The sequence below is a fragment of the Achroia grisella genome, unplaced genomic scaffold, assembly GCF_030625045.1.
Source record: "Achroia grisella isolate CSIRO2021 unplaced genomic scaffold, CSIRO_AGI_Agris_v1 utg1360, whole genome shotgun sequence".
Taxonomy (NCBI): Eukaryota; Metazoa; Arthropoda; class Insecta; order Lepidoptera; family Pyralidae; genus Achroia; species Achroia grisella.
In genome coordinates, this window is record NW_026712626.1 from 900,990 (window position 1) to 1,118,156 (window position 217,167).

Genomic DNA, 217,167 nt, shown 5'->3' on the forward strand with positions numbered 1-217,167 from the left:
GTTGGTTAATCAAATGGACAGGTACTCTAAACCAATTAGAGTGGTATCAGCGTACCTACTTAATTCTATGATTTTCTATTATTTGTTATAATTAGACAGTACATGTTGAATTTGAATGGAATACGATGGGTTCTTTGCCCGTTGGTCTGTTGATATTACAAACAATGTAATATTGTCTTATTTCAGTGGTCTTGCGGTTTAACACACTGTCTTTCTACAGATGGTTACGGGTTCGTTTCCTCGCACGACACAAAATGTTGTATCATTACATAGTACAAAATAAAGTCGCTGTCGCTGTCTGTTCGTCCCTATGTATGCTTAAATCTTTAAAATTACACAACGGATTTTGAAGCGGCTTTTTTAATAGCTAGAGTGATTCAAGAGGAAGGATATATAATACATGTACACCCGTGTGAAGCCGGGGCGAGGAAACTAGCTGTTTCACTATAAATATAAAATTTTTGGTATCGTGCGAGGAATATTGTTATTTGAGTCTGGGTGTTATATTTGTATATTATGTTTACAAAAAATTTATTTAAGATGATCTAAGCTAATCTTATGTTGTCTAGTAAAAACAACACAAGCTTAGCTTGGGACTAGATGGCATTGTGAGAATAGTGCAGGGTTTTTTTATAAATTATAATGGAACATTGCACCTGCTGCACTAACGGTATATGCTGGCGGGGCAGCAGTGGAGGATGATAACATGAGCATGAGCAAATAGCAATTTACCACAGTGGTTTCCAGGAGGACCTGTTATTATTCCACATTACCAACAACCCCCTTCCCACCAATAATAGTCCAGGGTTATAGATATATCATCCTTCACTATTGACCCGCCAGCATACACGGTTAGCGTAGGCAGTGTAATATTATTCAATATTCTTAAAAGAAAACAAGTACTCTCTCTTTGACAAGTCGGTTGAAAATATAAGCATTCTGCCCACAGCCAGGTAGCATCGTCCATAAATATAGAGGTTTGTCTTTGATACGTTTTATAAAGTCGATTTTTTTTTCTATTTCCGCTACGATTGCTTTCGTGGTTAGTAATTATGAGGCCAACGATATTTGGTGATAAACGCGAACACTATGAAGTTAGGTAAATACATATACTTAAACTTTAAATATATTTTTTTTTAATCTTTTAATATCCCTAATATATGGTCGAGAGCAGTGATGGCTGGCTCATACTTCATACTTTTGAATGAGTGCTGTTTGTACGGACTGGTCTGGTCTCTCTGGTCTTATCACTACGACTGATTTAATCTTATTGTGTATTTATATTTGACCCTAATAAATGAGTGCTCGTTGGTTGATGGTTTCGACTGGAAAAATGTAAACTTACAAAGATTATTTAAAAGAGTTCTTCTTGTGATGAGATAGCTTTCCGAATTAGCGGTTGATTAATACAATTATTATGACTATTCAAAAGTGCTTACATTAAGTTTATTTGAATAGAGGATTTTCTATTCTATTCTATTTTAATGCACAAATACAATACACATGGCGAAGTTAATACCTAAGAGCGTTCTCTATCAGTTAACCATAATACTTATTGAGAAGTTAGCGACGCATTATAGTTTAGAAACATTCTTACGTGGTAACTTTACGACATTTACCGCAGGTGGAAACGATACTCAATATAACATTAAAAATTATAATATATAAGGTCTTGAACGCAATGGTAGACTTTTTTTATCGTACAATGGTGGTAAAGACACATACGGGCCATCTGATGGTACACGGTTACTGTACTCTATAATCACCTGAAGCACCAGGGATGATACGTGCGCGTTGCCGTCTCAAGAAGAAACCTTTATACCTTTCTTAAAAACCCCATCTTGTAGTCTCTCGAGAGAACCTCGGCAGGTAGTTCACTCCACAATCTACGTGTACGCGAAGAGAGCGAGAATTTACTCTAAACTTATGTCGCAATGTCGGAGACTAGTTAGGTTGTGGGCATGAATTCCCTCTTGATGGCGAGCGGTGCGATCGTAAAAGGAAGATATTCCGCTTCTAACAAAAACGGTTTTAAAACTATAAAATAGTAATAAAAAACTATAAGGCACAAGAGAAATTAATAATAATAAACGAAGCAAAATCATCCAGGTATCTTGCCCTTCATACGTTAGTATTTTATGTTTAGTTTAATTTACAGAAAATTTTAAGAGAGTATCTTCAAAAAGTTCCTACTTTAGAAAAAAATGTTCGCTGTGTGCTAATAATAATAATAATCTCAGGACAGTCCACACAGCGCCATCTAGACCCAAGTTAAGCTAACTAAAGCTTGTGTTATGGGCACTAGATGACTGATATAAATGCATACATATATTTTTTTCGTAAATACTTACATATTATAAATAGAAAACATCCAGACCGATACAAACAATCATACTCATGAATACAAATGTTTGTGCCACAGATAACATAATGGTTTGTGCCGTGCGAGAAATCGAACTCGCGACCATCGGAAGGAAGGCGGTGCACAGTGGGAACTTTGACTCATTTTCATCTCATAAATCTATAACTTCTGTATTAATAAAGATATATACATGATTTTTTTTCCTGGTAATCTTAAATATATATACTTTTAAATAATGTATGCTTTGGAAGGAAAAAAATATTTTTAATAGTTATAGAAAATGTGAATACAAGAAATATAGAATTTGTAGACTTACATTTATGTCCTAAGAAGTTTATACAGAAGTAAGTAAAAGTATCAGCGTAAAAAACAAAAATTCTAATAAAGATGGCTTACAAGTCACTCTCAAGAGCTCCTTTGATTCATCAAAAAGTACTAAATATTTTTAATTGGAAGGTTTTCTTAAACTTGTTATGTATGGGTCAGAGGTATATAAAAATGCGTGTAGAACATCTTTGTTAGAGGCTACCCTCGAACATTGTCTTGCATGATCAAGCCTGAACTGTTTATAGTCTTTGTTCCATGACTCTTGAGCATCTTCTGAAAGTTGCCCGAGAGGCAAGACAGAAAAGTGACGTGTCACACGTTCACATTTCATTTCATTTTTTTTTTTATTTCAATATAATTGTTGTATATATTCGCAATGACACCTAAAAATATTAGTATATATTTTCAAAACGTCCGCGGCTTACGCACAAAAACTCATACATGCTATAATAATATACTGTCTAATGAGTATGATATAATAGTATTAGTGGAAACATGGCTTCATGACGGAATATTTGACAGTGAATTTTGCGATACTCGCTATAACGTTTTTCGCTGCGATCGGGACCTTAACACCACTGGGAAAAGTACTGGAGGTGGCGTTTTGATATGTGTGCGCCGCGAATTTCGTGCACATTCTGTTACACTGCCGGCCTCGTGTACACCAACAGAATTACTTTGGGTGACCATACCCGCCGAATCATTATTGTGTGGCAATGAGTTTCACATTATCACAGCATATATAAGAGGAGAAGTTAACTGTCAAGAGGTTGATTTGACTAATTTGCTTAAGATATTACAAACGATATGTCCCAGTAATAATACTGATAAAGTTTATAATGATAATTACATAATACTAGGTGACTTTAATCTCCCATTCATTCGTTGGGAGCTGCAGTCCCCTCTTACAATCTGCTAGTACATTCATGACAGTTCGCAATCTCAGCAGACAAATTATTGATATTTTGTCTATAAAGGGTTTTTCACAATATAATCATATAAAAAATATATGTGGTAATATCTTAGATTTAATATTCAGCACTTTCTATATTGAATTAAATTTATGTGAATTACCGCTGTCTAAAGTAGATGTTTTCCACCCTCCCCTATGTCTTGAAGCTACAGATATCTCAATTTCATCATTGCAATGTAATAATACTTACAAATACAATTTTTATAGAGGAGACTATGACAAAATAAATAATTATTTAAAATATATTGATTGGGATTCTGAATTAAATTGCAGAAACATAGATGACGCCGTGGAATTCTTCTATGAATGTCTACACACATGTATAAATTTGTATGTACCTATTACAAAAGTTAAAAGTATGAATAGTTCTTATCCAGCTTGGTACAGTCTTAGTTTAATTAAAATCATTCGTGAGAAAAAAAAAGGCCCACAAAGCCTGGAAAAAATATTCTAATCAACGTGATTACCAAGAATCTTTTAAGAGCACGATATATACAGCTTGTTATAGTAGATTCTTGTTTAACTGTCAAATGTCTATTTCTAGTAATCCTAAAAACTTCAGGTCCTTCGTGAAATCAAAGCGTGGAGGTAGTAATTATCCGGGTATATTCACTTTCAATAACACCTCTTTCTCTGATGGCTCTGATATTGCTAATGGATTTATCACCTTCTTCAAAAGTATGTTTTCCTCTCCTGCACGTGAATATCCTAATACTGTATTTTCCGACCCACAGAATACCGTAATCAGTGATATCTCCAATATCTCCGTTTCTGCTGATGATGTCCAGTCACTCTTACAAAATCTTGACTCTAATACTGGCCCAGGATGTGATGGTATTCCTGCTAAATTTATAATAAATTGCTCACATTCAATAACTTATCCTTTAACTAAATTATTCAACAAATCACTTCAAGCCAGTATTTTTCCAGAAATATGGAAGAGAGCGAAAATAGTACCGATACATAAAAAAGGACTTAAGTCAAAAATAGAAAACTATAGACCAATTTCTATACTAAATATATTTAGTAAGACCTTCGAAAAAGCGGTTTATCCAAAAATTTACCCAGTGTTAGCTAGTGGCATGAACAGCACGGATTTCTTAAGGGCTTGTTCTACTACTACCAACTTAACCCTGTTTGCTAAATATATTCGGGAAAGTATGGAAGATGGTTACCAGGTCGACGTAGTATATCACGGACTTTGAAAAAGCCTTTGATCGCGTGGATCATTATATATTGTTATCTAAATTGTCTTGGAATACACGGAGATTTATTGCGTTGGATCAAATCCTATCTTGAAAATAGGTCGCAGGCAGTCGTTGTAGGCGGACATAGATCAGATTTTATAAATGTTACTTCTGGTGTGCCTCAGGGATCTCATTTAGGGCCCTTATTCTATAACGTTTACTTGTATGACATATATTCATACCTTAAACACTCGAAATTTTTAATGTATGCTGACGACACAAAAATTTTTCTTAGAGTTAAAAGCAACGCAGATTCCTTAAAACTACAATATGATCTCGATTATTTAACTACATTTTATGAAAGAAATCGCGTTACTATTAACATTAACAAATGTCAAGTTATCTCTTTTACAAAAAAACGCAACCCAATATAAATACCTACACAATAGCTGGTACCAGACTTACAAGGGTTGATATTGTTATGTATTTATACGAAATTTACGTTTGATCATCATATTGATATTATTACTACTAAATACAGATGTCTTGGCTTTATTATGAGAATTTGCTCATCTTTTCGTAATCCTTCATGCATCAAGAGTGTATACTTTGCATATGTTAGAAGCGTCCTCGAATTTGGTTCCGTCGTCTGGTCTCCCCATTACCAAAAATATAAGGATCAAATCGAATCCGTGCAGAATAAGTTTATGAAATTTCTTAACTACAGATCTTTTAATACGTAGATAGTTGTAAAAAACATGAAATGCTTTCATTGGAAAATAGACGTGTAATGCTTATGACGCTCTTATATGATATAGTGAATTCACACATAATTGTGAATTGCTTGATAGTCTAGGCATATTCACGCCAAAACAACGTACGCGACATACAAAATTTCTGTACACCTTACCGCAGGAATTACACTCGTAACGAAAAACTAGATTAAGTTACATGTACAATAACTTTTAGACCTTTTTCGTTTTAAAAAACCACTTTTTAAAAAACATGTCCAAAACCTATTGTTCAGTAGACAAAACCCGTCAATTGAACGTCCGTAATGTTTTCCACCTATTAGTAACAAATATTTATAGCAAGCACTCAGAATGTCAAGATGATACTTTTTAGCTGACAGAGAAACACATTTTTATACACATACAGTACGTACATATGGATGACTTTATGCATTATATTGTAACGTGATTTACTAATTGTACTTATCCTTACCTGTTCTTTATCTTTGGTTCTGACCTGTTTAAATGTTTAAGTGTGTAACTGTATTGTTTTATATAACCAAATGTAACTTTAATATTAAAGATTCATGAGGTATCTGTTATTGGCTTTACTAACTAAGTAATACTATACATTGTCTATAAATTGTATAAGCTGTTGATTACCTAAAATAAATAAATAAATAAATAAATAACATAAAACAGTTTTATTAATATCTATACCAGTGATTTTTAATGTACAATGATAATTTTGGAAAAATCTTCTGGCTGTATTGCCGTCATTAGTGTTGCTATCTAACAACTCCTCATATTTTTATACTGTGCCTTGTTCAGATCCAATTTTATGAAAATGCTAAGAGCTTAATGTTTTGAATATGCTGTTATATGTGCCGGTTCATTAATAAGACTACTCATTAAGATTGCTCATTTCATTCTAGTTTTCTGCCGGCAATGTTCGTAAAATATCAACGATGAAACCCTTAAATGTACATATGAGTTCAGTATGAAGTCCACAGGTTAATCCCTTGTTTTTCCGTTTCTTTGTCCGAACTGTCTTCGTACGTTTTAGAAGGTCTGCCTCTTTTCTCTGTAGTAGGAGGTTCAGATGTAGTTTTTTCTAGGTTTACAGTGAAAATACCATCCTATCAATTGCTATTTTATTTAAAAACTGAGAATTTCGTATAGCGTTGACGAAACTGAGTTATGAAGGTCTAAATACTTGCGATAATTTTTGCTATATTGGCATCTGAAAATTCGGTAAAATTATTTCGTATATAGTTTGAGATAGAATCAACATAATTTGTATCACTTTAAATCAATAAGACACTTTAAGTCGCGTCTGGTACATGAGAATTCACTCATTGGGGCGAGATGAGTAATTAACAATTGTTTAGTAATGACAAATGCTTATGAAGAACTGTAATATTTCATATGCAAATACATACACTATTTTATACTTGATAATGATCATATACGTGTGCAAAATTACTTGATAAAAAATATTTATCATTATGCGGTATAGAATAGGTCTGTATGGGAATGGGAAATAGTTATAGAGTGATAGTGAGTGAAATAGTTGATAAAAGTAAAGCAAAAGATAAAATATAAAGTAATAATTGAGCAAAAAGTATTTTTTTGAATATTCAGATTCTCAAATAAAGAAGAAAATCTTAATATACGTACTTAGAAAAAACAAATCTCACCATGATATTATACTCGATTTAAATATTTTACGCAGTGAAACTGCAAAAAAAAATGTTATGCCATCCCTAATAAATAAAACCAAATTTAGAACTTCGGCAAGCTTCGGCAACTGTCAAATCTCCAAGTGAAAGTCTGAGAAAAGAAAATAGTACATATAACGATATATGGATTTTTAGTTAAATAATATTCGACTAAACTAAATATATTTTTATTTTATAGTAAAGTACACATTCTAAGCATTCTAAAATGGTATCACACTATATGACTTGATATTGTTTTGATACTATAAACTTGTACCAAACAAATTTAAGTTACAAAATTATTTTTGTATTTTTTTCATTACTTGACTTTAGAGGCCTATTCTATGAAGTATGAATAGTCAGAGATTTGAATCATATTTATAATGATAGAGTAACTCTTTGGCTACAAGTTGAGGTATTATATATGCATATCCACTGAGTTTTAGAAAAAGTATTTATGAGATGGCTTTCTTAGGCGAGTTCCCACTGTGCGGTGTGCTAAATCGCTTGACCACCGAGGGCGTCAAATTGGCTAAGAATAAGCATTGTGAGACAAAAACGCGGTAGCGGGGTGCAGCAGGGAGATATCTGTTAGTCTGCATTTAGCGATATATGTTTTTTAATTTAATAGCAATAATTGCCTATGTCTATAGCTTACGTGTTGTAACTTGTAAATTCATTCTTTTAGCTGAGGATTATCGCCATTTTGGTATAAAGTTTGTAGACCCCAATTTCTGAAGGTGTAATTTTTTATTGAAAAGAGATTGCAATCAGATGATCATAGTTTTTGCATCGCTGAATATATTTAAACGTATCACAGTATAGTTTTAGGGTTCAAAGAAAAAATATAGATAGTCGAATACGTGTACCTACTTGTGAGCCGTGGTTTGGTTTCGCTATATCCGCTCAATTAAGTGCCGGATGATTCCTCGTTCAGAGGCGAAACACATATCGCAGTATTCAATCGGTATAAAACGATCGGTAAGTATTTTATCATCATTAGAGAAGGTCGTAACGGTAGTCAAACTGAGTAATCAAATCAAATCAAATATTAATGTAGAACATTTTATGTATATCAAGTTTTTTGTAAAAAATATTCTTTGTCTAAGCGACTTTGTACTAACGATAGTTTTGAAATCATGTTATTATTAAATAATAATTGTGACTTTTGTTTGTAAATGGAATGGAAAAAACGTATACAAAATTTTAAGTGACGCTTAGAATGTACACGCACACAAAATCGACAAACAGATTAAATATCTAACAATAATTGTTGTGAGTTCTGTTACATTGATAAAGTCTTTTAATAATATATGTCATATACCTTTCAAAGATAGAGAAGAGAGTACATTACATTGTTTTTAATGGATGATAATGGAATGTTGTTGACGCCTGCTCTAACAGTTTACGCTGGCGGGGCACCAGTAGCAAGAAGAACATGAGAGTTAGTTCATCATGACAAATTAACCCGGAATTTATCATGATATTTTCCAGGGGAAATCGCGTCAAGATCAAGCTGACATGGTACATTCCAGGCGATGGGGTCCACATAACTAGAGAGAAGGGGATTATTAGTAATGGATCTAGAACCCACTGCTAGCAATGTACGTTGTCAGGTTGACCTCTACGCGGGTCCCCCTGGATAAATTCCTGGTGAATTTGCCACGACGCATCATGGTAATTTGCCACGATGCATAGCGATGGGCAGACTGACCTGACCTCATACTTATCCCAGCATTCTTTACTGGTCCCAGCGTATACCATCACCGCAGGCGGGTGCACCACTCCATTATCATCTATTGAAAAAAGTCCACATTACTAACAATCCCCTTTTCCCTATTATATTTTTACTATAAGTACAAATTGGCTGTACGTGCAATTTATATGCTGCTAGTGTATAAACATAAATATTTATGACTCTTATTGTAGATGGGTTACTCAGAGGTATAGTCAACTGCTACGTCATTATGTAAGCAAATTGACTTGTTCATATTTCGAACTACGCCATTTGAATCCAACATGGCAGGGGGCGAAACATAGATTAACGTAAATTGGAGAATTTTTGTCCACAAAAGTTCACTCTCTCCTTCCCGTCGATCATCTTGATAATTTTTCTTTTATTTTGATGTTTTTATGAGATGATAACGGTTTACGACTTACGGGTAACAAAAACGAATAAAGGCTAACTCCTGCCTAACGGATACGACGTTATGTCTGTAGTAATATATATCATCGTACATATATATATTTGTAAATATATACGATGATTACCAAAAGACCACCAAGTCGTCATGTCGCATGTTTGCCATTACAAAAAATAAATTAAACATGTCCCGTGACAACCATACCATCGTTTCTCAATTTAACAATAACTTTTATAAATTAATTCGCGAAGAGACATATGCTAATATGTGATGTTGCGAACGTTCGTTCTTGTAGCAATATTTCGTGCAATTATTTAAAAGTGAAATTTCACAAAAAGTTCTATTGTGTGAACTGTATGTATGTCATATGCAATAGAAAGAGAAAATGCTTGAGTTGAATTCAGTCCCTAACTAAACAAACTTTAATCAAACAGAGGGCACTCCAAACACAGATGGAATTATGGACCAGCTTTTTTTTAAAAACGGGTTATTTCATACAGATCCGCCCACCTTTATAAAGGTTTACGAGCGGATATTGTGGGATTATTACCCACTAAAATGTCCACGGCATATTGGCATTTACATATATAAAAGTAGATAGTAGCCGATTTTCAGACCTACTGAATATGCATATAACAAGCCGTTTCGGAGGAGTATGGTATGTAACTAACATTGTGACACGTGAATTTTATATATAATATTGTCATACATGTCTATTTACAAAATGGTCTTATTCGTACTTACTTTGTAACAGACCTATCATTTTTACATTCTACGTAGAAAATTAGCTAATTATTAGATTCTAACTACTAATGTCAAAAGTAGCTTTCGCAAGTCGATCTAGACCAGATTGCAAATGTGAAAACACCGAATAGGTGCAAAGAAACTCTCACGATGTTTTGGAAAGCCTGAGTTATTGCAGAAACATTGAAATTTAACAGGTTAACGAACCAAATGGGGCGATTTGTTACGTTAGAAATAGTGGATGAGGCTGTTTTATTATAACTACCTACATGCCCCGTCGTCGCTCGCGTTAATGTACATTTTGTGAACCAATTCTTGTTTACTGTATTCACAGACAAAGCAGCAAGGGAAATTGACACTACTATCTTGAAATAACACGATTTATTTTACTGTATACTTACATTATAGATTCATTTTTTTATTATGGATGATAATGGAATGGTGCACCAGTCTGCGCTAACGGTATACGCTGACGGGGCACCAGTGGAGAATGATAGGACGAGCATGAGGTCAGGTCAGTTAGCCCATTGTAAATTCATGGTGAATTTACCACGATGGAGGAGGAACTGTGTGGAGGTTATCCTGAATGTACTATACGTTGTTAGCAATGGGGTTTTAGTCCACTTTACTAATAATTCCCTTCCCTCATTATAGTCATTAAATTAAGTAGTAAAATAGCCAATGTCCATACTCAGAATACAGTCTATCATAACAGACAAACAGACAAGCTTTAACACAATGTACCGTCCCAATCATAACTTGTGCATTTTTTATTCACTTACCGCGCATAATGTTTGTAGCGGTCACAATCGTAAGTTGGTTTGCGCGGTGAACTCACGCATGTACTTGGCTTGACGTACTCGTGGTCTGTCATCTCGCAAATTGTGAAATTACCGAATAACCAGGATAAATCCAGGAGAATACTCTTCGAAGCATCTCGTTGGAATTAAGGTGGAACCAGAACGTCGCACAAGACTCTATCCAAGTAAGTGCAGTATTCTTTTTATTTGTTGTGATCGCTCCTGCAATGATACCAGAGGGTGGAAGGCGATCGAATTCCTCACGGCCTCATGGTGGCTCCTACATATAATGTCAGTTGAATGGAGGTCATGAAATTTAGAACCCTTCCAACATACTTTCTCTACCCCGTTTCTCCCCTGGGTGACAGTTCTCAGCAATGTTCAATTATTCATCCAAATACCAACACATGAGTATAACGCATCATTCACGTGCGTCACATGATCATGCGATGTCTGTCGTGCTGTTTATATATATGGAGGACGATTACCACTTACCATCAGTTGGACCGCCAACATGTTTACCATTAGAGTTACCAGTTTATCAGAGATTGACTGTACCTAAGTCACACATATTTCGGCCGCAAGGAGCTGGCTAGGTCAGTTGTAGGTCTTTCGAAGGGTGCTGATTAGGAAGTATATTAAAGGATAAGAGACACGACATCTTTGTCTTCTGGAATGGCATCGCGTGAGTGTCATATGATATCGTGATATCCGTAATGCTAAACAAGTATAAGCGATGGTTGCCGCTTACCTTCAGAGGCTTGCTTGTTTGGTATTCGGGGTATCACAAGTCTTATGTTCTTTTTATTAATAACATCATAACATGTAACATGTAAGGAGCAAATAAATAAATTTAAATTTCGAATTAGGTAAAAAAGGCGCAGAAAATTTTACGGTCATTTTCGGCGAATTTTTCAACCTATATGTCTATTCATGTCAAATTCTAATATAATGTAAATTTAACTTAAATAGTAGGTATGTCCATATAAATATTACTAAAATTAAGACAAAGAGTATTACAATGAATGAGATAATTAGCGGTCCTGTGTACGGTTGTTTATCTGTGATCTACAGACGGACGGCACTTCGCGAAATTTATTATAAATTTAATAATGTTTGCAGACTTGCTATAGTGATGTACCTACATATGGTGTAACATCGATATTTATAAAAAAACTACACACACACAGTCAATATACCAAAAACGAAGCATTATATACATGGACGTACCCAGTTTACAGTATTAGTTTGAAAAATTTATGTTTTTTTGATTGATAAACATGAAATGCACCATCTCTGTCGGTATATGTCGTTTTTAGTTTACGGTGTTGTCACCCGAGGATAAACTCCTTACATTGTCAGTTTCACCATCACTTTATACATCATCATCATTAAAATCATCATTTCACGGAAGACGTCCACTGTTGAACAAAGGCCTCCCCCAAAAATCTCCACGACGATTGGTCCTGCGCTGCTCGCAGCCAACGCTTTCCAGCGATCTTGATCTCGTCCGTCGGTCCATCTTGTTAGCTTTCCCACACTGTGGGCTTTGGCTTTCGGTTCGCGGTCGCGCCTTAAGGACTTTACTACCCATTGCCACTTCACTTTCTTAATTCTTCGAACTATGTCTTGTCACTCTGGTTCATCTGCGAATCTCCTCACTTTATCCACCTAAATTAATTTATTAAGCATCTTAGAAATCGTCCTAATATTTAACTAAACTGTCAGCGTATGCCACTGGAAATATAATTCTATCGTCATCAATTAAAAAATATCAAATTTAACAAAATCAGACTCTGGAATTAAAGGATTAGGATTAGGATCCTTCCATTAAAATTTTATTATTTAAATATATTGATTTATACATAAAGAAGCTTGTCTGCGATTGCAAATATTTTATCGATATCGAGTGGCAGGTCGTACGGCCATCACTACGTGGCAGCACCCACAGTGACCCGTGAATGTTGACCGTACCAGAGATGGTGGTTCGATAGCTCGCCGCTGGTTGGGTGGATGACCGGAAAACGCGAAACACGTTTATTGTTTTACACTTGGATATTAATAATTATATTTCTTTGTTGTTACATGAACATGATTAATTGAAGAGGAGTTTATAGTTGCCCGTGACTTCGTCCGCGTGGAATAGTGACCTTGGTTATATAATATTTAATAATCTAACCCAAAGGAGCTAAAGAAGAAAGTTTCATCGTTCTAACATCGAAAATGATGAATTCCCATACAAACTAAAATCCCCTATTTTATTTTACTCCCTTAAGGATAAATTTTCTACAAACTTTAACGTTAGGTATATTTATTTATATTTAATGAATAGCCTAAAAATAAGTTACAAGTTTCTAGCTTCAAAAATGACTATACTTTGATACATCCCTTTTTCGCATTAAATAGTATCCTATGTCCTTTCTCAGGCTCTAGACTCTCTGTGTACCTACCAAATTTCATTTAAATCGGTTCTGTAGTTTTTGCATATAAGTGCGACACACAGACAGAATTATTTTCGCATTTATAATATTAGTAAGGTAAGATTAATTGTTAACTTGTAGAACTAAATAAACAAGGTAAATCAAGACTATTGTTTTATTGTCTGACGTGGTCGAGTTGAGTAGTCATGCTCACTAAAATGCCCAGACATGTGGCGGCGTGGTGGGCCGTGTCATTTGAGCTTCCTAAAATATGATCGAGCGCAGTGATGGCTGGCTCATCCGTCACACTCGTGAACAAGTGCTGCTTGTGGGGATTGGTTTGTTCTAATCACTACGACTGATTTACTCTTACTTGGTTAAAGCAGCTTGCTTTGTAAGCTGTTTCGGTTGTAAGGTGCAGATTAGGCAGTGATAACACAGGATAAGAGGCATGAGTGGTATCACGGTCTCATGATAACGTGATGTTCATGTATATAGGACCGTCTATATACCTACCTGATTACCAATAGGTGAGCCGTAAGCTTGTTTGTCATTTCAATTATATCAAATGTCTAGTTACTCGCCCTGGCTTCGGACGAGTGTACATGTATTATATATATAAACCTTCCTCTAGAATCACTCTATCTACCAAAAAAGCGATTCAAAATTCGTTGCGTAGTTTAAAGAATTAAGCATACAGGGACGGACATACAGCCACAGCGACTTTGTTTTATGCTATGTAATGTAAAACTTTACCTAAATATACCTTTTAGTTATATCACTTGATATATAAGACAGATGCCCAGCCAATCTAATCTCGAAACCAATCTGCTAATAAGAATCAGGTTCACTTCCGATGATCGCGGGTTCGATTCCTCGCACGATGCAAACATTGGTATTTATAAGTAATATTGTTTGTATTGGTCTTTTTTACATATTTTATGTATGTAAACAATGTATGTATTTATATCAGTTGTCTAGTTGTAATATTATGTTGTCTGTGCTAGTACCCATAACACAAGCTCTGCTTAGCTTGGCACTAGATGAATTGGCGTGTATTGACCTGTTATTATTATTATATTACTAGTTGTGCCCGCAGTTGTGTTTAGGCGCGATATATTTCTATAAAAAATATAGCCTATTCTGATGTATAAGCGATATTACTGTAAAGTTTCATCAAAATTCATTCAGTAGTTTATGCGTGGAAAAGTAACAAACATATTACAAAATTTCGAATTTATAATATTGAAATACTTGTTCATTTGAGCACATCGACTTTTTAGGACGCCAACATACCACCTTATACAGTCTTCCACCTGACCTGTGACATAAACAGTACTAAAATTACAAGTGACACAAATAAAACCAATACTAAAAACAACAGTATATTTATTTTTTACTCTTTTTATCGGTTTTCTCTCTCTTCCTCTTGTTGAGAGGATTCCTCGGGTCGTATATGTCGAACCAGTCGTCACTCTTTGTGGACGCGTCCTTAGCTAACACTGCGCCTTTATCCTCGAAGCGGAGCGTGTGGCCGAGCCTTAACAAACAAGGTTGCATATTTAAAATATCAAGAAAACAGAACATATATCATCATGATCTGCTTCTTCTTTATCCCATCTATTTGGTCCGACACCAAATAAATGGGATAAGGAAGAACATGTTTTTCTCTTCTATTCATATTCATCATTCATCTCTTACTATATCATCTGTCACAGTCCATCCATCTCTTATTCGGCTTTACTCTGCCCTTATAAGCATCCACATTCATATGTAGTACTTTCTTTAAAATATTCTCTTAATTCCTACGCATTACATACCTTTTTTATTGGGGGTTTAGGCTATTGTCAGGTGCTTGGACTTGTAGCACTGCGACCTACATAGATCTATTGTGCTCGCTCTTTTTCAGACCCGTCTGGGACATGAATTTAAGGAATATCCTTCAATTCTTAGGAGCGATGTTTTTATCTCCTAACACTACCTATATCATGACGGACGATAACTCTTCTACTCACGCACAACGGCCCGAATGAGAGGCTAATTGCAGAGACTGGAGTCCAACATACAACTCTTCTACTTCTTCGACACTTTCATACTTCCTCTAATGTACTTTTTCATTTATCTTGTCCATTCTTATCACATCACATTTAATAAATTTAAATATTTTAAAACATATATGTAAATTAAATGGAAGAAATATATAATCTAGTACTCACCATTCATCAGTATTAACGTCATCATCTTTCACCTCTTCGCTCTCCCCCTCTGTCTGTACCTTTTCTTTAATGGCGTGAAGTTTGTTTTTGAACTTAGCCAGCAAATCGAGGGTGAAACTTTCTCTGTAACAAAATAAATTATTCAAAATAAACTTAATATTGGCTAGGGCATATAGGTCCCCAAACTTTATTTAGTAGTATTAGTATTACACTAGTCTTGTTTTGCGAATTTGATTTCACCCTTTGCCAATCTACTGTCATAGAAAAATCTTACTGGCGTACACTTTGTACAAAGTCATCTGTGTGGGTACCCCTGTCGCACCTATTTTCCCCGATAGCAGCAGCTTGCTTTTTTTTGCTGTTTTTTTTATATATATATTTACAGACAAATTAATATAAAACCAAAATATAATCATCCAATCGCTGCTCAGTACCTTGTCTATAGCAAAACAGTTTAATACATATATTCACATAAACATACTCACAATATGCCCTAATATTTGTTTAAGAAGTTTAATCATTTTTAAATGTTTGAAGGGTAGTAATGATATTACAGAGTACTGAAGTATCAGAAGCATTACATCTTAGTCCTTAAGTATTGCAATGCATACTACGAGCCTCACGTGATTGCGTGATATCCGTAGTGCTGTATATGTAAATAGGCTATGGTTAAAAAAAATAAGTGTATATATACACTTATTTTTTTTTAAATATATTATTCTTAATTTTGACGACCTCGGTAGTCTAGTAAACCGCTTTAATTTTGATATTTACAGGTTTTTATATGTATAGATTTGGCAGCGAATGTTTTCGATTCAGCGTATGCTGAGAGGATGCACTATGGTTGCCAATTGCCCTCAGGTGGGTCATCCGCTTGCTTGCCCTTCCTACATACATTCCAATACATAGTTCATGTCATATTGCTAGAGCTAAAGAAAAGGCAAAACATTGGTACATTTATTTATTAAAATTAAAAATGTATAAAACACTTTTTAAAGTTCTTATTTTGTGCCCTAAATAATACTAATACAAACTGATACACTACCACATAATAATTGAATCACTTTGTGACGTCACTTAAAATGTAACTATTCCGTCTTCCGAACACTTCCATAGTATAAGCAGGTATTATTACCGACTTACTAGAGCGAAATGCATTCGATAATACTGGCCACCAATAAAAATATGCGGCCATTTAAATTATGAAGAACAATCTTTGTGACGTCACATAAAAATCTAGTAATTCTTCCGTATTTCGAAGACCTTAGCATAAGCAGGTTGTATCGCCGACCTACTAGAGCGAAGGGAGTTCGTTAATACTGGCCATCAATAACAACAAGTGAGTGATCATTTAAATTTCGAAGCACAATTTTTAATTCAAAATAAGAACTGAAAGAGAAAGGACGCTTCGTATGTTTACTGTTTTAAAATAAGAATGTCAGTGACTTAATTGATTTAATATAATTGTTTTTAATCAAATCTAAAGTGTAGAGTGTGTATATTACACGTCGTTACGCGACGTTTCTGAGCAAAGGTAAGTTTGTTGATACTATTGCTTATTATGGAGTGTTCGGAGTGTGGAAGACGTTCTTCCTAGGCGAAATCGTATTTCTCCTTCCATTCCATAAACTATTTTATTTCTACAAACTACAGTCTACTCTCTATTTATATTTCTCCTTTATAAGGATTCGTAATCTAACAGTAATTATATGTTAAACATTGGCAAAAATTTGATGGTTTCATACATTAAAAATATAAAATTTCTATACATATGATAATATATAACTGGTTTTGCTGTCTGTACGTAGAAGATATATATAAAAAAATATTTTACTTTCTTTAATAAAGTAATAACACAAAACAAACATTGATACACTTTTTATGTTACCAATTCTCTTAAAATTTATTCCATCTGAATTAAATCCAATCTCAATGAAAAGATAGGGATATGAATCTGGCATCTGAGCTAGTATTTAATAAAAGAACACTCATCTATGCATAACTAAACCAAAGACAATTACAATTATAAAAGATGTATCATTGATACTAAACCTCTTTTACATTTACACAATACAGACAACAAATTACGTCTATAAAAGTCTGAAACTTTTTTACAAAGCCGTTTGTTATTCCTCTCTCTCTCTCTATCTCCTTTTCACTCACCAGTTCAATATTTAATTATTTCTTCCTATAACCTAAAATACCTGTATAAATTTAGAATACCCATTTTGTATTATATAAATTAAAATAATCCACAGAATAAAAGCGTAATGTATATACAAAAAATGCAGTCAAAATCAAAACTTCACTATTTAGAAGTTGGTTAAAAATAATATGACAATTGAATATTGTTATGATGGAATTTTCTATTTTATTTTCATTATTAAAATTAGTGTGTAACATTTTTGAGCAATAAAATTATAAATATATTCTATTCTGTACCACTTTTATATCAAATAAAACAAAAATAGTAAATGACTTCTTATTTAACATAATTTTATGTCATCATATATTTTCAGTTATATATCCATTGAATAACATTTAAATATCACCAACGACCTCTTCCAAATCATCAGAGTCATTAATGATTGCCTCATCCCAAGGCCCGTACTTATTATCTTTGTAGACTTGCCATCTTACAAACAAGAACGGTAAGTAAATACTTAATATAATAACAACTAGTACAAAATAACAGAACAACGTAACAGATACGCTGTACAAACACACGAAAGTAACAAGTAAAGTGATAAAAAATAACGGTAAAAATAACCTAGTATGTAATAATACTTTGAACAATTGCGGACTTAATACAAATAATATCACAGAAACTGTTAACAGTATGAACGCGTCAAAAGACGTTGATAATCTTGATACTAGACACATAGAGGCGAATATAGCTGCGTTTATTGATAATGATTTTGATACTAGCGCCACGGCGACGTCGTAATCAAAAAATATCAGATGTATCAACATCATAATAACAGCCCATGCGTATATTGTATCGGTACTAACCGTATCGGTTAACGTATGAAATATCGGCGATAACAGGTATCCTATTACGATATATATTAAAACAGTTTTAACGTGTAACAGAGTAGCTGTTCCCTCTAAATAAATATATAACATGTGACATATCAAAGTCACTGCAGCCGATATATATATCACTGTGTACGTTTGCACGAACTTATTATACATATACACATACACAATCGCATATAGTACACACAAACACAGTCGTAGAACAACCCGGAATGAGCCTTGTATAGCTTGCAGTAAAGTCACTTTTTCAATGTTAATATTCTTTCGCAAATCTTCTAGAAACTTCTTATCCGTATAGTTATCTGGGTAATCTCTGTTTTCGTACAAATTCTTCACCCACGGTTTTCTCTTTGCTTTCCTAATGATCTTCGACCGGCGGGCTCTGAAAATCGTTGGTTCTTCAATTAGACATTTCTTGAAATTTATTCTTCTAAATTTCTTGACACAATTATCACCAGGAACATACGAATTAACTTAAAATAAAAAAAAGGTTACGACATTGAAGAAATACAGAAAATACCGCATGTATATTTTAAAATAACTACTGTGTAACCGTTACCCGAAACTTCGTCTGTTTCTTTTTAAGATATAAGTAGCCTACGATTGTTTGACAGCCTCGGTGGTGTAGTGGTATATTGATGGTCGCGGGTTCGATTCCTCGCACGGTACAAACATTTTTATTCATGGGTATGATTGTTTTGTGTGTTTACTATGTATAATATGTATTTATTTTAAAAAAATGTAACCATGTATCAGTTGTCTAGTACTCATAACACAAGGTAAGGAGAGCTTGGGACTAGATGGCGCTGTGTGAATTGTCTTGACATACTGTATATTATATTATTGTCCTCATGATACATTATAATATTACTATCTTTTTATTATGATACTACGTCCTAAATGGACTTGTATATTTCATATACAATTAAAAATCTTATAGTGATTATTTTAAGGTTCAATTTCTTTAATCATTGGCAATAACATCCATTTACTTAAGGAGTAAATATACCCTAGAACTTCAGCTCCAGGACGCAAGCAGAAACCGGGACCTTGTTTACGTAAAATACCATGAATATAAGTAATTGTGCTCAGAGCGTCGTAGAGTATTAGTTACTATCTCATTAAAACAAAACTCAAAGGTTGATCAAATTAGGCTGACACCAAAAAAAATTCTCCTTGGTGACAAAAACACCAATAACAAACCTAAGATTAAATCGAGGGACAATGGTAAGATCGCTTCCTGCCATGTTGGATTCAAATATTCTCAAAGAAATATGTGCATGTTAAGTGTTGCTATTGCCGACGTCGACAATTGCATCAGTCTACCCCATCTGGGATAAGAGTCGTTACGATATGTATAACCAATAATAACTTACCTGGCTGCACCCTTTTTCGGTATCTTCTCCTTCATCTTCCTATATTTGTCCTGCTCTTCCACATACTGTTTGTACATCTCGTTATCCTCTTCTAAATTCTTATCCTGCTTCTCTTCTTTACTCTCTTCGTTCTTTTCTTCTTTGGGACCTTTCATCTCTTTTTTTAGCTGTTTTATCTCGTTTCTTATGCGATCTCTGAAAATAACAATATACATAAGAATATATTAGTGTTATCAAATAAAAAAAATATTCATGTAGGACATTTTGGCCACTTATGAATGTCAAATTTAATTGTATTAATATTTTTATTATACTCCTACTATGTACTAATATTATTACCCACTGTCTTTGATTTTGATCACCAACAGAGAAGGTCGAAACGCTTCCAGTAGCGGTAGTGAGGTTTCTACACTATACAATATTTATCAAGTAGTTTCAATATATAATATATTTTGTTTTACAAGTGGAAGTGAAATAAATACAAAGTAATATAAATCCATTAACATTCTAACATATTTTTAATTATACCAACCTCTCTTTTTGTCTCTCCATATCTCTGTCTTTCCCTAAATAATACTCTTCCTCTGAACTCTCTTCTCCGTCTGTATCATTCTTTTTCTTTTTCCTACTCCCAACTTCTGGACTCTTTTCTCTTTTTGTGTTTAATTTCCCTCTTATGCTACTAACAGCCTCTGCAGTCTTTTGTTTCTTCTCTTCTATTTCTGCACTCGTTTCTTCTTTGTCTATTTGTTCTTCCAATTCTAATTCTGTAAAGAAAGAACATTCCATCACTGATTTATTCATAAGCTCTCCTAGTTGAATATCTTACTAATATTATAAATGTGAAAGTTTGTGAGTATGGATGGATGTTTGTTACTCTTTCAAGCTAAAACTACTAAACGAATTTTGATGAAACTTTACATTAATATAGCTTATACATCAGAATAACATATAGGCTATAATTTAATAAGATATGTAAATTGGGCGAAATATAATGATAAATGTCAAGTAAGTGTGATGCAGACGAAGTTGCACGGGACAGCTAGTACATCATATATTTGAGGGAGCAGGACATCGCTTAATGTAAATTTTTATTAATAACACTAAATGAGCTCTCACATTATTACCTCATTTTTTAATCATATACTGATTATAATGACAAATATGCTGACGGCCCAATTGATGTTATGTTGTAACCGTCGCCTATATACGTGAACAGCACCATAGACATCATGTTATCATGTGACACCCGTGATGTCACTCATGGGTTGCCAATCCACAGGACTTAGATGTCATGCCTCTTATATAAGATAATTTCATTGCTTAATCCTTCGAACGTTTTGACACAGATCTGTGCGCCCCTGTTAAACCGTATTACCGTTTTGTCACAGATATATGCCCGCAAAGCCGAGACTTCTTTTTAACCAATTTAGTCCTTATTTAAAATAAAATAAGATTGAAACACATTTGAAAAAATACAGCTGGCACGCGCATACCGCCTCTTCACTTTCAGTCGCTGCGACAGACTACAGACATTTGAAAGGTTAATCTGTACCCTGTAACCGAAACACAGCTCACAAAACAAGCTGTTTGGCGTCCTTAATAGGTGAGACTGAGGTACCCATGCAGACTATTTTGTAGTCTACTTTTTGTAAAACATGACAAGAATGGGAGATATAAGGTCAGCATTACGATATTTATTAACCATGATAATTGATATTTAGCACTTACCGGCCGCCGTTTTCTTGCTAAGTTTAGGGTCTTCTAGAAGATCGTGCGTGGACTTCGGCTTCCCTCTGTACTCTTGTGCTTCGCCTTCCTCTTCTTCCGCCTCTTCTCCGAACGACAGTAGGCCGAAATTTCTAGTTATAATAAAAATATAATGATCTATATTTGACGTCGGTAGTCTAGTGGTTAAGTATACGCATATAATAGATTTCAATGAAACTTTATAATAATATAGTTTATACATCAGAATAACACAAGAGCTGTAATTTATAGAGATATTAGTGCGAACTGTGCAAAATAAAATCATATGACATTACTTGTCATATAATTTTATTTTATTAGGAAAAAATTCTGCCATCTGTGAGCTATTCTATCGTTACGCCTTCACGACTAAATCACTGAACTAATTTTATGAATTTTTGTATAAAGATATATATAACCTTGAAATGAGGTGGGACAGCACTATTTGAAATTAGAATTTTTATTTATTTGTTAAGTTCTCTGTTACATATAGATAGTAAATTTTCAGTTTAGAACTAAAGATATAAATTCCAAACACCAAGCTACCAAAACAGGGCAAGTTAAATATATTAAAATAAAAGAGACTACTAACTTAATCCCTTGTCGCTCCTTTTTCTTCTTCTTAGGCGCCTCCTCAACACTGGTCTCTATAACCCGTGGCACTATGTCTGTGAATGGGTTAATCAACACTGCAGTGCTGGTGATCTTCTGGGGGTGCTCGGGCCGATCGTCGGGGCCTATTAGACCCTCACTTAACTTCAACACGTTGTATATTGTTTCCCCTGTAAAACAATATGGAATATTGTAAAGTATTTTATGATTAGCATGTGTGAGAACACAAATATTCAGTGATGAAACATGACTACCGTTTCTGGAAGAGATACGACCTTCTATATTGGTGATCAAATTTCGACGGGTATTTAGTTCAGCGACCAAACCACTATCGAACAACCAACACTAGACTTCCAAGCTATATCCATACTCTATTGCCTGATGATACCTCGTTCAGAGGCGAAACACATGTCGCAATATATATGTGTGTAGAGTAGTGTAGACTCAAATAACGTTCGGATTTTGATCACCAATATAGAAGGTCGTAATGCTTCCAATAGCGGTAGTCAAGTTTCCACACTAAATGACTACAATCTGGAAGTTAATTATTTTGCATGAATTTTAATGAAATTTTATATATGTGTTAATCTGTTTCAGAATAACATATAGGCTATAAATTTCAGGCGGGTGTAACCGCAGGCAGAGGTAGTATTAAACAGATCTAGAACCTACCATTGTAATATCCTTCTATACATTAGTTGCATTAAAAACAACTTTGCAACTGACCTGTAACCTTTCCGAAGATAGTGTGTTTGTTTTGAAGCTCAGGAGTTGCAGCGAGTGTGAAGAAGAACTGCGATCCATTGTCGTCCTTACCAGCGTTGGCCATCGCAACCAGCCCTCGTCGGTTGAAACGAAGACGAGAATGAAATTCATCCTGTAAATAAAATTGATTTCATAGTCCGCAAGCCAGCCTCTGGCTTTTTCCTTTCACTCAAAAATGTCATATGCTATTTTAAATAAATAATATAAATTTAAATTTAACTAAATTGGTCACCTTGATCTGTTCCTAGCAGCCATTATTACCACCCCAGTCATACCTAACGTGATCCTGCTTCCAATGGAATGGCCGGACTATTCTTCTAAATATTTTTTCTCGCTTTTACAATCAGAAAAAAAATTATTATTCATTACTCTACCTTAAATGGGGCTCCATAGACTGACTCGCCTCCCGTTCCATCCCCATTTGGGTCACCACCCTGCACAATGAATCCAGGTACCACACGATGGAAAATTGTGCCTGTAAAAAAGTAATATAATAATATATTCCTACCAATTTTAATAATAAATAACCCTGGGCAATTAACACAGTGCTATCTAATACCATGGTAAGCAGAGTTTTTGTTATCTTTATTTTGATGAAACTTGACAGTAATGTAGCTTATACATGAAAGCTCAGCCTATGGCTGAGCATATACATAGGCTATAAATTTAATGGGTGAAACTGTTAGCTAGTATTAGATTGTTCTAGAACCTACCATTGTAGTATCCTTCCATACACAGTTGTATGAAGTTGCGACATGCTTTAGGTGCTTCTTTTGTCCATAACTCAATGTCTATGTCTCCAGCGCTTGTCTTCAATAAAACCTACAACACATTATATTTTTATATATACAAAATTCTCATGTCACAAAGTTACCATACTCCTCTGAAATTACTTGACCAATTTTTATGAAATTTCATATACAGTAGGTCTGAGAATCTGCCACTATCTATTTTTCATACCCCTAATGATGAAGGTTGTTCACCCCTAACATATTTTCTTATATTTTGGTCAAAACATTGTTTTTTATTTTTTTATAATGTGGCATTAAAAAATACATATAACCTTAAATTTTCACCCTTCTATCACCAACCCTTATCTTTTTATAGTAATTGGCAAAACAATGTTTGTGAGGTCAGCTAGTATTACATATGTTTTACCTTTGTTATATGTTTGTTTTTACAAATTGCTGATTGTTTTTCTGGCTACTTTGTCTACAGATTTTGCTACAGTCCTGACTACCATTTTGAGAATTTCTCTTTAATGATTTATGTTTAAAAACATGCATGTCTCACCAGTCAACAGTCCCACAACAAATCTGTTAAAGGCTTGGTGAGCCGATTGCGAGATACAAAAGGAAAAAAAAAACATGCATATATTTAGTTATAGAAGAACTCCATCACTTTTAGAGTACACCATGAAAAGCATAGGCTATCATTATTTTTTAATATGCATTTTAGATAATAAACTATTTCTATATTGCCAAGTAAACAAACTTGATTAATTACTTATTTAAAACTATTATAGGATGACTATTAACATTCATAATGTGTCCCTTAGTGTATTGAACACATTCTCATTTCAAAAAGGGCCTCATAATGAATTTATTATTATATATTATTATTATTTATCCAATAATACTTTTAAGTTAAATATAATTATAAGGAAATGGAGACATATATATGTATACAATTAGTGTACATTACATTTATGTATTATATTATTTATTTAAGAATTACAAATCGTAAGATAACAGACTCACTTTGCCTAAAGCGGGCGGTTCCTGAATGTATATATTACTCATTCTACTTCATTTATTTTATATTTGGATGATAAACCTTATAGTGATTAAAATTTAAAATGGAATAATGTAACTTAATTTAGTTTTTATTTATAAGTCGAATATTATTCTTAAAAGATGAAGGACGTAAAATAAAATACAAACACAAACGAAAATTGTCACAGACTTAAGTCAAAAGTCAATAAAATTGCTCTGTGCTCACAGTGACAGATAATGTCATTCGATTATATGTTATCTGTGGGATAGGTAATATTGTCATAAATGTAATGTGAATTGTAATCGATTATTCGATTATAGTAAGTCATTGATTCAATAATGCTTCATTGAAAGTATTATCTGTGATTTTAAAACACAGCTAAAATCAATGACGACTATTGTTCCAGGGAAAAGTTTTCAATGTCTATAAAATTAATGCTCACGAAAGAATTCTAAAAGCAGGAACCGAGGTTCTTAGGGTGAATTAAGGCAGTGAATTCACAAGATATGACGACATCCCACCACCTATGCGTGAAGTGAAAACAAAATATACTTTCCGAAAGCATTTTAAAGAACATTTGCTACAAGTTCAAAAAAATAATTGATAATAACGATAAAGGATTCACTAAAGGCGCGTGGGTGGCGACATTTTCCTTGGCTGAAACTATTTGCTGGTACCAGAGAGCGAGTGTTATGGATATTTTTATTTTAATACTGCGATACCGTTATTAGAATACGTAAAATGCACCGTACGCATCACTGTGGGTATATATATATTTTTTTTTATTTTATTTCTTTATAATTGTTTATTTTTTCTTTTATCCATTACGTATATAACGTTTTAGGATTATTTAAGATTATTAATATGTAATTTTACTTTTTATTATTTATATACTTTTCTCTTGATATTATTATTTTTATTTTAATTGTATAATATCTGATTTATTAAGTTAATGTATATGTATTTTTTAATTGTAATATTTGCGCGTCCGTACTGTGGGCCCAACTGAAAGTCAGCGCTGGAAAATATTTCCAGCATTATGCTGAGTTGTGGCCCACATTGACTCCGTTTTTTAATGTGTAAATTATTCTTGTATTTCTTATGTTATTACTGTAAAAACGAGTTAATAAAAAAAAATTCTACATAGCATCTCAGTCCCCCGGAAAAACAATTACATGAGTGGTTTTATTTTTTGAACAACTAATGCTGTTGGCCGCGGCTGGCCTTTACAGCTTTACCGCATGAGTGGTAACATGGGCGTCATGATAACATAATATTGGTAGTATTGTTGATTTATATAGACGAGGTTCAGCAATTACCGTCAGGTGGGCCATCAGCTTGTTTACAATTATATAAAATACTAACTGTTCACGCGACTTCGTCCGCGTGGAATTTAACTTTATATTTCTAGAATAAAATATATATACATATATATACCTAGCCTAAGTCACTCATTACTACATCTGCTACCTGCCAAAAAAAGTCACCCGTCAAAATCAGTCCCGCCATTTCAGAGATTAGCCGGAAGTAATTGCTGACTTTGAGCTATGTAATAAATTTGATATTTAATTTTTGTAGCACTTTAGAAAATAAAATAATATTGATGTTAGCCTGTATTATCCTATATTTGAATTACCTTTTCAAGAAATGAATTAAAACCGCAATAAAAAAAGTAAAACACATTTTTATAATAACAAATTTATTTTATACGACTGTTATAACAAATCTGATAAATAATAATTTTATGTGTCAGTCACATTGTTAGATTGAACAATTACATTTTTTCAATAGACCATAGGGGTTCCATATCCGTAGCCTGGACCATATCCAAACCCTGAGCCAAAGCCTGGACCAATACCTGGTCCAAAGCCGGGTCCAAACCCGGGGCCAAATCCGGGATTAAATTCAGGTCCTAATCCGGGGCCAAAACCTGGTCCAAATCCTGGGTTAATTCCGAGTCCTAATTCCGGCCCTAATCCGGGACCAAATCCAGGACCGAATCCAGGGCCAAATCCAGGGTTAAAGCCGAGTCCTAATTCCGGACCTAATCCAGGCCCAAATCCAGGTCCAAATCCGGGTCCAAATCCAGGCCCAAATCCAGGCATATACCCTGGGCCATACATGGGACCAGGTCCAAATCCAGGGCCATAACCAGGACCAAATTTAGGACCACCCAAACCCCCAAGTAAAGCAGCAGTTAATTCCGTTTTCGATAAACCGTTTCCAAATCCATAACCATTGGATCCCTTTGATAAAAGCAAAGCAATGAGTTCTGCTTTACTTAGTCCAGCGCCAAATCCGTTAATATTGCCTAAACCAGCTGCTAATTCGGCACCAGCTAAGCCTGCATTGTAACCTCCTCCAAGAGTAGCTGCAGCAATTTCTGCACTGGCAATTTCAGCACCGGTGAGACCCGCACCTAAACCGGCTGCAATTTCAGCGCCAGCCAAACCACCATATCCAACATTACCATATCCACTTGCGAGACTAGCGGCAGCAATTTCAGCACCAGTAAGACCAGGTCCGAACCCGTTCCCTAAACCAGCTGCTATTTCAGCACTAGCCAAGCCACCAAATCCACCTGCGAGGCCAGCAGCGGCAATTTCAGCCCCAGCAAATCCAGGACCATATCCAGGGCCGAAACCACTGTTCAAACCAGCTGCAATTTCCGCACCAACTATGCCAGCTCCGATGCCCCGTCCACCATATCCTCCAAGGTTAGCTGCAGCGATTTCCGCACCAACTATACCAGCTCCTAAATTGGGACCATAAGGACCGTAACTGGAGGTTGGGAAGGGACCAGTTCCAATTGCAGCTAATTCGGTATTGACTAAGCTAGCACCCAGATTAGGCTTTCCAAGGAATCTCTCTGCAAGATCCACTCCCATCAGCCCTTCCATACATGGACAAAGACTGAGCGCATTCTGAAAGAAATAATACACAAATATTAGACAATCATTTTACACTACACTAATGTCTCGCCCCAACCCCGCTCGTGTAAGTACAATTATTGCAGACATCTGTTCATGTCTAATATAACATACATCATTTTACTTTTATGTCAGAAGAGGATTGTTAGTAATATGCCATGCCAGGTTGACCTCCACGCGTCGCCTCGGAAACCATCGCGGTCAGTTCCTGATGAAATCGCAACGATCGGTCAACTAAACTACATTAATTCTCATCCTACTATCCTCCACTGGTGCCTCATCAGAGTATACCGTTAAAGCAGACTGCTACATCATTCCATTATCGATCATTAAATATATAAATAAAGCCTTCTATGGGTAAAAAAATGATTATTTTAGTGTTATTTGGAAAATTATTATTATTAAGAAAGCGTCGTGCAGATACTATCTCAACTTACACCGAAAGGGCATTATCTTAAATCTAGCCGAGACTAACTAAACTAAATATATTGACTAACTTTCCGATGCTTCAAATACCAATAACAAACCAATTCAAACTTATTTACTCGATTATTTATCATTAGCTTTTGTAACGCACTGCTAAAGAGTGGAACACACTTCCAGCTTTTGTGTTCCCGGAGAAATACAACCCCGGATTCTTCAAGTCTATTGTGAATAGATATCTTCTGGGTAAGCGCGCTACATCCTAGGTCTTGCCATCATTTACCATCAGATGAGGTAAGACCAAGCGCAATCCCATTATTATTAAAAAAAAACTGTAATATAATTATACTAAATTATAATAAAAATTACCTGAATACAGTATGCCTGGAGACATAATACTAAAATGGGTAACCGTGTCATGTTTCAAATAATAAAAATAATAACAACGTAACGTATTTATAGGGCTCTACAATTTTGTAATTGGTGTCTGCTTTGGAAACAATATTTTAATTTAGGGTTCCGTACCAAAAGGTAGGCAAGAAACCTTTATGAGTCATATTATTTATACCACGTAGGTGGCAAACAAGCATACGGCCCATCTGATGGTAAACGTCTTTTGTATTTCCATGTATTTTTTTTTTTTGCAGATTTCAATTTTTTGCGCACAAATTTTTTTTTTAAATAATTCTATACAAGTTTCACTATCAAGCCCCAACCTAAGTAAAGCTTGTGTTTTGGGTACTAGACAACTGACATAAATAGTTACTCAAAGTTTTTTTTGGTAAATATACATATAATATATGAATATACATATATAATACTTAGGAACAATTATACTCATTAATACACCTGTTTGCGTCGTGAGAGTAATCGAACCTGCCACCATCGGAAGCAAGGCGATGTTAAACTGCTAGATCACCAAGGATGTAATCTACCTACCTACGGCCTACTTAAATTAAATTTGTCGTTATCATTAATTAAAATGATAATTAATAAAAAAAAAATAGTAGTAGGACTTCAACAAAAAAAACTATTAAAAGTACATCAAAATATATTACTACGGAACTGTTAATCAGCGTATCAAACTGTCAATTGACCAGTTTTGTTGCAAAAACAATACACCCATCTTTCCGTGTCCTGTAATATTGCTACAATAAAAAAAATTATGTCACCATGTTGTATTACAAAATTTAACATAATATTATCTTTACTTATATCTCTTGCTATATATAATATTTAGTAATATATTATAGATTATAATATAAAATACGTGATCAGACAAATTTTTAGTCAATTTCCTACATATAATATAGATACAAAACTATTTGCAAAGGTTAAAATAATGGCGGCAAAACATTTTATTTTTTTCTCGTCGATTATATTAGCTCAGGTATAAAATTTTTACTATCTATATACAGTCGTACAGAGTAGGTATTCGAAACTATAAGTAAGGTATATAATACATCAAATTGAACCAACTTATCGCGAAACAATGTGGATATATCAATATATTGCAGTTTTCATACTAAAATTAATGAACTGCTGCTGACAGTGTTTGTGTTTTGTAACCTTACCTACCTACCTCGTATAAAAGATTTTCAAAATATTTCTAATAATTACAAAATTTAGTCTCTTTTCATATTTCTTTATTCCAATACTTTACATAAGGTTAATACGTAGAGAAAAATTCATAAAACATAAACAAACTTTATGAGTATCCCGGGCAAAGTTTCTAAGACCTAAAGGGCGTCTAATAATAACAATAATTAACTGTTATATTCTTTATTTCAGATAGTCAACTCCCAACATTTAAACCACGGAAACATACTAACAAACAACTTAGCGAACAATGGGATAACAACAAACAATATGGCATCAAACGCATTCGTAAACAATCTTGCAAATAGTAACATTGGATCTATTAATACTAATTTAGGATCTACCGTATTTGGAAATACAAATTTAGCAAACAATCTCGATTCAAATGTCTTTGGAGTAACAAGCCGAGTTGGGGGAAATTACCCTGTATCACTTGCTAACAATGCACCAAATCTATTAGGAAGTACTGTAATCTCTGAAGAGTTATTACCAAATATTGGCGCCCAATTTGATGGCATTGCAACATCTAATAGTGGAACTTTTTCAGTTGCCAGTTCTTCTCCAAACAAACCTATTGGATTGTCTGTTTACTCAGACAATTTGGTAATCGAAGGCCCTGTTATGGTGACCGGAATACTACCATTTTTAGCGACTGTAGCAGTTGAAGGCAGTATACCAACATATGGCAATGGTGCAGCGAGTTGCGGCTGTGGTGACAATAATGTGGGTATTGTTAATGAACTGCCCGGTCTGACCACAGACGAAGGTCTGGCGTCGAATTACGTAGGTGGTAACCTAGATGTTAGACCTGGACAACCTAGTGTCGTATACTAAGATGTTATTTATATATTATATTGTAATAAATTATTCCTTCAAATTTTATTCTATTTATTTTTATTTAATGTTCTATCTGTAAACCATATTTTAAGTCTCATTAGCGATTGATTTCTACATTCTTCTAATTTCAATTTGCGATCATTGGTATTATAGCATAGAGTCGCCCACCGTCCTGTTTTCCCAGTATATGTCCTAATTTTTTTAAGTCCTTGGACGTTCTACATAAAATAAACCTTGAAAATAAACACAGATTTCTATATTTTTTATTAAGGCCCTTTAGTTTTCTGTACTCTACAGTTGTCAAAACAAACTTTCCTATATCTATTAAAACACTTCCATTACGGTTTCACCTAACAAACTTGAACCAGTACTTTCACAATCATTTTCAACGTGACTTATCTCTGTAACATCTTACACATGTAACTGATAAAACATTATAGGTATTTATAATCAAACTATTACATTGTAATCGATGAATTTAATATTTTTTTTTATGTAATTGAAATTGCAAATAAGTTGATGACCCACCTGGTAAGCAGTGGCCATCGCCTATAGGGGAAGGGGACTGTTAGTAATGTGGGCTAATAACCCCATTACTAGCAATGTACCATGTCAGGTTGACTTCCATGTGATTCCCCCTGGAAACCATTGTGATAAATTCATAGTGAATATACCACGATGGGCTAACTGACCAGACCTCATCTTGTTATCCTCCATTGGTGTCCTGTCAGTGTAAACCGTGTGGGCAGGTGAGAGAGAACGCCCATAAAAAAAAAAGTATCGCCTATATACAAGAACAGCAACCACGGAAAGCATGTAATTAATAAAAAAATGGAGAGTTCAAAAATCTTCAAATAAATATTTATTTCATACCTTACTTACGGTTATTATATTTAACATATACTTAATAACCTATTATATGAAAAATACGTCATAAACCTGTAGTCGTTTTTACATGAAATAGACAAACAATCTGTTGTAGCATCGTCACGATTTTATGATAGGTTAAAATGATAAATATTTTTTTGTATCTACAATTTTATTTTACTAATTTGCATTTTTAATGAATGAATATGGAGTGGGCACCAGTGGACGATAGGACGAGCATGAAATCAGGTCAGTTAGCCCTTTGAGGCACAGACCAGAAACTAACGGCGATAATTTCTAGTAAAAAGGAGGAGAGGTCTATCTGTTAGGATTAATTTGTTAATAGATTTACTTGAATGACAAACGTACATTGCAAACGTTCATGAACTCTGTTTTTATTTAATGTTAGAGTTACATAAATACACAATATAGTCTTTAAAAAAATCTATTGAGTTTCTTGCCAGTTCTTCTCAATTGGATCTGTATACTGAACTGGACGGTAGGAAAACGATTAAATACAAAAAAATTGACGTTGATAAGATGCTAAAATGAATAAATAAATTTTGATGTGTTTTGATTGGTAGATTGGTAAAGGGCCCACCTACACCAATTAAGAATAATCATTTCTCTTTCAATAAAATCTGTACAAAATACACAATTTAAGTAATATTTTAGAAATTATTATGATTTATCTATTAATTCCTTATAATATTGGCAAGAACGATCGAAATCGGGGATCGGAAACTAATTTATGATATCCGTATAATATCGCTGAAATCTACACCCGGGTCACAAGTCGCGGGAACTGCTCGGAGTTTCATGGAGTGGTAACAAGTTCATCATTCTCTCTACAGTTTCAATTGGCTAGGAAATGAAGTGTTATTAAAAACAGAGGGATTTGTGACAAATTGTGTTGTTATATGTATGTCATTCGTTGTTCATTCCAGTTACATCTTACTTAAATTAGAAACGCGAAAGTTTGTGTGTATGGATGGATAGATAGAGGATGGATGTTTTTTACTCTTTTACGCAAAAATTACTGGATGGATTTTCAGGAATATTTACAATAATATAGCTTAGTATATGCGTACAATATATATGTCTATGCCTCGCCGTTATATTAAATAAAAAATTTGAAATAGGGTTTTTTAAACACCACAGTAGAAAAGTGACTTAAGATTTGAACATTATTAAGGTTCTATCACAGATAACATAATATTACATACAGATACCCCATCCCATACAAGAAAATGGTTCCTTCCTAACTCGGGCTATTCTTCGGGCTATTTTATTTCGCCACCGTAGCCGCTAGATGTCGCTAGATCTGAAGCAGTTCGGATTACTAGTGGGTGCTTAGTAACAAAGCATGAAAATAGATGGCAGTGAATTCAGTCTACATGACATCTGTTTTGCAAAGATATGTATATAATAGATATGTAGGTAACTGTATCGTGTACCTCATTAGGGACGATTCAAGATTCAATGTAAATGTGTAGGTATAATATCGTTAGCCGACACTCTGCAGATATGGCTTATGTGCCAATGTATATACCTATTGTGTTATGGTTTATTTTACATTCCATGCCTATTTTTTTTGATATGTTGTAACGCGTCTGCGCTATACGTATAGCCTGATTTTGATACGTTTATACTCGTACGTATCAAAATCGGGCTATACGATTTTTTATTTCAATCGTTATATGTATGAGACTGATTTTAGCTACAATTAATTTACTGGTATATACCTCATGTATTCTACGATGTACCCCTCTTTTACCTAATGAGAATTCCGCTATATCTTATATATAAATTTTGTATCACAGTGTTAGTTGCCATATTTCTCCCACATTTTGATGAAATTTGATATGTATACTTCCCAGGTCTGAGGTAGGGTTGTTATCTATTTTTTATACCCCTAAGTCATAGGGGTGGCCTACCCCGAAAAAAATATTTTTTTGTATTATGGACAATTTTTTATTTATTTATAATGTTACATTGAAAATACATACACGCCTAAATTTTCACCCGTCTTTCACCAACCCCTATTTTTAATAGCGATATTCTTACAAATATTATAAATGCTAAAGTAACTCAGTCTGTCTGTTTGTCTCGCTTTCACGCCAAAACTACTGAACTGATTTAATTGAAATTTGGTAGACAGATAATGTAGACCCTGAGAAAGGCTACTTTTTAATGCGAAAAAGTATTGAAAGGGGAAATGAAAGGCTATATGAGGATATCGTAATTTTTAAAGTCAGATCTTGTAAGATTAAGTGAACAGGGTCGGTCTAGGTTTTTCATTATTAGAAATGTGTAACGGGGTAACACGTTATTTAGTGCGAAATTGTGTATATTACAATAAAATTTAACGAGAAAATATTATAATGATATCACTGGGACACTCATTGCCTTACTACTATATCGTCCGTTAGTCGCGAACTTTCTGGAAACACGAGAGGCGCTATCCTATTGGTCGGTCGGCGCGGTTACCGCGCGTAGATGAGTAGATGAAGTACTTAGACGAGTCTCACGGCGCCGCAGCGTAAGTACTTACTATACATACGTAGTATACATATGGGTATTACAAATGTTTTTATTACTAGTAATATTACTCTGTTATCTAAGCAAGTAATGTGTGCTTATTTTGAACTTGATAACATTCTGAATTACTCGTATATCTTTCAATATCTTTAGCGGTATAAACCAGGTTATGTACTACTACTAGTATTGTTAGTGAGGGATAAAGTTGATGAACAAAAATAAAACAATATTCGTATTAAAAATATATTCATCTAATATTTTTGGCATTATTTTTAAGTTTCTTCCAAATATAAGGGGTCTGACATGGGGTGTTATGTACCTACATTAAAAAATACTTTTTGAAATGTATGAAAGAAACGTATTGTATGAAATTTTTGAAATGTGTGAAATGTATGCACCTACATTAAAATAAAATTTTTGAAATGTATGAAAGAAATGTATTGTATGAAATTTTTGAAATGTGTGAAAATATATGTACCTACATTAAAATATAATTTTTGAAATGTATGAGATGTATGAAAACAATGTATGTACCTACATAAAAAGTTCATTTTTGAAATGTATGAAATGTATGAAAGAAATGTATGTACCTACATTAAAAGATAATTTTTGACATGTATGAAATGTATGAAAGAAATGTATGTACCTACATTAAAAGATAATTTTTGACATGTATGAAATGTATGAAAGAAATGTATGTACCTACAATAAAATATAATTTTTGAAATGTATGAAAGTAATGTATGTACCTACATTAAAATATAATTTTTGAAATGTATGAAATTTTTGAAATGCATGAGATGTATGAAAGAAATGTACCTACATAAAAAGTTCATTTTTGAAATGTATGAAATGTATGAAAGAAATGTATGTACATTAAAATATAATTTTTGAAATGTATGAGATGTATGAAAACAATGTATGTACCTACATAAAAAGTTCATTTTTGAAATGTATGAAATGTATGAAATAAATGTATGTACCTACATTAAAAGATATTTTTGACATGTATGAAATGTATGAAAGAAATGTATGTACCTACATTAAAAGATAATTTTTGACATGTATGAAATGTATGAAAGAAATGTTTGTACCTACATTAAAATATAATTTTTGAAATGTATGCACCGTACAATAACAATACACGTTAAACATCATACCACAGAGTCATACGCAAGTTAAAAACAAACTGCTATGATATTAATGAGAAAGGAAAATAAACTTTATGGTATTCGAGTTAGGGTCGATTTCTCTCTTTTTTTAAAACTATTTTAATCTTACCAGTTGCCAGTATTCGAAGACAGCTACGATTCGTACTCGATATTTTAAATTATTATGTAATCGATTTTTCAGTACAAATGTAAATAACCAACGACACTAATAATGTACTACTATATTCCGTTCTTTGAAACGGAATACTGCTATACTTAATACAAAATAATGAAAATTTACTGTTCACAACGACTCATTAAAAGCATCATCGAATAATGCGCTGTAATAAAATCCTGTTATCGATTATTAAAAAAAATCGATAATACATGTATTTATTTTTAATATGACAACACTTCATACATAAGTATTATTGGAAATAGTATTATTTGCTTGTTCGGCTATTTTTAATTTACTTAAACTTTTTTTATATGTTTAATAAAATATAGTTTATTAAATAAAGTATAGTTTATTGGAAAATATAAAAAAGACATTTAATTAGGCCGATACAAATGACAACAATGCCATCTATGAAAGCATTTTGAAAACATTATATATTAGCACTGATTAAAGTGTAATTAAGTACTGGAAAATAACAAAATGAGTAAATATATGAAAATTACTTTTCTAAACGCATTATTTCATTTTAACATGTATATATATTTTTTTAAAAATGGATTAAACTATTTTGAAGACACAGTTTTGTTTTTTAAAACGTTTCCAAAACTATGAAGAATTCCATCGATACCAATCACGCCATCTATATGCAACTTTTAGCAATAATAATGGCTATTTCCTCATTGAGTGCCACTGGTTCTATTGTCAAAAACTATATACTTCTATAATCGTCCGTGCGTGTCAAATACATTTTTATTGATTTAATGCGTTTTTTTATAAATAATAATAAAAATAAGTTTAATACTCCTCCGTCCGCGTGATTTTCTTAAAAAGGTACAAAGTTTTAGCTTCACGTATTAACAGCGCCATCTAGTCATGTATACGCAAACAACTTTATACAAAGTCTACTTTGTAAAAAATATACTTACATAAGCACATACAGTGTTATTAAATACATCGCTTACCAATCTATAATTGCGTACCTTTACGCATTACCCATAGATAAAGAAACCTTACTTCATATTTATAATTTCCATTGACAATTTCGTAAAGCTATTGAATAATACGATTAATGTACTAATTGTAGATAATGTATTATTTATAAAAGCAAATAATAATATAACATTAGTTCATTTTAAAGGGAATTTTCAAAAATGGTTCACCTTCGAGTTACTTTTGTTTGCGTACTGTCTTTATTGCTGAAAGTAAGTAATAATAGTAGGTTTGACTACTATTTTATATATCGTAATCTAGAAACTGACTGCGGCTTCTCTTATAGCTTTGTTATTTTTGTATATATAACGACAATACATAGAAAAATGTATCTTTCAAAATGTGTAAGAATTTTATTACCTATAGGAACCAGTGAGTAACGGGAGTAAATTTTAATTTTCATTAAATTAAATCACTACAATAATTGCACTAGTGTACTGAGTGAAAGCACTGCAAGACACTGATTTGCACGTATAGTGGGAAAAAAATAAAGTGTGTGTAGCTGTCATATTATAACTAGATATTCCTTCATCCATTCCAGCATCTTTAGAAATATTTACAGCATTCTGTCTTAGTGTTGAATATTTCATAATTTTGAGGTTTTGTATTTCTAGACTTAGAAGTAGTACTTCCTAGAAGGCTATATAGCATTTGATACTCTTGCTACAAGGCTAATTCGGTAATACATAAAACCAAGTCATTAATATTGATAATTGCAACAATTTATGGTCATCTGTTATTTTTTATTCTCACTAATTAAACATTATTCTATCTTTTATACTTTATGTACGTGTAAAATATATAACTATTTTATTTCAGCATGGTTTCAGTGCACCAATACAAGGCAATTTACAATCCTTTAATTCTGGAGTTCCATTGAACTTTCCAAATGGAATTGGCAACCTTGGAGGCGGTTTTATAGGATCAAATAACTTGGGATCATCAGCTATTTCTGAAGCAGTTGCATCGAGTTCTGCTGCAAGCAATTTAGGTTTCAACAATGAAGCACTTATTGGAAACGGTTATCTCAATAATTTGGGCCATTTAAATATTGGGTCTATAGGTTCAGGTTTTGGAAATTTAGGATTAAATAATGAAGCAATCATTGGATCAAATTTTGGAAGTTTGGCCAATAGTGCACAGAGCGCAGTATTGACTGGCACCGTAGCCCAAACTGTAGCTTCTGGTCCTTTGGCTAATATTGCAGGGAATACCCAATTGGCCCCAATGGTGACAGAAATAGTACCAAGTCTGCAATTCGGGGAACTGTCTCTGGATGGCGCTTTACCAGTCGGTGGCACTATTAAAGTCAGCGGCACTTTCCCTGTTTACGGAATGATTGGAGTTGATGGTAGCATACCTTCGCACGGTACAGCCTTCATTGACACCGGTAACGGGCTGATACCGCAAGATTTGTGTCAGTGCAACCTTGCGTAATGTAGAAAATAAATGAAGTTTATTATTTGTTTATAATTTTGCTGTATCATTATTCCATTTCCTTTGACCACTTTATATTAAGTATGATTTAATGTAGAATTTAATGTACACGTACAACAATTATGACATAAAAAATCGAACAACAATTTACACAACAACAAAGAGTCAATGTCAACAATAACTCAGCATAATGATGGAAACAGCTGGAAGTGCTGTTTTTCAGTTGACCAAAGGTACTTTAACGCAAACATCTTTTTTTAATGGATTCCAATAGAATGATGCACTTGCCTGAGCTAAAGTACGCTGGCGGGGCAAAGTGGAGGATGATAAGATGAGAATGAGGTCAGGTCACTTAGTTTCCAGGAGGAACCCCCTGGAGGTCGATATGAGGTCCTAGTCCCAGTACTCACAATCCTACTACATAAATATGTATTTAACTAATTACAAGATTGGTCATTGTAACTCGGTATTATTTATTCTCTTACCTAGTGATATATTGTTAGGGGACGAGGATTGTTAGTGATGTGGGCTGCTGAATGTATCATGTCAGGCTAACTTCCACGCGGTTCCCTTTGGAAACTATCATGATAAATTTCTGGTGAAATCGTCACGATGTGATGGGATGACCTGCAATGGTGCCCCGCCAGTGTACTTTTTGTACAGATGACAGCATGTTTCCATTATCATCCATTAATATAAAAATTGTGGTAATGCGTGTTAAACGAACACCCACATAATATTTGTGTGTAATCGATATAAATCGGTGTTTATTATTCATTTTAGATTGTGCCACAATAGTATTTAAGATCGCAAGAAGATGGCAACATTACCTATGTTGCCAGCTTCATCTAAATTACAAAATTTTTTATAAAAATAAAAAACAGACTATAGTATCAAAGTAAGATAGTGTTTAAGGTTACAAACTACAATGTAATAGTAATATTCAACTACAAAATTAATCATAATAAGACGATCTCATCGCAATCATTGGCTACTAGGTATTGTCTTGCCTGGCAGCCTGACCTACTATTTTATAGGAAACTTGACCATTACAGGTTTCTAGATGCTTTTTACAGAAGTTACTTTGTAAAAACTCGTCTACGCGGGTAACTCAGTCTCACGCAGTTTGCTTTGTAAGATGTGTTCCGGTTTAAGGATGAGATTAGGCAGTGAAATTACAAATAAAATAAAATAAAAAATCATTTACTCATACACAATAGTCACATTTCAGCCGCATAACGTAATATTTTTTCCTACAGGATTTGCATGTACGACCCATTATATCTTAGTCAAACGGAATTCACTGCTTGAGTCATGAATTACCCATTAGAAAATCATTTATTCAAATAAACTTAAATAAGCACTTTTGAATAGTCTTAACAATTTGTTTTTTATCTTAATTCGTTCGGAAATTTTACAAGAAGAACTTCAAGAAACTTGTGTAGCTCTTTTAAATAATCTGGTAAGATTTACATTTACAAGTCGAAACGTGTGAAACAAACTACCAACAAGCATATTTTTTGTCAAATATAAAACACTTTCTCTGTGAAAGCAGAGTGCGTTCACTATAATTTGACGGAGATAACATGCGCTCGACCATAAGAGTTTGTAAACGATGGACATAATATACTACTCATTCCACACGACCAGCTACAAAAACTATATGGTAGTTACAGTATTCGCTTACAATATTATCAAAAGATTACGCATCATATATCAAGAAAGAGTATGAAAATTAAAATTATGCGTTGTCCGCAAATAAACTTATTCTTGCTATATATTTCATCTATAAATTCATTATCTTATAATAGGCTTTTTTACATAACATTTGTTTAATATAAGATTTGAATTGCCTCTCTGTAAGATTTAGCCAGTAGACTTATTTAAAATCACATTTATTAAAGAGCATTTAGGTAAAATTACTTATTTTTATTGCAAGTTTTCTTGGTCATTCTTCTTGAAACTATGAGTCTGCATAATATTTTCATAAATGTACTGTGAGGCAAAGAGAATATTTGATTGTTTAAAGCATTGATAAACTCTCTAATAATAAATAAAAGCTCTGTTTGTAAAATAAATATAGTATTTATATGAATAAAGAATATTTGACTAATATGGAAATCTAAAGTATTTCTTGCCGTCGGTCTGTTCATTTTATTAAGTGATATCCAGCAGAACTAATACTGTATATGGCTAATTTTACAACATACATTTCGAGTCCACTGTTCTCTCTATAAAAAAAACTGTATCATTAACAAAATTTACTATTTCATCATTAAGCAAAAAACTTGTTTTACATTAATCTTGAAATGTAATCAATTAGTTTTGTTGCTGTTCTACTCATAGATTATTACATGTGAACCAATTTAGTATAGCAGAGATTATAATTTACATCGTCAAATTGATTACATTGGCGACCAATTTTAAATATATATAGTATATGCAAATAACACTATACAACAATGTAGTCATTTATATAAATTAAAAAGAGAAATGGGCCTAATATTGAACCTTGAGGAACGCTGACTTTACACCATCAATATCTACAGCTAGAGTTTTCTTCTTAGGTCATTATCTCTAATACCATAATAAGTGTTTCATGATCTACGCAATGCCTTCGACAAGTCACAAAAACGACTTATGAGTTTTCCCATGATTCGATATATGTGTAATAAGCGCTACACCTGCATCAGTAGTAGACTTGCCGGCTGAAACCATATTGTTGATCTTGAAGCAGTCCGTTATCCCAAGTATTTTAACATTTGGTTAAACATAATCTTTTCAAATACTTTACTTAGAACTGGCAAAATAGAAATTGGTCTATAGTTTTCAAATCTATCTCCAGATTTATGGAATTAATTGGCAAATTTCATTAATTGAGGAAACACGCCATTATCAACACATTTATTGAAAATAGTAGCTAGATAAGGAGCAACAATATCTATGAATGAACTAACTACTTTAACTGACATATCCCAGAGATCTTCCGTATTTTTTAAATTTAACTGTTTGAATATTTTTATGATATGAAAAGGGCTGACATGTGAAAATTTAAATAAAAAAGACACAATGTTTTTGCTCGAATTGGAGATGAGTCGCATAATATCAATCGGAATATTAGCAAAAAAAAATCTTGAAAAAATGAACTATATCTTTTGTTGCTGTTATTAACTTATGTCATAATTTAATGAGAATTGATTGCAGGCTTTTTCAGACCGTCCAGTTTCTTTGTTTATAATTCCCCAGATGGTCTTAATTTTGTCAGAGGACTGATTAATTTGTTTATTTATAAAATAAGATTTAGCTGCAATACAAACTTGTTTGAAAATTTTAGAGTAATTTCTCACATAAAAAATATATATTTTTTTTGATCATATAAATCAAATAAAATGTTTCTAAAAATACTGTTGCCCATTCTGTAAATTTAGATTTAACACAATATTCTCTTTTCTTGAAAATATTTTATTCTTTTGACAAAAGACTAATTAACTTGGTGTAAAGTATCAGGATTATTAAGACTGACAGATTGTAACTCTAAGTCTAATTTATATTTAACCGTGCTTTTGTATTTATTAATATTGTAAGCATTTATTTGTCTTTTTGATCTTTTATTATTGGTATTTTTTTTAGTCTGATTACTAAACTTAACAACTTGACCACAGTGATCCGATGAATTTGTTGTGATGAATTTTATGTTAAATACATTTTCTAACTTAAGTCTGTAGTCATCTGGCAGATTTAGCTGCCTGAAAAAAAGATCCAAATATTGTATAAAACACTTTCTCTGTAAAAGTGCTTACTATAATTTGGAGAGATAACATTGAAGAGTTTGTAAACGATAATAATGTACTTGAAAAGAAAACTTAAATTCGTAGCGCTGACAATATTATCTGATTGCACTAGGAATGAATGCGTAGTGGTTTCTATGTTGATTATCGTATACCTCTTACTTGTTTTTGTGTAATTACTTATTTAAAATCACATTTATTCAAAAGAGAAATACACAAGTTTCTTGGTCATTCTTCTTGTGATGAGTCTGCGTTCCGAAGGTGTGGTAGAATAATAATAATAATAAAAGTGTTTGTATCAAGTTTATATGAATAAAGAATATTCCTATTTCTATTTCTTGAGTGGTGTCATTTTATTAAGTGATATCCGTAGTACTAATACTGTATATAGGCGTTACAACATACATTTAGTGTCTCTCTATAAAAAAACTGTTATTAACAGCTAACAGTAACTCTGAAAAAACTACATCAATCTTGAAATGTAATCAATTATTCGTTACTGTTCTACTCACAGAAAAGAAATAAACACTTATAAACACTGTTATGTACAAATATATATAGATATGTATAAACATACAATCTTATTTTTTCGTTCAACTCTAAAGAATGTATAGCATGTTATCTTTAGGTGGGCAATGGTGTCTGAGAAAGCGATTTCTTTAGGTGGACTTGATATTAAATAGTTTTAAGAACTATTTGTATATATATGAATTAATATAGATATATAATCTTAGTTAAGTCCCTTTTGTATTTGTTTTTTTATTTTGCACAATAAAGTTATTATTATTATTATAAATTAATTTCGGTCAATGATGGTTACGCAGACGTAGTAATAAACGGTATATTAATTGAAATGTTAACATTATTCTTATGCGGAATGTCACTGAGTTTTAGGTGAAGACTAATAGAATATTTTGATACCTAAAATATGTGAATATTTCATGGGATAACTTAAAACTGAAAGTTAAGCAATGGACGGCATGGACAAACGAATATACTATGTACTTAATATTATTAACTTCATTAGGCAGGTATTTAATCATAGCAAATGTTAACTCTTAAGTATTGCATGCAATGTATCTTAGTACACATTAAGGTAAAGGAAAAAAAGAAATAAATCAATTTAAAAAATAAAATGTTTATTGTTTTTAATGTTTTCAAGAATTGGCCATAGTCAAAAAAATCTATTTAAAGTAAATATTTCAAAATTTGTACAGCAGTAGTTTTTATAACAATTATGAATCTCAACAATATTTATATACAGTTATAACGTGAAACATACATAATATAATTATTTAATTTATGAATATATCTATTTACAGTTATTGGCGTGAAAAGTAGCATCACAGTGTAGGTTTATAATATACAATATACAATAATAGAGTAAAAGATTACAGTTAATAATAATTGTAAACAGTTGTAACCACAGAATAGAGAAAGAACTTCCTTGTTCTGTGGTTGTAACCGTAGACAACGATAATTATATAGATTCTTGTCGATGATACCATTTATGACTTTAGAGTGGTGATGTTTTTAATATTTTTAATATTGTCTATGTTTTTACTTTGTAACTATACAAAATAATAACATACACAATAAGAATAATATAAACAAATATTATGTATACTGGAATTTAAGTGTCAGGTTTACGCTTTACAAATGAGTACAGTTTTTATATAAATGAAATAAAGACTCAAATAATGCCCAAATATTTGTATAGATTATTCATACTGAGTATAAATGAGAAAATTATGTATAATATTATGGAGAAATGTCTATTTTGCATTATTGGTTATTGAGAAAATGTTACAATTTAGTTGTTTTAGTCGGTTTTGTAAATACAGTTTTACTGTAATGTTTATACGAATTCAAACTTCAATTATCATGATTATTTTGGTAACTTAGCAATTTTAGCTTAAGTGGAATGAAGTCGAAATTTGAAACTGTTTGACTCTTTTTGGAACACGGAATTTTAAATATTATTTAGACATTCATAAATTCGACATTTATTGTAAAAAAACGAAAATATATTATAAATGTTTTAAATTGAAAAATAAATGGAAATTTTGGGAACAGTTGTTAATTTTTGTAAATACTAACTCTGTATTCGGGTTTTGGTTCGGTACACTTAGGTATACCGGACTAAAACCAGAATATTTCCAACTAATCCCGTTTAGAAGATATATTTTAATAATAGATAGGTCCCAAGCCACATCCGCAGCCACCGACCACAGGCAGGGTTGATACAACATTGGGGTATGACAGTGGCAGGGTATCAGCGAGCAGACTGCTAACAGTCAACAGGGAAAGTGTATCAGCAAGACTGTTAGCTACGCTGGGGACAGCTACTGGGGCTACGGCGGGGACTGCCAACGGGGAAACTGCGGGGACTGTATATGGGGACATGGCGGGAACAATCGCTGGTGCAGGCAGAACAGTGGGGGGCAGAAGTGGGCTCGTGATTGGGGCAATCACTCGTGGTCCACAGGATCTGATGCATTGAGAGTAGACGGCCTGGAAAAATTATATATTTATTATATACGTATACATATATAGGCACTTAGTATAATACATGAAATAAATTGCAATATAAAAGTTAATTATTTCTATTATTACAAAATTTTGCTTAAAGTTTGCATAAAACTATATTAATATTTTAAGCAAACATGGCGAGTACAAATTGAACACTTTAATTTAGAAATTTGCAACCTTTATTCATAAAAACATATATGTATGTATATATAATATAAATAAAGAAAAATAAGAGTTAATTCAGTATTGTACTATATATATACATAAAAAAATGTAGTATAGGTATGTATTCTAGCTATTCAACTATTTTGAACTATTTTCTGAATTTGAAATAGGTGACATAATTTGTAATATAAATTATTTAGTGTTTTATTATAATTTTATTTATTAGTTTATATCAATGAGAGAATAAGGTTCTAATTAATCCGTTATAAATAATATAATAAAATTACCTGGAAGATCACGGCCTGGGCGAACAGAACACAAGCGAAGAATTTCATTTTTATTTTTTTGTAAAAAAAGTTTTACTATCACAGAAAGGTAACTGTTGAATGTATGTTTAAAGAATTAAAAAACGCCTATATATACTAATATAATGTCATAATATATTAGATATAGAAATAATAGAGTAATAGCACGCATTCTTATTGTAACGACATAAGGTTCGTAATCGTGCGTATCGCTTATTGGTAAAAGAAATTGTGAAATTAATTTTATCTCATTTATAACAAGTACGTGTTAATATGTATGTATGAGAAATAATATGTTATCTTCGCCTTTCATAATTACATTTACCTAATTATTATCAAAATAATATGAGACATTTCTTTTTTTTATCTAGCTAATCGTTTTTTTATGTTATGGAATGGCAAACTATCTGATGGTCGGGGGAAGGAGATTGTTATTAATATGTTATATATTATACTAGCTGTTCCCGCGACTTCGTCCGCGTGGATATTAACTTTATTTTTATAAAATAAGACAATTTTTTTAAAATAAAACATTTTTTTAAAATAAAAGTTGCCTAAGTTACTCCTTATTACGTTAGCTACCTACCAAAAAAAGTCTTGTCAAAATCGGTCCAGCCATTTCAAAGATTAGCCGGAACAAACAGACCGACAGACAGACAGACAGACAAAAATTGTAAAAAATGTTATTTTGGTGTATGTACTGTATTTATATTCATATGCATGTAGTAGAAGAGACGATTATTTCAATATTACAAACAGACACTCCAATTTTATTTATATGTATAGGTAAGCACATTGCTAGCAATGCACTATGTCATGTTGACCTCCGCGCTATTTCTCCTGGAAACCGTCATATTTAACTGTTAAACCGTATTGTTGTTGACGACACCTATTCACACAATGAACCGATGTTGCCAAAGACATCAGGGATAATTTAATATTCCAACAACACCAATTCCCAATATCCAGCTCACTACCAAGTTTCTATACGAGATTGGTTAGTCAAACAATATCCTAACCGATGAATCGGGTTGGATGGACCAATTCCGTGGCCTGCACGAAGCCCTGATCACGCCGATGGACTTTTATGTCTGGGGTCACATTAAAGACTTAGTTTATGTGACCCCAGTTAAATCTCTGGAGGAACTGCGTGAGCGAGAGAATAAATGCAGCCGTACAAATGAGAGGAAATTTTTCATCAAGAGTGACAAAAATCGAAGTACAGAAGAAGTATCCGGGCTTGCATTCGTAATCGAGGACATCATTTTGAGCAATATGTCTAACTATTCTATCATTTACCAAAGACAGGTACAAAAATGCTTTAACTTAACAATAGAAAACTTATTTAGACAAATGCACATTTATTGTTATTTGAACCTGGATTTCAAGTAATAATAATAATAATAATAATCTCTCCTTAAAAGGGGAGATGAGAATTTTTGGGAAAAAAAAAAATAATAATAATCTCAGGGCAATTCACACAGAGCCATCTAGACCCAAGTTAAGCTAGCTAGAGCTTGTGTTATGGGTACTAGATAACTGAAACATATACATAGATATTTTTTTTTGTAAATACATACATATTATACATAGAAAACACCCAGACCGATACAAACAATCATACTCATGAATACAAATGTTTGTGCCGTGCGAGGAATCGAACCCGACCACAGCGACCATTGGTCGTAAAGCGGTGTGCTTTACCGCTAGACCACGGTCGTCAAGTAATACTTACCCTTTTCTTTGTTACCTGTTTTTTAATTATTATTAACACAATTTTGGATTGCTAATTAAATGGGCAATTTATTCTAGTGATTTACCGAAAGTGTAAATTACTAAATTGCTCATAAATTTAAATTATAATTTTGTGTAATTTTTTTAATGGTTGTATTAGCTGTGTTGTGTTGTGATGAGATTATGATAGGGGTTGAATTTACAGCATCTAAGTTCCTAAATTTTATCACCTCCCGGCAGGAAGACGTCGAGTTACCAGTAACCCTGTATACTTTTTTGCATACATTTATTTATTTTCTTTTGTTTAATTGTTGTTGCTTATGCAAGGATATTTTTATATTATTTATTTAAATTTCGACTACTGGGCGATCTATATTATGGAATTTTAACCACTAGTTTACATAATTGAGTCAATTGCACATTTATTATTGCAATTAGATCTAACGTAACTTTGATATTCGACGCTGATAAAAAATATCGATAAATAATTACAATGAGATATTTATCGATTTATTTCCATAATCAATTTACATAATAGTGATGTACAATATTACTGCATAAGTACAAGATAGATTACAGTTGTAATTTCAAATATCATCTGTATCTTGTGAAGTTTGCTGGTGTTCATTAATATGTGATATTGTGAAAAAATATGAAGCACAAAGTTTATTTTGTTTTCTTGTCTGTAATTCTGATTGTGAGTACATATTACTTATCTTAATGTATACAAATAAATAAAATTGAAGTGTCTGTCGGTAATTTAAAATTAGCAGTTTTTTCACTAAATGCATATAAAAGAATTACTTACAAAAATAATATTTCATAGAATTTATATGTCACTTCTGACATCTCTAGATTTAATACAATATATAAAAAATGTACTTAAAAAACAATTCAATGAATTTATAGAAATTATGTTTTAAATCATTTACAGAAAGGATCTGCTTTGTCACCATTCAACGCTTCAAGTAATAATATAGATCAAAATCTCCTAACAGTACAGAACGGTCTCAATTTATCCGAATGGCAAAATTTATCAAAACCCATAGATAACTCTGAATTATCTACAGATTCATCTATACCATTAAATGATATTATTAATATTCCTCTAAAAAATGAAGGCAGAGAAGAGAATGAGAAAGGAACAGAAGGAAAGAGGGAAGAGATAAATAAAATTTTATATGCACATGCTGCTGTTGAACCGAAAAATGTTACTCAAGGTGTTAAAAGTAAACATAATAAGTCTATGAAAAACAACAAGATTGGAAAAGATCTTAAAGTTAAGACTACAACATATCCAAACAAAAATACTATACCACACGAAGCAAAACCATCAATAATTGAAATTATGAACAAGAAACTGAAACTGAATGCAACTAATGTACATAATTTCGATTTACCACCATCTATGATACCAATCTTTAAACACAGACATAATATAGAACCAAATTCTATAGGAAACAGAGAATTAGACCTTAGTTTTATAACAGCAGAACCTATTATCGAACAATCAAATATAACCACTGAGGCTAATGCAGGTGCATTAAATCATAATGTGAACCTTACAGATAATATGTTAACGGTTAATAATACTCTACAAAATGCATCTAAATCGCCCTACATATTTTATCTATCAACTAATAACATTAACAAAGATTCTAACATTAAACCTATTACTCCAGAATTAACTACTGATCTATCAAATCATGAAAATGGAATAACAGATCCTAATTATTTGACAACAAAATTAAATATTTCCCAAAATACACAAGTTATAACAAATGAAGGAATAACTAATGGAAATGTTGATACAAATTTTAGATTTGTGAAGTTCATTCCAATTGGACACTTACCAAACGCAGGTCTTATGGCAAATACTACTAATAGTAACAATGGACCTAATAACAACATACTAAGTTCTAACACTGTATCACAATATCAGCAAAATCCAATTGATTTAAATATTCCTAAACATAATGAGAACACAAACGCAAACCCGAACTCTAATCCTAAAGTAGCAACTTTTAATATTCCTTGTCACACAGCATCAGACGTCTTAAACGACGTACCAGTAAATTCTGTCCCGTGTGCAAGTTTAACAGAAGCAAATGTAGACTCTGTTATAAAAGAAATAAGTGATAATATTCAAGCACAACATTTAGATGAGAAAGTTGCCAACTTGAAAAATCCTGATAATTCTGTAGCAATATTGTTTAAAACGAAAGACATATCATTACTCAAGTTGTATGGTGATTTATTGAAGAAAATTACAATCACTGTTTTGGTGCCGTACCATATATCAAAGTTAGGGCAAGATACATAAATTAATAAGGTTTTTATGCCATCACAATACATATTAAAGGAAACAGTGATTGATATAAGTGACAAAATATTAGAAGTAATTACTCATATATTAGTATTAATATTGCTTACAAATTTGCCTATTAAAATGCCGTAAATAACAACAGAGATCAAATAAGTACTTTTGAGCGGTATTTTGTTCCTATATAAATAGTGCATAAATGTACGAGATTTTAAAATGAAGCTATTTTCTGTTAGTAATAGAAAATACTTTTAAATAATATATAAAACAAGGTGAAAATATATTAATACTATCAACATAACATGAGATAAAAATGGGCAGCCTTATCGCTAAACAACTGTCCTCTTCTGAGCATATATTTTCTTCGTAGAATACGAAGGTCTGCCTACTACAATAAAAATATAAAAAAATAATGGAGTAGCATAAAGTAAATTAATGTTTCTGTAATTTATTGTAAATAGCAAGGAAATAATCCTTAATTTATTGATAAGTATTATTATATTTTATGTAATAAAAACAATTTATAAATACGGTCTTTTTTTTAAGATATGTGGACCCTGTACTAAGAGAACCATCTCAATCAAATAAAAATCAGTCCATTTGTTTGGAAGGTATGATATGACAGATACAGTTAGACACGTTAAACTTACGAGTAAACACGTTTTTACGTTGCTGGTTAAAGACTAGGTAAATTTTCTAGTCATGTACTAACTCACCAGCAAACGTTTTCTCACATAAATTTAAGTAACAATGTCAATGACCTCGGTGATCTAGCGGTCTAGCACAACGCTTTACGTCCGATGGTCGCGGGTTCGATTCCTCGCACGGCACAAACATTTGTATTAATGATTATGATTGTTTGTATTAGTCTGGGTATTTTCTATGTATAATATGTATGTGTTTACGAAAAAAAATTATTTATGTATTTGTATTAGTTATCTAGTACCCATAACACAAGTTTTAGCTAGCTTAACTTGGATCTAGATGGCGCTGTGTGAATTGTCCTGAGATTATTATTATTATTAATATCAAAATTCAAAATTCTTTATTTAGGTAACACAATTTTTACAAAATATAGATCTTTATTACAAAATAAGGGCGAAAGCTAGAAGGGTGAAAAATTAGGGTTGTGTGTACTTTTAGTGCCATATCAAAAAAATATTATATAATAACGGTTCCACGAACAGTGTCAGCAATCCACTGTTCGTGACAATGAAATAATGTGTGCCATCCTGTTGCTGATTCGGCGTTTCACATTACATCGCTGATTAAGCGAAAAACAATAGAAAACACATCGGTACCAATATCGACCGGAGATAGTTATAATTATATAATAATTGTAATTGTATATGTTTATTTACAATCTCGGTGGTCTAGCAGTTTAGCACACCGCCTTACCTCCTATGGTCGCGGGTTCGATCCCCGCACGTCACAAACATTTGTATTCATGAGTTTGTATCGGTCTGGATGTTTTCTATGTATATTATGTATGCATTTACAAAAAAATATATATCTAAGTATATATAATGTAGTTTATATCAGCTATCTATTACCCATAATATAGGCTCTGCTTACAGTGGGACTAAATGGAGCTATATTAATAATCATTTAGATTAGATTAATAAAAAATGAGTTAATATTTTAAGTGAAAAGTGGGGAATCAATTTCAATGTCTTATAGATTGAAATTGATTCCCCAAATACATTATTGATAATGCAATTTGATTGTGGTTGCTCCATTTGGAACAGAGTCGTGAGGATATTTACTGTTCATTCATTGTTTAAAATCTAATACCAATAATAGCCTAAATTCAGTATTTTGAACTAAAACCGCAAATGAAAACAACTACTGTTGTTAAGGGTAAACCGGGGTAAACAAAGTGACGTCACCACAGGGAGACTGCGCATGTGCCGTGAGAACTGTTTAACACGGGGTGTTAAACAGGAAAATTTACTTAGGACTACACCCGTATTTTTAGGCTAGTATTTTTTTAAATTTTTATATCATGAATATGCTATTTTCGTAATTATTATGTACCTTGACCACTAACTACTTGAGCTAAACAGATTTTGATGATTATCTTTGCAGACTATAGAGTTCCGTAGTACCACTCATACATGTCATTTCGGAAGACTAAAGATCCGTAAAAATGCTTCCGTATCATATAATTGTACTGATATGTCATCTTTTAACCAAAACATAACTTATCAAGTTGCTTAACGCCTGAAATTAATATGACGGAGATAGTATACGGGTATGAGATACTAGGGTATTTCTATCCCGTTTACAATAAAAGAATAAAGAAAATAAAATCAAAGGTAAACATTGAATTTAGTTTTTAAAAAAATACTTTAATTGTACGATTGAATGATTATGAAAGTAAGGCTGGCCAACTGGCAATTAGACCAATATTTTTTATAGAAATGGTGGCTATTTGTCGTGTGTCTAAAATGGCATCATTTAAGCACACTATGGTAAGCCTAAACGTAACGCCTGTAATAATATAAATATCAAATACACATAATCGAACATAAAAACAGTATTTTCGAATAACCTATTTTATAATCCTTACTAAAGGAAATTCTGTTATTTCCTAAAAAAAAATGCTAAAAAGATTATTCTGATGGACATTTTTTGTAATTGGAATGGCAAACACGCTAACGGCCAATTTTATGGTAAGCAGTAACCGTCTGCTACGTAAATAAACTGAATTACGGGGGTCAAGTATAATGTGACATCCGTGATACCACACTTGCGTTACCATTCCAGTCGACAAAAGATGACCATGACTCTTATCCTGTAATTTCACAATCTAATCGCACCGTACTACCGAAACACGATTTACAAAGCAACTGGCAACTTACTACTGGCGACAGAAAACTAAGACACGTTTTATAGTCAACCTCGAGATACAGATATGGCCTTTTTGAAGACCCTTGGTAATACACAAAAAACAAGATACCATTTATTATTTAAACACAAGAATCTACCCGTGTGGAACTACACTACATCAACCCCACATAGGGTGAGACAGAGATGTTGTATATATATAATATTAAATGCTTAGATTGTATAACAAATGCGGACCAGTAGCAGTCCAGATCGCACCTTCGAGTCTGAATGTCGTTTCCCAAGCGTACACACCATTGTACAAGTCCACAAAGCGAAGAATCGATTAATGTTCTATCAAGTGAAAAAACATTACCCTTAGAAGTGTTTCGAGTGAAGTGTAAGCCCAAAGTGAAGTAATGACGTTATATGCTTTACCAGTTTACATGCTAGAGGAACAAAAGTTTAAAAGTATCGATCCGGGTAGTATGCCGTCTTTAATTTTTCGTAATCGGTAAGTGTTGCTGTTATTCACATTGTTAAATCGATATTACCGGTAATCGATATCCATTGAACGGTTTATTTTTGTATAAAACATATTGACTTCTAGAATCGATAATCTTGTTGCTAACTTCATGACAATATGATTTCGAGAACGGAACGTATTACTTGGCAAAAACAATGCGTAAATTTAGGACATGGGTATGCAATATATTATACAATTGTGTATATCCGAATAAATGAAAAAGTATAGTTTTGTGAAATACGACACTTTGTTATGACAAAACAGACGAATACAGCTATAACTCAATTTACTATTTTTGTTAAAGTGTAGCCTAGAATATTTTTTAATGAATATATTTCGTTATAAACACATGTACCTGTATATTAAATTCAAATTTAGTATGATATCACGTTAATTGTTGATTTGGTGATAAAATGTTAACTATAATAGCACCAAACAATAGGATCGATATCACAAACTACGCAATAACAATCACTGTAATTATGAAGTACTATAGTAATAAGAAGTAAAATAAAAAGAGATATTTTAAAAGTACTTACCTGAGTTGAATACGTTAATACGTAGAAAAAAAAACTTTAAGACGTTGTAAATTATTTGTTACTTTTTATTAGTGCATTATCAATTTCTACGTGAAAAGGAACATTGCAAAAATAGAAACGTCACGTTTCCGGCAGCCATTACAAGAAAAAAATACATTAAGCAACTAAATTCAGAAGTATGCTATACACATGACCTTTGTATACAAACATTGTCCTATATAACTTTAAAAATATTACTACTCAGCCGTACTTCAGGTTGCATTATTATTCATCACAATTATGAAATTATCTTCACTTTAAGTTGACGGGTTGGTTTAGTAGTACCTTTCCTACGCAATTTCTTTGCAATCTCTTACGGTTTTGACCGTGTTTTTTGTTAAAAAGTTATAACAAGGCGCAATTACGATTTGCCAAGATGACGAAGATAATACAACAATTAAACTTTAGTAGTAGTATTAGTAATTACTATGATGGTGCTGGAATTGAACCTGACGCTGTGAAGGAGAAGAACTATTTGTAAGTATTTAGATATCTATAAATCTATATTATCTGTGTCATTGCAAACTATGGCTTTTTACCAACGAGTATTTAAGGAATGTACCTTGATCATTTGACTTTCGAACAAAGGTTTTAATGTCCTTGATATGCACGTCATCATGGTATGTTCTGGTTAAACATCTACCCTTCGTTTTAGAAGAAAAACTACTCATTCTATATTTAAATAATAACTGTACATTAACCTGCATTTTAATTAAAAGTAAAGACTAGACAATTGTATATGATATTTATTAAAATATTTCCAGCCAGCTCTATCAATCGATCTATTAAATAGTCGAACAATAAGAAATGACGACTAAAAAATATGTAACTAAATTCTTTTTTCAAATATTATGAAATCACAAGAACCTTTTTATATTTTTTCTAGTCAAGGACAGAATAAAATCTTATTCAGAATCATAAAAAAATAAAGATTACAGGTATGCTAACCCATTGAATAGTAACATCAACATAGACAACAAAAACTTATATTCCAACTGAACTGAATAAATTGATTGCACCACCATATGAAGGCCTTTTAAAATTATTTTTATGGTAATTGGAATGCTAATCTAGTTGATAGTCCAGCCTATTGATAATAAACATTCCCTACATATAAGATCAGCTAATGCATTGTCATTTTGGAGGACTAAGATGCCATACCCTGTAATTTTACTGTCAAAATTCACCCTTCAACAATTAGCTGAACTCGGTGGTAGGGTTAATAATAAAAATATCATTACACAGAAACCAAAAGGTATATGTTTATAGTTAAGTTTGGGTTAGGTCTACCTTCACGCAGTTTCCCTAGGAAACCATTCTGGTTAATTTGTGGTGAATTCACCACTAGCATACCTACTCCATTACAAGCAATGTACCAAGTTAGGTTGGCCCCCATGCAGTCCATAGTCATTATGATTTCTGGTGAATTTATAACAATGGGCCAACCAACCTGACCTCATGCTCATCCTATCATCCTTTACTAGTACCTGTGTAAACCGTTAGCACAGGTGGGTGCACCATTCCATCATCTAAAATAACATTTAGATATAAACAGAAAGTGTTGTGGGTTGTTATTAACAATGACATAGAGTGTAGTTTGTTATAAAAAGAGGAAACCATACAGCTGCAAGCATATTGCAAGTACAAGTGTGTTGCAGGCTTCAGTTGTATAAAGTTACTTGAGTCAACTTTATTTAATTATATGTATGGTTTGGAACATTGTGCTCTTTGGTAGGGTTATTTAATTTATTGTTCAGATTCTTACTTGTTCTTGTGATGAATCTGCATTCCAAATGAGTGTGAGAACAAAAAAAATGTGACTATTCAAATGTATATTTGTATATTAACTTTATTTGAATAATATAAAGATTATGCCCTTGTCTTGTCAGTTCTCAATTAAATCTGTAACCTAAACGGACAGTTGGTGAAAGAAATATTAATACTAAAATTTAGTTGGATAAATAACAAAAATGTCATACATGTACAAATGATTTTTTAATCTGAATTGTTACTTACATTTTACTGTTATATACAAGAGGGTGAAATTATAAAGTACAGAGACATGACACCATAGACCTCAGAATTGGTGTCTCATTAGGGATACCACAGATATGAAAATATGATGTCTATAGTACTGTTCATGTATATAGGCATTGTTTGCCACTTTCAGTTTGTTTCTGATGTTTCTATAAACTAGTTGTTATGCAGAAAATTTGTCAAATATCAATTCAAATGAAAATGCCTTTATTAGTTTAGGTCTTAAGGTTGAAATCAAATCAATATTCATCCTTATTTATATGAGTCTTATTACATACTTATGAGAAATGAGTATGTAGTAATTAGATAGTTGGGAATGTAGTTTCAAAACAAGGAGAATTGACAGAAAACTTAGCTCTTACTCTCTTTCTTCAAATTATCTTGTACATGATTACAAAAATATAGATTTATGTATGTTGAAATTAAATCAGAAAGACTAGACTGTTTTCATCATATTTGAAACTATTCAATTTTTGTCTCTGTCTGTTTGTTCCGTTTATATCTGAAATGGCTGGACTTTTTTTTGACAGCTGATAGTAACTTAGGCTACATTTATTTTAGAAAACAAAGTTAAATTCTATGCGGAGGAAGTCACGGGAATAGCTAGTATGTATAATATACGTACTGTGTGATGCTGGGGCTGGGTAGCTAGTATAAATATAAGTCATGTACAATAAAGATAAAATCCAAGATATGGTAATACTGAGTGGTATTGTAGATATTTGCACAAGAATATGTACCTATATTTAGTTCTATTTGTGTTTCTCTGCAATAAGACCCCCTTATCTGTTGACAATGAAACATTTAGATTGTTCGTTTAAATTAATTGGCGGCAATTGGCCTTGGTTGTTGATTTGATGACGAGATTTAGTGTACCATAGACAATGTATAATAGATACATTACTTTTATACACATTTTTGGTGTTCTAATAGAAATAAATATAAATTATATTCAACAAACAAATCGTCAGCGTGGGCAGTATCTCTGTCTTATCTAATTCAGACGACAAAGAAATTGCTTTGTAAGATTTTATCACTCGTACTACCTGACTGATGTTGTTTTGCCATTTGAATTGAAGCCCTAATATTGCTATAAAAAATAAGGGTTAATGGTAGTGTGGTGGAAATCTGAAGTTGTATCTTTGTCATTTTATTTTTAATTATCTACATAGTAAATTAAGTTTAATTATATGTACATTTTATTTGATCTTTTTTTTTCGTTTGTTTTTATATTGTATTTTTTACATTGTGAAAAAGCACTGAATAAATATTCTTTCTTCTTCTTCTTCTTATCTATTTCTCAATGTTAAATCATAATAAAATAATATAAAATTAGGGGTGTGTCAATATTATCATGGGAGAGGTATGAAAAATAGAAATTGGCCGATTGGACAAAATTTAATAAATATCGATAAAGCCATTTGGTAAAAGTTTTGTAACAAACATCGCGACACTAGAATTTCATATATTAGATAAAAATATATTTTTTGTAGATATATGTATCTATTTTTATTATTATAACATGCATTCTTATTATGCTGTTAAGTTTATTTTAATAAAGATTACTTCTATTTCTATATGTTTTGTATGTAACACCTATTTCTGAATTATAATTCTTTATTCATAACTTCTTTATGAAATACCCGTAATATTGTTTGACATTTAAATAAAACAATTTATTATGTAGATACGATAGTTATTGTTTGTTTACATAATAAAAATTCTGTTTTGTATACAAAATTGTTATATTATTATTTTTTATTTATAATCCTTGATCAGAATTCTTTGTAACTTCTTGATAAAAATGAAAAACAGTCTTAGTGTGGGTGCTATCGTGATAATCTCCGTAACATAAAATACTTATCTCTTGTAGTATTTGTTTTTAGATGGCAAATACATTTATCGTTACCTGGAATAATAATTTTTATATACCTACATATTTAATAAAAATCCTAACTTCTATATATAGTTTTTTTAATAGATGATAATGGAGTGTTTCTTTGAATGCGCTAACGGTATACTCTAGAAGGAAGGGGATTGTTAGTAATGTGGACTAATTTGCCCCATTGCCAGCAATGTACCACGCGGTTCCTCCTGGAGATTTTCGTGGTAAATTGCCATTTGCCGAGATGCAGTTACTGATTTCTGTTTCTGACTGCATGCTTATTTTATCATCCTCCACTGGTGCTCCGCCAGCATAAACCGCCTACGTAACAGAATAAAATAACATAACACATCTTATATATAAAATTCTCGTGTCACTATGTTAGTTCCGAAACGGATTGACCGATTATGAATTTTTATCTGCAAATATAGTAGGTTCGAGAATTGGCTACTATTTATTTTTCGCACTCCTAAGTGATAAGGGTTGTCCACCGCAAAATATTTTTTTATTTTTTGGATTTTTATAATTTTATATTTGTATGATGTGGCATTAAAAATACATAAACCTACATTTTCACCCTTCTACCACCAACCCCTATTTTTTAATAGCGAGGTCAGCTAGCAATCTTATATGAATAAGGAACGATTTTTAAAGTATCTACGTCATTCGATCATAACAAAATTAGCAAAATTTGTTATTAAAAAGTCACGAATAGAATTGTAAACATACATTATATATATTTAGAAATGACAAAGACAATCACATGCGACTACGTTAACAAGGTTGAATTGTTTTTATGGTAATGAAGTAAAGATAACTACACATATATGTATACAAACTGATTTCTTCGACTTTGTTTATCTATAGTTCTAAATACTGTTGATAAACGAAAATATTTTACGTACTACTCTTATGCTGTGGTCCGAAGATTGCTCTTACAGCTCTAAAAATCCGATCCCTAGTTCTTGCATAAGAGACTAACAAAAATCCATCCATATTCACACACTTTTGGCGTTTATTTAAGTTATATTATTATTATTAGGGTATAGAATATTAATGTGGTATGACTTATGGTTTGTTTGAATATTTCTACCAAAACATTTCTACCACGGTAGACCATTCTCGAACATTACGACCATACAATTTCACGGCTACATTTCTCCACACAACACGCCATGTAACCGATGTCGACAATTTTCCAAAATAGAACGAGGCATAATACAGCTACAACCACGCCCGGTCTCGTTTTTAAAAATAAAAAGTAAACAGCTTTCGCGCCAATACGACCGCGTGACTTTTGTTTGTTTTGGTTCTTTTTTAATTTCCCGTTACAAATGGAATATTGTTACGTGTTCCTGTAATTGCAATATTTGGAGAATTTTTAGGTTGATAAGGTGGCCAACATACGAATAATATTGGATTGATATGACCACCTTTAGATAAGTTTTTGTTATCTCTGGATGAAATTCGAGCGTTAGTAATTAGTAGCACCTTTGGTATCATATGTCAAGTCGACCTCCAAAAAGAAATAATAAGAGAGGAGGGTGGGCGACAATGAACTGCTTAGCAATCCATGTATTCACCGTGCTTGTGCCGGGTCCATAGTCCAAGGGAGAAAGGGAAACGAATAGTTCACTGGATTTGTGACTCTCTTTCTTGCTCACTCTTCTTGTGATAAGACAGCTTTCCAAATAAGCAGTAGATTAAAAGAAGGATACCTATGACTATTCAACAATGCCTTAAACTTAGTCGAATAAATTATTTTCTATTCTATTCTTAATCGTTATTATTAGTCGGCAAGGGAGCCCCTTGGCGACTTACGTCAACACTCACCTTCGCCGCTCCTGTTCGCAAATTTTTCACCTTTCTAGTAATTTAATTTAGTAATTATTGCGGTTAATGAATTCATGGTGAATTCGCCACGGCAGGCTGTCCTGATTTCATGCTCTTTCTATAATTCTCCATTGGTGCCCCAGAGTTAACGTAGACGAGTGCACCATTCCATTATCATCCATACTGGGTTTTCTTATGATTTTATAAATGGATGATCACGTGAAACGATCCAGATATCAACCAGACAGTATTGTTATAGTTGCAATGATTATGTATCATGATTAGATAGGTGTGTTTTTTTATGAATTCGTGCGAACAGAATTACAATGATAAAATAAACAAACAATTCACAATCTATATTCATTGATCATTATTTTCATTTGATACCTTAGATTCATTGATACTTTACGTAGTTATTGTTTTATGTTTATACAGAAATAAACTACATACAGTACAAGATTGCAGTAATTTAATCCTTCCACATAACTGGACCGCCATCTTGGCCGGTCCGCCATGTTGGATACATAATGATGTCACTTAGCTAACCATGCTTTGTCATCCAAACTGAACACGTACACAAAAATTTCAGATCTGAGAATAACTTGAAAATTCAGTTGCGATGTTTGACTTCAAACAAATTTACAAATATTAGGTACAAGTTATACCAAAGTTTGTGAAATGTATTATAAATATATAAATACTTAAAGTTTAATATTTAATTTAGAATTTTCAAGGAATTACAAATAAATTTAAACCAGGTTCAGATTTTCTAATAAATCGTTTGCGTTATTAGAGCTGTCTTAGCAATTTCGACGGCCAAGCAGCTTGCTTTAAGTTCATATTGTATATACATACAATATAAATATACACACATAAACTTAATTAATTTCCAATACGACATACGTGTATATTTTTAATTATTAATGACGTTTTTATTTAAATATTTGCTCATTTTGACTCACTCAACACTTCCTATAATCAATAATCATCCAGTTACCACACTGTTTTGGGTTAACTGGATGATTATTGACCTTTGTTAGCATTATTATTAATGAACATAGATAAATAATGAAAATAAAATAAAATATATATTTATGTATTTTTAAGGCCTATTTATAAGGGACCTTATAACCGCTTCCTGTTCTTACCAATGGTAGCTGGTAGAGAATGCCATATGGAATTAAGCTCGCCAAATTGGAAAATTTTATAACTGCAATAAAACAATAAATAAATAAAATAATATACTATTGTATAGATATGTTGATTCGGACTATAGTTTTCATTGTGATCTCTTTACAATATATAGTTATTATAGTATATTTATTCAATTGTGAAGAAATTATACGTCGGTGCGAGTCTAAACAATACAATGACAATACTGTACTAATTGCACCAATATTTTTCAAAATTCAGTGACGTACGAATATTTAACAATGTAGAATAGAATAGAAATTTATGCAAATAAACTTAAATAAAGCATTTTTGAATTTTCTTCTTTCTTCAGTCGTTCACTCTTGGCAATGTGACGTGGCTTTTATGATGGTATATCTTCGTTGTGGTCCTTGGCGACAGAGCTCCTCGCAATTTGTCTCCACTTTTGAATAGTCATTACTTTTTTAACATACCGCTCATTCGGAAAGTTGTCTCATAACAAAAAGAACGAGTAAGAAACTTGCGTGTTGCTCTTTTAAATACGTATACATTAAGATGCAGAAAAAATGGTATGTTCTACGTAGAGAGCGTAGAAATGTCAAGAGTGAACATTTTTTTAAATTAATTGGAATGATAAAATCTGACGGCCCTCTTTATGGTAAGCGGCAACCGTTGTGTGTATACTTGAATAATATTGTAGTATCATGTGGCACTCTTGGTACTTAATGCATCAAATCAAATTATCACCTTTCTTCGCTAACAGTATATACTGGCGAGGCACCAGTAGAGGATGATAAGTAACTAAGTGAAAGAGTAACAAACAACCATCCATTACTACATCCATACTCACAAACTTCCACATGTATATAATTGGTAGAAAACTATATCTAAAATTATGACGCATTTTTTCTGCGGGGCACCAGTGGATGATGATAAGTAACTAAGTGAAACAGTAACAAACATTCATCCATCCATCTGGAGGCTACCAACCTCCTTGCATTAACTAGCCATATAAAAAAGAAAGAAAGGAATATAACACAGATACATTTAGCAAAAAGTATATTAAAAAAAATGACAAATACATTCGCTTAAAAATTACTGATTTAAAAAGATGTAACAATAATTATTATTTGTTATTTTTAATTCTGATATTATATACACCGTCATATATTCAATCTTTTATTAATATCACTCCTGTAATCAACACTCAAACCAAACCACACATCCACACTCACAAACTTCCCGATTATATAATTAGTAGAGAATTATATTTAAAATTAGGACACCTTCTTACTTGTAGATCATAAGAATGTATTGTAGATAATGCCAAAAATTCTGTATATCGGCTTGTTTACAGCTAATGGACGTCAAGAGAAAGTCTATTTCAGCACTGTTAGTTGTTATATTTATGCTACTCTCATTATGGCAGCGATTCAAACTGACGTACATACACAACTTTTATATATATAAAGAATTTTTGGCATTATGTTCAGTGAATTCTTATGGTTTACTACAACTACAGGTATCGTCATAGTTTTAAGTATAGTTTTTTATTATTGTATGGAAACAATATATATATATATATATATATAGATCCTTTGTAAATCTGGATGGACCGTGATCATGATTAGGGACCCTAGACAACCTACTCCTTGGGGCCCTACATTATCTCTGATGAATATAGCTGCATATTTTCAAAATTTTTAGGGATCCGTATGAAATTTACGATATATAATGTAACCTAACGTGTGAAAAATACCATCATTGCCTTACCTTTATCCTGTTGTGTGGTCGGCGCAATATCTCTTTCTCTTCCACTGATCCCTATCGGTGGTCTATCTGAGCATACTCTCCTTTTATTCATATCATCTTTCACACAATCCATTCATCTTTTTCTTGGTCGGCCTCTCCCTTTCCATCCATCCACGTTCATATTATATACATTATTTTCAAAATTACCCAAAAAAATCTTATATCGCAATATGTCCAACCAATTTAAATTAGAGTTAAAAGATATTTTCTAAACTGTACTTTAGGCTAATTAAAATAAATAAACCGAGACAAGGTTAATAAGGTATATATTACATTAACATATTTATTTATTAACCTTTTACAAAACGTAAATATGCGATACATTTATTATGGATTGAGGCCAAAATGTACAATATTCTATTCAATGGCGTTTTGTTAAAGAAAAGCTATTTTCCCAACGCTTGGCACTGCTTGCGAAATATTTTATTTCTTTCACAGGGTATATGTGCTTGTTTACGGCACTGCATTATATTTTTTTGTCTTATGAACTTCAACTTATTAATACATGTCAGGAACGAAACTCTACAATATAGAATAAATATATTCGATGTTGGTGCCATACAAAGTGTCTTAACCGATCCTTCAGATAGTGCAGCTAAGGCAATTTGTTCACTGGTGAGGTAATACAGTAATTAGTATTAGGGGAACAATGGGACTGGCATGTGTGTGCAACTTTTAGACTGGACAAATGTCTAAAATATATATGAATAAAAAAAACTTATTAATACGCTTTAATATTGGTCTTTCTATCCATTTCAATAAAATATAATAAAAAGGTAGGCTAAATAACATAAAATCATAAATAAAATGCTAAAATGTCCAACATGAATATTTGAATATATTATTTTTGATTTAATTCGATTTGACAAACCTATTTTCATCAATATTTTGCTCACACAAAATGCAAAGTTATTTAAATCAGATTTTTTTTTAATGAATTTCTGAGTATTTTTGCACGAGAACTTTTATCTTGAATTAATATAAAGTTTTAAACGCCTGTAATAAACCAATCGTACTAATTTTCAGAAAGGCCAGATTTTTTATAAACGCAATAAATCATTTTTTATGGCGATATGTATGTATGTATATTTAAAAAATAATTGTTCAAGGTATCATCCATAATTTTTTTTTCCATATTAGATATCTTGCAATCAGTAACGTGGACTATAAGCAGATAAGCAAAAAAATTAATTAAAAAACTTTTAATCGACAACATTTTTTTCTTGCCAAGTCATAATAAACAAGTAACTACGTTAAACATCTAAAATAAAATCTGTATCCACAGATATAGTCATTCATTCAGCATATAATTTTTATTTTAGTATGGTAGTAGTATATTTAGTTGGTATGTATATGACAAACTATATGTTTGCTTATTGAACTAAAATATATAAATAAATGTACGGAAACATAAACTAACAGTCAATCATATATAAGGATATGTTAAAAATTATATTTTTAATAAATTAATTATATTAATATTGTTTTGTGTCCCAGTAATTATATTTTGCTTGTCTGACGTAACTATTAATAAATATCCTATAGGTATCTTACACTATATGTTTTGAGCACAACAGTTTAGCTTATTTAATATATTGTTGACGTAAAATATTAAATATAAGCCATTATCTAAGCGTCATAACATGATAATACTGAAGTTGTAATTAAATCTAGGTATTTAGAAATAATTATTATATGATTAAACACTAATTACTAAGTATTTAGTCAACATAACTAATCTATATAATAATATAATTAGAGTTATATAAAGACGGAATAGCCCACTCATTGACTAATCAAATGTTTAGAACCATAAAACAATAAACTTAACATAAACTTGAAATTTTCCATAATTAAGTAATAAACACGCACACAATATCAAAAATATTATATTGTGACAGTTTGAAAAAATATATATAATTAAACTAGCTGACCCCAGGTGGAGTGCCATCGCCACTCGCATCCTATCATCCGGTAAAGCTGTAAAGGCCAGCTGCGGCCAACAGCATTAGAGTAGTCTGAAAAAAAAACCAAGCAACGTCATTCTTATAAAAATAAAATTCGATTCACAAAAGTACGTTCAGTCGATTTCAAGATTATCGCGAACATTAAGACATATGTTAAGGTGCCTACCTATGCATTAGAATAGTTCGAAAAAAGAATAGTCAATAACGCATACTTTCTATGGCTACTCTACATTTTTAATGATAATTGAAACTAAATAAATAGCTACGCCAAGAATTGTTACACTTACCCATTTGGCTAGAAACCAAATGAAATTTTTAGGGTTCAGAAGCCAACCAGGAACATTTGGGTTTCCGGCTGTCCTAACGGACGTACTGTAACCTGATTCAAATGGTTGGAGGGGACCCTTTGAATCTGTTTTAGTAACGGGGACTAGTCTCATTGATAGCAATGGACCATGTTAGACACATCATCACCTTAGAAACCATCGTGCTAAATTCCAGGTGAATTTCTCACTGGGCTAATTGACCGGACATTATTTATCTTTCACTGGTTTCCCGCTAGCATGAAATTTAGATTTCTCAGCTTGATAGAAAATGGTATTTATATTCTCGAGAGACAAGCATGGATTTTTCAAGAAGAGTGTATAAGGGTTTCTTAAGGATCAAAATGTCACGTGACACCCTGCTGTTTCAGGCGTCCATAGGCCAGAGTAATCATTTACCATCATATGTAGCATATACATGTTTGCCGTAGTATAAAAAAATGTCGCTATAAAAAACTCGACTACGACTCTGTAACTCTGACTCTCTCAAAAAGGAGAATATTCTGAATTTGTATTTAATTCCACATAGATGTAGTCGCGATTATTTTTTTTATTGGGGGTTTTGGGCCATTGTCATGTGGTAAGACCTGCAATCTGCATAGATCTATTGTGCTCGCCCTTTTTCAAAGTTCGCTAAATGCTAATTCTAATGAATTAGTGCTAGTTGCTAGTTTCTATTCATACATTTCGACTTGAAAATGTATGAACTTGTTATGACTTGAATATGTACAACGATTATTCAAAAAATCTACACGCAAGTTCTTCTTGTGATGAGACAACTTTCAGAAATCGGTAGATTAAAAAAAAATATTACTATTCAAAAGTGCTTAAATAAAGTACATTTAAATAAAGAATTTCTAATCAGTTTGCAAACCAAAAAATATACAGGAAAAGTCGCGGGTTTAGCTAGTTAAAATAAAACATATAGCAAATGCTACTGAACTCATACTTTTACGTGTACACTCACTACTAATTGTTGTGTTATGTTAATTTTCGCGACACGATTGTCTCAAAACATCCTGTATAGTCTTATTTAAGCTCTAATCCGTCTATTTATATCATTGGCAAGGTTCGCTGTATTTTGGCTCCAGATAATGTTTATATCACGTTCAGTATTCACCAAGAATTACTATAAAGTGGTCGTTTGATAAAAAAAAAGAAAAAATATATTCTTTTTCAACAATAAATAATATGCTGTATATGTTATACAGCACAAAGTTCTTTTTCCGAAAAATACCGTCAAAAAATCGGGATAAAAATTCATAGCGAATTCTATATTTCGTTTTTTTTTGTTATTGTTATAAAAAAAATTGAAACATTCCATGCGTTGTGATATATTTATTGTTAGGGATATTGTTGTTCGAATTTTACTTCGTATTCTCGTATAGACTGTTTATATTCTCATGAGAAATGGTCGTAAAAGTGAGGTAAGATCTGCTTATTATTTTATTTTTACCACTACCTTTATTAATTAAGTCAATAAGGAAAGAAAAAAAACATTATTAATATGCATACATACATACATACATACACTCACTTACATATGTTCTGTGTATATGATTAAGTGTATTAAATATTTTCTCTACTTGAGTATTTAATTGAATTCGTGCTAGTTGGTAGTTTGTATTCACACACTTCAACTTAAAAATGTAACAACAAAATTATTTAAAAGAGCAACACGCAAGTTGCTCATTCTTCTTGTGATGAGAAAGCTTTCAGAATGCGCGGTAGATTGAAAAAAAATGTGATGACTAGTCAAAAGTGCTTCAATATAAGTTCATTTGAATAAATAAATGATTTTCTAATCTACTCTATTCTTGTATATATATACAAACATGTAATACAGACACTGAAAGACTAATGGATATATTTTACATATTCTCATACGATCTTCTCTCTTTATTTAAATTATATGTATCTTGATACACTTTGGCTGAAGTTTTCACTTCTTTTCCACAAAAATTTAGTTTTGTGACTCTTTGATAAGACACGTCTCACAAAACCATCACTGGCGCAGGATGATGACCACGTTGTACCTTTCCGATCACTTGAGCAGCTTCTTTAGAACTGTGAGCGTACACTTTGTCATTTCGTACATAGTAGTGTTCTTCAATCGTGAAATTTTTTTCAACTGTAAATAGGATATTTCTGTGTCTTTCACCTGCGTATCGCGACAGAAGGCGTTTTGATCGATCCCCTCTCATTAATTGTAAAGATTGGTTCAGATCATGTCTTATATATCAACGATAAGGACCGAGTTTCAGGTCTTGTTTTATAATACGCCGCAGAGTCCCAACAAGAATTTTCATTTTCGCGATAAGATTTTTGCTTTTTTTAGATTTTTTTAGAGGTGCATAATTTAATAGTTTTGGCGAATTTTGGCTTTAACAGCATTAACAACGTTTGTAGTTCTAACAGACTGATCTTTTCTGGTCTTCGATAGACGAAGTGTTGTTGTATCTGTTGATAGTACGATATATGAATATACGGATGATACCAAGCTTTTGAAGTGTCTGGAATATGACCGACGGCTCCATACCCATTTTGTGCAAGGTAATCACTGCAATCCAATTTTCTGTAACACATGGGGTGTTCATATTGCAATTTGATAATGAACTCAAAAAAATATGTGAAATGCCGCAAAATCGAAAGAGGTTTTAAAAACATGTGTTCCAGATTCAAAATAAGTAAAGTTGAAAAAAAAAACATTTTTGTTGTGTAACAGTATTTATGGCCAAACTAGTTATATTCTCATGCCAACTATATTTTCATTATTACTATCTCACACTGACTCACTATTATTATTTATTCTTTATATTTATTTGAAACAGGAAAATTATAGAAATACTAGCTAGCCTGACAAACATAAACAACGTTGCCAGTAATGCCATGTAATTTAATAATAATCATAATATTGCTTATTATGGCTTCTAAAAAATAGGTGTTGATGGTAGAAGGATGAAGCTTTCGGGTTTTATGTATTGTTTTAATGACGAATCATAAAATAAAAAAAAAAAAAAAAAATTTTGCGGTGGGCCACCCTCATCACTTATGGGGATATAAAATAGACCTAACATATTCTGAGACCTAACGAGTAATAAGTAATGTAGTGAGTGTAAGTAATGTAAAATTTCAACAAATTCAGTTAAGCCGTTTCGGAGAAGTATTATTTTAATGGTAAATATATTTCTCTCTCTATGATCTTTATTTACCATAAAATTATTCGTGTTAAGACCCGGTTAAAAATAAATCTCTAAATCATAATAAAGAATAAACCAAAAGAAGACGAAAAAAATAATTGTTTTGTTGGAGAATAAGTATCATAGTTCGGAATGTTGGCACCATATTCTTTAAATTTGGAAGGAAATAACAAACAGTTTGGCGCAGTCCTGCCAACATTAGTGACGTCAAATATTGTCTAGACTTCATACTATTAAAAAAATATATATAGACGTGACTCACTTTCTCTTATTTGGGTCATAAAATTGTTTATCACTAAGACAACAACTGAGAACATGTTGATTAGGACGTGACATGCTAAAAAAACCTCAATTATCTTTAGTCATTGATTCAATTTTTGTACTGTCGTCTACATGGAGTTTCTCAATCTCATCTATTTCGACTGCTTACCAGCTTGCTTTATAAGATGCGTTGTTGTAATGCGATAAGGCACTAGTTTTTTTTAATGGATGTTATGGTTCACCCGCCTGCGCTAACGGTTTACGCTGTTGGGGCACCAGTGGAAAGTGATAAGTTGAGCATGAGGTTAGGTCAGTTAGCGTATCGTGATAAATTTACCAGAAATTTATCACGATGGTTTTCAGGAGCAACCTTTTGGCATGGTACATTTATAGCAATGGGGTCATCAGTCCATATTACTAACAATGCCTTTCCCCGGCACCAGTGGAGTAAGCATCGCCATGATAAGATGAATATGAGGTCAGGTCAGTTAGCCCAACGTGATAAGTTTATTTATGTATTGGGAAAACCAACAACTACAAGTAACAACTTAATATATGTGGATAAGAACCCAATAGGTCTTCGGGGGGAAAGGGGATCGTTAGTCATGTGGACTGATGATCTTATTGCTAGCGGTGTACCATATCAGGTTGAGCTCCACGCAGTTAACCCTGGAAACCATCATGAATATTCTTGTTGAATGAATATTGGTGTTAGTAATTATATTAAATTCTTGGTGTATTTGTCACAGTGGACTAACTGACCTGAGCTCATGCTCATTTTGTCATCCTCCACTGGTAAACCGTTTGCGCAGGCGGGTACATTTCATTATCATCCATAAAAAAAATTGTTCTTCTAGAATAGTACTTTTATAAACTTAACAAAAATAATACAGCCTGGAAAAAAAACAAGACTTAAAGTGAACGTTGCTATTGTCACGTTATCATTAAATACGTGATAGGAATTCTTGATTCTTTCCAGGGGGAACCGTGTGGAGGTCACCTAACATAGTATATTGTTAACAATGATATCATTAGTCACATATAAACAACCCCAATTCACCAAAAAATCATCACCATGGTTTCTAAGGGAACCAACCAAAGGGGTGGAGGTCAACCTGATATGGTAGCTATGAGGTTATTAGTCCACATTACTAACAGTTCTTTCCCCCGATTTGAGATATGAGAGCCTGTAAGAGACCTACATGAATAATATGATGACTGAACCTCTGTTTCAAGTATTTCGGTATTAATAACTATTTAATTTTAAAGACAACAATACTAAACTAATTATATCATTTACATAACTTAATTATACAACTACAACCTAAAATTAAAAAGCTTAAAAAATATAATACAATAACTAAAATATATTATTAAAAGGGGTCCCTTTAGGCAACGTTCCGAAGATACTGGCAGCGTTCCCTCTTTGAATAGCTAGACTAATTCTTTGTCCAAGGTAGCTGCCAGCTCTTCGGTCTTCTGTGATGTCGACTAACCTTTTCGTTATTTCTTTGAATAGTCTTATAGCGCTGGACAAGGCTTGTTGGATCAGCTAGATATAGTCTGAAGGGAGCCTGTAATAGACCTACATGAACAATTTGATTTGATGTGATTTGAATTTACATGGCAAAACAAGGCTTATTGTTTAATCAGCTAGATATACTCTGAAGGGAGCCTGTAATAGACCTACATGAACAATTTGATTTGATGTGTTTTGAATGTATATGGGAATATAAGGTTTGCTGGATCAGCTAATTTTAGTTTAAAAGTCACTCACTTCTAACTAGGTTACATAATACAGTATAATAACAGTGATAGAACGTCGCAATAACAAATGCGTAGTTTTCAAAGCGGAGACTACTGAAATCATGTGTGTCACTCGTGCATTCTCTCGAATGTTTCTGTATGACGTAGCGCTCCGATTGCGCGGGCGCATGTAATGTAAACATTCGAGAATTTGTTACTAATCGGAACTGATAGTACTCGTATACTGTAACAATATTTAAAAGAGCAACACACAAGTTTCTTGCTCGTTCTTCTTGTGATGAGACAGCTTTCCGAACGAGTGGTAGATAAAAAACAAATTGTTATGACTATTCAAAAGTGCTTAAATTAAGTTTATTTGAATAAATGATTTTCTATTCTATTCTATTCTATATATAGAAAACGGTACAGGAGACTTTTTTAAATGAATATACATATTTTTATAATTGACGGTATTGGTTGTCTAGTGGTAGCACACCGCTAAAATAATTGTTCAATTGGAATCAGTTAATGAAATGTGCTTGTTCAAACAAACAACTCTCTAGCTTATATTACTATTAGTATGAATAATCTATACATCTAAATAAAATCGAGTCGAGTGTCTGTTTATAATATTGAAATAACCGTTTTTTACCACTTGCAAATGAATATAAATACGGTACATACTCCACATTTGTTACTTATTTTTGTCTGTCTATCTGTTTGTTCCGGCTAATCTCTGAAACCGTTAGACCGATTTTGACGGGACTTTTTTTAACAGGTAGCTGATGTAATAAGGAGTAACTTAGACTAATTTTATTTAAGAAAAATAAACTTAAATTCCACGCGGACGGAGTCGCGGGAACAGCTAATTAATAATAATAAATAACCTTGGACAATTAACACAGCGTCATCTAGTTCCAGTGTAAGCAGAGCTTGTGTTATGGGTAATACCCATAACTGACAACTGATATAAATACTTATCTATATTTTTTTGTAAATACATACTTAATATATATAGGAAGCACCCAGACTGATACAAACAGTCATACTCATGAAGAACCTGCGACCATCGTAAGTAAGGCGGTGTATTAAACCGCTAGACCATAGAGGCCGTCTAATAATAGTTTGTCTGTTTGATTGCAGCGGAGATGGAGCGTCGTTGAACGCCGCCGGCAGCAAGCGCTCCGCCCTGTCGGCGTCGGACGCCGAGTGCTTCTCGCTGTGCCTGGGCGCCGGGCCTCTGTGGTGAGTAACTTTTTTTTCGGACTACTCTAATGCTGGCCGCAGCTGGCCTTGACAGCTGCACAGGTCGATAGGGGGCAAGTGCAGATGGCACTCCAAACCCGCGGAAGGACTATGTATATAATAAGTAAGAGGTACTAATTTAACGTTTGTAAATATAATAATAACAAATCGGTACGAACACAGCGCCGAATGGTCCCAAGCTAAGCAGAGCTTGTGTTATCGGTACTAGACAATCAAAAATATTCAATAGTCTAACCCCAAAAAGCCAAAGAAAACACTTCATCGTTCTAGCTTCAAAAATGACGATTTTCCACATAAAGTTTCATCCTTAGAATATCGTCATATTTATTTATATTTAATAAAAAATAAGTTTCAAGCTTCTAGCTTTAAAAATGACGATAATTTCATACAATCTTTCATCTCCCCTTATAACTTATTTGGTTTATTTTTATTATTAACTTTCGCATTTATACTAATATTTGGTAAGGATAGAAAGCAACGCTTCTGTGTACACGTCTGCATCTTGGACCCAAAAATAAGTTTAAGAGATGCAATGCTCAAACAGTGCGACGATTACTTGCGTGGCTTGTGCATACCACCGTAGTTGCAGTCGGACCCGATGACGGGTGACGCTTCTCACGTAATTCTGTGGAATATTAAATCCTATAGGATTTAATATTCTATAGAATTACGTGTTAATTACAACTTTCAATATGTACAACGTATAACATCGTATATAGGTTGGGTACACAGGCAACGGTTGCTGCTTACCATCAGGTGGGCTGTCAGCTTCTTGTCCATCCAGTTTTATGTAATGTGGTGTACCGTCGGCAGGTGGTCCTGATGTCCCTGCTCATGGCTCAGCACCGCCCGGAGGGGTGAATAGCGGGGCTTCGAGCCCCGCAACACCATCCACCCCCACCCACGACGACAACAACCGTAAGTACAATGCCAGACAGCTTTCAAAATGAGGGGTAGATTAAAAAACATATATTTCTATAGAATAGAAAATCCCAGGTTAGGTTAGTTAGGGGTTTGACTCAAAATATGGGGAAAATTTGGACGGTTTTTTTATGGATGTGTCCCCAAGTATCGTTTAGAAAAAGTCAATAGGTCTTTTAAGGGAATAGGTATAAAAATTTACAATAAGATACCAAAGGATATATTGGAATTACCCTTAAATAAATTCAAAACATCTGATATATTGAGCAAGGCCTATTACTCACTAAATGATTACTTGAATTGCATGGTAATAGTTTTCATGTACGGGATTTTCATTTAATGTTATAAACCTGTATATATATATATAACTATCCATTGTAAATAAACTGGCTTTTAAAAAAAACTAATTCAAAATTCTTGCCAGTTCTTCTAAAATAGATCTATATACCTAACTGGACATGAAAAAAAATAATGTAAAAATGATTTTTCTAAAATGTCCTACATGAATAAATGATTTTTCAATTTGAATTTGATGATAATGGAATGATACACCCGTCTATGATAGGATGAGTATGAGGTCAAATCAATTTGCACATCTTGGCGATTTTACCAGAAAATGACCACGATGGTTTCCAGGCACTGTTTAAAGTTTAAAAATAAAATAAAAATGTACGTGCAGGTGACTTGTTGAGCGCTCTACTATGGGTGAGCGCGAGTTCCCTGGCCAGCAGTGCGGAGAGTCTGGTCACCGAGGCGAACTCGCCCACCGGTACCCATCCAGCCCTTCATCAGGAACGACGTGAAGAGGTCAAACATTTTCCTTAATATTTTTTTAAGTCATAATTGAATGGTGCTTCCTGCGCTAATGGTATACGCTGGCAGGGCACCAGTGGTGGCCTATAACATGAGCATGAGGTCAGGGCAGATAGCCCCTCGTGGTAATTTTTTTTAATATTTGATAATTGAATGGTGCACCCTGCGCTAGGTGAGGTCAAATCAGTTATCCCATTGTGGTTAATTCTGTATTTGCTTTTAAACAAAATATGTTTTTAATTTTCAGATAATACGCAAGATACTCGAGCGCAAAGACCGCCAGCCCGTGAAGATCGACTTTAAAATTTTCCTCACGGAGAACACTGTCACTCGCTGGGAAGCTGTAAGTAGTTTTATTTTAGAACCTCCACAAACGACTAAATGACATGAAACTGGTCTGCTCCTCTATAGGGGGGCCGGGGCTAGACATTTTGCCCCGGTATCGACTCCGGGGCAGCAAGCCCCGGGTAACTGGGTTGACAGCCTCTTAGGGTTTCTAAAACTGACTTACATTATAATAATATGTAACCGCACTAAATTGTATAATAATAATCTCAAGACAATTCACACAGCGCCATCTAGACCCAAGTTAAGTTAGCTAAAGCTCGTGTTATGTCTATTAAATAACTGACAAATACATACATTTTTTTACGTCAATAAATACATAATATACATAGAAAACACCCAGACCGATACAAACAATTATACTCATTAATGCAAATGTTTATACCGTGCGAGGAATCGTACTCGTGACCATCGGAATTAAGACGGTGTGCTAAACCGCTAGACCACCGAGGCCGTCAAATGTATATGACGCTGTCTGTACATAAAGTACAGGCGGTGACACGTCATACTGATTATATCACGTTATCAGCGAGCCGTGTCAACAGATGTGTCAACGCACCCATTCTCACTGACACCGATAATTGACATAGGGTTAGTTCTATTTTCAGCGTATATAACGTTACTAGCTGACCCCGCAAATGTTGTTTTTCTATATAACACCTGTCGTCCGTTTATCGCGCCTGTACAACGATCTTGCAGAGGAAAATCCTGAAGTTGATATTCTCTTTGACAATCACTCCGAGTTCATAACTAAGCTCAAATGTTGACGTTTCTTGTCCCATCAGAACGGTGTTATATGTATGTTTTATTCTATATATAAAAATAAAAATGTATTATATATATAAACCTTCCTCTAGAATAACTCTATTAAAACCGCTTCAAAATCCGTTGCGTAGTTTTAAAGATTTAAGCATAAATAGGGACGGACAGGCAGCGACAGCGACAGCGACAGCGACTTTATTTTATACTATGTAATGATTATTAGTAGGATTCAACTATAATTAATATTATTGACATATGTAATAGTAGTAATTTTAGCGATATAATATCAAAGTAAAAATAAAATAAACATAAACTCAAAGCAAGCTGTGGTTACCTATAAATATGAGAACAGTTAGTATAAGACAATTAGAATTGTATAGTATCACGACAGATTTTTATTGCTGTATCTTATGTTGGTCATCATCATCTGCTGTGGTCGTCGTAATGTTTTTCGCTTCCATTCATCCCTGTTCGCAGTCATCGCGTTATTTACTTCCTTTCTTACCATATCATCTTTCACACAGTCCATCCATATCTTTTTCGGCCTTCTGCCCTTATAACCGTCCACTATGAATGTAACACCTTTCTTAAAATATTATGCTGTATCTTATGTTGGTAATCCTTAAAAAATAAATAAATAAATAATTGTGAGGGAAGTTACTCCGAACTTCTCACTTTAACAGAGTAACTGTAGTGGTGTACAAGTAAATAATGTGGAATAATAATAAAGAAAAAATATTTCTAATCAAGATAATATAAAAACACGTTTAATAAAATAATATAGATAAGTTATACGGGTATATCAAAACGACGGCAGACAAGAAGACGAAACACAGTCTTTTCAAATATTCAAACATACTTCGTCAGCCATACAAGCAAGTCTAGTCATCGATTGCAAACCTCCTTCTAAGAATAATTATTAAAAAATAGGGGTTGATGCCACATAAAATATTTACAAAAAGTTTAAAAAAAATGTTAGGCATAGGTGTATGAAAAATAGATAGTAACCGATTCTCAGACCTAATTAATATGCCTATAAAATGACATAAAAATCGATCAAGCCATTTCGGAGGAGTATAGTAACTAACATTGTGACACAAGAATTTTATATATAAAAATAAAATAATAGGGTTATGTGGACACTTTGCGACGTATTTGGGTTGATTGATAGGGGTTAATAACCTGATCATGTTATAGTGTACGTCGTAGCTCAATGGCTTATACATTGTATAAGACATAAACTAAAAAAAAAATACATTTGAATTAACTTTAAAAAAATGCAGTAGATTTTTTGCCAATTCTCAATTGCATCTTTATACTGAACTGGACGGTAGGGAAAAAAATATTAATACAAAAACCTCTTTCATGAATAAAATAATGTTAATTTCATATTAATTTTTATTTTTTTATTATAATGTTACAGGTATTGCATGGCGGTACCATCTATCTCCGCGTGCCAGGGGTCCTGCAGTCTGGCAGCAAGGAGAGCTTTATGCTGCTCCTGGACTTCGCTGAAGAACGCCTCGGGTGTACCAAGTAAGGATTTTTTTATAGTATAGGGGACAAACGATCATGCGGCTCATCTGATGATAAGTGATTACTGCCGCCCATATTCAACACCAGGGGAATTGCATGTCTTTTAAGGTGGAATAAGCTCTTTTCTTGAAGGTTTCAATATCGTAGTGGTTCGGAAATACTATTGCTAGAAGGTAATTCTACAATTTAGCTCTCTCTCGCAATATACTTAGATTGTAGAGTGAACTATCTATCGAGGTTTTTTTGAGAGACAACAGCATGAGATGTTTCAAAAAGTGTATATTAGGGTTTGTTAATGGTTGGTAACGAGCAAGTGACACCTGGTGTTTCAGGCGTCCATAGGCTACGGTGTAGTATTTAACATAGATAGGCCGTATGCTTATTTACCACCATCATAGTATAAAAAAATGTGATTGTGAATGGCAAAAGCTTCTTTATATAACGCACCGCCACTCGTTGCGCCGCATATATACATTTTATTAATATACCTAAAACCTGTTCAACAATATTAATAATATCTATATATCTGTTATACATAAAATAATTTCACGTTAACTACCCTATGGGATAGACAGAGAGCAGTGAGACGAAGATGAGAGTGAGACGATCTATTGAACACGAAAGTTTAAAATTAAGATATATACATATAAATTGAATTTCACTTCCAGCTGTATCATCTGCGTGCTAAAGACCCGCCCGGACCGCGCCACTCTCCTGCGTACCTTCATGTTCATGGGTTTCCAAGTGCTGCCACCCAACTCTCCGCTAATGCACGCCATCACCAACCCTGATTATATATTTTTGCACTACAACATGCAGTAATGCCGTACAGCTGCACGGTTTTTGCAACTAGACATATTTTTCCCTACAAATATTGTTCTAGTTCCAATTATCATGGAACAACGCCATCTATTATCTGTATCGCAAAACTTGAAAACAGCTGTCATGTATCGAAATATAGATGGCGCTGATATTGTGACAGTGTCGTAGAAATAGTTATGGTTAAACAGTTTTTGTACGCATTGAGAGTTAATTAGTAACATTAAAAGTTTTAATATACTATACTGCTAATTCTTATTACTATACCAGAATAATATCTGTATTATTGGAATTTTCATTAAAAATCTTCATAAAAAGCCATATGCACATAGTCTAGACTATTGCATGTTTTACGGCAATACACATTTAAAAAGAAAATAATTTTATTGACCAAAGATAATAAATTGTAATAGAGTAAAAATTACAATATGAGTGAGTGATTTATTGCAACTTGAGACATTTTTATTATATATCTGATATCTACCATAACATATATATGTAATATGGTTAGCAGTATAGTATGAAAACTGTCACATTAAGTAGCTAAAAATAGAGTCCGCACGTTTTTTCTTAATCAGGGCTTGGTAGTGGTTTCAAGACGGCGCCAACAAGTCTAAATAGTATCTAGATGTTTAGTATATCCTTCTATTATGTACTCGCTGCGTCTAATTTATGGTTATAACGAAAAAAAATATCCTGACGAAATTACGAGCTTGCTAATGGATTTTATATTTTTTGTGTAAATGCATAAAATCGAAAATTCATTGCTGATAAATCGTTAGGCAAATTTGGTCATGATATTTTCTTTTCTTGTCATGAATAAACGTAGTTTATTAAGTATTTTGTTTCTACGATTTCAGCTTTGAATATAACGCATTATAATGAAGTATGTTAATTTATACTTATATATTTCTTTCTTCAAAACTGATATAGTAGAAATGTTTTATTATTACTTTTTTCATATTATTATATAACGAGTATGTATGTCGTCGTGTATTGTAATGTAATATTCACCCACTCCGGGGTAGAGCAAATAAAAAAATTATAAAAAAAAAAAACAAAAAAATATAAAAAAGTTAAAAAAAAGGTTTGTAAAAACTATTTCGAATTCCACCTTATTCACGACTCTAAACACTGTTTTTTTTATGTTTACACTAATAACACAATGGCTTGGATTTAATATGAAACAGCTCAAAACGCGATTTAGGCCTAAATTTAATACGTACCTATTTCTTTATCATTAAAAAAAATGCATAATGTAAACTATTCTATAGAAAATATTAATCACATTTATATCGGTAACCGTTTTTTCTTTGACAATTTCGAAATATTTTTTTCTATCGAATCATTGAAGTCTTTATTTTCTATAGTAAGTCAGTTAGCCTGCATACTATATACTATTCATAAGTAAATATAGCTTAAGTGGTTTTGTTTTAATTCCTTATTTAGTGTACATACCACGCGCACATGTTGGCGCGCATGCTCGCATACAAGTACGCCGACATGCGCGGGTGGCGAACTAGTTTATATTTTCTTGCGCTCCCTGTATAATTTTACAGTATTTCATTGAAAAGTATTATGCGATTATTACGTTGGGAAAACATGGGACGCGTTTATGTAAGTTTATTGTATTAATTGAGAAATATTAAAGTTAATCTTAATTATTATGTCGTTTTATTTTAATAGCTGTGCCCGCGGTTTCACCCGCGTTATTTTCAATAAACAATATAGCCTATCTGTTATTCTGATGCCTAAACTATTTTACTGTAGTTTCAATTAAAATCCGTTCAGTAGTTTTTGCGTGAAAGAGTAAAAAACATCTATACTTACAAACTTTCACATTTATATTATTAATATTCACACATTACAAATAAACTATAACAATATATATAAATTCAAATAAACTTAGTATGAGCACTTTTGATTAGTAATTTTTTTTTATTCTACTAATTCGAAACGCACTCATAAGAATGAACAAGAAACGTGCGTATTGTCCTTTTAAACAAAATGAATCTAAAAAGTTTTCTACCTTTTCTAAAACAGTCAAAACAGCGCAATTCAATTGGATCGGAAATACGTTTCGAGAGAGAGAGCAGCCCACTCTACTCTAGAAACTCTTAGAAAATCGGTAAAAAAATAATCAGTCAAAGTATAAAAATATATTTAATCATATTTTTTTTATCACTATCCCTACAGTTCCCAAGTTTCCTTGATAACTTATTTGGGTGATTCGAACATGATGTATATATTGTCTAAGAAATAAAGAGAAACAATTCGTGCTATCACTGAGACTTCTTAACATTAATTAAAATCCTTCATTAGAAAAAAATGTATCCTAGGTGCATAAAAACAAAAATTAGCCGCGGCACTGTAGCAACCACACTACAACATAATGAGTTGATTGTATGTGTTTCTAAGTTTTATAAGGTATACACCCTAACATTTTCACAGCCAAAAAACCTACTTGTTCAATGTATTATTTACATCCTATTTCTATTACATTTATATATTGTTTGCACTTTTATTTTGATACATTTTTTGATAATGCAATGTGGTCTTAATGTTTTAGGGTACAAACACAAACTTCTGCCTTAGCCTAAAAACCTTGTCTGGGTTACATTCAGAATGTATGTATAGTTATGTATACTACTGGTCGAAATTCGATCATAATTAATTTAAATTATAAGTTTGAACATTATTAAGAGCATTATTCTAATGTCAAAGACTGTGCTTCTATAATCACAGACATTGGCAGTCAAACAGACAATAAACAAAAGAGTATATATGTGTGTATCAAATACATGGTACTGTGTGTCATATTTTTTTTATTGATTGTATGTATTTTTTATGCATTATTTTAAAAAATATTAGTATTGCAGTGCTTCTAAATTGTACAAACTGAGAAAAAAGAGAAGTTTTTGCTTCACATATTAATTACTTATTATAACTTACAATATCTATCAGATACAGCATATCACTTGTAGCTCCATTTAAAGTATTATTTACATCAGATTTTTATTACAGTTATACAATATCTGCATTTTTGTTTTGATACACTCTGAAGTAGTAACTTATATCGCCTTCAACTTGTTCTTCCTGAGGTACACCATCTTCTTTGATTGACTGGAATCTTAGCTTATCTATATCAGGAAAGAAAGTGTCGCAGACAAATGCTTTTTGTATTTCTGTGAGATAAATTTTACTACATTTCGGATGTCCCATTGCGGCCTGGAAATAGAAGGATAAAGCAGTAAATCAATATGTATTATTCTTCTGTAATTATTGTTAGCAAAATACCATGTGGTGGTAGGGAACAGTTAGTAATTAGTTGCTAGCAGTGATCACGGTTGTCTAGTGGTTTAGCACACTACTTTACTTTCAATGGTTGCGGGTTCGATGCATCACATGATACATGTTCTTGAATGATTGTTTGTATTTATCTGGGTGTTTTCTATGTATATTATGCATGATTAAAAAAAAATATCAGTTGTCTAGTACCCGTATCACAAGCTCTGCTTACCGTGGTACTAGATGGCACTGTGTTAATTGTCCAAGGTTATTTATTTATTAAAGGTTATTATATATTAAACTTAATATCATTCATATGTATGTTAGTCATATCTATAATGTATTTATAATATGGGCCATTAGTAGCCTATTATAAATAAATAAATAAAATAAAAACATTTGAAGTCATAAAAAACCTTGTATATTGATGCACCGCCAATGACCCATGCTGATTCTATATTCCTGTGACTCTCAATGTACTTTACAGCATCATCTAGGCCGGCTGTCACCACAACACCTTCGGGAACCTGGAAGTTATAGGAAAATGTGACATTATGTGTGATTCATAGTCAAATTGGGACTAATATAGAGTATTTATACTTGATGCCTTGTAATTAGTCAAGTTTTATTAAACTAAAAAAGAATTTTAAATAAACCTATTCTCAGACCTGAATATACATATAAAATTTCATCAAAACTGGTTAAGTCCTCTTGGAGGAGTATAAACATGAAACCTGTGATACAATAATTTTATTTATTTGACTAGCTACTCACCCTGGCTTCGCCCAGGTGAGTAGCTAGTCAAACACATGTCTTATATATATAAACCTGCCTGTTGAATCACTCTATCTACTAATATAAATAGCTTCAAAATCAGTTGCATATTTTAAAAATTTAAGCATACAAAGGGACGGACTGACAGTGACTTTGTTTTATATATGTAATGAAGATATAAAGTGTAAGTGACCCATCTCAGCATTATCCATGACAAAAGCCACAACACTGACTTTCAGTGGAACCAGGAATAAGTAAAAGCAAATTACCTTTGACTTAACTTCATCAACATTATGTGTAATAACAATGTTGACTCTATTAGAGAGTGGGCTGAATTTTGCAGGTATGCACTCCCATGTTCTTCTGCCCATAATTACTGCATTCTTTTTCGACGGATCTACCACTTTGGTGGTCATAGTTGTGAAATAAGCCATTTCTTTTCTGGAAATAGAATGTTTTTACATATCTGGAATGGCAAAGAAACTCACCTGGCTGAAACTGGGAATCATCATTTAAATACTTGAATAGCCATCATGAATTGCTATTTAGAGACTAAAATGTTTTGCCTGTATACATAAACAGTACCACAAGCATTATACCATCATCGCTGTTATCCCAGACGGTGGGATGGAGTCAAAGATAACAATATTGTTGACTCCAACTGTCTATTTTCTTTCCACAGATGTCCCATCAGCGTCATCATCAACTATTAGAAAAGATGTGCACAATTTCATATTCTTAAAAATATCTAGTACAATCCCAATTTTATGTCCAATGCCAAAAATTCAGTAGCGTAACTATACCATCTAATGTCTGTGACTTATGTTTCTTTATAAATAAAAAGATAGACCTTAGAGTTTCTTACAATTGAGTATAATATATTTATTAATAAATTTATTATTTATACATTACAAATATTACATTTCGTGTCCGCTATGTTCATGGAATTTAAAGGCCGGGAAACTTTCACCGTTCTGCCGGGTTTGTTACGACTTGCAATGGGGTCGTATTAGCACATTTTAGGATACCTATCATCTAAAGGAATACTGGTTGGCACTTTTCATTGCATGTTTCTATTAGAAAAACGTTAAAAGTTTTAACATAGATTAAATAAAAGTCCCTTCGTAGTCAAACTTTACTTTTTTTATTGTACTTACTTTAATTTCCAAGGCAGAGTACCATTGACTCCAATGCCCATGTTTTGGCATGCTGCTGCAATTAACTTAAGTTCAGCCATCGTTTACTTCTAGACTATCTTTAAGATATAGAAAACAAACAAACATAAAACGATTCGAATTTCGAACTAATGGAAAAATTTTGTTTGTCTGATGTCAAATGACATAACCTATTCTACTGTCATTGTCAACTGTCAACAGTATTAGGGATGGCACAAATAACCAACAATGGAAAAACAGATTATTATTCAATAAAACATTTATTTCATTAATTATGATTACATTCCAAAAGTCAACTTTATAATCATCATTACAAAAATGATTTGTTGTTGTGATGTCCAAACAAACGAGTTAGAGTCAATAATACAAAACTTAAAAAAATATAAACATCTTACTAAGTGGCCTAAACCTAAAAAGAATACTTTAAAAAAATATTATCTATTAATTTGAAGTAAAAATAATCGATTAATTAATAATCGATTTATACGTCAAAAGATCGAAAAAACTCCTACGTAAACTGTACGACGGTATAGTCAAATTAGTAAGATATTGATATGCTTTGGATACTGTAATAAAAGGTGTAATTTACAGGTACTAAATTAAATCACATCAAAATAAATACTTTTATCGGTTTTGGTATTTAAAATATATAAAGTTTGTGGTCTCTTCCATTAAGTATTTAATTTGGATAAATAATTTGTCCAAATTATTTGAAAGTTATAACGATAAAAATAAACACGCCTGTTACCTGAATGAAAATAAACAAGACACGTGGACAGATTCGTAGTGTGGTGCCCATTTTGCTGATTGTCAGGTGATCATAACTAATACAACAAAGTGTGAAACATGTTTATTTAGAAAATACTGTTGTGTTTTCATGTACTATACATATATACGACCATCAAGTAGGCAACCTGTTTGTTATTCCAGTTACATAAAAAAAGTATTATCTCACGTCATAGATGTCGCCACCGTACACAATGTTTATAGCGTTTTCGAATTTCGAATGCGTCGGTAAAGATGTCCGGCCATGTGGCGCAGTTTTATGGGTTAATGGCAGATAAATGGCCAACATTGGTCCCAGGCGGTCATTAACCGAATTTATTGCAGGCATTGTGCTACCAGATTTTATTATTCGCCCGTCGACTTAATAAAAATCTTTTATTTTCTTCAAGGAGCCCCCTTTGTTTTATTGCAAACTAGCTGTTACCCCCAATTTTGTCTCTAATTTTTTTTTAATCTGGCGTTGTTTTTTCTCGTAATATAATCTATCTTCATATCAAATTTCATTACGTTCTGTTCAACCGTTTAATCGCGAAAGGTAACAAACAGATATAACTACTTTCGCAGTTCATATATTAGCAACTTCTATTGTTTTTTTGAGACAAATAGACCTGTGCCTACACTTGTAATATTTCTGTCAATAGTCGAGACCCTCATTAGTTTACCTCTCCAGATAACATATCGTCGAATGTACACGTTACTAATAAGGTATGTAGCTCAGTATCAAATAAATTTGCTAATGTGCAATAAATAATACAATTATTTCACTTGTTGAGTATACAGGTGAAATAATTGACCTACAGATATACCTACCTACCTAGATACTGCAATAAACAACCTCATCACATTATATTAATATTATAAATGCGAAAGTTTGTGAGTACGGATGGATGTTTGTTACTACACAAACCAAACAAAACCTACTGAACAGATTTTGATGAAACTTTACAGTTATATAGCTGATACATAACATATGGGCTATAAATTTCATGCGGGTCAAACCGCGCGCACAGCTAGTCATATATAATGCTGACCCTCGTGATGTAACTACTTTATAACCAAATTCAGAGGCAAACAACGCTTCTAGCTATAGCTAGCGTTCTGTAAATCTAAAAATGGATTTCTACGAATCACAATAACAAATGAAATTACTTTTTTCGATAGGTAGATAAAGGTGAATGTTTTGTTTTAGTAATTTTGATGTTCATTGTTTCCTTACTCTTTTTACACAGCTAAACATGAGTTTCACCAAATCAAAATAGCAACTGAAATTATTTATTTATAAGTATAATCGAAAAATCTTTATTCAAATAAACTTAAATTTAAGTTACTTATTTATTTGGGTATATGGTGGATATTTATTTTTCTCCTCCGATCGATTCGTCCGTCCGTCAAACGGGATCGAAATTACGATGGCCTGAGTCGAGGTTTGAACCCCTAGCGGTGCCCTCAGACAAAATCGTATCCATCAGGCGGGAGTTGGCCTTCAGCCGCTCCATAAGTTCTTCCTTTGGTTTGGAGTGCCATCTGCACTCGCCCGCTATCGTCTGGTGAAGCTGTAAAGGCCAGCTGCAGCCAACAGTATTAGAGTAGTCTGAAAATTTTTTGTTTTATATTTATAGCTGTTCTTACATTTTTTTACTCACTGATGCAGCTAGTCCAAAAAGAATGTAATATAAATCGAAAGATAAATTGTTTATTTGATGTTCTACCGGTATTGTTTACTCGCTCAGTGGTTGCGCCTTATTCAATCACTGACTGTCAAACAAACTTATGAATCTGGCAGATTATTGGCAAGAAAGAATCGAAATTAAATCGAATGGATACAATTACGATTAAATACGATGATATTCACTCTCTTATGGCAATATCGGAGCTTTATGATATTCAATACAATAAAATCTCTTACTAAGATGTGCGTCCAATCAAAATAATAATATTTTTGTATTAGAGCTTGTGTTATGGGTACTAAACAACTGATATAAATACATAGATACCTATTTTTTGTAAATACATACATAATATACATAGAACCTCGACGGTTACAAGCAATCATACACTTGAATACAAATGTTTGTACCGTGTGAGGAATCGTATCGCGCGACCGTTGGAAGTAAAGCGGTGTGCTAAACCACTAGACCATCGAAGCCGTCAAAAATAAATTTTTATTTAATTTTGTTTGTCAATTTATATTTCGAACTGACTGTCTGGTTATGGAAATAACAGTAACACACAAAATGAATAATAGCGCCGACAGTTTTTTTTCGTTAATTTGCTAAGACTTTATAAGAAGCTAAGACGTATCCAAGAGATGCCTCCCGTCCGCCTTATCCACAGATCGATCGGTCGGATCGATCCACAAACTTTAATCGAAATTACAACGGACTGAGCCGAGGTTCGAACCCCTAGCGGTGTCCTCAGTCTAAAGTCGTATCCGTCAGGCAGGCGTTGGCCTTAAATTGCTCCTTAAGTCTTTCCGCAGGTTTGGAGTGCCATCTGAACCAATCATTCGGTGAAGTTATAAAGTCCAGCTGTGGTAAATTAAAAAAATGTGACAACTATTCAAAAGTGCTTCAATGTACCTACCTAAGTTTGAATAAATGATTTTTTATTCTATTCTATTCTAAATTCGAACATTTATATTCTTGAGTATAATTGTTTTGGTCTGGGTGTTTTCTATGTACATTATATAACTAATCACAAAAAATGTGTTTTAGTATTTCTGTCAGTTGTCTAGTACCTATAACACAATCCCTGCTTAGCTTGGCACTAGATGGCGGTGTGTGAATTGTTCAGGATTATTATTATTGTATATACCTATTTATAAAAAAGCTCCAGTGTCATGTTTTATCACTATAATTGACAATACGACAGCATAGTACTAACAAATTAATCTTTACATAATATCGTCCTTGTGGATTTATTATCTACTAGCTGATTTGCGCAACTTCATCTGCATCACACACATTATTTATATTATTAACCGGATCTTAACACGAATAATTTTATGGCAAATAAAGGTATTTACCTCTCTCGACGTTTCGACTAGGTTTTTTTTGTATATGATAATGAAATGGAGCACCCGCCTGCGCTAACGGTTTACGCTGGCGGGGCACCAGTGGAAGATGATGAGATGAGAATGAGGTCAGGTCAATTAGCCAGTTTCCAGGGGGAACCGCGTGGAGGTTAACCTGACATGGTACATTGCTAGCAATGGGGTCGAGAGTCCACATTACTAATAATCCCTTTCCCCCTTTCGACTAGGTTGCACTAGCCGTGGTCACGAGCTGACTGTCAGCTCGTGACCACGGCCTTTATTTGCCATAAAATTATTCGTATTAAGACCCGGTTAATAATTTAAATAATGTATATTAAACACGAAAGTTTAAAATTAACTATTGCATCACACTATATTTACATTTATCATTATATTTCACACAATTTACATAATCTTTTTAAATTATAGATATTCTGATGTAAAAACTATATCACTGTAAAGTTTCATTAAAATCCTTTCAGTAGTTTTTGCGTGAAAGAGTAACAAAGATCTATCCCATCCATAGTCACAAACTTGCGTGTTTATAATATTAGTAAGATATATTAGTAATACCATAGATAAGATAATATTACATACATTACTATTATTTTACTCACTAACCACGAGGTTATTATTTATAAGAAAAAATACTATGATGTACGAACATCATAGTATTTTTTCTTATAAATAATAATGGAATGGTACACCCACGTGCGCTAACGGTTTACGCTGGCGAGACACCAGTGGAGGATGATAAGATAACCATAAGGTCAAGGCAGTTAGCCCATCGTGGTAAATTCACCATGAATTTATCACGATGGTTTCCAGGGGGAACAACGTGGAGGTCAACCTGACGGGGTACAATGTGGTAATTATAGTCCACATTACTAACAATCCCCTACATCATAGTATTTTGATCGACCCTTATAGGTCGTAATCTCGTACAATCATATATGGGGTTGAAAATGTTCTCATTGTAGCCAAAAATCTGGGGGAAAAGGGGTTGTTAGTAATGTGAACTAATTACTCCATCGCGTGCAATGTACCGAAACCTGTTGGTCGCTGTCAACAGCGTTAGAGTAGTCCGAAAAAAACAGATCAGACTTTTTCGCAAGGAAAGAACAACAACACAGAAAGTATTATATCCGTATCCGGCAAAGATTAGTGATACATGACACAACCCCACAAATTATAAACAAAGTTAGGGTTGCTATACATTTCTTCACTTCATTACATAGTATAAAATAAAGTCGCTGTCGTTGACTGGCCGTCCCTATATATGCTTAAATCTTTAAAACTACGAAACGGAATTTAAAGTGGTTTTTTTTATAGATAGTGATTTAAGAGGAAGGTTTATATGTATAATACATATATACCCGGGCGAAGGCGGGGCGAGTAGCTAGTTTAACAATAATAATAATCTGAAGACAATTCACACAGCGCCATCTATCATCTATCTATCTCATGTTAAGCTAGCTAAAGCTTGAATTATGGGTACTAGATAATTGATACAAATACAAAGATTTTTTTTCGTAAATACATACATATTATACATAGAAAACACGCAGACCGTTACAAACAGTTATACTCATGAATGCAAATGTTTGTGCCGTGCGAGGAATCAAACCCGCAATCATTGGAAGCAAGGCGATGTGCTAAACCGCTAGACCTTGGAGGCCGTCATACAAAGGTCGTGAATAATAAAAACTAGTTTCATTTCACATTTTTATCAAAAATAGTTAAGTACCCATTATGTAAGTAGGATATTTATTTATCTGTTGATCAATCTGCCTTTCTCTTCTCACACTTCGCCACTTTTCAAATCATTATGAGCATGAGCACATTGAGGTTTTCTAAAAGCCGGCACCCCTGCAGTTGACATCCCGAGACTAAATCTTCTCGATTTTTCCACAGAAACCTGTCGACGGCGACAATAGCTTCTATCACTTTGACAAAGCGACACGATGTTAGGCCCAACGATGACGATCTTCCATTTTCAAGAGATAATACTAAAGAATTCCGTTTAATGCACACCTATTGAGTAAATAGACGGCACTTAATTTTATTATCGCTTTTGTATAACTAGCTGTGCCCGCGGTTTCACTCGCTTGACATTTCTAGCCTAAGTGTTATTCTGATGTATAGTTACTAATATTATAAATGTGATAGTAGGAATGTTTGTTACGCTTTCACGCAAAAACTACTAAACCGATCGTCATGAAAGTTTGTACACGTGTTCTTGGAGGTATTAGAATGAATATAGGATACTTTTTATTAAAAAATAACTAATATTTCTGTAAAAAAAACAAAAGAAAAATTAATATCTACATTTTGCTACTTCAGCGCATCTAGCAGGCAGTAATGAAGAGAATCGTAAAGAATAGAATAGAAAGTCATTTATTCATATAAACTTACATTGAAGCACTTTTGAATAGTCATTACATTTTTTTTTTAATCTACCGCTCGTTTGGAAAGCTGTCTCATCACAAGAAGAACGAGCAAGAAACTTGCGTGTTGCTCTTTTAAATAATTTTATTATTACTTTACATTTTTATGTTTAAGTGTGTGAATACAAATCAATTAATGATCTCCGATACTTATTTAATAGATTCAATGCGAGTGAAGCCGCAGGTAAAAGCTATATTTGTAAAGTTCAATAAAATCCGTTCAGTAGTTTTTGCGTGAAAGAGTAACCAACTTTTATCCATTCATCTATGATATCATATATCTAATCTTTGAGAGGCCTACATCCAGTTGTAAACTCAATGGACAGATGATGATGATGAATGAGTAGATAGTAAGTATTTAATGAGATGGCCTCGGTGGTCTAGAGGTTTAATACACTGTCTTACTTCCGATAGTCGCGGGTTCGATTCTTCACACGGCACGAACATTTGTATGATTTTTTGTGTCGGTCTGGGTGTTTTCTATGTACAATATGTACACCCAGACCTAAAATACATATTTAGAAAAAAAAATGTATGTATTTGTATCAGTTATCTAGTACCCATAACACAAGCTTTAGCTGGCTTAACTTGGGTCCAGATGGCGCTGTGTGAATTGTCCTGAGATTATTATTATAATTTTAATATCACTTTCAACAAGATGCAATTTAGTTTTTCACGGCCGCCATGTTTATATTGAAATTCATATTCTTTATTGAACAGATAATACAATTTGTATTATCTGTTCAAGAAATAATTATTTGTTTGTGTGTTTGTATGTAATGCAATGTATGTTTTTTTTCGTTCTGTAATTGGTGCAATAAAGAGTATAAATAAAACCAAAAAAGAAATAATAATATAATTTAAAGAAAGCCAGCAAAGGTGGAATTATTCCTAGAAGAGATCTCGTGTAGTCAACACAAAACAGTGGCGCAAAAAACTGGCGCAAAAAAAGTGAAAACTTCTAAATAGTATACAAATAACAAATTGTATAATCTAATATAAAAGTAATGTATATAAATACGAATATATATATATATATATATATATAAGATACAATAAACATACATATATAATAATATATAATTCATAAATATTCTATCATAATAAAGTAATAAATAATGATGAAAGTAATCATGCATGCAATAATCGTGCATGGCAATAGTGTTTCATGCACGGGATTTTCATTTAATGTTCGACATAGACACCTATGTAAATATACATTGTAAATAAACTGGCTTTTAAAAAAGTAAGTAATTCTTTGGAATTTCTTGCCAGTTCTTCTCAATTGGATCTATATACTGAACTAGACGGTAGGGAAAAATTTACAATGTAAAAAATTTGACGTTCATAAGCGGCTAAAATGTCCTACATGAATAAATGATTTTTGAAGTTTGATTTTTGATTCATTGGCAGATAGGTAGTATGATTTAATCTTTTCTTGAAGGAACCAACAGACGGGATCTGCTGAATGCATAAAGGGAGTCTATTCCACCATGAGCCGCACGGAAGGAAAAGGAGTTACCCATAAATTACAGCGGTTTAAAACACCGCTTTACTTCCAACGGTCACGGGTGCGATTTCTCAAGTGCAAACATTTGTATATATATGACTAGCTGTTCCCGCGACTTCGTACGCGTGGAATTTAACTTTATTTTTCTAAAATAAAAGAATGTTTCTAAAATAAAAGTAACCTAAGTTACTCCTTATTACATCAGCTACCTGCCAAATAAAGTCCCGTCAAAATCGGTCCAACCATTTCAGAGATTAACCGCAACAAAGAGACAGACAGACAAAAATTGTAAATAATGTTATTTCGGTGTGGTACATACACCGAATTAACATTATTATATTCATATGCATGTAATAAAAACGATTATTTCAACATTACAAACATACACTCCAATTTTATTTATAGGTATAGATTATTTGTGTTGGTCTATATATATGATCTATTTATTTACAAAAAAATATCGAAGTATATCTATCAGTTGTCTAGTAGGTACCTATAATACTAGTTCTGTTTAATTTTATGGATTTTTTATAACACAGGGGACAAACGATCATGCTGCTCACCGGATGGTAAGTGATTACCGCCGCCCATAAGTACCCGCAACACTAGGGAATTGCAAGTACGTTGTCGGCCTTTTAAAAAGAAATAAGCTCTTTTCTTAAAGATCTCAATATCGTATCGGTTCGGAAATACCATTGCTGGAAGGTGATTCAGCAATGTGGTTGTGCGCGGCAAAAAGTTTCTAGAAAACCGCACTAAGGAGGACCGCCATTCATCTAGATGATCAGGATGGTATTTTAGTTTCTGGCGGGTGGTACGGTGGTGAACCTCAGCAGCTGGTATTAATCCGAACAGTGCCTCAGAACACTCCCCGTGATATATGCGGTAGAAAATGCACAGAGATGCAACATCTCGCCGCAGAGCTATTGGATCGAGTCTGTCACATAGACGTTGATTACCAATGATTCTGGCTGCTTGGTTCTGAATGCGGTCAAATGGAAGTAGCTGATATTGTGGTGGTCCCGAAATGTCCTGGGTTATTATTATTATTATTCTGTGGGTTTTATTAGGCAGTAAATTTGGAAATCGATTGTTACAAATTTGGACTGATGATTCCATTGCTAGCAATTTACCATATCAGGTGGACCTCCAGGCGGGTTCTCCTGGAAACCATCATGATAAATCCCTGGTGAATTTGTCACAATGGCATAACTGACCTGACCTCATGCTCTTCTTATCATCCTCGACTGGTGGCCCGCCAGTGTGAAACGTTAGTACAGTCGGGTGCAACATTCCATTATCATTAATTTAAAAAAATGGGTATTACTGTGAAGTTACTATGTCAATTACTTAAATATTGAATAAGAAAATATAAATATACTTTGGTAAATAAAACTACCTATTCTGGTGAGAAAAACTTTTTTACGGTAGTTTGTTTACGATTTTACACACAAAATTTATGGTGCAATCTAGATCTCTTACGTCTACAGAGATTTATTAAAAAATATTCTCCACGACTGATCAAACAAAAAATATGATAATCCAAGCTGTGAGATTTCCCGCCTTAACTTCTCGACGTGGGCGATTCCCGCCAAAAATAATATAAAAATGCACTCTTGTCAAAATAAAAATAAAACACGTTCCATTTCACGCGTAATTAGGGCGTACTCAATATCTTTTCATACCAACTTTTTTCTGTAAGTGGGCAGGATAATAAAAGAGAGGGATGTAGGGCGACGTTATCTAATCGAAAAGGACGGGTATATTGTGTACTTTCTCTTATAGATTTGTTGAAAGCTATATGGCTTGGTTACGTTCAGTTTTCAGTGCCGGGCGTTCAGTCGTTTGATATAGACGTCTTTGTATATTTCTCGCGTATTTTCCGCATTTTGTACTTGTGATTTTTAATTCCCGTTGCGATGTACCTCAATGGGGTTTTTAGGACGAACGAACCAGTCGAGTGTAATCTGAAGGCGGATAATTGAACAAATGGTTGATTTCTAATATAGGAGCATTAAATCTGTCGAACTCTTGGTTGTAAAGGATTAATACGTGTTTGTATTCTACCGTTTTTATGTTACTATGTAATAATTTATATTGCTTATATGTGAAGTGTTTAAAAAAAAAGTGCAATGTGATGCTCTCACAGTCTTATAATTTTTAAATTTGGAAGCTCTGGAATCAGGTGAGTTCACTATTTTTGTATTTTTTTATTGTTTATGATTATTATTTAAAAATCGAATTACGTTAATTATTTAGTTAATTTGTTAATTATAAATATACCTACTTAGTAATTTATATAAACATGTGTGGAAGCTATAATGATGATCGCAATGGTGTAGATGTTTAGCACTCGCGTCTTCGTTTGCGGGTTCAAACTCTCGCAGTACCAACAATTTGTATTAATTAATATATATTAGTTGTGATTTAGTTGTTTATCTATATGTAATATGTATTTTGACCAGATTGTATGTTCATCCTGTTATTGTCCACTGGGAAACCCAGTGGAGATAGTCAACTAAAGCACGTGCACAATTCCATAAATATTCAGCCATAAAAAGTGACACCAGTGGAAAGTGATAGAATGATCATGAAGTCAGGTTAGTTAACCCATACAACGATTTAACTATGATGATTTCCAGGGGGAACCACGTGGTCCCCCGACTGGGTACCAATTACTAGTAATTCTTAGTTTTTACATCTAGTCCTTATACAGTTTGAAAATAACAAATGGAGGATGATGATAAGATGAGCATGAGGTTGAGGTCAGTTAGCCCATCGTGACAAATTCACCAGGAATTTAACACGATGGTTTCCAGTGGGAACCACGTGGAGGTCGACCTGACATAGTACATTGTTAGCAATGGTGTTATCAATCCACATTAGTGACAATCCCCTTCCACCCCGGAAGGGGATAGTTAGTAATGTGGACTGATGACCCCCTTCGCGGTTTCCCCTGGAAAGCATCGTGATAAATTCCTGATGAATTTGTCTCGATGGGCTAACTGATCTGACCTCATGTTTATATTATCATCCTCCACTGGTGCCTCGCCAGTTTAAAGCGCGCAAGAGAGTGAACCATTCACACTCACACTCACAGTAAAAAATATATATGAACTGTATAATTATTGCCAGTTTAAAATAATATAATAAATAAACAAAAGCATACCATTACTGCTGTTATCCCAGATGAGGTAAACAGAAGTATTACCAACTGTCGATGTTGTGAACACAACACTTGACATGTCCACTGCCCACATTTCGCTTGGTATATCTTATTATTACTTAATGTTATAAACGCGAAAGTTTGTAAGTATGGTTGGATGTTTGTCGCTCTTTTACGTAAAAACTACTGAACAGATTTTGATGAAACCTTACAGTAATATAGCTTATACATCAGAATAACATATTGGCTATAAATTTCACGCGAGTGAAACCGCGGGTATAGCTAGTTTGAAATAATTTGTCCACCGTGGTAGGCGGCGTGCCTACCCTCGTCTAACAATTTTTTTAATTTGGTATCGATGTTTCGTCTTATGAGAAAGTCAGATAGAATTACATATAAACTGACACACAAGGTTTTAAATTACGTTAATTTAAAACATTGTGTGTGATTTATAATTTAGAGATCCTTTGAGTATCACTTGATGGGACAATTCCCGATCACTACCCTCACCCTTGAGGAAGTAATTAAGAACACGAAGAAGATTTCAAAATTAAGTAAATGACAATATCTTAATGCCTCCTTTCGTAAGTCGTACATGTTTGTATGGCTGATCTAGTTAGTTGAAGTCACTACTCCCCATTACTAATAATCCCTTCCATCCCGAGTGGAAGGAGTTAATTTGTAATATGGACATATAACCCCATTGCTAGCAATGTTCCATGTCGGGTTGACTCCACGCGGTTCCTCCTGGAAACCATCATGATAGAATACCTGGTGAATTTCTCACGATGGGTAACTGACCTGGGGCCGTATTATGAACTCTTATTCCCATTCAGTTTACGGCTTAAACTGAACTGCCTGGCGATTTCGTATTACGAACGCTATTAGCCAGCCAGTCAGCGGTCACGTGACAGCTGAACGTCTTCTGCCCGAAAACTGACCGGCTATTTCGTATTATGAGCGTTTCATTTGACAGATCTAAGCGGACGCAACTGTCAAAAAGACCGTTTAAAAACAATTCAGTTTATTTACGGTGGCTTCATATTAGCTTTTATAGAATTGTTTTCTAATTTATAGCTTCATTATTGTAATTTGGTTATTATTTCTATTTCTATGTCAGTTTTTATTATGTTTATAACATGTTTGTGCAGTTATTTCGATTGTTTTTGTTTCGTTTTAATTTTAATTATGTGTGATGAACTCGAAGTATTGGAGTTTTTGGAAATGTGTGCACCCTACGAAAAAGAAGTAAGGAAAGTGAAAAGACGGCGATTACGCGACCAATCCAATAAAAATGAACAATTTAGAAAACGTTATAATCTAAATAAAGATTTGGTGCGTAATATGCGTGCGAACTCATATGCCGGTATCATCGAAATTTACAGACCTACCAGTGGAAACTAAGGTATATTGTATTGGAATTATTTCACTAAATCACTAGCTGACTATGTCAGGTTTTAGTAGCATTATTATTTATGCTACAGGCATATTTATCAACGGCCTATTAGTGATATTGCTGTTCATTCTTTAGCACAGCCAATGGCAAATAACCGATTTATTGCATTTACCCAACATCCAAAAGTAAATACATATATAAAATTCCAAGGACATCTGAGTAAAGGATAGATAATAAATATTCAAAGGTATCTATTTCTATACAATTAGCAACTGTTATTGTTGCAAATACATCTATGAGTACCATGTACCATACCATATGATATAGTGATAATATATATGGTAAAATGTATGCATACAAGTAAAGCCTAGAAAGCAAGTATACACAAGTATGCAACAGTCTGATGATGTGCAGTCTCTCCGGCACTTTCCTCCGAGGACAATTAATTAAATTAAATTAATTATATTTTAGGTTTTATAATTGGAATTTGGAATGCTGGGTGTATTGGGCTGTATTTGACTGTACACATGCCACCCCATTGTAAATTAAGAAGAGATATTACTGTAGAAAACAATACCATTCATTAAATATATAATTGGTAAGTGAAATATAAATTAAAAGACATGTTTAATATATAAGCACTTTTAATATCTTTTTTTAATATAATTATATAAATTAACAATAAACAAGATTTTAGACATGCAAAATATGTTAATGATTATACATCTCTAAAGCTACTTATATACTAACAATAAATTGTTTACTTAAATATTAAATGACCATAACACTTAGACATATGTTTCAAATAATCTGTATCCATGTAATTAATCTCATATGTTTCAAATAATATTTATCTATTAATTATTCTCTTATGTTTCAAATAATCTTCATCTATGTAATTAATCTGGAAAAAAATTTTAGGTTAGTAATGCTGACATGGAGATTATAAGTGTGGATGCCAACTGGAACTGGAGCTACTCATGACATTTGGGCAAACCAGAGGCATTAAGCAACATCTAGAGGACTTAAGCTGGAATAAATCCTTATGATTACTTGGTAAGCACAAAATTTTATTATGAAACTACAAACATCATTACATCTAAGCTCTAAACTTCAGTAATTTAGAAACATAGTTATTTATCAGCACCAACAGTTATTGTGCTGTGTTTTAATGAAATAATACTTTTTGTAAATAAATATTAATATTATAGTATATAATATGTTGTTTTTTAGGAGATCCAGGATATGCTTTAGAGAAGTATACTCCCATCTCAAATGCTATACCAGGACCACAAGAAGCATATTACACTGTAAGAACATGGAATATCATTGAGAGCACAATTGGGCTTCTAGATTTAGATGCCTACATGTACTTTGAGTTCTTATAGAGAACTAAATGAAGGTCTAGCTGCTAGACAAACCCATGTTGTTTAGTTGTGGAACTAAGAAATTGAAACATTTATAAATAATAATATTGTTAATAGGTCAATGTTTTAATTATTTGTTTTTATAATAAATGATATAGGTACATTATTTATGTCTTTTATTGGTAGTTATAATTAAAGGGATATGATAATTTTATTATATACTAGTTATTACCTATGACTTTGTCCATATGGCATACCTAGTTTTTGTTAAAATAAATAAAATATCTCAAATAAAAGCAACTTGTTACTCCTTTACACAACTCATTACATATGACAGTGAAAGTATCCCTCAAATTTGGTCCAGCTGTTTCAAAGATTAGCAAGAACAAACAAACGGACAGACAAATATATATTTTTTTTAATTTCATTTATCTTACCTTATATATGTATGCATTTACTGAAAAGCTGTTGTAACTGGTGAACTTCAAAATTACAAACAGATACTTCAATTTATTTGCATAGATACATGTATTTCAGATTTTACTGAGATTCCTATTAAATGAAATAAATTAAAATTCAGATGGTTACCTTATAACACTTAAACTTGACAATCCTTTCCAGTCTTTAAAACCCCCTTTTCCTAAGGAGTTTAATTGTTGAGCGACGTCCTCACACAAGCGATTGGTATGGTATTCTTGGGCGGACTTATTAAAGCCATTTGCCATTTCCCTATGGGATTTTAAAAATCCCATATAATTTTAAATTACCGGTACGATACACGACGTTGGCGAGGGGTTTCAGTCCGTGATCTACAATTTAGTTAGATAAATATACAAATATAAACAGTTAAATATTTGCATCATTTTAAAAAACATTACTAAGAAAATGTTAGGAATACTTACGTTACATTAGGTATATTTTTCACAATAATTGAATTATTAAATTTAACTTGCGTATAAAGTCATGGTAAGGCTAAGTTTCAAATTGTACATTACTTTGCGCGGAATTTTAAGTAGATGCACAAAGTTCGTTTGGATATTACAATGAAAATATTTTTTACAAACAAATCGGAATTATTAAAAAAGACAATAAAACTGTCTGGAATATTTTTGTATATTACACAAATTCTACCATTGTATCTTAATTACTGTTTTCTATATTTAATTTACATTTATTTAATTAATTTTTTGTCCAAAAAGTGACACACAAAAACTCAACTTAACGTTGCAACGAATGTATGCGTATCCGAACGCAGCGCGAGAAAATCCACTAACCAGCCAGAGACAAACTATCCAGGCAGAATACGGTTTGAATTTGGACCCTCATAATACGAAAAAGAACAATTCAGTTTAAGGCCGTAAACTGAACTGCCTGGAAACTGACTGGATTTTAAAGAGTTCATAATACGCCCCCTGACCTAATGTTCTTCTTATCATCCTCCACTGGTGCCCGCCAGTGTAAACCGTTAGCGTAAGCAGGGGCATTATTTCATTATCATCCATTAAAAATAATAATCTTTCCCCCGGCCCTACTTTCAGACATATTAATAACACATCTGCGCCAAATATTACCTTCGCAGGTGATACCAATGGTAATGTAACACGCAATAAATCCCTGCGCGATATGACTCGATATGTTCGCACTATATAATCGTTATCACGCTGTACTTTTCACACTAGGTACCTAATACGTCACGGTTACTTAGGGTGTGGTTGTGTGAAAAAATAATGTGATTGTTATGATATAATCGATTGTAATTGAATAAATTATCGATTGCAATCGATTATTTTAATACATAATTGGAATGGCATATTAACTGACTGGCGCTAAAATATAACTTCGAGTTTAGTGTACTTGTTAATGTATTCCAATAACAATATATATGTAATCGAAAAGGAAAAACTAAATGACGCTATTTTATAACTTCTAGTTTAGTGTACTCGTTAAAATTGTAAAAGTACTTGTATCCAGAGCCGTAAAACATACTAAAATAAAGAAAATAAACGCTATAATATATAAATAAACAGACAGACATCACGCTATCGTGTAACCTGTGACACCACGGATCAAAATGTCATCAGATGTCATGTCTCTTATTTATTTAATATCAGTACACAAAAATAAAGTGTACATATAGTAGACTTAACACCTTGCGGCGTTATCAGTCGATCATGAGTGGCGCAGAAGAAGATTATTGATAGTGCACTGCTTTGAATACGACATATCTTATCCTGTATTTTAACAGCCCCTTAACTGAATTTCAATTCAGCTTATAAAGCAATCAGCAAGGCTGCTTTGAGGTAAGATATAATAATAATTTCGGGCGGGCATGCCCGTATGTACACGATTTTTTTTTACAAAGTTTCCTTCTTTTTACCTAAATATTTTTATTTTATTCTACCAAAAATGGCCTAGCATAAAATAAAAAACACGATTTATTAATAGATTATATTATACTATCGATTAATTAATAATCGATTATTATACACAATGTCACATCCCTACCGGTTACTTTATTTGCGTTTCGTTATTCTAATACAAACATATGTTAAATTTTCATTGTTGCCGACTATTTGTTTTCGCTTGTACGAAATTAGCTTTGGTATTTATTTAAATCATTTCATGTTTAGTTTAAAATAACTATTGTTTACACGTTTAATTTCAGTGTAAGGATACAGGGTTAGTTGTAAGGCAGGTTGGTATTTCAGCTTGGTATATATAGTCTTTATGAGAGAACCATTTTTACTTAGAAAGGATCTTACTAATATTGTAAACGAGAAAGTTTGTGAGTATATATAGATATATAGATTTGCGTCATACAGAACAATTCATCCCCACACGCTGGAATCTAAATGCCCCCGAACAGTGCGGTTTCAGAGGAGTTTCCTCCCGCGTACACTTGTGAAAGAACTTCCTGCCGAGGTTTTCCCACTAGATTACAGCATGGGGTTTTTCAAGAAGGGTATATTAAGGTTTCTTAAGGCAACGCGCACGTGACACCCCTGGTGTTTCAGGCGTTCATAAGCTATGATAACCCTTTACCATCAGATGGGCTGTATGCTTGATTGCCACCATCGTAGTATAAAAAAAAAGAAGGGAATTTGATGAATTTACAGTAGAATAACTTATACAAGAAGAAGCAGATTAACACATTGGATCTACATTTTATGCGGGTGAAAACTCGCACAGCATGTGTCAAAATATAAGAGAAACAATACTAACAACGTGGATTAATAATCCCATTGCTAGCAATGTATCAATGTCAGGTTGACCACGCAGTTCCCAATGGAAATCATCGTGATATATTCCCGCTGAATATGCTAACTGACCAGACCGGCCACATGCTCATTTTATAGTTCTCCAACTGGTCAATTATAAATACAAGAACAGTGACAATTGCAATTAGCAAAATAATGCAAAGAGTTTGCAACGGTGTAGTCTTAGCCATTTTTAGCGTTATTTTTTTGTTTTCTTCTGGTCTTTAGTAAGAGTATTTATCTAGGAGGAAAGCGGGTGGGATATGTGGGTTTTTACCCAATAAAACTAAAGGATGCACCTCGAGTCAAGCCATGTAGTTTCGGTAGACATTCTACCACGAGTATTGTTTTAGCGTAGGATATTAAAAAGAAAAAATATTGTTCCTTTTTTTGAACAGATACAAAGAAATAGGCTGTATGATCTACAAACCTTTGCTTGCCTATAGCAAATTAAAAAAAGCAACTACAGTTGATATAGATATTTGTTTTACTAAAACACCTACATACCGTCTAGCTTATACAACTACTTATTTTTTTTACACGTCATTTTTGCAAGCAATTGTGTCATACATTAATTTTGTCAAGACCGCCTCACTTGGAACAAAACAATAATTAGAACCATAAGTGGTTACATAGATTCAATTTTGGTACCCTCCTCAAAAGGGCGGTATTAACTTCTAATTCCTACAGAGCGTATAGTTAATTGCTCTGTGAGTCGTAGTGTAAAGAACATGGAATATTAAAAAAATACATTTCTGTTTGTGGTTTAATCACGTCAAGCAACTAAGTAGTTTACAAAGTAAATAGGCACATTGCGTCATACTTATTATTTGTCATAAATTATAATAATAATGTGGAACAGCGAACAGACAGTAGGTAGATAAGGTGACAATGAAACGCAATGCATATGAGTAAATATGGCGGCAACATTATTTTGGCGGGCTTTGTTCGTGATCTTTGTAGATTTTTTTTTATGTAACTAGAATCACAAACTATTTGACTTCGTATGATTTTAATTGTTTTTAATAAAACCCGTGTTATTCGATCTTAGTACTGCTATAATATAAATGATTTTTTGTTTTTTTAATTATACTTTATGACGAGTGAGCAAGATACATATATATTTTTCATTGTTTGTAATATTATATTACTTTAAAAAACTAAAACCTCTTTCAAAGGTTTAAAAAATACAAGTTACCGTAAGGTCTAACGTAGTTTCTTCCTTGCTGTGTATAAGTATTTGTAATATTTATTTTTAGACTTTAGCGTTTAGTACACAGTATTAATATTGTTAAACGAGTTTAAATACTAATAAATTTATGGTAAATAAAAATAATTGTAATTGTTATCGTATGTATTACTAAGTATACACAATGTAAATGAGTGTGCGTGTGTATGCATATATGTATGGTATATCTTAGTGTTTAGTTCTTATATTAATACTAGCAGACTCGATCACGCGTTGCTATGGCTCAGGTTCTTGAATAAAATAATAAATTGAGATGTAAGCTATCCTATCTTTCAAGTTGGATCAAATTGCACACAATGTGCACATCAAATTTGCAATCGGTTCAGTAGATTAGGAGTCCATCGCGGACAAACGTGACACGTAATTTTTAGATATAAAGTTGTGAATGCAATATTTATAAATGTTTTCTTTCTTTTTATTTACTGCAAAACCTAGTCAAAAACGTCGAGAGAGGTGACCTTTATTTTACTATAAAATTCGTGTTAAAACCCGTTTAACTAATTATTAATTTGTGTTTTTACCAAGAAATTAAGAAACTTTATTCACTTTAATTTGTTTAAATATAAAACTGAGTAGTGACATTGTCACATCTACTTGTAGACGTATTTCGGTTCCATCTACATTAATATTCAGAATGCTTTTCCAATAAGCCGCATACTTGGAAGTCATTAATTTTAGAGAAGCAATTTGCAAGTTAAAGACGGTCGCACAATAGGAGTAGGTATTACAAGTAACTCAAGTATTTCAATAAAAATAACATTTCAGGACAATTCACACAGCGCCATCTAGTCCCAAGCTAAGCAGAGCCTGTGTTATGGGTACTACCCAACTGATACAAATAAATAGATACTTTTTTTGTAAATAATAATCTCAGGACAATTCACACAGCACCATCTAGACCCAAGTTAAACTAGCTAATAAATTTTTTTATATACAGAAAAAACCCAGACCGATATAATCATACTCATTAATACAAATGTTTGTGCCGTGCCAGGATCGAACCCGCGACCTTCAGAAATAATGCTGTGTGTTAAACCGCTACACCACCCAGGCCGTCAATACTTCAGTAACTTGTTACTCAATATGATATTTTATCTAGTGAAAGGAAGATAAATCTTAAATGTTCTACAGTCAACTCTGAAATGTCATCCCTTCATAAAATCTTGGTATACTTTCAAAAAAGGTCTTGGTAGACTTTACAAAGTCATCTGCTTGGATACATTTATCTCCTTTATCAGATAGAAGAGTAGAAGAAAAGAAGAGATGTATAGAAGAGTGAGATAAGACGGTGAAATTACAGGTTAAGAAGTATGACATCTTACTCCTTTGGAATGGCAATGCTCAATGGAATGGCATTGTTCACACGATGACGTAATGGCTATGGTGTTTATATGTCCCATGAGCGTCTTGGCCTTGTGGTTAAGGTGTAGTACCTTCGACGTGGCAGGTCCTAAGAACGAATCCTACCTGCACAAAACACTGTCAATTAAAATTTCGCACTAACTCTCCGATGATAGGAGCAGCGAAGAAGAGATATATAAAAGAGTGAGATAAGGCAGTGAAATTACAGGTTAAGAAGCATGACATCTTAGTACTCTGGAATGGCAACGCATGAGTGTTGTTCACATGATAACGTGATGGTTATGATGTTCATGTATCACCCACATTTCGCTGTGTATTCGAGAACGCCTTGGCCTTGTGTTTAAGGTGTAGTACTTTCGACGCGGCAGGTCCTACGAACGAATCTTACCTGCGCTATACACTGTCAATTAAAATTTGGTACTAACTCTCCGATGTCGGGAGCAGCGTTATCAAAACAAATTATTATTGCTTATCATTATAATTTGGTGACTGGCGTCTCGACCCAACTGACGCGTTGTAAACAAACACATCAATCCTGTGGGTGGTGTCGGCGACTGAATTACTCTGTAATTACGAATACAAGCCCCATTTCTATGTATAGGGTTGCCATCTATAAAATTTTTGGAAACCAAGACAAGTCGCGTGAAACCCCGGATTTTAGGGTTAGGACATCAGGTTTTTTAAACATAGTGTAATAAAAATCAGTTAAAAGTGTCATAAATAACTTTTTATTTAATTTCAGTGCTTAAAAGTAAATGTAGTAATTTTTTTATCATCACTTTGTATCTAATAAAACAGAATCTTTTTACAGTTCGGTACAAATTGTTTTAATAATCAGTTCAATTCTTTTTGTTTCTTCAAACATATATTATTAATATACTTTAATATTAAACAAAAAAAAAATACCCGGACGCTCCCCGGATTCCCTCTAAACTAGAACAAATCTGGGGAAACCCGGACGGATGTAAACCCTATCTATGTAGGACAGGGCTGCCAACCTTACAATTCTCATAAACGTGTGAGATCTTTGGTCTTCAGTATGATGACCGTTTTGTACGATGAATCTTCCAGACGCCCATACTTCATAATATCCCTTTCTCTTCTATTCTAAATCTTTCACCAATCCACACTTTTTAAAAATCCAGCAGCTCACCAGGTTTTCGCGATATTCATTGGCGATGATAAACACTTAAATAAAATAAAAAAATCATTAGATATTGTAGGACATTTCAGCCGAGATTTTTGGTCTTCCATGACCGTTTGTACTGCGACAGACACCCATACTTCTCCCTCATGGGTTATGAATTATTCGAATTTGGAATCAACGTTTTTAGTATTAACTTCACTGAACACACACACATACGAAAATTAAATAAGAGCATATTTGAATTTGGAACGACTCTTTTATTTTTAAATTCAATGAAAAGAGTCGTCGTAAGAACAAAGTTTTCCTGCTATAATATAGGCATTATACTAACACCGTTATCATTTATTTGCACAGTAAATAAGAAATTAAAACATTATGTTTGTTGTAAATCAGACTTGTGGTTTGTTTATTATATAATTATTCGAATTTGGAATCAACGTTTTTAGTATTAACTTCACTGAACACACACACATACGAAAATTAAATAAGAGCATATTTGAATTTGGAACGTCTCTTTTATTTTTAAATACAATGAAAAGAGTCGTCGTAAGAACAAAGTTTTCCTGCTATAATATAGGCATTATACTAACACCGTTATCATTTATTTGCACAGTAAATGAGAAATTAAAACATCGTGTTTGTTGTAGATGGGACTTGTGGCTTGTTTACCACAAGCACGACTAACGTAACCTAATTACCTGTAGGGCTATTGTGTGTACAAGTTTAATTAAAAGCCAGTAAATTAATTTGCTTTGTACAAAGAGTTTTGATTACTTATAAAGTCTGCTGCCCGCATATGTGGGTTTATTTTTAGTGTTGTTGTGAACAAGTTATGCATAACATTTTTGGAACACAGTTTTTATGTATGTTTTTTTTATTTCTTTCTTTCAGGCTGCTAATGGCCAATATAAATACCTTGTAGACTAACATACACACGTAATAAAAATTTAATTCGTCTCTGTGATCACAGTACTGTAAATTTAATAAGACAATCGAAAAGTAGACTGCACTATATGTAAGTGCCTACTAAAACTATAAACCATAATTTATAACTATGACATAGTAAAATTTATACCTTCATAAATAGTACGCCAATTTAATATATAAGGTTTATTTGAATCAGTATTATTTTAATTCTATTCTATTCTTATACCTAAAACCACGTTACAATCCGACACGTTCTTGCCTGGATTCTTGCACGACCTTAACTCAATTACAGTCAACAGTAACGTGATGAAATCTTTTATTTCCACGCCTTCCAGGAAATCTAAATCTATTCAGTTACCGTTGGGTTGGAAAAAAATGTGAACAGATGAAAATACAGGACGACCAATTTGGCAATTATTAAGGTACATACTAGTGTCCAGTGACTGACTATCTGAATTAACATATCTCTGCCCCCCTAGTTAGCTTATTAACTACCACTAGATCGAATTGATTCATTCATGACTTATTATTCAAACATGATCACATTTAATATTCATTCATTATGTATTGATATAAAACTAAACAATAGAAAAGTGAAGTGGTAATGACATACCAGTCCATTGCCGGTCTATCTAAATAGTTAAGATAAGTAATTATGGGCCCTACACATTTTCGGGTCCCTACAAAAACAAGTCTGGCAACTTCCGTTAAGAATTACCAAGAAATGGGCGTTTAGTTTGTGACCGTTTACTAAGAAAAAATTGTGAATTGATGAAAATACAGGACGGCCAATTTGTTGCGGTACAAGAGAAGCAATTATTTTAAGGCACAGATATGTAGTTGTCCAGTGTTGGGCTATCTAAATAGTCAGGGTACGTAATTATGAGCCCTACACATTTTCGGGTCCCTACCCACCCCCATGGGAAAAACAAAACTGGCAACTTTGAGAATTTCCAATAATTGGTAATCTGGTTTGTTACCGTTTGCTTCGAAAAAAAATGTGAATAGATGAAAATACCAATTCTGGCAACTTCCGTTGATAATTGTCAAGAAATGGGAAAGCAGTTTATTCAACTTTTACTTAGAAAAAAATATGAATAGATGAAAATATGGAGAAAGGAATTTGTTACGCTCTGGAATAAGAAGAGAAGCAATTATTTTAAGGTACATATCATTGCCAAGTCCAGACTATCTGAATAGTCAGGGTAGGTAATTATGAGCCCTACACAATTTCGGGTCTCTACACCCCATGGAAAAAACAAAGTTGGCAACTTTGAAAATTTCCAACAAATGGGAATCTAGTTTGTTACCGTTTGCTTCGAAAAAAATGGGAATAGATAAAAATACCAATTCTGGCAACTTTCGTTAATAATTGTTAATATATTAGTTTATTAACTTTTATTTACAAAAAATATGAATAGATGAAAATATGAAGTGACCAATTTGTTACGTTACAGACTAACAAGAGAAATAATTATTTTAAGGTACCAGTGACCAGTGCCGGACCATATTAATAGTCAGTGTAGGTAATTAAGAGCCCTACACATTTTTGGGTCCCTACACCTCACGGGAAAAACAAATCTGGCAACATCCGTTGAGAATTGCCAAGAAATGGGAATCTATTCAGTGAGCGTTTGCTTCGAAAAAAATGTGAATAGATGAAAATACAGGACGGCCAATTTGTTACACTTTGGAATAACAAGGGAAGCAATTATTTTAAGGTACATGCGGTTGTCCAGTGCCGGACTATGGTGATTATTTCCCAACTAGGGGGCTAAAGGGCGTAGAGAGATGCCAAGGGCGGCTTACAATTGAGAATTATTAATAACGTTGCTACATACAGAGGTCCCTGTTTCTTAATTTGGTATTTTAAACATTTAGTGTCATTGATTAAGAAGTACTACTATCCGAAGGATGTGGAGTATCGGCGCTACCTTTGCAGATTGCCATCGTCAGTGCCGTGATCACACAGAAAATATCAATATATTAATTTAAAAATATTATTTCATATTTATGTTAGTGTATAATGTATTTATAATATGGGCCTAGTAGCATGAAATAAATAAATAAATTACTTTAATTTCACTCTCCATCCATCCACGTTCATGTTAAATAGAACGTGGATGGATGGAGAAGGAGAAGACGGGAAGGGAGAGGATGACTGAAAAAAAATGGTTTGTGCGAAACATGATATATATAAAAGGAGAGTAAGCTCAGATACGACGGCCGATAAGGATCAGTGATAAGAGGACTACATACTGCACCGACCACCCATAATAAGATATCTGCAAAGTAATAATGATGTTTAGAGTCATTTCTACTATTTATTTATAAAATGTTCTGAATTATGGAGAGAGGGACGTGAGATATTTACTGCCTGCTGCTCCCAAACTTAATCCGGCCCTGTATTCCCACTAGAAATGTAATTAAGTAGCCGGTGACGTCACAAGATTCGTACCTAATTATAGGAATTCATTTTCCCCAAGTTTTATATTCGTCCGTTTCCCAATGGAGTGGCCAGTTACTATAATTTAAATGGAGATGTGTATGGGACTAAGGTTCGACTCGCGGAATTGGTAAATATTAAATTGTACATTTCTATATGGTTCATATTTATGTTTTATTGTGAAGTATAATGACGGTAGGTAAGTAGATTGCGCTAAGAAATCCCTCATTTGGGATAAGTCCGCCATTCTTACTAATTATTTTTTAAAATCGTATCTATACATCTATATATATAAATAAAATTGGAGAGTCTGTTTGTAATATTGAAATAACTGTTTTTAACTACATGCATATGAATATAAATACGGTACATACAACAAAATAACACTTTTTACAATTTTTATCTGTCTGTCTGTTTGTTTTGGCAGTTAATGTAATAAGGAGTAACTTAGGCTACTTTTATTTTAGAAAAATAAAGTTAAATTCCTCGCGGACGAAGTCGCGTCTACAGCTAGTATAAAATAAACATTTACATAACATATACAGTAACTAATAAAACAGTTAACAGGTCATGAGGTCATGTCACATCCATCTGATAAGATTTAACCTTATAATCTGTTTGTGGACACAACAAGTTAACAAATAGTTACATTGATGCAGTTCTATGTACATTTACTAGCTACTCGCCCCGGCTTCACACGGTTGTACATGTATTATATATATAAACCTTCCTCTTGAATGACTCTATCTATTAAAAAAAGCTTTTCGCTTCGAAATCCGTTGTGTAGTTATAAAGATTTAAGCATACATAGGTATGGACAGACAGCGACAGCGATTTTGTTATATACTACTAGCTGTCCTGGAAAACGTTGTTTTGCCTAAAAAAAAATTAGGGGTAGTACACCCTATTTAGGTGTACACCCCTAACATTTATGGAGATGAAAAAAGGATGTTGGCCGATTCTCAGACCTACTCAATACGCTCACAAAATTTCATGAAAATCGGTCAAGCCGTTTCGGAGGAGTATGGGAACGAAAACTCTGACACGAGAAATTTATATATAAAATTATACAAAACACTGTACGTTTTGTGTGTGTGTGTGTGCCTTTAACGTGAATAAAAATGATATCTATCTATTTATCTATCTAATAGTCGTGTCGGATACATTGCAAAGGAAGTAGAAGTTGAGATCACTCAGACTCTTAATTGGCCCTTAGTCGCTTCGACTAATGTATGCTAGGGTTGCCACACAACTGATGGAGTCGCAGTAGAATACAAACGGGACCTCGTAACTCTGGCAATGTGTGGGGAAGAAGATTATTAATAATGTGGACTGATGATCACTGTTGCTGGCAGCCTGTCCACCATTCTTTTTATATATTTATAACATTGAGGACTGAATCTGACTGAAGCGTGACTCTACAATTATTTAATAAAAATCTATAATAATTGTATATTAATGTATGATTACCAAGAAATAAAGAAATAACCCTGGACAATTAGCACAGCGCCATCTAGTCCCACTGTAAGCTGAGCTTGTGTTGTGGTTACTAAACAACTGATATAAATACTTTTTTTTGTAAATACAGACGTATCTAATACACAAGAAGGCTTACAAATAAGTCAAAATATGATAGAGGTATCAAAATAATACAAATATTTTTAAAACTAATGGTGGACAAGCTGCCAGCAACAACCACAGTACTTGTACCAGTTGACTGACGATACTGATAGTCTTTTGAAAAATTTTCCACTCAATAAAAAAGTGGTTACGTAATTTGTAACTGTGGCAACCCTGTGTAAAATTGTGTTGTGTCAGAGATAATACGAACAACAAATATCGATAACTTTGAAATGCAATTCTTACTTTTTATTTAATTAAGTTAAAAAAGAAAACAAACGACGTAACTACGAAATAACCTTTAGAAAATTTTCATTTAATTTTTATTATCATATATTCTATTAATCTACTATAAAAATATTGCAATGATGTATTTTACTTTTAAAGTTTATCTAAAATGAGTATCACAAGCAACAAAATGTACTTCGATTTTTTACGACCAAAAAAAAAAAATTCGAAGCGCGGTCGTAAAGCTACTAAGATATTTTGTTATGGAGTTATTCCCTTCAGGATAGACGAAATCACGGTTAAAAACTAGTAGTGGTCAGTAAATAATTAATTGTTTTATGCACGTTTACAAAGTTTGTAATAAATCATTCATGAAGACTGAATTGAGAGGTTCATTTTGCAACGTTATAAAATTACAATATGGCTACCTTGTAATTACCGCAGAAAGCTTTTAAAAATATCCCAACAGACTTGTTTTATATCTCGGCAGAAAACGCTAGAATTTTTATGATCTAATTATGAATATTGTATGAACAATAGACTACTTTTTTGGCAAGACGGAATGGCCAATAACAATGTGATCGATTGATTCAATTCAAATTATTGACTTGACTATGGGAGGCACATAAAGGTCTTGAGCTCGCGAATTCATAGCCATTATATTCGGAATAACAATGCTTTTTAATTTTTTTGTAAACCTTTTATTACATACTCTATATATAACTTTTTTAAAACCTTATAAATAAACCCATATTTTAAGGAAGGTGTTACATATAAAAGTGGATAGTTATAAGGTTAGAGGAAGGCCGAAAAAGAGATGGATGGACTGTGTGAAAATTATATGGTAAGTAAATAACAAAATGACTACGAACAGGAATGAATGGAAGAGAACAACATTACGCCAACCACAAATAGATAGGATAAGGAAGAAGCAGATGATGATCTAATATTAATAAGATTGATGCATCCGCCTGCGCTAACAATTTAGGCTGGAATGCTGGGGCATCCGTTGAAGAACATAAGAAGCCGGGTCAGTTAGCCCATCTTGACAAATTCATCAGTAATTTATTCATGATGGTTTTCAGGAGGACTGGAGGTTAATCTGACAGGGCCAATCCCAATTGCTACCAATCTAGGTAGCAATTGGGTCAATAGTTCTCTTTACTAACAATTCCATTCCCCCCAGGGAGCAGGAATGGACTTTACGTTTTAAGGATCAGCGCCAGTAAAGTAGGCGCCAATAATTTAAGCAGAGCTTGAATTATGGGTACGGGACAACGGATATAAATAATTTATATCATCCGTACAATAGCCAAAGATTATTAGGTTAGCAATCTACCGTGACTCTGGCGGAAGGACAATCCCAGTTTCTTGTTTTCTTTACGTTTGGTAAATCTGTCATGATGATCCGTCCGTCAATGGTTGGACATAAGTGCTGTGATAATCCTGATCGTTAGTAACCATACAACATAGAAGTTACAGCCCTACCAAATCATAACAACCTGTTGCAGACAAGTTCGCTTCAATTGCATTAGTGAGTGAAATATGCTGACGCTACGCTGACTTTAGAACTCATGTAACTTACGTAATAAGAACTTATCAGAACTTACTCATTATATAATTTAAGATATCTTTTAAACATACTTTTATATATGTGTTATTAGCTGTCCCGCGCAGCTTCGTCTGCATCACATTTACTTGATATTTATAATTAATATATTTCGTTCATTATACATACATTTTAAAATTATAGCTATGTCAGTTTTCCCAACCCTTTTAAAGCCATGGCGCACTTTAATGTTTCTAAAATTCTTAAATGTATCGTGCGATCGAATCAGCAATTATCGAAAGTTAGCCGGTAATAATAATAAAAAAACAACACCGAAGAAATTAGAGAATACAAAATGTAAGAAATAAAAAATAATACTTGGTTTTGGTCCGAAGTGTGGTATACGCCGCAAAGCGTGAAAACCTAGCAAAAAATCTGAGAAAATAAAACATAACAATAATAATAACTTGGCGTGTTCCGTCCTCGGTACTAATCACCAGATTAAGCTGTGAAAAACAGAATAATAATAATAATAAATTTATTTGTAATATTGGGTACATATATATATGATTAACATTTAGAAAGATTATAAATGAATGTAATTTGACATGCACGTTGCCGAACCTCAAGACACCTTGATAAACCCCATGCTGTAGTCTCTCGAGAAAATCTCGGTAGGTAGTTCCTTCCACAATCTAAGAGAACGCGGGATCTCCTCTGAAATCGCAATGTCAGAGACCACTTAGGTTCCAGCGAATGGGGATGGATACCCTGTCGATGTCAATTCGAAAGAACACCTGCTGAAGTAGACTATGAAATATTCCATTTCATGGTTTATTTTAAGAATATTCTAGTTCTAGAATACTTTCAAAAATAAATCACGAATTGAAATATTGAGTACTGACAGGTGATCAGATAACAACACATCCAATAATTGTGCCAGAGACTATATATTTTACTTTATGCATACTCTGTGGTCGTGCCAATCCTCCAGAGCTATATATAGCGTCGTATTGATTTTTTTGTAGCATCTGTTGTTTACTACATTTCGTGATATACTTACTGTATTGCTAGCTATAAATATGAAAATAGAAACAAAACATTTGGTTGGTTGGTTCAAATAAGGATCTATAATATCCAGACCATAAATATATATATATCGACCATAAATATTTAAAATTCAAACTTAGGAACACTATTGAAGTTCTATTGTCAAAAACTTGCTTCACGTATCATCATTACATCTGTGGGAAGGACAGAGAGCGACAACATGTATGTATGTTTAAATCTTTCTACGCAACGGATTTTAAAGCGTTTTTTTTAAATAGATAAAGTGATTCAAGAGGAAGGTTTATATGTATAATACATGTAGACCCGGGCGAAGCCGGGGCGAATAGTCACTATATATTATTTTGATAACAGCACAGAAACAAACTTCGATTCGCTGATTTGACAATTAACAATATTAACATTATTTGTCATTGATGTTTTGTTATCAGTCGTGTAATATAATGGTAGTGTATGTAATGTTTTATTTGTTACTTTAATGTACGAGAAATAAAAACATTCTGCACTCTTTTATATAAACTATATAAGTGTGCGAAATTTCATACCAGAGCAACAGAATATCAGCCTTGTAGGTTTATCTGTAGCTTTATGCTGAGTTGCTTATTCATCTATGCAGCAAATAAAGTTACCTACATTTATTTTTCTTTATTTCTATTAGACTATGTGTTTGTAATTGGTCAATAAAATATTATCTATCTATCTATAGATACTAAATAAATGATAGAAATAATTGCTTGTTTGCTAGCACCTTAGTATACTCGTATCTACAAAAACATTTAAATACGTACATTTATCTGTGATTATATCTAAATATATAATAAAAATATAAATCATCGCTCTTGGGGGACTTTATCAATGCAATACAACGTTTATACAACATTCAGGCATTGCAAGAAGTTGGTGCTCTGAGTATCCGATCGAATTTTCTGGATCCTTTTTATTTTTCGTTTATTTTTTCTGGTTTTAGCTATCCTTCAGGTGAACGACCCAGTAGCATAAAAAAAGAAGTTGCGCCTCTCAAAAATCAATTTGCACTTGAACGAAGTCGAGCCTGGTCACTTGTATTAAATAATTAATTAAATCCAAAATTGTTCTCAAATTGGATAACGCCGACGCGACTCCGGCGAAAATAATCCGCAGCACTTTTAAAGGAATCTCGACTGTATTCTATTTATGATTAAGGTTTTCGGTTCAAAATACTTGATTAAACAAAGGGTCGGGTTTATTAACAATGAAATCGGATGTCGCTAATCACGATTTGAGCTCGGACCCCAATGAAAGTAAAGGTCGTTCCACAACAGGACCACTGGACATTCGTAATAATAATAATTTTGCTGTGTCTAAACCGCGCTGTTGTAATCTTCAATAGCCTTCAGTTTGAATACAAACTCATTTACTTTTCCGGTCGTTAGGAGTGAAGTTCGGAGATTGAATTTGGGTTATGGACCCGAAGAAGTAAACCTTATTATCTATAACATAAGATTTGTTTTATACAGTTTCAAAACAACCTATCGTATTCTCTCCTGCACTCTATCGAATTATATTTGTAGGTCTTATTGGAAAAGAATATTGGCCTATTGATCTGAAAGAAAGCAAACCGAAATAAACTTTACGAGTAGGTTAATAACGTAGCGTTTATATTATCCCGCTTCACGAGTAGCTATCAAAAAATTACACGACTTTTTTATAATATTTCTTTTTTTTCCCCTTACTTGTCACAATTGGCCATAGTTATGAGGCTCCCCTCACTCTAGTTTTTCGTTAATAGTTAAAATTTCGTATTTCAATACTTAGATATATATATATATATTTTGGTGGATGTTTTGTAACCTTGTTACACTATGTCTCACGTTGTCGACTCCTCAATATGGGACTTAATTTATGGTTCTATAATTTTTTTTTCATCTTCATCTGTGGAATTTCGGCCCTAATGACCCCATTGCTAATAATGTGCCATGTCAGGTTGACACCTCCACAGTATAGTTCCCTCGGAAAACCATCATTAAAAGTTCCTGGTTTCCCAAAATAGTTCTTCCCAAGATGAGTTAACTGATTCTCCTTTGGTGACCAGCCAGCGTAGCAGATTATCATTCTATTTTCATTAGTAAAAAAAATCGGGGCAGGTTATTTATTCATGTTGCATATTTTTAACTATACCTCGATTTTACGATGATTTTGTCAATTCCCGCTCCTGTTTAGCATATTTATACCTACCTATACTTCAGTCCAGTTCGAGGTGACAGTTTATTAAAATCGAACTATATTTATTACATTATTAATATCAAAATCGTCTAACATAGTGCGTGGGTATTAAAAAAATACAGTCTAATATAGAACCACGTGAATTGATATATTTTGTGGCCAATTTTAGACACTTTCAGAAGATACGCCCACGCTAGATGAAAATACATTTGCTATAAAGTGTGATTGTATAATATAACTAGTAGTGCCCGCGGTTTCGACTGCGTAGACGTCCTTTATTGGCAATTACTAAGCTACAAAAATATACAGCCATTTATTAAATAAATAATTTCAGGCTACTAATGAAATAATACACATAAATCGGCTCTGTTCTCACGGCACTGACGACGGCAATGTGCCACGGTAGCGCCGATCAGTAGTCCTCCATCATGAAGGTGGCAGTGTGTTGGTGGAGACACGGGACACAAACGCATTGAAACTCGAGTTGTGACTCGACTCCAGCTGACTCACCCTCAATGTTCCCCTTTCCGTAAGTACTCAACGAATGTCCTGCTTCTTAGTGACGCAGTGTAGGCGGGTCAGGTATATTGCCGTGAATGGTGTTACAGAACCATATTTATACAATACCATGTATTATTTCATTACATAAACGTAAGCTTTACTATAAACAATAAGGTAAATGTATTTCTTCTATTTTTATTTTATAATTCTTCAATGTTTAAAGTTTCTGTTTTTGTTTTGTGTGTGTTTTACTGTATAAGTTCATTTTATATTAAATTGCTTGCATCCATCTAATAAATAAATTCAAAACATCTGTTAAATCATATTTACTGACCAAAGCCTAAATGATTACTTAAATGACGATGTGCATGGCAATAGATGTTCATGCATGGGATTTTCATTTAATGTTAGACATAGACACCTATATAAATATACATTGTAAATAAAATGGCTTTTAAAAATATAAGTAATTCAATTTAATTTCTTGCCAGTTCTTCTCAATTGGATCTATATACTGAACTGGACGGTAGGGAAAAAAATATAATATAAAAAATTTGACGTTCATGATGGATAAAATGTCCTACCTGAATAAATGCTTTTTGAATTTTAATAAATACATATTTCATATGTGAATAAAACCATGGAATTATAAATCTCTTATTTCTTTACGGTTGTAAAGTAAAAAATATCTGCTTCGAATCGAATACACGTAGTTAAACTAGTCCAAATAAACATGTTAAGATTGGACCATAGATTATAATACAAACAATATTAAGAGCGGTCAAAGACTTGAAGCAGAGAAATTTAATTGATTTGTTTATGGATGATTATGGAATGATGCAAATGAGATGCATGGTGGAGGATGATAAGATGACTATAAAGTGAGGTCAGTTAGCCCGTCTTGGCAAATGGCAATTTACCACGATGGTTTCTAGGGGGAACCGCGGGAACCAGGGAGAAGGGAACTTAGCTATTTCAAGTTATCTATTGATTATTTTTTTGTTTTATTACAACCACATTCTCATCCCATTTATCATATATATTATAGTACCCATTAACCATTCACCCATTATATCCACCGACAAGGAATTCATCTCCATACGATGGACTTAAATAGTGTTGGACAATGCGGTTTCAGAGGAGCTTCCTCCCGCGTACACTTAAATTGTGGAATGACCTACCTGCCTTTCTCTAGAGTCTCCAACATAGAGTTTATCAAGAAGGATGAGGTTGTTTTAGGCTTCCTTATGCTACGGTAACGGTTTACCATCAGAGGGGCCGTAAGCTTGATTGCTACCGTTGTGGTATAAAAAAAACATCTTAACCGTCAGAAAAGGTGTTACCCTATATCGTTTTCATGTTGCTGTTAGAAATAGAAATATAAGCACTTTTCAATAATCATCATTTTTTATTCTAACACTCATTTGGATCGCAGACTCATCACAAGAAAAATAAGAAGAAAACTTGCTCGTTGCTCTTGTAAATAAATGTTATTTTAAATAATAATTATAAGTTAATATATATAGACAATGGGCACCACTTATTATACAGGTGGATTATCACCTTGTTAGCCATTTAAATAAGTATTTACAAAATGAACCTTCTGTCTTCATTAATTAGTCTTTTATGTTTTTTATTAGGCGCGAAATTTAATTTCGCTGCTCGTAAACCGTATTCTTTTATTGTTTTGCGTAGCTCAATGTTCACTTTGTAACTTGATTATCGGGCTGAAATTGGCAATTTAATTGTATCGTATAAAATTAACTAGTACGTATTATGATGGTATACTTTTTTTTATATTGTTAACACTAAAAATGTATTTAATCATTTCTATCAATTGTCTAGTACCCATAACACAAGGTCGGTTTAGTTTTGAACTATATGGCGCTGTGTGAATTGCTCAGGATCATAATTATTTATTTATTATTAAATAAATTTAAAAAAAATATCAAAAATTCTAATATAATTTATTCAGGTAGGACATTTTAGCCGCTTATGAACGTCAAGTTTTTACATCATATTTTTTTTTCCCTACCGTCCAGTTCGGTATATAGATCCAATTGAGAAGAACTGGCAAGAAACTCAATTGAATTACTTTTTTTTAAAAGCCAGTTTATTTACAATGTATTTATATTTTAAATGTGAAGGTACATTATTCTTATTGAAAGCGAGTGACACTGTCTTATACCATTAAGATAGAACGCTTTTTGCCTTTTATTACTAAATAAATAATAACTATATCCCTGGACAATTCACACCCATATATTTCCATGCTAAGCAGAATATGTGTATTAGACGACTGATATAAGTAATTAAATACAATACGAATATTTGTATTGTGCGAGAAATCGAATCTGTGACCATCAGAAGTAAGGCGGTAGGTTATATCACTGGACCACCTAGGTCTGAAACTGATAGATAGGTAGATAAGAATTTTTATTTGTTTCTTAGTACACATACACAGGCTAGTATACAATACAGATAATTTACTGTACGAGTATATTTTTCAAATTTATAAATATTGAGTATATGTGTAATTATTTATTTAATTTTTATGTATTATATATAATTATGGACTAGTTTATAATCTTTGTTATTTTTTTTCTAATGCACTTCCCACATAGATATCATTTTGCCCAATGGTTGACTGGGAGAAAATACCTCATGGTGTTAAATCCGCCATATGCATCTATATTTGTGTATTTGTGCATAAAAGATTTAATAAATCAATAAAAATAAATAATTTAAATTCATTCAATACAATATGGGTAAACCTGCATGTGAGTGCCATAGCAATTGAAAGAAATAACTCTTTTACTCATCGATCCCACCATAGTTTAGGCAACTTCAAGATCGTATCTGATCAACGAACTGCACTCGGGTTATTATAATAGAAATCAGCAACCAAACAGTCTGTTTCAAACTATGACGCGCACCATACCTAGGGCTGTCACACGAACTTAGTTTTACTTCCTCGATTCTCCAACGAGAATTGACATTACGACAGCCTAAATCGAGATTCGAACCTCTAGCGGTGTTCTCAGACTAAATATCCATCAAACAGAGCTGAGTTTTAACCGCTGGATAAGTGAAGCATTATCATCCCTTGAAAAATAGTTTACCATCAGGAGGTGAGGATCATTAATAATGTGGACTGATGATTGATGATTGCTAGTAATGTACCATCTCAGATTAACCTCCACGTTGTTCCCCATCACCATCGTGATAAATTTCTGCCGAATTTGTTATGATGGGGTAATTGACCTGACCTCATGGGTCTGGCCAATTAGCCTATATTAAACAACGGCCATATTATCATCCTCTACTGGTGCGCGCCAGCGAAAACTCTTACCATTGCATTATCATTAATAAAAAAATATAGTTTACCACCTTGTGTTTTCCTTCCATGGGCCGTCTATTTATTTGCTACGATTATAACATAAGAAATAGACAGCAACTCTTTATTTTTTTACTTAGAGAAAATCTCCCATGGAGACTCGCCGGCCCCGGGGGAGGCAACGGTACTGTGAGACTCCTACTCAATAAAAACTCCAAGGTTCAACCAACCGTCGGAGTCGCGGGATCAAGACGATAAATTTCTGGCGAATTTGACATGATGGGCTAATTGATGAGTCAATTAGCCCTTTTTGGGGCAAATTGGCCAGACCCATGCGCCCTTTAATTTGGCAAAAAAAATATAGTTTACTTCGTGCTTTTTTCTACGAAAGACCGTCTGTTTGTTTGCTACGATTATAATATAAGAAACATACAGCAACCCTAGCTACAGTGACGTTACATTTGGCTTCACGCCTAGATCCAATTTAATGATTTGCGCTTCATATTGTTTTGATATATATTGGACGCGCGCAAATAAACACTATACTCATAATATACGTAGATTGCACTATAATAATAACCAGACTTACTCTGATATAGCGCAATTATTGATAGATGACGTTGAATCGCCTGTGATTTACTAAATTAGCTTAATAAACACTAATATGTAATGAAACTAATAAATAAATAACCCAGGACAATTAACACAGCGCCATCTAGTCCCAAGCTAAGCAGAGTTTGTGTTATGGGTACTAGACAACTGATAGAATACTTAAATATATGTTTTTGTAAATATATACATAATATAGACCGATATAAACAATGTTACTCATGAAAGTACCGTACCGTACGAGCTATCGAATCTGCGACCATTGGAAGTGAAGTGGTGAGCTAAGCCATTAGGCCTCCGGGACTTTTGAAATATGATAGTGTAATAACGAAACGTGGCGTATCGATCAAAGGCTCTATTTGCATTTACATGACCCTGTTCGGATGTGGAGTTGATTACATTTGAACTAAACATCCGATATGAGGAAGGGACTTAGTTTGCAATACGTCATTTTAAGGCCACTGTTTAGACTATTTCCTTTTAACAAAATTGCAAAATCATATGCTGGCGGTCACTCTATTGCCCTATTCGTTCAAAACGATGAATGAAAAAAGATGTAACCAAAAAAATGAATAAAAGATGTTAAACAAAATTATCTTTAATTACATTCCGACATACTCGTGAACGGTTATTGATTTTTTTTTCTTTTTTTAAGCACGGATGTGAAATTCCAGGTTTTTTACATAGTTTTATTGGACACATAACTATATTTTTTGTTACACTAAAACCTAGAAGAGTACTTAATATTAGGGATTTACATTTCTAAGGGATATCTATTTTATGTTGGTGTTTACATTTTTTTTTTTATTTTTTGTTATTTATTTAAGCTTTGCATTCCATAATTTTACAGTAAATAGATAGACAGGTACATTTCAAAGTAGGTTAATTATGGACCCTGTTGGGCACAGCAAGCGGAAGACAATTTTACCATTCTTAACCTACTTATATTTATTATTAACGGTTATTGATTATCGTGTCCTTAATTACTTCATCTTTAGACCAGTTCAAATAAAGATTCCTGACAATGAAATGTAATCTAACTAAAATTATAAAGGCGGAAGTTTGTGAGGATGGATGGATTTTTGATGCTCTTTCACGGAATATTTACTGAATAGACTTTAATGAACCTTTCAATAATATAGCTTGTACAATAGAATAACACATAAACTATAAACATGCGGGTGAAACCGCGAGCGCAGTATATACCCGTCCCGGCTGCGCAAGGGTGTACATGTATTATATATATATAAACCTAAAACTCTTTAATTTGAAAGATCTAAACCAGTGATTTCCAAAGTGATCTATCGACCTCCAGGGGTCTATGACAAACTGCAAGGGGTCTACGACAGCGGTCATCTTAAACTTTACTACAGTTAGAAATTTATAAAAAATCTATATTAGGTAAGAATGGGGGGTCTACCCAGAACCGAAAAATATGGCAAGGGGTCTACGACACAAAAAAGTTAAGGTATCTCTGATCTAAACGAACACACAACGGAAGCGACTTAATTTTATGTAAAGATATGTTGGTATATAATTATACACCACTTAAATGCTGTGTAATATTTAAACATTGAGAATGTCTAAAAGTTAGTAACTTAAGTAAAAACATGTTGAATAAACAGCAAGAAAGATTAAACATTGAAGATTTGCAAAAAATTGGAGGCAGAGTTGCAAATATAGCCTCGAACATTGTCGAACCTACTTACGCGTTACACTCAAACTCGTAGCGTAACATAAATATTTGCCTCGTAAATGAAATCAAGCCGGCAATCCTTCAAACGCTCGCGTCTCTTATTGTTTGTTAGTTTCCGTGAATACAATCACAATATACGTCTGTTTGCGCGTAAATCTTGTCTGTCTTTCTTGCCGATGGGAACTGCGGAACTCTTTGATCTGTTCGCCTAACTAAGATTGATAGTCTGTTAAATTAACTAGAGCGGATAACGGTATGTGTATTTCCATTGGTGTTCAGAAAGGAGGTTTAATATTTTAGAAAATTGAAATAAGATTAAAATTCATCTTTTTGAAACTGGTACGGCAAACAAGCTGAAGAAACACCCAGACCAATACAAATAATACTCATGAATATAAATGTTTATAATATTTATAATAATAATTGAGAATAGGCGGGGGAAAATGTTGGGGCACTTGATACGACACGACGAACTAATTAACAACATTATAGAAGGAAAAATAGATGGAAAGAGAGGATGGGGAAGACCAAGACACAGCTATATCAAGCAAGTTAAAGAAAAAGTTGGAGTCGTGTCGTATCAACAGCTAAAAGGACTGATGGAAGATCGTGGAAGGTGGCGGGAGCTCCACCGACAAGAGCACAGCTCTTAAATTATGAATGAATGAATGAATAATAATAATCTCCGGATAATTCACACACAGTGTCATCTAGACCAAACTTAAGATAACTAAAGAAAGAAAGAAAGATAGAAAGAAAGAACGTTTTTTAAAACCTATTATTGATATAGGTACATATAACATACACACAGTTAACAAACATGTCGTATATATATATATCCATATATATGCATAAAGCTTGTGTTATGGGTACTAAATAACTGATACAAGTACATAGATATATATTTTTTTCGTAAATACATACATATTATACATAGAAAGCACTTAGACCGGTACAAACAAATATACTGATAAATACAAATGTTTTTAACTTTTGAGGAATTGAACCCGTGATGATCGGAAGTACGGCGGTGTGTTACCGATAGACCGGCGCGGTCATCACTTAAGTTGCTTCATACATAATTTACAGCATCCTATGGAGACACCGTCGGCTTGGGACTAAATCGACTTGCTAAATGGAAATGTGCAATTCACTTCACTTCACGTTCAATTTCACCTTTAGCGTGTTTATGGCTCACTCGCCATCTTGGATGACAAAACATTACCGCTTAACCTAAATATAAAATGATATATCTTATATATAAAATTCTCGTGTCACAGTTTTCGTTCCCATACTCCTCGGAAACGGCTTGACCGATTCTCATGAAATTTTGTGAGCGTATTGAGTAGATCTGAGAATCGGCCAACATCTATTTTTCATCTCCCTAAATGTTAGGGGTAGTCTAACCCTAATTTTTTTTATTTATTTTACGGCAAAACAACGTTTGCCGGGACAGCTTACTAGCTGTTACTTTATAATGTAGGCCAGCAGACCCGGCCACGTGTTGCTGTGGCTAAGGTTCTTGAATAAAATAATATTGCGACTATAAATTGAGATGTAAGCTATCCTATCTTTCAAGTTGGATCAAATTGCACACAATGTGCACATCAAATTTGCAATCGGTCCGGTAGTTTAGGAGTCGATCGCGGACAAACAACGTGACACGTAATCTTTATATATAAAGATTTAATGTGTTTCTTTAGATGGCTCCAGTGGCTTCGCGATTCTGCACACCGCTTTACTTCCGATAGTCGCGGGTTCGATTCCTCGTACGGTGCAAACGTAACACAAACTTTGTTTAGCTTGGAACTAGGTGGCGCTGTGTTAATTGTACAGGGTTATTTATTTATCTTGTCTTCACCTATCTATATCATCGCATTTCCACCACAAAATTGAAATGTGAACAATGTCCATTATTTATTATCAACATCAAAGGCGCTACGTAGCCAGGCCAGCCATTAATCTACCCGTTTTTGATGTAATCTTTAGACGTAACGACCGACAAATGTTATTTAATATTACAGAGGACGACAGCTATATAACACATCATTACTTAAATTGTATATTTACACGAATATTTAAATATATTTTTATTTAATTTGATGGTTCTGTGAATACTAGTGATTTTTCGACTGGAATTTATTTAAAAATTAATTTTACGAAATAGAATTAAAGAAAATCATTTAAAGGGTACTTAATTAAAGGCGTAAAGGGAACCGGTTTAGTAACCAGGTTTTCTAAAAATTTTGAAGGTAATCTTATATATAAAATTCTGGTGTCACAGTTTTCGTTCCCATACTCCTCCGAAACGGCTTGACCGATTCTCATTCTTATGACATTCTCATGAAATTTTGTGAGCATATTGAGTAGGTCTGAGAATCAGCCAACATCTATTTTTCATCCCCCTAAATGTTAGGGGTAGTCCACCCCTAATTTTTTTTTTATTTTAAGGCAAAACAACGTTTGCCGGGACAGCAAGTATAAAATATATATAAATAACTGGGGTAGCACCACGCAACTGAACTATAGCACAAATAATACAGATCAGAATAACACATAGGCTATAAATTTCTCGCGGGTACAGCTAGTTTATAATATCACTACCGACCCGTACCGACTTTACACGCAGTACAGATACAGTACAAATCTTTGAATATCTCGGTTTGTTCTATACTATAACACGCTTGCATTATACATATAAATATTTCTCTTGAATCACTCCATAAGTCCTTCCTGTGGTTTGGAGTGCCATCTGCACTCGTCCCCTATCGCCCGGTGAAGCTATAAAGGCCAGTTGCGGCCAATAGCATTATAGTAGTCCGTATCATTTTCTACTAGCTGATAACTGCATTAAAATACCTCCACGCGGTGCTCCCTGGTAACCATCATGATTAATTTCTAGAGAATTCGTCATGATGAGCCAACTGACCTGACCTCATGTTCATCTTATCATCATCCACTGGTGCCCCGCCAGCGTAAACCGTTAGCGCAGGCGGGTGGATAATTCCTTTATCATCCATGAAAAAAAAAAAAACTGCATTAAAATCTGTTGCGTAATTCAAAAGATATAAGTATTATGTTATCTGTGATATAAGTGAAACGACAGAGGTGACAACTTCATTTTATGACTTTACTAGCTGTGCCCGCGGCTTCACCCGCTGGATATTTTTAGCCTATGTGTTATTCTGATGTATAAGCTATATTACTGTAAAGTTTCATCAAAATCCGTTCAGTAGTTTTTGCGTGAAAGTGTAACAAACGTCCATACTCACAAACTTTAGCGTATATAATATTATTAAGATGAGATACTTCATTTTAAGACTATATTTTAGTATGTAAAGATTAATAATTCCGTAATCATGCTGAACGAGTGGCTTTAACAAGGGCTGGCAAATAAGAGCAAAGCGAATATTGGAGAATGCTTTATCCATTTCCATCTCCGGTGCCATTGTGTGGAGTACTTAGATCGATTTGTCGTCAGCAGCTCTTGAGCGCCAATGGAATTTGTTCTAAAGATATTTCCATTTAATACTCTTCTTTGTAAATCGTTTATCTATACTAATATTGTGGGGAGGAAAGATTTTATTCATATACACAGATGGGCCGTGTGGTTACTATAGTCTATGGATGCCTAAAACACCTGGGTTATCACGTGCGCGTTGCCGCCGATAATTGATACTGTACCTGATTTTTTGTTTGATTTATTTGTGAAGTATGTGATTTATTGAATTAATATTTAACACTACCAGAACACGAAAAATAAGGTCAGTTTTTTAAACATTTACCCTATGATTGACAAACAAATCATAGATAAAATGTTAGTACAGAGATTATAAATAGTGTTTTAGTAATGTACTCTACGTTATTATTTTTATACTTACATTTTTAAAAGCAAAGAAGCTGACTGCCTTCCCATAATCATAGATAATATGTAATGTGGACTGATAACCCTATTGCTAGCAGTGGACCATGTCAGTTTGACCTCTACGCGGGTCCCAATCATGATAAATTCCTGGTGAATTCGTGACGATGTGCTAACCGACTCGACTTCATGTTCATTTTATCATCCTCCACTGGCTCCTTCACACCAACGTAAACTGTTAGTCCCCACCAGCCTGTTTCGTTCCTATATCATCCATTAAAAAAACCGTCGCTTATATGTATGAATAGCACAATGGACATCATGTTATCATGTGACGACAGTTATACCACTTAGGCGTTGCCATTTCGGAAGACTAAGATGTAATGCCTGTTATCGTGTAATTTCATTTCCTTATCTCGTCAATTGAAAAATCAAGCTGATTGGTGGCTGAAATAGCCGAGACTGAGGTACTAAAGCGAACTACATTTTACAGTCTACTTCTGGTAGACTGCAAGGGATCCAAGCAAAAGAGGTAAGCTAAATCGCTACGCTACAAATTTTAATAAAAGAAACCATAGTCTAAATATCTTAGGAATTATGTGTCTTAGGATTTATTTTTATGTAAGTAACATAAAAAAGTATTAGATGAAAAATTTTAATAAAAGAAAAAATAGTCTAAATATTTCGGGACACAGCGAAGATATTCTGTAAGGAACATAAAAAATTATAGGCTAAAAATTTTAATACAAGAAAAAATAGTCTGAAGACCTTGAGAATTGGCGAAGATATCGTGTAAGTAACATAAAAAATTACAGTCAAATTTGTCTTTGTCTAAAAAGTTGAAGAGAGACTGAAAAATGCTAATGAACTTTTTGTATATTACGAAACGCGTTTACGTACAAACGTGCGTAGAATAAACGTAGTTATATATGTTTATATATACAATACTATAATAGAACAGTATCTCATTGCACGATCATCAATAAACATATATTCTAGTTTATTCTAATAACACGGTATGTATATTTGAAAGAAAATTCGACACCTGAATAAAATTCGAAAATGTAAACAAAGAATTGTCCTTACCGAAGTAGCATCTTATGTTTAGTCAACATTGACAGATTAATTATTAACATTTATTTATTAATATGCTAAACTTCATTATAATAGAAGAAGGGGGAAGAAGTGGATTCCATTGGGAACCCGCAGATATAGGGCTACTGCATTCGAAGCCGCATTGGACTGCCATTCGTTCTCGCGACTCCGCCATATAACTTTCTATGAGAGATTTTTAGTAGTTTTTAGTGAGTAGGAGTCTCACTGCACCCGTTTGCCTCCCTCGGGGCGGGTAGGACTCCGTGAACATTTTGTTCAAATAAAAAAAAAGGGGAGATGCTATGGAGAGGGACTATGCTCGGAATTTCCCTGTGTTATTGTATCAGAAATGAGGATATCCGCAGAAGAATCAGAGTGACCGAGATATTTTGAAGAATTGCAAAATTCGCTCGTAGGACAGATGGCCGTTTGGGCAGTAAAGTCCTGGAGTGGCGACCGCGATGACACTAGCAAGGTGGACCGACGGTCTAGCCAAGGCCACTGGAAAGCGTAGGATGCGAGCAGCGCAGGACCAATCGTGGTGGAGATCTTTGGGGGAGGCCTTCGTTGAGCAGTCGACGTCTTCCGGGCTGAATTTATAATGCTGATGATGATGACGAAAAAAGAGGTCTTGAGTCGCTCCGTAAGTCCTTCCGGGGATTTAGAGTGTCCTCTGCATTCCCTTTTTTATCCGGTGAAGTTGTAAAGAACGGCTAAGGCCAAGAGCATTAAAATAAATCGTATAAAACATGTAGTATTTGTTTAACATGTAAATTTACTGCAGAATGAATAAATTGGCGAAAATGAAGTCCGCGAGTGATTTATTCGCGTCAAATAAATCTAGAGATCTACTTACGGGTGTTATATATCAAAATGCTTATTTCCCGCTTAAAACTTCAACCGTAAATTCGAAGGGGAGAAATTAATGAAGTTACCTAACTCTTATTTTACATTCTACTGTTTTTTTAAAGTCTTCATCGCAATCCGTGACTTCATTCCACAGATTTATTAACACAGTTTTTTGGAGTTGGCACTGCACCTAAAAGACGGCCTCGATGGTCTTGTGGTTTAGCACACAGCTTTATTTCTAATGTGCTCGGATTCAATTCTTCGTATGATGCAAACATTTAAATTCATAGGTATTATGATTTGTATAGGTCTGAATGTTTTCTATAAATAAAGATATTTTGTTTTTTTTTATTTTTTTACTAGTAACGATATCCTATTTCATTCTGTTGTACTGGCTAATCAGTTCAGTCAATTTTTTATTCTAAATTTGTATTTAAATTTATAGTTCTTTTATGGTATCTTTTTATATATACTTCAATGTTTTGTCAATCGTTTTCTGATATGTATCTCCTTATTCTAAGTATTTTTCTGTATTTTCTTTTTACCTATACTCATATAAAATAAAACTACAACACATTAATTAATTAAATTAATTATGACAATTAAATTAACAGTTTTGCGATATTTTTTTATTATTATGAAAGGTAAAGGAACGCTGCTCATACAACCTTTTGCAATTGTGTATGAACCTATCGACAGATGTAGTTGTAAACCTAGTTGTCGTTGATAACATAATAGTGCACCCGCCTGCGCTAACAGTGTACGCTGGCGGATCACCAGTGGATGATGATACGATGAGCACGAAGTGAGGTAATTTAGTACATTGAGTCGTGATAAATTCGCCAATAATTAATGGTTTCCCATGGCTACTATGTAGAGGTCGACCTTACAGGGTACATTCCTAGAACTGGAATCTTTTTATATTTTAATATTTTTTTACTCTATATATTGCAAACAATAAATGAACATTTTAACACTTCATATAATACACACTTTATCACATAATATTATATTAATTCATTAAAGGTAAGCAATGCAATCCAATTTACCAATCAGTCATGCAGCAATCATGATCGCCTTTTTTAATCTATGACCACGAAATATTGTTCTAATCTGTAGTTTCTATGTATTATGTATATTTATAAATTATAGAGCAGCGAAATCTCTCCAGTGCCGATTTCTATTTCGAGCGAAACCAGAGGCGAAAGCTAGTATAGGTATATTAGTAAGCGTTTATTTTTGGAGCGGCATGACTGGGGCGATCGTTGAACCCGAGTATAATACGTAGGTATCATATGTGAGTATTATTAGAAATTTCATTAGGGGCCATACATAAATTACGTCATACGGTAACAGTAGGGGGAGGGGTGAGGGGAAAGGAAAAGGAAATCTTTGCTAGTGATGTGGACTGTTGAACCTAATCCATTGTAAATCGTTAGCGCAGGCAATGTCATCAATAAAAAAAACAGTGTCAGTAGTCCACCTCCACTAGTGATGTGGACTGTTGTTTCCCCGTGTGGAAACCATCGCGGTAAATTCCTGGTTATTAAATCACGATGGGCAAACTGACCTGACCTCATGCTCATCTTATCATCCTCCACTGGTGCGCCGCCAGCGTAAACCATTAGCGTCTAACTAATAACCCTAGACAATTCCCACAACGCATAATACTATCTCAGCGGGAGGAATTTTTTTTCGGACTACTCTAATGCTGTTGGCTGCAGCTGGCTTTTACAGCTTCACCGGACGATAGGGGGCGACTGCAGATGGCACTCCAAACCAAGGGAATGTTATGGAAAGGTTGAAAGCCAACTCCCGCCTGAGGGATACGACTTTAGTCTTAGGACAGCGCTAGGGTCATAATTTCGATCCCTTTTGAATTGGACGGGGGATCGATCAGAGGGGTGACTGGGGGTGCCGGTGTGGTGATAATAATGACAGTGAAAGTAAATTAATAACAAAATAACTGAACTCAGTACTAAATTATCAGATACTCTATCATATAATTTAGTACTCATATATTTCCTGAACTTATCTAAGCAATCTACTTTAATAGGAACCTTGACGGAGATATGAAATTCCTTGAGATATGGAGTAAGCCATAAGATTTAGCAGGAGCGGGAGCGGAAACTCATAAGCGATTTTATTAACATTAATAAAATCGCTTCATACTTACTCAATAACAATGTAGCAGTAATTGTGGATATACAAGTCTGAATTTAATTAAAATATGAGGTCTAACGCAACAGAGTTCAAATAAAAATAATCATATAAAACGGTTAACCTACAACGATTAACAGCTGTACTTTTAATGCTCCATAGGAACACAGAAAATACAGCTGAATTGAGCATCTCCTCTCCTCTCTTTGAAGTTAGTTGAAAAAATAATTGTAAAATATGTACATATGATAGTGAAATCTAAATATGATTATAGTTTATTATGAATTATAAAACCAAAGATACACAAATTAATTTAAACAATTAGCTGTACTTCCTTTTCTTTCACCCGATAGAATTACAACAAATACTAAATGTTGCCAATATAGAATTAACCTCAGTCGGTCACAAAAAACAATATATATATATATATATTTATTTTTGTATAGAGTCGGTAATTGTATTAAAAAAACAATTGATTAGAAAATATGAATTATGACTGTTACATTGCAACAATATTGATACAACTGTGATCCGAAATATCTTTTTTTTTTTCATTCTTTTTGACTAAATGATATATTTATTTACACAACCTAATTGTACAACTAAGAACCTAAAATTAAAAAGCTTAAAAAATATAATATATTATTAAAAGGGACCCCTTTATTTCTTTTTTAAACATGGTATACACAGATCTCTCTTTTACGATTTCCTTACATTTATGATTATCGCTTCATCTTTATTCCTATCCCGTGGACCAACCCTCGAATCGTCGGCCATTCTCGCATTAAGTTTGCACAGGCATTTTTATAGGGCCTCTCGGTGTTACGTTCAAATGTCCTATTAATCTGAACGCTGAGAAAAAATAGACTCAAGGATTTTATTTGTTCAACGTTAAGTAATTCTGACGAGCAGAATAGACCGGCCATTAGGAGGTACTGATAAATTAAATTGAGTGAAAATGACTGTCTTTTTAAGAACCCCGTACTTACATTGGTTTATCAGCTTATTTGGACCTCAAAGTTGTTAAGTTCACATCTACCCGATAACGTGTGAAACTGGTAACTTGAGTGTCTATATTTGTTACTGATCTTCAGCTGATACTGAATACTAGAACAAGTGCAATATTAAAAAATATAATAAAAAACATTAATAATAATATACTAACAGGTAGAGATATAACAATATTGTAATTTACTAACGAAACGAAATAAATAGGCTTTTTTATTTTATTTATTCAGGTGATAGAACGACCATTAGTCCGAGAGACTGTGTAGTTCCTCTCATGCAATTTTAGATTCAAACTAGCTGACCCGTGTCCACTTCGATGGGCGGTAAACATTTTTACGAGTACTTGCCAGTTATCAACCGACGGGAGCAGAAATGATTAAATTACTAATATCGGTATTAAAAACATTTACTACTGGCTGTTCACGCGACTTCGTTCGCGTGTAATTTAACTTTATTTTTCTAAAATAAAAGAATATTCCTAAAATAAAAGTAGCCTAAGTTACTCCTTATTATATCAGCTACCTGCCAAAAAAAGTTCCGTCAAAATCGGTTCAGCCATTTCAGAGATTAGCCGGAACAGACAGACAGACAAAAATTGTAAAAAATGTTATTTTGGTGTGTATGTACATGATTATTTCAATATTACAAATAGACACTCCAATTTTATTTATATGTATTGATGAAAGAAGGATACAATTTTCGATTGTATGTTTCGAAAATGTTTAATGTTGAATCATAAGACATTTTAAATACCTGTGATAACGTAGCTAATTAAATGAGCTACGATGTATTAAAGTAACATCAAGACACTTTGAATACTTAAAGTTTTAAGTATTAAAAGTGTGTAAGGGTTAAACAAAGTGTAATGTGGGTTGTTGACCCCATTGTAAGGAATGTTCGTGTTCCCCCAAGAAACGATCATGATAAATTCCACGAATTTGCCACGATGGTCGAACTGACTGCCACTGGTGCCCCATCAGCGTATATCGTTTGAGCAGGCGGATGCATTATTCTATAATCATATTTATCATACATTAACAATACTTAACAGTAGACAAATAGTAATGAATACATGTATTAATACATAAATATAAGTAATTGCAATCGCTACCGTTCATGTATTGGGGAATCGATATGCATTAAGTTTGCCACTGCCATTTTTATGGCCCCCCTTGGCGCTACCAATATCCAATGCTATCATTAATCCGAAATTTTATGGGAAAAGAGATTTAGTTGGGAATCTTTTTACTCCACTACGGAGGTTTACGATTTTAGTATTCTATGTATGTACGTTTGGTTGTTATTCATCCTAACAGATTCATACAGGGGGGACCCTTCCCCCCTTGTTACTATTGGGGTCTAGTGTCCGCATTGCTAGCAATTTACCATCTTAGGTCGACCTCCACGCGGTTCTCCCTGCAAACTATTGTGGTTAATTCCTGGTTATTTAATCACGATGGGCAAACTCAGCTGACCTGATGCTCATCTTATCATCCTCCACTGGTGCCCCGCCAGCGTAGACAGTTAGCGCAGGCGGGTGCACCATTACATTATCATTTATGAAAAAAAAACAATACAAGCCAGTGGTCGCCCGATGGTCGAAATTCGACCATAATCATTCTACTGTTAAAAGACTATACTTCTATGAGATTGTGTGTCAAATACATGCTAGTGTGTGTAATGTTTTTGTTATTGTATTAATATATTTTTTATGCATAATAAAAAAATATGTTACAATTCTGCATTCCTTCTCTATAATACGTCCGAAATATCACACTTCATCCGCACAATTTTCGTAAAAAAATCTAGTCTATTCGAGTTTTGGATCAGAATGATGATTCCACTATATCGTAACGTGTTCAGGCGTGAATTCATAATCGAGTGAGAATTCTTCCTTAATCGCAGTTATATATATGCCAGTAGGTAGTTACTAAATAACATTACATCCCTTAAGGAAACCTCTCATAAGTTAAAGCGAGCTGACATAACGATATTATCTTCCAGTAGAGTTCTAGGGTTGACAACCAGAATATTCTGCTATTTCTTTTCCTTCCTTCTAATTATCTCATAGGGCTAGGGTTAATAAGATAATTTTATTTGGTGACATATTTTAATATAAACAATTTAATTTAATTATTAGGAATATTTTGATAATTAATTCAATTCTTAAAAGAAATAATGTATATAAATTTTGCACGCCTGTATGCAGGCTGAATACCTTACCTTAGACGAATATTGATATTGTAAGACCTATTTGTAACACACTATTCTGCAAATAAATAAAATAAATTAACACCCTAACGTACTAGGAAATAATAACTTCTTTGAGTAGTCTCCTATTCTTATACTACATTTTTCATGTTTTCATTCATGAAAATGATATACGATCTGACTGAAGGTAAGAGGTAACCGTCGCCTATGTACATAAAATCCAATACGGACATTACGTTGACGGAAGACTATGATGTCATGCTTCTAATACTGTATTTTCACTGCTATCAATGCATATCAATCACCCTTCCACATACCACCAGCAGTTTGATTCATAATTAGAAAGCATTGGACGCGTCAACGTTCTTCCGGTGCTTGGAGATTAAAATAGTATAGACTGAGGTACGTAAACTATAGTGACGTAAGCGACTTTTTACAAAGTCTACCTTGGTGTAAAAGTAACTGTTATGAGCATATCGATTTATTTACCCATAGAAAATCACTTTATTATTGAACTATATACCATGTATTCCATGACAATGAACTTCAGTTGATTTTCTTGGCAGTACTTCTCAATTTAATCTCTATACTGAACTGGACTGTAGTGAAAAACATGTTAATACTAAATACTTGACGTTCATAAGCAGCTAAAATGTCCTAAATGATATTGATTGAAGCAGTGCCTCGGCACACAGCTAGTATAATATAAATGTGACATCTTCCCGCGGCTTATCGCCCTCACAGTTTTACGGAATCCCGTCGCTTGTTAAATTTGGACAGTTTACGACGCAAATTCCAATAAGAGAAATACTTTCCAACCGTCTCTTTTTCATCTGTAATTGACAAAATGGCATTGAGCAAATAAACCCTGTAATTTAGACTCTAATTTAGTTAAGAGATTCAGTTATTTGGAAGGAATTGTGAACATTCGGAAGCAATTAGGGAACAATAATATCGTATTGTATTACTTGTATTGCTTGAAGCTAAAATACTTTTAAATATTTGAACTAAGAAAAGTATCATTTACCGGGCCCAATGCGTGAGAACCTGTTTTTTGTAATGGATGCTAATGAAATGGTACAGGATCCTAATGGCTAATGGCTTACGCCGGCGGGGCACCACTGGAGAATGATAGGACCAACATGCGGTCAGGTCAGTTAGCCCATCGTTGCAAATTCACAAGGAATTTATCACGACAGTTTGGTGATGGTTTTATTAAAATCCTGTCAGTAGTTTTGGCCTGAAAGATATACATCCATCTACACGCACTAACTTTTATAATATTACTATGATTTTTAATGAAATATAGTACATTTTAAGTATCAGTTGTAGTGTGCAATAGCGTGCGAAATTGTACGCCCATAGTGGCTATATAAGGCTATCCGATAGGCAATTAATAGACTTGTTATTTGAGTTTATACTGACTGTTCTATACTTATTATTATTACGTACTTCTTTACAGCATCTGGACTGACATAAAACTGTTATAAAAAAAAAAGTAAATGAAGCTACGTGAAATAACTAGTCAAAAATACTAGTCAGTACTAGCCTGTGTGGTGCGAGTATCGCGCAACCATCAGATGTAAGACGAAATCTTTGGACCACCGAAGCTACTATAAGGATATGATTAGCTTGAGATAGCGAAGTGAAAATCTTAGGCGATGCTCGCTAAACGAGAAAAGCGGAAAATTAACAAGAGCAATAAAGACGAGTAATTAACTCCGAGTGAATTGTCCGAAGGGTCTTTCTTGGAGCTTCTTAACTCAACTGGGTAATAATAGTCTTCTGTAACTGTCCTTAACATAAATTTTTAACTAGTGGGCCGCCATTTATCTGGGCAATTATACCTTTAAGGTTTGTTTGCCTGACAGCTTTTGCCCGCGGATTTGCTAGCGTTAATATCAATTTTAATTTTAAAAATTCTCCACGCGTTTCTCCTTAGAAATCATCTTAATAAATTTCTGTTTGAATTTATCACAATATGCTAACTGATCTGATCTCATGCTCATCTTATCATCCTCCACTGGTGCCCTGTTAGCGCATACCATTAGCGCTAGCGCGTGCATAATTCCATTATCATCCATTGAAAAAAATGTTTTCAACCCTATTGAACCTTGCAAGGGTACTACAATATTTCTTACTAGTTGATCGGCGCAACATCGTCTGCATCACATTTACTTGACATTTATCATTATATTGCGCACAAATTAGAATATAACTGAACGGATTTGGAAGAAACTTTACTTTATTACTGTAAAGTTTCATCAAAATTCGTTCAGTAGTTTTTACGTGAAAGAGTTATAAATATCTATCTCTCTACCCATTCATAATATTATGAACGAAAAGGTTTGTGAGTATGGATAGACTCATAAACTTGCGTTTAATACTGGTAAGATTAGCACAAATTAAATATATGATGATATTCTAAAAACTGTTATTATGGCTCGCTGAAAACTCGTTCATACTATAGTAATTTTTATTGAATAAGTATTTCTTTAGAACAACTAAAAATTATTAGTACCAAAGGTATTTCAGAATGCAAAACGAGTACTTGGTCGACATTCTCTAGGACTATAATCGACACAGGTTTATCCAAGCTGAGCCAATTTGGGAAGTTTGTATTCGGAATTATATGGTTGGGTTTATGTGTTTTGACTTCCCATAACACGGGAAATTGGTATAATTATGGAATGTTTCACTTATTACATTTGAAACCCATATTACTTAATTAGATTTTGTATTTACCAACACAGAGGTTAAAAAAAATATAAATTCCAATACAAAATATCTTTATTCATGTAGGTCTATTACAGACTCTTATGATACGTCAAATCAATCAATCTCGAGATGAGGAGAACTGACAAGAAACTCCAGTCGTATTCTTCTCATTAAATGTTGTACATATATTATAATACAGATTAATTTTTAAATTCAAATTTGGGAGAATAGAGTGACCACCAGCATATGCTATTGCAAAAGCAAATAGTCTAAATCAGTGTTCGTAACCTGAACAGACCAGTCCCAACAAACAGTACCCGTTCACACACACAATTTTTACTGAATAATAAATTATTGATTTTTATTTAACTTTTTTTGTTTAGTACATTTTATTTATATTGTTAACCGGGTCTTAACACGAATAATTTTATGGTAAATAAAGGTATTTCCTTTCTGGATGTCTCGACCAGGTTGCATTAGCCGTAGTCAGCTTGTGACCATAAATAAATTGTTAAATTCTTGTACGTTGATATAACATTGTAGCACGTAATTCTAATTTGTTTTTATTATTTTATGAATCTGTTCCTTCAATTATCATCATCGCGTCAATCACTACTGACTGATTGAGATTCACTTCAAAAGTTTCACTTTAATCATTATTTTGGTGCTTATTAGCAGCAGAATAATGATTAGTAGTTATTTATATAAAGTGACAATTTGGCTATTTATTAACCAAAATATGGCACAAGCGGCTGTAAAGTTAATGTTAATAAATTAATTTGAATTTGAGTTTAATCAGATGGATCGTATGCTTGATTACCAATATTATGGTATAAAAAAGCAACTAAATGAAAACTATTTGTAAGTTCAGAAAATACACGTAACTCTAACAATAAAACTGATTAGTTGGGAAGCTAATAGGGTAAAGATGTCTGAGCGGTCTGTTGCAAGCATTACTCATTTAGCAGGGTCGATATCCCTTCCGGCGGGGCTAACTACATTAGGGGCTGATATCACATCAGATAGAATAAACAAGGGACTTTTATATACCTATTAGATATTTTTGATTAAATACTTTTTAGTAATTTTACTATATATATGAATGGTTAATCATAGGTGAGGTCTGCATTACATTAGCCCTAAAGCGGCGTACCTTGGTCCAAGATTGCTCTCCTACTTTATTAAAATTTTACCTTAACGCCTTTCAAATAATCCTCCCAGTCTAAAGTAATGAGCAAAAGGGGAAATTGTTAGTAATGTGGACTAATGGTTATTTTTTTTTGTGGATGATAATGGAATGGTGCACCCGCCTGCGCTAATGGTTTACGCTGGCGGGGCACCAGTGGAGGATGATAAGATGAGCATGAGGTCAGGTCAGTTAGCCCATTGTGACAAATTCATCAGGAATAAAACACGATGGTTTCCAGGGGGAATCGCGTGGAGGTCGACCTGACATGGTACATTGCTAGCAATGGGTTATCAATCCACATTACTAACAATTCCCTTCCCCCCGACTAATGGTTATTAGCTAGCGATGTCAGGTTGACCTCAATGCGCTTCCCCTAGAAATCATCGTGATAATTTCCTTGTGAATTTGTCCCATTGGGCTAACTGACCTGACCATCTTGTTGGTGTCTTGTGTTCATCTTATCATTTTCCACTAATGCCTCGCCAGCGTAAACCGTAATCGCAGGCGGTTGCACCATTCCTTTCATCATTTGCTTCTTCCTTATCCCATTTCTTTGGGGTCGGCGTAATATGTTTTTCGCTTCCATTCATCCCTGTTCGCAGTTATCGCGTTATTTACTCATTCCTTTATCATCAATTAAAAGACTAAAGTAGTTTAGAAAATAGGGGAAACCTCTGAAGAATCTTGCTACACTTGCGGTGAGGAAATTAGTGCAGCAAGGCACATATTGGTGGGATATAAGGTGTTCCTCTATAGGAGTGATTACTCACGTCCCCATGACAGGGTACTTCATATTTTACGTGAAGCCTACCCAAAACGGATTTATCACAAACATAAGATAAAAAGAAAAGAATTTTCAACTCAAGACTCCAAGAACTTCGAGAGAGACAGGGATCGTGTTTCTCACGAGTAGTAAAGGTGACTGTTGATGTATGTCGGCAAGGAGATTACGGGTTACACGTCCTCCCATGCCGTACGATGAATTCATGTTTTTAAGTTCGTCTCACTACTGTGTCAATCTCTCTACGTGGGTACCTAATATTTACTAATTCACTCATTAGAAATATTCCAAGACGCCAATCAGCTTGCTTATAAGTTGCTCATAATTATTAAACCTATAAGTTGTCTTTCGATTGCAGATTAGATTATGAAATTGCAGGATAGGCATAAAACCTTTAGTCCTCCGAAATGGCAACATATATTGTTGTATTTCACATATCACACGATAACGTGATATCTTTGAGTCGTTATATTATATAGGGGTATACAGTTACCACAATACCATAAAAAATTGTGAACGCCAGTAGTGTGCTTGCTCTAAACACTATTAAATCTATAATTATTTGATAATACATATGTCTAAATTACTAAGTTTTAGGGAGACCACTAACTCCGCTACTGGGAAACTTAGTTCAAACAAGAACTGTGTTAAACTTCAATGTACGTAAGTTTTGTAACAATTAACAATTAACTTAAGCAAAGTTCTAAATTGTATTACTAATTTCAAATAATTAATAACATATTATTTAAGATTTCCTAGTCATCACTATCTTTTATACATGATCCTTTTCTGGTCTGGCTCACATTCGTTAACCCTATTAAGTGCGGTCAATCGCTCGCTAACTTTATAATATAGGAGGATTTTTCCTATATTTTAAAGTTAGCAATTGAGCGCACACTTCTATTTCTACTCCCTTTAGATTTACATTTCCTGTCCTATAGGCGTCATATCTTTACCTTCTACCTAAAGGATGTCTTTAAGAGATTGCTTAGCATTCAGACCACCATTTGTACTAGTGTTTTATTTATTAAAACTTTCTGTCTGGTGCATTAGTTTTTAAATGAAAAAAATATATACTGAACAAAATTTCACCTACATCGTTAAATTACTTATCTTCCTAATATTTTTAGTCTTAAGGTTTATCGTAGAAATGGCTGAAGAAAATATGAACAAAATTTCACAGAATGTTGTCAAATATGAGTTAAAATGTAGACTAATAAAATCTTAGATTAACACAAAAGTCGAGATATATATTATATCTTATTTTTTAATGTAAATTAATTAATATATACAACGATATCCATCATTTTATTAATAAATTAATAGATAACGTTGTGTATACTAATTTATTTATTTTTGTCGTTTGATTATATAGTGTATACAAATGTACAAACGAACTAAACTGCAGCCGCCACTAGTTATAAATATGGGGCTAGTCGACACTCACTATTCCGGTAACCATTACACAACCGGTTAACCGGCACTGTCGCCGCTTTTCATCTGATAAACTGCGGACATGTTTTCGCGACATAAACCGGATATATCCGGTTATATCTGAATTTATGTCGTCCTCATCTTACAACGTATATTCGTATTAATACGTATATTCGAGAACATTCAAGTCAAGAGTGAATGGGCGCTATTTGAGCCTGTCGCATCATCACTTAATATCAGGTAAGATTACGTTCAAACGTGCTGAGATTTTGTAATAAAAAAGAATAGAAAGCAACATCCGGGTTTAACGGATATCTAATTTTTTTCCGGATTTATATTACCAGACTTATTCGAATGACTTATAGCTTCACCGGACGATAGGGGGCGAGTGCAGATGGCACTCCAAACCCGCGGAAGGACTTATGGAGCGGCTGAAGGCCAACTCATGCCTGACGAATACGACTTTAGTCTAAGGGCACCGCTAGGGATTCGAACCTCGGCTCAGACTATCATAATTTCGATCCCCGTTTGAATTTGACGGGGAATCAATGGACGTACGTACTTACAGTGGCCTAAACACAGTATAACTGGGGGGAAAGGGGATTGTTAGTAATGTGGACTTAATAACCCATTACTAGCAATGTACCATGCCAGGTTGACCTCCACGCGGTTCCCCCTGGAAATCATCGTGATAAATTCTTGGTGAATTTGTCACGATGGGCTAACTGACCTCATGTTCATCTTATCATCCTCCACTGGTGCCCCGCCAGCGTAAACCGTTAGCGCAGGCGGGTGCACCATTCCATTAACATCCTTAAAAAAAAAAACACAGTATAACTATGTTCATGAGTTTAATATACTTCGGTACTATGTTTTTCGCGATAATTGTTTAAATTTTTTTGTATTGTTTAAATTTTAATTCAACAATAATTTAATGTAGCATATTTTAGTTACTTGCGAACTTCATTTTTTATTAATAGTTGAAGCAAAAGCTTTGTAAACCATTTACATAAATTGCGCGGACGAAGGTATATGAAATTACGCACACTTGCAGTTTATATAGAGAAGGAATATTGAATGCTAAATTCAGTATATTTTATTTTTAAATATTTTTTTTAAATTACCCATAAAAATACATTATGCAATAAAAAAACACACACACACACAAATATTTGCCACACACACTCATATTTACTGTTTTGTTTAATTATTATTGCTTGTTCAAAGATCTGTTTGTATTTTCTATTATGGTCAAATATCGACCACTGGGCGACTACTAGTTCGAATAAATATTAGTTCTATTCAAGTGTTTCCCGACACCCATGTCAAACTGATAAGCCCTTCATATTTACGTTTTAATATACATTACGGACAGTGTATCATTTTTCTTTGACAAAGGCGTATTCATAAATGAAGGACGTTATTCATTTTCGGCCGGCCGCCCGCGGCAGGTAATAATTTACCACGCTTACACGGCTGTTAACTTCGGATATTTTTGTGAACGCTGATATTTCACCGTTTGGGCTTATTTTGACGTGACATTGTCCACAGCGACGAGTTTAATAAGAATTGATAGTAATAATATTGAGTAAAAACAACATATACATCATCGAAGCATATGCATGATGATGATTGATGATTATGCATCCATCCTGTAAGGGCTCTAGTCATCACTAGGGCTCTCACGGGTTTTTTTTTATACCACTTAGGTGGTAAACTGTTACCGTAGCCTATAGACGCCTGAAACACCAGGGGTGTCACATACGCGTTGCCGACCCAAACCGGGATACTGCAAATTGAACAAATGTATGACAAACCTAGGTCTATGCACAACAAAAATCTGCAAAATTTGCCAAACTGAAGAGGAAACGTGAATGTATATAGTTGTAGCCCACTCATGCATAAACGAAATATCTCCTTTAGAAAGTTTACACTCTATCTTGAGGACATAGAAACCATCGCTTCTAAGAATATCCTTCAATTCTTGTCCCTGACGGGTCTAGGTAGCGAACTCTGAAATAGGGCGATCACAATAGATGTAAATAGGTCGCAGTGTTACAGGTCCAAGCACCTGACGATAGCCCAAACAACCCAGTAATAAAAGAATAGTAATAATTATTATAATAACCCTATATAATCCACACAGCGCCATCTAGTCCCAATCTAAGCAGACCTATTATGGGTACTAGACAACTGGTAGATATACTAATACATTTTTTTAATTCATACATAATGTGCATAAAACACCAATACAAGCTTTCCTGAGTTTCTATTATATATCATAAAATGTCTCTGTGATTGGTTTGGTCATCATGAAGGTGGGGAGCATGTTGGTGGGGTAAATGCCTTGAAATTCAGCTGCGTCACGGCACAAGCATTTGTATGCATGAGTATGATTGTTTTCTCAATTGGTACACTGGACTATTTATCTGTGTATAATATGAATTATATGTATTTACGTGAAATTTAAAAATTATTCTTATGTATAAGCTATATTATTGTAAAATTTCATCAAATGTAGTTTTTGCTTATCAATTATCTGTCCATCCATATTTATTTATTAGTTACATACATTTTAAATTTATATAACTAATATTATAAATGAACTAATATTTACATAACCTAATTGTACAACTAAGAACCTAAAACTAAAAAGGTTAAAAAAATAATAATATGATGACTAAAATATATTATTAAAAGTATCAGTATCAATCTTGGGTCTAGATGGTGCTTTGTAGACTAATTCTTTGTCCTGAGATCTTCTGTGATGTTATTATAAAAAAGATATATAAAAAATATTATTATAAAACAACATGGCAGTCTATTTTCTATGTATATTATGTATGTATTTAGAAAAAAAAAATTATCAGTTGTCTAGTACCCATAACACAAGCTTTATCTAGCTTAACTTGGGTCTAGATGGTGCTGTGTGAATTGTCCTGAGATTATTATTATAAAAAAAGATTATTATTATTATAAAACAACATGGCAGTCATTTGCTAATACATTCAGCAATTATTTGTGTTGAATAAAAAGCTTGTTAAGTCGTGACCCGGGTCTAACCCGGGAAAATTAAGGTCCATTGGCACGTCAACACGGATATCCGGCCAGTGATCGATGTCCGGATGTGACGGATAATGATAATGCGATACCTCCTCGTTTAATGTGTGGATATGTTCAATTTGATGACATAATATATAACAGTTATATACTAGCCACGCTTTACGGATTTACTCGCAATGTAATAAATAACCTTGGACAATTAACACAGCGCCATCTAGTCCCACGGCAAGCCGAGCTTGTATTATGAGTACTAGACAACTGATATAAATATATTTTTTTTGTAAATATATACATAATATACATAGAAAACTCCTAGACCGATACTAACAATCATACTCATGAATACAAATGTTTTCATCGTGCGAGGAATCGAACCCGCGATCATTGGAAGTAAAGCGGTGTGTTAAACCGCTAGACTACCGAGGCCGTGAATATATTTTTTATATTTTCGAATTATACAAACGTAGGGTGTAGCTGAATTTTAACATAAATAATTAACATAATGTTTGTCCGTTTGTTGCAGGGGGATATGCCTAACACTGCAGTAACCGGTTTTCAATGGGACAAGCTCTCTCCGGCCGAGTTTCAGCAGTTGCAGGAATTGGCATCCTGTTAGTATTATGTCATATCCCATATGTCTTATGGATGATAATGGAATGGTGCCCCCGCCTGCTCTAACGGATTACGCTGGCGGGGCACCAGTAGTGGATGATAAGATAAACATAAGGTCGGGTCAGTTAGCACATTGTGGTAAATTCACCAAGAATTTATCAAGATGGTTTCCAGGGGAAACCGCGTGGAGATCAACCTGACATTGTATTCCAATCAAATTTATCAAATTTTGAATCCAAATTAAGAAAACATCTTTCCAATGACTTTGGTTTAAAAATACAACATTAATTTATTGCAAATTATCAAAAATAACTCCCGCTTTCACTGGACTATTCATTGTTGATTTGTATGTAGTATATACTATACTACACTAAATATACATACATACATAATATTATGCATTATCAATTTATTACATATACATAACCTAATTGTACAACTAAGAACAAAATTAAAAAGCTTAAAAAATATAATATAATTATGTGTTATGTATGTATGTGTATTTATGTATATTTAAGTATGTGTGGTTATATATATTTCAATTTATTAATTTTATTATATTTATACCTACTTCCTTTTATTATTTTTATGTCATGTTATTTACTTAAATGCACCGCCCACTAATCTCTGTCTGCCCTATGGTTGATTGGTAGAAAATGCCTTATAGTATTAAGTCTGCCCTATACACCTGTGTTTTTATACTTATGTATTAAAGTTTTAAAAAATAAATATATTTTTGCTAGTCTATTATAAAATACATAGTAAACATATACACGCAAAATAGTTAACAGGGTGCGGCAAATATCTATTGCAATATCTAATGCTTGTCTATCTCTCTATGATAATGGATTGAAGTTTATTTCAGTAATTTGTAATCAATTAAGCTTATTGAATGGAGGGGGAATGGCCATCGGTTCAACTCCCATGTGATCTATTAGTATGATTAATAAAACTGGCAGGGTTGACAAACTTATTTCTACTTTATGTATTTGTAATGGTAAACTAACGGCCAAATTAATGGTAAGTGGTAGTAGTGGCGTATGTACATGAACAGCACGTTATAATGGCCATCTTCGTGGTATAAAACAGTGATGTTAGGGTGCTCCGTAACCGTAACCGAAACTATCGGATATCCGATAAAACATATCCGTAACCGTAACCAAATCCGAAATTAAAGTTTCGGATAATATATGATAGGGGCGGTGCCTAATTGAGACACGTTATGTAACCATTTTATTAGCTATTTGTAATTTTCTTTTGAAATTCCTTAAAAAATTATATCCGTAACTGAAATTATCCGAAACTAACGGATGATCTGAAATGATTTCATATCCGTATCCGTATCCGGTATAATAATCATTCCTATATCCGAAATCTACCCGTATCCGAAATTTCATATCCATAACATCCCTGGTATAAAACACACCCGTGATACCACTCATGCGTTGTCATTCCGGACGACTAAGATGGAATATCGTCAGCTTGTGTGCCAATTATATATTATACAATTGTTGTGTCATAGGTTTCGTGTTTATACTCCTCCGAAACGACTTGACTGACTTTGATGAAATTTTATATGTATCTTCAGTAGGTCTGAGAATGGGTTTATAACTACTTTTATAAGGATTAAGAGTGGCTCACCCCAGAAATATTTTTTCGTGTTTTCGACAATTTTTTTTATTTTTTGCCGTAAAAATACATACAAACCTAACTTGAGTATCAAAATAAATCAGTCATAGTTGACAGAACAGACCAGTACCTACAAGCAGCACTCGTTCACGAGTATAACGGGTGAGCCAGCCATCATTGCTCCACCATACTTTAGGGGAGACTAATGACCCATCCCACCACGCCACCACTGTGTATAAATGTGATTTGTATAATATATATATATAATGTAAATGTGAAAAAGTATCTCTGTTTGTTTATCTATTCATGCATGAACGGATTTAAAAGAAATCTCACATTCCATTTTTTAATGTGACTGATAAACATGTTTGTTTGGGATAACACATAGCCTATGTCCCTAATATAAACTATACTAGAGACATAGGCTATCTTTTATCCTAAAAAACAGATAAACTCGCCGGAAGCAACTAGTATCCTTGATTGCCCTTCAATTATGTTAACCGCAGCCCTAAATATAGAAACAGTCAGGTGCCCTTGTCGCTTCCTAAATGCCAAAATGCCAATTAATATCATTACGTCAGTGAGGAACAATAGTTTGCTATTTTCGATGATTACGGCTTATATATATTCATGAGTTTGTTTGTTTATGACACTTTATTGTACAGAAAAGTAGTAAATTTATGTAGGTATGCTAACGTTGACTTTATTTTTGCTAAATAATTGTATATTATAATTAGTATTAAATATGATAATAATATAATATCCTTGGACTATTAAACAGTGCCATCTAGTCCTAAGCTAGTGTTGTGGTTACTAGACAACTGATATAAATACTTAAATACATGTTTTCTAAATATATACATATTATACATAGAAAACACCCAGACCAATACAATAATAGTCGTGAATACAAATGTTTGCACTGCACGTAGATTCGAACCTGCGACAGGAAGTATCAGTAAGACGGTGTGCCTAATCCTAGCCACCAAACCCACTTTAATATACGAGAGAGTCGAAATTCTTAGCTTTTCATGGATACACCGTGCATCCGCCAGGTCCATCGTGTGGCAGAGAGGGAAACTTCGCGTAGTTCCCGGGACTTGTGACCCGGGTGTAGGTTTAAGGCCTTTTGTCGATGTACGTCAACACTCACCTTCGCCGCTCGTGTTTTTCCCTCCTAATCAAATCAGATAGGAGCTAGTGCAGCTTTTGATACACGTTCATGAAGATTTCAAAGTCGCGTACAGAATTTATTACGTAAAAGATTTCATACCGGATCCCGTACATGTTTCCGCGCACATCAAAACATTTCGTTTCCATGTGAGATTGTTTGTGCAATGATGACACCGTTTGTAAACATAGAAATTAAAAAAAACTAGTAACTGATATATTTTCATATGCTAGATACAAAAATATATCAGTCATTAACCCGCAGGTTCGCTTGCAGATTTCATCCCTTTCAAGATTATTTTTTCAGAAAAATATACTTACCTACCTATCTACAGTAAACAGTCAGACGGATGAGCTTACATTTCTCGATGTTATTGGTGTTTACTTCACAGGACAGTCAGTCAAAAATATAAGTTCGAATCAAATCAAAAATAATTTATTCATATAGGACATTTTAGTCACTTATGAACTTATATATAATATATTATATTTTTCCCTACTGTCCAGTTCTGTATACAGATTCAAATGAGAAGAACTAGCTAAAAACTCGACAGATTTTTTTTAACAGCCAGCTTTTTAACATTGTGTACATACGTCTAACATTAAGCGAAAATCCCGTGCATGAACTACTATTGCCAAGCACGCTTCGCATTCAAGAAATCGTTTAGTGTTTAATAGCTCAATAAATATGATTTAACAGATATTTTGAATTTATTTAAAGGTAATTCCAATATATCCTTATACTATATCCTTTTGTATTTATTGTATTTTTTATACCTATTCCTATAAAAGACTTTACTAAACTATAATTGACACACATATGTATGTTTTTATTTTTTTATATCTGTCAGATTCGTACTCACGATCTTTGTTTCTACGTGCTACGTAAATCACTAAGTCACATCGCTCTCAATCATTGCAAATAATACTGTATACAGCCCCGTATTGTAGGTTAATAATAAATTTAATTGCTTTCAGATTCCACGAGGAAACTTCAAGATGTGCTTAATGAGTTTTGCGAAGTTAAGAAACAGAGTCCAGACGGGGTAAGTGTTGATTTTACCTTGCCTATTCATTGCTTATAAAAGCTTGAAACAGTCAATAGGTACTTGAGTTTATATTGTAGGTACACTGAACAATATTGTTGCGTTATAGAGTATTAAATATACAGAGCTTGTCGGCAAGTGCTCGTTGAAATCTTGAAACATATTGCGTTGTAATACGAAACAATATAATACCGTCAATATTGTTTAAAGTTGTAGAGATTTTTTATTATTCATATATGATATATATACATATATATACAATTTCTGGTTGTCAACAGCTGATTACCAATAAGTAGGCAACTAATTCTTTTATATAAAAAAGCTTAATGCGACACATGTAGCACCAATAATGCCATTCCAAAGTAATAAGTTGTTTTTAGAATTTACTACAGTTTAGAAACAAATTACACTTTGTAGAACCACAGATAACATAATTGGTAAGAAACTTCTGGTGGCAGAATTAGATGAGCTAGAGATAAATAAACCTAAAAAGACTATTTGATACAAAGTTGATAAACCTGATAAACAATATACTATACTGTCAATTTCATTATTTAAGTATATGTTATGGAGTTCACAATATTTTGAATATTGTTCATGTTTTTAATTAAGTAATACCACTTTCTAGATGGAGCTAGTGCTCATGTTTACATTCTGTATTACGCTTCCTACTCTGTGTTATATTAGTAACTGAGTCTATATTTAGTATTAACAGGTAATACTAAGAACAACCTTCAAATCAAATCTAAGTTTATTATTGTACACCTACCCTTGTTCCAACAATATTACAAGGGTGGTAATATTTGTAGGTACAATAATAAAGTTGGTAAAACCGATTTGAATTTATAATCAATTTTAAAACATTTGACAATATTTAATTTAAAACTTACGACAGTTTAAGTAATTTTTCAACTGAAATCGTGTCGTGTTGAGTTCTGAAAGGTAATTTGAATATTTTAAACTGTTTCTCTAGTAGAAAGTTATCTTTGTCGACTTTTTAAGAAGTCGTCTACTTCATTCTCAACTATGTCATCTTAAATATCTTTCAACAGAGGAGAGTCTTTCAACATATACAGATATATTGAAGAAGAGAATTTCTAAAGTTCCTATTTTAGACGCTAAAACATATTTTGCTCAACGTTCCAGAAACTTTCGCTTCTCACACATAAACAATCAAATTTCCAACAAACAGTCATACACACAACAATTCTTTTATCTATGACAATGGAATGGTGTCCCTGCGATAATTTTTTACGCTGGCGGGGCACCAGTGGAGAATATAAAATGAGCGTGAAGTCAAGTCAGATAGCCCATCGTGTCAAATTCACAAGGGTTTAACACGATGATTTCCAGGGGAATTGATGGTCAACCTGATATGGTACATTGCTAGCAATGGGGTCATCGGTCCATATTACTAACAACCCCCTTTCTCCATACAATGAGTGTTATTATCATGTTGATATCGTGATGTGTGTGATGATATTCATGTATTAAGACGTCGTTTACCAGTTAACCATCAGGTAGGCCGTTGTTCTTGTTCCGTATTCCAATTACATAAAAAAATTAACCTCCCCCTTCGCAGTCGGTTGAAAATTAATAATGCCGCTAACAATTATTATAATATCTGAAAATTATTATTCAATATAACGAAATCAGCCCATCTCAAGTACTATCGAGTGGAGTACTCACTTGATAAATATTTATCTATAGCTATTGAAATGCATTTAATATTTACGTGCAAGTTGCGTGCTTTTTATAATACTAGCTTTTTCTCGCGACTTCGTCTGCTTAGACATGTAAGAAAGCTATGTCCGTCCTCGTAATAAAATCTATTTTCATGTGAATTTTTTTATTCCCCTGGACACTAAATACAGCGCCATCTATATCAATTGTCTATCTTGTAATATGGATACTAGACATAGTATCTTATAATACAATATGTTTTGCTAAAATAATAAAAAATGTGTTTTTTTTTTTAATTCACTGATATAGAACTTATTGCAATTCTAGACAGGCCAAGTTCTTTTAGAAGATATTATCGTGGTACATATTCCGTTTTTATAATATTATTTGAGTATTATGAACCGTGAAAAAACTTTTAGACAGTATTTCCTAATCTTAAACATTACATAGAATAAAATAAAGTCGCTGTCGCTGTCCGTTCCATTGTATGCTTAAATCTTTAAAAATACGTAACGGATTTTGAAGCGGTTTTTTTCAGATGTAGATAGAGTTATTCAAGAGGCAGATTTATATATATAAAGCGTGCACACCCGTTCGAAGCCGGGGTGAGTAGCTAGTATTATTATAAACAGGAAAGTTTAAGTATAGATGGATGTTCGTTACTCTTTCACACAAAAACTGCTTATCGCTAATGCGATGTGATGAATCATAATTGATGAAACTTTACAGTCATGTAGCTTGTGCGTCAGAGTAACATATAAGCTATATTTTAATCGAAATTTAATGCGTGTGAAGATGCGGACACAGCTAGTAATATATATATATATATATAAAATTATAAGAGTAATGTTACCTCAACTATTTTGACCAGGTAAAGTTAAAAGTGTTTATAAACCTATAACTTTCAAACCGATGGCTACGTTAATTGAGTTTCGTCCGGGTCACAGGTCCATTTCAACTGTATCATCCCTCCTACACGCTTTTGTTTCATTTAATGAATTTACAAAATGAACAATGGACCTTTCATAATCCATTCATAGCGAATAAAACAATATAACAGGTATCTCGACCTATCTGTCTATTAATATATGTTGTGTTTTAATTTTAAATAGTCTGTAATACTGCCAATATCATTGTTCTTGTATACGACTAGCTTTTGCCCGCGACTTTGCTTAGGGGTGGAATTTATTAAAATCCTTTCTTAGAGGATGCCTATGTTATAGTAGCTTTATGTATGCAAAGTCTCAGCCCGAACGGTTTATAATTGACAAAGTTTTATACAAAATTTCATCCCCTATTTTATCCCCTTGGGGGTGAAATTAATCAAAATCCTTTCTTAGCGGATGCCTACGTCATAACATCTACCTGCGTGCCAAATTTCAGCTCGATCCGTCCAGTGGTTTGGGCTGTGCGTTGATAGATCACTATGTCAGTCACCTTTGAGTTATATATATTTAGATTACATTACACTTTCAGGTACTTATAAAAGACTAGCTGCAGATCAGCTAGTCTTTTATAAGCACTTACTTGACATTGACGGCCTTGGTGGTCTAGTGGTTTTCTTTCGATGTTCGTGTGTTCGATTCCTCGCACGGTACAAATATTTGTATTCATGAGTATGATTGTGTGTATCGGTCTGGGTGTTTTCTATGTATAATATGCATATATTTACACAAAAATGTGTCTATGTATTTATATCAGTTGTCTAATACCCATAACACAAGCTCTGCCTACTTTGGGATTAGATGACACTGTATGAATTGTCCTGAGATATCTTAATCTTATTCGTATTATAAATACGAAAGTTTGTGAATATGGACGAATGTTTGTTACTCTTTCACGCAAAAACTACTGAACGGATTTTGATGAAACTTTACAGTAGTATAGCTTATACATCAGAATAACTCATAGGCTATAAATTAAAAAGATATAATGTAAATTAAGTAAGTGTGATGCAGACGAAGTTGCGCGGGTCAGCTAGTATATGTTTTATAAGTAATCAAATTCTATTTTCGCTAACCAAATAACATCTTGGAAGTAAGGCCGGTCGCCATGGTTACGGCGAAGTGAAATTGATGGGGGGTAAATATGAGGTGAAGTGGGTAAATACTTCAAAGTTATCGTCCTGTGTACCTTCAATTAACCTACGCTGAGAGAACTTCTCTTATTTTTTTCTGATGTTAGTTGCCATGGCGTAACGCCTGGTATATTGCTGTGTGTGGCACAATAAGCTGACACCGCTACCGGGAACAGCAAATTACCAAGAATATAGACACCTAACTTACATTATTAATTGTTACATTTATGGCAGTCTTGTTCGATCATTATACATAATTATACATTTTATACTTTGATAATTTTATTGTTTTAATTAAATAAAATATATTGTTAGGGAAACTACTCTGCTACCAAAATGTTAGGGAATTTACTCTCTGTATATATATAGGGAATATAAATAATAGTGGAAGCGTCAGTCACGTACCTGTATGGTTCTGCGGATTTCTTGGGCTTCAGGGTCTCGAAGATATCTTCGCTAGCTTTCCAGTTTCACAGTAGGTTTCACAGTTCTAATTTATTTTAATTCACAACACAATGCGCGCGCGTCATGGCCGCCGTACAGTCGGTTCAGTACTAGGTAAGGGAGGGGAAGGAAAGACGCGGGAACCGAAAACTAACGGACTCTAATATAATAATCTGTGCTTACGATGTTACAGGGTAGATTTTGAACATATATTTTTTAAAACGCAAATATCGCCCGCCGTAACATAAGTCTTCTTTTTTATATACTCTGCTTTTTTTTATATTGTGTTGTAAAATGTGTGTGTGTGTGTAGCGGTGGTCTCCATGATGTAGCGGTTCAGCACAACGCTTTTCTTCCGATGGTCACTTGGTCGATTCCTCGCACGGTAAAAACATTCGTATTCATGATTATGAGTGTTTGTATCCGTCTGGGTGTTTTCTATATTATACTATATATGTATATACAAAAAAAAATATCTAAGGATCTATTTGTATCAGTTGTCTAATGCCCATATTTCTATTTATTTACATAAAAAACATATTTATTCACATCACAACTGGTGTCTGTCTAGTCTCCATAACTGACTACCTCGGTGGTCTAGCGGTTTAACACACCGCTTTACTTCCGATGGTCGCGGGTTCCATTCCTAGCACGGCACAAACATTTTATTCATGAGTATGATTGTTTGTGTCCATCTGAGTGTTTTCTATGTATAATATGTATGTATATACGAAATAAAAAATCGATGTATTTGTAACAGTTATCTAGTACCCATAACACAAGCTTTAGCTACCTTAACTTGGGACTAGATGGCGCTGTGTGAATACCCCTCCGATCGATCCCCCGTCCAATTCAAACGGGGACCGATATGACGACGGCCTGAGCCGAGGTTTGGAACCCCTAGCGGTGCCCTCAGACTAGTCGTATCCGTCAGGCAGGAGTTGGCCTTCAGCCGCTTCATAAGTCCTTCCGCGTGTTTGGAGTGACATCTGCACTCGCCCCCTAACGTCCGGTGAAGCTGTAAAGGCCAGCTGCGGCCAACAGCATTAGAGTAGTCTGAAAAAAAAAGCTGTGTGAAATGTCCTGACATTATTATTATTATTATTATTATTATTATAACACAAGCTCTCTTAGCTTGTAACTTGATATCTTGGCGCAGTGTGAATTCACCTAAGATATTATTATAAATGAAACTGTCAAAAGCTATGAAGTCGTTTAAAAACAAACATATAAAAGATTATCATCTGTTTTCACCAGTACATTAAGCACACCCATCCAAGCGGTAATATCAGTTTTACACCTCCGCGAAAAGCGATTTTGGCTCCGACAACGGTGGAAAATTGCATAAAAGCAAATTTAAGCGAGTGTGAACTCAGCGGCTTAAGTACAGCGGTTCTTTTTATGTCGTGTAATGGGTTTTAGCTAATAATAACGAAGACCTCGGTGGTCTAGCGGTTTGGCAATTTACTTCCGATGGTCACGGGTTCGATTCCTCGCACGATCATCAAGATACAAACAATCATGCACTTGTATTCATGAGTATGATTGTTTGTATCGGTCTTGGTGTTTTCTATGCACCTATATTATGTATTTATATCAGTTGTGTGTCATAATACAACCTCTGATTAACTTGGGACTAGATCGCAATAAGTGAAATGTACAGAGTGTGTTCATATGAAATATAAAAAGTTTAAAAATGTTTTTAAATCTGTTGGAATGAAAACTAAATTCTAAGTGAAGATTACTTCATTCATTCATTCATAATTTAGGAGCTACGCTCTTGACGGTGGAGCTCTTGCCATTTTCCGCGATCTTCCATCATGCTCTTTAATTCTTGATACGACACGACTCCCATTTTGTCCTCAATTTGTTTGATGTAGCTATTCTTTGGTCTTCCCCTCCCCTTCTTTCCTTCTATTTTCTCCTCAATAATAATTTTCATGAAATCATCGTGCCGTATCAAGTGTCCTAACATTTTTCCTCGTCTATTTTCTATTGTGTTCAATACTAGATTACTACAATACATTAATAAAAACCGCGCCATATCTGCGATGTCTGTACATGACACATATATTAGAAAAACTGTTAAAACCCAAAACAATAATTTATTAAAAAAATATCCAATATTTAAATAGATGTATACAACAGTAATCTTTCTCATATATCTTTCATGTACAGACAACGCCAGTGTGAATAACCCAGGACGGGTTATTATTATTATTATTTTACAATCGAACTTGGAACCTCGGCTTTAAACCATGCCCAACCATTAAGCTATTAGGGTACGTGACTTATATATTCTGTTTACAAAATAGTGTTTCGATATTTGTTTTGTGAAGTAGCCTACAAAGTCAGACATCCCCTTCATACTTCATCCGGTCGGTCGTGTAAATATTTTGTTTCTAAGAGGGTTGTTACACTATCAAATCAAATCTAAAATAATTCATTCATGCACTACATTTTAGCCGCTTATGAACTTACTAGCTTTTGCCCGCGGCTTCGCTCGCGTTTATTTATCCCCTTAGGGGTGGAATTTATCAAGATTCTTTCTTAAGGGATGCCTACGTCATAGTAGTGCTTTATGCATGCAAAGTCTCAGCCCTATCGGTTTAAAATTGACAAAGTTTCTTACCCTATTTTATTCCCTTGGGGATAGAAATAATCAAAATTCTTTCTTAGCGGATTCCTACGTCATAATATGTACCTGCATGCCAAATTTCAGCCCGATCCGTCCAGTGGTTTAGGCTGTGTGTTGATAGATGTGTGTCAGTCACGTTTGAGTTATATATGTTTAGATTTTTGTATTAATAATTTTTTCTCTAACGGTTCAGTTTTGTATAGAGATTCAATTGAAAACAACTGGCAAGAAACTCAACTGAATTTCTTTTCTTAAAAGCCAATTTTATTGCAATCTTTAAATCTCCATGTAAAAATTTGTGATCTATATATGAATACAAAGATGGATATATAAATTCTTTATTCAGCAATTACAAACACAGCATAATGAGTTAGAATAGAATATGAAAACTTATTCTATTCTAACTCATTATGTTAGTAGTAGCAGCGGTAGTAGCGGTGTCAGCATTATAGAATAGGAAAACTTAAGTACAAAAAAAAAATAGAGGTTGCTTTATGGGCCGCAAAGGTGAATAAGCAACCAACTCAGCATGAAGCTACAGATAAATCTGCAACGCTGATATTGGCTCCTATACATAAAAGTATATATGTATATAACTTCGAGCACTTTAATATGTGAATGCAATTACATATAATGGCTGAAGAAAAACAATAATATATAAATACTGTATGTATATACATACTCGCTGACAATGTGGCTTTCTTTATGTGACAAATTCTTTATAATTAAAGTAGTTAAATAATTTAGTTATAACAAACATGTAAAATATCACATCTTTCTTATAATAATAATTAATACGTAAATACAGGGAAATATTTAGAGTAATACAAACAACCCTATTAATGAATACAAAGGTTTGTACCATGCGAGAAATCGAATCTGCGACCATTGGACGTAAACTAGAGTGCTAAACCGCTAGACCAACGAGGCCATCGTATATAAAATAAGTCCTACTTTTGATCCCATCGTAACACCAACATCCGATTGCCTAATGGAAGGGTAACATGTTTGAACACTTCACGCAATATGTAACCAAAGCGGCTTTACGAGTTTCATTAAATTAATATCGTTAAATTCGTCTTAATTATAGAAGTGCCAAAGACAATAAGACGATAGTATAAAATTTATAATGGCGGCTATAAATTGTTGTTAATTATAGAAGTGCCATAGACAATATAACGATTCTAAAAATTTAAAAATGGCGCCGATAAATTTTTAAAAAGGCGCGAAAATAGACACTTGTCAGGAAGTTGCGTTTCTCAGTGAGAACAGCATTCCTCGCGTAGCGTTAACTATCTACGTAACATTTCAAACTGACTCCACTTCTTTCTATTCTAAATCCTTTTCTATCCAAGCTGTTTTTTTTTGTGAATGATAGTGGAATGGTTCACCCGCCTGCGCTAACGGTTTACGCTGGCGAGGCACCAGTGGAGGATGATAAGTTGAACATGAGGTCAGGTCAGTTAGTCCATCGTGACAAATTCACCAGGAATTTATCACGATGGTTTCCAGGGGGAACCGCGTGGAGGTCAACCTGACAATACCAACCTGAATGTACCATACATTGCTAGCAATGGGGTTATTAGTCCACAGTACTAACAATCCCCTTCCCCCCCCCCCCCCTATCCAGGCTGATAGGTTATGGAACTTACGAGGAGTAAGTTGTTTTTTTCTTTTTTTTTCTTTTCTCAAGTAAGTAACAAAGATTAGAAAAAGGGACTCTACTCTGAAAGAGAGTGCTTAGCGATAAAACCGCGTTATATATCAGTTTATGTATAGGTACTTGTTATTTAATTATTTTCTTGATGTGTATGTGTACAGTATAAATAAATTAATAATAATAATCCTGGACAATTGACGTCGTGTCACCTAGTACTAAGATAAGTAAAGTTTGTGATATGGGTACGAGGAACTGTTGCAAAGAATGTTGGTTGTTGGTTGACATCATTTATTTTTGATAGGGGTTCCATTTGTTTTGACAGTGTAATAACCTCTTAACAGAAAAACAACATGGCCAAGGAAAACATTTCGATACATTCGCCCACGTAGAACTCGCCGAAAACAAAGACACCGGTTGTTTTAGCGTTCCACTCTACTTTGGGACATCAAAAATCGCTTATCCCGTCTATTTATAGATCACAAAGCGAAATACACCTTACCATCTTGAACATATAGCCCTAAATACATTACTATCAGCTATTAAACTTTCGTGACGTCATGGTTATACGGTCATACATTCTCAATCCTAAATCCAAGTGAGTAAGGTTGATAATCTGTGTATAGAAGCGACGATCAACATCGATTCTGGAGATGGTATGACGTAGTTTACGGGATAGAGATAGCAGATATGACGTCATATTTGTCGTCTCGTTTTCACTCGTATATTGTTCTTCGTGAAGTGGAAAATAAATTAGGATAGATAGGTATATTTTGGTAACTTTATGTTGAGGATATTTTTCATTCGACTATATTTTTTTGTGTGTATGTTATCTTCAAGAAAGAAGTTTATTCCTTCTTAAAAGTCCGACAACGCACTTACAATTTTCCTGGTGGTGCGGGTACTCATGGGCGGCTGTAATCACTTACCATCAGATGGGCTACAAGCTTAGTTAGTTAGTGCATTATGCTGTAAAAATGTCAATTTTATGACTCAATTTTGATGATTATTTTATAAGCAATAGATGACGTCAAAAGCTGACGCTATGGAATATTTTTTTTTCTCTGGGAAAGGCAAAACGACAATACAATACCATACCTGTATGGGCTAAGTCTTCGGTACTAAGATATCACGCCTCCATGTCTCGTAACTTCAGTATTATCTCGTCTTTTAACCAAAACATCTTACATAGCAATATGCTTGGCGACTGAAATGGCTAAGACAGAAGTATCCACAAAGTCCTTTGTGAAATATGTAGATATAAAACCTACTTAATTTTTAGCACCTCTCTAAATTTAAATTCGATATTTAAAACTATAAAATGACTTTATAAAATTATTTCAAATAAAATTTCTCAATTGCTTTTATTGAAGCCAGACCAGTGAAATATATGTACACTGATATGACACATTTTATACCATTATTGTAGATACATCACTACGGAAACAAACTCTTCAATTTTGAAGCGTAATGGCTTAAGTTATGACACAACTTTAGCAATTTGGTTTTGTAATAAAGAACAATACAGCTATTTCAAAGGGGTTGAACGGAGCATTGTCGTCGGTCACAAATGGCGGCAATAAATTTGAAAATCGAAAGTGTTCTCTTTTCAAATAAAATTCCATAAACGTTGAAGTTTTATTTTTAAATTTTATAGTTTTTTTTTATCAGAGTTGCGTCATTTCGTGCAATATGATGGCTATATGAAAATGGGAAAATATTTTTTTTGAACACTGAACAAAATTGCAAATCATTGTTTGTATAGATTAAAGAGATATAGTTCGCAAGTGCTTCGTTTAAAATAGAATATGTTTTGTATTAAACTGTATTTTTAAGTAATTGAAATGCTTGCAATTCTAATTACTTCACATTTAAAACCCCCTTCGATCGATTCCTGGTCCAATTCAATCGGGGATCGAAATTACGATGGTCTGAGCCGAGGTTCGAACCCCTCACAGTACCCTCAGACCTGATGCTGGAAGCCATCATATGTTCCTGGTGAACTTGTTAGGCTAACTGACTTATTTCATGCTCATTTTATCATCCGCCATAGGTGTATACCGTTAACGCAGTCGAGTGCACCATTCCATTGTCATCCATTAAAAACAAACTGTCATGTTTTGCTGTTCCGAACGACTAATATATCCCATCTCTTATTCTGTAATTACACTGTCTTTTAAACGAAACACATTCTCCTTTTGTCAGTTGAAAAGTAATAAACGTTATTAGACTTTAATAAATTAAATTATACGGTTCATTATGACCATTGAAATATAGTAACATCAAAGGTTTCACGGGCCCCGAAGTAACCCTATAACCGGGTTATAAGAAGTGAAACGGAAACTTTTGACATTTCTGATAACATCGTTACAAAAGCTGTATATACAAAATCACTTTGCCTCGTATAATATAATAAAAATATACCTGAAAAAAGCTTTCATGTTTTATAATTCTATACACTTGTTTCTTTTATCGAGTAAATCCATAATTTTGTGTAATTGCTACTTTTACGGAGAGTCCAAAAATAGTATTTTATTTAAAAAAATATACTGCTTTTGTGATACTTGTGTTATATTAGGCATCTTTGCTTTGTACATTATAAAATGAAGTCGCTTTCTCTGTCTGTTCGCTTAGATCATTTAAACTACGCGATGGATTTTAATTATTGCAATAAATAGAGTAAATAAAGAGAAACTTTATGTGTGCGTGCAAAGTCGGGGCGTGTTGTTACTGTATCATAAAAGCAGAACATATTAAAGCCAATGATTTTTATTTTTCCAGAAATGTAGTGTACACAATGATTAAGAAATCAATATATATATATAGTTTCACAAATTCTGCGTTATGTTAAGACATGCAAGCAGCTTCGCTCGCGTTAATTTATCCCCTTAGGGGTGGAATTTATCAAAATCCTTTCTATGGGGATGCCTATGTCATAGTAGCTTTATGCATGCAAAATCTCAGCCCGATCGGTTTAAAATTGATAAAGTTTCATACAAACTTTCATCCCCTATTTTATCCCCTTGGGGGTAGAATTAATCAAAATCCTTTCTTAGCGGATGTCTACGCCATAACATCTACCTGCATGCCAAATTTCAGCCCGATCCGTCTAGTGGTTTGGGCTGCGCGTTGATAGATCACTATGTCAGTCACCATTGAGATATATATATTTAAATTTGAACATGAGTAAGGTTCTATTGTCAAATGTGTCAATGTGTAATGTTTTTTAATGATTTCATGTATTTTTATGAATTATTTTAACAAACTGTTAGCAGACTGCACTCTATCTACTACACTAGTAGTTTATAGATAAACTACTAGCAGTGTCCACGGTTTCAGCCGCATAAAATTTATATCCTATATGTTATTCTGACATATACCCTATATTATTGTAAAGTTTAATCAAAATCCGTTGTAGTTTTTGCGGAGACTGGAGACCGTTTTTGTGGAGACTGGTCTGTTCGGGTTACGAACACTGATTAGACTTTTTGCTTTTGCACTAGTATATCTTGGTCACTATCTTCTCCCAAATTTGAATTTAAAAATTAATCTGTATTACTGTAAACATGTACAACATTTATTGGAAAAGAATACGAGCTGAGTTTCTTGTAAGTTTCTCTCACATCGAAATCATTCCGAACGGACGGTAGATTTAACATATCATAAGAGTCTGTAATAGACTTACACGAATAAATATATTTTGAATTTGAATTATATATATATATATATATATATAAATATTAGTTTTAATAATATTCGAAAAACATTACGCTCTAATCTATGGAAGTCGAGTAAAAGACGCATAATTTATTTTCATCTGCGGGTGGGAATGAAAAAAATGGTTGGCATACCGATCGCTTCCCAAATTGCAATTACCGGGCCACAATCACTCGAGTGACAGAATTGGGGCAAGGTTATTCCTTTCGTATGCTATCTATAATAAACTAGTTTGTCGTCCTGGCTTCACTTGTGCTGATCACTTTGTGAGTAATTTTTAAACGTGTTTAATACACATTATTTATATTGTTAATAGGGTCTTAACACGAATAATTGTATGGTAAATAAAGGTATCTATCTCTCTTAACGCTTCGACTAAGTTGCTCTATGGTTACTGTTTGCTAAGTTCTCTGTGGTCACGAGCTGACCATGCCAGTTATTTTATTGCACAGGGGACAAACGAGCATGCGGTTCACCTGATGGTAAGTGATTACTGCCGCCCATGAGCACCAGCAACAGCAGGGGAATTGCAAATGCGTTGTCGGACTTTTAAAAAGGATTAAGCTCTTTTCTTGAAGGTTTCATATCCTATCGGTTCGGAAATACCATAGCTGGTAGGTGATTCCACAATGTTGCGCGTCGCAAAAAGATTCTAGAATCTCTCTGTGGAGGACCGCCATCCATCCAAATGATCAGATGGTATTATATTTGATAGTAGTTTGTGACCAAGACAAGTGCAACTTAGTCGACTGAAATAAATCCTATATAATATATTTATTTACCATATGCAACAATCATAACTTACCATCAATTGGACTATCAGATTACTTGCCAGTTATATAAAAAATATCTCGACTGAAGTCGGGAGCTGAATGTAGTATATATTTTTATATGATAATAATCACGAATAGAGGGTGTTTATTTATGTGCCAATAAATACAGCAATCAAACCAACGCATCCGTCGAAAGAGGCTATCTCTATTCATAGCCTATTTATATGGATTCGTATTTTTTACGATCGCCCTGTATACTTATTAAGACCCAATCAAATAGTAGGCTGACTTCTGACGCAACCGAATTGGAATGAAATCGGAATTCCATTGATTTATGGAATAGAATAAAATAGAATAGAAAATTCTTTATTCCATTAAACTTAATTTAAGCACTTTTAAATAGTCTTAATAATTTCATTAAACAACCGCTCATTCGCAAAGCTGTATCATCACAAGAAAAACGACTAAGAAATTTGTGTGTTGCACATTCAAATAATCGTTTAAATTTTTCAAGTCAAAACGGGTGAATACAAACTACCAACAAGCACTTATACAATTGGATTAAATCAGTCGTAGTGAATAGAGCAGATCAGTCCTTACAAGCATCACTCGTTCACGAATATGACGTATGAGCCAGCCTTCACTGCGCTTGCCCGTATGGATAAGCAGACAACGTCGCGAGTCATAGCTAGTATTCACATGTGTCTCTATTGGGTATCATATTGCATTGCAACTTGTTAGTACGAGATAACCGAGTACTGTGAAACATGGCCGCCAATTTAACAGTATGACGTGGCAGTATTATTAACTGGGCTCAGAAGCGCTTAGTAAACTGCTATTATTAATGAAAATGGAACGTTAGTTAACCATCTCGCAAACTTACCAGTCTAAACACTCTAGTCGACGACCTCGGTGATCTAGCGGTTTAGGTCGGTCGCGGGTTCGATTCCTCGCACGGTACGAAGTACAAACATTTGTATTTATGAGTGCGATTGTTTGAATCGATCTGAGTGTTTTCTATGTGTAATATTTATGTATTAAAAAAAATGTATATATGCATGTATATCTAGTACCCATAACACAAGCTCTGCTTGGGATTTGATGTCGTTGTTTGAAATGTCCTGAGATTAAAAAAAAAATTAAATTTACCACACTAAAATAGTAAAATAATAAGAGTTTTTCTGAATTTTTTTCTGATAATTAACTAATTTTCTTTCATTTGTCGCTCAGCAACAACCAAGATTCGTTACATTTAAAAAATATGTTTTCATTTTTATTTCTCTCAAATTTTTTAATTCAATTTTCGCGGGAAAACTAGAGAGGCGAAGGAATAAAGAGTGAGTATAGCTCGAGCTTTTAAAACATTATAAAAGTAATTAAATATTTTTCTTTACTATAGATTATCCTTATTTCTTTGCTGTTTACTTATCATTCTTGCTTTTAAATTTGTTACAGTTTATTATAAATTAAATTAAAAAAAAATGTCTTAACTTTTAAAAAAAGAAGAGTTACAGAAAGAGAGATTATGAGAGCTGAGTTTCTTATCAGTTCTTCTCAACTCAAAAGTACTCCGAACTGACGATAGATTTGACATATCATAAGAGTCTGTAATAGACATGAATAAAGATATTTTGATTTGATTTGTTGTGACAGAAAGGTTGTCTTTCATAAAAATAAGGAATAAATCTTATTAGGTGTGCCTTTGTTCCGTGCTCCATTTCCAAGTTTTGAATTACCTCTATTTTGAATATAGATTTATAATGTATTTTACGTAAATAAATTATAAATTCTATATTCAAAATCTTTTGATGGTAAAGGAAACCCTTCAGTGTAAGGGATAATATTCCTTCAATAACGATGGAAATGGAGTAGCTTGGGTTTCCTTATTGTTACAATTTTTTGTATTGTATAAATTTAATAAAATACTTTTATTATTCTATAACGTTTTTATTTTATTACTTTTGTAGTAAATTATGATTGTAATGATATGTTGAGCTGGTAGAGAATGCTTCTAGCATTAAGTTTACCTATCGTAGCATGTTTTTTTTCTATAACATTATTATTTAACAATTATATCAGTTAATGGATAATTGTCATAAATACTTGAACAATTTTTAAAATTCTTCTCATATCATCATATGTAATGTAGCATCAACTAGTCCATAGACAATATTCTATTATTGAGATTTGATTTTTTGCGCCCGATATAAGGCTAGTCTTTTATTTAAAAAAATACAGTCTAAACATCATCCATTTAACAGTCGGTTGAAAACGACTGAAATAATGAATTCTGTTTCCTTCATCCAACCGTAATAAAATACAGTTCCATACACACAAACACAAGTAAATATAATTGCATTAATAAGCTCACCTTTTTCGAAGTCGGTTATAAAGTAACATTATTATTCAAAGCCCTGCCGTAAAGGGATGTAATAAAATTGTGAATGAAGCAAAAGAAATTTCCTACAAGGAATTTCATTGGAAGGCTTATTAAAATTTATTACGAAACACTCCGTTCCCGTAATCATGGTTTTATCAGGTTGCGATGCAAAGCTCACTGATAGCAGGTGACAAATTGCACCTTATCACGATGGCCTTAGGGCTGTTTGCTTTCAGCAAATCGCCGACCTACTGATATTTACCTGACCTACATAAAAGCCATTATTTTATCAACAGTGGAAATGAAACTATAAACTAATGAGAATTGTGTAATAAATCCACTACAGTGATATTGAATCTAGAAAATGTTAATAGAAAAACAGTCTTATCATCAAACAATTGAGTTGAGTTTTGTTTTTCTATATAATTAGTATTGCAAACCAACTGAGAGCTCACCTGGTGGTAAGCGATGACCATAGCGTCCGGGGGAAAGGGGATTGTTAGTAATGTGGATCTATAACCCCGTTGGCAATGTACCATGTTAGGTTGACCTCCACGAGATTCCACCTGGAAACCATCATGTGAAATTCCTGGTGAATTTGCCACGATGAACTAACTGACCTGACCCTATGCTCATCTTATCATCCTTCACTGGTGGTCCCCCGCCAGCGTATATCGTAGCGCCAGGCAGATGCACTATACCATTATCATTTCTTTGAATAAAAAGTAGCGTCCCGCTCTTCCATACTCTCTACCATATGTGTTATTAAAAGAAATTGTAATGATTAATGTTTTTTTTTTATGTATGTTAAACGAATGGTGCACCCGCCTGCGCTAACAGTATATGCTGGTAGGGCACCAGTGGAGTATGATAAGATGAGCATGAGGTCAGGTCAGTTAACCCATCGTGACAAATGCACCAAGAATTTATCACTATGGTTTCTAAGGGGAACCGCGTGGAGGTCAACCTGACACGGTACATTGCTAGCAGTAAGATCGTAAGTACATATTACTAACAATCCCCTTCCCCCGATTTAAGTATGTTATGTATGTAAAGATCCATATATTTATGTAATTTGTCTAGTAACCATAACAGAAGCTCTGCTTAGTTTGGGACTAGGTGGCGCTGTGTGAGTTGAGATATCATACAAAATAACTATAAAATTATAACATAACGTTAGCATTGATGGCCTCTGTCTACCGGTTTAACACACCGCTTTATTAACGAAGCTCGCTAGTTTGATTCCTCACACGGTACACTGATCGATCCTCCGTCCAATTCTATCGGAGACCGAAATTACGACAGCCTGAATCGAGTCTCGAAACCCTAGCAGTGCTCTCAGATTAAAATCTTATCCGTGAGGCGGGAGTTGGCCTTCAGCCGCTCCGGAAGTCCTTCCGCGGGTTTGGAGTGCCTTCGCCCCCTATCGTCCGCCAACAGCATTAGAGTAATCCGAATAAAAAAGGTACAAACTTTTCTATCCATGAGTATTAGTATTTGTATCGTTCTGGGTGTTTTCTATGTATATTATATACAAGTATGTATTTACAAAAAAATATCTATGTATTCATATCATTTGTCTATTAACCATAACACAAAGTCTGCTTACCTTGGGACTAGATGGCGCTGTGTGAGTTGTCTTGAGATATTATATTAAAATCATATAAAACAACTAAAAAATTATACGTAACATCCTGTTCTGTCACAGTTTGATTGCTATTCAGAGCAGTACATCAGAAGAGATATCGTAAATTGACTGTCAACGCACAAGGGAGGAGCAAAAAGCCTTTGAAACTTCCACTTTTATCATATTATGGACACAGTTTGAATATAAAGCAGCTCCTTTGAACTGATGTCCTATGGGACATATATACGTACATTGGTATTTATATTTTGGTAGTTAACCCACCTTTATGTAAATCTGTATTCATCACAATCAAGTGCCATAACACTAGTTTTTAAAACCTTGATGCGGAATGGTGCACTCGTCTGTGCTAACGGTTTACGCTGGCAGGCACCAGTGGCGGATGATAAGGTAAGCACTAGGTATATTTAAGTTGGCCCATGGAGACAAATTCACCATAATAATAGTCCGTATTATTGATAAAGTTATGAAAATGTATCATGACATGGAGATACCGCGCTCCATCCAGTATTTATTGAAAAAACAGAAACCTATAAACGTATATTTGAGTTCAAACATATCAATCCAATAAAGTCAATTGATTGATAATTGATTTTATTTGATTGATACATTTAAGTAAGTAGTATCAACTTTTGAAGACTTGTGAAGACAATAAATTGAAAAATATATAATACAAGAATACTACCGAAGACAATATCTTTATAAGCTGAGTCTTGCCTTTCCCTGAAATGGGAAATTCCTAAAAAAATTGGCAGTATAGATTCTATCTATCTATAAACACAACTAAATAGATGTGTGAGAGAGAGAGAGAGATACTATACCTAAGTAGACTGTTCAAAGTCTATCTAGATATAGTAGTCGTGTAATTGGCTATCCTACTAGATGTTCCTAGTTTGAACAGCTCTGACGTGAAGGATATTGCGTTTAGCAGCTTTACTTTCCTGTAAAAACTAAACTGAAACTCAGTTTATTAAAGGCTAATAAAAACAAACGTCGCCGACGCGGAGCACAGATCTTCATTATCTCGTCTCCCTACCTCAAGTAATTTATTTTGCTAGTACAGTGTTCTTCTATTTTTAGAGTTGTTTGTTTGATTATTACTTACTAGTTTAATAGTCTAGTTCAGTTAACTGAACATGATGTTAGATGTAGTTTTTTCGAGGTAGACTGTACAAACTCGTCTAACTCATAGGTGAGTTGTAGACTTTTTTTTAACTGTTCTAATGCTGTTGGCCGCAGCTGGCTTTTACAGCTTCAACGGACGATAGGGAGCGAGTGCAGATGGCACTCCAAATTCACGGAAGGACTTATGGAGCCACTGAAGGCCAACTTGTACCTGACGAATATGACTATAGTGCGTTTTAAGTGAATTTGTATGAGTCAATGAGAGTCATGTGTAGTTTGATGTTTATCCTTAACCTACATAGAAGGATACCTTACTATTGTAAATAATTTATCGAATTAGGTGTTTATGGAAGTCCATTTCATTAGTTAATGGATTTATATACTTTTGTTTAATTCCGCATGTGTGAGACCACAAAAATTTACGTTAAAACTGACCACAGCTTCTGAGAGAATTACGACCTTTTCTATTAGTGATCAAGTTCTCTATTATTATTATTATTATTATTATTATGGTATCAAATAGTTATTTGCTTAGCATATGTCGTGACGGGTTGCCATGATGCTGGTATACCTTTATACATATATACATAAATCTAGGCCCAAAAGAAATATTTAATATTATATATATATATATAGCTGTGACATATTTCTAACCATATATAAATATAAATCACTAGTACGCTCTTAATACTCTTATCTCACTAAATAACGATGTAGTGACACTAGCAGACAGAATATGACACCTTGCATTACCCTGCATTTAGAGTGATTGGCACTATTAATAATGCAGTTATGTGCAAGCTCTATTCATTGCCTGATGAGCTCTCGTGCAGAGGAACGTAACGAAACACGTGTCGAAATAAGAATGTAGATTCAATAACAGCCGGAATTTGATCACACTTATACAAATTGAGAAATATCTCCTTTATGGTCGGTTAAATAACTTTATAACTAAAACTTTCTATTATTGTAATTTACCGCCAAAATGTTACGCACAATAGACAAAGTTGGACGACTTTGTGGATGAAAAGAAAATAGCCGCTCTCCCAATTCCCTTAAGCATTACCAACAAAAAACGAATAGTCATCCACGATTATGAAGTCCAATAAAAAGAAATATTGCCATTAATAAGTGTGGTATATTTGGTGGAAAGTTACCACATTAGTGGGAATGAAGTTATGTGCGCAATACATTGCAGATGCCCGGAGTTTTGATTGCTTTTGTTCTGTAAATGAGAGGGCAATTTATGCTTCATAAAAGTATGAGATTATCTTCTTTCTTTGTTGGTTATCTTCAAAAAGTAGGAGGTTATATATACTTGTACTTCTATACTTATATAAAGAGAGAGATAGAAAGTGGGATTTTGTTTTGAGAAAAGTAAACAGTGACAGAATTTCTCAAATCTGTGCTCACTTCACAGACAGTTGCCCAAATTAAAAGGAATAGCAATAACTCCTTATTGCTCAATACTAACTTCTTAGTATTCCATGGATTCATCGTGTGGGTGCTGCGTACATCATGTGCTAGAGAGGGAAAAATGAATATGTATTTTTGTAATCATGACAAGCTCATTTGACAAGAATAAGAGCTGATTTTCTTGTCAGTTCTTCTCAGCTCGAACACTCCGAACTAACAGTAGATTTGACATATCACAAGAGTTTTAATAGTATAATCACGGGATCTTACCACGTTTTATTTTTTATTGAATTCCCTATATTTCGGCAGTATTTCAACTGCCATGATCACGGGTAAAGTTTACCCACGGTACCCATTTACGTGGTAAGATCCCGTGATTTACTAATTATACTTATAAATAATGACCGCGTCAAACTTAAAACAATTTTTAATAGACCTATATGACTAAAGATCAAAGAATCACAAATCAAAGGATTTGTTTTGGTGGATTTGATTATCATTCCAACAGGTGGTTTTATTGATTCTATTTGGGTACTTTCAGTCAAGTGGCTTTCTTCGTTGTTTAATTTTACTAGTTCATTTAATATTCAGTAAGACTAGAAAAATAATATTATTCTATTCTTAATATGACCACAGACTTTAACAATAAACAAAAAGGGTATATAGGCGTGTATGTCAAATACGTGGTAATGTGTGTATTGTTTTTTTTTAATAAATATATTTTTATGCATGACTGTAAAAAATATAAGCATTCTGCATTCCTATATAAACTACTAGCTTTTGCCTGCGGCTTCAATCGCGTTAAGAAGTATTATTATTAATTAGGTATAGTTTTTGCTGTTTAGCGTGTGTAAAAAATTATGGCCTACAAAACTTCTTTGTACACAATATTCTTAACTAATCTGTCATTAGGCGCTAAATATAAAACTGTCCATGAGAGAAGCAATGTTCTCTCAAGTCAATACCCGCAAATTTGAGAGTTTTCCCCTACTTTCATCCCCTATTTTATCCCCTTAGGGGTATAATTTATCAAAATCCTTTCTTAGGGGATGCCTACGTCATAGTAGCTTTATGCATGCAAAGTCTCAGCCCGATCGGTTTAAAATTGGCAGTGTCATACAAATTTTCATCCCCTATTTTATTCCCTTGGGGTAGAATTAATCAAAATCCTGTTCTTAGCGTATGCCTACGTCATAACATCTACCTGCATGCCAAATTTCAGCACGATCCGTCCAGTGGTTTGGGCTATGCGTTGATAGATCACTATGTCAGTCAGTCAGTCACCTTTGAATTACGAGTATATATATTTCGATAAGTGTGCGAAATAACGTACTCCTCCGTGCGCGTAATTTTCGTAAAAAAGGTTACAAAGTTTTCTTAACGTATGTATTGTTTATTTGCTCAAACTAATCTGAATACAAATATAAAAGTCTATATATAATTTCAAACATCACATATTTCCCCAGCGACATTTCGCCGTGCCTACTAAAAACCAATTGAACTTTCGTATTCCATATGACAAGCTGACAGATCCAGTATGAGGTTTTCTAACGTATACGTCGTGAGATCTAACCAAAGTAAAATCGTATTTTTTATTTGGCTAAGTACTTGTTTATGCCGTTTATCCTGTAATTTCGCTGTCATACATCATCCTGTAATCGAAACACAACTTACAAAGAACCTACTTATAGATTATTTTTTATACTTTCGCGCTTAGTACACATTATACGGGTTTTAGCACGATTTTTTTTTAGATAAATAAAGATATTTACATCTAAAGGGAGGGACGCCCTAAGAAAAGATGGATGGATTGTGTGATGATGATATATATGAATAAAAGAAGAGTATGTTCAGATATGACGACCGATAGAGAGCAGTGGAAGAGAATGACATACTGCGCCGACCCCAAATACTGGGATAAAGGCAAGGCAATGATGAAAGATATTAAATCTATGAATGTTTCGATTAATTTACATTAGCCATCAAGTGAAGTAAATAACTTTATTTACCATGAAGTTATTCTTTGCGGCTAGCTAAAATTGGAGCGCCAGAGCGTGTATGGAAATTGGTATGTGTGCACATTTTTGTGTGTGTGTGTGTGAAATTGGTGTGACGTAATTTATGAATGGCCCCTTATGAAAGGAGCATATTAATATATAATATAATATTTAACTCCAAGAGTAAGATATTTAATATCTATGTTCCTATATTTGATCATAAAACGTAATAAGCCGTACAGTAATGAGATAGCTTTGTTATCACTCACTAAATAATGCCTCTTTCAACCGCAATGAGGTCTATGACAGCATAAATCTCGCAATTTCGAAATGTGAGTTAACAATTAACGGCCTGGAGAGTGCATGTAATTATTAATATAGTTAGTAGTAGGTGGAATTGAATAATGGAATTGTTAGTAATGGGTATTAGCAACCACTTTGCTAGTCCTACCTATGTCAGATTGACCTCCACGCAGTTTTTCTTGGAAACCGTCATGTTAAATTACTGGTGAAGTTGCTAAGGGCTAACTGACCTGACTTCATGTTCATCTTATCATCCTCCACTGGTGCCCCGCCAGCATAAACCGTTAGCACAGGCGGGTGCACCATTCCATTATCATCCAATTATACGAGTATATAATACTATCTGTGCCCGCGGTTTTACCAGCATGAGATTTATTGTCTATATATTATTCTGATATATAAGTTATATTATTGTCAAGTTCAATTAAAATCCCTTTAGTAGTTTTTCGTGAAAGAGTAACAAACGTCCATCCATCCATCTACACAGACAAACTTTCGCATTTATGATATTAGTAAGATAGTTAAAAGTGTCGTAACACGAATAGTTATCCAAAGTCCTCTCTTCTGTTCGCCACTATCACTCACTGATACGGGAGTCGAAAGAAATTAAAAAATATCTTAATTTCTACCGGGAAGATGGCGATAGGATGGGATATATAAAACTGCATGAAAATAACCAATTAAAAAAAATAATAATGAAATCAGTTCAGATAAAAAACATTTATATTAATTATTAGGTAACACATTTACCTAAGTTAGGTAAATACTAAAAACGCGCTATTTCCCATTACTGCTCTTCAACCGCTTTCTGTTGTACCTAATGGTTAGATGGTAGAGTATGCCATAAGGTGTTATTGTCGCCAATATTTTAAATAGTGCAATAATGAGTAAATAAATATAAATAAACATAGGCAACTTGGTAACCCTCTCCTTTTCAAAGTCGGCTAAAAGTACTTTATAAATGTAATTACGAAATGTTGCCATAGATTAATATTTGTGGAATCAAGTTAAATGAGTACAAGAACAAAAGGAATTGAATAAAGTCTTTCGTCATTGAACTGTCAGTTTCTTCTCTGACAACTAAAATGTAAGTCAAACAAAGAAATGAGTACAGTCAACAACAAAACTGATTGTTATTATATGTATTTACAAATAAATTAATAACCTTAATGAAATTTTGGTGGAAGAGTATGCGACTGTATGACCACGGGTTACAAGTGTGATCGCATTTCGCATAGTGGAAATTCCGGACGCCCATCCTTCATCCTGTTATCCCATTCCAAATTCCTTAAATTCTGACAACACCTGCAATTGATCTGGTGAGTGAGTGGCGGTACTTATCTACCATAAAGCATTATTTACCATAAGGCGTGCCACAAGCTATTTTTTTTAATAGGAATTAACACAATACTGGGGGATTTACAAGTGTTTTGCCAGCCTTTTAAGGAGGGAGTTTCCTTTTTAGAAGAAATAAGTTCTTTCTTGAAGGTTTCAATATCGTATCGGTTCGGAAATACCATTGCTGGAACGTGTTTCCATAATGTGGTTGTACGTGGCATTGTTTGCCCAAACATTTTTAACTGAAGACGACTGATTTTTATATGTACTCTATAGTACAAAGTACATTTTTCTATAATTTGAATGACCATCAAGACAGTGGTAAATGGCAACCGTCACCTACATAAATGAACAGCACTATGGACATCACGTTATCATGGTACCAGTGTTACTACTCATGCGTCGTGATTCCAGAGACCTAAAATGTCATACCTCATATCCAACTAGTAAATTTAGTTGTGCCGACTGTACCACCGTGGTAGCAATTTATTCTCTCTACAGAACAGTAAGCTGTTTCAAATACTAAATTAAATATCAACCGACTGTGTACACTCGACGCCGCAGTGATGGGATGAAGTTTCCAACTTAATCTCAGACTTACCGTGATCTAATTACTTTTTGCGACTGGGATTTGCATAAAATAACATGTTTTCGTGTATTTTCAACCCATTGCCAAAGAGTAGGAAATTATTAGATGCTTTTTTTTAAAGTAACTGTAATGGCATGATGTAACTGTAATGATGATGATGATGGTGGTGGTGATGATGATGATGAGGGTGATGGTGATGATGATGATGATGAGGGCCCACCTAATATAAAGCGTTAACCATCGCCTATATACATGAACATAGACATGAGTCTGTCAATTTTTATTACTTTTGTAAAATTTCAAGACATTACGAGATTGATTAGAGAATAAAGAATTTCACAATCGGAAGGATTTCCTTGACAATGTATAATTATCGACTGGAGAGATTCTATTTTACTTTTGTTATTATTATTTTCTCTCTTTGTAGATTATTTCTTAAAATTTATAGACAACTAGCTACTCTCCCCGGCTTTGCACGGGTGTACATGTATTATATATATAAACCTTCCTCTTGAATCACTCTATAAATTAAAAAAAAACCAAAATCTGTTGCGTAGTTTTAAAGATTTAAGCATACATAGGACAGACTGCAATAGCGACGTTGTTTTATAATATGTAATGACTAGCTTTTGCCCGCGGCTTAGCTCGCTATAATTTATCCCCTTAAGGGTGGAATTTACCAAAATCCTTTCTATGGGGATGCCTACGTCATAATAGCTTTATGCATGCAAAATCTCAGCCCGATCGGTTTAAAATTGACAAAATTTCACACAAACTTTCATCCCCTATTTTATCCCCTTGGGGGTAGAATTAATCAAAATCCTTTCTTAGCGGATGCCTACGTCATAATATCTACCTGCATGCCAAATTTCAGCCCGATCCGTCCAGTGGTTTGGGCTGTGCGTTAATAGATCACTATGTCAGTCACCTTTGAGTTATATATATTTAGATAATATTTTGCATGCCATTGCTATGGCAAAACACATGATACTATAATTTTATTATCATCTATTGTACTGTGTTTTTGAGCAAATAAATTATTATTAGTTAATATTACGTACCTCGTCCCGTACCACGTTGAGTTTATATACATATATAGCGAAATGTGGCGTTCACCACAAGCTCGACAATTGCCTTGAATATGTCAAATTATATTCATAGACAAGAAAATATTACATGTATAACAGCCGTGAAGCTATGTATATAATATGAGTTATTCATATTATATACATAGCTTCACGGCTGTGTTTCAAGACAATTCATATAGCGCCATCTAGTTCCAAGCCCACGTACTGGCTTCAACTGATACAAATACTTAACACTTTTCTCTTGCTAAATCTCTGAATAACTCTTTACTAGCTTTCTCTAGGTACAGTTGATCAACAATTGCCATGAATATGTCAAATTATATTCATAGACAAGAGAATATTACATGTATAACAGCCGTGAAGCTATGTATATAATATGAATAACTCAAGACAATTCATATAGCGCCATCTAGTTCTAAGCTACGTACTGGCTTCTGAACTGAAGCAAATACTTAACACTTTTCTTTTGCTAAATCTCTGAATGACTTTCTCTATGTACAGATGATTTAGTGTATTGGATTGTAAGCTGTTGGTTTTGTAATGAATACATAAACAAACACATTTTTTGTTGTAAATATATACATATAAGGCACTCAGAATAATACAAACAATCATACACATGAATACAAGTTGCATCGTGAATCAAACTTGCTACCATAAGAAGTAAAGCTGTGTGATAAACATATAGTTCACCGTCGGCCGGAAGGCTGTCAAATATTATATATAGGTATTGTCAAATATATAATATACTGGCCTACTACTCGCCACGGCTACGCCCGTGTGTACATGCCGCCATAATTATACATATAAACCTTCCTCTTGAATCACTCTATATATTTAAAGAAATCGCTTCAATATCCGTTGCGTAGTTTTAAAGATTTAAGCATACATAAGGACGGACAGATAGCAACCGCGACTTTGTTTTATACATTGTAATGATAATGAAGATGTCTAATATCACACAAGTATCACAAAAGCAGTATATTTTTTTAATAAAATACTAATTTTAATATCAAAATTAATACGTAAACTAAATACAATGTAAGGAATTTTATGTGTTCTATGACGATATATCAGTTATCGAGCTCACAAACACATTCTGTACACACAAAGGATTATAAGATTAAAGCCACAAGTGTCGGAGCACATCGTCTATGTAACACAATCTCGGGACAAAGTACATATTATGTTTAGGTCCGCGATATGCTGAATTTAGGAGAGTCCCGACTTGGTGACGGTAAAGTCTTTGATAACATCTGCCTTTGTTGGCTCCGAAATATTGTAACGTTTAGGCTACAAATCTGAATGGATGCAACATCTGCGATACTGGATATGGTGTCCCGTGGTATGTTAAAGTTCAAGTGATAATCAGTGATGTTGAGTTATAAAAACTAGTGGCTGTGGCAGGCGTGTTAGTGCAGTTAATTAAATTGATCTAAAGCCTATAAGTGGCTGCACTGTTGATGGAGTGGATGGTACAATCTATATTTATTTACTTTTAAGTAGCCTAAGCCTCAACTACATCAATCAGAACATATACATTTATTCGGACAGTCAAGCTGCTCTACTAGCACTTAACTCGTACGAAATCCGTTCTAAACTTATTAGAAACTGTATCCTGCTACTAAATGAAGTAGGAAGCAGAAATAATATTATACTGAGATGGGTCCCCGGGCATTCAAATATTGAAGGCAATGAGAATGCCGACCATCTGGCAAAGTTAGGGGCAAAAACCGTCCAACTGGGCCCCGAACCCTTCTGTGGTGTGCCTCGTTGCCTAAAACTGGGACATCTCAAATTAATAACCAAACGAGAAGCACTGAATCACTGGCAAGAAATGCCAGGATTAACACATTCAAAAGACCTAATATCGGGCTTCTCGAATACTCCAATAGACTACTGCTATTGAGTAAAAACAACATATGCATGATGACTAGGGCCCTCACAGGACACTGCAAATTAAACAAGCATATGGCTAAACTAGGCCTATGCACGACAAGTATCTGCAGATTCTGCCAAACTGAAGAGGAAACGCCGCTTCACATCCTATGTGGTTGTAGCCCACTCATGCATAAACGAAATATCTCCTTTGGAAAGTTTACACTCTTTCCCGAGGAGATAAAAACGATCGCTCCTAAGAATATCCTTCAATTCTTGTCCCTGACGGGTCTAGGTAGCGAACTCTGAAAAGGGCGAGCACAATAGATCTATGTAGGTCGCAGTGCTACAGGTGCTACACATATGACAATAGCCCAAACAATACAATAAAAAAAAAAATAGGCTACAAATCTGGATGTATGCAACATCTGCGATACTGGATATGGTGTCCCGTGGTATGTTAAAGTTCAAGTGATAATCAGTGATGTTGAGTGGATGGTACAATCTATATTTATTTACTTTTAAGAATCACTAACTCAAGATACAGCAAATATAACATGTCGTGTTTCTATATATACTAACGGTTTTAAAACTAAATGTTCTTATATTTACAAGTAATTACAGCGTGGTTTGTGGTACAACATATATGATAATATAATATCTCCTTGGACAATTTAGACAGCGCCATCTAGTCCAAAGTTAAGCTGAGCTTGTGTTATGGGTATTAGACTACTGATGGAAATATATAGATATATTTTTTGTAAATACATACATAATATACATAGAAAAACCCAGACCGATATAAACAATCATACTTATGAATACAAATGTGTACCGTGCGAGGAATCGAACCCGCGACCATCGGACGTAAAGCGGTGTGCTAAACCACTAGACTACCGACGCCGTCATATATGTATAGTACATATATTACATATATGTATAGTATATCTATAGTCTATACATATAAATAAAATTGGAGTGTCTGTTTGTAATATTGAAATGACCGTTTTTTACTACATGCATATGAATATAAATACGGTACATACACCAAAATAACTTTTTTTACAATTTTTGTCTATCTGTCTGTCTGTTGGTTCCGGCTAATCTTTGAAATGGTTGGACCGATTTTGATCGGACTTTTTTGGCAGGTAGCTGATGTAATAAGGTGTAACTTAGGCTACTTTTATTTTAGAAAAATAAAGTTAATTTCACACGGACGAAATCGCGGGAACAAATAGTATATTATATAATGCTCACGTACAGTTTACTTTCGAATATGATATATTGATCTGCTATATATTTTTTTTATCAGCCATATTCGAATTCACTACCCATAAGTATTAGGTCGATTTATAAACATCTAGGCTACGAAGCTCTTGACGAAGATGTTTTATTTATCGCGTGTACGCTTATTGGGACATCTATCTGTTAGGGCTGTAAAAGTAACGGCAAATGTAGTTCCCATACGTACTAGTTACTAAGTGGCTTTCGTTACTACAGTTTCGTTACGTTACTAGTTACTATAGATATAATTGACTCCAATCATTTTTTTTCGCCATAATTGGTAGGTCTTTTGGGTTCTAATAGATTTTGTAATGTCATATTTTAATTTAAATATTAAAACGAAACTATTACTATTGAAATATCATCCGCTATGACATTTGGTGAAAATAGAGATTTTTTGTCATGTAATTTATGGATGACCCCAAAGTACCGATACGGTACTTCAGTACAAGCTCTGTATTCATTACTTTGTATATAGGTACCGTTTGGAACAACTCTACTATCTGTACCAACACCTACCTATAGTATACAGCTATTTATTAAGGCTGTAGTAAGTACTTACGAACTTCACAACATTCCGGGATTATGGGATATATTCCCGGGATTATAGGCTCTCATTCGCGGGATTAGGACGGGAATTATTGGATGTGTTTCGGATTATGTTTAGTTTAAGTTTATTCATATGAATTATTAGGTAACACATTTACCTAAGTTAGGTAAATACTAAAAATGCGCTATTTCCCATTAGTGCTCTTCAACCGCTTTCTGTTTTACCTAATGGTTAGATATATAAGGTGTTATTGTCGAGTGCAATAATGAGTAAATAAATATAAATAAACATAGGCAACTTGATAACCCTCTCCTTTTCAAAGTCGGCTAAAAGTACTTTATAAATGTAATTACGAAATGTTGCCATAGATTAATATTTGTGGAATCAAGTTAAATGAGTACAAGAACAAAAGGAATTGAATAAAGTCTTTCGTCATTGAACTGTCAGTTTCTTCTCTGACAACTAAAATGTAAGTCAAACAAAGAAATAAGTACAGTCAACAACAAAACTGATTGTTATTATATGTATTTACAAATAAATTAATAATCTTAATGAAATTTTGGTGGAAGAGTATGCGACTGTATGACCACGGGTTACAAGTGTGATCGCATTTCGCATAGTGGAAATTCCGGACGCCCATCCTTCATCCTGTTATCCCATTCCAAATTCCTTAAATTCTGACAACACCTGCAATTGATCTGGTGAGTGAGTGGCGGTACTTATCTACCATAAAGCATTATTTACCATAAGGCGTGCCATAAGCTATTTTCTTTAATAGGTATTAACACAATACTAGGGGATTTACAAGTGTTTTGCCAGCCTTTTAAGGAGGGAGTTTCCTTTTTAGAAGAAATAAGTTCTTTCTTGAAGGTTTCAATATCGTTTCGGTTCGGAAATACCATTGCTGCAGGAGATTCCATAATGTGGTTGTACGTGGCATTGTTTGCCCAAACATTTTTAACTGAAGACGACTGATTTTTATATGTACTCTGTAGTACAAAGTACATTTTTATATAATTCGAATGACCATCAAGACAGTGGTAAATGGCAACCGTCACCTACATAAATGAACAGCACTATGGACATCACGTTATCATGGTACCAGTGTTACTACTCATGCGTCGTGATTCCAGAGACCTAAAATGTCATACCTCATATCCAACTAGTAAATTTAGTTGTGCCGACTGTACCACCGCACCGTGGTAGCAATTTATTCTCTCTACAGAACAGTAAGCTGTTTCAAATACTAAATTAAATATCAACCGACTGTGTACACTCGACGCCGCAGTGATGGGATGAAGTTTCCAACTTAATCTCAGACTTACCGTGATCTAATTACTTTTTGCGACTGGGATTTGCATAAAATAACATGTTTTCGTGTATTTTCAACCCATTGCCAAAGAGTAGGAAATTATTAGATGCTTTTTTTTAAAGTAACTGTAATGGCATGATGATGATGGTGGTGGTGATGATGATGATGATGATGTTGTTGATGATGATGATGATGATCATGTAAAGCGTTAACTATCGCCTATATACATGAACATAGACATGAGTCTGTCAATTTTTATTACTTTTGTAAAATTTCAAGACATTACGAGATTGATTAGAGAATAAAGAATTTCACAATTTCCTTGACAATGTATAATTATCGACTGGAGAGATTCTATTTTACTTTTGTTATTATTATTTTCTCTCTTTGTAGATTATTTCTTAAAATTTATAGACAACTAGCTACTCGCCCCGGCTTCGCACGGGTGTACATGTATTATGTATATAAACCTTCCTCTTGAATCACTCTATAAATTAAAAAAAAACCGCTTCAAAATCTGTTGCGTAGTTTTAAAGATTTAAGCATACATAGGACAGACTGCAATAGCGACGTTGTTTTATAATATGTAATGACTAGCTTTTGCCCGCGGCTTAGCTCGCTATAATTTATCCCCTTAAGGGTGGAATACCAAAATCCTTTCTATGGGGATGCCTACGTCATAATATCTACCTGCATGCCAAATTTCAGCCCGATCCGTCCAGTGGTTTGGGCTGTGCGTTAATAGATCACTATGTCAGTCACCTTTGAGTTATATATATTTAGATAATATTTTGCATGCCATTGCTATGGCAAAACACATGATACTATAATTTTATTATCATCTATTGTACTGTGTTTTTGAGCAAATAAATTATTATTAGTTAATATTACGTACCTCGTCCCGTACCACGTTGAGTTTATATACATATATAGCGAAATGTGGCGTTCACCACAAGCTCGACAATTGCCTTGAATATGTCAAATTATATTCATAGACAAGAGAATATTACATGTATAGCAGCCGTGAAGCTATGTGTATAATATGAATAAGTCAAGACAATTCATACAGCGCCATCTAGTTCCAAGCTACGTACTGGCTTCAACTGATACAAATACTTAACACTTTTCTTTTGCTAAATCTCTGAATAACTCTATACTAGCTATCTCTATGTACAGTTGATTTAGTGTATTGGATTGTAAGCTGTTGGTTTTGTAATGAATACATAAACAAACACATTTTTTGTTGTAAATATATACATATAAAGCACTCAGACTAATACAAACAATCATACACATGAATACAAGTTGCATCGTTGCATAAGAAGTAAAGCTGTGTGATAAACATGTAGTTCACCGTCGGCCGGAAGGCTGTCAAATATTATATATAGGTATTGTCAAATATATAATATACTAGCTACTCGCCACCTACGCCCGTGTGTACATGTATTATACATATTAACCTTCCTCTTGAATCACCCTATATATTTAAAGAAATCGCTTCAAAATCCGTTGCGTAGTTTTAAATATTTAAGCATACATAAGGACGGACAGATAGCAACCGCGACTTTGTTTTATACTTTGTAATGATAATGAAGATGTCTAATATCACACAAGTATCACAAAAGCAGTATATTTTTTTAATAAAATACTAATTTTAATATCAAAATTAATACGTAAACTAAATACAATGTAAGGAATTTTATGTGTTCTATGACGATATATCAGTTATCGAGCTCACAAACACATTCTGTACACACAAAGGATTATAAGATTAAAGCCACAAGTGTCGGAGCACATCGTCTATGTAGCACAATCTCGGGACAAAGTACATATTATGTTTAGGTCCGCGATATGGTGAATTTAGGGGAGTCCCGACTTGGTGAAGGTAAAGTCTTTGATAACATCTGCCTTTGTTGGCTCCGAAATATTGTACTGTTTAGGCTACAAATCTGGATGGATGCAACATCTGCGATACTGGACATGGTGTCCCGTGGTATGTTAAAGTTCAAGTGATGTTGAGTTATAAAAACTAGTGGCTGTGGCAGGCGTGTTAGTGCAGATAATTAAATTGATCTAAAGCCTATAAGTGGCTGCACTGTTGATGGAGTTGATGGTACAATCTATATTTATTTACTTTTAAGTAGCCTAAGCCTCAACTACATCAATCAGAACATATACATTTATTCGGACAGTCAAGCTGCTCTACTAGCACTTAACTCGTACGAAATCCGTTCTAAACTTATTAGAAACTGTATCCTGCTACTAAATGAAGTAGGAAGCAGAAATAATATTATACTGAGATGGGTCCCCGGGCATTCAAATATTGGCAATGAGAATGCCGACCATCTGGCAAAGTTAGGGGCAAAAACCGTCCAACTGGGCCCCGAACCCTTCTGTGGTGTGCCTCGTTGCCTAAAACTGGGACATCTCAAATTAATAACCAAACGAGAAGCACTGAATCACTGGCAAGAAATGCCAGGATTAACACATACAAAAGACCTAATATCGGGTTTCTCGAACAAATACTCCAATAGACTACTGCTATTGAGTAAAAACAACATATGCATGATGACTAGGGCCCTCACAGGACACTGCAAATTAAACAAGCATATGGCTAAACTAGGCCTATGCACGACAAGTATCTGCAGATTCTGCCAAACTGAAGAGGAAACGCCGCTTCACATCCTATGTGGTTGTAGCCCACTCATGCATAAACGAAATATCTCCTTTGGAAAGTTTACACTCTTTCCCGAGGAGATAAAAACGATCGCTCCTAAGAATATCCTTCAATTCTTGTCCCTGACGGGTCTAGGTAGCGAACTCTGAAAAGGGCGAGCACAATAGATCTATGTAGGTCGCAGTGCTACAGGTGCTACACATCTGGCAATAGCCCAAACAATACAATAAAAAAAAAAATAGGCTACAAATCTGGATGTATGCAACATCTGCGATACTGGATATGGTGTCCCGTGGTATGTTAAAGTTCAAGTGATAATCAGTGATGTTGAGTGGATGGTACAATCTATATTTATTTACTTTTAAGAATCACTAACTCAAGATACAGCAAATATAACATGTCGTGTTTCTATATATACTAACGGTTTTAAAACTAAATGTTCTTATATTTACAAGTAATTACAGCGTGGTTTGTGGTACAACATATATGATAATATAATATCTCCTTGGACAATTTACACAGCGCCATCTAGTCCAAAGTTAAGCTGAGCTTGTGTTATGGGTATTAGACTACTGATAGAAATATATAGATATTTTTTTTGTAAATACATACATAATATACATAGAAAAACCCAGACCGATATAAACAATCATACATACTTATGAATATAAATGTGTACCGTGCGAGGAATCGAACCCGCGACCATCGGACGTAAAGCGGTGTGCTAAACCACTAGACTACCGACGCCGTCATATACTTATATGTATAGTACATATATTACATATATGTATAGTATATCTATAGTCTATACATATAAATAAAATTGGAGTGTCTGTTTGTAATATTGAAATACCCGTTTTTTCCTACATGCATATGAAATTATGAATATAAATACGGTACATACACCAAAATAACTTTTTTTACAATTTTTGTCTATCTGTCTGTCTGTTGGTTCCGGCTAATCTTTGAAATGGCTGGTATGGTGGTTTTTTGGCAGGTAGCTGATGTAATAAGGAGTAACTTAGGCTACTTTTATTTTAGAAAAATAAAGTTAAATTTCACACGGACGAAATCGCAGGAACAAATAGTATATTATATAATGCTCACGTACAGTTTACTTTCGAATATGATATATTGATCTACTATATATTTTTTTTATCAGCCATATTCGAATTCACTACCCATAAGTATTAGGTCGATTTATAAACATCTAGGCTACGATGCTCTTGACGAAGATGTTTTATTTATCGCGTGTACGCTTATTGGGACATCTATCTGTTAGGGCTGTAAAAGTAACGGCAAATGTAGTTCCCATACGTACTAGTTACTAAGTGGCTTTCGTTACTACAGTTTCGTTACGTTACTAGTTACTATATCTATAGTAACTAGTAACGTAACGAAACTGTAGTATAATTGACTCCAATCATTTTTTTTCGTCGTAATTGGTAGGTCGTTAGGGTTCTAATAGATTTTGTAATGTCATATTTTAATTTAAATATTAAAACGAAACTATTACTATTGAAATATCATCCGCTATGAAACATTTGGTGAAAATACAGATTTTTTGTCATGTAATTTATGGATGACCCCAAAGTACCGATACGGTACTTCAGTACAAGCGCTGTATTCATTACTTTGTATATAGGTACCGTTTGGAACAACTCTACTATCTGTACCAACACCTACCTATAGTATACAGCTATTTATTAAGGCTGTAGTAAGTACTTACGAACTTCACAACATTCCGGGATTATGGGATATATTCCCGGGATTATAGGCTCTCATTCGCGGGATTAGGACGGGAATTATTGGATGTGTTTCGGATTATGTTTAGTTTAAGTTTATTTATTTATAAAAACTTAACAAAGTCAGGTGCACATAGTTAGTTGATTTAACACTTTTGACCTTTGCATTTATGTGTTTGTTTTTTAATTTCATGAGTGATCTATTGGTTTAGTACACCACCTTTTTTGCAATGATTGCGGGTTCCACTCCTTACGCAGTACAAATATTTGTATTCATGACTATGATTGTTTCTATTGATCTCAGAGTTTCCTATTTATATTATGTATGTATGTATATAAAAAAAATGTATATCAGTTGTCTAGTACAAATAACACAAGCTCTGCTTGGCTTGGAACTAGATGGCACTGTGTTAATTGTCCTAGGTTATAATTATTATATGCAATATGTATTTAATGATAGGTTGAACATGACAGATGATATAAGTCAGTTCAGTTTTCACGGGGCACCAGTAAAGGATGGTCATATTAGAATGAAGTCAGGTCTGTTATTAGCCCATCTTAGTAATTCGTCAGGAATTAATAGAAACTGTTTCAAAGGCCTACCAAATGGAAGTTCAACGTATAGGGTATATTGCTAGAGTAAAAATTAATGAAAATAGTTAGATGTTTTAACAGACGTCTTTTATTGCAGAGCGCAATGACAGAAGTATTATAAAATAAAAATTATATAAAGAACATCATATTTTGAATATGGATAAAAAGAATATAAAAACTGCCAGTAACTCTCATTGTAGGTCTAACAGCTAGCAATGTAGCTAAATCCTTATTCAAACGTGGATCGAGATTACGACAGCTTGAGCCGAGGTTTGAACGTCTAGCACTGCCTAGCTTAAAGTCGTATCCGTCAGGCAGTTGGCCTGTAACCGATCCATAAGTCTATCTACTAGTTTGTAGTGCCATCTGCGCTCACCCGCAATTCTTTGGAAAAGCTGTAAATACTATTAGTACGAACAGTAATAGTTCGAAAAAAGACTATTAACATTACAAACAATTCCGTACCCCTCAAGTGAAGTCAGTCAGCCTTCGTGGAGATTCTTCTAGAATTAACTGCGATGATTTTTTTTAAAGGATGATAATGGAATGGTCACCCGCCTTCGCTAACGGTTTACGCTGGCGGGGTACCAGTGGAGGATGATAGGATGAACATGAAGTCAGATCAGTTAGCCCAACGTGAGAAATTTACCGGGAATGTATCACGATGGTTTCCAGGGGGAACCGCGTGGAGGTCGAAGATTTCGAAAGCGGAACGGGTGGTGGTTAACCAGATAGCGTATAGGGTATTAGTATTGTAGTTTAATAGCTCTATTGACAAGGGGGGAATTGCTAGCAATGTGGATTAATGACCATATTGCAAGCAATGTGTCATGTCACGTTGACCTCTACATGGTTCCCCCTCGAAACCATCGTAATAAATTCCTGTTGAATTTACCACGGTGGGCTAACTGACCTGACCTCATGCTCATCATAATATCCTTCCTTGATGCCTCGCCACCATAAACCGATGCACCATACCATTATCATGCGTTAAAAATCAGTCCGTTAGCTCATTGTGGAATTAACCGCTATGGTTTTGAGGACAGCCTGATACATCATTGTTAGCACTTCAATTAGGGTCCCAAATCATCATAACTAATACTGCCCTATGCGTTTCATGAGTATTCTACGCTTTTTTTATTATTTTATTTAATTACTGGCTACTCGCCCCGGCTTTGTCCTGGTGTACATGTATTATACATATAAACCTTCCTCTTGAATCACTCTATCTATTAAAAAACGCTTCAAAATCCGTTGCGTAATTATAAAGATTTAAGCATACATAGAGACGGACAGACAGCGACAGCGTTTTTGTTTTATACTATGTAAAATGATGATAGGTACTTTTATTTCTATCTATTGACTCGCCAAACTGCAGTACAGTTTGTTGGCAAGATATATCTCAGATTTCTTAATGCCGATTACATCTAATACTTACCTACCTAAATACATCTAAACACATAAATACACATTTACACAGATATTTAACAATAATTTACTTAATTTTTTTTTAACATTACCTAACAGTGCGTTTTTTAATTATAAACTTCAGTACTGGTCTGCTCAAGTTTGAATTTTGTTGTATCACATCTAAATTGTTATATACCCCATACAAATGGTATGTATAGATTATATATGTATATATACTCTGTGATTGTACAGCCATGATCTGGACCTCGATTTCTAGTAAACAGCCTATTTTGAGAGGAATATATCCTTATTAGAAAGAGGTCGATCTCGTTGCCTAGCAACGAAGACTGACGCCCCGCCCGCCGACGCGCGCTTTTCATAAATATTTGTACTTCATTCTTAGGATAATGACTTATCTCAGTAGCAGGGATAACGGGAAATTATTACAAGGTTCTTATTATACACTAGGCGTTACCCGCGACTTCGTCCGTGTGAAATTAAAATAAGAATCTTTTAGATTCATCATCATCATCATCCTTTGGGTTAATCGCATTATTTGGGGTCGGCACAGTATGTCCTCTTACACTCTGGAGTTTCGATTTCTTTGGTAATGGAGTATTGTATGAAGCGTGCGATATGACCAAGTAATGCACTATTAAACTAATCTACATATATAAATAAAATTGGAGTGTCTGTTTGTAATATTGGAATATCCGTTTTTTACTACGCGCATATAATATAAATACGGTACCTACTTACGCCAAAATAACATTTTTTACAATTTTTGTCTGTCTGTCTGTCTGTTTTTCGGGCTAATCTCTGAAATGGCTGGACCGATTTTGACGGGAGTTTTTTTGGCAGGTAGCTGATGTAATAAGGAGTAACTTGGCTACTTTTATTTTAGAAAAATAAAGTTAAATTCCACACGGACGTAGTCGCGAGTACAGCTAGTATATATATATTTATATAATATAATAAGTAATGTAGTATTAATTACACTAAGCTTGGAATTCCCTGTAGTTTCATTTCACTGTACCCCGTAGACAGACTTTTATGATATGTCAAAAACTACCGTCAGTTACGAAAGCATTTGAGCTAAGAAAAACTGACAAGAAACTTACTTATGTCCAGTACAAAACGTTCCTGATCTCCAGAACCTCTATTTTATACACGTAGTAGGTAATAAATATTGTAGACTGACGTTTGCCTAGTTGCCAATACACTATTTATTTATTGGCTCCACTTGCAATTATACCAGACAGCGGACCGACATTTCCTAATGAAACTATTTTCTGCTATTATTTGGTAGAATGGATATATCGGGTGCGAAGTGAGCTAATGATTTATACTAACTAGGACCGCAAAGGTCGGAGTTCGAATCTGTGACACTTCTTTCCATTCAATACTTAGTAGCCCAAGCTACTAAATGTTTTTATCCCATAAACTAGAGACGATTTATGCGCTTTTGGACGCATTTTTAAATTTTCCTTTATTTATTTACGTAATTCAGGCTTATAATGGCCCATATTATAAATACTTTACAGACTAACATACGTATGAAAGATATTAAATTTAGTATAAAAATAAATATAAATTGTCTGTGTGGTCACGGCACTGATGACGGCAATCTGCCACGATAACGCCGATACACCACACCCTATGGCCAGTAGTCCTCCTTCAAATTCAAAATATCTTTATTCATGTAGTCATTATATCAAAGATGTCAAATCTACCGTCAGTTCGGAATGATTTCGAGATGAGAAGAACTGTCAACAGACTCGGCACGTATTCTTTTCAAATTAATATTACACATGTTTACAATCAATTCAATTACTTCATGAAGGTCAGCATGTTGGTGGGTACTCGGGCCACTACCGCCTAGAAACTCGCGTTATAACTCGATGCCAGCTGCGTCACCCTCAATGTCAGGTTACTTTTGGTCCGTATGTAGTCGACAATGTCCTGCTCCATAGAGTAGAGTAGCCATAGCTCTTAGTGCCGTGAATGTCGCACTCTGTGTGATAGTAAAAATCTGTGTTTGTTGTGTTTTGTCAATTTATATTTATGACAATACCTACGGTAATGGTAACACTTTTAACAAACAGAAATAATCGTAGAGACTTTACTTTTACTGGGTTGGAGGTGTCCTTGAATTTCAAAACTCAATGTAAATCTACTCGTCGAACAGTCAACACCAATATATCCGAACTCAATTCACTGCCTAATGACTCCTCGCTTAAAGGCAAGACCTATAACAAACATAACAAAATGTTCTTATATGATTGTGATAGAAATAACCTTTTTACATATATGAAATTTTATATATTTTTTCTTTTTTTATATAAATCTGTTTTGTACTTTATACATATATGTGTTGTGAAATGTGTACCATATGTGTGTAGCAAGTGTGCAGATGCAAAAAAAGTAAATATCTATCTATCTATCTATAACAAATGCATACAGGTTGCCACTTTCCAGTAGGTGCATCACCAGTTTGTTAATCATTTGTCCATAAAAAATGAAGCATTACTATGTCTGTACCTATAATCCATATTTAGTATCAAACTGAATTATATCCAAAATTATATATTTTGGAAAAGGAACTCTGCATGTATAAGTTTAAAGTCTAATTACAAAAAATAGTATTATTAGAGTTAATACAGTATTGTATTAAGCGTTCAATATGACCAAGTAATGCAATATTAAATGATAACATATATATATATAATTATTATTAAGTCTTTACCCGTATTCCATACTTAGAGTCAGTCTATATTATATCATAGATTGCAAATTTTGAAAAAGCGTCTCTATATGTATACGTTTAAAATCTAATTTGGGGGAGAAGGGGATTGTTATCAATGTGGATTCATGACCCCATTACTAACAATGTACTATGTCAGTTCACGCGGTTCCCCCTGGAAACCAACGTGATAAATTCCTTGGTAAATTTGTCACGATGGGCTAACTGACCTGACCTCATGTTCATCTTATCATCCTCCACTGGAGCCCCGCCAGCGTAAACCGTTAGCGCAGGCAGGTGTCCTATTCCATTAACATCCATAATAAAAAATCTAATTTAATATCAAACTGCATTAACTCAAAAATAATAATTTTGGAAAAGCGACTCTGCATGTATAAGTTAAAGTCTAATTACAAAAAATGGTAATATTTCAGTTAATACAGTATTGTATGAAGCGTGCGATATGACCAAGTAATGCAATATTAAACGTCACGCTCATATTTTATTAATTGCACTGAGCTCGGAATTCCCTGTAGTTTAATTTCAGCTGCGCAGGTAAAATTAATTCTATTACTGTACCTATGCATTACTGGCAACACTGCTGCATAACCAACGCTGGAGTTATATTACATTACAGGCTAGCTCTTACCCCCAACTTTGTCCACATAGATTTTAACATTTTTTATAAAAAAAAATATATAAAAATTAGTCAATAGCAATATTAGCTTTTTCTAAAATAAAGGTAACCTAAGTTACTTTTTAATTTATTACGTATCTGCGAGTGAAAGTCCCGTCATAATCAGGCCAGCTGTTCCAGAGATTAGTAAGAACAAACAGACAGATAAAAGGAAAAAAATTAAATTATTCTCTGATGTGATACCGTATACCTGTATTGTATATCATATGCATTTAGTGAATATCTGTATTAATAATAGATATATATATATATAGTATAAAACAAAGTCACTGTCGCTGTCTGTCCGTCCCTATGTATGTTTAAATCTTTAAAACTATGTAACGGATTTTAAAGCGGTTTTTTTAACAGATAGAGTGATTCAGGAGGAAGGTTTATATATATAATACCGGGGAAGCCGGGGCGAGTATTTAATATTTATATAAAAGTAACCTATTATTTTTATACAACCCTCCATCGCTAGTGGTAGAAATTATACTAATATTTATTTTACTACTTCCCAAGTTTCCAAACATACGATGTTTTAATAAACTGATATGAATAAGCCGCTGGCGAAACCCACTATTTATATTCCATTTCGATGGCCTTATAACCGACAACGCAAAAGATAGTTATGTTAGCATAGGGTCAGTTGTAAAGGGATAAATTATAAAACTTAAACGTAAAAATCACAAAGTACAAATGTTTTCTTTACATTTAATACAATAATTGCCAATTTGTAGAGAAAATGTCACTACACATCCTATGTGGTTGTAGCCCACCCATGAATAAACGAAATATCTCCTTTGAAAAGTACACACTCTATCCTGAGGAGATAAAAACCATCGCTACTAAGAATATCCTTCAATTCTTGTTCCTCACAGGTTTACGCATCGAACTTCGAAATAGGGCGAGCACAGAGTCTAAAGCACTACTATCGCTACTAAGAATATCCTTCAATTCTTGTTCCTCACAGGTTTACGCTTCGAACTTCGAAATAGGGCGAGCACAGAGTCTAAAGCACTACTATCGCTACTAAGAATATCCTTCAATTCTTGTTCCTCACAGGTTTACGCATCGAACTTCGAAATAGGGCGAGCACAGAGTCTAAAGCACTACCATCGCTACTAAGAATATCCTTCAATTCTTGTTCCTCACAGGTTTACGCATCGAACTTCGAAATAGGGCGAGCACAGAGTCTAAAGCACATTGCAATAGCTAATTCCGCCAATAAAAAAATACAATAATTTCTTCATTTCATAAACATACAATAAAATCTTGGCGAGACGGAAACTGACGGTTTATCAGTTTGCCTGTTTGTGTGTTAAGAATGATATGTGAAAAAGAAAGTGGAAGAAGTACATTGTTCATTTCATTTGCCATTATAACATGTTGTTGTTAATGAGATCAATTTATAGGATGTTTCATTCTTAGTAAAATACACATCATAATAAAAAAGAAAAATCAGCCATTACATAGTATAAAACAAAGTCGTTGTCTGTCCGTCCCTATGTATGCTTCAATCTTTAAAACTACGCGGCGGATTTTGAAACGGTTCTTTTATAGATATAGTGATTCAAGAGGAAGATTTATATGTATAATACATGTACACCTGGGCAAAGCCGGGGTGGGTGGACTAGTTACTTTATAAGGGTGGTACTAGTTAAGCAAATGATAGTCACGACATTTGAGTGTATACTGATTTAATATTGATAACAACTTTTTTTTCTTCTTATTTTTAATTACAGCATCAACTACTTTTAATTAATTGTATTATTGTGTTATTTAATTTTGTTATTTGATTTTATCGTTATGGACACTACTAGTTTTAATTTAAATTTTGAAAGTTTCTTATTAAAATGATCATGTTAGCTCAGTTTGTATCATCATCATTGCCTTGCCTTTATCCCATTATTTGGGGTCGGCGCAGTATGTCATTCTCTTCCACTGCTCTCTATCAGTCGTCATATCTAAACATACTCTTCTTTTATTCATATCATCTTTCACACAATCCATCCATCTTTTCTTAGGGCGTCCCCTCCCTTTACATCCATCCACATTCATATTATACACTTTCCATAAGACATGGTCCTCATTCCTCCGCTAGTTTGTATGAGGGTTTCAAAAATTAATTTTAATTTCTTCGACATAAGATATATTAATATTAGTTTTATCTACTATTATATGGTAGGTATAATCTATACATATAAATAAAATTGTAGTGTCTGTTTGTAATATTGAAATAACCGTTTTTTACTACATGCATATGAATATAAATAAGGTACATACACTAAAATAACATTTTTTACCATTTTTGTCTGTCTGTCTGTTTGTTCCGGCTAATCTGAAATGGCTGGACCGATTTTGGCGGACATTGGCAGATAACTGATGTAATAAGGAGTAACTCAGGCTGCTTTTATTTTAGAAAATATATTTATTATTATTTATATTTATTTGGTACAGCTAGTCTGTTATAAAATTTTCCTATCAATCTAACCTACACTTGAAACCCGCCATAACCTAAAATACATCCTGATTATCTGGATGAATGGCGGTCCTCCACCGTTCGTTTTTCAGAAACTTTTTATCACGCACAACTACATTGTAGAAATATATAGCAATGGTATTTTCAAACCGATACTATATTGAAATCTTCAAGAAAGGAGCTTAATCTTTTCGATTTCGTTTGTTTGTCCCTTGTTGCGGGTGAATAATACGATGTTGCTGGTCGAGACGATGTATATTACAGATGATAATAAACTGACAATATGTACATAGAAATAATGATCTTATATACTAAATAACAATAGGAAAATGTAAGGTGGGTTGACACAGTTTAGACACAGCAGTGCTTAGTAGACAATATTAAATGCAATTATTATTTTGATGTATCTAGGTGACTGTGTCCCATATCCCTTATGTTAAAAAAAAAACTTCTTGCTCTTCGGTTAAGAAATTGCAATTCCGTCGGTTTACCCGATGCAAAAAGTATATAGCTATAACAAAATGTATAGCTATATACTTTTTGCTCTTCGTTTAATAAATGTAATGTAACATTTGTTTTTGGTTTGTTTCAGGACATCGACTATGAAGGGTTCCGTTGGTTTCTTGATACATTCCTCGAGGTCAGCACTCCAGATGAGCTGTCCAGGTCTGTGGCATTATCAATTATTAACAATAATACTACATGATGCAGCAACTATAACATACTATAAATAACCTAAAATTAAAAAAAAATTCCACTCGCTGGTGCCAAAAACAATGGGATCAAATTAAATGTTAATATTATTTAAAAAAAAAAAAGTTACTTACGAATCCATATTTACGACGGAGTCCTGGAATAACTAATAAAAATACATCTGAATATTAAAAAAATACATTCGAGTTAAGAAACTCCTCCTTTTTTGGAGGCGGTTAAGAAGGGTGTTTAATTCTACTCACAGATCACCTTATTTATATACTATCAACTATGCCCGCGGATTCACCCGCATTTAATTTATAACCTATATGTTATTCTGATGTATAAACTATATTACTGTACAGTTTTATTAAAATAGCTAGTAGTATTTGCGTGAAAGAGTAACAAACATCCATCCACACTCACAACCTTCCATGTTTATAATATTAGTAATATTTGTCTGTTTCCAGACATCTGTTCCTCTCGTTCGTGCGTCGTGACAAGCGGCCGGCGTTACGTGAAATGGCGGCGGCGAGTTCTGCGGCCGCCTGCGCCGCTGTCACCGCACATGCTGACCATCAGGTATGAACTATTGACGGTTTCAAAAAAGTTTGCGATTACAGTAATAAAAGCTTAAATTATAATAACAAACTGACTTTTATCTAGGTGCCGTTTGGTAAAAGTTAGTAATTCAGTCTGTGAGAATTGCGTAAGAACCAGAACCTTTTAATAAAGAGAGTTTTTATAAGACATTTGAATATTTGTCTTATAAAAACTTTCTTTGTTAAAAGGCTTATTATAAAATTGAAGAGTTTATAAATAATAATGTTGTTGTAAAGAAATCTAACTAAAAATTCATAGCACTGATACGATTATCTAATTGCACAAAGATTGAGTACGTAGCGGATTCTATGTTGATTGCCGCATGACTAATCCTTGTTGACGTGTATTTACTTAGAACAACATGTATTTAAAAGAGCAACACGCAAGTTTATTTCTCATTCTTCTTGTTTACGTTTCGAATGAATAAAAGTATCAAAACAATATAACTATTCAAAACTGCGGTATCAGATTGGCCGTATGCTTTTTTACCACCAAAGTAGTATAAAAAATGTTTATATTGAATTTATTTGAATAAAGATATATTTCCAGGGCAAGTTAAGTTTAGCATCCAAAATTCATGGCTTGGCTGAACGGTTACAGCAGCTCGGTCGAAGTTCAGGAGACTCGGTTGATGGTAGCGACAAAGGGTCCAGGAGTAGAACTGGTTAGTTTCTGTATTTTTTTTCTATTACTAATACTTAGTATATATAATACTATTATACGATTAGTAATAACAACCGTAAGAGAATCCGCAAACAAATACGAGATTTTTTTTGTCTTTGATACGAGAATATATTCACCCTTACATAAGTTTATATGAGATTTTGGTCTACAAAAAATTAAAGGTTAAAATACTATGATGTACGAAGATAGAGAACTAAGTCGGCGTAATGTACGAGGTTTAATATTTTTTTTACAAATACGAAATTTTTGGCCTTAGGTAGGGGACATTTTCACCCTCATTCAAGTTTTTATGATAATAATAATACTTACTTACTTAGGACAATTCACACAACACCATGTAGTCCCAAGTTAAGCACAGCTTCTGTTCTGAGTGACTACACAACTGACTGACTAACTATTTACAAAAAAATATCTGTGTTTGTAACAGATATTTTTTTGTAAATAACTATCTAAATATATATAACTTAAAACGCACAGCCCAAACCACTGGACGGATCGGGCTGAAATTTGGCATGCAGGTAGATGTAATGACGTAAGCATCCGCTAAGAAAGGATTTTGATTAATTCTACCCTCAAAGGGATAAAATATGGGATGAAAGTTTATATGAAACTTTGTCAATTTTAAACCGATCGGACTGAGACTTTGCATAAAGCTACTATGACGTAAACATGCTCTAAGAAAGAATTTTGATAAATTCTACCCCTAAGGGGATAAATTAACGCGAGCGAAGCCGCGGGCAAAAGCTAGTATAATATATGTACATAGTAAACACCTAGACCGATACAAACAATCATACTCATGAATACAAATGTTTGTACCGTGCGAGGAATCGGAAGTAAGGCGATGTGTGAAACCGCTGGACTATCGAGGCCTTCAAATTATTTATACATTCCTTAAAACGTTCTTTTATTACAGGGAGCGTGCACCCCATGTTCACAGTGACCACCCATCCATCTTATTCTTCGCATGAGTTGTGTCTGGACAGACGTACAGAAACGAGTCCTAGCCACAGTCAAATGTCGAGGAACTCTAGTAGGAAAAGCAGTAACTCGCTGCGAGTCAACCAGTCAACTAAAATAGAAGGTAATTGAGTGACTTTGTTAGCAATGTCGAACTCTAGTGTAAAATGAGGTGTATCCTCGCCATTGTTTCAAAAATATACTACAAAGTCAAAGAAATGATTCTTAGCAATATTTTATTAAAGTTTTTTTTGTAAATTAAAATCCATTTTTTAATTATCATTTCATGTAAAATGTTTATGCGCTAAATAAAATTAAATAGGTAGAATTTGTGCTAAGTCGTCTTCACGGTCATCTTCTGTTCTGTCCCATCACTTCAGCCGCCGAGCAACGTGCTGTTTCGGTTTGAGGGTGAGATAGCAGTAAAATGAATAAAATTACAGGGCACGCAAATATGACACCTTATTTCATCGGAATACCAACACCTTGAGCGTACCTTTCTGTGTCACTGTGACAATGTCCCAATTTGTCGGCCCGGGCCTCTTAATGTGTAGAATTGGAGGAACGGGATTGTTAGTTATCTAAACTGATGACCCTATTGCTAGGATTCTACCATTTCAGGTTGTACTCCACACGGTTCCCCCTAGAAACTATCGTGATAAATTCCTGGTGATTTTGTCATCCTGGTGAATTTGTCACGATGGGCTAACTGAGCTGACCTCATGCTCACCTTATCATCTGCCCACGTAAACCGCTAGCGCAGACGGGTGCACCATTCCATTATCATCCATTATTATGAAAATATGTGGATGGTCTCTTGTTTTGAAAATCAACTGGAGTCCGTAGACACGTCGTTGTGTAGTAGACTATAAATTTTGTGAGCAAGAGATAGATTTTGTGGAAAGCACTAACTTTGATATTGGATGACTGCCAGTTCGGCTCTAGGCAGACTTCCCAGAACTTTGGGCTAGTTCGAACCTTTTGCACCGGGTAAACTTACCACCTATACTGACGACAGGTGCTCTTCAGCAGATCACTCTCTTGCTTTTTTATTATTTAATCGTTCCCGAAAAATCTACAATAATCCACAATCAATCAATCTCCAACAATCGACAAATATTAAAATTACGAGAACGAAAAACGCGCCAACTTTACGGCCGACAAAATAACAACGAAGCACGAACAATTTTTTTCTTTTCTTTTCTTGTTTTCTTTTTAATAATTCTTTATTCATGACCATGGATACAAGTTTTTCAGTCGAACATATTTTTGTACACATAAAAACTTTTCTTTTCAGAGTGGAAGTGTTGCCAACTCATAAACCAAATAGTCTACGATTAAGAATGAATATCCGTATTGAATGGCAATTGTTTTTCAGATTTCAAGCACTTAATGCGGCGACCGTCTACACTAGAAGTTCACACAGCTCGGGTCTCTCTCAAGGACATAGTTTGCTATTTATCTCTACTGGAGGCTGGACGACCGGAAGACAAATTGGAATGTAAGCATTTGGAAGTTTTGACAGAAAATCTTACGCGAAAGTTTGTGATTATGGATGGATTACTTATTGTTTGTTGTTATTTCACGCAAAGACAGACTTTGATAATACTTTACACTAATATAGATTACACATCAGTACCTATGTGGTATATAGAGGCTATAATTTAAAAAGATAATACGTAACGGCCTCGGTGGTCTACCTCGCGACCATCGGAAGTAAAGCGGTGTGCTAAACTGCACGCCGCTTTACTTCCAATGGTCGCGGGTTCGATTCCTCACAATCCTTTATATTCATGAGTATGTTTGCTTATGGGTGTTTTCTAAATATATTATATAAGTATTTACAAAAAAATGTCATCTAAGTTGTCTAGTATCCATAACACAAGCTCTGCTTACCGTGGAATTAGATGGCAGTGTGTTAATTGTCCGAGATTATTAATGATTATTGATAAAAAAAACACCCAAACCGATGCAAACAGTCATACTAATGAATACAAATACTTGTACCTTGCGAGGAATCGAACCCGCGACCATTGGAATTATAGCGGTGTGCTAAACCGCGTGACCACTGAGGCCGTCAACTGTTAATGAGTAGTAGAACTAATATTCATTGTAATATTTCATTTGTACAGTTATGTTTCGCCTTTACGACACGGATGGTAACGGTGTATTGGACACGAACGAGATGGACTGCATAGTGAATCAAATGATGACGGTCGCTGAATATCTTGGATGGGAGACGTCGGAACTCAGGCCGGTAAGTGTTTAAAGGGGTGTGTTTACACGTCCCTTTAAGGTTTAGGTCTATGACCTACTTCGTCGAGAACCTGGGGACTTGTAATTAATACAGTCGTCATATAGAATTGAAGAGTATTTTTTTCCGGACAAAATTACCAACACTGTTGGCCGTGGCCTAAATCCAGAAAATTACCAACACGGCCAACAGCATTAGAGTAGTCCGGAATAACCAACACGGCTAACAGTGTTGGTAATTTTGTTCATTTGTAGTTAAATGCCTAAATCGGGAATTTTTTGCAACTTGTCATGAAGCAAAAAAAATTGCCTTGGTTGTTACGCGAGGTCCTGCAAGAGCGAGGCCCCGGGCGATTACCCTGTTCGCCAACCCCTAAGGCTAGAGGCCTTAGGGGTTGGTCTGCCTGCAAGAAACACTCGTTCACGAGTGAAACCATTTTAGTGAGCTACTCAAGACACTCGCCTACATTCTAATGCTGTTGGCCACAGCTGGCCTTTACAGCTTCACCGGACGATAGGGGGCGAGTACAGATGGCACTCCAAACACACGGACTTATGGAGCGGCTGAAAGTTAACTCCCGCCTGACGGATACGACTTTAGTCTGAGGGCATCGCTAGGGGTTCGAACCTCGGCTCGGCCGTTGTAATTTAAATCTCTGTTTGAATTGGAAGCAAGATCCATCGGGGGGGGATCTCAAAAGTGTAGAAGAATAGAAATTATTTATTTATGCATATAATAAAAATGTTATTGATTGTTATCTGTAGAGAGATATAAGAGAAAACATATTCTTTATTTGTCCTAGAATAGATAATAAGTTTCACTGTCTTCTGCAATTACGCGTACAAATATGATTGGACATATATAATATAAAATATTTATTTAATAATATTATTAAGGGACGTTGTAGTAGCACCAACGTAATAGCACTCAAAATACTATAGGATTACTGTATATTTGTCTGTGCGTTTGAGCGCTCTAATCTCAAAATTGGCTTAACTAATTACGGTGCAGTTTCTCTAATATATATATATATAAGCTCCACTTAAAATTTTCTGTTTGTATTATTCAAACGGGATTACAAATGATTAGTGTTTTATAAAGACCTATACTGTTTGATATTATTTACTAATATGGAATTTTTACCGTGAAAAAATATCCACAGATTCTGCAAGACATGATGGTGGAAATTGATTACGATGCAGACGGGACGGTGTCACTTGATGAGTGGAAAAGAGGAGGGTGAGTGGTCAATATATTATCTATATAATGTAACGTAGCGTAGTGACCTAGTGGTTTATTATACTAACGCGTCAAAAGGGTTCAAATTTAATAGACGCTAATAAAAACTTTTTCGTGTCCATTTATATTTCTTGCTGACTCTCCGTTGAAGAAAACACCGATAACAAAACCTAGTTTAAGGCTAGATTTTTAATTTATAACACGAAGGTGGTAATCGAGCATGATGTGGCCCATCTTATGGTAACCCCTGAAGAAGAAAGAAGTCTCTAAAGAAAATCTCTGCAGGTAGTTCAATTCCCAATCATGGAAACTAGAATTAGCTATATATCTAATACTAGCTGCTGGCCCCGGCTTCGCACGGGTGTACATGTATTATTTATATATATAAACCTTCCTCTTGAATCACTCTATCTATTAAAAAAACCGGTTCAAAATCCGTTTCATAGTTTTAAAGATTTAAACATATATTTATACTATGTAATGATTATTTTCTTTTACAGAATGACCACAATACCTCTGTTGGTCCTCTTGGGGTTGGACACTAACGTGAAAGAAGATGGCGAGCATGCATGGAGGTTGAAGCATTTCAGCAGACCAGCATACTGTAATCTGTGCTTGAACATGCTGGTCGGGTTGGGGAAAAAAGGACTCTGTTGTATATGTAAGTAGGGTCTACTTTTAATCTGCTCACTTACATTATTAACACTCGTTGATAATTAATTTTATATTATAAATATGGAAAAAGGACTCTGTTGTAGTTGAGTAGCATTTATTTTTCCTTGGTCGCACATTTTTTTAATAAACGCGTCGTTAATAATGAACCTAATATTATAAAGATGGAGAATAAAATTCTATTCTTTACGTAAATAGACTTTACTTTTACTTTAGGCACTAACGTCTTATATAATACAAGCTGTTGATAATGTCTGAATAATGTTATATATATAAAGTTTTACTTTTATTCTTATTTCTGAATTCGAGCTCGATTGCTGGACTGAGACTCTAGATTGTTCCAGAAACATCTGGAATGATCGAGACTTTTCGATTAGACACTGACTCACTACTTGTGTTTATATTTTAATTCAAGTATTTCAAAATATCGATCTCTCCGTGTTTTTAAATGTTGAATGCATTTTATCTTATTCGAGTAGGTGAATCCAACTAATCAAAAATCATTCAAATCGATCTAGCCGTTCTTGAATTATAAATGGTGTAACTAACCCGTGAGTTACTGTATAATACCATAAATACTATTGTATTGTTTTCCTAATCTAAACATATAAAAAAAATTGGAATGTCTGTTTGTAATATTAAAATAACCGTTTTTACTACATGCATATAAATACAAACACGGTACATACGCCAAAATAATCATTTTTTACAATTTTTGACTGTCTGTCTGTTTGTTCCGGCTCATCTTTGAAATGGCGGACCGATTTTGATAGGACTTTTATTGGCAGGTAGCTGATGTAATAAGGAGTAACTTAGGATACTTTTATTTTAGAAAAATAATGTTAAATTCCACGTGGATGAAGTCGCAGGTACAGCTAGTATATATATAAAGAAACTGCATTATGTCTTTTCCAGTTTGCAAGTTCACAGTTCATGAGCGCTGTGTACAGCGTGCCCCAGCATCCTGTATAGCGACATATTCCAAATCTAGGAGAGCATCGGCTACCCTCGCTCATCATTGGGTTGAAGGTATTGCCATACAATACACATATACCTATAATACATACATGTAATAAAAATGAATTGATCGCTGTCTGTTAATATAAAATATAAGTATGAAACAAACAAAATATAAGTATGAAAAAAAAAGATGAACTATTACAGAGGAAGTGTATGAACTTCGCGGTCACGGGTTCGATTCCTCGCACGGTACAAATATTTATATTTATGAATATGATTGTTTATATCGGTCTGGGTGTTGTCTAGGTTTAATATGTATTTATTTACATAAAGAAAGTATTCATGTATTTATATCAGTTGTTTAGTGCCAATAGCAAGAGCTTAAACTCCTCATCACATAACAACTTTTTAAAATTATTTTTACCTGATTTGTTTTGAAGGTAGGGCGTCCCCAGATACATCACTAAAGAGTCATGTTCAAAAATCACTTTGCATATTCTAGCAAAATAGTGCTAATTACTATATAATAGGGGCCCCATTGTCCTTGTGCCCAGAGCCTCTAATAGGTGATAGACGACCCTGATAATATTGCCTCTAACTAGCCCATCTGATATAAGAAGCATCAAGATTTATTTATTTATTTTTTATTTATTTATTTAATTAACACAATATAAACATACAACTAATGCCCAAGATATAATATTATATATTCCTTTCAGGCAACTGTCACGGTAAATGTGCGAGGTGTCGAAAAAAAATCAAGGGGTATAATGGTATAACAGGACTTCACTGTCGATGGTGCCACATCACGGTAAGCTTACCAATATCATTTTATGTACTTACTAATAATAATCGCGTTTGTTATGGTATAGGCATGTAATGCATCGAAATGAGGGGAATATTTCAAAGAAAGTACTACATACAAGCACATTTAAAAATAATAAGAGCTGACTTTCTTCTCAGTTCTTCTCGATGCGAAAGCACTCAGAACTGATGGTAGATTTGACATATCATTGTACCTACACTTGTAATATTTCTGTCAATACTCGAGACCCTATGAATTGCTATACTCTATAAACAGAGTCCATGTATGTATTGTTGTTTTATTATATGTAAATTTATTGTATATGCTTGTGCGATTATAAATAAATAAATAAATAAAACCCTTCTTCTTAATACTTCTTCAGAGAACATAGATTTAAGTTCAGTATAAAGTCAGTCCAGGTTAGGACTCCGCGTCGAATTTACGCGTTACTATTAAGCCATGTAACACACTATTAAATAAACGTACTAATGTACGACAAATACAGTAATCCTCCCTATAAACACGGTACTCTTATAATACACTTTCATGTTACGCGGATTCCAATCCCCAATATAACACGGACATTCCACCATTTTAACGCGGGTATTTCCCACATTTTATTTCTGTACTGTGGAATTTATAATGATTTGTGCATGTCGATTATGTTGATTTGTTTTGTACAGTTCATAATTAATCTTTTTGGTTCATATTCATAAGCTTTTTATATAGAATATTCATAGTTTTGTTATGATTTTAATAAAACATACTTATTTTTTTATATAAACTATTTTATAAATATTCTAAATATTTATATAAAAGTTTTTTAACCTATATAATACAATAAACTATATATTATGTAGTGACACCTCATCACATCACATATAACGCTACAGTGGTGATATAACCACCGCGCTACATCATAGAGTCTGTATTGGACCTACACGAATAAAGATATTTTGTTTTCCACAGCTCCACAACCGTTGCGTGGGAAGCGCTGGCGGTGCCTGTACCCTGGGAGCTCACTCGAAGCACATACTGCCGCCTACAGCCATTCGACCGCTAGTATTAGATCGGCAGCGGTCGTTACCACACCGACCTCAACAAGATCAGGTATATTGAAAGTACTTGTACTGTTTAGGGGCCTTCGGATGGAAAGGGGGGCCCCTCCCCCCTTCGCCAAATATCACAAGGGGGAGGGAGGAGTAGTTGGGTCGTTTTAACCTCCAATTACAGTATGGAATAGAACAGAACAATCTTTATATTAAATAAACTTATATTTAAACACTTTTGTATACTCATACTTACTTTTTTAATCTACCGCTCATTCGGAATGTCTTATCAAAAGAAGAACGAGCAAGTAACATGCGTGTTGCTCTTTCAGACGTAACGCTATCTCATATTCTTCCAGCAATCTCTTCCAACATCAATATCACTGCCTATCTCCATCTCCGCGCCTCCAGAAGACAAGAAAGAGGAGAGAAGAGAACATAGAGCACCTCCCATCTCATTCCAAATAACTCCTCCTGATGGGACGTGTCCTTTGTTAGTGTTCATCAACCCGAAGTCTGGTGGGAGACAGGGATCCAGGATAATGAGGAAACTGCAGTATATATTGAATCCTCGGCAGGTGCATGATATAGCGAAAGGTGGACCCATGCAGGGTAAGATATTTTTGTATACAACTTCAAAATTCTAAACACACTTTCATTAAGTATAAAACTCAGTAACCTCTTGTCTATTTATTTAGTTTTTCTTTTTTATGTCTTTTATTTATATTATTAACCTGGTCTTTACACTAATAATACCGTGGTCACGAGCTGACAGTCAGCTCGTGACCACGGCTAGTGCAACCTAGTCGAAACATCGAGATAGGTAAATACCTTTAATTGCAATAAAATTATTCGTATTAAGACCTGGTTAATTTTATTTATTTCTTTCAAATTTTATAAATTTTCTTCTCTACTAGCCAATATTTTGGTGTGCAAAGATACTCGTAAGTGGTTTAGTTTTTAAAACAAATTATATAATTTTATAATAATCGTATATTTAACATATTTATAAGTATAAGACTATAGATATCATAATCTACTTCTTCCTTATCCCATTTACTTGTGGTCGGCGTAATATGTTTTGCTCTTCCATTCATCCCTGTTCTCAGTCATCTCTATATTTACACAGTTCATCCATCTCTTTCGGCCTTCCTCTGCGTTTATAACCAACCACATTCACTATACATATATGTAGAAAAATATAAAAGTAATAACAAAATATGTATAGAAACCTTACCATTATATATTATAACATACATATTTTATGAAGACTTTGTATAAAGTTGTCTGCTGCTAAACAGATTGCTGCTGCGTCTTGTGAGAAGTGACAGTGAAAATACAGGATACAGAGGCATATATTATAAAATGATATGTCCCTCTGTAATGACAACGCATTCGTGGTATCACGGGCGTCAAATGATAACGTGATATCCGTAGTGCTGTTCGTGTATATGGGCCACGGTTGCCACTTACCATATCTGGTGGGCCGTCTCTTCAAGTTTAATAAAAAAAACATTTTTCAGGTCTACAAATGTTCAAAGATGTCAAAAGCTATCGAGTTATATGCTGTGGTGGTGACGGTACCGTCGGATGGGTGCTCGAGACGATGGGTAAGATCTATCTATATAATAGTACAACTCAAAACAGCGACACCTAGTACCAAGCTAATCAGAACTTGTGTTATGGGTACTATAGACAGAAATATTTTCATGTATTTCTAACTATAGATAGAAATGCATGAAACATATTTAGTAAACACATATATTTACTAATATTATAAATGCGAAAGTAACTCTGTCTGTCTGTCTCGCTTTCACGCCAAAACTAATGAACCGATAGTCCCTGAGAGTCCCTGAGAAAGAACATAAGCTACTTTTTAAACCGAAAAAAGGTTGAAAGGGGTGATGAAAGGTTATATGGAAGTATCGACAATTTACGCGGACGAAGTCGCGGGTATATCTATACATATAGACAAATAAAAAAATATATACACCTATATACATATTTTTTCTGTATTAATCTATTTAATATAAAAAATTATCTCTGATCAACGCGTCGGTTGACTGGTAGAGAATGCCATCAGGCATTAAGTCCGCCATGTATACAATTTTGTGTGCAAAAGAATAAATAAATAAATAAATAAATAAAAAATTACCTTCGCCTATAGACAGAACTTTATTTATATTTAATCGAAACTAAAGCTGTGTGCTAGACTACTGAGGACGTCGCTTAGTAAAAAATATATTTTTTTAATATTGGTTTGTTTTTTTTCAGATAAGGTTCAAATGGAGGCGCAGCCGGCTGTGGGAGTAATACCACTTGGTACTGGCAACGATCTGGCTCGATGTCTCAGGTGGGGTGGCGGGTGAGTATGGAATTACTCGATTATGTGTTGCCATCTTAATTTTAATTCCCCAGAAAGAGAGAGCAATTGCCTTCGTATATAATAATAATCATTTATTCAGCATTATAGTACAGAGCAAAAAAGAAATTTTAAAAACTAATATTTCGCTATGAGCTAAAAGGGCCTCAGCTGGTGCCCCAGCGTATCACTACAGAGCTGATTTTCAGTGGAGCCACTTGAAAAAAAAGAAATAGCTTTCTTGATGAATTTAAGTATATAAAATGAAGATTGAGTTAAATGGATAAATTATGTAATGATAATATGTGTAATAATTATTTCAAACCAATTTTAAAAATTGTTGACGATCCATATTTTGCTTGGTAAGATATTTCAGAAATATTATTGAAATTTTTATTGCCGTACCTCCTTAATTAATGACTAGTGGCCCGCCGCGGTTGCGCCCAGATACTCCTGATGTTGTGAATTTTGTATATACATTCTTTGTGGTATAAATTATTTTTGGATGGGTCCACCCTTATCACCTACGGATGTAAAAATAGCCTACGCCTAAATCTATTCGCTATATATATCTGACTACATAAAATACACCAAAGTTTCATAAAAATGAAGGTAAATCCGTTTGAAAGGAGATAACAAATACTGTAACACGAGGTTTCATATATTATATAGCCTGTCTGTTTGAAATAATACACCTTTAAAACAGTGAAGGAAATTCTGAATATTTTTTTTTAATTATCATGTTTAATCATATTCAACCCATTTTGACCTTACTTTTACTAAAAAAATCTAAATATTCTTGCTTGTTTTTCTTCTGACGAGTCCGTTTTAACTTTTGGGAGGACAAATGACTACTCGTTTACAAGAGTTCGGTAATAGACTGCATTAATTACTACAGATTGCGACTTATATTGACTACAGTAGAATAAAAAAAAAATATGTCACTATTCAAAAGTGTGATTTGAATAAAGATTTTTTCTATTCTGTTCTTGTCGCGTCTGTTCAATTTTACACCGACCACAACTACTCCTATATTTCTATTCTATAACAATAATTTCTGAATAAGATTAGAACACGATTCCGTCTAATAAAGAAAAGGCGTGATATATTTGACCAAGATAGTAGACAGCACTGACTTTTGAAGAACGATGAGCTGCTCTACTATTCACGTGACTGATTGCAAGATTTTTAATAGGAAAAAATAAGACAACACACACTAGTTGCAAGGAATAGAATTTTTATTATGAATAAATAAAATAATTATACTAATTTCAGTTACGAGGGGGAATCGATCCACAAGATCTTGGATAAGATCTCTCGCGCGAGCACCGTCATGATGGACCGCTGGCAGATACATGTGGAGAACTCCACGGCAGAGGTAAGCATCGTTTATTTATGTTATTGGAATGTCAAGCTAACGAGGTCAATAAACCTTTAGAGGACAAGTGGAGAGGCGCGGAACTAACCGTCACTGTTCGGGGGTTTAATTCATATGCACCTAGTAATTAGGTACTCGGATGTCGTATGAATATACTAATTATCCTACCAAAGGTTCTTCAATAGAACCAAAGGGTTTTTATTAGTGGATGATAATGGAATGGTGCCTCCGCCTGCGCTAACGGCTTCCGCTGGCGGGGCACCAGTGGAGGATGATAAGATGAACATGAGGTCAGGTCAGTTAGCCCATCGTATCAAATTCACCAGGAATTCATCACGATGGTTTCCAAGGGGAACCGCGTGGAGGTCAACCTGTCATGGTACATTGCTAGTAATGGGGTCATGAGTCTACATTACTATCAATCAGCTTCCCCCCAGAACCAAAGGGTATACACGGGGAACCATGAGTAATAGGGAAATTTTGCATTGCAATGGAAAATTTCCCGTTGCAATAACCCAGGAAGATTATCCTGGTGCCACAAAATTAAGAGAGTCGACTCACATAAAGTTGGACGGTGCAAGGAAGATGAAGCTAAAGAGGTAGAGGACGTCCTCTAGTTACCTGATGAACCAGCTTGAGTAATTTTATGGCAATGAAAAAAGTGCCGTCCCAACAACCTAGGAAGATTGTTCTAGCACCGCAAAATTAGGAGAGTCGACCCCACATAAAGTGGAACATTGCTGCGAAGAAGAACAGAAGGAATGTCAAGCTAACGACGTAAAGAAGTAGTGGAATTCTTCCAGTTACCTGATGGACAAGCATTAGTAGAATCGCGATGTAAAAATTGCCCAACCCGTCAACCCAGGACTGATTATACTTGCGAAAAATTAGGAGAACCGACCCACGTAAAATGAGTGCCAAGAAAAAGAGAAGGAATGTCAAGTTACCTCATTAACATTTCTCAAGACATACACACAACCTCAGAAGACATTCTCCAGCTACCAGATGGACCAGTATGTGTTCTTATGGTGACAGAAAAATTCTCCGACCCATAAACCCAGGAAGATAGTTCTAGCGCCGCAAAATTAGGAGAGTCGACCCTACAAAAAGTGGTATGGTTCAAAGAAAAAGACAAGTAATGTAATAAAGAAAAATACCCAGACAGCAATAAACATATACGTATGAGAGTTAGTGACTATACGTGTATGTATGTATGTGCGAGTGTATATTGTATGCGTGTATGTATGGCCATACATTATGAAATCCATACGTAATGTTATTTTATAATTACAGTGTGAACAACTACAAATGCCAGATTCGGCGCCGCATCCAACGACGGTCCCGTATAATATTATCAACAATTACTTCTCCATCGGTGTTGTGAGTATAATTATATCATTATTCTTCTTCTTCTCTACCACTTTAGCAATGAAAGCGGCTCGCTCTATCAAATAATGATACATTAATATGCAGTGTAGCTAGGTATTTCGTATCCACATAAAGTTTCGTCACGACTTTCATCCTAAATGGGGTAAGCAGAATATTGACAGCACCATATGAACAATCAACGTCGTGACTAGTTATCCCTGGACAATTTACACAGCGCCATCTAGTCCCAAGCTAAGCAGAGCTTGTGTTATGGGTGCTAGATAACTGATAGGAGTATATAGATACATTGTTTTTGTAAATACATATATTATATACGTAGAATATACCCAGAACGATAAAAATAATCATACTCATGAATACAAATTTTTGTACCGTACTAGGAATCGAACCCGCGATATTTGGTTGTCAGACGGTATGCTTTACCGTTACACTACCGAGATCATCGGTATACAATAATTTATTTTCTAAGTTAGATATCTTAAGTATTCTGCAAATAAATTATTATATTTTGCTAAGGACGCAGCGATATGCGTGAAGTTCCACACAGAACGAGAACGGAACCCGGACAAGTTCAGTTCGCGGATGAAGAACAAGCTGTGGTACTTCGAGTTCGCCACCTCCGAGCAATTCGCCGCCAGCTGCAAGAACTTGCACGAGCATATTGACATTGTGGTAAGTCCTTTTTTTGTACCACGTAAGTGGCAAACAAGCATACGGCACATCTGATGGTAAACGGTTACCGTAGCCTAGGGACTTTTATACTACCATCTGTTACCGTCAACAAACGCCAGGATTAGTATATAAAGTCCTTTAAGCGGGTATATTAGATAATGGGGCCCCTATGACCATAATATTATAGCATATATTGTTAACAAAGTCATTTTTGACCATGCCTCTTTAGAAATGTATATGGGGATGCCCTACCTTCAAAACAAACCAGGCAAAATAATTTTAAAAAGTCGTTATGTGATGAGGGTTTCAAGTTACTAAACATTTATAAAAAATAATAAAAATAACGAACAAACGAACAGTCGGTAGGCATTTGTTGAGACAGATTTTCAGGCAGGAGTAGAGTAGCTATCGGTTATCGTTTGGTAATGGAGTAGGGACTAGACTAAATTGACCCAACCCATCGCGGGGCCCTGGGCACGTGCCTAGTGTACCCAGAGGGGAAGAGGGGCCTGGGTGTGTGTACATCTCACTCTAGGGTTTAGGTATATATGACCTACTTCATCGAGACCCAGGGAGCTTGAAATGATACAGTCAAGAGACAGAATACAAATGTGTAATTTTTTTTCGGACTACTGTAATGCTGTTGGTCGTAATAATATGCAAAACTTTATTTGTAGAAATAGAAATAGAAATAATCTTTATTCAAATAAACTCATTACAAGCACTTTTGAATAGTCATATTTTGATTCTACCAGTCATTCGGAATGCAGATTCATCACAAGAAGAATGAGCAAGAAACTTGTGTGTTGCTCTTTTTTATAGATGTTTTTTTTTTCATATAAATAATTACAGTATAACAAGTAAGAGGCATGCGATAATCAACATAGAAGTCGCTACGCACTCATTATTAATGTAATCAGATAATATTGTCAGTGCTATAGATTTAAAGTTTTTCTATAAAAACATTATTATTGTTAACGAATTCTTCAATTTTATAGTAAGCTTTTTTACAAAGGAACTGTTTTATTTGACATTTAAATCTTTTTTCTGGCAGATTTATAACAGACTCTGGTATTTTATTGTAAAACCTTACGCAATTGCCATAAAACGAATTACTAACTTTAGCCAAACGACATTTAGGTATTTTCATAAATGTATTAAGAAGCAACGGTGAGGATATTTGATTCGTTAAAACACTCTCGCAATGACTCCCTGGAACCCATACCATAAATGTATTAAACATATGAATACAAAAATGTAAAAACTTATGCGTATTTTAATGCAAATATTCGTAATCATGTTTCAACAAGTAACTCGTCAGAAAAAAAATGTTTCAGTTTAGTATATATGTATGTGTATTTAGTATTGATGAGACAGTAGAAAAAAAATTATTATGGAAATGTTTGGCGGACCGCATAAACTTGTTTAACGGGCTGCGTCTTAGGTAGGTCTAGGTTGCTATTTCAGTAGGTTCATTATTTTACACGACTTGATAAGAGAGTAATTGGAATTGCATAATAAATGCAATTTTTGTTTTATAATTTTAAAATTGTTTAAAAAAGACCACTCAGAAAGCGACAGTATCCCACTCTCCCCGAAGGGAGCGAACGATCATCGATGGCTGATGGTGAACCACCACCGCCAGTCTCACGCTCAGGACACCGCGCCACGTCTCCTCATCGTGGTTTGGTGTGACCTCACATATTGGGAGATCTGGTTGGAGAACTTACTATAGAAATGATCCTATGAAGTAAGGTCTTACCGTTCGCTCACAGCCGCAGCCGGGTCATTCTACGAGAAAAAATCTTAACAGCGCGTTGTAGAAAAATGTGATAATCTACTGCAGTGACATCTAGTTGTACATGAAGGAAACACTGAGTACATCGTTGGTGCTATACGTGGTGCTTCGCATACTAAGATAACTGATGCTTACAATTAAGTGCTTCCGCTGCGTGCGCTGCTTAAACGGATAAATTTACACAATAAATAAGTATGACTTATTTGTGGTATGGAGGAATTGTTAACCTTTAAAATTTCTTATATATTATTTCTTAGCTTAACTCCCTATAACCTTTTTTATTATAACATAATTTCTACTAAAATATTTGCTGCATTATTTGCGAAGTTGTTTTTATACACGTGATATTAATCCTTATCGAATAAATAAGTTATTTATTATAAGTAAACAAGATTTGAACAAAATTGTCCCTTACATCAAATGATGTCAAAGAACAGTCGAATATATCCACATATTATTAAAACAAATATTTCAAATAGTACCGTGCGAAACTAGGGCGAGTTGCTAGTTGACTATAATTCTAATGTCTCGCACATTATTAATTCGTTTTACTTGTTTGGTTTTTTCATACAAATTAGTTAAAAATAGGTCTTATGATATAAAGGATAATTTGTTAAAAATTAAATACTTATAATAAATAACGTATTTATTTGGATAAACATTAATATCACATTTATAAAAACAACTTTGCAAATATGCAGCAAATATTTTAAAAGAAACATCATTACCATAAAAAAGGTTACAGTGAGTTTATCTAAAACTTTTTTTAGAACGTTTAAAGGAGAACAATTCCGTCATATGTACATGTATATTTATTGCGTAACTTTAACCGAATATTTTTTGCCACATTTTTCATTTCTGCTCCGCTATTATTGGTCGTAGCGTTTTATTATCATATAGCCTATACCACGCTGGGATAATATAACTATAACTGTTAAAAGAATTTTTAAGATCGGATCAGTTGAATAGATTACCCCGACCAAATAAATATGCAAACCTTACGCCTTTATAATATTATATATTGACAGTTACTACTTTTACATTTAACAATTTAAGTTAATACAGATATTAATGATTTAATATATTACAAATGTAGTACAGCTGAAATACTAGTTCATAATTCGTAAATCGCAGCAAATTTTAAGAGTGAAACGTAACGTTAATGAAACTGTCACATCCACCATGCTACACCGCACATGGTATAGTACAGATATATTTAGCATAGATAAGATAATTATTTAGTAAGAATACGCTCTGCTTTATTTCACTGATGAAGCAAGCCCTAGAAATGTAAGATAACATTGTAATCATGCAGCAGCAGACATCTGAATAGTATGCGAAGCACCACGTATAGCACCAACGATGTACTCAGTGTTTCCTGCAACTTCAACTAGATGTCACTGCGGTAGATTATTAAATTTTTCTACAACGCGCTGTTAAGATTTTTTCTCGTAGAATGACCCGGCTGCGGTTGTGAGCGAACGGTAAGACCTTACTTCATAGGATCATTTCTATAGTAAGTTCTCCAACCAGATCTCCCAATATGTGAGGTCACACCAAACCACGATGAGGAGACGTGGCGCGGTGTCCTGAGCGTGAGACTGGCGATGGTGGTTCACCATCAGCCATCGATGATCGTTCGCTCCCTTCGGGGAGAGTGGGATACTGTCGCTTTCTGAGTGGTTTTTTTTAAACAATTTTAAAACTATAAAACAAAAAGTGCATTTGTTATAAGCCTACTCCAATCAGCTTACAAAACAACATTAAAATGTTTTGTATTCCGTAAATTAATATAAACTTACAATTACTACTTGATAATCACGAATTGATAATTACTTATCAATTCGTGTAAAATAATGAACCTACTAAAATAGCAACCTAGACCTACAAAACACGCAAACGGTCCACCAAGCATTTTTATACTTAAACATATTTTTTTCTACTTTTTCCCATTACTATATTGTTATAAAATAAATTATAATAAAATGGTAGTACATACTGTAGTCTCTAATATAATAAAATTAATTTTACCGCTATACTTTTTTATATATTTTAATTTTCATATTCATCTATACATATAAATAAAATTTGAGTGTCTGTTTGTAATATTGAAATAAACATTTTTTACTACATGTATATGAATATAAATGTGGTACATACATCAAAATAACAATTTTTGTCTGTCTGTTCCGGCTAATCTCTGAAATGGCTGGACCGATTTTGACGGGTCTTTTTTTGCCAGGTAGCTGATGTAATAAGAAGTAACTTAGGCTAATTTTATTTTAGGAAAATTGTTTTATTTTAGAAAATAAAGATAAATGCCACGCAGATGAAGTCGCGAGTACAGCTAGTTATACATAAAGTTTTGTGCATGAATTACGCATTATTAATTATACTGAAAAATGTTACATTTGGTTCGTTAATTAATAAAGTTGTACCCCTGTACTAGACAATATATATGGTATATGTTTTTTTGTATATGATTGTGAAATGGTGCACCCGCCTGCGCTAACGGTTTACGCTGGCAGGGCACCAGTGGAGGATGATAAGATGAGCATGAGGTCAGGTCAGTTAGCCCATTGTGATAAATTCACCTGGAGTTTATCACAATTGTTTCCAGGGAGAACCGTGTGGGGGTCAACCTGACAAGGTACATTGCTAGCAATGGGGCAAAGAATCCAAATTACTAAGAATCCTTGAATAACTGATATCCTTACTTCCTTACTAATATAATATTATAACTGCGAAAGTAACTCTGTCTGTCTATATCGCTTTCACGCCAAAACTACTGATTTAAATGAAATTTGGTACACAGATAGTCTAGACCCTGAGAAAGGACATAGACTACTTTTTAATGCGAAAAAGGGTTGTAAGGGGTTGACATTGGGGATTAAAGATTGTATGGAAAAATCGTCATTTTTGAAGCTAGAAGCTTGAAATTTATTTGAGAGGCTGCTAACTAAATATATATAAATATGACATACAAAGTTTTTAAAACTTCTACCCTTAAGGGGGTTAAATAAATTAGGGGATATTTTTTTTATGTAAATTCGTCATTGTTGAAGTTCGTATTTTTGAGGCCGTTGATTAAATATAAATAAATATGACATTCTAAGTTTGTAAAAATTTTACCCTTAAAATAAATTAGGGGATGAAAGTTTTTATGTAAATTCGACTTTTTTGAAGCTAGAAACTGATTTTTGAGGCTGTTGATTAAAACGTAAATAAAAGTGTCGTATAAAGGCAGCTATTGACGTGTCGTATAAAGACAGCTATTGACGTGTCGTATAAAGACAGCTATTGACGTGTCGTATAAAGACAACTATTCACGTGTATATAGGTAGCTATTGACGTGTCAGATAAAGGTAGCAATTAACAAATCATTTAAAGGTAGTTATTGACGTGTGGTATAAAGACAGCTATTAACGTATCGTATAAAGACTGCTATTGACGTATCGTATACAGACGGTTATTTATGTGTCGTATATAGGTAGCTATTAATCGCGGGGCCCTGCGCGTGTGCCCAGTGGGGAAGAGCGTGAGTATTCAAAACCTGACCAAACCAGTCCCCACCCGTGTCGTATAAAGACTGCTATTGACGTATCGTATAAAGACTGCTATTGACGTATCGTATACAGACGGTTATTTATGTGTCGTATATAGGTAGCTATTAACGTGTCGTATAAAGACAGTTATAAGGGGTTGAAAGAGTTACGAAAGAGTGTATGACGAAGACGAACAGACGAAGTCGCGGGTACAGCTAGTATAGCATATATTGTTAACAAAGTCATTTTTGAACATGCCTCTTTAGAGATGTATATGGGGATGTCCTACCTTCAAAACAAACCAGGCAAAATAATTTTAAAAAGTCGGGTTCACATTCTTGCTAGACATTTATAAAAAAATAAACAAAAACGAACAAATTGACCATAGTCGGTAAACATTTGTTAAAACTGATTTTCAGGCGAGAGTAAAGTAGCTAGCTATTTTTTTTTTGTGGATGATAATGGAATGGTTCACCCGCCTGCGCTAACGGTTTACGCTGGCGGGGCACCAGTGGAGGATGATAAGATGAGAATGAGGTCAGGTCAGTTAGCCCATAGTGACAAATTCACCAGGAATTTCACACGATGGTTTCCAGAGGGAACCGCGTGGAGGTCGACATGACATGGTACATTGCTAGCAATGGGGTTATCAATCCACATTACTAACAATCCTCTTCCCCCCAGTAGCAATCGGTTGTCGTTTGGTAATGGAGTAGTGACTAGACTAGACTAGTGGATCCCAATCCATCGCGGGGCCCTGGGCGCGTGCCCCGTGGGGAAGAGGGGCTTGAGCATTCAAAACCCTACCAAACCAGTCCCCACAAACCTTAATATTTATGAGTTTACGCATGTAGGCAGGGTAGTGTAGAAGCACCATGTAGTATAGACTTTTTTTATGTGTATGATAATGGAATGATGCACCTGCCTGCGCTAACGGTTTGCGCTGGCGAGGCACCAGAGGACGGTAATAAAGATGAACATGAAGTCAGGTCAGTTAGCCCATCGTGACAAATTTACCAGGAATTTATCGGTAGTATAGACTATGGTTGGCTAATATTTGATGTCGCATTAAAACAGTGTGACGGTTCATCGTTGGAGCTGAACAAGGGTCCAGCGCTGCAGGGGGTAGCGCTGCTGAACATCCCTTACGCGCACGGCGGCTCCAACCTGTGGGGGGCGAGTGGGGCACACCGTAGGGGTCGATTTCCTAATGCCCAACAAGGTATTTTCTCTCTCACTTTTTCTTTTTTTTTTAATATTTGATATGCCATGTACAAACTTGATGTTGAAGTTTGATCTTGATACAAATATAAACAAGAAAAATAGTAATATTCTAATGAGAAGGATGTAGTTGTATATTCTATGTATAATATGTATGTATTTACGAATAAAAAAGATGTCTACGTATGTATTTGTATCAGTTGTCTAGTACCCATAACACAAGCTTTAGCCAGCTTAACTTGGATCTAGATGGTGCTGTGTGAATTGTCCTGAGAATATTATTATTATTATAAGACAGAGACATTTAGGAAGATGGGTTATCTGCCCAGAAAAAGAATGATTTTATATAAAATGTTGACCCGTAAACGTTGTTTTACGATATAAATTAAAATCGCTATTAAAAAATAGGGGTTGATAATAGAAGCATAAAAATTTAGGGTTGTATGTATTTTTTAATGCCACACTATAAAATATTGCCCAAAAATAAAAAGTACGCTGTTAGGGGTGGACAACCCTTATCGCTTAGTGGTATGAAAAATAGTTAGTCCAAAGTTAAGCTAGATTAAGGTTGTGTTATAGGTACTGGATAACTGTCACAAATACATAAATATACGTATATTTTTTAAGTAAATACACAAAATTTTTTCAAAGAAACCACCCACTCAGACCGACACAAAAAATTGTACTTATTAATACAAATGTTTGTGTCGTGCGAGGAATCGAACCCGCGACCATCGGAAGTAGGGCGGTGTGCAAAACCGCAAGACCACCGAGACCGTCAAATACCTTATGATTATTGTTTTTTTACAGATATTGGAGATAAACTAATAGAAGTAATAGGTCTAGAAAATTGTCTGCACATGGGCCAAGTCCGAACTGGTAAGTTCGCACATCAATTTGAAATGAATATATTATTCTATATTGGGTTACATGATTTTGTTCTGCAAATATACTTTTGTACCTACTCTCTTGTTATACTCATTGTATGTTTATACACGATGATAATAATAATATAATAATAATCTTTATTTGTCTCAAATAAAATTTAATATAATTTCTGCTTACATAATAATAAAAATGAAAAGTAATAAACGAGACAAAACGACAAAACTCAGAGGAGAGGAAGTCCACTCTCTCAGCTATATTGTTATACCTTTTATCAGTAAATTAATACAATAAGAGATCAACGATGACGATAGCACTTAAGTTCTAAACTACTAATAACAAAGTAAACATAAAAATGGACAATAACTCAACAAGATTACAAAGTAATAGAATCTAAAACTTATTCAAGATTATTTAGAAAATTAAATAAAAACTAGAAATTATAATAGTGTAATACTATTATGTATAAAATATATACATATATATAGTGTATGTAAATGTTTATATTTTTAGGAACACAATACTTTTTCATTGATTTATATAAGCTGGCGGGGCCAGTGGAGGACGATAAGATGAGCATGAGGTCAGGTCAGTTAGCCCATGTGGCAAATTCACTATGATGGTTTTCAGGAATGTAAACGTATCTCTGGTTTAATATGGTCTATGTTGCTATTTCAGTAGATTGAGTATTTTACACGAATTAATAAATATTACAGTAAGTACATGAAAATATATTCAGTTTAAGGAATCCTTTAAAAAGTTAAGTTCGTGAATTTGTTTTATAATTTTTAAAAATATTTAAAAAAAGACCACTCAGAAAGCGACAGTATCCCACACTCCCCGAAGGGAGCGAACGATCATCGATGGCTGATGGTGAACCACCATCGCCAGTCTCACGCTCAGGACACCGCGCCACGTCTCCTCATCGTGGTTTGGTGTGACCTCACATATTGGGAGATCTGGTTGGAGAACTTACTATAGAAATGATCCTATGAAGTAAGGTCTTAGTGTTCACTTTCAACCGCAGCCGGGTCATTCAACGGGAAAAAATCTTAACAGCGCGTTGTAGAAAAATGTAATAATCTACCGCAGTGACATCTAGTTGTACATGAAGGAAACACTGAATAAATTATTGGTGCTAAAAGTAATGCATACTATTTTGATACAAGTCAACCAGAAGAGGTACATTGCTAGCAATAGCGTTCCCCCCATTTTTTTTTATAATTACCTACGTCCTTTATTACCCATTAATAATTGGAGTTCTCATATAGGCCTTCGAGCGTCAGGCAGACGGCTGGCGCAGTGCAGCTCAATCACAATCACAACGAAGAAAACATTCCCAATGCAGATAGACGGTGAGCCGTGGATGCAACCGCCTTGCAAAGTAATATTATAAACCAAGACTGTATTAATATTTTAATTTATGTTTCGTTATTTTCTATATATCTTACTCCTTAAAGTAGGTATATATGATATGGGCCAATATCTTATATATAAAATTCTCGTGTTACAGTTGTCGTTCCCATACTCCTCCGAAACGGCTTGACCGATTCTCATGAAATTTTGTGAGCGTATTGATTAGGTCTGAGAATCGGCCAACATCTATATTTCATCCCCCTAAATGGGGGTAGTCCATCCCTAAATTTTTATTTTTTATTTTAAGGCAAAACAACAATTGCCGGTTTAAGTATAAAAATATAAAGTTGCTTGAAATAAATAAATAAAAAATACTATTAATATTGGCCCATATAAAATAGGTACAATAATATTAATAACACTGGACAATTCACACAGCGCCATCTAGTCCTAAACCAAGGAGAGCTTGTGTTATGGGTAGGTACTAGACGACTGATATAGATACTTAGATACATTTTTTTTTGTAAATACATTCTTAATATACATACATATATACATTCTTAGTAAAACAAAAAATGTATAACCGACGAGAATAGATAGAGCATTGTTTCTATCTTCATAATTTCTTTCATTTAAATCGGCTCAATAGTTTTAGCGTAAAAGCGGGATAGACAGACAGAGTTATATTCACATATATCATATAAGTAAGGATTAATATATAATTATTATTACAGATAATAATAACCCACAAGAACCAAGTTCCGATGTTGATGGGACCAGCGCCGGAGAAGGGGCGAGGTTTCTTCAAGTTATTCACTCATTGTTAACCTCTTTATTAATTATATGATGTATTATTATTTATTTTTGTTCTAAACTTATAAACAAGCATACGACCCATCTGATGGTAAACGGTTACCATAGCCTATAAACGCCTGAGACACCAAGGATATCACGTCATCGTTGCCGACAAAATTATCCTTCTATTATTGAAATTAGGCTTTTATCAAGGGGACCTCTGAATTATTTATAAAATTTAATTATTATATAATTAATTATTTTGAACTATATTAGTAAGTATATAAATAAATTTATTATAATTATTACCAAAGTACTTAATTGTTAAAAGCGTGTAACGTTAAAGTTTAAATTAAGTATAATGTTTATTAAAATATATTAATTTGTTTACATTATTTATTATACAAGACTTATATAGGGAAGCTCCTAGTCACAACTATGTAGTATTAAATGTATTGCTTTAGAGTTACAAATATGTTTACTTCCTGTAATTAATATGAACAAAGAAATAAAGATTATTCTATAATTCTTTATTCATATTCTTTAATTATAAATATTGATTAAATAATATTTAATTAATATTTATAATTATTATTAATAAAATAAACATTATTTACTTTATAACAATAATATAAAACCCATATTGTGCAGAAGGAGTTTGTAACCAAAAGATAAATCTTTTTTACTATAATAGTAAAAAGAGACAGAAATGTTTAGTTACAATAATATAAACAATTTTGTACCAATATCGATATATATCATTTTCGAACATTTTAAAATTTTTTTGTTGTGAATTATTTATTTTTGTTCTATAATAATATTTATTTTTGTTCTATAATAATATTTATTATTGTCTCCACAAAGCATCGACAATATTAACAGTGTAATAGTCTTTTGGGCATGTAACAAATACCAAATTTGTTGAAAAATGACAACTGTTCGGGCTATCTGAAGAACTTATGTCCTGGATTATCAAATTCTGTTCTTCGTATTTTGATAATGAATATTAAAAATTTTCTATGACATCAAATTGTTAGTATACAAATATTAATTCTGATACAGTCTAGTGTATATAAAAATAATCGAAATATAAGTACAAAACCTATGTAATATATGTTCGAATTCATAAAAATTCTACTATTATTTAAAAAATATTCGATAATTATAATAAATTATTAGAGAAATAAGTGATTATTATTTTTGAAAATCGTTACTTAATTTTCTCATTATTCACTAATGCCGGTAATAAGTTCCTAAAAATTACAGTTTTATATTTATTAAGATGTGTAAAAATCTTGTTTCGTCAATCACAGATCATGAAATTTTTAACTAACGTCCAAAAAAATAAATATATAATCGTTTTATCTACAATACTATTGTTTTTATGTTTATATTCGTGAACCGTAAGATTGCAAAACGGGAGTTTAAACTCTTTGACAGATTGTAAACTGTCAATAAATTGTAAACTAGACTTTACTGAGTATAATATATAACGTATTTTCGATTTACAGTCCATCCATGTTAAACCGTCAAATTGAGAAGTACATAATATGATAGTACTTAATAGTCCAAGAAGAAGAGTCTCAGTGTCGTCAGACATTACTTTATTTCTTTTTAATGGCTTGGCACTTGGTGCATTTGCCAAATATAATTTGGGAAACTGTAATGCAGACTTCTTTTCTGGCGAATGAAACGTCGGTGTCATAACATTACCTGCTAATTTGTACAGTGATCCGTTTCTCAGTTATCTAGTAAGGAAAGTACGTATAAAACCCTGCTAACTTCTTTTATTTTCTGACTGATTACATATTGGTATGTTACAGAATATCTGACGGACCTGAGATATTGCTCTTTACTCGTAAATACGACAACGTTAGCGATATTAGTCGTTATTTAGAGGTTAGGTAAACTATGGTGTTTCATTTAGAGCTGATATAATTATTCCAATTCTAACAGCGCTCGTATAAACTCCTTGTTCAAACAGTAATGTATTTTTTATTAATGCATATTTTTAAAAATATTGGCATAATGCCATACGAAATTTTACCATATATCTCAAAATAAATGGGATATTATTTTTATATTATATTTTGTTTTTTTTTAATATTGATTGACCAGATGTTATAACCATATCAATATATAAACTCTAAACAAAAAAACTCATCGGATTAAGCGGTAATCAAACTTAATATTAATTAGGATTCCAGACTATATAATTACATACGACTATATTTTATTAATAAAAACAGTTACTCAAAAATTACAAATCTTGAAAATTACACTTTAAAAGTCGCCTATCCTAAATTTTAATTAAGTTACTTGATTAGTATGCTTGCTATATGTACAATATGTTTTCTGTATTAGGATCATATTCAATTTCTAGGATGCATTATTTAAATTTCCATTGTAGCATTGGCCTATCAATTATTTGGTCTTAATTTAATAGTCAACACAAAATAGACTGCACATAAAAATCCCTTACGTGGATTTGAGCACAGCCTTATGCTTGTACCAACATAAAATAAACGTCCATTTTGCTAATGTAGTGCATATACATTTGTAAGACTTTATTTCTAGTAATAAGCTAGATTTGCACAAATACATAGCGACTAACTAGAGATATTTGTTTAACACTGTAACATTCTTATTCATAAGAACGTTAAAACAGATTTTAGTTACCGCTCTATTTTGAGATTATACTTTCAGATATTATCGTAATTCTATGTGTGTACTGACTATCCAGAAGAAATTATTATATATCTACCTAATTTTATAGATACTGACAAAACACAACGGCTAAAATAAGTTTTTAGTTTTTATGAATAAAGTGTTAAAGAATTTTTGTAAAATAAATGCTTTACTTTTAGATCCTAGTAATTTTGCTCATAATATACATATATACACACATACTTGCAACGTACATGCAAATACTTTCCATATTTACGTCTAGAAATACTAGTTACCAGACATAATAGTGTAGGACTTAATAACAGGTAGTTAGTGAAAATTTTACCCCATCCCTATAAAATTAGAAGAAGAAATGATGCAGTATAAATTATTATTAAAAAGTTTAAAAATAAATACTTTTGTGTTAGACAATAAAATTGTCGTAAAGTTCTGCCATAATATAAATATATTATATAAAAATAATGATAAAAATAAATAAAAATATCACTATTTTGCTGTTCATGCATTGTTATCTGAAACTTAATGATTAGCAAATAGGATTATTAGAGTAACCTAGTACTTTGTTAATTTGCATGATTACTTGAAAAACAGTAGTGTATTGCGTCAGAATTATTCATAATAATTCTGACGCCCTACACTTGTATTATTATTACTTTCATTGTAACGTACCTTTTTATTCTAGATTCAATTAAAAAATGAAGTTACACATGCAATTGTATTTTAGCTACAAATAGATGTACCTACTTCATAATATATTACGTAGCTAAAATGTTTAAGATGAATCATTTTATTTTACATAATAAATAAGTAGAAAAATTAATGATAATATACGAATTATTAATTTATGTAAATTATTAGATATTTTTATTATTAAGTATTATCAAAAGATCTTGTATACATTATTAGAGTTATAGACGTATAGGGATGTAGTTAATTTATTTTAATATTGACTTATCTGAAGATAATGAATGGCGTGCCGTTTTACATAAATACAACAGATTTTTGTAGCAGTACAAACAGAATTTAATTATCAATTTATCGATTAATTTAATATAAATCAATTAATTATATAAAAGAGATTCATGCAAACATATATATAATTTTTAATTACAAAATAAAATAAATTAAATAATATATTGTATATCACAATAATATTAGTATCGCGACGTAAATGTAATGATAATTAAAAACAATGAAATAATATCATTATCGTGCCAACAAATAAGGAAAACGTCCTAATATTCCAAAGCCAGCCAATTTGTAAATATTTTTCTATCGGATTTTTAAATCCATTTATAAATAAATGAAATAGGTTTATCATTAGAATTTATATATAAATACAACGCCGCACATGCTAATTGCATTTAGATTATTATTTTTATGTGATTTTTCTGATTATATATATATTATGTCTTTTAATTGAATAATAATACCAAATATCTGTATTTACAGATGTCTGAGTATGCATTGATGTCTTATTTATATAGATAATATCATATTATTCTAATAATTGATGAAGTAACACTGAACTTGTCAGCTTGAACTGTATTATCGAAATTTATATTAATTAATTATAATTTAATTAAATTAATTATATGAGTATACAAATAGTTATTATTGTTTTAAATAATTACCTTATATTTTTACAAAAATTAAAATGGAGATTTGTGTTATATTATAATATTAACAGCAACTTCGTTTTATTTTACGTTAATAAACTATATGATATAAATTTCTTAGTAAATCAAGTAGTAGGGTCAACACCTACTTTATTTTATCATAAGATTATTACGTTGTAATATTATAATATAAAAAGACAATTATCGGGGTTTACTAAGTCATGTTTATTAACAATACTGACACATCGAAATATTTATAACGAACAAAATGTTTGAAATTTATTATTTAGACATATTACTGCAGTTTTTATATATATTCACAGACATGTTTATTAAATGAGACTTTATTTTAATTGCATGACAGTAAAACATTTAATTATATATTGAGTATTATAATTTATTAATTAAACTTTAATTACAAATTCATTAAAATTAATAATTTATTTCATTATTACCGTTATATAATTATTATATCGGATTAATAATAAGTGATGCTTAATGCATAGTTCGATGTACCTACATGTAGATATTTAATTTATTATTTTAATTTAATTGTATTGAAATAAAATTGTTAAATGTTGTTAATCATTGACGGTGTGTTCATATTAGGTAACTTTATCATGAATGCATTTTATATTATTTTTAACCGACTTCAAAAAAAGGTTCTTAATTCAGTTGTATTTTATCACTTATATTACCTTAGAACTCCGTCTAACTAGATATTATAAATAAATTTAATTAAAATGAATACGATAATTTGGTTTTAAATCAATTTTAAATAAAAATAAATTTTATTCATATAAACTTCATTCTTAACACTCGACACTAATCAGGGTTAAGTAATGGGGGTAGCCCTAGATTGCTTCCTAGATCGCCTTATCGTTACGCTACAATTAAAACAAACTGGTTTTAATGATCTCTAAGATTAACAATTCGTTTTATGGAAATTGTGTAAGGTTTTGTTATACAACAAACTTCCAGAGTCTGTCTTAATTCTGTCAGAAAAATTATTCAAATATTGTAATAAAACACATTTTTGTACGAATGTTTATTGTACTATGTTTGTTAACGATTGAAGTCGGTGTTTTTATCATTATTAATTGATTTTGAAACATTCTTAAAAATATACGTTACGTTTTTAATTTTTTACTAATATTCATGTAAATTTCATTATTAAAAGTATCATTAAAATACATAATTTTCATTAAAAAATATTATTGCATATATTCATAACCTGATAATTATTATTAAAACTATAAGATAGTGTATACATTATTAATTAAACATATAGTACATGTATACATTAAATGTTTGATCAATATGTTGAAACTGTTGTAAGCGCGATCTAATTATGTTGTATTTATATATGTTGAAGCATTTATGTTGATTGTTAATTGATGTGTGATTAGATAATTATTTATTATTAAATAATAATACAGTTTCACCATTTCAACAGATTTTAATCTATTTTATTTATTAAATATTGAATTGTTTTTTATTAATGAAATTTTGAGTTAATTGGAAGAGGTCAGATTTCATACAAAGTCAATTGTATGAGTAGTTGTGTACCTCTGTTTTGCTTATTTCTCCCACCAAGCAGATATAGGATATGTGTGTAGGTATAAAGGAGGATATGGCAGTGAAAGTATCACCTCCGATCGATCCCCCGTCCAATTCAAACGAGGATCGAAATTATGGCAGACTGAGCAGAAATTCGAACCCCTAGCGGTGCACTCAGACTAAAGTCGTATCCGTCACACGGGAGTTGGCCTTCAGCCGCTCCATAAGTCCTTCCGCGGGTTTTGGAGTGCCATCTGCACTCGCCCCTATCGTCCGGTGAAGATGTAAAGGCATTGCGGCCAACAGCATTACAGCAGTCAGAAAAAAAAGTGAAAATACTTGGTACGAACGCATAATAATTTAGTTCTCAGGAATAGCAACGCAAGCAAGGAGTACAAAAGTCATCACATCACGTCATATTTACACCATATTTTTTGTCAATTTCAACTATTCTTTTTTTTCCATTAATTTGTGAAGACTTTTTGATAACTTTTATTATACTATGTGTTATTTTGTATATAATGGTGAAACTGGTATTAAAATGTGAATTTAGCATCATTGCGGTGAAACCAATTAAAATTCTGTGCCAGCTTTAATAGTATTGTAAGAGATTATTATATTATGACATTATTGAATATTATTGTAACGATTATATGTGCAATGGAAAAGTATTTTGTGTTTTATTCTTTATTTATTTATTTTATTTCATTTAGGTAATAAACAGCTTATACAAATTAAACACATTATTTAGTATTAAATAATTAGTAAATCAATACCTCATAAATTTATCAAAACGTGTGAGCACAGTGACATTATCAGTTTACTAAATAATACTGCCATCAATGTTATGTCACACGTTATTGAGATGGGACGAGTCCTATGTTTCGTGACGTCACATCCTAAAGAGAATATATTATCTATTAGAATCATAATATTCTTTCAACTGTTGGCTGTCAAAGTGACTTTAACGCCCCATCTGTGAGACCGATTACGGAACTTCTCACAGATGGGGCTGTAGTGTCCGAGTCCAATAACTGGCTCCTTCACATATGAAAGGATAACTAAGTATTAAAACACAAAATTTTAATTGTTAATTATAAACTTACTCTACCTATTCTCGTAACATTGAATAAAATTTGCAAAATATGTGACGTCACACAAATGAGGTTCACCTCTAAATGCTTGGCAGGTCATCATTGGAGGACGATATGATGAGTTATGTCAGTCCATCCGATTATGTGTTTTATATATTGCGAAAAAAAAGACTAGAGTGCGCTCCTCGCCCTAATTAAAGTAATGATAATTTTATTAATGAGCTATAGAATAAAAAAGTAAATAATTTGAATATTCTCATAATATTGGTTACCATTGCAAAATAGAACATGTGACACAAATGAAGATCTCCGTTAAACGCTGGGCGGGTCATCATTGGAGGATG

General features: G+C 33.6%; 8 protein-coding genes, 1 long non-coding RNA gene and 3 other non-coding genes across 13 annotated transcripts; 5 read left to right on the forward strand and 7 right to left on the reverse strand.

The window, feature by feature from the left end:
• Window positions 1-14,798: 14,798 nt before the first annotated feature.
• Window positions 14,799-25,119, reverse strand: LOC131855275 (spliceosome-associated protein CWC27 homolog). Of its 2 annotated transcripts, XM_059206523.1 has the most exons (10): window positions 24,927-25,119; window positions 23,880-23,988; window positions 23,541-23,641; window positions 23,128-23,278; window positions 22,382-22,571; window positions 21,772-21,902; window positions 20,573-20,807; window positions 20,041-20,235; window positions 15,626-15,748; window positions 14,799-14,949 (listed from the first exon to the last, which is right to left on the reverse strand). In XM_059206523.1, exons 1-10 carry the CDS (start codon window positions 24,966-24,968, stop codon window positions 14,799-14,801), a joined length of 1,428 nt encoding a protein of 475 aa, XP_059062506.1. In that variant the 5' UTR covers window positions 24,969-25,119. The 2 variants fall into 2 exon arrangements, with proteins under 2 accessions (XP_059062506.1, XP_059062505.1); XM_059206522.1 differs by lacking the exons at window positions 14,799-14,949; window positions 15,626-15,748 and adding an exon at window positions 18,159-19,046.
• A 1,607-nt stretch (window positions 25,120-26,726) lies between these two features.
• LOC131855381 (uncharacterized) lies at window positions 26,727-28,715 on the reverse strand. Its single transcript, XM_059206652.1, has 2 exons — window positions 28,665-28,715; window positions 26,727-27,866 (listed from the first exon to the last, which is right to left on the reverse strand). Exons 1-2 carry the CDS (start codon window positions 28,713-28,715, stop codon window positions 26,727-26,729), a joined length of 1,191 nt encoding a protein of 396 aa, XP_059062635.1.
• Window positions 28,716-36,619: 7,904 nt separating this feature from the next.
• LOC131855210 (uncharacterized PPE family protein PPE16-like) lies at window positions 36,620-37,895 on the forward strand. The gene is made up of 2 exons (XM_059206453.1): window positions 36,620-36,670; window positions 37,278-37,895. The coding sequence occupies exons 1-2, from the start codon at window positions 36,620-36,622 to the stop codon at window positions 37,893-37,895; spliced, it is 669 nt and encodes a 222-aa protein (XP_059062436.1).
• A 5,975-nt stretch (window positions 37,896-43,870) lies between these two features.
• Window positions 43,871-44,715, reverse strand: LOC131855391 (calphotin-like). Its single transcript, XM_059206672.1, has 2 exons — window positions 44,668-44,715; window positions 43,871-44,197 (listed from the first exon to the last, which is right to left on the reverse strand). The coding sequence occupies exons 1-2, from the start codon at window positions 44,713-44,715 to the stop codon at window positions 43,871-43,873; spliced, it is 375 nt and encodes a 124-aa protein (XP_059062655.1).
• A 1,005-nt stretch (window positions 44,716-45,720) lies between these two features.
• Window positions 45,721-48,742, forward strand: LOC131855211 (putative uncharacterized protein DDB_G0282133). Its single transcript, XM_059206454.1, has 2 exons — window positions 45,721-45,993; window positions 47,354-48,742. Exons 1-2 carry the CDS (start codon window positions 45,721-45,723, stop codon window positions 48,740-48,742), a joined length of 1,662 nt encoding a protein of 553 aa, XP_059062437.1.
• A 4,155-nt stretch (window positions 48,743-52,897) lies between these two features.
• LOC131855279 (ornithine decarboxylase antizyme 1) lies at window positions 52,898-75,613 on the forward strand. Its single transcript, XM_059206528.1, is given in 8 exon segments — window positions 52,898-53,152; window positions 70,035-70,136; window positions 70,971-70,977; window positions 70,979-71,075; window positions 71,758-71,885; window positions 72,139-72,234; window positions 74,422-74,534; window positions 75,203-75,613. Coding segments are annotated over 8 exon segments (798 nt in total). The 5' UTR covers window positions 52,898-53,051; the 3' UTR covers window positions 75,357-75,613.
• A 1,924-nt stretch (window positions 75,614-77,537) lies between these two features.
• Window positions 77,538-80,688, reverse strand: LOC131855314 (dihydrofolate reductase). Its single transcript, XM_059206569.1, has 4 exons — window positions 80,573-80,688; window positions 79,685-79,856; window positions 79,058-79,168; window positions 77,538-78,581 (listed from the first exon to the last, which is right to left on the reverse strand). The coding sequence occupies exons 1-4, from the start codon at window positions 80,650-80,652 to the stop codon at window positions 78,378-78,380; spliced, it is 567 nt and encodes a 188-aa protein (XP_059062552.1). The 5' UTR covers window positions 80,653-80,688; the 3' UTR covers window positions 77,538-78,377.
• A 9,825-nt stretch (window positions 80,689-90,513) lies between these two features.
• On the forward strand, window positions 90,514-209,894 carry LOC131855300 (diacylglycerol kinase 1). Its single transcript, XM_059206554.1, has 24 exons — window positions 90,514-90,552; window positions 138,388-138,475; window positions 142,254-142,321; window positions 185,135-185,208; window positions 185,706-185,817; window positions 186,388-186,502; window positions 187,439-187,606; window positions 188,861-188,983; window positions 189,615-189,739; window positions 190,899-190,975; window positions 191,476-191,636; window positions 192,563-192,676; window positions 193,327-193,418; window positions 194,382-194,522; window positions 194,821-195,073; window positions 195,985-196,071; window positions 196,736-196,826; window positions 198,099-198,201; window positions 199,495-199,581; window positions 200,107-200,262; window positions 206,683-206,827; window positions 207,637-207,705; window positions 208,983-209,095; window positions 209,802-209,894. Exons 2-24 carry the CDS (start codon window positions 138,394-138,396, stop codon window positions 209,892-209,894), a joined length of 2,649 nt encoding a protein of 882 aa, XP_059062537.1. The 5' UTR covers window positions 90,514-90,552; window positions 138,388-138,393.
• LOC131855301 (uncharacterized) lies at window positions 93,577-95,262 on the reverse strand. The gene is made up of 3 exons (XR_009358101.1): window positions 95,199-95,262; window positions 94,885-95,105; window positions 93,577-93,833 (listed from the first exon to the last, which is right to left on the reverse strand). It is a non-coding gene; the product is annotated as an uncharacterized LOC131855301 (long non-coding RNA).
• LOC131855406 (small nucleolar RNA U3) lies at window positions 201,825-202,022 on the reverse strand. Its single transcript, XR_009358111.1, has one exon. It is a non-coding gene; the product is annotated as a small nucleolar RNA U3 (small nucleolar RNA).
• LOC131855405 (small nucleolar RNA U3) lies at window positions 203,547-203,744 on the forward strand. The gene has a single exon (XR_009358110.1). It is a non-coding gene; the product is annotated as a small nucleolar RNA U3 (small nucleolar RNA).
• Window positions 208,520-208,717, reverse strand: LOC131855398 (small nucleolar RNA U3). The gene has a single exon (XR_009358104.1). It is a non-coding gene; the product is annotated as a small nucleolar RNA U3 (small nucleolar RNA).
• Window positions 209,895-217,167: the final 7,273 nt, after the last annotated feature.

What these genes read in the sequence shown, in the direction of transcription:
- LOC131855300 (XM_059206554.1), top strand. Translation starts at nt 138,394, where the DNA reads ATGCCTAACACTGCAGTAACCGGTTTTCAATGGGACAAGCTCTCTCCG. An exon ending in CGCTCATCATTGGGTTGAAG is followed by an intron (nt 192,677 to 193,326) that starts GTATTGCCATAC and finishes TATTCCTTTCAG; the next exon opens with GCAACTGTCACGGTAAATGT. An exon ending in GGATGCAACCGCCTTGCAAA is followed by an intron (nt 209,096 to 209,801) that starts GTAATATTATAA and finishes TTATTATTACAG; the next exon opens with ATAATAATAACCCACAAGAA.
- LOC131855314 (XM_059206569.1), bottom strand. Translation starts at nt 80,652, where the DNA reads ATGGCTGAACTTAAGTTAATTGCAGCAGCATGCCAAAACATGGGCATT. An exon ending in TTGATGAAGTTAAGTCAAAG is followed by an intron (nt 79,169 to 79,684) that starts GTAATTTGCTTT and finishes TATAACTTCCAG; the next exon opens with GTTCCCGAAGGTGTTGTGGT. An exon ending in GCGGTGCATCAATATACAAG is followed by an intron (nt 78,582 to 79,057) that starts GTTTTTTATGAC and finishes TTCTATTTCCAG; the next exon opens with GCCGCAATGGGACATCCGAA.
- LOC131855211 (XM_059206454.1), top strand. Translation starts at nt 45,721, where the DNA reads ATGGACCAATTCCGTGGCCTGCACGAAGCCCTGATCACGCCGATGGAC. An exon ending in CTATCATTTACCAAAGACAG is followed by an intron (nt 45,994 to 47,353) that starts GTACAAAAATGC and finishes AATCATTTACAG; the next exon opens with AAAGGATCTGCTTTGTCACC.
- LOC131855381 (XM_059206652.1), bottom strand. Translation starts at nt 28,715, where the DNA reads ATGACACGGTTACCCATTTTAGTATTATGTCTCCAGGCATACTGTATT. An exon ending in TCCAGGCATACTGTATTCAG is followed by an intron (nt 27,867 to 28,664) that starts GTAATTTTTATT and finishes TATTTCTTTCAG; the next exon opens with AATGCGCTCAGTCTTTGTCC.
- LOC131855275 (XM_059206522.1), bottom strand. Translation starts at nt 24,968, where the DNA reads ATGAGTAATATATACATTCAGGAACCGCCCGCTTTAGGCAAA. An exon ending in TATCTTCGGAAAGGTTACAG is followed by an intron (nt 22,572 to 23,127) that starts GTCAGTTGCAAA and finishes ATTGTTTTACAG; the next exon opens with GGGAAACAATATACAACGTG. An exon ending in ATGGAGAGACAAAAAGAGAG is followed by an intron (nt 20,236 to 20,572) that starts GTTGGTATAATT and finishes TGTTATTTTCAG; the next exon opens with AGATCGCATAAGAAACGAGA.
- LOC131855210 (XM_059206453.1), top strand. Translation starts at nt 36,620, where the DNA reads ATGGTTCACCTTCGAGTTACTTTTGTTTGCGTACTGTCTTTATTGCTG. An exon ending in TACTGTCTTTATTGCTGAAA is followed by an intron (nt 36,671 to 37,277) that starts GTAAGTAATAAT and finishes ATTTTATTTCAG; the next exon opens with CATGGTTTCAGTGCACCAAT.
- LOC131855391 (XM_059206672.1), bottom strand. Translation starts at nt 44,715, where the DNA reads ATGAAATTCTTCGCTTGTGTTCTGTTCGCCCAGGCCGTGATCTTCCAG. An exon ending in CCCAGGCCGTGATCTTCCAG is followed by an intron (nt 44,198 to 44,667) that starts GTAATTTTATTA and finishes TAATTTTTCCAG; the next exon opens with GCCGTCTACTCTCAATGCAT.